This window comes from Teleopsis dalmanni, chromosome X (assembly GCF_002237135.1).
Source record: "Teleopsis dalmanni isolate 2A chromosome X, ASM223713v2, whole genome shotgun sequence".
NCBI lineage: Eukaryota > Metazoa > Arthropoda > Insecta > Diptera > Diopsidae > Teleopsis > Teleopsis dalmanni.
Genome location: NC_051848.1, coordinates 29,604,464 through 29,892,821, shown reverse-complemented (window position 1 = coordinate 29,892,821; position 288,358 = coordinate 29,604,464). Strand labels below are relative to the sequence as shown.

The 288,358-nt window shown below is 28.6% G+C and overlaps 12 protein-coding genes and 1 long non-coding RNA gene across 21 annotated transcripts in view; 7 read left to right on the top strand and 6 right to left on the bottom strand.

Annotated features, from left to right (window-relative positions):
* The window catches only part of LOC119689968 (vascular endothelial growth factor receptor kdr-like), a gene marked incomplete at its 5' end in the record, with an annotated part of 14,663 nt that extends 11,454 nt beyond the window's left edge, over positions 1 to 3,209 (top strand). For 2 of the 3 annotated variants that reach the window (XM_038104930.1, XM_038104929.1), the window contains 3 exon segments: positions 94 to 689; positions 2,154 to 2,304; positions 2,412 to 3,208. In XM_038104930.1, the coding sequence (XP_037960858.1) occupies positions 94 to 689; positions 2,154 to 2,304; positions 2,412 to 2,908 (1,244 nt within the window). 3 annotated transcript variants of the gene reach the window in all.
* Positions 3,210 to 10,019: 6,810 nt separating this feature from the next.
* On the bottom strand, positions 10,020 to 11,141 carry LOC119689070 (vesicle transport through interaction with t-SNAREs homolog 1A). Of its 2 annotated transcripts, none has more exons than XM_038103814.1 (2): positions 10,942 to 11,141; positions 10,020 to 10,878 (listed from the first exon to the last, which is right to left on the bottom strand). In XM_038103814.1, exons 1-2 carry the CDS (start codon positions 11,030 to 11,032, stop codon positions 10,286 to 10,288), a joined length of 684 nt encoding a protein of 227 aa, XP_037959742.1. In that variant the 5' UTR covers positions 11,033 to 11,141; the 3' UTR covers positions 10,020 to 10,285. The 2 variants fall into 2 exon arrangements, with proteins under 2 accessions (XP_037959742.1, XP_037959743.1); XM_038103815.1 differs by having other exon boundaries at positions 10,020 to 10,875.
* A 1,040-nt stretch (positions 11,142 to 12,181) lies between these two features.
* LOC119690223 lies at positions 12,182 to 14,744 on the top strand. 3 transcript variants are annotated; one of them, XR_005253575.1, is made up of 6 exons: positions 12,182 to 12,503; positions 12,581 to 12,905; positions 12,961 to 13,268; positions 13,379 to 13,490; positions 13,779 to 14,033; positions 14,096 to 14,744. It is a non-coding gene; the product is annotated as an uncharacterized LOC119690223 (long non-coding RNA). The 3 variants fall into 3 exon arrangements; XR_005253574.1 differs by having other exon boundaries at positions 12,182 to 12,515; XR_005253573.1 differs by having other exon boundaries at positions 12,182 to 12,519.
* A 2,119-nt stretch (positions 14,745 to 16,863) lies between these two features.
* LOC119689633 lies at positions 16,864 to 17,903 on the top strand. Its single transcript, XM_038104503.1, has 3 exons — positions 16,864 to 17,168; positions 17,227 to 17,411; positions 17,467 to 17,903. The coding sequence occupies exons 1-2, from the start codon at positions 16,929 to 16,931 to the stop codon at positions 17,314 to 17,316; spliced, it is 330 nt and encodes a 109-aa protein (XP_037960431.1). The 5' UTR covers positions 16,864 to 16,928; the 3' UTR covers positions 17,317 to 17,411; positions 17,467 to 17,903.
* A 1,739-nt stretch (positions 17,904 to 19,642) lies between these two features.
* On the top strand, positions 19,643 to 20,797 carry LOC119661967 (60S ribosomal protein L34). Its single transcript, XM_038071493.1, has 3 exons — positions 19,643 to 19,703; positions 19,944 to 20,013; positions 20,257 to 20,797. Exons 2-3 carry the CDS (start codon positions 19,949 to 19,951, stop codon positions 20,645 to 20,647), a joined length of 456 nt encoding a protein of 151 aa, XP_037927421.1. The 5' UTR covers positions 19,643 to 19,703; positions 19,944 to 19,948; the 3' UTR covers positions 20,648 to 20,797.
* A 6,930-nt stretch (positions 20,798 to 27,727) lies between these two features.
* Positions 27,728 to 34,194, bottom strand: LOC119689709 (probable cytochrome P450 4ac1). Its single transcript, XM_038104598.1, has 8 exons — positions 33,728 to 34,194; positions 33,462 to 33,665; positions 33,302 to 33,383; positions 30,312 to 30,412; positions 29,958 to 30,234; positions 29,290 to 29,507; positions 28,472 to 28,783; positions 27,728 to 28,408 (listed from the first exon to the last, which is right to left on the bottom strand). Exons 1-8 carry the CDS (start codon positions 33,924 to 33,926, stop codon positions 28,251 to 28,253), a joined length of 1,551 nt encoding a protein of 516 aa, XP_037960526.1. The 5' UTR covers positions 33,927 to 34,194; the 3' UTR covers positions 27,728 to 28,250.
* A 23,599-nt stretch (positions 34,195 to 57,793) lies between these two features.
* On the top strand, positions 57,794 to 58,549 carry LOC119689889. The gene is made up of 2 exons (XM_038104816.1): positions 57,794 to 58,397; positions 58,457 to 58,549. Exon 1 carries the CDS (start codon positions 57,886 to 57,888, stop codon positions 58,240 to 58,242), a length of 357 nt encoding a protein of 118 aa, XP_037960744.1. The 5' UTR covers positions 57,794 to 57,885; the 3' UTR covers positions 58,243 to 58,397; positions 58,457 to 58,549.
* Positions 58,550 to 87,097: 28,548 nt separating this feature from the next.
* On the top strand, positions 87,098 to 87,663 carry LOC119662789 (E3 ubiquitin-protein ligase NRDP1-like). The gene has a single exon (XM_038072544.1). The coding sequence runs from the start codon at positions 87,270 to 87,272 to the stop codon at positions 87,612 to 87,614; it is 345 nt and encodes a 114-aa protein (XP_037928472.1). The 5' UTR covers positions 87,098 to 87,269; the 3' UTR covers positions 87,615 to 87,663.
* An 83,753-nt stretch (positions 87,664 to 171,416) lies between these two features.
* On the top strand, positions 171,417 to 257,560 carry LOC119687510 (bone morphogenetic protein receptor type-1B). 2 transcript variants are annotated; one of them, XM_038101844.1, is made up of 3 exons: positions 171,417 to 171,488; positions 255,799 to 255,986; positions 256,070 to 257,560. In XM_038101844.1, the coding sequence occupies exons 1-3, from the start codon at positions 171,461 to 171,463 to the stop codon at positions 257,369 to 257,371; spliced, it is 1,518 nt and encodes a 505-aa protein (XP_037957772.1). In that variant the 5' UTR covers positions 171,417 to 171,460; the 3' UTR covers positions 257,372 to 257,560. The 2 variants fall into 2 exon arrangements, with proteins under 2 accessions (XP_037957772.1, XP_037957771.1); XM_038101843.1 differs by lacking the exon at positions 171,417 to 171,488 and adding an exon at positions 195,966 to 198,777.
* Positions 257,561 to 261,329: 3,769 nt separating this feature from the next.
* On the bottom strand, positions 261,330 to 262,125 carry LOC119661832 (proteasome subunit beta type-1-like). Of its 2 annotated transcripts, XM_038071334.1 has the most exons (3): positions 262,070 to 262,125; positions 261,605 to 262,003; positions 261,472 to 261,545 (listed from the first exon to the last, which is right to left on the bottom strand). In XM_038071334.1, the coding sequence occupies exons 1-3, from the start codon at positions 262,102 to 262,104 to the stop codon at positions 261,515 to 261,517; spliced, it is 465 nt and encodes a 154-aa protein (XP_037927262.1). In that variant the 5' UTR covers positions 262,105 to 262,125; the 3' UTR covers positions 261,472 to 261,514. The 2 variants fall into 2 exon arrangements, with proteins under 2 accessions (XP_037927261.1, XP_037927262.1); XM_038071333.1 differs by having other exon boundaries at positions 261,330 to 262,003.
* Positions 262,126 to 263,515: 1,390 nt separating this feature from the next.
* On the bottom strand, positions 263,516 to 269,609 carry LOC119662077 (troponin C). Its single transcript, XM_038071620.1, has 3 exons — positions 269,353 to 269,609; positions 263,657 to 264,074; positions 263,516 to 263,589 (listed from the first exon to the last, which is right to left on the bottom strand). The coding sequence occupies exons 1-3, from the start codon at positions 269,353 to 269,355 to the stop codon at positions 263,561 to 263,563; spliced, it is 450 nt and encodes a 149-aa protein (XP_037927548.1). The 5' UTR covers positions 269,356 to 269,609; the 3' UTR covers positions 263,516 to 263,560.
* A 6,841-nt stretch (positions 269,610 to 276,450) lies between these two features.
* On the bottom strand, positions 276,451 to 276,829 carry LOC119688283 (polyprenol reductase-like; the record flags this gene model as incomplete). Its single annotated transcript, XM_038102962.1, has 2 exons — positions 276,451 to 276,573; positions 276,632 to 276,829. Coding segments are annotated over 2 exons (291 nt in total), but the record flags the coding sequence as incomplete, so codon positions are not given.
* Positions 276,830 to 279,996: 3,167 nt separating this feature from the next.
* Positions 279,997 to 287,259, bottom strand: LOC119662468 (TBC1 domain family member 19). Of its 2 annotated transcripts, none has more exons than XM_038072091.1 (11): positions 287,062 to 287,259; positions 286,919 to 286,983; positions 286,559 to 286,739; positions 285,313 to 285,415; positions 284,671 to 284,731; positions 284,416 to 284,604; positions 284,082 to 284,349; positions 283,820 to 283,929; positions 282,276 to 282,367; positions 281,331 to 281,412; positions 279,997 to 280,416 (listed from the first exon to the last, which is right to left on the bottom strand). In XM_038072091.1, the coding sequence occupies exons 2-11, from the start codon at positions 286,943 to 286,945 to the stop codon at positions 280,240 to 280,242; spliced, it is 1,290 nt and encodes a 429-aa protein (XP_037928019.1). In that variant the 5' UTR covers positions 286,946 to 286,983; positions 287,062 to 287,259; the 3' UTR covers positions 279,997 to 280,239. The 2 variants fall into 2 exon arrangements, with proteins under 2 accessions (XP_037928019.1, XP_037928020.1); XM_038072092.1 differs by having other exon boundaries at positions 285,319 to 285,415.
* Between the last annotated feature and the right edge of the window lie 1,099 nt (positions 287,260 to 288,358).

Below are 288,358 nucleotides of genomic sequence, written 5' to 3'. Positions count from 1 at the left end.
TATTTAATTTTTTTAACATAACCTAATTTTATACACTCGTGTATATATATTTACAATAACTAACATTTCTAACATTTTCTTATCCTAACACAGATGATGAAAATGTATTATCAAATAATTCTGTTCAACCTGGTTGGCGTTCGAATTATAAACCCGATTCAACGGAATCTATGACATTCACAACATCTGATTTATGTTCATGGGCTTTCCAGATCGCACGAGGTATGGATTACTTGTGCTCGAAAAAAGTTCTACATGGAGATTTGGCTGCACGAAATATACTACTCAGTGACGATAATGTCGTTAAGATTTGCGATTTTGGTTTAGCTCGTTCAATGTATAGAAATGATAATTATAAAAAACAGGGCGAGGCACCATTACCATTAAAATGGCTGGCACTTGAGTCACTTACTGATCACATTTTTAATAAATATACAGATGTTTGGTCATATGGTATCGTGTTGTGGGAATTATTTTCATTGGCAAAGGTTCCATATCCTGGTATGCATCCAAATCAATCGTTATATGTAAAGCTAAGAGATGGGTATCGTATGGAAAAGCCACCATTTGCAAATGATGCGATTTATGAAATTATGCTTGAGTGCTGGAGCACAAATCCGGAATCGCGACCACTATTTAATGTACTAGAAAAACGTTTCGGACGTATGCTTGGTGATGAAGTGACAAATGTAAGTCAAAATAATATTATTATTTTAATTATATTTTTAGATAATTTAATAATTATAATAATATTTTATAAATCTTTGTTTACATAAGTCAATGATATATGCTACTTAAATATTAATTTGATTTGACGTATTTTTAGAATTTTGTTTTATTATTATTATGATACTTTAATTGCCTGTTATTGCATATATATTATGTATATAGAATCCCTTTAACAACTATGACCTTTGTTATGTATATCACCATGTTTCCACTGTCTCATTTAGACAGTTTTACTTCATTAAAGCCACTAATGAGGATAATTTACCACGCAATAAGCTTATTATAAATACATCAACTGATTAAAGGCGAAAAATGTCGAATGTAACCCTTAAACATAATATTTCCATAAGGCAATTTACCAGAACTGGTAACATCTGTTATATGTTTATTCTGTGAAATGTAACCAGACAAGCAATTTCACTTGCATAAATTAGCTTATACCAATGGAAATGACCAAATCCTAATTTCATTAACATAAATAGTTTTAGTTTCAGTGGAAACATGATATAAGACTCAGAATTAAGGACATGTAATGATTGCTGTGAAGTGACTGTAATTGCATATGACACATTTTAACATCAGTCGTCTTTAGTAACGTTGCCAGAATAGTGGCAAGGGATTTAATATACTAGGAAATATTTTTTGTCAGTTTTTTCGTAATCAACAAAATTAAAAATAAGCTTTAGCTGCCGTTTAAGTTATACACACATAACAAAAAGATGATCTATACTCTTACCTTCTTCTCCCAACTACTAAACGTCTTCAACAAGGGTTATACATCTGGCACCCATGATAAACTACACGTATAACATGTTTCCGCTATAATCATAACAGAATGGTCTGATCAGTAAATATTCTATGTTCTATGTTTTAATAACAGATTATTCTAGTTTATTTATTGGTATTTATTAAAATTGCTATTATACAAAAAGTTTAATACTTACAAACAGATATATCGGTCGAATAGACTAACCATGGAATGACTAATATTGTATACATAGGGCCATCTACTCTGTCACTATCCAGTATTTGCAAGAAAAAAAACTAACTGTGCGGTAGTTTTTTTCCTTCGATATTCTCAATGCAAGCGTTAAAGATATTAGCCACTTTATAAACCCAATATGTTGTGTCCCGATCCAGAATGAACTCATTATTTAAAGGTTTTTGCTGTATAGTAATGGGTGAACTTTGAACTGCTTTATCAACTCTGTTTTACTTAGGTTGGGTTCCTAATGGTATTTACCAAATATGATTGGGTTAGAATAACCTGGTATGCAGCAACATTACATAGTTCGGTAGCACATGATTTGTAAGGAAATAATTTGTATTATCCAGTATATTAATGTATTTATATTTATATACACTCATTGCACATTTTAAAATACTTTACACAATATCTACTACTGTTCTTTACTACTGTTTAGCATTACGTTGATCTCAATGAGGAATACTTACGTTTTAATACAGAATATATGAAACGTAATCCAACAGACTACTTGGCTCTTATGGGCTCTCCCGACGAGATGGCACCACCGCCACCAAGATATGTTAATGGACATATATTACCTGAAATACGTAAGTAATTAACTAACAAATGCAATTTGAACACATTTTCTCATAGTTGCACTATATTAACTACATCTCTCTTTTCTAACTGCTCACTCGCTAACTCACGCATTTAGGTATTGACTCATCTGATGATTATTTACAAATGAGCACCAATTCCGGCACAGCCATCTTCTCACCAACACGTCCGAAAGATTATGAAAATAGTGGCAATGAAAATGATCCAAATAATACGATATCAACTACTTCTTTCACATTCCCAGATGCAGCAGTACAACAGCATTCTCCAACATTAGCCAATAATATGGATAATCCAATTAATAAGAATCGCAAGAAAGAAGGTGTTACACCAGAAGAAATACCTATGCTACAAAACGCAAATCATAACTCAGATGGCGAACATAGTCCAGAACAATTACGTAAATTTTCAAATGTACCCACACCATCGCCCCGACATAACATCGTCGAGACACAATTAAATGGTGATGATAATTACGTAAATGTTAAATCACCAAAAGCAGCATTATATAATAATGGAGCGCGAACGCCAGATGCTTTCTCAAACCCAAGCTATCAGGTACTGAAGACTGGCAACGATGGCAACAAGAAGTAGATTTGTAAATAAGAAATTGGGTGGGACTTTAAATTAAACAAAACGGGGAAATTTTAGTAGTATCACTTGAGATAGTTTTATGTATGAGGTTAGTTTAAGACTTAGTTTATGAAAATTGGCCAATCTCGGAAATGTATATAACAAATACAAATATCTAAGTTGTAAAAGTGTCTATATTAAATTATCATATATGTGTTTTAATCTAAGCAAAGCATTACTTTAGTTAAAAGTCGTAGATTATCAAAACTTCTGTTATATTTACTTTTAAATAGACTTATAATCATTTAAATAGCTATAGATATTATAATGCTAGTATATTTATGAAGAATCATTATTTTTTCAAATTATTATTTTATTTTATTTATCGTTTTATTTTCTTAGAACATTTTTTTCGGAGCTAAAACTACTCTTAAATTAAATTAAATATATAGTTTAATTTAACGTAAATTAATTTAGATAATTATACTATGTATGTGTTTTTATTATTATTTTTTTGAGATGTAACTATTGAATCTACGAGTTTATTTTAAAAGTCATTCTTTCTTTGCACTCCTGTTTTAAGTGTATTCGTATTTGATCTCTATATTTATATTATTTTTAAAATCTTAACAGTTTAGCATTATACTAAACAGCTTCTATTGTTTTGACAATTACTGTAGAGTCAATAATGAGAATAGAGTCAAAAATGAGAAGATATAACACATTAACAATTATTATTATTATTGTTAGGGGATGTGTCACTGCGACCGTCGGGTCTATTGTGCCCCTTCTGGGCTTAGAGTAGCTCATTAAGCCCTATTGTGACACATTAACAATAGTAATAATATAGTTCTCCATAGTAATGATAACTACAACACGCCATCATTATGTATTTAAGTGGCCTCGACTTGACTAAGACGAATCGCTATGAGACGTTATCTCCACTGGTCCGAGATATAAGAACATACTCTTTCAAATTTAATTTTTTTTCTTTGTAACTAAGGCCACGGTTGAAATAGTCAAGTTTACGCATACCAAGTAAATTAAATCTTCTAGACCTTACTTACTCTATACTATATACCTTCTGCTCAAAAAGTATCCGGACTTTGTTGTTTGTTAGCTACTCCTTAAGTAATAGACCTTTTTCAAAAATGTGAGACTACCTCAAGTGCATTTACCGATTTTTACTATGGAAAATTCTTGTTGTACGCGATTTTTTGACCAAACACGGCACCACTGTCATCGCTCAGGCACCATATTCGCCATATCTGGATCCGTGCGACTTTTTCCTGTTCCCGAAACTCAAATTGCCCTTTCGTGGTAATCGTTTTGAGTCGATTGAATCGGTACAAAAGAATTCGTTGAAGGAACTAAAAGCCAAACCTTCACTGGCCTAAGGAACGTGTATGGAAGATTGGGTTAAGCATTGGCATATGTGTATCGCTTCAGAAGAAGCATATTTTAAAGGAGATAAAATAAATTTGGAATAAATTTTAAATTTGTGTTTTATATACAAAATCCGAGTACTTTTTGAGCAGAAGGTACATCTAATTTATTTATTCTCTTTATCATTTCTATTTTCTCCGTAGTTTATATTTCTTACTACCATTTTTATTAACACTCTATCACTCAGTAACACTCTAAAACTGTGGTCTAAGTAATATTTTACTTGCCATCTTTCCTGACTGCACCCATGAACATTGGAAAATTTTTTTTTTGTTTTTCTTTGCTTTTTACCGTTGCACTTACCGTTTTTTAACCGATACCGAATATTTACACTTTCAAAAATCTATATATCTATATCCATAGCCAAAAATACAGATTATTGTGAGTAATTAATATAATTAACTTATATCTCCTGACCCCTTCCTGTGGGAACATACTCTTATTCAAATTTATTTTGTTCACTAACTTTCGTTGATGTGATTTTCCCTACTTATTAATAATTATATTCATAATAATCTATAATTATATCAATATTAATATTATTAATAATATTAGTTTATTTATCCATATACCTTCTTTATACAGGAATCGAAAACAGAATGACTTTTTAAGTGTTCTATATATAATCATTTTTCTTTTGAAATAAGAACAAGAATACGTTTATATATAACACGTTTATATGTAAAATAATTTGTGTATTTTAACGGTTCGTTTTCAATAGTTTTACTTATGTTAATAAGTATTTTAATTGACCTGAAAGTCTCTATAAAACATTAATATAAAATATATTAATATTAATTTTTTTTAGAATCTTATAAAGAAAATAAAATATTATATTTTAATAAACTTTATTTAGGTGTAATATTTTAATATATGTAAACCTAAAAAATTTAAATTTAATTAGCCAATTGAACTAAGCTTAAACTATAAATTAAATTCAAAATTATACTTAATTGTAATCGTATTGGATCGTTGATAGAATTATACTGTAATTTATTTTTATATAAATATTTATATGTTCTTAATAGCCATAGATCCACTTTAAATATAGGAATAATGCATTAAATATATCGTTAGTCAAAAAGTAAAGGATTATTTATATAATAGAAATCAAAAACCATATAATACAAAAGTATAACTATTGTCTTTATACGCAATATTGGTATTATACTTATAGGACATAAGAAGTTATTGATATGGATCATATATTTTTTCATTACTTTATCACTATCATTTTTCTCTTGGGGTAAATTCTTGTTATAATATACTTCCTTAATACTTTAATGATGCCGTCGTTTCATTATAAAAAAAAATATGTTTTATTACAAATTATTTATTATTAATTTTTAAAAATGTATTCGTATTATTTGTGTTAATAATTTATATATATTTTTATATATAAATATTTTTATATATAAATATTCTTATATGTAAATATTTTTATATATAAATATTTTTATATATAAATATTTTTATATATAAATATTTTTATACCTTCTGATCAAAAAAGAACGAGAGAACGAAATTTTTTTAACTTTTTATATAGACGCCAAACAAAAACTAATCGTACGATATGCGTTAAACTTTGACAGAATGTGTATAATAGTGTTGCCAGCGTGAAAATAAAAAAATTATACCGATTGGATAAGCGCGGGAATTCAAAAATTAAAAATTAAATTTATTTTTTGATCACAAGGTATATAAATATTTTTATATTTAATTTGGATAAAATCTATCCAAAGTAATTGCTCCTATGTATAAGTTCTATATGGATCCAAACATAACTGACCCGAGAAAAAAGTCAATAACCATAACTATTACAATTAAGTGAATGAAGCAACCTCATCTTAAGTGATTAATTTTAACGTAAATTTAATGTATTTCTATTTATAAATTATAAAAAAAAACTTAATTCATTCATTAAGTGCCACGTTAGCTTTAAAGCATTGCATTTTAAAACTTTTTTAATAACAGTAATATATAAGTATTTTCAAAATATATTTAAAAATATGTATTTAGTTATAAACATATAATGGAACAAATCTGCGAAATACATGCTTTAAGTTATGTTTTTATACTCATATAGGATTCATTCCTTTTATAAATTCATCAATATAATAAATTAATTCCTATATATTATATACATATAATATTTATGCAATATATGTCTATGTATATGTATGTTATAAAATACTTAAAACTCAAAGAGTTCAATGAAATTATACAAAAAACAAAAAACAAAAAAAAAAAAAACAAATCCATTATACTATCAAATGCGCCTTTTTTAATTCATAACTCAGCTTCCGTTGTTATACATAAACGTTCATAATTAAATATAATTATAATATGATTATAATATATATGTTGTATATAAAAATATATATAATATCAATAAAAATTGTATTATATTTTTAAATGTTTTTATTCGTAATTATTTAATAATAATTTTATGTATTAAACAATAAATTGTAAAAAAAAAATATATATTATTTGCTTTATCTTCAATATTAAGAACTTTTTTCGTATGTTTGTCATAGGTATTATCTCAAATCGTACCTAATTCGTTATAGTCTTGATTGACAAATTGAAGACTATTTATATGTTCTGTCGGATTACCTTATAACAGAGTTATCGAATTCAGCAAAACGCTTCATTATATACTATATACACAGAAAAAATTCGACCTATGGAGAATTCGAGTTAAAGAATTTTTTTGTAATTGTATGTAATTTGCTCCCTAAACCTTGTTGCACTCTATTTAGTTCGAGTTATGGAAAATGTGAGTAATAGAAGTTCAAGTTATGGAAGTTTGACTGTATTTTTTATCCGGTTATAGATCACTTTCTGTTAAAATTAAAATTCAATCTTTGTGTAATATTTTTAAATATAAAGGAGTTACTTAATCATCACATAAGTCCATTATATGAATTATAAGTCCATTACGAAAGTATTCACATATATATAGGGTTCTCTGTAGTCACCAATTGTCATTTATATATATATATATATATAAGCTTTATTTATACCGGTTTATACTGGCATTATTTTACACAAATTTATTCATAAGTTGTGTTTTACACCCACTATTCATAAGTACTTATTACTACATACATTATCAAAAAGCAAAGTAATATGCAGGTTCCGTTAAAAGACAGTCTCTTCATTCTATAGATACCTTGAAAATATTCAAAACTTTCAATAAAATAAAAAGCCACATCACAAACTATAATGGAATGGAATATTGCGATATCCGCCATTGAGATCATTATTTTCACTGTGATGAAAACAAAATTTCCCTTTAATTTTTTTAATGTATATTTTATTTATTTTAAAATAAAAGGACTTATTAGAAAATAAATAAAATATACAATAAAATTATAAAAAATTTAATTTTATAATGATATATATTATAATCGCCGAGTTTTTAAGTTTAATTTACGAAAAGTTCTTAAGCTTGCAGTTCGGCCTGGTATCATCGGAGACGGAGCCAATTTATTTTCATAATCATAGAACTTTCCACTTAGCCCATAACGGTAAGATTTTGGTATACTAAAAATTAAAATGAACACTAATACATAAAGTTAAAATAAAAATTCAAAATTCTGATATTTACGCATCTTCCTTCATTTTCTTATCAACTGTATAAAGGCGTATTCTTACAAAATCCTTTGGTCTCTCCTCCAGAAACTGTTCCCAACTCTTAAGTAAGTATGGATTATCCTCTAATGATAGAGACTTATCATATAATGGATTTTCAAAATTATAGACCGGTAAAACCCTAAAGCCAACTTGCTCCACACATAGTGAGGACTGTTTTCTTAGTGGCTCCATACTTTTTAACATTTTCTCTTTAAGTTTCATTTCCGCGACATTATCTGGTTGGTACTCATTTCGATCAATTTTTTGCACATTATCAACGTTATGGCCACAATGCATTTCGACAAGCCAAGCAGCGAGTGTTCAAAAGAAAATTATCACAAACTTGAATTTGAGAACTTGAACAAAAATAGAGACTATAAAGGACCGTTCCGAGTAAGAACATAAAATTTGGTTATAATTATTTGAATAATTATAAAAAAATATAAATATGTTTATTTAACATTATAATCTTTGTTTAAATTTCAATGAAAACAACTTCAATGAAAATTCGAAAATAAATATTATAAGAATGTTTTAAATTTGGATAGAGTTTTATAAAGCACATCTAACATATTTCAATTTATTTGGTTTAAACTACTTTTTACAATCAGTATGAGTTCCTTATACTAAAACTGACTTTCTAGTTCTTAGACATTTCACTAGTACCTTCAGAGCTGTAATATATTGTTTAGCATTTACACTCATCTAACACATTGCCTCAAGTAATTTGTTTTTAGTCATGATTTTAATACAGATCTATTGATAAGATAAGGATAGACCTCTATGTAATATTATAGTTGTCACAGAAATAAATGAGCGGTATTGCATTGCCTACCGAACCTACCTGACGTTGTTGCTATTGTAACCCGCAGTGAACTGTAAGTGTAATCCTATTTGAGAATGTTGAACGGCACTTGATGATAAAAAGTCTTACACTTACACATCGTCGAAGCTATCACATAGTGTCAGAAGTGGGGCACAATAAATAGAATAATAGGCAGCATTTAGCATATCAACGCTTCAAACTAATACAAGAACTACTTAATATTGTAATCTGGAGGCGTCTTAAAGTTTGACAAATATTAGTTTCTTCAAAAATATTTTCCTATAGCCCACATGGGTTCTTAAGCCTTCGTTTTAGTATTAAAGATTTGAACTAATATAAATATTTAAAAACTAATTTAATTAAAATATATTCTATACCTGCTGAGTATGAAAAAATTAATACATCAAATATATAAATTATTGATCAGGAAATATATATATATATGTATAATTCCTAAGTATATTTATAAATATATAATAATTTATATACGTTTAGATATAGCCATCATTATAGGATGTGTAAATGTGTTTTTTTAATATAACAATGCAGCTTTATATGTTTGTGTTGAATCTCATATGGCTTTACATTAAAAGATAAATTTTTCAAAATAATTTTGCTAACAGACTTGATAATTTAATATATATTTATATTTATATCCTTATAGTTTTTAATCTGATATAGATATATATTTTAACATTCATCATATATGTTATATGTATTTATGTATATGCATATATATGTATATATACATTATATAAATATTTTTATATATATAATATGTATACATATATATGTATTATATGCTTATAAATATTTTTTACATATATTATATGTATATTCTATATTTATATTACAAATATTTTTTATATATATTGTATGTATACACATATGTATGTTAAACATTTATAGTATTAATAAACATAATATATTATATGTATGTATATATGTTGCATAATATTTATGTATGTTATATAACATTTATATATATTATACAATATTTATATAATATTTATATACAATGTATATAAATTTGCATTTTTTTAAAACGTTTGCTTATTTATATTTAAAATAGCTTGACGTGTCCTAAATGCGTATGCCAGCCAATATTTTTCTAAGCATTAGTTATTATACAATTACAACAATTAGCATAAAAATTTAATTAAATAGTTTACATAACTACAATATAGACAATAATTAATTAGAATATCTTAAGTCCTTTGATTTCAATTATTTATAAATATCATATAAAACACTAATATAATAAAAACAACATTCTTTAGTTCTTTAGTAATTTTTGTAACGCGATATTGCAATTTTGGTTTGGAATGAATATTAAAACTTATAAATAAAAAAAAACAGCATTACAGATTACAAATATAATATAAAATAAAATAATTTAACTAAATAACAATTATAAAGTCGAGGCAGACAGATAACAGCGAACTTTACATTAATAACAATAATAAAGATTATAAAATAAAAATGCATTAAGATTCTGTTGAGCTTGGTGCGAATGTGAGATATAAACTTAAAACCACTGCTGCAACGAAAAATACTCCTACACAATAAAGCACCGCTTTTTCACGCAAAGCACGCACCATCATATAGTTAAGTGTACGTGATGCACGTCCCAAGTCAGCATTTGTTTCACGCACTCTGGATCTTGCACTATTTATTGTCTCACGCTGATGATGTAGGTCGTTTAGTACTTGTGTACCTAATTGTTCCGTTTCTAATGCAATACGATAACCTTCTGTTAGACGATTACCAGTACGTTCCAAACGTTCAGAGTTATCTAATAAGCGTTGTCGCTGATCAATTGCTATCGGTACATCATCGTAGTAGTCAGCATCACTAGCTGCACCCAAATCTACGACTGTATTTGCTGCACGCTTATCTTTTGCATTACGATAATCATTTTGCAGTCTTTTTAGTTCGGCTTGTGCGCAATTTAGTTTACTTGTGAAACTGGGTCGTTGCGCACTGCTAAGATCACTTATTTCTAATTCCATCTGCTCTAATAACTCCTGTGCTTCTGAGAGTTCGGTTTCAATTTTTACACATAGCTCCCGACGATCTGCTAATTTTTTTTTAAATCAATAATTTATTTATTCTAACAAAATGATAAAAATAAGCAACATACGTCCACTCTGCAAATTCAGTCTACCGACATTTCCAGTTATCTCCGCAATTAAGCTAGCATATTGCTGCTCATATTGTGTTAATAAAGACATATTTTAGTATTAAAATAAACTAGTATTAATTTTATTTTATTAAAATACTACACGAATACAACAAAACTGCAAAGTTCGTCTTAAGACGCTTCTATATTAAAAACACTTGTCAATAAAAAATTCTAACAGCTGACATAAATGTTTGACAGTAGTTAAGTGAAGTAAGATGTTTATTGTGAATTGTTAAAGATAACTGATAAAGAAGAAGGTATTAGTTCTCTATTCACAATTCATTCACACAACACATCTAGTTGTAATTTTGCTCTTTCAGTTTGTTTTGCTAAACATCTGTTAAGTCGGAAAATCTTAATTTTTATTATTTTTACCGTTAAGGTCATTAATTAAAATATAGAATATAGCTGAAATATATTGTGGTGTTTTGCATTAGTAAATGAGAATTATTCAAAATTCCACCAAACAATTGCACTATTTGATTTAGAGATTAAAATTCCAAGATTTTCCAAAAATTTAATATGCAAAAATATAAAAAAATGCTCCCGAAACAGAGTAAATAAATATCTTAACTTATATATAAAAAATTTATTAAGGTAAGTAAATATTTTTCGCATGTTTCGATATAAGTGGATTCCATTTAAATTTCGAAGAAAATGCAATCAGCACGCTGAAAATTCCGAAAACTAGGTTTAACACCCATTAAAACGAAACTAATATAAAAATATAGTAGTGCGTTTTTTTTTAATGATTTATATTTATTTATATAAAATGTATGTTAACTAACACCATACTAATAATATATTGTAGTGAAAACATTTACCATGTTAAAAACTCACCACAACTATAAAGTTTAATAATGAACTCTGTTATACTCTGTTACAAATACCTCTGATTTGTTGACTGTTGTATTCTGTTGTAATGTTATAATATTTTTATAAATTAACTATAAAATTTTACGAAATGGGTCAATGTTGCACGATATTTTTTTTGAAAAATATATATATTAGCGTATCTAGGTATTTAAGTTATAAAATATGACTAGAACTTGATCGTTGATATATATATTCATACACTATATAATAATTAAAATTTTTGTTTTCATAACATATATTCGCGCACGTTTGCAACCCTGATAATACTATTTTAAGTTTTGAATAACGGCGCGAACGATTCTTTTTTTTTTTTTTTGTGTGATAAGTTAAGATTTGTGTTTCTTTGCTTTGTATTTAATTGGATTTATTTAAATAAAATATGTTTTTAAATACAATAACTTATTCTCCTATTACATCAAATATATTTTCGATAATGAATTTTGAAGAATCTAAGGAGAACATACAGCCTTTAGCCTCAGGACGAAACGCCAGTTTGTTGCAAGCATCGTTGCGCTCAGAGGTAGAAGAATTGTTCACACAACGCCGTTAGATGGAGCACAACATACATAGTTATAAAGGTGATGATCCACTTGAGGCATGACACACATATATAAGTTGAATTGAGCAATATTTTCCGTTCGATGGTAAAAAATCAAGTTCGTTAGTATTACACTATTAATTTTAAAAGAAAAAGTAGCTAATGTTTAATTTATGCCTTTAGATTTGCGGCCATAAAAATTCTATTGAAACTTACCAACAGCTTTTTAATGGTGAATACACCAAAAGTTGATGAAATATTTAAACAATGCGTTGCTTGTAGAGTCCAACCTCTAGATGAGTTGCAAGAAGCACAGCCACATTTCGGTTTCTCTGTGGCGCAAAGATATATTTATGGTGAAGATAAATGAGCTAAAAACATTGTCAATCGACAGCTTGAGGAATGCCGTTTGGCACTGATTTCGCTACCTGGATATAGTCCTAAAGCGACAGTTGGAAGTATAAGAACAGGTGCTTCAGGTAATAACTATGTACCTGGTACCATTCAAGTAAGTTACTATATAAAAAGTTAATTACATTATTCTATATTATAACATATATTAGACTGATTCTTCTTTGGTGGTAAAACGTTCTAATACCCCCGTAAAAGTTTTTAATGACGGAAATTAACAGTGTGACAGAACGCCATCGCATCTCAGGAAAGTATCAAAAATAAAGCACACGACAAAAAGAAGCGTGGCAAATTATATACCAAAATTCATTAACCTGCCTTTAATATACATAAAGATCAGCTGATGGAAATGGTTTGTGTGGATCCGAATGTCAATCCATTTAATGTAGAATTACTAAACGCTTTTCTAAATCATATTGATTTTATAACTTTTTTAAAAAACTTGCGAACTTGTAAAATGGTATGTTGCATAAAACCAAATTCAACGATCATTTTCAAATCTCAAAACTATATATAAAAAAGACAACTAATGATTATGTTATTCACTATCAAGACTTTTTATTTTTATAGTGGTATTGACACTAAAACTGGTAAATATATGCTTAAACAGAAACGACCACCAAACTACTGGGAGTATTATATTTGCTTAGAGCTACAAAGTCGCATTACATCAGAAAATATGGTAAGAAATATATTTAATTATTTCCAAAAATTGATTCTTTTTAATAGAAAAAAAAATTAGTTGTATAATAATCAGTTGAGATCTTGACTGAGTTGATCACATAGAGCATTATTTCCAAGTATTCTTGGAAAGAGATGAGACAAATACTGAAAATAAATTAAATCTTTTTGAATAAATCAAAAACTCTCATTACGTTTTGGTCACACTTAATATATTATAGTACATAACGTGTAATTTAATTATACAATTTAATTTTAATATTTTTTTTACATAATTTTTTTCTTTTAGTTATGCACTTAACATGAAGATTGATTTTTCTCTAATCTCAATAACTCACGTCTATAAGTATCCAAATTTTCGGACTATGGTTCACTGATAAATCTTTGCAACAAAGTTAAAAAGGCGACTGTGAAAAATGTGGACGAATACGTAGTGATGTACCTGATATACCTGAAAATTATAATTTTTGGAAATTATGGATCACCTACACGCTAATATCATCCACGCAGATATTAAACCTGATAATGTACTGTTAATGAATAAGTAAGCATTACTTTCTTATGTTTTAAATATTTTTTTAATTTTTATATTGTTTTTAAAAAAAGGTTGACATATCCAGTGAAGCAATGTTGCTTGCAACTGATCGACTTTGGTATTTCGATCGATTCTCTGAGCAAAGGTTCAGTTATGTGCACAATAATAATGGATTCAATTGTGTGGAAATGCGTGATAAACGTCCATGGACATATCAATTGGATTTGTATGGCTTAACAGGAGTGGTACATGTATTGCTCTTTGGTAAATATATGGAAATAAAAAATCGTTCCGATGTTATTTGGATGCATAAAACGCATTAGCCGCATTATTTTAATAGAATTTTATGGGAAATTATCTTCAGGGAATTGCTGGACGTGCGCGATTACAACGCAATGTCATTTTCAAAATGTGTCTGATATTTTGATAGAACTTCTTCCAAATCGAAATTTTTACCATCGGACGAAAAGTATTGCTCAATCCAACTTATTATGTGTGCCATGCCTCAAGTGGATCATCTCCTTTATAATTATGTATGTTGTGCTTCATCTAACGGTGTTGTGTGAACAATTCTTTTATGTCTGAGCGCAACGATGCTTGCAACAAACTGGCGTTTCGTCCTGAGGCTAAAGGCTGTATGTTCTCCTTAGATTCTTCAAAATTCATTACCGAAAATATATTTGTTGTAATAGGAGAAAAGGATATTGTATTTAATTTGTTTTATTTAATTGAATCTAAATAAATACAAAGAAAAGGAACACAAATCTTCACTTATCGCTCAAAAATAATACATTCGCGCCGTTATTCAAAAGTTAAAATGGCATTTTTAGGTTGCAAACGTGCGGGAATATATGTTATGAAAGCACAAATTTTAATTATTATTATATATATTTGTATGGGCCTATTTACTCTATCATGAACATGAACTTAAAAATCGGTTACCGATAGATGAGAGAGGGAAGAAAGTGTGATGTGAGTTCATGAATTTCACGCAATGAAATTTGCTGCGTTTCTTCGGCTTGACCCGCATACATATGCAATGTTATGTTTATGTTTACCTTTTTATGCTGAATACTCTCAATTTCTGTGCTCTGCACTACTATACACAAGCATTTTATACGTTTACATAAAACAAAAATTTCACGTTCACGAGATTTCATGGTAGTGTAACTGAACTGACAGTTCATGTTGTCGTCAAGTTCATCTTACGTTCATGATAGTGTAAATAGGCCCTATGAATATTTATTTCAACGATTAAGTTCTACTCATATTTTATAATTTAAATACCAAGATATTCTAATATATATATATTTTTCAAAAAACAATTTCTATATCGTTTACATTGTTATCTCCAATGTATAATGTAAACGGTTTAGATTAAAAATGTAGATTAACTCAATCTCGTTCTCTTAATCTCACAATGTAGACATAGTATTATAATTTAATCATTATTTTGATTATCGGATTGTATTGTATGCAGTTGGATTGTAATTTTAAATGGATTTAATAATGAAGTGATTTGTAGGATCTTAATTATAATCAAAATTATTATTACCTGTGTTGTGTAAACAGGTAAAATTCGATATTCATTAAAAACTTTGTTTTTATTTAATCTTGTTTTTGTATCGCATTTAGGTTTATGTAAATTAAAAAGCTGAACTTTGCAATTTGTGTTCATATCGTTTTATGAAGAATTTCTTTTATGTGTGAGATTTACTCACAATTAAAAACTTAATTTCTTTTTAATTTTATGGAATTCAAGTTTCTACCATATTTTATTATCGAATATTTAATGATATTGTTATTTTTAGTCAACGTCTGCTAAATGACCAAAATCAAGATTACTAATGTCACGTGACTCAAAAAATTGGTTATATTAAAATATATTTCAATTAATTCAACGCATGAAATACAAGCAAATTGTTGTTGAAATTAAAGATATTAAGATATTTACAATATTTAGCAATTAATATTTTAAGAAATTATTTAAAATTTTTATGTTGGCTACCACTGAACGCACTTTTATTTACATTTCATTATTTAAAATCTTCATTTATTGGTTAAGTGCATACATAGCAATATAATAATGAAGATGGAGCTAGGCAATACTCTAGATATTTTTAAAATTAAATATTGCATCTATTTTTTTATCCATAAATGGAAATATCAACAAAAAATCAAAAGGTATTTAATTAATGTGTACTCTCATCTCGTTGAATTTTGTTGGAATGGGAAGTTTATGTAAGCACTATTTATACTTTAATACCCATTATGAAAATAATAATATTTATAACAGCGACCCACTGCAGTAGTGGGTTATATTATTTTTGAAAAAGATTATATTAAAAAAAAAAATTTTAATTTATTTGTTTTTTTTTGCCTAGATTTAGGTCATTTCTTATATTTTATATTGCATTCAATAATAAAAAAAAATTTTAAATAAAAACATTTGTTTTATTTGTTCAAAGATTTGTTTTATTTAAAATCAAACAAATAAAAATATACAAACCACAATTTTTGAATTATTTTTTCACCTCATTTTAGCCTCGGTTTGTATGTGCATCCCTGGCGTCTATATATTAATTTATTGTATTCGTTGCTATATATGTAAGTACTTCTAAATCTTTGAATTTTAAACTTTTATCATTGCTTATATATCGTGCCTCGTACTAGTTCTCCATCGGCTTTTATGGATTTCATAAAATACTGTTCAATGATCATATCACTTTAAAAAAAAATCGCTCTTTAAATTATTAATAAATCATAAAATCATTTTAGTAAGCATAGAAATTTAAAAAAAATTTACATCACAAATAAAAATTTTTAGAATAACATTATTTTTTGAAATTCTTTAGGTCAGTTACAAATTCAGTCGTAAATTATTCAAGGCATTATTATAAAAAAATGGCTCGAGTTTTTATACAAATCCTATCCCTAATATCCACAATCACAATATTTTCATTATGGGTGTATATTAGAAGTCCTAAATATATAAAACATACTCTAGAGCAAATTTTTATAAATAATGACTACAGGAGATTGATCTTTGATGTGCATACACACCTAATACTTGCTGGCTTACTACTACTGTTTTCAATATGCAATGCAATTATTGTAATTATTTATGATATTGTCTGTCGCGAGGTGAGTAAAATAAATAATAATTAAAGAAATAATATATTAACATGATTTGTTTGTTTAGGAAGAGGAAGACGAGTCCGAAGATGAAGATGATCCAGATGAAATTGAGCTCCCGAAAATTTTGCGTTTTCCGGATCACAACTTGAATTAAGGGCTAGAGACAGAACACTTAATACTTGCTGGCTTACCACAGCTGTTTGCAATATGCAATGCAATTATTTTATTATATATGATGTCTGTTCCGAAGTAAGTAAAATAAATTATATTTAAAGAAATAATATTTTAATATATGTTTTATTAGCAAAAACAAGGATTAAAGGTTAATTAAGGGCAATAAGCAAAATCATCAAAGAAGCTCTTGCAGTTGAAGTCAGCGGTTACATCGTATGCACATTATTAGCAAAAATCAGCACCTACATCAACTACTTAATTCAAGAATTCTAATTAAAACTAGAAGTAAAAACAAACTTTGATCTATGTTGTTATAACGTAGAGATGAACGGACGAAAAGTTGAAACTAGGATGTTGTGAATAAGAATACGACTGAAGCAAAATTAATAAGTGGTGTACAATAGTTGACGTATATTTTTGGGCTACATTTCCATTTCTTTCCATATAGAACACATACACTATAGCAGTATTAGAACCTATTTTGCTTTTATGTAAAAGCAAAATACATAGAACATATGCATCGAAATTCATCGACGTTTCACAATAAATATATTTTTAATCAACCAATTCATTGTTTTTTTTTTTTTTGTTTTAAGAAGTAACGTGAAAAATTTTAAAATAAAATTTATAAAATCTTCTAAGATATTAATACATTAACAAATAAATGCAACATTAGCCAACAGAGTTTATCCCGATTATGCCTTTTTCAGTATTCCTCTTATCTATAGTCTTTCACACGATCATCGATGACTCAGGTTTAAATAACTTATGACATTATAATGTGAATAACGTGTTAAAGACTAAACAACCGAATTTGAAAGTAGCAGTTAATACTATTTCCTAATAACTTGCTGTACCAGTGGATATACTTTATAAACAAAGGACTGCTAATTTCCCTATATAAGGGCCATGTTATACAGACGGTAATATGAGAAATAGTCGCAGCTATTTTACAGTATTTGTTTATTGTTATACATTATTTTAGGACGGACAGACCTATATGTATATTTATCTTAAAGAAATTGATGTTTAATAATGTGATAATTTATTAATTATTTATAAACTATGAGTTGTTTTTATATAATTTGCAATATATGTACAAGCCAATGTGTGTGTAAATAAATTGAGGACACTATTTGCTATTATATTTTCATTTTGAGTGAAATTCGAACATATTTGGTATAAATTGGTCTAATAAAAATAATAATCACTTTCGGACTTAAGTATAATTATAAACCATCCAACCAACTAAACAGACAAAATTTAATATTTTTAAACGAAATATGTATTATAATATATTTTAGTATACTATATAATTTCCTATTATACATTCGACATCTGAATTTTATACAATTCAAGCAAAGAATTTTCAAAAATTTTAGTTGATTATTTGGATATTTGGATGGTAATACGTGATTATACTTACGTGATTATAGTAAATAGCTTGTTACACTAGACTATAGTAAAAAATTCATAATTATTTAGTAGAATCATACTTATGATATTTTATATTTATAATTTTATAAATCAGTTTATTATGATTGAGTTGCTATAGGGTGTGCTAATATGCTAAATAGTTAAGTTATAGGTGTCAATTTAGCTATTATCGGCTTTAATTCATATAATATTGAGAATGATTTTAAAAGTTTAAATGATTCAAGCGTTTTTTATGTTATATAAAGGCATTTAAACTATATGGCTATTTAGTAATATATTTCAATATTTTAGCACGGTTTCAGCATGCTAAATGTATGTAGTGAAAAGGCTTATAGTACAGTCACACCGTCTCATTTAGGCGGTTTTGCTCATTATAGCCACTAATGTTTTGGTGTTCTTTGGTTGTGCCTAAATTTAAGAGGAAATGTAAAAAATATTTATAAATGATTTAATCAATTGATAATTGTATATTAATTACATATTTAATTTTTTTTTGTGTGATATGTTGTTAAGTGAAGTTTATAAAAGTTTATGAAAATTTTATTAGCTGCATAAATGAGCGAATTATAAAGTCAACATTTATTCATTAACATAAATAAGCAAGTGCTTAAATGAGACAGTGTGTATGTGCTATTATTACAAAAAGAATTAGTACTCATTTTTATAAATGTATGATATTTTGGTGTATGTTATTAATTAGTAAATAAATAAATACATAAATGCAATTAATTGATTTGTACATAATATTAATAGTCTATATTAATATTTTTCAATACAATAAATAAATTCATTAAAATTTGTACTTTATTAGCCGCTGTTAATGACTTTTAAGAATTGACAGCTGACTTTTTGACGTTTCACATAGGCGCAACTGACTTAACTACGTTCGCTACATCAAATGCGGCTTCCTTTCCTATTTACTTCTTGAAGGTGTGTGTATGTCAAAATTTTTGATAATCGTAAAAAATCTAAAAACATCCAAATAATAACGTAATTAGAAGAAAATTTTGTGTGGAAAATCTGTTTGATATTAAATATATATTATAAAACCGTTGAACTAATTGCAATTTTATTTTTCTTTCATACCTTTTTTTTGGCTGGAAAACTACAACTTGCGAAAAATTTGTGAACTTGGCTGATTTGTTTGAAATTGTGAAAAACTAAAAACAGACAAAATGGTGCAACGTTTAACTTTAAGAAGACGTCTGTCCTACAACACAAAATCAAATCGCAGACGTGTGTAAGTTAAATAATTTAATTAAGTGCACAGAAATAGTAAAAATAAATAAAATTGCATTGTTACTGGTTACTGTTGTTGTGGAGCAACTTTTGTTATGTTTGTTGTTGTTCGCGCAGTTCTAAAGCGGCTATAGTTGCTAGTGTTCTAAAATGATTGTCAATGCATTTTATATTTTATTATTTTTGTTAAGTTATGTGGCCGTTTCAAAAATAAATATTAATGCATATTTTTAAATATTTGCAGTGTACGCACACCCGGCGGTCGTTTGGTCTATCAATATGTGAAGAAAAACAAGACCGTACCAAAGTGTGGCCAATGTAAGGAGAAGTTGAAGGGCATCAGACCAACACGTCCATGCGAACGTTCTCGCCTGTCCAAGCGTCAAAAGACTGTCGCTAGAACTTATGGTGGTGTCTTGTGTCACGGTTGCCTCAGAGAACGTATCGTTCGTGCCTTCCTGATCGAAGAACAAAAGATCGTCAAAGCATTGAAGAGTCAACGTGAACCAGTTAAGGCCGTTAAAGTTGTTGAGAAGAAGGTGACCAAGCCAACAAAGACTGCAGCTGGCAAACAAACTGGCAAAGCAGCTGCAAAGAAACCTGCCGCAAAAACAACTGGCAAAGCCAAAAAATAAAATTCAAACTCTAAATTCACGCTTTAATTTAAAATATTGAACGAATATCGTCGAGTTTGTTTTGTATGCACAGTGTGCATATTTTTGTATTGTAAACAATTGGCAACAAAAACAAAAACGTTCATAAATAATAATTAAAAATAAAATTAAAATAAGTGTTTTTTCATACCTGAAAAGTTTTGCTCTTTTTCAATTTTGTGCAAATTTGTGAACAAACAAAACAAACGTGGTGCGAGTAGCGGCAGCGGCGGTGCACGTGGTGCTCTTGACGGCTGGTGCATTTGCGTGTGGCTGTGTGTGCTTGTGAAGAAAAACGCTAAATGGAAACATTAGAGAATTTGTGAATTTATAATTGTACTGAAAATTGGTTTGAGTGGTAGCGGTCCTAAGGGACCGGAGGAACAAAATGTTTGACAACACCACAATTAAAGTGTCCATTAAATGGTTTCCATTTACCACCTGTTGTCACGTTGTGCAAAGCATACCTCGTCAAAAAGAATATAGTATTTTTATGATTCATGCTGTGCTGCAATCACTCTCCAAAGTGTTTTATTGGATGAAAACTTCTAGCTAGAAAAAGTATTTCGTGGATCAAAATACAGATTGCAAATCCCAAATAATTTTTACAATATCGAAAACATGAATTTCACCTGAAATGGTGTCCAATCAATAGTTGAAGGATATTAGTTAAATTTCCAGTATAAATGCAGACTATTCTTCATACAGAAAAAAAATTTAATTATTATTAAATATTAGGCTATGAATGGACCCCGACCTACAAAAATATATATACAAAAGTCAACTCGAATTATTGATAAACGTTAGACGCCAATGGTGCTAGGTAAAAAACGATTATATTATGATATATGACAGTTTTAGATATATACAATAAAATATACAAAAATCTGAATATATAATATCATACAGATATAATATGATATATGACATAATATGATATATTATACTATTATGTTATCTAGATAGCAGCTGGCTATCTGTTTCAGGGTATTGATAACTTTTCAGTTAGAGATGTTACAAACCCATTGTGAATGCAATTAGAGCCATCTTTCTGCTAAGGATTGGTACCACATTAATTTAAATATATTTTCAATCATTTAAAAATAGATATCACTATAATGCCGGATGTTCTAGCGAACTTCAACTATATCAAAAGAGTTCTTCTACAATCTCGAGTATATATTATGTTACAATTTATGATTTTAGTATATTCTATTATATATGTATATTAATTAATATATAGTATATACACTTATAATAATTTTAAAACAAAAAGTGTTAATTAATTGGTTTCTATATTATAATATTGTACGTTCGATTCATTTTAGTTATATCAATTTCCTAGTTCCCCTACTAGTCGGGTCAAGTTCATAAGTCCAGTTCGCTAGAATTTGAGTGACACTTTGAACGTAGCTCGTTTTATGTAGCGTATTTGAAATAACTTTACAATAATCTTCCTGCCTCCTCCAACGACGTCTCGGAGAATATTTTAATAAATTTTTCAAAATGCTAACGCTGACGTTAGCTTTTGATGTTTTGATGCATGAATCTTTCATGACGATGATATGTTTAGATGGATTAACTGCACATCTAGTAAAATAGTGGATAATATCTCATTGCTAAATTGAAGCTCGAATAGAGTTTCAGATAATACAGTGAATCTCCCAAGATTTTAGCCTCCATCGTGTGCTGCGTTGGCTTAGTCGAAATCTAACGAGTTGTTTGTATAAATAGTAATCTTGTTATATACATAAAGAAGGGTCTATCTTCTACTTAGTTCTAGAAATCACATCATTCAACATTACTATATACTATATATATATACATTTTTTAAGTTTGTTCGTTGTTTGAATGTATATATGGAAATTATTTGAACTTATATTTGGTAGTTATATACAGATATATTGTTTAATATATTTATTGGATTCATATTATTCATACTATAGTGTACACAAAGTGAATATGTATATCAGTGGCGTCGCTAGGCGTCAGCGATGTCCGCCGACGGCCTCGCGCCCACAGGGGCCTCGCAAAAAGTTACCGACTGTGGATTCTAAGCACTTAATAAATATTTTGAACAATTTGGTTTGATAATGGCATTAACCATATTCGAAGTATTCCCGAATGTTTTTATAGTAACCAGATTCATGTTCACAGTTCCAGTCAGTATAGCTTCGACGGAAAGAAGCTTCTCAAAGTTAAAATTGATTAAGACGTACTAGAAAAGTATTATGATCCAAGAGAGACTATCTCCATTGGAAATTCTATGAAGCAAAAATAGCAGCTGGCGCAAATTATGATATAATTTAAAAAAAAATTGAGTGAAGCTCAAAGTAGGAAAATTCATTTATTTTAATTTGTGTTTATTTTAATTTGATTAACAATAAAACTGGGTTATAAAGGGGGCCTCGCAATTCTGATGTCGCCGTCGTGCAGAGTTGGTCTAGCTCCGCCACTGATGTATATTTACATCAACTATGTGTTTCTGATCTTCTCCCTAAGGTGAAATACGATTATATCTTAAAAGAATAATTGCGCAGATGACTTAGATCGGGTCTCCACTTATTCTTTTTACACCTAATATTAGCTTCATAATATATGATGGGGAAAGGCGGTGTTATGTATTAAAACTAGGTGAAGTATCGAGCGCAAGGGGTGCCTGAGCAGCATATTTTTTTACTGACTTTACCGAAACCCACGCATTATAGAAATTACAATATAATTAAAATATATTATATTTAAATAATAATATAATTAAACTATAATGTATTTAAATAATAATATAATTAAATTATAAAACAAATGAGACTTAATGCTCCACTTAGTGGAAAAAGAATATATCATGTTTAATGTTTTAATGACTAAAAATGTTTTAATGATACTTTTGTTATTTTAACGGGCTTATTAATATAATTTAGGGGTACTGTACCCTAAGGATGAGTATAGAATATGGTAGAAATGTCGGTTAAAATAAAAAATATTTTTAATAAAAATATAAATTTTTATTTTTATAAAAAATATATATAAATTTTTTTAATATATATTCAACTATTGAACAATATATTTAATATATTGAATTCTCAAAAAATAAAAGTATCGTTAAATTGTAATATATATAAATTATAATCATATATTACAATTATATCATATTAAAAAGTAATATATTGTCTATTTTGAAAATACTTTTTAAATATATATTAACAGAGAAACTGACTAAAATAAAAATAGAAGCTTGCTGGAAGATCTAATTTGTTTTAGGTACTATTTGTCGTTCCTCTGCAAGTATACCCGAGGTGGATTAGTCTCCCTCACTGCATCAACGTCGTATTATAGTCTATATGGTACATATAATGTATATATACTTTGATGATAAATTTAATTAAGCTTTTAATTAGAGTCTCCTGCAAATTCTCTTTCTGAACTGCTTTGTAATATATCTTATAAGCTTCAGGCGTATCAGTTTATTATCTTTTCGTTTACTTTTTCATTATTCTTCGTTAGTATTATTAATATTTAAAATATAAATAGAAAAACAAAACTTACTATATAATATATACATACTGATCCTTTTTAAATTATAACTATTAAAACCAGTAAAAGTAATTCAGGTGATATGAAATCAAGCATACTTTTTATTTATTATCTATCATATTATTTTATATTATATTGTATATTACATATATATGAATTTTAGGTATTGCATATATACAATATTATATATATACATTATTATATTAATAATATAACTGCTAAGGGTAACTTGGAAGACCCCTTGCTGAGATGCCACAATGGATCTTATAACTTGTAGTGTACTATTGTCCTTTTTTATTGTAATAATTATGTAAGAGAGCAGTAGATTTCTGCTACTTTTTCAGCATGTTAAGAGGAATAACACCTTTTGTGAACTATAACTTAACATAATAACTATAAAACAATAAATTAAATTAAATAAATAAATAAGCAAATGAATATTAATAATAATAATAATTAATAATATATCACTACTTATCAAGAAAGGAAATAAATAATAAAAATACTGTACTTGAACAATCTAACGGGTTTATAACAGAATGCTTGTACGTATAGGGATCTTTAATTTCCGGTGCTATTGGGTGCCATTCAATATCTCCTTAAAGGGACTTCACAAGCAGGTCCCAGCGGGTTACAACAACAATAACAATAATAATGAATCGAAAATAATTTATTAAAAATAAAATTATAAAAATTTTATAATTTAAAATAAATCTTATTAATAAAAAATCATACTTTTGGGCATTATTTCTTTGATGTCTAAAATGAGCAGGACAACCATCAAAATAAATAGATCATCCATTCGTTTAAGTTATGGTCTATACATATAATTTTAGCTATTACTTAATAATGGTTTTTATTGTTAAATAATTGTAATAACATACACTTCCATGTAAAATGAATCTGCCTAAAAAAAATGTGACAAAAACTAATTAACTTTTTAATTTAAATCTTGAATTGAATTTTGATAACTTTTGGTGATTTTTTATTCGAATGACAAAGGGGAATACCCAACAATAAAAGGATAAGTTAAAGCATTAAGAAGTCTTTCAGTATTCTTGTAAGCAAATAAACATTGCTTAGTCTGTTGAAATGATAAACAATAATCTAGTCAAGGCGCAGAGAGTGGAGCTATGAAGAAACCTCTCAGCAAATAGAGAATGAAAGTGCTCAGGTGCACTGACTCAACTAGCCTCAACATAATAATTAAAAGTGATTTTTAGTTAAATAATATTAAGTCATATATAAACCAAAATATTAAGTCAGTATTTAGCTAATTTATTGTCAATATTTTTTAAACAATAATCAATCAAATATTCCAATTGGAATACTTGTATAATTCTATTTGGAATATTTACATAATTCTAGTTGGAATACATATATAAACCTAAATACTAAGTCAGTATTTTGATAATTTATTGTCAATATTTTTTTAAAAATAGTTAATTAAATACTCCAATTGGAATATTTACATAATTCTAGTTGGAATACATGTGTCTGAATAGCAGCTTCATTTAATTTCAATTACTGTGCCTTTTCCAATGTTTGGCTTTTGACTTCATTGAAATTGTAAACAAAATTTTTAATTGATCAACATTTTTAACGAGTAAAACAGCAACTTTTATTATTGAATATTGAATTTCTGTCATTACTAAGGAAGAATCAATTTTTTTTTCGCTGCTGTATGATTTGCTCTGGCGTAGAACAACTCAAAATATAAACAAACAGAAAAATGTGTTGACAAGAAATTTCGTCAGAAAACGAAAGAGTAACTAGCAATTGTGGAAGCCATTCCACGCCATTTAGTTGCGTATTTTTATTGCTATGCATTTTCAAGATTTGTAGAATTTTAAAAGCTTAGCATAAGCAATGCCTGGCGCCAAACAGTTTTCTTAATTATTTTCCTTTTATTTTCCATTTCTGACACTTGCTTTCCACAACTTGTTTTCTGTTGTTTCAACTGGCTTTCAACCGCGATTACACCGACAGCAGCAGTTTCAATTAAAAATGGCTGAAATGTTGTTGTTTTGTGTTCGCGTACGATTTTGTTTTTCAAAAATTTTGACAATATTCATAATATTTTTGCATTTCAAACATGGTAAGTTGTCAAATAAGTGAATAAACAAAAATGTGTGAAAAAAATTTCCCATTTGAAATTTATCAATAATTCTATGAAAAATCTACTAATGAAACTTTGCGTGGCTTCTCTTTGCGCTTACAGCATGTTCACTTGTGCGTGTGTGTTGTCAGTGCTTTAAAATGCTTTGTTTTGTTGTTGTGTTCTGTGTTAAACCAAATATGTTTTGTTTTTATGTTTGTTTTTTTTTTGCTCTTGTTATTATCGCTAACCATTTGGTAATATGTCAAATTTAACAGTGCCAGATAACTATCTCTCTCTTACTAATGCAATAAAATATGGTTTTTGATTTTAAAAATAAAATAATCATATTTCCAAAACCTAAAATAAATATTTTTCTGTTATTAATTACATTTACTTTCAATGCAAATTTAGAAATAAATTTATATTTATATCTTAAGTGTAATTTATGAAAATAATATATTTGACTGATTGCAATCAACAAATATCGTTGTTAAAAATATATACTTGTAAATAAACATTTTCAAAATGCAGTTTGCTAACTGATAACAGAGGGCACTGTAATATATTTTTTAAATGTATTGCAATTATTTCTATAAGTTTGAAATACAAAATTTTTTTAATTATTTGTGGTATATAGAACTGTATATATATAAAAAAACAATAACTTTGCAACAGAAATGCATTATAATTTTAAATATATTTATAACATATCCATTTTAGTTTTTTTTTTTTGTCAAAAATTATACTTGTTGCTTTCAGAATCTTTGATTTCTTAGTGCTTGTCAGTCGACAATGAGTGGCGCTGCGAACTAAAATTTGAAATTTATTTTGGTTATTTTATTTTTAATTGTTTTTTATATAATAACTTTTTTTATAATATGTGATAAAATGGTAATGGTTCCTTCCCAATTGTCTCTCGGCAAAATCGTAGAATGAAATTGCCCAGTAAGAAAAGATGGAAAAAAACCAATTTGAAGTGTATTCTTTAATAATAATAATAAATTAAAAAATTGATAAATGTTATTGTTCGTACTTAGTTTACAAAAAAAAAAAATAAGGGAAATTCCCAATATGCGCACTTTAATGAAACACATTCAAAAATGCAAGTTCAAATGTGTGAAACTAGATCTGAATATAAGTTCAAAATTGATAATGATACGTCAAATAACATTGAAGATGACGGTCCCATTCCCACATCTAATGTGTCTCATTCTGAAGTTAATATCTTAATAAATTAGTACAAAAAGAATGACTCGTTTTTCTTCTAACGATAATTTTGTAAACAATTTGATTAAACCTAAAAAAGAAACAAACATTTTTAAATATTTCATACAATAATCTTTAATAAGAATTGATTTAAACTATAAAATAAAGTTTTTATATAGATATATAGATATATAAAGTTTTTATATATATATTTTGTTGTGCTATGGTCCACAGAACAAGAAATGCATAAGATAGAATGAAATTGAACATTGCACCGTAAAGCCACTACATAATCCTAATATTTAGGCGTCAATTAATTATTGATAATCCGTTTAGTTTCTATACTTATAATAAGTCATAATAAGGGAGTTCCAATATAGTGTATAGTGTAGTGATAAGTATTGATCTTTGTGGTATGCCATCTGTTATCAATTATTGCTTAGGACTATCTTCGGTGTCATATCTTCGTACACTTTATTAAAAGGAACTTTTATGAAGGTATTTCGTGTCCGTTTTTCCTAAAATAATGCGTTTCGCACACCCAACGTCACCAGTGAACAATACATTTAAAATCTTAAAAACTCGTCAATATTATATAACAATTATTTTAATATATATATATATACTTAGATATACAAAAGTAAATTTTATTGCATTAAGTTCTTTTCAAATATAAGTATAAATCAATAAAGTCAACCTTATAAAGTTATTATCTATTTCATTCATCGTTTCTGATCCTTAAATGATTTATCTTCTTGTCAGTTTTATGTGAACGTGTTGTTTTGTGCGCAAAATGATACCATTTTCGAATATAATATCTTCCAATCGTGTTACTGGTAAAAACCGATATTTTTTTATCAATGATACTAGAAGAACTTTAATCTCCAGTATCGCAAATTTTTGACCTAAAAGTATTTAAAAAGATTCAAGGATCTGAAGAATTAGAAATTTTTTGTAAATATATTTACCAATACAATTTCTTGGTCCCGCACTGAAAGGTACAAAAGCAAATGGATGTCTATTTGTTGTATTTTCTGGTAAAAATCTTTCCGGTCTGAATTCAGTTGGATTATCAAAATGTTTTGGATCACGCATGATATCAAATAGGTGCACATTAATTTGTGAACCCGGAGAGAAGATAAGATCATTTATAACAGTTTCCTTCTCACACTCACGTGCTATAAATGGCACAGATGGATAAAGACGTAGGCTTTCTTTTATTACACATTCTAGATATTCCAGTTTATTGAAGTCGAATACTGTAAGATTTTCTATATCACCTATAAGAAAAATAAAAAATATATTATAAAGAATTATATGGCAAGCACATATTCTATAGTATAGAATTTTAATATGAATCCATTTCTTTTTTAAATTATTTTTTTTTGTTTTTTAATATTTTATTTTTATATTTATATTTATTATATTTATATTAAATATTTTCTTTAATTTCTTTATGTTATTTTTTTTTTAATTTTTTGTTATTTTTTTATGTTTTGTTGGATTTTTTCAAATATTTTTGTTTTAAAAATTTTGTTTTTATTTTTTTAATGTTTTTTTTTATTTTTTTTATGTATTTTTTTTTTTTTATATATATATAATCTATTTTTTATACATTTTTTTATATTTCTTTTTTATATATTTTTTTATTTTTTTATAATTTTTTTTATATATTTTTTTTTTTTAAATATGTTTTTATATTTTTTTATGCTTTTTTATTTTTTTTTATATTATTTATATTTTTTTATATTTGTTTTTATACATATGTAGTGTTAAAGTTACTTACCTAAATGCTCGATTTCCTTGAAACATTTATCTTGTATATCGGGTCTTAGAGCCATATTGAATATGGTAAAAATTAAACAAGTTGAAGTGGTATCGTAACCTTCAAACATAAAAGTATTTACTTCGTCACAAATGCCTTGATGATCAATTTGACCCTGTGCTTCGGCTGCCAGAAGCGTATCCAACATAGCATATCGTTTCTTCTTCCCATAAACATCACTTCAAATTATGTGGAACAGAACATGAAATATATAATATTGTATATAATAATATATACAATTATTATATATATAATAATATATACAATTAGTATATATATAAAAATATATACAATTATTATATATATAATAATATATACAATATCTGACTCAGAAAGTAGCTAGACTAATTATAAAAAAACAATATTCTCTTTTTGTAAAAATATGTTGTATCCATCCAAATAGGCGGGCTTTACAATGACACAATGGTTTTAATTCTTCTCCAAAAGTTTCAGTATTTGCTTATAAACTGATTCTATGGCTGGGTACTGGATGATGTGATATATAAATATTTATATATAATATATATTCGTATATATGGATATATATTTATGGGTAGGTATTAGCGATTATGTATTGATTTACATATCTAGTTTTTATTGAAGTTATTTTCAGTTACTTTAATATTTACCTGAACTCATCTTGTTGTATTATTCCTTTTTCTATTTCAGCCTGTTTAAGACTGTGATACTCTTCGCGTTTTTTTTGAATAATTTTACTGGAAAAATCGTGTGCAATTTTCAGATATTTGCTTTGATTTTTGTAATCTCCAAAAAGATAGAAAATAATGTTATAATACATTAAGGGATTACAAAGTCTATGTACAAGTATTAGCTCTACTGCATGTATGCTTTGACGATATTCTTTACTGCCAGGTACATTGTCTAATTTAACACCCAGTGCAGTTTCTAAAAGTAAAATATATTATTACGGATATAATTTAAAACAATTTATTCTATGCAAAAATTTATATTTGAATACTCACCACAGACATTATTTAGTGTGAATTGTGGTATTACGTCTTCCAGAGCCATGGTCTTATCAACGTAATCGCCAAATATTGTCAAAAGCTTTACACTTTCCTCTCTGTAATAAATTTTATTTATTTTAATAAAATTATTCTATGTATTTGATATATTTTATGAATATTTTAATTGATTTATGTAAATCTAAATAATGTACATGGGATCAATTATGATATACAATTTATGAAAGCAATCCATTTTCAGTTTTGGAGGTAATGACAATCTGTAGATTTTCCATATTATTTCGTATCCGCATTATTTGAAATTTTTACATTGTAAAAATATGGAAAACTTGATTCTCACAACAAAAGAAACAATTAATCAAACTAATATATAAAAAAATAGAGGGTTTTATTTTTCTAATAGGACTGAATACATTCTCTCATATATTACTTTTTGTATTCAAAAAGTAATATATTAACATCTTTCTAATAAAAGATTTTACTTTCCATGAAGATTTCTTTTTTCTTATGATATTTTTCTGATCTTATAATAAATATAATATATAGGGTTGTTTGAAAAACAATTTCGTTTGTTTTGAGTTAAATGTTGTTCATAATCTAGTCCCACACCTTTTTTATCTACCTATCGCTTAATATGTCAAACTATATTACGATTATGTGGCTTAAGTCCGAGTTGGCTGTAAAAAAGAAACACAATTAAAATTAAGTTAATTAAATTATTTTTCGAAGAAGCCAATAAATATTACTTATTTTCTAATAAATTGACATTCTAGTTAGTACCTACGGCAGTCATTGTGTTGTTACCTTGTAATATTCCAGATGGGTCTCTCCAATTTTGAGTTCACACTTTTTAAAGAATAATTTATCAGTGGTTACGTTTTGCAATTTCTATTAAAAATTCAGTCGCCCTAAACGAGTTTTCCTGTCATTCGTTATATATCTAAAACATGTCTGAAAATTGCTTTCTATAATCTATATGCCATTGCTATTTCTTAAGCAATCTCTCTAATGATAATTGTTTTATATATAACGGACAGCACAATCAATTAAAATTTTCCGCTTTTATATCATTGATGAACGTGTTAGTATTCTCAAACCTCGCGTCATCGTTAATTTCTTCTCGATCTTTCGACATTTAATCATAAAAATAATTAGAAAAATCATTTTTGTTCCTCTCACTCATTAGCTGGTCATACACACACTAAGCATTGAAGCATTGAACGCCTTTGAAGAATAACAAATGATATTGTAAAAAATAGTTGAAACCGGTTATATTATGTATTAGATACTCTCCGACGATTTTTTAAAACTTATTATAATAACATCCATCTAAGCCCAGACCCAAAGGGTTAATTCCATAAAAAGAAGTAGAGTGGTGATAAATAGCATGATCTTGATGAAGAATTTACAATAGTAATGTTCTGTCCTGTTGAAACTATATATCTTCTGTATTCATATCTTCAATTTCATGTAAAAAAAAAAATTGGTAATTATATACTTGTAGCGAAGAGACTTGTAGCGATGTGTATAATTATTTTTATCAAAATTTTGTGCTTATTACATTTCCAGATCAAATACCACACTGTATATACCATTGTCATTTTCTAAAAGGGTGGCACACCATACATTGATTCCTTGTGGTTGGAATAGTTTTCCGATAAAAAGATCATTGTGTAGACATTCATTACCCCAGATACGATAATTTTGTTTGATCCACTAAGTGAAAAGTAAACCTGAGTCTCATGACATAAAAATTCGAGCGTATATTCTATGCATCACATGATCTATATTTCAAGATGGAAAATTTTGAATTGAGTATATGATGACAGCTCCAATTACTCTTGCAGCGTTGCTAAATCAGGATTACGAAATGGAAAACCGTATCTATTCTATTAGGTATTAAAAATTAGTTTACCTTAAATTTGTTTCGGAAATATTTATTTGGTGCTATAGAACAGGGTTGTCTAAAGTACGGCCCGTTGGCCACATGCGGCCTGTGTCTAATCTACTAAAATTATTCAAATTTTTTTTTGGTGCACTGGTGAAATCACATTATTTTATTTCTATGGTGAACCAAATAAATGTATTTAAATTGATAAATTAATAAAACTGAATTTAACATTATAACCGTATTTTTTTTTTGTCGAAAACAACTCTGAATGTAACATATGTATTTGTTTCTGCGGCCCTTCAATCTGTATAGTGATTTGTATTAGCCCGCGATTGCAGCCCTGCTATTGAAGATCCACGGAAATCGAGAACATAGCATGTGCATCGTCATAGCTGTTGTAGGGTCGCATTTAAACTTAGAAAATCACCAAATAGTGTAACATCGTTAAAGAGAATCTTTAATTCATTGTATTCTCTTGTCATTCTCTCAACTAAAAAAATAGTCCTTCAACATTACTCAAATCGTTTTTTATCCATTGTTTTGCAAGTACCAAAAGTAGCATCACCCAAGCAGCTGTTAGTCCATAACATATCTGCGATTTTTTTTAGGTTGTCTCGATAAATATTTGATCATAATTTATATACACTTAATAATTGTGAAAAAATGTATTTAATGATATATTTAAAAAAAAGGGAGCAGCTTTTAAAGTACAGATAAAGAAATGAATTTTTTTGTTGCAAGCGTCGAAGAGATAAGAGCTTAATTTATAAGAGATTATAAGTTTTATAAGTAATTTATTTCACTCAAAATACATTTTTTATTTTTCAATTAAATTTTTTTATATATAATTTTTTTAAATAGAATTTTATTTTATATATAATTTTTTTATATATAATTTATTTTTATATATAATTTTTTTTTATATAAAATCACAAGTCATTAAAAAATTTAGCAGGCTACAAAACAAAAAGCGGACTTCAGATTATATTGTTGAGATTTTTGTTTGTTAACCTGCCTTATCAGTTTAAGTTCAGCTTCAAATTTTGGTTTAATATATAATCTAGTTTAAATGTGTTTCAAACTTAATATTACTTACTTGAAAACTTCTAGAAAAGTTTGTAGAATTGTGAAATGAAAAGCTGGTGTTAGTGTCTTACGTCTGAAGTGCCATTTACGATCTATAAAAGAAATCTTTATCATACTTTATCTGAAAATTACATAAAATCGATGGAATTGAAGAAGCTATATCAACAGACCTGTACTTGTCAAAAGACCTTCACCTAGAAATGGCTCTATCAATTTATAAATAACACTTTTCCTTATCAGATTTTGGCTTTGAAGAACTTCTTCCGCATCTTCGGCATTTATTACATTATAGACCGCCGCATTCATAAAATGCAGCATATAACTTTTGCCACCCGACATTTTGTTATTTGTACGTATAAATTGAAATATGGTTTCTACAAATTACATATAGTGTTATATGTAATTATCAAAATTATAATAAATCAACTGTTCAAACCTGGAGTCATGTCTAGCACATCGAAGTTATTACCAAATATTGTTTTGCCGGGTATCGTCATTATTTTGCTCGAGAGTTCGGCGCCATCGACGGTTTTTACTCGCTTACAAAGCGAAAGTAAATAATAAGTTTTATTTAAGTGTTTTATTAAAAGTATAATTAATAAAATTAAAACAAAATAAATTAAAAAGAACCACATTTCTTCCAATGAGCTTTGTTTGTTTTTAATTTTAAAATTTTAATTATATTCTCATTTAAAACACTTTATGCACTCGATTTTTGCTGCTCTATCTCTGTTAGTCGGAGCTTCCCTAAACTGCACAACTGTTTTGTTTGCCTTACTAAGTATAATTACTAATTATTCACAATTTTCATATCTTTCATATTTGAATTACATTTAAGCGATAAGTCATACTAAAGCGGCACAATAAAATTCTGCAGAATAATTCAACATTGAAATGAGTGATTAGAACCTTATAGTCAGTACGTATCGGTCGTGATAAGCGTTCTACGTTAAGCCACTGAACCGAAACATTGCTATACTTCGGAAAAATATATGTGTACGTTTGTGTCTGTATAAGCCAGTATGGAATTATACGAAAATATATGTTAATATTATTATAATTAAAAATAATTGTTGAAAAAATTTGTTTATTTACTATTCGAAACCTTATGCAATATCAATTATTGACAATGAAATATAAGATTTTTATAGTCAGCTATGCACGACCTTTACACCTGTTACACATCATCAGAGATTGTTTGTAAAAGAAATATATATTGATCGTAACCATAACAGGTAGAGATCTAAGCTTGTAAGGGTTCGCAAGTCTGAATTTAAAGATTAGGATGATGATATTAAGGTAAATGTATCAGGACGTAAGATTATATTTGGACATTTTATTATTATTATAACCGAAAACGTAAAGCAAGTCTGGATCCAAAGACTACAATGGTAACACTGTGGTTGACATACTAGGACCTTAGATTGTGTATGCATATTTTATTATTACTGTCTTCAAAAAAATGAGGGTTCGCAAGTATGGATCCAAAGATTTAAATGGTAACACTAGGGTAGGTGTACTACGTCCTAGGATTATGTTTAAACATTTTATTATTATTATGGTCAAATAGTAAGGGTTTACAAATCTGGTATACTTATAAATCTATACTTTAGAATAATAACTTTTTGTTATGTGTAGAGGGCCGTTCATTTCAAGAAACCATGGTAAAAGTCAAATATTGAAAGCAATGTTCGTAAATGTCTGAAGAAAAAGTTAATAGATAGGCAATTGACGTAATGTTAGACAAGTATCGGCGTTACTTGTCCTGATCTGTGTCAAAAATCTGATAAAATTGCAGAGCAACTGGGTTATCATTCTCCAATGAATTAGGGTAAAGCAAACGCGTCAATCTGAATAAGATTGTCTGTTTAATCAAATGAGCCATTAATTCGTTATAAGGGGTCGACAGAAATTTTGACAGCTATGCATTCGTAATCGCTTAAAGCTATGCCAAAATTCTTTCAAGAATGTTATACAACTGTGCTCTAATTTCCCAATAAATTAGAGCAAGCCTACTATGCTACTCTGAGCGGGATATAAAGGAATGGGATATGCTATCAAATGGTTAACTGTTTCATCAAATAAGTCTTTATTAGTTAATTGACATTAATCGATTGAATCTGAAGTATGTTGTACTTTAGCGAGTAGGCCAACTTAAAAATGACTGCGTAAACTGTAAAAGCCAAAAACTGCTTAAAAGATGCATCAACCCATCTCAAACAGACTTTAGGCGCGATTTCTAATTTTTCGATCATGCCTATTTAACAATGTATTTTAGTAAAGACAATTATTATGAATAACCTTTTCCTTAACTATCAATGTGAAACTTGCATATATCTATTTTGGTTACATGCAGTTTTTGTTAGTTTACCTCTTTAAATCTCAACATCTTGAGAAGTGAACTGTATCGATTTATAGTGGTGTGAAAGAAGTTATAGTAACTTACTCTACTGTAATGTTTTGTCAAATGGGCTTCAACGTAAATTCGAAATTTTGTCCGTTTGGTATATAATAATAGTATAGCACGTAAATATAATAATTATTTAAACAAATAAGTATGTCAACTAAACGTAGTAGAAATAACCTGAATAGAAACTTAATGCTTTTGTAAAGAGTATTAATTGAATTATAATATAAAAATAACACGTAATTTAGAAAATTTATTATTAATATTATTGGTAATTACACTACTATTCGCCAGCTAGAAATTGCACAAAGTCAGGCTCTGAAAAGACTTTTCAAAGTACCATGGTACATTAGGACGAATGACATCCTCAGGGACTTCAAGATTGATCCCATCAAAAAATACATAAAGGATAGAGCCCTGAAAATATTTGCGAAAACTGACAGACTTACCAACGCCGCGTTAACAAATCTCAGAATGGTTACAGACTCCTCGGAGAGGTATGCAGATCTGAGGTCAATTATTGCTTAGTCTGATGAAGTGATAAACAATAATTCAGAAAATGCTTAAAGAGGGGGTTTGAAACTACCTCGAGTTAAGAAAGAGTCAAAGTGCTCAAGTGCACTAGCTCAAAAAAAAGCTTCAACATAATAATTATTATAAATGTTATTAGTAATATTATTACAAATATTATTAATAACATTATTACAAATATTATTAGTAATATTACTATATTATGATTAAGTAAATATTTACTTTAGGATCGAATGATTAATAGTCCCGGAACATATATTTCAATGCAGTGTAGATTAATAAGGTTTCTTATCAGTTAGATTAATCAATCACTTTTACATAATTTGCAGTAATTCTTACTATTTTATAGTAATAGTAGTTTATAGTGTAAAGTTTCTAAGACCTTATCTTATAAGGTATTCGAAAGATATCGTATAAAGTTTCTAAGACCTTATCTTATAGGGTATTCGAAAAATATAGTTAATACCCGAAAGTAATAAAAGGGAAAAAAATAGCAATAATAATATTAATAGTTCTAAAGGTGAAAATGATAGCTTTTTAGAACGAGGAAAGAACTTGTTGATAACTGGCTTAATATAGTAGCTAAAAATTGTTACAATTCTAAATTTTGTTTTGTGTATAATATTCAAGATATTTATTTTAAATATGTAATAAAATTAGGATATAATTTTTTGGGTCAAAATAAGAAATATGAAGGAATTGTTCTATTTTAAAATAAAACTTAGCACAAAACATTTATAAATATGAACTACTATTATTTGTATTTAAATTGCTATAGGAGGCAGTAATAAACGCCGTACAAAGTGATCTTTTATATTATATAAAAAGTTATATTAAAAAAACTGATACATTTGTATTCTGTTTCAAATTGTAGCTTATATATCAATAAATTGGTTTTTATTTATTTAAAGTGCAGTTAACAATCAGTAATTTGCTATATTGCAACACAATTAATGTTAATGTACTGCGGTCGCAACGTAAAATTTTTCTTCAAGTAAATATCATATATTCATATCATATATATATAGAAATGGATGTTTTAAAGAACTTAACGCCATAGAGGTGTCAAAGAAGAAAGAATATAGAGAACATTTTCACAGAGAAAGTGTTTAGACACTTCAACGCTCATTTCTCAGAAGCAGTAAATAATTGTTTCTAAAAGTTCAATCCTTTTTGGAAGATGCCTACAATGCGCTGTTAGAAACCTGATGAACATTTTTTCATCCTCTTTGCTCAAAGTAAGTAGTCTATTAGAGAATGTTTTAGATGTGTTAATGAATCTCATAGTTTGTCTTTGGTTTTTGGAGTTGTATGATTGTATTTATTGAATTGAGATTCTTTCTAATATCTTCTACATATATGAAATGGAAAGTTGTACTCACAATGACAAATAAAAGTATTTTTTTTACAAGCTGTTGCTTGTGTTATATGTCTTAAATGTAAATAATAACAAAAAACGAATGAATTTCGAATGAATGAATGTTTGCGTTTAAAAGTAAGTGTTATCAAATCTGTATAAAGGCTGGAGTTTGCATAAGCAGCTGTTACTTGTGTTATATGTATTAAAATGTGAATAAGAATCAAAAGCCGAATACATTTCGAATGAGCGAATCTTTACGTATAAAATCAAGTGTTGGCAAATTTGTATCTATTGCTTGTGTTATATGTATTAAAATGTAAATAGTAACCCAGTTAGAAAACTGGTCTTCGAAGACATTGTCTTTGAAACGGTCTTTGATAATCCGTCTGCATGTTTAAGCAAATGTTGGTATGCCTTTATTATTATCAGTGCTAATTTTGAGTGAAATGAATAAGCATTTTGTGAGGTAAATTTTTCTATTCCAATTTATTTTTATACATAAATTTATAATTACTTGAAAATAAGGTATAAAATATGTATGTATATAAAATAAACAACAAAAAATAATTACATACAAATTTCTTTCTAGTTATTTAAAAAGGAAAAAATTAACACTTTATAGAGTACAAAACATTAAAAGAAATTTTCAGACAATACTCCCTTCAAGAAATGAATGGAAAATGAAACATTTCGAAACAATCTACGATATCTCAATATATACAGATGGCTCGAAAATAAATTGTGGGGAGCAGGAGCAGGGATCTTCGTACCATCTGAAAACATAAATAATTCTATTAGGCTACCTAATATTGCCATTTTCATTGACAGCCAAGCAGTAATCAAAGCCTTTGAATTTTTCATAACAAAATCAAAAATAGTAAAGGAATGTAGATAAACAATCGACGAGCTAAATCGGTTGGCTGATATCATCCTCATCTGGGTTCCTGGATATTGGAACATCGAAGGGAACGACAGTCTAAGCTGACAGTCTAGCGCGCTTAGGTGCTTCGCTGGATGTGTCAATGAGGCTACCGGTTTATATTACCCTAGAGACCATTAAGAATAGTATCTTCCTCTACTTTCTACAACCTGTCAATAAAAAATGCAAAGCACTTTAGTCATTTGCAACTTCCAGGTTAACATCGCCCACCTATAATGAAAATAGATGCTTGGAACTCATCAAAAAATACCACGTGAACACTGCAAGGCTTATTGCAATTCTTTTTGGTCATTGTTGTAAAGGAATCCACGCAGAGAAACTGCGCATTTTCCATAATCCTCACTCCAAAAGTTGTGGAAACCCACAGAAAAAAGAAACTATAATACATTTTATCTGTGAATGCTTTGCTTAGCTTGTAGAAGATATATGTTCTTAGGAAGACACTTTTTTGATAATTTCTCAAACTATTAATCGGTTAAAATGAAAGATCTATTAAATTATCTAAATTCGGCGGAATGGATTTAGTCTCTACTCTTCTATACTAGAGTTATTGCGAGGAAGGTGGCAAAACGGCGAAAAATCGCTAATTGAGGTGCATGGAAGTTATCTAATGGCCTGGCACTGCAAACCAACCAGAGCATAAAAATGGAGAAACAAAAAGAAAATGTTTAAACAAATTGAATGAGTAGCTACGCTAAGAGCGCACAAATTTCAATTGAATGCGTCCGCTATACAAAACATGGATGCATCTAGTCTTCGAGACATGTACGCAAAATGTCTTTGAAGACATTTGGCTAATTAGTTCGAAAATTTCTTTGAAGACCATCATACATTTGATTGCAAACAGTCTTTCAGACATGCACACAAAATGTTTTTGAAGATATTTGGCTAATTTGTTCGAAAATTGTTTCGAAAACCGTCATACATTTGGATACAGTCTTCGAGACATGTACGCAAAATGTCTTTGAAGACATTTGGCTAAATTGCTCGAAAATTTCTTTGAAGACCATCATACATTTGAATGCAAACAGTCTTTCAGACATGCACGCAAAATGTCTTTGAAGATATTTGGCTAAATTGTTCGAAAATTTCTTCGAAAATTTCTTCGAAAACCGTCATACATTTGGATGCAAACAGTCTTCGAGACATGTACGCAAAATGTCTTTGAAGACATTTGGCTAAATTGTTCGAAAATTTCTTCGAAAACTGTCAAACATTTGAATACAAACATTTTTCGAGACATGTACGCAAAATGTCTTTGAAGATATTTGGCTAATTTGTTCGAAAATTTCTTCGAAAACCGTCATACATTTCGATCAATCGGTCTTCAGGCATGTATCCATATCATCAAGACGTCTTCGATGACGAATCGATCCGTTTCCTACTGGCAACCAAAAATTTCGAATGAGAGTAAGTTTGTGTATAAAATTAGGTGTCAGCAAATATGTATAAAAGCTGGAGTGAATGGAATGAATTTAAGTTCTCTGATCTGCAGAGTCAATTTTAATATGAAAATAATGTTAAGATGCATATTGAATTATCTTACTCATTTTGACATATTGCGTAGTTTCTTGCGTATTTTGCACGGCACGTTGTGCGATAATTCTAATATTATGCAAAGAAATTAATATTAGCTATGTCGTGGACATTGACTGATGGTAGAACATAGATTGGAAAAAAAAAATTATAAGAACTTGTCTTTTAATCAATAATTCATTTAAAAGATTTTTTAACGTTCTCTTATAAATATTTCAACATCTTTGTCATTCTCATGCTGGACATGATTAATTTTATCATTGTTTGACGTCTGCACATCTATGGGAAAATTGTTTGTTACTTTGTAAATCATTTCACATGACACAAGTACCTTCCCGTCGTCCTGCACAGATGTGTATGTTGCGTATGATGCGCATGATGCGTAGTCCAGTTTAATACTTGGCCATGGCCACTTGTAAGCTTGAGTTGGAGTGTACTACACTGTAAAAATAACAATACAACAAGAACTACAAAAAAGACAAGAACAACAAATGACGCAGAGCAGTAGCAGAGTTTATCGTTTTCTCATGTTTATTACATAAATAATTGTTGTTGTTCTTTTCTTTTTCTTTTTCTTTTTCCTTTTCTTTTTAATGTTGTTTATTTTAGTAATAATTGTTTCTGTTTTTGCTTGCTATAAACTTTTTGCTATTTACTATTTGTTGTTATTATTAGTAAATGATCCATAAAAATGTCATCGATCTTGCCAATCGTCATCGATAATTGCAGTAATCGCAATAGCATTTTTACAAATATTGCCGCGCATAGCAAAACAACAACAATAGCTCAGCTCAATGTCGTTTGATGCAATCCAATGTATTTGTGGCAGTGTCTTTTAAGGAGTTAAACTATTCAACTGCATTTTCCAATCATTCGTGGATAATTGCCCATCCACATCCATGGGTTTGCATTTGAGAGCAATGCCGGTTTGTCATTCTCTGGAATTCCAACTCCATAGAAGCGCAAAAACATATTAGCAAAAATACTTATGCGTATTTGTTTTTCATAAATTTTTATTTTTGTTGTTTTGCCTTAAAAAGGAGAAATTATTTCTACCAATTTTGGTTAGTAAATGTACGGCTTTTCCTTAAACTAAATTAATAGGAATGATAAATACATTACGCATTAAATACTAAAAAAGAAATCGAACAATTTTCACAGACATTTAAAATGGAAAAGTAAATTACCAAATGAGGTGGTAGAAGATTAATTGATTGCTGACACTCCTGTTCTCAACAGAGATAACCATTTTAAGAACAGTTTTATAAGGAATTCCATGTCATCTTTTCCTTTTGGATATGAACCAAAATAATAATCTTCACAAGAATAAAAAATGGATAAAATATGAATAAAACGAGAGTAAACGTAGAAAAAATTCTATGTCATCTTTTCCTTTTGGATATGAACCAAAATAGTAATCTTCACAAGAATAAAACATAGATAAAATATGAATAAAACAAGGGTAAACGTAGAAAAAATTCTGTAATCTTTTCCTTTTGGATATGAACCAAAATAATAATCTTCACAAGAATAAAACATGGACAAAATATGAATAAAACGAGAGTAAACGTAGAAAAAATTTGAATAAAACGTAAAAAAACCAAGATAAAACGAAGGTGAAACGTAAATAAACCGTAGATAAATCGTGGATAAAACTTGGATAAAATATATATAAAACATGGATAAAAGAGAATGAAACAGTGGTAAAACGTGGATAAAACGTCGACAAAACGAGAATAAACAGTGGACAAAACGTAGATAAAATGCAAATAAAAAGTGTATAAAACGAGGATAAACCGTTTATAAAACGAAGATAAAACGTGGATAAGATAAAACATGGAACTTATTCGTTCTTTTCTTGAATTCCCGCGCTTATGCAATGGGTTAATATTTCTAACGCAGATAGTGATCCCACACTCATCGAACGCATCATAACTGGTGATGAGACATGGGTCTATGAATTTGACATGCCCACCAAACAACAATCGACCGAATGGTGCTTCGAAGGTGAGCCGAAACCGAAAAGAGAAAAGTCGGCCCAAAATCGGTTATGCTGACAGTTTTCTTCGATATTCGTGGTGTGGTGCACTATGAATTCCTTCCGGACGGTCAAATGGTCAAACGGTCAATAAGGAGTATTATTTGGTCGTTATGCGGCGTTTGCGTAAGGCCATTCGCAAAAAGAGGCCAGATTTATGAAAGGAAAACTTATGGGTTTTACATCACGATAACGCACCGGTTCACACAGCGTTGGTTGTGTCGCAGTTTTTGGCGAAAAACTCGACCAACATCATCAACCAAGCACCGTACTCTCCAGATATGGCCCTGTGTAACTTTTTGCTCTTCCCCCGACTGAAATTGCCATTGTGAGGAACGCGTTTTGAGATCATAGAGGCCATTAAAGAGAATTCGCTGCGTGAACTAAAGACCATACCTTCGGCGGTATTAAATTTTGCGTGTTTTTTTAACTTCTCGTTCTTTTTTGATCAAATGGTATGTTGAATATAGTGACGTGGTTAAGAAATAAAACGTTTATCTTATCTTATGAAAAATAAGGAAATATTGCTAATATAGCAAGTTGTGGTGTCCTTTAATACATAATATTTATTTATTGTTGTCGATTATTTTGAGATTTTTGTCTAACTTATTAATTATTCAATTATAAACTCTTCAATGTATGTTTTTGTTTCTTATGTGACACTATAGTTCAGTGTAATTTTGGTCATCATGATAGCAGTTTACGATATAAATCGTTCAGAACAATAATATTAATGTAGCTAAAAAGACTTTTATATTAGAGCTAACATACACTGTATTATATTCTGTGTCATATCTTATGATCAGCATGTAGTCTGAGATTTAACGGGCTAAAACTGGTCTCCGATATGAATCCACGGAATACATTTATACATTTACAGATTAATTATTATTCCATAATGGCTTTTTAATAACCCACAATTTTTTTTAAATAATTTAAATTAAATGAAAACTCCTCCTGAAGTACATTTTTGATTATGAAACTGTTTATGATCATGACATCGTATAGATTATTTTAGGTTATGTGCATAGAAGGTGTAGAGATTCTATACAAATGACATTAAGTTATTCAAAAAACTTTATTTAGGCTTAAAAATTTTTGTAGTGGAAAGAAATGTGGATCACATATAATATATGGTATGTCTAACAATAAGTCCGATTAAAGCGAAAAAATTCACGTTTATTTAGTTAATCTTAAATTTATTATGAATATTATAAATCTATAATATTAGATTTATTATAACTACGAATAATGGTTATCAAATATTTCATATGAATCTAATAAGTATATCACGATTTAGCAGAATTTGTAAATATTATTGCATTGGTTATCAAAAAGCGATTAGCTTGAAATATTCTAAAAATATTATTGGATAGACAACAGACTCAGGTTTTAGTCTGAGCAGTTGATTTTTTGAGTGACTATTGATAGTAAAAATTTTTAAAAAATTTTCTTAATTCCTTAAAGCTTGGAATTTGAAAAAAAACTTTTCTTCAAATGTGAACTGTTTCTATATTTCTATCTTATTTACTGAAATAGATTTTCTAACTAATATTTTCCACGTTGATAGCTTTAAACTGGTATGAGTATCGATGAAGGCATTTGTGTGGAACTTATAGTGATTTTTCTTAATGTACAATGAAGCATTTAAAACAATAATAGAATCACTGAGTTTAGCAGTAAATGAAGCAAAACAAAAACAAAAATATAAAAAACTAGAATAAATTTACTTGATAATTACATTTTCCAGTGAAAATTCATCGAACCATCCTAACTAAACTCATGCCAATTTGCCTCATGTCATACCCAACCAATTCCATTCTCATTCAACAAAATTTCAAGCACTTGAATGCCACTTACTTCACAATAAGGCTTCATGTGTTAATATTTTTACGAGGGTAGGGTATAAAAATTTCAAATTCGTTCAAGAAAAATATCGTGTAATGAAAAAATATTTACTTTGTGGAAATATATGAAATTAATTTTAAAAGAGAAAAAACATTATCTAAGTGAAGTATAATTAGTGCACTACATAATTTCCGATAATAGATTGGTGGCACATTTTAATCTGACCAAATATGACCTAATAAAATACATTGAATGAGAACCTGGCTTATTATTTCAACTTTTAATCGAAATACAATATAGCCCTTTTTAATATGCAAGAATCTGTACCTTTCTTATACAATAATTAGCCAATCAAAGTAGACATTTGTTTTCCAAACTATTTCTTGATTCGAACTAAATTTTTGGGAACAAATAGTAAACGCAGATCTAAAATGATTTATTTTGCTAAATAAATAAAGCACATTCTATTTCATTTGGTAATTGTTATCAATCATTGCAGATATGGTTTTATATAGTGAAGTATATATAGTGAAGTCGAAACTATTATATTCGTATTATTAGAAATTCTTCTGATGAAGGCAAAAGCGAATTTGTCGAAATACGTACGTTGGAAAAATGATATCATAAAAAATTTCCATAATTATAGAAATAAAGTATACTTCATTATGTAAAGGGCAATAGGAGAACGCTGGGCCACACACATCGATAGTGATTCCTCAAAAGTTTCGGGAGCTTAGTTGGGTAGTTCTTGTGCATCAAGCTTTTAGTCGAGATCTGACACCAAGTGACTACGATTTGTTCCTGCGCATGGCGAGCAATTTTTCTGGTGAAAAATTCGCTTCAAGACAGGCTTGCGAACATCGTCTATCAATCTATCAATAGGGACAAGAATTTCTATGAGAGAGACATAATTAAATTACCTTCAAAATGACAAAAAGCTTTCGAACAAAACAGAGCATAGTTAAACTAAATCGGATCATTCTAATTTCATGCGAAACTATTGGATTTATTTTAACTAAACCTATTATTTAAATTAATACCTAATATGTCGTAATATTTATGTCTGATTATTGGTTTTGTTTTAGTTTTAATATAAAAATTACTTCGTGTTTACTTCGTGATACATGAAATAACAAGTTCGAGCGTTTATATGTTTGAACAGATATAGGTATTTGTCTCATTGATGGCAACTTTTTAGAATTTATTTTTTTTTAACAGACGCAAATTACATGTCTTTTTTTGGTAGAAACCATCTATACAAAAGAATAAGAGAGCGAGAGAGAGAGAGCATATGTAGTAAAGATTTTTTATTTTGTGAGTCCTAGGGTAACATTACAGACCGCACTACGTGACGTTCTACACACATATTCTCTATATTTTCCGATCAAAAAATACATAAAGGAGAGAGCTCTAAAATTATTTCCGAAAACTGACAGGCTTACCAACACTGCGTTATCGAATCTCAGACTGGTTACAGGCTCCTCGGGGAAGTATCTAGATCTGAGGTCAATTATTGCTTAGTCTGATTAAATGATAAACAATAATGCAGTCAAGGCGTAGAGAGGAGTTAGGAAGAAACCTCGCAGTTAATAGAGAGTAAAACTTTTCTTCTGAATTTAAATAAAATTTTTTAGAATGCTACCCTCGTAATTATGCATCCGTGCACATATAGAATCTGATCTGCAGTATGACTATTTAGTAATATTATGCGTTTTCATTGCAACAGTTGGTGCTGTTGGAGCTGTTGTTGCCTTTGTATTGTGAGTACATCGAATATCTTCATTAAAATGCAAAACACGTTAGCGGCGGTTGTTTTCAGAATAACTAATTGAATCAACGCGCTTCATGGCCTTAAAGAAAGTCAACATTTTCCTGTTTTTGTTATTGTTTTCATATTACAGTTGTTCACGGATTGTTTTTCTTGTAAATCTTGAACGAGCACCAATTGGAGCTCTGTACTGTACTCGTACAGTTGGTGTACTGTAACAAAACTCCATGACATTCAGCTATTTTTTTGCCAGCACTTAGCCTGAGATTATTTACTTTTAATACATTTTGTAGTGTTATTTTGTATAAATTTGCAGTTGGTTTCCGATGTAAACATTGCGACTTGACCACTTGCAGATATGCCACAAACACTGGTTGTCAGTAGAATTGTTTTCATACTAACAAATTCATTTTCTGATTGATTTAGAGTTCACGGGTCAAGACTGAAAGAACAGTAACTTAATACAGCAGAATAGAAGAGCAATTTAGTTTATATTAGAATCAAATATTGACACTAGTCTTTAGTTAACAAAAGTAATTTGTATTTATAAAGATTGTTTTTGTTTGAGATATTATTTTGCAAATAATATGATGTCATAATGAAATGGCTGTAATGGTTAAAGAAATTTCTTTACTGTTAGCTTGAATTCTCCTTACTAATGTAGAATCGAAACAGTTTAGTTGTACGCTTATTTCTTCTAAAATGTCAAGCAGTCAAGAACTATGCTATATATAATCTAAATACCAACGTTTATCAGATACATTTTTATTATTTACCATAACATTTTAAATGTGTGACATAATAAACACTACTATTTGCCAGCTAGAAATTGCACAAAGCCAGGCTCTAAGAAGATTTTTCAAGGCATAATGATGCATTTAAACGAATGACATATTCAGGGACCTCAAGATTGATCCGATCAAAAAATACATAAAGGGTAGAGCCCTGAAATTATTTCCGAAGATTGCGTTATCGAAACTTAGAATGGTTGCAGGCTCCTCGGGGAAGTATATAGATCTAAGGTCAATTATTGCTTAGTCTGATGAAGTGATAAACAATAATTCAGTCATGGCGAAGAGGGGGGTTATGAAGAAACCTTACAGTTAATAGAGAGTAAAAATGCTCAAGTGCACTGACTTAACTAGCCTCAATATAATAATAATAAATATAATAATATTAATATACAAAGTTAAACTAAATAAAAAAGTAGTTTGAGATGAGTGTATAATTATATCAACCAATTGTTAATTTTAAAATTGAAGACGTGATACGATCAATTCCATGCACTACAGAATTAAGCAAACTAGATATGTATAAAATTTGAATTCTTACCAACACTTTAAAGATATTAGAAATAAAAAAATTTCAGTATGGTCATTACTGATATATTCAATTAATCTTGCATTAATGATGCATTAATGATGTAATGAAAATGTAGACAATAAAAGTATCTGAAAATAAATTTAGACAGCATCCGGTTAAGAATATGTTTGTACCTATTTTGGCTAAACAATCAATCTTTACATTACGCTCGCTTTATTCTTAATGTTTTGATATCCACCTCAATAAAATCAAAGTTCTCAAGTTTAGTAAAACATTTATATTATTATTGACTGCATGTATGGGTCATGTCATCAGATTTTTGTAAATATATTGACATGGATTAACATGCACAGAAACAAATGTGCTATTAGAACGCCTTACGCTAATGCAAATACGAAATAGATTTCTGGAAATGTATATCCTTACGGAAGAGACTCTGTAAAACTCTGTAAAGTGAGTGCCATACTACTTTTTATCGACGCAACAGTGCTGAGAGACTTACTCTAAACCCAGAAGTGGACACAAGAGACCCAACGATCGCAGTGCCATATCCCACAGTACCATAATAATAATATTAGCATGGGTTTATTTTTCTACAAAAACATTTCCCCACATATATTTCGATGGCATAAATTTCTGCCTAAAAAATTGTTTAGTGGACATCAATTTAAACTGTTTTTTTTTTAGTTTTGTTTTGCCGATTCCTGTACTACCGGTTTATCAATTTTAACCCATCTATCTATCCGTTCTGAAAATTTGATTTAAAAACAAAACAATGTATTTTTCTCACTTAATGGTCGTTACCGATAAACTGAAAGTTTTTAAAGAAAACTGGTTTTGAGGAGAAGGTATCATCACTCTAAAAAATGGGTTATGTATGAGTTTTATAAAAAAGTTTATATGTTTCGTTATATATCCGCTTTTGATGAACGAAGTTTTTTCTCAATTAGATAAAATAAGATAGATTATATAATCGGTGTAGAGTTCTTAAAACTTTTTTTATGATGTCAGTTTGGACAGGTTGTAATTGTGCCTGTCAGATTAACGCAAAAAGAAAAAACAATGTAGTTTGGTATCTTACAATTTTTGACCACTATGCTAGTGATGCATAAGCAACTAAAGACTTTACTACCAACATAGAAATTCCATAAGTTATTCTGGAACTTAGACTTCTATGTTTAATCAAACACGGTTTTAAATTATATTAAACATCACACCTTAAAAATATGAAGTGTGGTGCTATTTAAAACATAACATATAAAATTAATGCTTTTTCCTCTAATGAATGACAATAATTAAGTTTAGGTAGGATTATTGAACAGCTATTTTTTTAATGACACTTTTTTTATTAGAAGGTTTATTGGTACATTTGCTTATTGGAAGGTTTATTGCATGAGTTTTGAAATGGTCTGTTTATGTCAGTCTACTAATATATGAAATCAACTTTAATTGGGTGAACAAAAACCATTTTTTTTTGTATATATGTTAATCCGCTTACTAATGGTAGGGTTCGAAATGGTTTGATATAGAAAAGCAATTGATCCACATGGTTTTGAATGTAAAAAAGCGCCTAGAGTGTTCAACTCGTGAAGAACTACGTTTGTTATTAAAGTTTATAGAAGGGGAACGATAGCAATTCTTTGCGAGCTCATCTTTTTGGCTCAAATAGACCTTGATGTGACTCGAAACGTAACTAAACCTAATTAAATCATAGCAAAAAGTGCAATGAGATCAAAGATTTTTGAAAATATTTTCACTTTTATAACTTTTCAGTAATATATATTATCTAATCGAATTTATTGGAGATATACACTTGAAAATATATGTAAATTAAAAATAACTCCTCATCTTAGATATCTTGTTTTGTAGCTTAGCCATTTCTCACGTAACAAATCTTAAGGTTCGAATTCATCCTCAGGACGCATTTAATAAACATTTCAAAAGTGTTTGGTGCTGCGGATATCGCTACTGTCTGTCTGAACATATGTATTAACTGCCGGCCTACACATTCAATAACAATGTAATTTCAATTATTTTTTCTTTTTTTTCACATTTTTTTTGATTTTTTTTTGTGTATTTTCGGCTGCATTTTGGCGACACAAGTAACAAATTGAATTCTTTGGTTTGTGGCTGTTCGGTTCGAGAATTTTTTCCGCCGTCGTGTTCGGTTGAGCATTTTTAATTAAAATTTTGTTGAGATTGTCAAGAATAAAGAATGAACGCTGAAGGAATTTCTATTATTTTTGTATGGTTCCATTCGTTTCTTATTGAAAAGGAATTTATACGTTTTTGGTTTTTGCGGTGTAATTTAAAGGAATTGAGGAAGCGAAAAAGGTGCAGAAGCCTTGACGCAACGTTGACATTCTTGGTACTTTGTCACATAAGTAGTGTTGCTGCCTGGTGCTTGTTAAACTTCAAGTGTAAAGGTTTCCAGATAATGTCTACAGAGACTAATAAAATCCATATAAGAAAAAATGAAAATAATAAATTCTTGAAAAATTTTCCACTCATCACATACATTGTGACCGAAAAGTTTCCGGAAAATTTTAAATAAAACGCAAAATTCTTAATCTTCATCAATATTTATTTTATCTCCTTCAAAATATGCTCCATTAGAAGCGATACACAAATGCCAACGTTTCTTCCAATCATCAAAACATTTTTTATAGGCGCTTTCCGGTATGGCTTTGAGTTCCCTCTGCGAATTCTGTTTTACGTCTTCTATGGATTCAAAACGCGTTCCTCTGAGTGGTAATTTGAGGTTGGGAAACAGGAAAAAGTCACACGGTGCAAGATCAGGTGAATACGGTGGCTGTTCGATGGTATTTATTGAATGTTTGGCCTTAAAATCGTTGATAATGTTGAACAAATTGAGGTGAATCGGAACAAGCCGGGCGTTGACACGTCGCATACACAAATTGTCCACCAAAATCAAACGAGCCATCTCACGACCGATGCCTAGCTCTCGTGCTATCTCTCTAACACTCACATGAGGATTTTTGAACACGATTTCCTTTGCCTTTTCAATGTTTTCGTCGGTGGTAGAGGTCGAAGGTCGTCCAGAACGCGGCATGTCTTCGACGGTCGTACGACAGTCCTGAAAGGCTTTGTACCACTCATAAACTTGAGTTTTCGATAAAACTGATTCCCCATAAGCCTTTTGTAGCATTCGCAACGATTCTGCACACGAAATTTCGTTCGAAAAACAAAATTTGATGCAAACTCTTTGTTCAATATTTTTTTCCATTGTTTTTTTCGCAACGCACTACTGAGGTGAACTGGTTTCAACAGCTGCCGTAAACGAACTGTCTGACAGATCGCGCTCATTTTTGGCATAGTAATTAAGGACAGTGCTGCCAAACTACATAAACTTAAAATATCGAAAAATATACAGCGCGCGAATTTTAAATGAGAATTTCCGAAAGCTTTTCGGTCACAATGTATGGTGAACGAGTAAGAAAATGGAAAAATGATGATGTTATGCTGTTCTCTTAGGTGAGGTATAAAGACGATTTAATCAATCTTAATCATCCTGGATTATGTGAGTGGGTAATGATGGTATTGTAGCATAAAACTCGTAACTCTTAAATCGTGCGCTCTATAGTTTTTGAAAGAGTGATCGATAGGGACTTAGAAAGCTTCATGTAGGTATGTCATCACTTTGCCTACTAAATTATGTTATTATTCAGTCCTCAAAACTGTCTCAAGGCTTTTCTTTGATTTGGTTTTATAGTCGAATGGTTTTTGCATCTATCAGATGTTTCATTTTAGTCTAGCGATAAGCGTTAGGTATTTGCTGAGGCTATCAAATCCATAGAATATATTTTGACGATAAAATTTAAAGCTTATAACTTATATACTATCATTTTTATCAGACATTGTAATTCAATGTTTAGTGTTATTTTATATCAAAATCCCTAAATACACTAAAGTTTTGTCATCCATAGTAAGTGTAGATTGTGCTAAAACTTTAAGTTGGGGACTTGAAAATTGGTTTTTTTGCTGAAATAAGTTTCTGAAACTAAAAAAAGTATCTAATTTATGAAATACTTTTATTTCAAAAGTATATTTTAAAGGTCTATAGCATTTACATAAGATAATTTTAGTAGGATTAAAATGTTATTATTCTTAGTCGTATGTGAGATGTATAGGTTTATCATTGTTATAATTTCTTGCATTAAATCTTACAGTAGCTTAAATATTTCCCAAATTTTTTTGGGTTTTGAATTTTTGAGAGTATTCGTCTTATATTGTGTTATAATGAGTTAATAACACGAAAAGATCTACTGATTCGGATTGTAAAAGTAAAAGATAATGTGTACTTTTGTTGAAAAAAAAGTGTGTGTTTTTTATTAGAGTTATTGGACTTGTACTGTATTATAGATTTAACGACTTGGAGGTATCTATGAAAGCGTCTTTTGATTATCTTTGTAAAACTAAAAGATAATGTATACTTTTGTTGAAACTGCTTGTTGCTGGTTGACGTTGAAACCTGGGATATCTCTTTGTCTCTCTCCTTATTACAATCGGAAAAAACTATTTGATTTATTTTTATTATATTATGAGTTGTTATAGACTTAAAAATCAGAAATAAAAAAAAAACTGTTTCTTAATGACTAAGACTGTATTATATGTATTGGGTTCTTTTTTTTCATAGTATACTAAATATTGGCGATTGATAAAAACAATTTTTATTTAAGTATTATGATGATGATGATCAAAGGTATTATGATATCTTTATAAGTATATTCTTTGTTGTGCAGAGTGAGTGTGAAACAAAAATTTGATATCTCTATATTTCTTTTATTATGTTGACATTTATTCCATTTTCGTTTCCCGTCCTGTTTTGCAAAATATCTTTGCTTTAAACTAAAATTAAATATTTTATATTCAGACAAAAAAAAAAAGGAGAATTAAATAAATCCACTTAAAGCGTCAAAAGTCTGCATAAATCTGTCAAATTTTATTATGAATTATACATATATATATATATATATATATATAAATGTGATAATATACATATATAATGTATTATCCATTATATCTTTATTTCATATTTCTTTTGATTAATGATGGACTTACTGCAAGTACTTGAGCAACAGGCGAGCATTAATTTGTATTAAATTTGCCTCAAACAATGAATTATTTTTTATTCTCATAAAAGTTTATTCGCTAATTTTTCTTTATTTTTTAAAAATTATTTCCTATAATATCTTTACTTATATATTTTGCATATATCTGATGTATTTTAACATAAAAAGCCTGCCAGGCTTTTGGATTTAACTAAGGACGCAACATAACAAAATTTGCGAAATCATATTATTGCATGGTGTATGCTTACTTTAAACTGTTGCTACACTTTGCACTGGAAGTTTTAGTTCGTTATTAATTATAACATAACCAAATAAATATATATATTGTTAAGTCTCTGTACATTAGTTTAACAAATTTAAGATCTTAGATATTTTCTCTCTTATTGTTAACTCTTATTGTTAATGGAATGTATATAAGGTTGCCGGGAAATATTCAAAATATATAATATTATAATTAATAATTTATTTAGATAATCATTAAAATTATATATAAAAATGAGGCTAACATATAAAAACATATAAAAACAATTATGGTATGAATATAAAATATGTAGTTAAAATATACCCACATCTTTTTTAAAAAACCTCGGAATGTTATTAATTTTTAGCAAAAATCGAAAAGGCTAACTGTTGCGCTAAACGAGGACTACACCATCAATTAATATGATTAATATAATATATATATATAATATATATATATTTAATATATATATATATAATATATATATATTTAATATATATATATACGGACCTATTCTGTACACTTGACAGATTTGTCAAATTCTTTAATAAAATATTTGATTTTTATAAAGCAGAAAACTTTTTGGTATTCTGGACACATCTTGACAAATTTCAAAGCTCAAATACCTAGTGCTTCTCACTACACTATGGTGTAAAGTGTTTTGTATAGAAAACTGTTCGTAATTGTTCGTAACTGTTCGTAAAAAATGCTTGTAAAGAGCACATATTTTAAGTTGCCAAAAGCATTTTTCATGCATTCAAACAACAATAAAAAATATGCTTGTAAAGAGCGTATATTTTAGGTAAGAATATTTGTCATGCATGCAAAAAATAAAAAATGCTTAAAAAGAGCATATTTTTATAGTTGTCAACAGCATTTACAGTATTGACAATTAACAAGGAAAAGAGCTTTTTATTTATGTCACAGAATACCAAAACCTTTACAGCAGTCAATTTTGACAAGTGTCAATGTTTGACAAGTTTATAAAGTGTACAGAATAGGTCCGATAATATATGTATAATATATAATATATATTAATATAATACTAATATGACCAGTAACATTCTGTATTGTATTGAAGACATATGTGAGGGAAGAACTCAGGTAACTGGAAAGGTCACTCCATGACTTATATCTCCAAAAACGCAAGACTGAGTAGTAGCATATTAATCTCTCTGGATCAAACTCATTGTCCCATATTATATATAGAACAAAGTAAATTCATCCAACATGATCTTACTTACTAACTTATATGGCCATAACAACCTATCACCGGATTTTGGCCTAACGCAGCATATCTCTCAAGGCACCTTTGCTGCGTGCACGCCTAGACTCGTACATCAAGTCAGGTTAGTGTTCTCTTAACTTGTTTACTCCACTGAAAACACGGTCTACCTCGGCCTTCTTCCTCCAACTACAACTTCAAATATATTTTTCGCTGGAGCATATTAATCCATTCACCAAAGTGCTCACGTTTATTAAAAACAAAAGTATCGATTATTATTAGTTTATTAGTATTATTAGTGTTGACCAATAGTATTTTCCATCTACTAATAATGATATGGTTTCTTATTTCGATATTGAAATTTAGATAATCTTTGGATATTAAACAAAGATATTATTCTATTTTCTTTTTTTTTCAACCTTAAATATTAATAGTTTTATAACATACAATAACATATAATATATAATATAATGACCTACTGCTCTTAAACTCGGGTTAAATCTTATAATTTTATATATATAATATTGTGATTTAACTATTTTCACATTTCTTATCTATTCAAATTTATTTTTCAAGTAAAAAATTAACCGACTAACTGAGATATAAAAAGCTTTTTTTAGGTGTTCCAAAATATATAGTAGATAGATAGTTAAAGTATGAGGAGGATGTAGGATCAGCTTTAATTAACTTAAAAGTTACTTGTAAAAGTTAGAAAAAACGTTAATTGGACGGACGTGTCAAAAAACACAGCTGCTGAAATGGTGAAAACTTACATGTAACTTTAGATAGTCCCAAGAAATAATAGTTGAACGATATAGATTGTTAATTGTTGAAAATCGAAATGCATAAGTATCATCTTGCGAACAACAATACAGCAGTTCAACTACTTTTCTATTATAACTTTGTGATTAGGAGAGTAAATCGTGGTTATTTTAGATCTACACTGACTCTGCGCTTCAAATCTGACAGAGTACAAGTTTAGCCCTTGGTTCTTGTGGACGTATTAAATAATTTACGAATAATTAAATACAAAAAATATTTCCAAGACCACTGATGATGACAATACTCTAAACAGCTGTATTGTCAGCTAAAAAATTCAATAAATTGAAATAATAAAATTTTTTGTTGTTGTAGTTCACTATTGTTCAAAAACTTTCTAAGTTGTTTTCAAAATGTGCGTGTATCTTAAAAAAGCATTTAGACTCTATTGAGAATATTTATTTTATTAAATGAAAATAATAAGTGTACCAACAAGTATAGATATGTTGGGACATCTTATCCTCTCACGTAAATAATTAGTTAAAATATCTAGTTTTTTTTTTGTTGTTACTTTGACTATTTATATTTTAAATCTATAAACAACGAGTAGCTTGTGTTTGATCAATAATATTAATACATAAATAAGCAACTTTCAAATCAAATTACTGTACATTCTAATTCGATTGCATATCAACGACATTTCGCTGACATTTCACCGTTTTTGTCGCCTTGATTATTTATACGAGGTTATGATGTTAACAGTTTCTGTGTTTACATGTTGCAGCAACCTCAGCTTGTGACATGTTACCTTAGTTTTTATTTTCTCAGTGATTGTGGACAATTTTAGATCGTGTTGTATATCGCTGTTCTTATTGTACCATAGCGCTTTGAAAAAGTTCCGTAAACCTTGTTCTGAAAACTTTGGAATACCATATTTCGACGTTGATTTGGCTAGCGCTCCTCAATAGTTCAGCGCTGAAATTTGATTGTATAGCAGAATCTTGTTTTGCATAGATAGTGTGAATTTCCGATCAATCAGTCGTTTTCGCAAATTCATATTTAGCTCAGCTCGTTTCTTTTTTATGTATTCCTTCCATGGAAGTTTTGCGTCTAGTGCTACATCAAGATATTTTGCACTATTGGCATATGGTATCAGAGTAGCTTGGATCGAAATAGGAAAGTATTGTATATTTTTATTTGAATTATCAAAATGTACAAATTTTAGCAGGATTCAGTTTGATACGCCATCTTTTTGTCTAATTGCCTAACGAACTAGTAATTTGGCTATTGATTCTTCAGTATCTAATGAATTTTTTGTTTTGCTTATAGAAAATTTCATTAAATTATATTCTAAATAATGATCCATTTACAATGTTGAATCTATAATAAGTAGTTTTATGTATTTTTTATTTTTCTATTTTTTTAGCAATTAGTTTAAGTATCTAAAGCATTTTTTTCCATATATATTTTTGCTTCTCTTATAGAAAATTTCATTAAATTATATTCCAAATAGTGGTCCATTTACAATGTTGCATCCATAATAAGCAGTTTTATCTATTTCTTATGCTATATTTTATTATATACATTTAATGGACTCTTTTTGTTTATAACTCTTGAGTGCGTTGTGAAATTGAAATGCTAACATCTCTCATTATAATAAATCGCTATAGCGCTCAAGTTAGTCTATATATTACACCAATTTTTTTATCGTTTGGTTGTAGCGATATGTGTGCATTGATGTGTATTTTTTTACTACAGAAGTACGAGACTTAAGTATTGTGCCACAAATCAGTAATAACAGCCTCATCATCATGTTTTTTGCATGGGTCGTCTTTTTAAGTTCTTCGGGCTTTTTTCTCTCTTACATTACGCGGTGCATTCTCGAGCGGATGTTCTTCAACGCTTTAATTTGAGTTTCTTCCTTGCAACTTAATATTATTTTAAAGACATTTTTACACCTTGTGATAGCTGCTGTGTATGCTGATAACCGCAGGGTTCTCATTTCAGTGCAACAAAGGAAAATGTAATTATCAAGTGTGTTGCCACAAATGAAATATTAACGTTAATTATTGAAAAAGCAGAAATAAAAAAGCGTACCAGTAATAATAAAAAATTATATATTAGATATTATTTTAAGCGTTCGTAGCTCCCGTGGTTCTCATATAATTTTATCATCTTTTACTGTCTTTCGTGTTCTAGTTTGAACGGGATATGGTTATGCGTAATACAGTATGTAAATACCTTGAGCCTATGCCATATCAAGACCATGATGCGTGATATATTATCACATCCTTCTCGAGGTGAACCTGTTTTTCATGTTGGCTATCATGTCGGCATAACAGAACATCATGGATCTAGAGAGGAAAACTCGATAAAACCCGTAATCTCCGGTGTTATTCGACCCGTGCCGATGAGATGAATAGCACTACGTCAGTGTGTTTTTAAACGGAGACCTCCGGATAACTGGCGCCCTCCGGTTGTAATTTAGCCTTATCCGGGTATTGCGGATCTCTGCCCGGATGGACCCTCCCTTCTCCGCAACTCGTGGGTTTAAATATGAATGAACCAATAACTAATAAAAATAAAAATTCTATAGCGGAGAGCTCGGCTAAACAGAGCTCAAAATCTTCGGACACTAAGTGTCCAAACAAGGTACCTACCGCGACTTCCAGTGGTAATAAAAAGGTGCCTCCAAATCATAAACAAAATGTATCGACGCGCTCCGGACCACTAATTCGGTCAGGCCCTCCTGGGAGGAGGAGTTACAAGGAACGCCGAGCGGCGACTAGACTGCTCGAAAGATACGGCAATATTTCGGTTACATCCGAATCTATGAAGGCCAGGATTGCCTGGGCTAAGCAGGTCCTCGATACCTCGAAGGACAAGCAGGAACCTGCTACGAAGCGACAGCGCTCATTAGATGAGTCAGCTTCAAAACCTGATGCCAAAAAGGCAAAATTTCGTGGCAACGCCACAAATGCAAAATCCTTTAGCGACATGCTGAAGGGTTCTTTAATAATGGGAGTCATTGATGAAAATGACCCGGATGGCACAATTACACCTGCTAAGTGGGACTTAATTGAGCTCAAGCTCCTTGACATTTATGTCGATCTCCTGAAGGACTTTCCTGGAGACGGTCCCACTTGTCGCGATAGTGGATGGCATCAGGGCCATGTGAAACTTATCGCCTGCGCAGATCAGCGTTCTGTTGATCTTTTTCGCAAAGCCATTTCCAGAATTGGTGAGGCATGGCCAGGCGCCAAACTTAAGGTTGTTACTAAGGAGCAAATCCCTAGTCGACCAAGAGCGCGTTCCTGGATACCAGCCCATCAGTCCGATCCTCAGCGGATTCTGGAACTTATTCGGCTAGGAAACCGGCAGTTAAACACATCAACGTGGAAGATTACCAAGCTGGAGGAAGTCAAAGGTAAATATAGGTCGGTCAGTTTTGTGATTGACAAAGCATCCTTGGCCACTTTGGCGAAATCAAACGGTGTTATTAACTACGGTTTCTCAGCCATCACAATGAGGGTATATAAAAAGGACGAGGAGCAATCCTTACCTAACGACACAGGTCCAGCAGCACCGCAAGGCACTGTTGATACCATAATGGAAGCGGGTGATATTGAAACTGCTACCGCAAACTCAGTGGGCCCAGTAGAAATACTGCCTACCACTTCTGATTCAATAAATATGGACGTGACTATGTCCTCTCCAGCTCCTTCAATTACATCTGAAGAGAGTATTGGTACGCGCTATCTTTTTGACGAAGAAGAACTTTTGAACTCTGAAAATGAATCTGAAGAAGATAGCGCGCTTGACGTTACAGTGGTGGACACTACCACATCCAAAACAAATCATGATGCGGGTACTACAAATTAACCTGCACCACTGCAAGGCTGCGTCCGCCAGCTTGTTGCAATGCCTCAGCAACAACGAGGCTGATATGGTCCTGGTGCAAGAGCCATGGGTTTTCAAGGATCTTGTCTGCGGACTCAGGACTAAAAACTTTGACTTAATGTATGCGGTAAACAAGGGTAAGCCTAGATCTTGCATATTAATAAATAAAATATATAACGCTCTCATGCTTTCGCAGTATAGTGACAAAGACCTAACCGCAGTAAGTATTGAGGGACCTTGGGGCCAGATATGGGCGGTATCTGCATATATGGCTCATGATCACGAAGAGTTACCATCAAGTAGCCTAAAACAGCTGACAATTGACGCTAGGAGACTTGGTGCAGATATCATTTTGGGTTGCGACGCAAATGCGCACCATGAAATATGGGGCAGCTCAAACACGAATGAACGTGGTGAGTTACTTTTCGATTTTATTTTTAGTAATAATCTTTTTATATGTAATGACGGTAATAGGCCGACTTTTGTTACCAAAAACAGGCAGGAGGTTTTAGACATTACCGTGACTACTGCCAAAATTCATGGGTCTATAAGAAAATGGAAAGTGTCCACTAGACACTCTTTTTCAGACCATATGATTTTAGAATTTTCTATAAACTTAAAGAAATCAAGTACCCCCAGTTTAGAAACTTTCAGAAATGTCAGGAATACAAACTGGACAAAGTACAAATCATCTATAAATGAGCTGTTGACAAACTCTACTCTTTATCCGCCAGAGAATATAAATGATCTGGACGAGCAGGTAGGAGATCTTACCTCAATACTTAATGAAGCTTTTAACCTTGCCTGTCCTTCAACTCGACCTAGTAGGAAGAGTAACCCACCCTGGTGGAATAGAAACTTAGGTCAATTGAGGAAAGAATGCAGGAGACTTTTTAATAGGGCAAAGCTAAATAGAAATGAGAGTGACTGGTCTGAATACAAGATCTCTCTGCAGAATTATAAGAAAGAACTACGTAAGTCTAAGAGGACTAGTTGGCAATCATATTGTCAAGAGATTAGTAGGGACTCTGAAACCTCTAGACTACGCAAAATCCTATCTAAAAATCCATCTGTCCCTGAGTTGCTAAGAAAACCGGATGGGACTTGGTCAAATAACAGTAGGGAGTCACTAGATTTATTACTAGATACCCACTTTCCTGGATCCTTTGCTTCGACGGAATCCTCAGAATATTTAAACTACGCACCGGTAAACTCTATCAAGTTAAACCTACAAACTCTAAAATGGGCCATTTTTAGCTTTAAGCCATATAAATCACCAGGACCGGATGGTATTCATCCTATTGAGCTGCAAAACTCTTGGGATCAAATACAAAACTGGCTTCTGGCCATTTTTAAATATTGTCTCATTTTTAATTATGTTCCAACTCAATGGAGAAAGGTTAGAGTTGTTTTTATTCCTAAGGCGGGTAAAACCTCTCATAGTAACCCTAATGAACTCCGTCCAATTAGTCTTTCATCTTTCATGCTGAAAGCTTTAGAAAGAATTATAGACTTTGAAATAAGGCGCGTTATAGATCCCAATCTTTGGTCACCGTCACAACACGCCTACACTAAGGGTAAATCCACAGAGACAGCACTCCATGCCCTCACCTGTACTATTGAAAAAACTCTTAAAGTAAAAGAATTTTGTATAGTGGCTTTCGTAGATATTGAAGGAGCTTTTAACAATATTCTTCCCAATGCAATAGCTAACGCACTCTCGCGTCTGGGTGTTGAGGATGCGCTCATCAGCTTTATCGGTCAGCTACTAACTGGCAGAATTATTGAAGCACAAATGGGTGTATCAGCAACACACAGACGGGTAAATAGAGGTACCCCCCAAGGGGGCGTACTCTCTCCTCTCCTCTGGAATATAGCGGTGAATGAACTGTTACAAAAACTGGGGAGAGCGGGATGCGGGACAGTTGCATATGCGGATGACATTGCACTAACAGTTACTGGAAAATATGCTACTAGTTTAAGGGATATTTTGCAGTATGGCCTGAATATTCTTAACAATTGGACACTGACATGTGGTCTCGGGGTTAACCCCAGAAAAACAGAAATCGTAGTATTTACCAGAAAACATAGGGTTCCAAATCTTTCTCCACTCTATATTAAAGGTTCTGCGATACAATATATTGAGAAAGCAAAATTTTTAGGCATTGTTTTCGATAGGAAACTGAGCTGGAAAGGAAATGTTTTGGAGCGGGCTAGGAAAGCAAACATTGCTTTGCTCCTTTGTCAAAAAGCTATTGGTAAAAGGTGGGGTTTGCAACCACGTATCGCTCAATGGCTATACACTGCTGTCATTAGACCAATACTTCTGTATGGCATTGCCATATGGTGGACAGCTCTTGATAAATCTTCGTACTGTACGGTACTGAACAGGGTTCAGCGCAGGGCTGAACTCTGTATAAGTGGTGCTCTGTGTACAACACCATCTATAGCACTAGATCTAATGCTCCATTTAATGCCACTTGACATCATCAGTAAGCAGTTGGCAGCATCATCTGCCCTAAGACTTAAGGCTACTTCACAATGGAAGGCTAGTGACTATGGGCACGGCTCGATTCTAAATATTTTCAGTCCTACTCCAAATAACATTGACTACACCTCTCCGATTCTCGACTTTGATAGAAAATTTATTGTTAGATTCCCATCCAGGGAAGCTTGGTTGTCAGGAGGTCCCTCCCTGGGTGAGGGTCTGCAAATTTTTACTGATGGTTCAAAGACTGGGAGCGGCGTAGGCAGTGGAGTTTTCTCAGAGGGGCTGAATATATCCTCCTGCTATAGGCTTCCGGATCACTGTAGTGTTTTTCAGGCAGAAGTAATTGCCATTAAGGAAGCTTTAGCTTGTCTAGAAGTAGGTAATATACTTGAAAGGAATATATATATACTATCGGATAGTCAAGCTGCTTTAAAGTCCTTGAGTTCTGTCCAATTCACATCTAGGACGGTCCTTGACTGCTACACATCTCTAAATGAGATGTCGACGCAGTTCAATATTTCTCTAATCTGGGTTCCCGGTCATAGGGATATTTACGGCAATTGTAAAGCAGACGAGCTAGCCAGACGTGGTGCTTCAGGGAACCACTCGGAACACCTAAACAATCTGGGCATATCGTTGACTTCATGCAAATTGATTTTGAGTTCTTCCTGTGCCGAACTTTTAAATAAAAGATGGGAAGACTCTGCGATATGCAGGCATCTGTATGCAATGTGGCCACAGACCAACAATAGAAAATCGAAATCTCTTTTAGAGTTATCCCGTAGAGATATCAGTCTTGTAGTGGGTTTACTAACAGGTCATTGTATTCTAGGTAATCATGCTAGGAGACTGAATCTACCGTTCAACCATTTTTGCCGCAGTTGTGGTGAGGATGACGAAAGTGCCTCTCACCTGCTTTCTTCGTGTCCGGCACATGCACGGCGTCGCCTTAAATTTTTGGGGGCTTTCTTTTTTGAGGATCTTGACGAACTTCGAGAACTCCCTCTATGTAGCATTGTAAACTTTGTTAAAGGTTCTGGATGGTTTTAGCCCGTGGGTTCTAAATAATACGGTATCACAATGGGCCTATGGGCCTAAGTGGATCCCCCTGGGATCGCCGGTTTAACCTAACCTACTGTCTTTCATCGCAGTTAATTGTTCGCTATGGGGTTAATTTTAACTATTCTTCGGCTACGAGTGTACACACGCTTCAACTAACTTCAACTAACTTCTTTTAGTTTTGTATTTGAGGTGTTAGATTTTATAAAAAGCTACTTTAAATAATCTTAGTATGTCTTTAAAAACTTACATATAATTTTTATTTTATATAGATAATTATATTGGTTGTTTAGGCCTAGTAACGACCATTAAATATAATTTTGTAAAAAATGTTTTTAATTTCAATGTTTTTTCTGTGTTCAATATTTTTTATTCTTTATGTTTTTTTATATTATTAAGGTCGAAAAATTGTCTTAATATGAAACTGCATTTTCGATTTCCAACTTTTCATACATTATTCGAGTGTTTAAGGTTTTACCTCAAGAATAATGCATTTGGTGTGGATGACTTTTTTACATAGACTAGTCATTTCAAATAATAAATGAATTGCACTATCTAAAAGGTCATGCTATAGTTTCATTTTTAGAGATATCAGAATCATCGTACCGGCAATAAGTCACAATATCTGAGAGGTCACGTTACAGTTCCATTTCTAAAGATAATAGAGTCAACGTAACAGCGATAAATTATATGATCTTAGAAGCCATGCTACTGTTTGACTTTTAGAGACAATAGAATCATTGTGCAGACATATTTGATATGCCTTAAAACATGTTATTGACTATTATATCTTTTATCTTTTCAATTGGTTAATATACACATGTCTAATAAGGTTGCAGTATATTATTATAATTTATAATTCCTTAGATATTTTTTCTATATATTCTTTAAAAGTTAACATTATACAAAAAGACATATAAATCGTAAAGGTTTAAGAAAAATTTTAGGTGACATTTCATGGGGGTTGTGCAATAGTTAATTTTTAAAAATGTTTCTAAAAACAATACAACTGTAAAATTGTAGATTTTCAAGTAAAATCTAATTAATAATCTAAGTCGAAAATGAAAAATACAAATATTTTTTGAAATATTATTTTGAAATATTTTTTCGATTAATTATTTTTATTTAAAGTTGTTTTAAAAAAATTACATCCTACAAATGTCGACTTGCAAGTAAAATTTAATAATAAATCCAAAGCATAAATAAAAAATTAATTAGATTATTGTTAATCACTTCATCAGACTAAGCAATAATTGACCTCAGATCTGCATACCTCGCCGAGGAGCCTATAACCATTCTGAGATTTGACAACGCAGTGTTGGTAAGTCTGTCAGTTTTCGGAAATAATTTCAGGGCTCTGTCCTTTATGTATTTTTTGATGGGATCAATCTTGATGTCTCTGAGGATATTATTTGTCCTAATGCACCATGGAACTTTGAAAAGTCTTCTCAGAGCCTGGCTTTGTGCAATTTCTAGCTGGTGAATAGTAGAGTTGGAAGCTTTGCTAAACGCTACACAACCATATAAAGTGACGGACCAAAATTTTTTTTTTTGTCATAATAAAATTTCTACTAAATCGGGGATGACGAAGTTAGTTTTTGTTAAAATCTATCCCGTTTATTAAAAAAGACGCATATAATAGTTAGCTAAAACAACTAAACGTCTTAAAGCTGTTAAAATAAACTGTTTTAAAGAAAGTATATGTTTTTTTACTTAAACTTTTTTGTTTTTTAGTAGACACTACATATATAGCTCAGTAAATATTGTAATTATGCTCTATATCCATTCATACAATGTTTTCGTAACCAATAATTCATTTTGCCGCAATTTGCCGCATAATTCGGAAAGGCCTTATATATATTGAACAGATCTTGTATACATATTTATAACGTCACATGTATTGTATAGTTTCTTTTGTTTAGTTATGAATTGCAATCTAAGATTTATTTAAATTTAACAATATTGAATATATGGTATTTGACATCATTTTGAGTACTTTTCTTAATTAAATTGAAATCTACCTGACTGTCCATCCCAAAAGTACAATATTGATACTTCCTAATACAGATCTGAGTAATGTTTTGTATCTATATAATATATTTTAAAACTATATATTTATTTATTCAAAATAAAATAATAAATATGAAATTATCTTATAATTATTTTTTTTTCTTTTTTAGGTAAGCGTATTATATTTTAAGGAACTAATTATATTATATGATATTATATTCATGACCAATAATGGGATCTAAACAAATGGCAATGAAAGGTTTGTGTTTTTGGTAATAAAAGCTTTTAATTGGTTTTTAAATTACTTTTATGAAGCAATAATAAAACCACATCAAATATAATAGTTCTTGGATAACTGAAGGTAAGCTCCTTATATCCATTTATATACATAAAAAGAGTAAATCGATGTCTCAAAGCAAGGAAGTCTCCGATAATTAATCCAAAAATATTGATATTGAATGAAATACGCATTAAAATTAATAAAAAAATGTGTTAAGAAAATGCATAACCATGCTTTTTTTTGCAAAAATCTATGCATTTTTAGCATTTATATACCATACATACAATACAAAATATTATTAAGTGTCTTTTAACATTATTATCATTTGCAATTACAGTTACTGTCTCTTTTTAGTTTTTTAGATCATAAGCTTTCTTGCTATTCTATCAAGTTCGGGTTGTCGAGTTAGTTCGGGTTATTCAGTCTTTTTTAAAGTAATAATTTTGACATTTTAAAACATTTGTAGAGATCCAAATTAGTGATAATTTTTAATTGTTAGATCTAGATAACCTGATCTATGGTGATACCTTTTAACGGGTTATTAAACTTATAAGAGTATGAGATCTTGTATTATTTTCTATCGCAGGCTGGACAAAGATTAGTCGCAGGCTGCATGGGGCGCGTGGGCTTTGCTTTGAAAAGCCCTATTTCAAGCAGTAATTTTAATTTTGGGTTGTATTCGAGTATTCGTAGTTGGTGTGAGCATTTTTTTTTGTTTAGGTTTCTTATCGATATAAGTATGGAATCAACGAGCTGTTGAAAAATAATGAACAACTTATTTTATTTATGATTTTATTTTTGGATAATTGTTTAATTATTTATACCTTTAGTTTGAGCAATCGTTCAATTTCTGTCTTTAGTCTGCTTGCTAGTGTTGAGAAAAGTTTAGATTAAACATAGGAAAATGATACCTCTCTAATTTTTAAATATTCTCTTGTTTTCTTGACAATAGATACTATAAGTATAATACACCACAATTAAGGTAAGTACTTTTATCTCTAGTTAAGTTGCATTAAGTTATGTATAACAAATGTTATATTATATATTTTATATTATATTACATATTTTATATAATATTATATACTTTATTTACCAATTTATATATATTAACTGCCTTTTATAGAATATTATTTTAAAATTGATATTACTTATATTTAAGTGATTCGTATTTTCATAATACAACAACAAGCAATTTCCTGTACAAGGCGTAACCTTTGTACGAATTTGTATTATAATCAAATTTTTATTTAAAAAAAATTTTCTACTCATAAATTTATTTTGTTCAGTGATCTTTTAAAAAAATACTTCAGAATGATCGCACAAGTAAAATTCATATTCGCATTATTTTACACGGTAAAGCGTTCCCTACGTAATAGATCTGCGGTAATTGCCTTTCATAGAATAATAAATATCGCAAATTGTATAAAATGTTAAAGTGCCAATAGCAAATTTGCTATTATATGCAATTATGGTAGAAAATTATACTATACAATAAAAATATACAATACATGGGGTGCTTATCTTCAATGCAGAAAAGAGTTTATATTATTACTTATAAACGCAAAGGCAACAGCTGTTCATAAGTAAAATCTTTACCAATATCACTATAGTTTGATATAAATTAAGCTTTGGTATATCTTTTGTTATATAAAAATTAACTAAAGTATTCACGATTTTATAATCCTTCTGTTCTGGGTTGGTTACTGGAGATTAGTCAAATCGGAGATAGAGTACTGTAGCGATTAATTTATGAAAAGTTTTTGAGGTTGCTCATTATTTACTCATAGTACGTTTCCACTGGCTTCATTAGGCCAGTTAACTTACTTGAGATTCAAGTGATTAAAGCATTCTCAAGTAGGCAAACTGATTTCAATGAAGTCAGTGGAAACATACTCTTAGACTTGGATTGCAAAATATCTTCTCAAATGAATAGTTGATTTCCGCTACTTCTGATTTATAAACCCTTCCCATAAAGTACTATTTAGAGTGTTTAAAAAATATGAACATCCAAGATAAAAAGTGATGTGTCAAAAAATAAATAACAATTAATTTGAAAAGGTTTTCTTTCTACTGAAAAAGAGTACTATCGACAGTAGTATTTTTTAAAAAATTTTAATAAAATGTTTAATATAAATTCGCTATATACAGTACAAAACTTGTAGTCTAGTTTTTTTATCTGATATGGAAGATTCTTTTGTTTTGATAAGTTTGAAAGAATATTTTCTTTAGTTATTCAAATAAATTTGAAGAAAAAAAATGTCTACAATATCAAGTTTTCTAGAGACTCTACATAAAGAATGATTCAATGGTGACTTACTAAGTTTCGTTCAAGTTACTTCGCGCTAAGTATGGATTAAAATACTCCGACTTGGTAAGTTTTTGATGCGGTATCCACTAGTGGAACATACAGTAGCGGATGTCCGCATTATCGGTGGAACGTTCAAGTGACAAACGATATGAAGGCAAGCCAATGATCGGACAGTCCCGACGAGTCTAGTGAATGTGACCAAGAAGAACTCATATCTGTAATGACAAACTAAGTAAGTAAGTTTCATTATTGGGGTCTGAACACATTTTATTGACTTCCTGGCTACACGATGTAGATTAGCCAGGACGACGAAATGATATAAAAACTTCAGATATGCTGAAAATAGAGATATGTAAAGTTCATGATCTTGTGTTGAATTTAATCCTTCTGATAAAAGTGCGTGGGTTTTCTGATGTTATACGAGTAAAAATCTAAAGTGAACACTTTCCTAACATTTTTCCAAAGTGTTTTTATTTAAAGAATTTGTCAGAAAGATCAGTGCTGCATTTAAACCGAAAACGTACACATATAATCATATCTTAATTGTACTGACAAGTCAACATAATCCATAGTAGTTTCTCTGCCGATTTATAAGTGAAGATGAAATACCCATTTACTACAATGAAAGACTAGTAGAAACAGCGGATTTCCAAAGTATTATGAAGACAATTCCATCAACGGGAAAATGTGATATCTTCCGTTTCCTGGACTGCATCTCACACTTTTATGATTATATACCTTGATAAAAAGCAAAACAAACTTTAAAATCACTTTTAAACTATTTATATGGAGAATTTTAACTAAAAGACTGCATTTCCAAAAGAAATAAATTTTATTTTATCAAGCCAGTGACTCATCTGTCATCAATTGTACCAGTAAAATTCATGAAATTAATTTCAGACATAATCTCTGACACATAAATATTTTAAGACCCTCAAAGAAGGTATAGTATAATAATTTTAGAACGTTTATTTAATTATAATCTGTAGAACTGTGTGAATGTAAGGTCCTATAGTCGTAAACGACTTTTGGCATATGGGTAGGTTATGTGATATAACCTAGTTGCAAGAAGTGAATAGCAATTTCATTGTGAGGTGCTTAACGTACGTCACTTAAAAAAATAAAAAAAAAATAAATGCTAAACAATTAAATGATTCACCACTCAGCTATTATAATGCTCGGTGCACACTAGCGGCAACTCTTGAGATATCGGTACCCTACCACGGTTGTTTGATATATTAGATCATGTTAACCGGTGGTACCACAGCGTGCACTTGCACACATTTTTCCCCATTCAAATGGTAGAGTAGCTGTAACATACATTAGATTATATTGAACACTGGACATTAATCAGCGGCGACGCTGAAGCAGCATAATGACGGCACTGAGCGGATTTTTGCCGCTAGTGTACACTCAGCTAGACCCCGTACAGCTTCCAATATGAAATATGTAATCTGGGACACCAATTTTAGTGTTTTATATTATTTGATTTATCATTATTAAATTTGTTCAATAAGTTTAAGCAAATGTTTAGTAGATAATTTGGAAAATTAAATATAGCAGTTGAAAAAATAAAAAAAAAATTTATTTTGAGTTGAGATAATTGTCTAAAATGCTTTAATCAAAACCGATCTTGTGCAAAATAAAGTTCACAAAATCGAACTTAAATTCATATAAATAATATTTGACTTTATATCATGAAAGCTATTAGACTACTATTAGGTCGCATTAAAAGTATCTATCAGTGCTAAGTGCAATAAATAACTAAAGAAAGAAATGAGTCTGGGACCTCCCATGTAGTACGCGGTTTGAGACGATTTACATTTACAAACTATAGATTTCTGTATACCTTACGCAAGCGTTAAAGCTCCAACTGTGCAATTTACTGATTGGCCAATCAAATTGACATGCAATTGCTATGCAAATAATGAACACCTTGCGTCCGTTCGCAGCTACCAGCCAAACCTGTACAAGTTCGATCCGTCTGTCTGTTGGCCGGTTCAGCTGTTTACGCCTATTCGAGAATACACAACTTAGCAAGACATTAAAAATCTATCAATTAAGTTTTAATAACCGTGCAATTAGTAGTTCATTTCTGAATGTAGACATTAATTCTAAAGCTGCGTTTTCCTATAAATATATTACAAACTCGATTAACATTGATATGACATATCCAGCACCGGGTTGGCGGGCAACGCATGTAACGCATGCACCGCAATGTTGCATATCTTTTGTGTCATACAAATACAACACAAAATTGACGGATTGACTGATTGACTGATTGGAAGTTTGAATGAGCGAATGAGCGAATGAGCGAATGAGCATTCCTTAACAAGATCGTAGCGCAATGGAACACGTTGTTTTCTTAGCCGAGATAGCGCATGAATTCGCTACAGTTTATCAATTAAATGTAATGAGACACGCAAATTATTGTCATTACAAGAAATTTGATTATTTGCAACAAGTTGCTAATGAAATTATAACATTTATTGCGTGCAACATTGCGCTACTTAAGAGGCCACTCTAATGCGCGAGACCAGACCAGACCAGGCAAGACTTTGAGTACTTTATCTGTGGCTGTGGATCAAATCAGTTTGGAGTTACCTCTCGAGTTGCATGCGAGCACATTTTTACCAGAACTCTGTGATTTAGTGTTAATAATATTGAAAGGTGCTATATTAGCTGTTAACATGCAATTCCTTCGCGATGTCAAAATACAATTAGCCTACAAAAGAGCAAATACATTTTTGTCCTGCAGCACAGACGAATTAATTCCAATGTTATTTTTATATATATTGTATGCATGGAAGCGATCCAGTTATTCACTATTGAAAATATCAATTATTTACAGTATATGAAATTAAATAATTGCAATAATAATTTATTGCTTCAGTTATGATATCATTTAAAGACATTAAAGTAAATATATTAGACTTTGTGTGTCTCTGACTTTGGTTTTGTACTTATAGAAAGCATTCTCTTTTCTTGTAAAAACGTTTGCTTTCTACCATAGATAAACCTAGACCGCTAGGAATTAACCTCTTGCTCACATTCTTTTCCCCTAATTACTGGAATGAAGTTTCCATATTACTGTGAAAATCTTCTTTATTTATTCTTAAGAAGTGGATTTGGTGGTTCAAGTCTGAAGTTTCCCTTGTAAAAACGATTTGATGTGCTATTTGTGCATTATAAACATCATTCTTAAAATCTTTCATTAAATCTATACTCAAAGCAGACGATATTGCTGAATAAGAAGCGAAGTGTCCTTTCTTCAAGAACCGCTATACACGCATTTCAGGAGATACTACTGGATAGATCGAACCTAGCTCCATATCGTCCTATGATCCAAAGCCCTGTAAAGATACTTATTAATCTAGATATCTCTGATTTACTTCTGTAGATCAATTATGAGGTTTTACATTGTCAAAGATACTACTTTCATATGTTTATTTTTAGCTCTTTCTGGTAAAGAATTACTGAATCTGATAAAATACAAGTTCAATGAAATTAATTTCAAAGATAAATTATTAGAAACTAATTTATACAGTCAGTTTCAGATCTGATGAGACTAGTCTCGGAAAAAAAAATACAAAGAGCTTATTGTTCTGATATTTTGTTTTTTTTTATAGTAAACGTTCAACGCATTTTTCAAAAAATTGTTTTTATTAATCGCTCAGTATTACCTTTAGTATGTCGGCTGCAGCAGAAACGGCTATATTAGAGAAAATGGTATATAGTCTATATAAATGATACATCTTTTGTTAAAGAATCCATATACAATGCCGACTTTTTGACAATTATTTTGTGATTAATGTTTCTCGTAATATATAAAATAATTACTTGGTTAATTACTAATAAATTACTCAATATTTTGCTGGAACTTGTCAAAATTCGTCTCATAATCATAATAGTCTCAGTTCATCCTTTAACTTTCTGGAACGAATTCATTATAAACAAATCCCTTTGAATCAAATAAAATCTGCAACATTGTGAGTGCTAGGGTTTGATTAACGTCTGCAAGATCCTCCCAATATTATGGAATCAGTTAAATCAATATACGTTTCTCCACTATTCTTACTCAATTTTAAACAGAATTTAATGTGTTTTAAGTGTTTTTTCCGACCGACGTATTTAAAAGGTCATTACTTGTACTGTTAAGTTATTGGAAAGTGTTAAGCGAAATCATTCAAAATCATTTTAAGAAGAAGACGACAGTAAGAAAATAAAGTGTACACTATTTACCTACCATCAGGCACATGTAGATGTCGCTGCGCTAAGTACTTTTATAAAACTAGTTTCATCGATTCTGTGTTTAAATCACTTTTTCAAATTTGTATTAAACGTTATTCTATTTATGGATCCTTGGAAACATATTAAATACATGTGTTACATCAATTATATGTGCCATATGCCGTATGTAGCTCTTCTAATGAACTCGATCGATCAACAACTTTTCTATGCCGTTCTACGTCTCCGCCAGTTGTTGTTCGTAATTAGTCTGAAACATTACCGGAAAGTCAATCTCATCACTTTTAATTTTATGCATAATTTTTCGCACCTGTGAAATGCGCCTATTGCACGGTTGCCCGTTGATGATGAAGTTGTTTCTGTTGCTGCTGTTATTGCTGTTATTGCTGCTGGTGTTTTGTTGCGTTGCTTAAGCAAATTTACAAATTGTTATTTATGTAGAAGCGTATTTCCATATGTACGTTTGAAGTTATAAAAATACAAAAAAAAAAAAATAAAATGAAATTGGAAAAAAACTGAAATTCCTCGAAAAATGATTAAATAAAAATTACACAGCTTCATTTGGTGGCTGGGATTAATGAATCGGAGGTATTAACATGTTTCCAAGCGTTAAGATGCCAAGATAGTGACGCGGTTCCATGCTGCTATTTAAGTTGGTGTCGGTCTACTCTAGGTTTTTTGTATGGCAAATATTAAAAAACTTAGCTAAATATTAGTCAAGATTTATTGTCATAATAAAGACTAATTTGACCAACATTTTTATGCTTAACTAGTGATGCTAGGAATTATTTTTGCGCCAGATTAGGCTGTTTACTATCACTACCTGCACGGCACTGTTTATTATTCTTATTACAAAATAAAAAAATTTTATTTATTATAACTATTGTGTTATAAAAAAATAACATAATTACGTTACTGTAATATTGTTATTGTGATGAATAAATGTTCATTTGATTGCCCTGGGAGTTCATCTTGATCGGCGTCTCACCTGGAAACACCATATATTTACGAAACGCAAGCAACTGGGTCTGCCAATGTATTCCATGTACTCGTTTCTTTGCCAAAATTCAAAGCTATCACTGAACAATATGGGCTTACGGTGTATTGGTGATCTGGGGACCAGCTGCTAAATCTACTATAGCGATATTACAAAGATTTGAATTAAAAATACATCGTTTACGTGCTGCTGCTCCATGGTATATCCCGAATAGTGCTTTACAGCGTGAACTCCACGTCCCGTTAGTGTTTGAAACCATACAAACAGTCAGCAAAAACTACTGAATGAGGCCATCAAATCACTCAAACTTACTAGCACACCAGCTGTTATCAGATATCAACCATTCACGTCAACTAAGAAGATTTTTTACTTCAAATAGAACCCAAAATACGTGAACCGTTATCGTAAACTCATTGATATTAAACATTTATAGCCAACGATTTATTTTGACTATGTTCTTTTTGGAAAGATAACGATATTTCCTTACCGATATTTGATATTGGTAGCACCGATGTAGCTTTTGTATATCCCTTTTAAGAAAGTTTATTCCATTATTTATTGTTTATTAACTTATAAAACTTACGTACTCGACAACCATTTTTTAATACTATAATCGTATAGTAAGTACATTTCACAGAAAATTTTTTATAACATGCTCTTGCGCCTTCTTCGACCTAAACTTCTCTTACGATAAGAAAATATTGTATTGAAGATACGATAGAAACTATTTAACATATAATATCATTGACTGATATAGCAGATAATGCAAATTAATGCTAACAATGCGGAGTATTATTAAAAAGTAATGAGAATTTGAATCGAGTCGAGTAATTTTTTGTATATTAGGTTTACTGTCGGTGATGTGGCCAAGGACGGCTCATGTCTGTGATGGCCAACTAAGTAAGTAAGTAAGTCGGTGATGTTTACTATGTCAAAATCACTAGTTTATGAATAAAACAAATGCTTTGAAAAAGGTCCAAAAAAAATTACAGGCAACGTATGGCCTCATCAAGAATGAAGACATAGATAAATTAAAAAGCTTGTTCTTGCGAAAGGAAGACTTACCATTGGGAATAAGAATATTATATGTGGCATGCCGAATAATTTTTATGACTGTTTTGTATATAAACCGAATGCCGTCTAAAATAGTTGCGAAAATTTGTTATTTATCCAACAATTCATAACGAGATATACCATAACGAGATATATATATTATTATATATATATAATAAAATAATCACATTATTCTCCAGAACAAGGATATTTTCAGAACTTAGAAAGACATTTGAATCGCAACGTTTTCAAAAAATACATAAAATCGTAACACGATCTTGAGTTCAAGGTCTTAAGAAAAAGTTTTGAATATGTTTTAAAAGTGTATAATCCAAAAACTGTAGTGTTGCATGTCCTAATAACAATGTTAGGACGAACTCCTTTAGAATGTGAGATGGAATGAATTTTTAAGATGAAATTAATTCTTTTTGAAAATTATATTTACTTGTCTTGATCATATCCTGTATTTGATGTTATCTTGTTAACGCTAAATCCAAAATATTATCAATGCATACATTATATATACTCATACTCATAATATTATAAAAAATTATTTGAAAAAGAAAGCCGAATAATATAAGATTTTTTTATAATAAAATAAATTAAATTTGATATTCTTTGAAAATCTCTACAAAGGCTAAGCGGCTTTAAGTCGGAAATCCTATTAAATATGCGAAAAGTTTACGCTATAAATTCATTACCTTCAGCTGGCATATAATAACTTATATACTTAAGTAAATTGCTTATAGTTTTTGATATTAATACATTAAAGTATTACATGTTGAATGAAAAATTCAGTTGCGGTCAGCATCAAACCACAATCAGCAATTTTTCCCCGACTTAAGTGTAGGTACGTTTGAAACGTATTCACGCCTCATTAAAATTATTAACTAAGTTGGTCAGTTTAAAAATGAATTTTAAATTGCCAATTCAAGATAATACGTATTTATTGAACCAATTTAAATTAAATCCGTATATGCATTTACATATCTTCTTATTAAACACTGTGTGAAGAAAAGACCACATCGCGATGTATCGGCTACTCGTAGGCAATAAAAGTCATGTGAAAGGAAATGTCGCTTCACTTGAATTTATTCAATAAAAACTGTAATAAAATTCAGTTTTTATAACTATAATCGGCTTGAAAAAAGCCAAATTTAAATAAAACTGAAATTATTATTTTTATTCCTATATCATTTATATACAAAATAATTCCCTCGCAGTCATAAATGTCTGCAAATGATGAGGGTGTCAATATAAAATGACGAAAGCAATTTTAATATTATATTTTTTTTTGCGTATATACTAATGAATAATTATGTATTATTATATATATATATATAAAAATATACAAATAAAAGATGTAGTAAAAAATCCATTTTTGTATGAAATTGAAAGCTTATATAACACAGTAAGAATGATCCGATTTAGCTCAACAATGGACCGTTTTGTTTGATAACTTGTTGCTATTTTAAAGGTAATTTCATTATGCCTCTCTCATAGAAGTCCCCGTCCTTATTGACAAAAAATTGAGACTTCCATTTTCACAAGCGAATATTTTCATCGTTCGCCATGAACAGGAACAGTTGGTAATCATCTGATGATATGTCTGAACTATTAGGTGGTTACATAAGAACTTTTCAACCAAGCTCCCAGAGCTTTTGGCGAGCACACATCATTATCGATGTGTGTGGCTTGACGTAGTTCTGATAGAACACAATTCCTCTCCTATTGCTTCCTTTAGACGGTCCAACTGTTCAGACAGACAGTACACTCCAGATAAATTCATAACACTCTAAATATTTTACCAGAATAACAAGATTTGACAGTTAAAGTGTGATTTAATTCGACATATGTGTTAATGAAAATATAAATGCCTACTAATACAGCTACAAAAATGTTAGATTACTCTAAAATCGTTCGATGAAGCAACCAAGTTTGACAGATCACGAGTAAATCTACATTGAATATCGATTTATTAATCGAAAACGCAATGAGATTAACCAATCAAAAATGACAATTGTACTAAAAGTAGATATCGGGTGAAAAACTTACCCTAGATCTGCCAAGTAAACGCGACATATGATACTCTTCATAGAACTGTTTTCAAAATAAAATTTTAAATGCACATTCCTTACGAGCAAATTATAAACTAAGCTCATACGTACAATTTTTGGTAGTAAGATTTGGTGTGGTCTAAATATAAATTATGCTTCTTCGTGCTTAAACGTAATATAGAAGATATGATATTCGTGAAATTCAAAAAAAGTGGAGCAATGTAGTCCGGCCTTAAAACATTTTTTGTACTGCAACAATAAATAAAGAGACCTAAACATTTTTGGGTTTATTAAATAGTACCTAATTACCGAAATGGTTGCGAACTTTTACCGCAATATCCTTCACATAATCCATAGTTATGCCGGTCAATGACATAGAATTTGTCTTAAAATTTAATGAGATTTTAGTGTAATTCAATGCCTGTGGTGCTTCTATAAGTTATTGTTTTAATCAGACACTTTGAACGACAAAAAACAATCTAAGCAGTAGATTTAAAAGTTTAAAGGGCTCCGTAAAAGGCAAAAACTATATTGCCTCGAAGAAAATCGCATAATAACAAGAATTCTATATGACATTTATGGATAAATTAAAGGTCTTTAATATCAAAAAACTTTACCACTTGGTAAAGAAAAAAGTTTTTTTGTACCAAGGCAATGTACTGCCCCACATTGAGATAGTCGCTATGACTAAATTTGATAGTTGCAGTTTCAAAAAAAAGTCGTTTTCTTTTGGGCGTCTTTGGGGACATCTTTGACTTTGCCGCCTTACTGCATTACAAATATATTGACTAAACGCATAAACTCTTTTTAAACTCTTTTTTAACAAGTACTTGTGAACAAAACTAAAAATAAATTCGTATAATTAAATAATACACATATAGATAATTATGAATAAAATGTTACTTGCTTCTTGTGTGAGCAAAAATTCATAAATTGTGTATATAAAATGTATATATAATTACAAATTTTTATGTCCTATATAATAAATTTCATTTCAAAAGAGAAAGACTCAATTGAAGTTCAAGACTATAACCCTTCGCTGGCAAATTGTTTCCCCTATGTTTAGAGAAAAAGTCTTACTATACAATGAAGTCTTTAATCCAATTTGGATGTATGGCTTATAGCTATATGGCAATGGCTGTCGCAATCAGTCGATATCCGTCGAAATCCTATAAAGAACTCAAGCTAAGATTTTAAGAATGACAAATCAGAAATGAAAACATATATTTTGATGTGAAAGAGTCGAGTTCGAAAGAATAAAATATAAATATGTTTCAAAACACCAAAACCATGTAAATCCGCTAGCTAGACCTCTTGCTCATTTGATAAATTCCCCTGGACTGAAACGGAATTATAGACCTGTCATCCCGATTCAATAAGAACATATTTAGTAGTTCATATAAAAAGTTCATATAAAACATATAAAGGTAGTTCGTTATTAAAATACTATTTTATGTCAATATTTAACTTTATTTTAATTATTGTACTTTTTTTTCCATTAGAAACTCAAATACTTAACTAACCACAAAAATTTTATGTTTAAAAAAAAACACAAAATTCAAATGCAAACAATAAATAATAGTCGAGCAATGTTAACCTAACCACACAATAATCAAAGGAAGTACCGACAAACCTCTTCAAGCCCATATTTTACCTTTTGAATGAAAGAACAAAAGTGCTCAAAATACTTGGATAGCCGCAGCATCGGCCACAAATCAAGTTGCAATCATGCAACAGAAACGAAGGCGCACTAATTGAGTGCGACATCATAACAACAAAATAATAATATAAAAAAATTATTTAATGTATAAAATAAAATAAAAGAATAATAAGAAAAAAATAAAAAATATAATAAAAATAAAATAAAATATGCCAAATAACGAGATTTACTTTGGCTTTGCTGGAGCTTTACTGCACTTCACAGAAAGATACTGGAAAATCTCTAATGAAAGTTTTTGAGATAAAATCCATAATTTGATACGGACGTCATATAAAAATTAAAGTTGATTGATGAAATTTGTGACTGTAAGGCTTATTATAATTTTAGTTGAGAAATTATGTTAAAAGTTTGAGAAAACATTTTTTCAGGGAACGATAATATGCCGACTATATCTAAATCTTAACCGATGAACCTCAATATTGATAAATGGACTTGCTTGCATTAGATATAATATAATCAGCATTTTATTAAAAGTGCATGTGACATCAGTAGGCAATTGTGTTTTTTATAAAAAAAATAAATATATATTTACAAAATCTTAAATATGTTAGAACTTCATAACATGCATAATATAGGCTGGTCCTAATTTTAAACGCAGCGATAACTTTGACTGAGTATTAGTAGGTGATTGATGTACTCTTTATCTACTTACTGTGAATTCGCTTGATATTTTGCTGTGACTTAACATTTTTGGTAATATCTCTTTAAGAACATAAGTCGAACGATATAGATTTTGATATATGTAGACTGTATATAAGGAACGCAAATACGTACGAAATAAAAATAAATATGTAGGGTCTTATGTACTGTCCCTTTTGGCTTGACTGATTCCATTGGATGGGACAGTTGTGGGAGGTTTAAAGACGATAATCAAGTAACGTCACAGAAGACTAATCGCAATTAACAAAACATCAAGAAAGTGATATAAAGTAACTGACATAAAAAATAGTTCAACTTTTTTCCATTTTAACACCGATGATTTGGGCAAACGGAAGGTCTGTGCGTGCTATAAAATAATACATAATATAATAATATTATAATTTAAGTAATTATAATAAGGGACTTTAATGTCACATTGTTGTAATTTCGTTCATGATTGTATATATGATTATATATATATATATATATGATTATATATTGTATATATGATTGCAATATATATCAAGTATAACAATAATATCAACTGCAACACCAAAACTTATAATACTCTATATTATAATAAGCGAGTTTCCTATAACAGTACTAATCTTTTTTTATTTATTAGTTTCTAATTACATTGCGGTTTTAGCTTTACTGTAATCACTTTAAACGTTTCTTCTAATTACTGGATTCCTTTGAGGAAATTATCGACGATTTGCCGGTACATAACTGACTATAGCTTAATCATAGCTGGAACGATGCTCATTTTAAAAGTATGAGGGCTTCAGATTTTTTGACATAAATACGATCCTTTGTCAAACCCACAAAAAAAGTTCGTGGTGACAAATTATATGATATTGATAGCCGATCAAACTTAACAAATCGTGTAACTGAATGAGTGCAGCAAAGTACATATCTTTCACAGCCATATATCCAATATCACAGCAAAAAAAAAGTGTAAGTCATTTTAAACTATGAAATTAAGGATTTGTGACATACCTTTATAACAGTTATAGAGCACTGTTACTGTTGATTTTTGTTTCGTCTGCCCCGAATAACATTTTGCAGAATCTCCTGTTAGCGTATACTGTAAAAATAGATCAGGTTAGGGATAGAGATGAATGCAGAGTCTTTTATTATTAATTTCTTCGATAACACTATCGAATATGAAATGTTCGCGAAGTTATGGACCGATGACAAAACCATAAAGTGATCCATTCAACTCATTTGGATGGTACAACAAAGTTTCTAATAAGTTTCTCAGTCTTAATAGACCTTACCACTTATTAATTATACGTTTAATATTTGAACATATTCTTATTAACTACCAACTTTTAAAAAAAAAGATTAGATGCATAAAGTATTGAGTAAAATACCTGGTTATCTTATCTGTGATCATCAGGTAACGGATCTAAGACATTCATTTGACTTTAATTGAACCAGGTTAATAAGGTAAAATGTCATGAATCAATAATTATTATTAAATTTATTAATGGCTTTTATATGTCTAAATTTTTTATGTTATTTATGCCTAGTAGTTCATATGTACATATAAAAAAGAATTATTGAGTAAATAAGTGTAAAGCTTAACAATAATTCAGCTGTAATTGAGTAGAAATCTTTACAACGAATCTTATTATTTTCACACTTTGTGCAGTTTTATAAAATCGCAGCAATTATCGCAGTACAGTAGCGGCAAGAAGCCAACCGCAAACACTGAATACCCGCTGTGCACTTAAGCTGCATTAACTTAAGTGTGTGCCTAGCCACTCAGTGGTTCCGTTGGTTTCTTTACTAATCTTTAAGCTTTAGTATTTCAACAGTTAACACTTCAAGCTTATGGATTTACTGCTTCATTGGAAATATTTTCTTAAGTTTGGATGCTACTTTTGTTTTAATTGCAAACATTCAGCTTATTAGGATTTTATTAGAAATAAAAAGGCAACAACAAATATTTAGCTAATTTATTGAAGTTTCGCTGATCATACAACGCTATTTTGAATATTGCCAAATCTCATCATTAGTGGTTTTAGGAAATATTCGAATTTTTTCATTAATTTATAGTCTATATATAATTTATTTGGAGTGCAAGTGCCAGACTTTGTCCAATGTTTGAATATTTTGATTAATATTATTGAGCCTTTCGGAGAAAACTGTAATCTATGGTTCTTAAAGTAATAATTATTTTTGATCTGTTTAAGCAAATAATAGGTTATGCATCACTAAAGTTATTATCTATTTGCATAAAGTCTTGAGCTCTATAACCTTCAAAGCACTGATAATGCTAATAAAGAGTGTTAAGTATTATTTAAAAGGTACTTCTTATTTTCGGTTATACAGATAGAATCATATATTATTGTAAACACTTTGTACACAATAGTAACGGCACAGTTTTGAAAAGTTTCTTAAACGATTTGCCTAAGTGTTATATGACCGGTCGTAAGAGCGACCTTACGGTTTACCTTCATAAGTAACATAACTTAGAAATCTGGAAGACCATGCATAGACATTCATAGACAGTGATGAAAGTTGTTTTAATTACTTTTGTAGGATTATCAATTGGAATTTCGATTTCTATAATATATTACTTTAGTAAAGAGGTTTTTTCGAACAGTAGTGAAATACAACAACAAAAATTTATTTTTTATATTATTTTAATTAATTGAATTTTTGGCTGACCATACAGCTGTTTCGAGTATTGCCAAATACCCATCATCAGTGGTGTTGGAAATAATTCTTGTATTTAATTATTCGTAAATAATTATTTTTTGAGACTGCAAGTACCAGGAATCGAACTCGGGTCATGCCAAATGTGGATATTAATTTAGTAAACTTGGAGTACGAATGGAGGGTGGCTACCATTATTTTTGTAAAGAAATTCATACTGAGGTTCATAGCTATATATGTATATACATATTACAACCTGATTTAACAAATATATTATCATAAACAGTAAACAATTTTGATGACCTTAATTAAAATCCTAATGCAGTTGCATAATCCACAAATTGTTCTTTGGGGTGTTAGGTGCTCATTTGACCACAAAAAAGAATAGCACAAAGTACCGACTGACAGTCAATTGATCCATATTTCTTTTTTATTATTTTTTTTTTTCCTGTGACCCGTACACTACTCTCAACGCTGAAACGAAAACATTGCAAAAACATAAAGACTTGTTTTTGAGGTTTTCAGCCGAAGCCGCTGCTTCATATCATTTGGTAAGGAGTTGTAACGACCGTAGATGGGACAGACAGTTAAACGTGAACGTATGCACGGACAGACAAAGTAAATGCCGCATAAAATGTTGCACTATTTATGGCATAATTTTGTGCAGCTTGCGAGGTGCTGTAAATTTAAGCAATTGGAACAAACAACAAAGGCATCGGCAAAGGCAACGGCAACGGCAAAGCGGTAAATTAGACATGCGAAACGTACACGTATTAACAAGGAGGGTTCCTTGTTAAACGTTCTTCTTAGTGCTGGATCGTTAATTTTCTGGAAAAAGACGTTTTGCGCAAACGCTTTTACGACTTAAGTGCATTTTCTTGTGGTGGTCTTGTAAAAAATATTTTTTTCGTTTTTGAAAAATAATATAATTCTTTTCACTTCAAGTAAACCGAGCATATTTTAAGTTTGATATGTGCACGTATGTACCATTAAGGTGGATCTATTATGTATCCATAACTGCAATGTACTTAATTTGGGTACAGCATACACGTGTATTTGTCACGTTTAACTTGCATCAAGATCATTAACCATAAGTTTAAAAGTACTCATATATCCAACTTATAATTCAATTTTTTCTTCCTACTTATAAATTTAGATGTGTATTAATCAATAGTTTGTTAGTAAATTAATTATTTATAATGCTTAAAATTTGTCCGGGATTTGTAATTTAAGCACGGTACACCCATATTCCAATATTTGTGGTACTGTGAGGAGTTTTTAGTGAATATACGACTTAATTCATATGATTATCCCCATTTTATTTTGGCTATTTTCATTGTATATAGTCAAATGGTATGTGAAAAACATCCCACAGTCCAGATGTAACTCTGTAAAATTTTTTTCTTTTCTATAAATTCAAATACTTACTTCATAGAAACTATTTTTTCCTCGGAATATAATATTTTTGAGATTTAAATCATTGTCAGCATATGTAATAAGTTTAGTATAGCCTCCAATTTGTGTGAATAAAATAAATTGTCAAAAATAGATACTCATTTGAAAAAAAAAAACTAAAAGATATGTGGTATATGGTATGTTGAAACGAGGAAGGTCTTATTTTCAATTATGTATATAGTTATATAATAATAATAAAAAATCAGACTATTCTCTCTAAGTCTATTCTATTTTATTCAAAATCTGCGTTTTTCAATATCCTTACAATATCACTAGCCTATTGTAATCTTGTATAATTACGCATTTATTATTTAATCGAATGATATAGCTCATTATTTTGCCTTATCCCGACCGTTTCATCCAATTATCTCAAGCAATAAAAATTTTGTACATGTTTTTGATTTTGCTTTGCATATAGTCGTTGGACCTAGTATAAATTAATTACTATAATTTTCGATTATATTGTTTCAGCTGTAAAGTAGGTTTTAAGAGAAAATAGTTATGAATTTTAGAATTATTGGTCGTAAGTCTAAAAAATGTCTTTAAAACCATTATTCAGTCTCGTTCTTAAGCAAAGCTTATTACTGCTTATAAGTTTTTATATTCTGTTTCTCAAATAGGGAGTCAAAATACATTTTGAATGAATATATTATACCAAACGGTATGCTGTAGTATATATATTTAATTCTTTAACTCCTAGGAGGAGCATAGGGCCGCTATACATAGGAATACTGTAGTAAGTCACAGAAAATAAATAAATCGGTATATTATTGAAATAGCAGTTAAATTAGAAGGTTCAAAACATATTTGGGATGAATACAGTTTATTAAAAACTGTAGTGTATATTTAACATTTTTGAGAAATAAATAATGTATTTTTCAGACATATATTTTTATATATATTAGTTTCTTATATTAGTTGAATAATAAATATGGTTTTATTAGATTATTTTCAGTGATAGAGCACATTTTTTCTTTAATTAGGACGACAGTGACTATTTTATTTTATAGAAACTGTTATATTTAATAAAGAGGTTTCGAATTGTAGTGAATTACAACAACAGAATTTTTATTATTTTATTTCAATGATTTTTTGGCTGACCATACAGCTATTTCGAGTATTTCGAAATACCAAATCATCCTTGATCTTGGAATTATTTTTTATATATAATATTCGCAAGTAATTTTTTTAAGACTGCAAGCACCAAGGGCTTCTGAGCTTTATATTTATATGATGAGTATGAGTACAAAAAAGTTATTATGACATTAAAGGTCATAATAATAATTAAAATAACTTTGATTGAAGAAATAAAAACCAAGTTTTTGTTATAATTTTTTTGGACATCATTGTTTTGAAGAAGGACAGAACTGGATAAGGTTTATACTAAATAGCTACGTAGCTAATAGCTAATAGTTATGCTAAACTACGCAGGATAAGAAGATTTTTATAAATTTTTCACTTATTCTGTTGCTATGGATTTTATATACGTCCTTTTGTTTGAGAATAAAATTAGTAGCAATAATAATAATACTGCCCTACTTAGCACTATCTAATCTCAGAGTAATCACTAACAGCATGGGGCGGTACGCAGTTCTTAGATCAGTCATTGAATAATCACGAAGCTTATAAAGAATACACAAATTAGTCAGTGAGTTGGGTGGGAATCTGCAGAAACCCCCCAGCTATCAAAAAGTAAAAATGCCCAGATGCACTAAGTCGGAAGTGCTCAAAACATAATAATAATAAAATATGATAAGCTGAAACGTAAACAGTTCTTACATGATGATACATATATTTGTGGAATAAATGAAATATTATCTTTTGCCAATAGAGTGGCACAGGAGTTCTCCTCATATATTTGGTTCCCATACCAAAGATGTTGTTCTCGGTTCTTAATTTATTAGAACATTTTCTTTATTTCTAATATCAATTTTTAAATGAATATGTTGATTTTTGTAAAACCTTCCTATTTAATTTTATGTACTCGTAAGTCAGAACACTCAATAATCACGTTTTTACAATATACTTTTTAAATTAAGTTGACATTTTATGTGTAAAATTTTTTTGAGTCCGCTTTAGGGAGTATACGTTTATTTTTTTTCGTTAATCTTGTAAATTTAAAATTTTTTCATCTTTCTTCTTCAAACCGCAACCTTGTATCTTTACATTATTGGATTCTGATTTCATTCTCAGGCCGGATTTGCTTACATACGACCCTTTCATTTTCTTTGCTTTCCTTTTGGATTACGCTTTTTATCTTGAACGTTGGTAATAAAAACCTAATAAAATCGGTTTTTATTATTTTCATATCAATAAAATTGTGAGTTTAGTGGGTATTTAGCTGAATGTGACTTTAACTGTCTTTATTATTACGAGAACATGTAGACCATGTAAATACTTGGAAACTTATTAAAGCTCATAAATTTGAGGTTTCATTTTTATTTCTCTTGGTACAAGCAGACGTTGAACAAAGTCACTGCTGTCTTCTCACTGTTGAGGCTGAAGGGTCAGTATTGACAGCTGTGTTCGGATACGAAAATATAATATTTAAAAAAACTTTTAATTTTATTTCAAAATATTGAGAAATAATATATATTTTATAATTTAATTCAGCAAAATGATTTGAATTCGTTGTTCTTACGAAGGCAGTTAAACATAGATATGCAAATTTATTTTGTTACTTTGAATGGTCACTGTTTTTGGGGCAAACACGTACATAAAATACCATTATCCATATTGACAATTATAATAGCAAACCCTATCAGAAGTAACATATTATAATAAACCCTGAAAAGAATACCCGAAAAGCATTTTATTACTAATGAAAATTAATTAAAAATGATTACTGCACATGATATAAACATTTAGTCCAATGTCTTTATAACCCTATATAATTTCTTGGTTGTATTTAGTTTTACATATTTTGGGTCCTCTCTCTCCCTCTCTCTTTCAAGTATTTATTAGTTGTTAACAAAGTTTTTAATACAAAATTAAACGCATATTCTTCACATATCAGTATTTGATAGCATCCGTAATATTCCGTGAGAAGACTTCTTTATTTATTCACTAAAAATATATATTATGAAACTGCAGTTGATCTGTTATTATTTCTAACATTTCTTATTTCTAATTTTATCGTACTTATTTATATTATTTATATATATAATTACATATAAAAACATTTCCTTTGATACGTGAATCTACCCTATTTCTTTATAATTAAAATAACACACTGTTCACACTATCATAAAAACCTCAGCCTTTTAGTTAAACGAGAATGCGTGGAGGAGCATTATACGTGTAGCTTTTAAGGATTTTTTATAAGAGAAATACAAAAACAAAAGATTTGGAACCAGTACTGAGTGTGGCTAAAACGCCAAGCAATTACAGCATTAAAATTAAAAAAACTGCAACCGCATTTATTGGTGTTAAATGCTTTAGGCTGGCGTCGTACTGGCGACACACGTTACTTTGGCCAAGGCAAAGGTCCGCTTTGCTCGTTCCTTTCGTTCCTTAATTTAAGAATGAATAGTGTTGGCGTTCGCTTTGAAACGTAATACCCGAAAGATCGTTTTACCTCCAAAAGAAAAACCTATTTTAATTTACTGCAAGAAAAAAAAAAACGTTAAAACACTGTGACACAGTATCCGGGCAAGGACTTTCAATGCTTTATGATACTGGATACTGGTTTCAGTGTTTAAAAATTTTATCTCAACATTAAGTTTGCATTCAGTAGTGGCGACTTCTTCTTGAGTGGCGCTTAATGCAATCCATATTTGGAGTATCGTAAAGCGTGGCAAATAAATGGAGCAAAACCAAATAAATCAATAGTTCAATGCAATGTTTCCAAAACAGCGCTTACATAAGTTAGATAGCGCAATTAGCCGAACTGATACTAATAAGAAAGAATTCACACTAATATATACAGTTTAGTATAATAATTATTGAAATTTTTTGCATGTTTTGTTATTATACACATACCTACACATAGGTATATACATACATATATATATATTTGCTATATTTGCAATCTGAATATGGATAGCTTTTTAGATGTAAGATTAATCATATATTTACATACACACATATATCGATATATATACATATGTATATATAAATTTATAAAGTCTCAAAAAATTATTTATTTAAAATGACGTTTAGAAAAATGATTTGTTTTACTCCTTAAACTTTATTCTTTTGAAATTTTGAATAAAATACAACCTTGCTTATGCTTGCTTTATTTATATTATTTTACCTTCATGTCGGTTATATTGCACACGTGATAAAATTATAGCCGACCACCGTATTCGGGTTTAAATATAGCGGCCGATGATTATACGACCCGTCGCGTGACGACCACCGTGTCGACTATATTACACAAGCAATAAAATTATAGCCGATCACCATATTCGGCTACAAATATAGCAACCGATGATTATTCGACCACTCAAGTGACATCACCCGACGAAATTTTATACCAGTCAGCTGATACGAATGTAAACAATGATGTTTATTAATTTAAAAGTTGGGTCCTTGCTTTGTTCGGAAATCTGCATTAGTTTCGAACGCAGCAAATGTTAATTTTGCCCAATATACATATGTCAAGGGTGTAAAAATAACATTCATTAAATCTTACTTAATCTTGAGAATTTGCTTTTGAGTATAAAAAATGTGTCTGATTCTATAATTTGAAATTATAATATGAGTTTATAATATTAAAATTCAGAGAGTGAATTCTTGTTCCAAGTAATTACAAAAATATAAAGAAAATGTATATAGGAAATATATAGAAAATGTTAAGTACATTTTCACCGTTGGTTAAGACGGTGAAAGAAATTAGACAGGAATATTACTTATTGGCATTTTATTGAAAATTTTGCTACACAAACCACAGACCTCTTATTCCTATTATCACATGTAGTAAAAATTGCGAATCGTCAAAATGGATCTATGAATAAAAATAGACTAAAAAAAATCAATGCGTATGAAGACCGGTAACACAAGCTGATTTTTAATAGATGAAAGAAAGATTGTTTTGACTGCATATATTGCAAGTGTACTCTCAGTTAACGGGTGTAAGAAGTAAATGAAATTTCGTGTCAAGAAGGCTCACAGAATATTTGCTAGTCCGCAAAATATATGTCGCGTTAGACATACGCTATATTAACATTTACCAGTGAAGAAATAGACTTTTAATATACTATGTACTAGGAAATTAGTATATCGTTTATAAAGTTAAAATTTTCGTCGAATTCTTCAGCTTCTAAATAAAGTATGTGATAAATGTATATACTATATATAAATAATAGTATATTTCGTGGAATATGTTTACTTTCGTTTTTTAAGCGTACCTTAAAACGGTTTTTAAAATACTTTAAATTTATTTTAATACTATTAAAATATATACAGTCAAAAGAAACAAACAGAAACAAATTCATTTAAAACTAAACCAATGGGCCTATTTACACTATCATGAACGTAACATGAACATGAACTTGAAAATCGGTTAGCGATAGCACAGAAATTTAAAGTACTCCGTATTGAAAGGTAAACATAAACATAACAGTGCATATGTATGCGTGTCAAGCTAAAGAAACGCAGCAAATTTTATTGCGTGAAATTCATGAACTCAAATTACACTCTCTTCCCTCTCTCTTCTATAAGTAACCGGTTTTTAAGTTCAAGTTCATGTTCATGTTAATGATAGTGTAAATAGGCCCATAATAATAAACATAACATGGTAAATACATGACAAAACATGTTTATTGTCGTCACAGCGCATCAAGTACAAAATATTTAATGTTGGCAATGCCGACAATTTTGCGACGCTATTTTGTCGAACATAGAGCAAGACCGAGTACCGCGAATTTATAAGCGCGTGATATATTTTAAAAAACTTTGGGAAAAGTCACTGTAAATAAGCTTCTTAAATAAAAATTCAAGCATCTAACAAATATCTTCACATTTTAGTTTAGTATTTTCGGAAAAAAAATATTCCTGATCGCCTCAAGCACAAAAAATAAAAATGGGCTTAAATATTGACAATTTTTTAGAAGACCAAAGTAAAGTTGAAAGATTCGAATGTCCGGTGTGCCTTGATGGGTATGAAAACCCATCTACAATTAAAGTTTGCGGGCATACCTTCTGTAAGGCATGTATACTAGAATGGAGAGAGCGCCACAGCTCCTGTCCAATGTGTCGCTCCAGTTTTGGTTTGGGGGACTTAAAGAATTTCAGAGGGAAGCTGTACAACACTTATCTGAACTTTAAGCTAAAGTGCGACAACGAGGGTTGCATGACAATTATAACAGTGGGTGGGCGAAAGGCTCACCTTAAGCGTTGTGCTTATAAGCCCAAGCCAGAAGACTAGTTAATGGATCTTACAAGAAAATTTCATCTCTTACCGAAAAAAAACAAAATTTATTTTTAAGTCTTTAAGTCTTTATAACACAAAATTTTGAATATTATATTATAACAAAAGCATAATAGTTAAGATATACTTAACTAAGATACATTTTATAGTACATTAGTAATTTTTTCATTATATACTTTATAATAAAATGGTTTGAATTTTTGTTGGTAAATACAATTATTTTTGTAATTTATAAAATAAAAGTAATTAAACCAAGAGATATTTTAATAAATAAAGAACAAGTTAACAGAAGTAGCAAGATGTTTTTTAATATTGCTAGTTTCGTCTAAAACTGAGTATTGAGCAATAATTTGGTTTGGTTTCCTTTATCATCAAATTTTTTGGTTAGCAAGAATTTTGCGTGCATAACTTTTTCCTTCTCCAATAACTGAAAATGAAGCAGAAATTTGTTTTGTTGTAATATTCACAAACTTTTATTTAATGAAAAACTTTACCTTTAGATAAATGCAACTCGCATTTGCAATGGTTGTAACTTATAGGTATCTTATGGATCTAGAAAATGTTACCACAATTTCGCTGGGTTTTCAAAAATGTAGCATCAAATTTTTTAAACAATGAAAAGTAATTTCTGCGGTGTCTTGTCATTATATATAAATATTAGAACAGAGTCAGGCATCTTTGGTGTAAGTTGTATAAGATATGTTATTGTAGTTTGCTGATAATTCAAGGTCACGTCCTCTTCTGTTTATTTGTTGACTGTTTATTTGAAACATACACACGTCATTCAGTTGATAATAGGTGTATGCTTCAGTTTGTGGTGTAAGTTGCAGTTAGAGGCGATGATGGAGATAGCGTTTTATTTTTCGGTAACGAATAGTAACGCTTATGGCACAACAAATTAAATACTTTTGAAAAGCTGTACGTTTAGCCAAACCAATTTCTAATATATGATAACGATTCAATAGTGCTTCACTATATTCAACCGAATTTCCGGAAATATCATAGTGATTGTAGTCACATTCTTCAAACTCAACAATTCGCGAGACTATTTGTTTCCAACAACAATGGAGTGGGGTATAGATTTCACGTTTACAATAAACACACTTGCCCACAGGGTTGGGTTTGAAGGCACAACGTTTGAAATGAGATTTCAGGCCGCTAATTGTTGTGACAGTATTGCATCCCTCGTACTCGCACCTTAGCTTTAGACGTTTATATACACGTTGCATCGGTCCGGTTAGATTGACGAAATCACTAGCGTGGAATACTTTACGGCATAATGGGCAACAGTTATTTAAAGTGAACCATTCACGTACGCAAGTGCCACAGAAATAATGACCACACACTCCAATTCTGGTTGGATGGGATAACACATTAAGACAAATTGCACATACGAAATCCTCGATTTTATCATCCAAAAATAATTCAACGTTAATACCCATCTTCAAGTCATCCAAATATTTTCTTTGCAACAAATATATATAATAATTAAGATGTTTTAAATATTATTTGATGAATCTGTGCTACAACTCCGATTCATACGTTTTTTTATAATAAAAATTTTTTTTTTCAATATTTGACTTATTGAAAAAATTTACAGTCCGCCTACTTGTCCTGTCACATTTTTCTAAATAGAACAAACATTGCCAGTCTTAAGGTATCTTTGACATTCTATAGTAAACTTAATTATTTAGTTAGTTAGTGTAGACTTCAGATTATCTTAGAGACCGTTTACACTTTAGCCTATCTAAGATTATGTAAATCAGCAATTTTTGTTTCTTCATAGAGTTTAATAGAGCTATAATTTCTTGTTATTTAAAATTGAATTTCTTAATATAAATAATAAAAAAATTTGTGAAATTTCCATTAATTTTTCCATATCTGTTTGAAATTTATTCAATACAATGGGTTTTATATGAGAAGTTATAAATTCCTTAGCGCTATACACACTAGTGGCTACTTGATAATTAATTCCGATTTCTGGTGGAAAAGAGGAGGAGATGAGGTATAGTTACAGTAATATCGCAACAGCTTCTGCGACTAGTTCTGAATTAGTGAATTCACTAGTTCCCAGGTGTATAGTACTAGTCGCTACATAGTCTACTTTACGTAGGTGATTTTCACATTGAGTTGTCATTGCTGGTGTCAATTGTTCCGCAACGAAACACCTCGGAACTAATCTTTTCACTTGTTCATAAGGAGTAGAAGGGTGTTTATTGTCCCCGTATCATACACCGCAGCACTAGTCTCTTCTAATATATAGTTCATAAGGGGAGAATGGTGTAAATTGTACCCGCACTATATACCGCGGCGCTATTATTTTTACTAGTTCTTGATTTGAAAAATAATAAATAAAACATGCATTTATATATTATTATATATATATTTATTTAAATATATGTTGATTATTTTCATATTAATAAATAACTTTCTAACTGATTGTGCTGTAGTTATATCAGATCGCCTAGGGATTTAAATGATGATCTATAGATGATGTTGCAACCTTGTCTTTAATGAAAAAAAAAAAATATGTATGATTTATACGCTATTATTTTAACTGAATTTGGTACTTACATGGAGTTCGGACACATTCATTCGTATTCATCGCAGTGTGTTTTAATGACTTATGTATACCGTTCTCTTATTAATTATATGAATTCTAGATATTATTATATATTATATTACATATTTACATATTTAAAATCGATATCTGTTAACATTACTTGATCTTCTTCATATTGTTGTGTGTTTTTACATATTCGCCAAATCAACGCTCTATTGTGAAAGAGACATAATATTAAAAACAAGAGAATATAATTCGTTGCTCTCAATTTGTTCATACACAGCAAGCATAAGCAGTGGATTTTCGTTTCAACTAGTGAATCGTTGCATTACCAGGGGTCAGAATGTGCACTAGCTCCAAAATAACTATAATATGTGGTTGAATTTCTTTATTTGTCATTTGTTTTGGTTTTCTCTTGTTCAAAAATAATAGAATCCACTATTAAATTTTATACAAAAAAAGTATTGAGAAATTTATATATTCTAAGTGGCGATTTAACTCATCCCCACGGACCACTCATTACATCGGTTTGAGTAATAAGCTGTATAGATGGTTAAGTCACCCGTTTTAGTTATATCGAGCTTTCCTTTAATAGTTGTTAGTTTTTTTTTATTCATACGTAATTTTAGTATATTTCTATTTGTTATATTACATTTCACTTCACTTTAATTTATTTTTGGTGTTATGTATATGTTGCATTGTTTTAGTGATAATTAAGTTTTGTTGATGGTTGGAAGCTTGAATTTATTTTCTCCTAAGTAAGAAAAATAGGCCGTTACTGAGTTTTTGAAGCCTTGTACCATAACTATATAAATAATATTTTCTTGTATATTTGGTGTTATTATGGAAAGCTGTGTAATTTGCCCCTAATAAATTCGAATGACTTGCAAGTCATAGAAATCTAGAAATAAACTGATTCGATCTCCGAACTGGGCTTTGTACTTAGAAAACTGGTTTTGGACTTAAAAATGCAAGTAAATGCACAAAATCGGTACAACTGAATAATAGCTTTCTCCAGATGGTAACGCTAAATAACTTGGTATACAGTAAGATAAGCAACTGACATTGAAGCAAGTATTTTTATTAAAAGAAAAGAATTTGATTTTTTGTTAACAAAAGGGACTGTTTCATTGGTCCATATTCTAAGGTTTCCCTTTACAACAAATAATTTGTTTATAAAGCAATTCTAAAACTCTTATGACTTTATAATATTCAGTTATGTAGGCCACTTTCCAAATCTAAAATTGCAATAATTTAACGTTTTCACTCAAATGTTTCTCTCCCATTCGCATACTCCATTAATACGCATATGAATGGAAAAACTGGAGATATGTAACCACGGTTGCCACTTGAAAATTTTTTTCTGTACCAAAATTGGTTTAAAAAGGTACCATTTCTGTAAAAAAAGGACCAAAATTTTTCTATTGTCTTTTTATAAGAAAATACAATTTATATAAAATGTACAAAAAGTATAAAACAATACAATATCCACAATAAAGTTGGGTCGCCTAAAATGTACCATTTTTTGAACATGAGTACCAGAGTACCAAACAGAAAAAAAAGTACCAATTTTGGTACTAAAGTACCATAAGTGGCAACCGTGTATGTAACATACCATACACATTTCGCCTGCAGTTCTCTCCAAACTCCATTGGTACAGCTTGGAACTGCTAGAACTTATAAAAATCTAATCTCAGCTAAAAAGATTTCAGCCCAATAACTTAGTAGTTTTAAGTTAATTTTTTTAAGATAATTTCAAGCCAAGAGAAGCAAATAGACGAAGGGGTACGTGTACAGTGCTGGGTAATTTTCTCCCGTTGTTATGCTTTCAAATATTCATAAGTATTACTTACTGTCTTAGGATAGTACAAATAAATTAAAGACACTAAAAAATAAATAAAATGTTATGAACGAGGCTCAGAAAATAGACAATAGCATCATTTGTACAGTTCGATTCCTACACCCAATATTGATACTGCGACTGTCTTTATATTAAGACAGTTGGTGGAATTTATCAAGTTCACTTCAAGTTTATAATCACTTCTAACGTAAAAAAATGCAAAATAATTTTGTCTAATGTATACACAATAGTCGCTCATAACATCGAAAATATATAACAGTTCAAACGATCATAACGATCATTCTAACACACGTATTTCCCTAAGCAGGATAAAAGAGAGAGAGAGAGAGAGTTATATACCATATATATAGTGATATTGAAGAAGTACAATAATGTAACAACAAAACACATTATAAAACCAGCTATTTCTTTAGTGTTCAATATTTTATTTTCCAGTGGCCATTCTTAATAAAATGGTCTATACCAGATGCGATCGCGGGCTAATACAAATCACTGTACAGAGGACCACAGAAACAAATATATACGTTCATAGTTGTTTTCGACAAAAATATTAATTCGACTATAATGTTAAATTTAGTTTTATTAATTAATTAATTTAACTTCATTTATTTGATATACCATAGAAATAAAATAATGTACTTTTACCAGTATACCAAAAGAAAATTTGAGTAATTTTCGTAGATTATTAGAACTTAGACGCGGGCCGTACTTTGGACAGCAATGGTATATGGTATATCATTTTGGTTTAAATAACACCATGAAAAGTTGCTGTTCTAAATTAAGCTATCTATTATAATTATGTTATTGCTTAATTGTTCTATTTAAATTAACTTGTTTTGATTGCAAAAGAATTATAGCATTAAATGTACTTTCTAACGACTATTTAGAGACGTTTTATTTGCATTTTTTTAATATCAATGGAAAAAATATGTCTACATCCATTCATCGTTAGAAAATATATATTATTACATTTTGTCTTAAAATTGCATTTTAATATATTTTCTTTATTGCAATAATGTACTTATCCTAAATCATAAAGGATTATTTTATATTTTAAATAAATAAATTCATCCTTGCGCTATAAAGAAAAAAATCTATACCTGATCTATAGGAGATCAAAAATATTAAAAAATAATTCTTTTCAATTTTCTGTTTCACTCAAACTGCTACATATATTCTTTTTTGTATCCAACAGTAAGAAGCTTTTTAAAAATGGACTTGTTCACTACGGATTAACTTCACTATTGAAGTGGATTGAAAGTAGAGATATTAGTTTCGCATGCGTATCTAAATATTCTAGATACTTTCGTTTTATGCAAATCATTTTTTTTTTGAATTTGAGTATCTGCAGACAAAGCAGATCATTTTAGCTTGAAATTAATTTTATAAACGATTGGTTCTACGTGATTGCGTGTCGAATTGAATTCGAAGGCTTTTGTTTGGCAGCCTAAGCTGGCATAACTTTGACTGCCGGAACGACACTCAAAATAAGACCCAATCAAAATTTGGTTAAGCACGCATGAGAAACAACAAACTCAATCCATAAAGGGTTTACGAAGAGATTTATTTACAGTCCGTTCATTTATATTTGTATTTATTTTTATTTTTAAGTCCGATTTTCTTCTGTTGTGAGCTTAACGCCCATGCACAGCAAATCTTTTGATTGAATTGTGTGAGGTTAAAATTTAAATGACAAAATATATGATTCCTATAAGTAAAAATGTATTTACTTTTTGCTAGAAATCTACTATTTAAATAAATTTATTAAATTTAAATAATTAAATATATTATTATTATTATTGTTAGGGGATGTGGCACTGGGAACGTCGGGTCTATTGTGCCCCCTTCTGGGTTTAGAATAGGTCTCTAAGCCCTGTTGCGTTAATAAAAAGTAATATAGAACCTACTTTACAGAGTTTATTGCCACTTCCGTAAGAATATACATTGCCAGGAGCCTATTTCGTATGTGCATTAGCGCAGGTCATTCTAACAGCACATGTGTGACCGACTCCTCATTCTCTTCACAGAATATACAGTTTGCATCCGTATGTATGCCCAGTCTCGTAAGGTGGTATTTTAGTTTACACTGCCTTGTTAGGATTCCTGTGATGATTCTGAGTTTTTTTCTTTTGATAGGTTCATACAATCCTGTTATCTCTTATTGTTATAGGTACCAATAAGTGATTTGGATTGTGTTAATCGTGGTTTATTATCTCAGTAATCCTTTTTATTCTGGTTCTTCTTTATTTTTATGAGAGAAAGGAGCGTACTATGTATTTAATAAATGCATTGTCTTTTAGTTCAGCAAAAACTTAATACGTATCTATATTTCAAATGTTCTATGAATTTTATTGGCACTATTTTGATTTCCTTGATAGCTATTTTAAATAATATAGCTTTGTTAGAGATAAAGGACTTTAAAACTAGAATTGTTTCATAAAAACCACTACCAATTGGCATATTACATAGCGTCATGGAAAACGTACCCCAAAACAGCTGACTACACTAAAATCCGTTATCATATATAGATTTTATGTTTCTAATTGTATTGGTTTTTTTTTTCGAAGTAAACAGGACTTTAAAAATAAGTATTTGCATTTTTTTATCTATTGACAATTGTATGCATCGGAAAGGTAGTTCATTCACTGACATACTGTCAAAATTTCATTACATTTTGATCAACATAAGCGTATTTATTATATCAGTCGTTACATATAATTGTGTTATCAGTATAAAATGGAGCATACTCGAGAACGAAGATTCATTAGTTTAGTTATAAAATAATATGATATTTTAGAATTTTTAATGAAATTTTTGAATTGATAAACTGTTTCTTGTGATAATTTTTTTTTTCGTGATAGAGTCCATAACTGATATACGCGGTTTTAAAACGATTGTGGGTTATAAATAATAAGATATACGTTTCCAATCGACACCCATGTTCACTACAGGATCCATTAAATATGATTAAGATCGGTGAAAATCTTTATGAAAACTCTTAATTCTCTAAGCATTTTAAAAACTCTTACTGAACCATGGTCTGCTTTTTCTCCAATCCAGTATATTTTTTAACTGCATCTCATAGTCTCTTATGTTCTTATCTTCTTTTTTATTCGAAATATGCCTCGCAGTCGGTTTCTCTTTCTAAATTGTTCAGCTTTTGCTTCAAAAATTATTCGGAGGCGCTTTTATTTCCCATTCTCAATGGACCTCTCTACTACCGCTACTTTTATGATTTTATAAACATTGCAAAAGAATGAAATCATATATAATATTTTTTTGAGAAGTCTCATTAAATTTTCTTGAAACTCTAATTTTCACATTTATATGTGAGGAATGTGCCTTTAGTTGTGTTGTTTATCGGTAATAATCTGTATTTATTAACTTTTTCACTACGTTTTAGTATTACCTAAAAAAGGACTTTGTTTATGCTTAAAACTATATCTAGATATTTAAATTCTTGTTTTGTTTTAAGAGACAAATTTCTCATTCTAATACTGCCTACTCACAAAATTCGTTTTTTAGTTTATTTTGAGACTCATATATCATATGTCCTCCCTCTCTCTCTCTCTCTCTCTCTATCTCTCTCTCTCTCTCTATGTACTTTATAGTTCTTACAGGATTTGATAACAAAAATTTAACAATTATTAATTTATTACAAAAACTTTATTTATTCACATTTTAAATTATTGGGAGTTACTATTTTGTAATCTTGAAAAAGATTCTTATTTATTATACATATGTATGTATGTAATTTGCGCACTATTTTTCGATAAGTTCCAAATGTGTTTTACCACTAATTAAATGATGTATTTTTTATTAGTGTTATTTAGTATATTATATTTAATATACTATTATTATAATAACGTTTAGATTATATTATTTTGTCTGCTTTCTGTTTCTTGAAACAGAACTGACAAAAAAATATTGCAACCAGCCATGTGTACCGACGGACGGTTAAAGAATAAAAGGCTGCTTAGGATTGTTAAATTTCATTCCTTTTGTTCCTTGTCAATTTTTGATTAAAAGTTTTTCATAATAAAATATACATAATAATATGGCAGATAACATGCACCGTAAATAAAACTACGATTATACTAAAATACGTTTGAATACCTCAAGCAGAGGTCCATAACGATTTACTTAGATAAAACATGTGACCTGGTCTAGGTATATTAGGAATAAGAAATTTCACAAAGATCATCACTTCTCTATGATAACGGCTAAATTTTTTTAGAGTTCTAAGAAATTAAACCTACAGAATCGATTATAATGACATTCAAAACCGAGACTGTGGAAAAATAAACCGCTAAATATGAACCGATTAGAATAGTGTCGTAATTGTAGGGTGATTTTTATTAGGCTTTTGTTATGTAGAGTGTCACGGGTACGTCAAAATCAAATTTCTTGTTGCTTTCAATGCAAATTAAAAAACTGAGAGTGAGAGAAAAAAATATCGGTTAAAATTCGGTCATGAGAGCCGAGCCTATCTGTACCTCGTCACTCAGTCAAAGCGGTGTTGTATGTATGTATGTATATATTTTCTCACAACGAAAAAGTACAAAATTTATGGTAAATACAAAAATGACAAACAGATGTGACACTCTACACAATATGTATTGTCGTCATAGCCCGTAAGATCTACTTTTGATTTCCTCGTGACACTCTGTATAACATGGGCCTTAGATATAGGCTTTGTAATTGAAAACTAAATATTTAAAACATTTATAAATTCGATAAATAATTTTCTTTTTTCATGAAAACTTATTTGAAACTTTATTTTTGTTCGTCAAAATAAGGCTGTATAAGGCACTCTATGTTTATTCCAAAGGCTGAAAGGGTTGTTGACCCAAATATATCAATAGCTTTCAAACAACTCTAAATAATTATCTTCTCTTCAAATATGAAATAGCCTCATACCCTCATGATGTGACAATTCGTGAAATTTTATTTTGGATACATGCATATATAATGCATTTTATAATAGCAGATTGGATGGAAGTCTATGCAGGAAGATTTGCATAATTTTACTTAACAAAAATATGGTGTTTGTTAGCAGATTCATTTTATTTATTTATTTATTTTATTGTCATTATTTTTAAAAAACCACGTACTAAATAAAGGTTCTATATATATGTGTATTATATGTTTGTTTTAATTCAATAAATATTTTTTTATATAAATCTCCTTATTATTTAAACCACTACCTGGAAGAATTGTAATTAGGAATATCAACAACAGCGGGCGCTGGTTGTTTTAAAGGAACTTCTAACACTTAAATCATATGAATTGGAATTGAACTGGGTTGTCAGGATAGAAATTATAGAATTTCAAAATAGATTGTAAAACGTCTTATATGAATACAAAAACCCACTTACAAGATCCATAGTCAATAACGTGTCTCAGCAAACATGTCTTATATTGTCAAATAATGGGGATGGGATTTCTCATGGCTAAATTATCGTGGTGGAACTAGTGCCTACGCCCTAGGCTTCCCTTGATCTCACAGTATGTCGTATGACGATCTTGCATTATTCGTATTAGTTTTTGCACAGCATCAATGTTTTCTGGCACAAAAACGGAATAACTGATTTTGGATGACCTTCGCGAATTTCAATGAGATCAGTGAGCGAACTGCTCATCAGCGTTTCACAGCGGCAAATGATGGACATTTTACTTCATTGCCAAATGGGGAAGTAAGTAGATCGAGGAACTCTTGTCTTGATAATCCACGTCGAAAGTCGTAATAGATCATCGCACTAAAAATTTTCTCGCGTTAATTCCATTTTTTTGCGAACATTTCATTTACAAATCTTTTACATCTCTCCTTCTGTAAAACACTTTAGTGGGTGTACAGTTGGTATTACGTTTCAATGAATGAATTTATAAACGAAAATGTTCGCAACATAAAAATATATTAATTTTATTTATACACATTTTTGAAAATATTAAATTATTAATTTAATTAATATTTATTAATGTAATATTAAATTAATAATAAAATTATGTGCCATAGAAAAAATAAACATGCCTTAAAGTCTAACATAAAGTGGTGCTTGTCTGCTGACATCTGTTCGTATATGTAGATCATAGTTAAGGTAGGCAATCGATGAAATTAGGTATCCGCAGTAGAGATTTGTGTAAAAGCTATCAAAATGAGGGTGTGGAAGAAACGATTAAGCCGTTGCTATGCCACTGAATGGCTCCATCCAATTAAAGCGTTAACTTCTTGAGAGAATCGTACTTAAATCATTTATTACACCTTGTATAGAGTCAACTTAATAAGGCTATAAGGGTTTGTACTGAGCTACTAGAATATGTTGAGAAGGCAAGTTAAGTACTCCAATGGTATTGCAACGATCTCTGACCTGTCACAACGAGTCCTGGTCCCTACGCGAAACCCAATGTCTGCTCGTAGATTGATATTAATATTAGCATTTGCTATGTAATTTAACTATATTTTAACTGTAATTTATAAAATAAAATAATAATAAGAGATCGACAAAGGCTCAAAAATTTTCCAAAAAAAAAATTATAGGGTCGTAAACTTATATTTTAAAGTTATATAATAAATCGTTTCTTACACTGTTGAGGTTTCTTGGTTCAGTAATTTTTTTTTTTTATAGAATTTCTTATAGACTTTTTTCTTAGCTTTTATATGGTAGACTTGACTGGCTTATATATACGATTTTATTTTGTTTCTAGAATCAAGAAGATTTATATCATAATCGTTTCAAAATCAATGCGATGTTGGTAGGAAACAAACCATTTATATAATATAAACCAACTTGAACATTGATTACTTGCATCAGTGGTGTGAATATACTTACTTTAAAATCAATATTAATTTAATTTAACACATGAATACATATATGCAGTTTAAAATTTTCAGGATAAATATTTATACTAAAGATATATTTAATTTTATTCTTCTTCGTTTTATTTTTTTTTTCAATTATATACTATTTAACTCTATTTAATCTTATATTAGTTTTTTTTTAATTTTTTTATTTTTTTTATTCTATTTTATTTAACTATGTTCAATTTTATTCTGTTTTTTATATCTACCCTTTATTTATTCTATTATAACTCTTTGTTTAACTTTTATTATTATATTTAGTATATAATTTTCTTTATTATATTTTTTTCTATTCAAGTCTTTTCTATTGTATTTTGTTTTATTTTATTTCTTTTCTTTTTTTTTTTGTTTGTCTATTTTATTAAATTTTATTTCATATCAATAGGAGTTCAATTATAGGTAAAATTTTAAAACAATTTAATCGATTTCAATATAATCGAAAAATATATTAATTTTTAATTTAAATTAATTTTTGTCATATATTGTCATTTATTTATATATTAAATGTAAGTAAATCTATATAGATTTTTATTAATTATTTTTGGTTTGTATGATTTGTTTTTGTATATTTCCAATTGAGTTCATGTCTTAATCAAAATGTAAACATACTCGTATTTTTATAGTTTTATTAAATGCTTTCAGCATCGATAAACACTGAATAAACAAATTCAATATTATTGGGGTCTTATCGATTGTTGAGTATCTTTATTATATACAAATAAATTGAATAAAGTAAGAAATTAAAAAAAAGTGAGAAAATAAAACAAAAACTACAACATCAAAATACTTATTTCAAAATTATTAAAGTAAAAATATTGGGTATAGATATTTGAATGATAAGAATATCATTCGAGTATCATTTGTAACTAAAATTCATTAGAAATAAAACAAAATATTTATAACTTTTTATTATTTTCAAACACATAAAATTTTTTTTTTATATTTTATTAATTATTAAATTTTAAGAATTTTTCAGAAATTTTCGAATACTAAGAATTTTTAATATACAGTTATCGATAACTGTAATCTATAAGTTATCGTAAAAGTTATCGACATCCAAGCTAGTGTAGATTAGATAGATGAGAGTGTTACTATTAAAATTATACATATGTATTTCAAATATTATATATTAATTATAAATTATATATTAATATATAAAATTTAAACAAATAATTTTAAATATATTATTTAATTCAAGATTTGTAATGATCTTTTGGGTTATCCTTTAAAGATCTAATTCCAAATTTAATTAAAAAAAACACAATAATAAATCATTGAGTACATAATTAAATGTTCTGCATTAAATCATATATATTTTTAATAGTGTATTGAAATCTTTTTTTTACGGTTTTTTTTTTTTTGTTAATTATTGCATTCGTTGGTGTTTTTAGTGTGGACTAAGCATATCAAAAAGATCACAATCGCTGTCACATTTATGACGTTATCGTAAAAATTACATTGGATCGCACCTTTTTTCTCTGTTCATAATTGTCACATATTATTGTAGCAATAAATAATTTTTGAAGTAGAAAGAATGGTTCTATCAGATACATTCGTTTCTTTATTTCAAAATGCGTATTATGCTGTTATATTTGTATAGTAATTTTAACGCATAATTGAAGATAAAAAGCAGCGATTTTATGATATTTATTTTACAGTGTAAATGATATAAAATTTATTTTTCATATCTTGACATTCATCAAGCATTCGATTGCGTTTGACATGAAAGCCTTTTTTCAAAATCAAAAGAAAAAACTTCTAGTTTCATATAGCTTGGTTTTAAAATTTTATATTCAAGTTTGCAGTTTTTATGTCAAACACATTGCTGAAGAGTCTAACATATGCGATATTAGAGTAGGGTTACAGCTAGATATGGTGTTAGCTCAGATCTTATAAACAATTTATACAATAGACATATTTTCCCAGTGGAACATAGGGCCTCCACCATCCTTTTGTATAATTGGCTTCTCTTAGCTTTTCTTCAATTGTCCTCCTCCAAGCTCTAGCTGGCGCTCGAGATCGACGGCAATAGACATATCAGCAGTGGATAACATCCTAGCTAGCTGTTTATGTCTTAGAATTAAGTTTATTTTTATAATAAACATTTATGTTTAGTACCCTTTAAATTTCCGATATTGTATATTTTAGTTTTACTTTGATCTAAATCAATTTAATTTAGTGTCAAATGGACACTTAACTGTATGTTTTCCTTTATTCTACCAAAAGAGCATCACAGAAATAGATATTGGTTATAAAAATTATCGAAGCAGCAGTATTAATTATCTTGGTGTATAAATAAATTAAATAAATTTAATATCTATATAGTTTATCTGTATTAAATATGACAAAAGACTGACTTGGAAAACTTAAGTAAAAACGAAACAGTTAACATTAAAGACAAGGATAGTGTGTTACCTACTAGCCCCTAATTTGTTCTAAATGTATGGGTTAAATTTATAAGAAATAGTCAGCATATTAATAAGTTCTGCAAATTGACCACTGAAAGACAATTTCATTAATTCAACAAAATATAAATTGAAAAAGAAGGGATAGTGCACTGCGACCTAAAAGATTTATTGTGTCCACAAAATATAGATACTTAGGTACAAAATTGTATAAACATTTTATATGGCGATATTAATAAATATACATTATTATAATAACTTTCTGTATATACATTTTTCAATGAAAATTATTTTATTTAAATTTCAATTAATTTAAATCGTGACTAATTTAGTTTAGTTGTATATATATATTATGGAATTTGCTATTTAGAATAGATCAATCTAAGAAAGGTTTAATCAATTTCGGAAAGTTTTAAAAATATTAAAAATAATTTTATCAAATACAATGAAAATAAAATTTCATTTTACCTTAAGCGGAATGTGAATAAGTTTTAACTATAAAATATAAAGGTACTTTTAAACGATCAAGCGCACGTTATCAGACCAACAATTATCAGTCTATCTTTTATATATATATTGCTTTCAAGAAATAATAAAATTTTTTGGGTTATCATTTGACTTAGAAGCAAATGTCAACTTTGCTTTTACCATTCCGAAAACTTTAGTCAGAGACAAGGTTGCTATTTACTTGTCTAATATGGTTGTATTGGAGATATTGGTTAAATATTGGTTTAGGTAATATTAGATTTACGTTGTAGTCGTTATACGCTTTATATAGCATTAATGACTTTATGGGTGATATGTATGAAGTATATTATATTGTATTTATGTATATATATATTTCATTTTTTTCAACTTTTCAATGCATGTTCCTTAATGATTACTAGGTATACGTAATTTTTTCATTTTGATGTCATCATTAACAAATCATTATTTATTGCACCCAAAGATATTTTGATGCAACCGTCAATGTTACAATTTTGTTGTATATAAAATAAATTTAAAAAAAAAACTGTTGATTATTAAACTTATTTTTAAAGTACGTCTAGTTCATTCCAATGTCGAAACTAGTTTTTAATTAACAAAACATAACACTTTTCGGGTCTTTGTCAATAATCGAAAAATCGTAACAAATCAGGCAAAATTAAAATTAAAATTTGGTGGCAAACACTTTTTGTGAGCAAACTAAAAAGTAAGAAAATAAATAAAAAATAAAAACAAAAATAAAAAAAAAAAATAATAATAAAAATCAACCTTAAACTTCAGCTGTTCGTAAAGATATTTTTGTTAGGCATTCGAACTGCATATTTTATCGCTTTTTTATTTGTTCTATACATTCTTAACCCTTTTTCTTTAGATATCAAGTATTTTTTTTGTAGTGAGTTTTTATGTGAGAGACAAATGATATTAAAAAAAAGTAATAATAATAAAATTTAGTTTTTTAATTAAATGTTATGTCGGCGGTTCGATGACACAATTGCAATCGTTCCTTCGCCGTGTGCCTTTGCCTCGAACGCAGATCATTGCTGATCGTGACTCCGATAAACGTTAAGGAAACCCATTTTTATATGCGATGAGATATTTGTTGACTGACAATGAATTACAATTTTTTTTCTTACTCTACTGTACTTACCAGTTTATCTTTATCTTGCCGCTTTTTATTTAGTAATGTATCAAAATAACAATTTATTAATTTTATACTTCTTTTAATTTAATTTATATCTATACTTATGCATATATGAGGTCGCATTGTTAGAAGTTTTTTGAATGATATTAACAATTTTGTTTGTCCTGAAAATGTCTGCCATATATCTTATTTATATGATAAAAAATAGAAGCAATAAGTTATTTAATCAATTTTGTCAAAATCAATATTTATCTAAGAAAATTGTGGTAACTTACTTTAGCAAATACATCAGTTCAATTGCAACAAGATTTCGATATGAAGTTTCAAAAATTAAGAGCATTATTTGAAATTCATGTTCATATTCTAATGTATGATGTTCTAGTATAACAAACGCTAATATACTAAGTTCTCCATATGACATACATCTTTTTTTAACCCAGTTAAAGATTCTAAATAACAAACGTTTGCAAAATCAAGTATTCTTTACGAAACTGCGTTGAAATATGTAAAATGAAAGATATGGTAAATATCCTAAATTTAATTTTTACTAGGTACGTGGTTTTAACATTCCCTAGATAAAAATTTAAATAACATTACTTTTATAATTATCAAACTTACGACAGTATATAAGACTTAGAGCCTTAAAACAAGACTTAGGTCAACCACAAGATATATAAAATTAAGATTCTCTAAATAAAGATTTAAAAAAATCACGTTTATAATTATCAAGCTTATTACAGTATACAAGACCTAGAATCTTGGAACAAGGTGGATCCTGATTGAAAAGCCTACCACTAACTATGATAAGCTTACTACAGTATATAAGACTTAAAGTCTTAGAACAAGGTGGATTTTAATTGAAAAAGCTATTATGATAACACGCCAATGAAATTTATTGTCGATGAAAAAGAGATCATCATCATCGGAGCAATTTTTCAAAAAGAAAATCACCTTAACGCAATGCTTATAGAGCAATGATTAGCAATTTTTAGTATAGAAAATAATCGAAAACTATTCCAAACACAGATCTCCAAATGATGATATATTATATCATCATGACATATCATATCATTATGATATATTATATCATAATGATATATTATATCACCACTTCAAGGAAGTATATCAACGTATTGTAATAATATATTAAACTATATACCAAATATAAAATACTTGTCTATATATACCCAAATCTAAATGAATATAACTCTTCAAGTTTATAATTTTATATAGTCTTTCTGGTTAAAATTTCTAGTAAAATTTTTTAAGATTTAATTAGTTTTTGTCATTGTTTTGATCAAATTTTAAATAAAATTCATATTTTCTGCGAAATCATTTAAAATAATGTTTTATATTGTACTTGTATTTTAAAAATATTTTATAATTTTATTACTCTTACTCGTATTTATTACATTTTTGATTATATTAAAGATATAAATTCCGTGCACATAGGCTGCGCTTAATAAACTGTAAAACTTTTAATGTGAAGCAGCACTCGTATCTATGTTAGTATAAGAAAATAAAAACCAGTACCAAAGCATTTCCAAGAAACATCACAATTATTTGCTTGTGACTGACTGAGTGAGTGCCACACAAATATGTTTAGATATCGCCTACATATCCGCGTAACTTAAACGCACTCGTACTAACCAGTAGCCCTGCTCGGAAGTTATCTACCACGTAATCTGTCAAAATATTCATAATAAATCAAATGTCACGTAAACAATATTATTAAAAGTCCTCAAAGCAAATAAAATAAAAAAATAATGAAAAATAACAAAATTAACAGAAAGGAAAAGATGTGAATAAAAAAGATGTGAAGGAAAAGAAATCAAACAGAATAAAAAAAAATAAAAATAAAAAAAGAAAAATGAATTCAGAAGATTGAAGATATATGAAACTACGTTTGACTACCATCATCAGTGCTTATCTTAATAACACTAGCTACCACTATATGATACACACAACGCACTCCCCTGCACTCCATTCACAGAGTATGGCAGCCACATTGCCAAAGGCAATGGAAGCCTGGTATGGCCTTTATTGCTGTGTTCTGGTTTGATCCGGCTTGCGTACCTGTAAACTTAAGCTCTCCTTTTTATAATAAATTTAGGTAGGCAAAATCTTTGCAGTTGAAACACAGTGCAGCTTCTGAGGGTTTAAGTTTGACACACTAATTTCACATTCATAAAAAAACAATTCAAGAAGATATACTAAAAGAAACCTCAAAATATCATAAGCAAATGAAAACAACAACAACAAAAATCCCACCTTGATAACCTGTACAAATTGTCAAAATGAATATTAACAAGTAAAGATTGTCAACTTAAATTTTTGGTCTACCTTTTCGAGCGCTCTCCAGAAGACGAGCTCATACGCACGGTTTGATCGATCACCAGACTCGAACAGTTCACGAAAAAATTCAATATTTTTGTGATTTTTAATGGTGACAAATAGAAAATATAAAATTATATACATATGTAAAATTTAAAAAAAAATATCTTGTTTTTTTATTAATAGTTTATTAAAAAGCACCACCATATTATGTATGTCACATAATGTGTTGCATTATGGCAGGAAGACCTATAAAATTAAGGTGTGAGAGCTTGGAAGTGGTTTATGCGGTTTGCATATAAGATTTAGTTTACCATAATAAATATCCTTAAAAAATAATTTAATAAGAGGAAAGTTATCCACAAATTTTTGTTTGATGCTTTAGTAGTTACGGTTTTAGGTAAAAAAATTTCAAACCATCTTCTTCTTAGATTTTTATTATACTATATAGATTAGCTTTCCTTTGCGCAAAGTCAGCTATTTATAGTTAGTTTGTTATTCCTTTCGTTATTAATTTATAAATTACACACGTTATATTTAATCAACAATTAAATAAGAAATGTATGACATGGCATTAGGCGTTTATCGAAAAATAAACTGAACATGTTTTACTGGAGATTATAATATGTAACTTTATATATACAGTAGTTATAAACCATACAACAGAAAAGCACAATTAAAATTTAGATCAAGAAAAAAGCCTATTGATGATGTGTATTTGCTAATACTCTAAACATCTATATGGGCATTCAAAGTTCAATTAATTAAAAATAATAAAATTTTTAATAATACTGTGCGAAGTTACTCTATTAAATATAGTAGTTTCTCTTAAGTTAATCAATCACAGTCGTCATAACTAACATTAAAATGAAATTTAATAATTAAGAAAATGTTATAAAATATGATATATAAAAACTTTAATTAAAAAAAAAAAGAAAACCTATTGGTGACTGAGTTTTTAATAGCTATATGTTTACTGTATTAGAGGTTTATTGTGAGCAGTACCTCCAGCTCAAAAAGTACCTGGATTTTGTAAATAAAACGCACAAATTTAAATTTTATTCCAAATTTATTTTATCTCCTTCAAAATATGCTCCTTCTGAAGCGATACACATATGCCAACGCTTAACCCAATCTTCCATACATTTTTCGTAGACCCATTCAGGTATGGCTTTTAGTTCCTTCGGCGAATTCTCTTTTACCGATTCAATCGACTCAAAACGCTTACCATGAAGGTGCAATTTGAGTTTCGGGAATAGGAAAAAGTCGCACGGCGCCAGATCTGGCAAATATGGTGCCTGAGCGATGACAGTGGTGCCGTGTTTGGTCAAAAAATCGCGTGTAACAAGAATTTTTCATAGTAAAAATCGCTAAATGCACTTAAGGTAGTCTCACATTAACAGCTGCAGTAAACAAACTAATTGACATATGGCGCTCAAGTTTGTACCATATGTCAAGAAAGGCTGTACCAACATAACAAAAACACAAAATTTTTTTGAAAAAGGTCTATTACTTAAGGAGTAGTTAACAAACAACAAAATCCGGATACTTTTTGAGCAGAAGGTACACCAAAATATTTATATTCTGAAGCCATTTTTTTAGGAATAATACGCCACCCTTGCTAACAACCATTATTTACGATATACTGAGATTGATTTTTATACCCCATAAGTTACAATACGTTTCTTAACTATCTATATTTTTTTGTAAATATAGTGAAGTATATATAGTTATATATATACTGTTAATATATATTGTTTATATAAATATTCATTAATGTAAACAACACCAAAATAAATGTCATGAAAAGCGACATAGTTAAAGCGAAGTAAAAGAGACTATTTACTACTGGAGTATAAGTATAATATATATTAGTACATATTGATAAGTGTGTGATTCATTTTATAACATATATGTTACTATATGCTTTACAAAATGGATTAATAAACTTCCAATTAATGTTTCTGCATTGTACAGTGCGTTGGTAAAGTTTTTTGCTTTAGTCAATTAATTTAACATATTAAACAAACACTTTAAAATTTCATAGTCAGTTTTGTTATTTTAAATAGTATTATCAATTGTACGCCATCAGGAACATAGGATTGTTATATAGAATCTTCAACTATTTCTATCTCTAGCAATAAAACATATATCATTTAAAGATTTGCCAGTTTCATTTGTTATCGTTCTTCTAAAGCGTGTTCAAATTCGATCCGCCAAATATTATCCGGTGACGGGCAGTGGTTTAATCTTCTGGCATTTCTGTTAAAAAGTTTGTAGTTTTAATCACAGTAGGTGATTGGCCTACGACAACCACTAAAACTAGTGACAGAGGTGATGTATTTCTTTTAGGTTTTTAATTTATTTTTGCTGCCAGAGGCCTCAAAAAATATAACAGATATTCCGCTGTCTACTCCGTCGTCAGAGCCTTGTATGTGGAAGCAGGAAGCACCACAAGTAGTTAAAGTTGACGTTTGAGTTTTGAGGGGTTGCGCATCTAAACCCCATATGCTCTCCATTATTTAGTCACTGATTTTAAAAATTCTTTAGTTCAAGCAATCTTTTTAAATTATAAACAGTGTCAATCAACGATTCATCAATTTAAAACTGAAAACAAAAAAATGATGGTTTTGAGATAAACTTAAAAAAAAATTTATAGATTTAGAAGATCTACTAGTGTACTTGTTTTAAACTATAAATTTCGCATACATATTAAGCAGAATATAAATCGTATTTACAACAACAAAATTAGTGTGAAATATATGTTTCCACATTATGCTTTCTAATGTTGTGCGATTTTTAATATATCGAATTTTAATTTGCACTTTATCTATTTAAAACGATCTTTGCAGTGATCTTTCCTGAGCCTAGCAGCTAAGAGGAACTTAGGCGATACAAAATCTTTATAAATTACTTAATGCAATCCTTTTTACGAGTATTTATAAAACCGCTTTGATTTTGAAGTTTTTTCGAATCACCTTCATCATTAATACACTTCACTTGGTTTGACGTCTGTGCTATTGTTGCTGCTGTCTTCCAGCATTGAATGAATTGATACTGGCCACGATCGTATATGCACATAAATCTTCCTTTATACGTAAGTGCATAAAAGGAATACCAATCTACATAGACCGCCAAGCATTAAGCATCTTCGAAAAATGAAGAGAAACGAATGTATTAAGAATGAATTGATAGCTGCTGCATAACAAAAGGTTACTCCAACACTTCTTCAAAGGTCCTAAGGTTTCTTCAATATTTTTCGCCTTTGTTCGGATTTATTTTTAAAAATCTGTTTTTTTTTTGTTTTGTTATCATATATTATATTATTAAAGCTGTTTAAATTTTTAAATTTTTTTTTTTACAATACGAAGAATATGAAATCACTAAACAAAAAACTGGACAAAAGAGAAATACAAAACGGAAAAGAAAAGAGCAAAAATCCGAAAACCTGACCAACAGAGAAAAGGTGGAAACAATCAGCAGCCAAGCAGAAGTGTAATAATAATATATGAACCACATTATTATCAAGATTGGTTGTATATGATACGATCGATTAAAAACACCTCTTCAAAATACTTAAACAACAAAAACAAAACAAGTGCCGTATATATGGTTTCTTAAATCTAAAAAAATGTTGTTAAGCCTTTGCTGCGGTTAACTGGTTAAGCACTTAACTGATAGGCTTTATATAATTATATATTTTTATATATTTACATTTTTTAAAAAGTGTATGTGTTATAAATATATGAATAAAATATTATTTTGTGCCATTAAACATATTTACAATGTTTCCTTTTAGTTTTACAGTATCTTAAAGCTCTGATACTTCCTTTTAACTTGTTCCTTTATATGTACATCAATTGAAAGCATGTATACTATAATTTTATTAAATACAATGTCACTTCCCACCTAAACTAGATCGAATTAAGAGCTGTTCTGCTAAAGCGAGTTATCGATTATAATGTACTTAAAATATTAAATTATTTTTGGGTTTTTAAAAATAATTATTATTATTAGTTTTATAAGATTTTTATTGTCCCATATTTCGACTATAATCTATAGTCATCATCGGGGAACTATACATACCATATAAATACATTGTAATTAATATTAAGGTATACATTACATAGAAACAATAATAAATTACATTTACATTGAAACATGAAACATATATATGTATTTGGTAAATATACAATACTTTGACTATAAGAATCATAAAAATAACATATATACCATATACGAAAAATATATTTATTCTCTTCCGGATTTGTCGAAGGTGTTTTTATACACCTGGGCACAGTGTTGTATGTCACTTTTGAAATTTAGTCTGGTGTCACTTGGAGTTTGAAGGCTGTACTATAACATTTCTAAGAAAAAGCGTTTTTGTTGATTATTTTCTTGGTGTAACATCTTCATGTTATCAAGGTCTGGCTCATGTTTTGATGTAATACAGTGTGATGCTAGTGCCGTTTTTGAGTCAATATTATTTTTATATTTGACACTGTGTTTATGTCCGGGTATACGCGTCTTTAACTTGTTTTTTGTTGTACCAACATATACTTGGTTGCATATGTTGGATACATCAGCTTTACATTTAATTTGATAAATCACATTGTGTCTACCCAAAGTATCTATTTTAGATTTTGGATTTTAAAATAACTAAGAACCTGCAGTTTACTGCACTCTTGCACGGATAAAGATACTCATTGCTTTTTTCTTAGTCATATTTCAAAAACTACGACTTTCTGTATAATTTTATTTACCAACGATTATTTAAGCACTTAATTTATCAATTTATTTGCTACATTCATATCTCAAGTATATTATAAGATATAACTAAAGGAACACAAACTTCTTATGTAGTTTAGGCATTTCACACAAATATGTGAAAGCATAACTCATAAATTAACCAGTGAAATTTTTAAACTTTAAATGTCGTGAATCGGTAATTCAGCAAATTCTAATATAAACTCAACGTTTGTTCAAAGGAAACGCTTATTAGCTGCGGGTGGCATTAGGATAGTATGTTATAATCTTAAATAAGTCAATCTACAAATCAGACAGTGCCATCGCAGTTTTCGCGTACTTTTGTAATTTTACAGAGAAATAACAAATTAAAAAAGTGAATTGTACCGGTTTTGCATAGAGAATTCTACGAAATATAGTTCAAGGATAAATAGTTCATTAATTCCTGACTTATGAGTGCTGTTATGTATTAAATTGATGTCTTCGAGATTATCACAAAGCTATGTAAATGTTGATATACAACGCCCTGCATGGATACCTCATGAATTTTTGATTACTTTGTGTAGTTGTATCGTGTCTTTATATTGTGGAACTTATTTCATTTAATTAAATATATAAAATGCATTCAATTTAATAATGTTAATTTCTTTTTCTAAATACCTTGTCCGACCCGAATACTGGCTAACGTGACTGACATGTTGGCTTTTCCTACAGCAAAAAACTGTTACTGTTTTTTTTATCACACCATAGTCATATATCCTTCAATTCTGTCTTTGAGAAGCAAATAAATTGAACCCTATCTTTGATATGATATGACCGAAGTATTCCAAATTAACGTTTTACAATCTCCAATATGTCTCTCTAAGAGTAAATGTTGAGATTGTTTTTAAGTATTTGTTATATTCAGCTGAGCAGTCATATATTTTCCAATAAGGTGCAGACTTATTTTATTCCGAGATTTGATTTTTCGAATTACTTTTTTTATATATACAGTTTGTTTCGATCACCACTATGGCATAGTGAGGTTTATGATGCTTGTGGTTTTCATAAATACATAAGGTATAAATTTGAGTTCCCTTACTCATAATTTTTTCTTCTTGAAGGTTGAAACGCAAATATTTTCGCATGACTGAAATTATTGAAAACTGTTATAAATCGCATAACAGTAGACATTATCAGTAAGCGAAAAATGTGTCCGATATTGCTGAAAATTTTGAACTTATAGATGTTTAAACATGGTAATACTTCAGCTCTAGCAACGTACGGTTTCTTTACTTATGAAGTGAATAATAGTACGAAATTCTGCGTTAGATATACGTACGTCAAGTGTGTTTTTGTATTATGTTGGATAGATTTTATTTTAAATATATTTCCGGATTCCATCAAGCGAACAGTGCCGTATATAACTTACAGTTTTATATTAATTGCATTTATAGGCTTCAAAAAGTGTTATATACCATAATAAATTTTTGAGCAGAAAATTTTTACTCATATATTACATGTCTTATATATTAGTAGATGTATCTTAATATATATTCTTAATTGATATTTTATAGCTTAACTTCCTTCACATACTTGCTTGGTTTGCTGTCACAGATGTCAGTCGTCTTTGAACGCGGCTGACGGAGTGTGGCTTCCGCCAGTCCCCTGTGATCAATGGCTGCTATTGCCTGTTGGAAGTACCGATTAACTTTATATTACTAGTCAACTGGTCCTTTCATCGAATATGCGGGCGTCCTCTACCAGCGGGCACAAACTAACCACGTTTCTAGCTGAAACACTTTTTTTCATTCGCACAACATAGTCAAGCTAGCGAAGCCACAAAATTCATATGCGCTTAACTATGTCGCGGTATAGTCCGTATAGATCATTCTAAAATGAATTTTTCTCTCGAATGAGAGCAAGCCTTCTTAGCATTGTCGATATCTATTCATGGTTCTGCACCATTGTGCATTGTTTACTAAGAAACTTGTAGAGTATGATTTTTGTTCGTTAAGAGTGGAGCTTTATTTCTTTAGGTTGACGTTATTTTTGGTGTTTACGTTGACTACCACCCACAAAGTCTCTCACAACTTCGAAATTTTCATTGACTGGCATAAAAAACAATATCGTATGCGATTTGAATAACAAAGAAAACACAACGAGAAAAATTTTATTTAATTTATTAAAATACAACGCTGTTTCGAATATTGCCAAGTACTCATCAACAGTGGTCTTAGGAAATATTCGAATTTCGTAATTAGTTTATAGGCCATAATTTGTTTGAACTGCAAGTGCCAGGCTTAGGCTTGTCTTTTCTTTGCTATTCGAATCCATCCAACTTTTAAATAATTTCTTTTCGTAATAACGACGCGTCACTCTTGGCAAGAAAAAATTAACATTAATATCAAATTTATATGTTTAATATGTTATAGGTATATAAAAAGTGTTTGAAATTGTGATGGATTTTCGTTAATATCATCTATAACTAAATATATATTTATCCTTTTTGTATAATTTTCTGCTTCATCCCATTGCGTATATTTCCGTTTCATGCTCTGTGTCTTCTCTTATTTTCTTTATACTACAACTAATTCGTTATACCGAACCAGCACGTACGGAAAATATTAGAAGACATTTCTCGATTTCCTCGTTTCAATGAGAGATCATCTTAACTTGAATTTACCATTTCTAGGTAACGTAAGTTTTATGCTTTCTGTAATGGCATGAATACTCGTACGTGGAGCTTCGTAAGCATCCAAAGAAATAATACCACACCGACGACTATCTGCAACTCTTCATCGCATAAATTGGTTAGTTGGCTGCTTGGTTAACTCGTTGGCTCGTTGGTTCGTTCGTTGGCCACATGATCTTTGCCAGAAGTCAGAAGATGAAAAAAGCGAAAAATTTATATTTTCGCATTTAAGTCGTTATTTATGTATTTTATTCCGTGTTTTTTTTTGTGTCTTTTGCTTTTTATAAGGCAATTTCAGCTTTGCTACAGTTCGATATGATCACCGTTTGTAAAGATTTTTCGCTTGATTCCGCCGTTGTGGTCTGTTGTTTTGCAATTGCAGTAGTTTTGAGCCTTTTTAGGCCAGTTTTGCCTTTTTCATAGTAAACGGATTTCCAAGTTTGTTGCACATTTTATATTTATATGTATTTATAAAATATATATATTTCATACACACTTACCTACATATGTCGGTAAAGCGCATACGTACCTACGAGTACGGGTATGGATGTTCATAAGTTTATGGAGTTTGCCCTTTTCTGCTCATATTCGTTAGCAATTTTATCGCGATTTTTTGTCTTGAAATTCCCTTTTTGGGTACGGAAAACGTTTTCGCATTTCTGCCGTGTTATGCTGTGCTGTGCTGTGCTGTTCTGTTCTGTGCTCATAGTTTTGCCTTGAAGTGTGAAGTAATGATTCCTTGGCATCGATAAGCCCAACGTAAGGTGGTTGTACATATTGGAGTTTAGCTTTTGTGCACCTTTTGTTCGATTGGCTGTCAGTTAATCTGATTGTCTGCTTACGTTTTTACTACCTTTGTGAAAATAATAAGAATGAGAAAGCGATTCTATATAGAAATCTGCTAGCTTCGAATCTTAAATTGTGAATCTTTGACTTTGGCATAACTAGAAATAAAAATAGTATTAATAATTGCATGTACCTTCATACCAAAAATATCATAAACTTAACAAGATCATACAATAGTTGTGTAGGATTAATTTAATAAATTTTATAAGACATCCTAGAGCGGACAGCATTTGGCTTTAAAATGTTTTAGGCAAAAAGGTGAATGGTATGAGTATGCTCGAATCTACCTATTCTAGATATTCTTATTTGTGAAAGCTATATAGCTAAAGCTAAAGTAGTCGTATAGTGTATATGTTTCACTTCACTTAAGTTATTGTATTCATGTTAGCTCACAGGCCTTATGGGCTAATTTCGTGAAAAAAGTAGAGCCGTATAAGAAAAAAAATCGTTAATTTGTTATTTCACATTCTGATAAATGTTTTGTTTATATCACTTTTAATTAATAAATTATGTACCGTTTTATTTTCAAACAGCAACTAAAGCAACCCTGCGACTATGAGAGTTTTAGGTAAAACAAAAATTTTCATACCTTGTCTCCATGTACTATAGCTATTTAAAAGAGCTTTGTTTCCGATTTGACTCCTTTATTTAGCTAATATAGTTCGTTTATAACGACAATGAGTTTCAGCAAAACATTTATTTGCCTATATAAGGTATGTACTTAAAGAGTTTTAACTGTCGTTTCTATTAAGCACTGGATATGCTTATCTATTCTTATATATTGTAACGAATTTGCCCGTTTATAATTATTCTATTCCCGTTCGTATCTCTGGATTGTCAACAAACGCCAAAAGTAAACACGTTATTTTAATTGTTGATAACTATTTAACTTTATTTACTCTTCGGAATGTGCCAAAACAGCTCAAACTTGTTAATGCAAACTTGAACTCCAATCTACAAAACTGAATCCAACTAATTGACTAAACTACCTCAAACTCCAACAACCTAACATTAGTACTTATTATTCCTGTCAGTTTTTCAGTATTTCTAAGATTTAATATTTTTTAAACCAAATTCGTCATAATATCTTATTATCTTTATAAATCTGTTCTTGAATGATATTAGAATTAAAGTTTTTTTTTAAAACTTGTTTCTAATAAAAAATAATTATTTTGTAATATACATTCATCAGGAAAATTTTTTCATAAAATAGAAAAAACCCTTTAAAATCCCAATAGCTGTAGGCCGTGTGCGAGTTCGACTAAATTGAGGTAAAGTAGATTGAAATTTCCTGGAGTAAATTGAATTACTGCACTCACATAAATATTTATTTATTGTATTTATTTATTATTTTTGGTTAAAAGTTGTCAAATTTATTTATTAAACATCTTATAAAATTTTCACAATGGTAACACGTAAATTACCTAATTTTTATCTAATTTACCATACTCAAAATTCTAGTAAATACCAACATTCGCTGCCATACCGACATAAATTACTATTTCCACGCACATGGTCGTAGTACCAGATTATCTTGATATGATTTAGAAACTATGAAATTAGTTTAAATTATGATGTGAAAAATAAACAATATTATATTGCTGACGAGTATGAAGTATTAGAGTATTCTTTGATATTATTTATTTAATGTCCATAATTATATTGTCGTTTCCGAACAATTCTAATTATTTTGGAAGTACAGTACAAGTAGTATAATTTTATATTATTCTAGTTGTAACATAGCTTTTATTAAAAAACTTAAGTTATATTGAGTTTTTGTTAGAATATCTAATAGCAAATTGCTTCCGAAAGACTTTATCCGATCAGCCGAATAAAAAGAAAAAAATTGTGCTACATATTCGAATAATTTTGTTAGATTATACACTTAAGAAGTTTATTAGTAATTCTGTTTAGAAATGGAACATAATTTATGTCTGTTTCCATTATTGACCGTTTTTAAAGTTCTGCTGTTTCTTTTTAGCAATATTGCACTTACATGATTCTGCTAGGTTAGAATGTAAAGGCGATTCAAGTGCTCCACTTGGGTATATAGGTCCATTGTGTTACCATATAAGGAAAACTCAGAGGTTAAAAACAACCTCTGTTTGGATTGTGTTAAGCATCTAACGAAATAATTATTGTAGTCATTTTCACCACTGTATTATATGACGTCTCATAATTTTATTTAAGCATTACTTATAACCACTACCTCATGGATGCCTTTAACTAAATTTGTTTAGAATAATAGCAGTATATATATTTTTTTATATATTTAAAACCTAACTCAAAATATACCAGGTAATAATGTTATATTATTTTTAAAAATGGAAGTGTAATTGTTTTCTCAATATTTATGGTAGTAGCAGCCGATCTAGCTATCACTTTGGATACTACATCAGTACTCTAACTGAAGGGTCTTGCAAACAACTCGTCAACATGCGTCCGTTTATTTTGATACTGTTATAAACCTTCGAAAACGAAAAATATTTATTTGATAGATTTTATGTTTCAGACAAATTCTTGAAATATGTGCTCTGTTTTTAATTATTTTACTTTCAAAACCAAAAGTTTTTTAGTTTTTTTACTTTTAAGGGAAGTTTTTAAATTTAAAATATGAATTATATTAACATATATCAACATATCCATTTCCTTTGAAGTATATTATCTTTAACTGTCAATTTTAAACCGTTAAATTAGATTCATTCATTCAATATATAATAAAATTATAATAAAAACAGAGTTCCTAAAATTTAGGTCGTTAATCTGTTAGTTCGAAGAAATTTTAATTAATCTTCATTTGTGATGGTGCTACGCAGAACTGCCCTTCATCGTCTATATTCTCGCGCGAGGTGTTAAATAAAAACGCCACAAAACAATTTATTCATGTGCATTTTTCCCACTTTTTTGTCTTTTACCTCAGAAAAGGTCTCCTTCATATTACCTTATTACGCCTGGGTTGACTGCGCTGACAGTCTCTAGAGAACTGTTCGATGTACTTGATGCGTTGATCACTTTTTGCAATTTTTACCATTTTTGCTTTCAGCGCCTTCCTTAAATATTTTCTACATTCACTATTATAAACTGTGACTGGACGTTTTGCTGGCATCCATCCATGTTTGGTTGAACTGGCGGTGTAGTGTACGAGTGCACATCCGTCGTTTAAATGCTTTTTTGAATGTTTTTATTCGCTTCAAGAGCTGATTATGTTGCATCCCATTTCGAGACGCAACTCTCATTGCTGCTGCATCTTAAATTGCGTTTTACGTATAAACAGTCATCGTCATCGGTGCCTACATCTCTTGCGGTGTTGTCGTCATCCTCAATGATGTCGTCCTCTCATATACGAAATACCTTTTTATTATTGTTGTCGCCGATGCTCGTTATTTTCAATCATGAATTCGATATGGTCGTGTTGATTGGCACGCCACCTCCTTAAATGCAAACCGCTGTGGCAGCTTGGTTATATCGCAGCTATATTTTTTTACTTAGGCTTTTACCTAATATGCATGACTTTTTCTGAGACAAGTGTTACTGGCTAGAAGTTGAACCGGCACATAATACTTTAATATTAGTCATTTTAATGAGCAGTATTTTTCTCATTATTTTTATGCCAATTTAATGACAGGAACTTTTTGTTGGCTTTCGTTTTAGTACTACGAGTATTTCGACGTACGGGACCAACACAAAAATTAAAAAAAAAATAAACAGTTTCAAGTAATATTATATGTATTATTATTAGTAATAGTACTTTTACAAAACACATGCTGGAATGGAAAAAACAAATCGAATTTGTCAGATACAATTTAATATAAAGTTCCGGAAGTTCTGAGCAGTGTCATGTTCTTAAATTCATATGTATACATACCGCATCTTTTTGACACTTTTCAGGTCTTTAGTAGCGTAGATCCTTTACTGATAGAAATATGTACCATTAAAGTTTCATGACAGTTGAACTTATATAAGGTTTTAGATTTCCGACCTCATTCTATGCGGAAAAATAAAAGTAACAGATTTATTATTTAATGGTGAGAATGACAATTAATTAATTATTATACAATGCGTCTAGTCGCTACAGCCACTGATTATAGTTTGTTTTTTTTTTTGTCTTAAAATTTTATATTATATTATTAATAAATGAATGTGAATGATATGTGGTTCAACAGGACTATAGCGCAAGCTATATAATACATCCTGTTTTCGTTTTTCAAACGAAAAGTTCCACGGACGTATGATGTCACGTATTAATGAAGTAAATTGACTATTAATATCTTGCAACTTCTGATCACTGATTTTTTTTTTGAATTATGCAAAGAACTGCGTTTACATCAAACTCTCATGTCTTTGAAAGTGTATCCTCTATTATGTGCTGTCAAATCAAAGAAAATTACCTCAAAACGATACTGTAGGATAACCCGTGAAAGATAATTTAATAAGTTTCCATTTTAACATATATATGATCGCAAGGTCCAAACTATATGTTGATCGAAATTGGAACCACAAAATGAATAGCACGGTATGTGCCAAATGAGCATTAGTTTCAAAATGAGTTTGAATTGTTATCTATACAGTCACATATATTTATTCAATATATGGCTTTGCATATAAAACAAATCCCATATCTACTGCAATACTTACTAGAAATATACATGTATCCTAGACTGTTCCTGTGTAAAACGATATCTTCGAACAAATTCATTTGTCAACCACACCCCGCAACAATAATTGTGTCCAACAAAATTAAAACGTACAGTGAAACACTGCAACATGTTGTTTGACACCAAAATTGTTGTTGCTGTGATTGTTGCTCTTGCCAATTTTATTGTTTGCAATTGTTGTTGTGTCTTGCATTGCTCGCCTTGTATGTACAAATCAGATTTTGTTGGCCAAAAGTAATGCCGGACTCTTGACTGTTTTTCGTTTGTTGCTTAGTTGTTGCTACCATGTCTGCACCCAATGTTGCATGCAACATTTACGCGGTGTAAGCGTTCGTCTCAAATTTTATATTTATTTGCCAAGTTTTTGTTTTAAGCCTTTTTTGGGTTCTTTCTTATTTTGTTTTTTTTTTGTTGTCATTTCGCTTGCAACATTATGTTTTCTTGCAATTGTAATCAATTGTTGCATCTCCCCAGTGGCTTTGGGATTTGTGTCGCCAATCGTTTGTATCTATCACATTCAAGACACATGCAATGTACAAAGTAACAATAAACATGAATACCTGCGATATGCTGGACAAAGCCCATATGCATGAAAAAATAAATGAAAAAATTTATTGAATTTTTTAATATTTGGACTTTTTACGATTCCCGTGGTGGCAAACTTTTTGATTACTCTCATTGAGTAAAGTCTGTATGCTAAAAAATATATTTAAGATGAAATAAGTTATATCAATAACCAAATCAAGATAGTGATATAATCTTTATATCATATTATATATATTATATATAAGTCTTTATATCGATAGTCAGGTGTTTATAAAGCTAGTAATGGTTTGTAGCATCACATTCATAAACATATTCAAATGTTAACAAACAATTGATTTAGTAGAGGTTGAGGACTAGAGAACTCTGTGATGTTGGTTTCCGAATATAGAAACGTAAATGTTTACGAGATAGCTGACGATTCCGAAAATATAGATAAGATATGATAACTGAGATACTAGATGTGCATGCTGCATTGACATATAATATATAAACATATGTATGATAATTGGTATTGGACAGATAAAAAGTTTTAAAACAATGTAAGTCAAATCGCAACTTACCACAAATTTTTTAAATGAAAAACTGTTTTAATTTCGCACTTACTATCATTAGAACTGCAGTATAATGATTATTGCAGTAATCACATGCCCACATGATGACATAAACAACTACCTAGCGCTTTCAGATTTGCAGTTAAAGCATTTAAGTAAGTTCCAATGCTGGTTTATGGAGGTTATAACCAGACTGAAGGCTGCCATATAATTTCGAAAGTTGTAAGGAATATAGAATTTTTCAACTAACAAGAGAGATAATTAGTATGACCTTTTTTGGTCATACTCTCTCTTAGCACTTTCTTAGCAAGTAGAGAACATGTCCAAAAGGTATATACACGGCTTCAATAGGACTGCAACTTCATCAGCCAAGTTTTTAACTGTTCAGTTTCACATACCCATTCATTAAATTTTCAATTTTTTTCTTAATCATAAATACTTCCTTGAAGTTAATTTCAATTTAAATAATTAATATCAATTTGTTATCTAAGATTGCATTACTTAATATTGGTATTCTTCTTTCTCTTTTTGGCTTCATAAAACGTGAGTTAGTGCCTAAAGCAGTTTTACTCAAGAACTCGATTAAACTCTGATAATAAGTTATTATGATGATTTTATGTCATCCTGAAAGTTTTTTTTTGTGATTGGAAAAGCTACTTAGAAAGTGATGTTATGTTACATATTCTATAAAGGCAACAAATTCAAAAATATTTGTATTTATAAATATAATTCAATATTCTAGTTTTATATATTTAAATACTATTTTTAGGTACTGCGAAAGCTAGAAGTAAATTATTTTATGATTTAAGTTATAGAAATGTTTACTCTAAATATTTAAAAACTTAATGTTTTTAATATCAAACATAGTTTAAACTTAACATTATTCTGTTTTTAAATATTTTAAAAAATGTTTACATATAGCACTTTTATTATCACTTTATCTTTAGTTCTTACAATATCAATATAGATAGAACTTATAGCTATATGAGTATAGTATGTGCTTTATTTATTAATTTACTTTTCATTTTACTCTGCTGTCCTCAAGAATTGTATACAGATACTTTCAGTCAACTGATAGAATGTGGTTCATTTGTTGGTTAGTGTCATAGATATTGTATATATAGTATTCTCTCTTCAACTTTAGACGCATACGAGGATAACGAATATTAATGTATATAAAAATTTTATAACTATTATAAAATTATTAATTAATTTATAAAGAGGTTTTTTTTTGAACAGTAGTGAACTACAATAACAAAAATTCGTTTTATATTATTTTAATTAATTGAATTTTTGGCTGACCATACAGTTGTTTCGAGTATTGCCAAATACCCATCATCAGTGGTCTTGGAAGAAATTCTTGTATTTAATTATTCGTAAATAATTATTTTTGAGACTGCAAGTACCTTAATTTATACAAAACAATAAAATTTAATATAAATATATTAATTAAATAAATTATTTATATTCCATATATATAATTCTTAACTATAATTTTAAAATTTAAATTTGTTATATATTTCATGTTGCAACAATATTCAACGGATACTATATTAGGTTAGATCAATAAATATCTATAATTATATAAATTTTTAAATAATTATTTAATATCAGGATAAGATGTCTTTTAAAAACAAATAAAGTGATATCATTTATACTACGAGTATATTTAATAAAGAAAAATTAATTTATTAAAAAAATATGAAAAATATTTTCAAATATAATTTATACATTATTTGCATACATATATATATATATATATATATAACATATTTATGAAAATCTTATTTCAAAAGAATTTGGACTGTACCAGTGTGCACAAGTGCCCCACATCTGCGGCAGCTACAGCGGTCGTCCTTCCTTTGTTTGCCTGGTGTTGGCTTCATTTCCACACAGCCGCATGCGTTAAAGGTGATATTCCCTAATCAGATGTGTCAGCTCTTGTTGCTTCTGTGACTTTTTCGACGCATTCTTCTTCTGCTTTTTTAACTAAAAAATTTTTATTTCTTTAAGGCAACACATTTTTGCTTGTCGGTTGAAAATTACTTTTTAGTTTTTGCATTTATTATTTTAAAAAAATTTTTTTTTATTAGATTTTTTTTCTTACATACATTTTTTATTTTATTTCAGTTTATTTTATTTTATTATTTTTTTTTTTATTTTGTTATATTAAGATTTGCTATCATAACAATTCCTTAAATTACCGTCTTCGTTTTTGTATTTCGATTTGAGCTTGAGTTTAGAAATGTTAGCCAATTACTAAGAAACACAGAACAGCCACTGAATTTCTCTCTACATCGTCTGAATATTTGTTGTTTTTTCATCTCCATAATTAATTTGCACGTAAATAATTCGAAATTTTCAAAGTCACCATTTTAATTAGTCAATTTATTAATGCTTTACCTGTGTTGAGCCGCCAATTTTTTAGCCAACTCATTTCTTATGCCAATAAAATGACACTTAAGTGCTATTATGGCAACATGAAAAGTGTGAAATATCTTGTAACAAAAGCAAATCAAATGAAATACACATTAAAGCAATTCAGCAGCAATACGATTTAACATTTGCAACACCATCGCGGTAGCAACATTGGCTGAGATCAATAACAACAGCAGTAGCTCGAACTATACAGCTTCAACTCGAGCAACAGCTGTAATTTTAAAAGCGTCAAATCACTCACTAATGGTGTTTATGAAGCGTTTACCGCATTTACAGCCTTTTTACGCACTTACCTTACCCGGTATGCGAGTATACGAGTATTTATTGTAAATTTTTGTCACAACATTTTTGTTTTTATTAAATGTATCTAAGTTACTTAAACACCAATAGATACGCGGACAAGTATACACAGAAAATACCAACAACGACGTACCGACATGCAGATAGATAGGCATTACGATAGGCAAAGAGACAGATCTGTTAATGAGATTTGAAAAATTTTAATAGGAAATTGGCACATTTTATTGCTACATTAAAACTATCTGCGGTAAATGCAAAGTGTATTTCTTCTCAAAATGATACGTTCATATGTATTATTCGATAATATATATTTTCATTTTTTTTTCTTATAATTTTTTTTAACTCTAATATATAAGATTTAACGACTTAGTAATAATTGAAAAAAAAATCCATTAGCCCATTTACACCTATTTATTGACAGTAACGTATAGGATGAAAAAAGATACAATTCAAAGATGATATTGTATACTTTCATAAAAGATCAGTAGATTATAACAAGTGGGCGCAAATATTTTTAGTTTGGTATATCAAAATACATATATACTTTTGGCTAAGATTTAGCTTCATGCATAAAAATAATCTTCAATTTAAATGCAACCATTCTAATGCTTTAAATTTAAACCCGATATACTATTTCATAACGTCAAATTATATCTGTCAATATCGTATGCTGCTTCAAAATTTTACGATAAATTGTCCTATAAAAGAACTACACTAAATTGTAGATGTCATCTTATTGATTCCGGTTCTGAAATAAATATTTGAATATACAGTTTTTGAAACTGCCTTATAAACTACATGTGTCTTTCAGAGAGAGTATATTTAAATGTGGAAAACAGTATAGGTAACATAAGCGCAAAATCATTGCTTCGGGTTTCGAAGTAAACATTCGAATAAAGAGTTTTCAAAACTATCTGTTAAACTATCTTAAGAAAAATTATACTAAATTACAAAAAACAGTACACTTAATTGTAGACAACAAACAATTAATGTCATCTTATTGATTTAGCTTTTGAAGTAAATATTCGAATTTAAAGTTTTCGAAATTATCTGATAAACTATCTTAAAAAAAATTATACTTCATTTCAAAAAACAGTACACTTAATTGTAGACACCAAACAATTAATAACATCTTAATGATTTGGGTTTCGAAGTAAACATTCGAATAAAGAGTTTTCAAAACTATCTGTTAAACTATCTTAAGAAAAATTATACTTAATTCCAAAAAACAGTACACTTAATTGTAGACAACAAACAATTAATGTCATCTGATTGATTCGGCTTTTGAAGTAAATATTCGAATTTAAGGTGTTCGAAATTATCTGATAAACTATCTTAAAAAAAATTATACTTAATTTCAAAAAACAGTACACTTAATTGTAGACAACAAACAATTAATGTCATCTTATTGATTCGGGTCTTGAAGTAAATATTCGAATTTGAAGTTTTCGAAATTGTCTGATAAACAATCTTAAAAAAAATTATACTTAATTCCAAAAAATAGTACACTTAATTGTAGACAACAAACAATAAATGTCATCTTATTGATTCGGCTTTTGAAGTAAATATTCGAATTTAAGGTTTTTGAAATTATCTGATAAACAATCTTAAAAAAAATTACATTAAGACCGAAAAGTTTTCGGAAATTCTCATTTAAAATTCGCGCGCTGTATATTTTTCGATATTTTAAGTTTATGTAGTTTGGCAGAAATTAAGGACAATTACTATGCCAAAAATGAGCGCGATCTGTCAGACAGTTCGTTTACGGCAGCTGTTGAAACCAGTTCACCTCAGTAGTGCGTTGCGAAAAAAACAATGGAAAAAAATATTGAACAAAGAGTTTGCATCAAATTTTGTGTTTCGAACGAAATTTCGTGTGCAGAATCGTTGCGAATGCTACAAAAGGCTTATGGGGAATCAGTTTTATCGAAAACTCAAGTTTATGAGTGGTACAAAGCCTTTCAGGACGGTCGTACGACCGTCGAAGACATTTCGCAACGCACTACTGAGGTGAACTGGTTTCAACAGCTGCCGTAAACGAACTGTCTGACAGATCGCGCTCATTTTTGGCATAGTAATTAAGGACAGGGCTGCCAAACTACATAAACTTAAAATATCGAAAAATATACAGCGCGCGAATTTTAAATGAGAATTTCCGAAAACTTTTCAGTCTTAATGTATACCTAATTCCAAAAAACGGTACACTTAATTGTAGACAACAAACAATTAATGTCATCTTATTGATTCGGGTTGCGAAAGCAAATATTCGAATATAAAGTTTTTAAAATTATCTGATACGCTATAGATTTTTTAAAATTTATCTGATCAACTATATGTATTTTATAAAGAGACAACATTTGATTTTAGAGAACAGTACAACTCAGTATAAAGTTGTTGATTTAGGTTCCGAAGCAAGCAATTCAAATATATAGTTTTTAAAATTGTCTAATAAACTAACTTAAAAAAAGTTAGTTTAATTAGTTAGTTTAAAAACATTTAATTTTAGGAAACAGGTAACTAATATCGTCTGATTAATTCGGATTCTAAGGTAAGCATTCGAATATAGAGTTTTCGAAACTGTTTGATAAACTATCTTATAAATAAATTGCACTTAGTTTTAGAAAACAAAATATTAATATTAATGCCGTCTAATTGATTTAAGCTCCAAAGCAAATATACCACTTAAAATACAATAACGTTAAAGAAGTTTTTTTGAAGTTTTTTTCAACGATTTTTTCTAGACGTGTTCATAGGTGTTCGATAAGGCTTTTGAAAAGGAGTTGAGACTACAAATTATATAAATTATATAAAAGGATTTGGTGTGACATAAGTACGACATCCTCTAGTCAAGCGAAATATTTTTAAAAACCATTTTATGGATTTTCTTGTTACTTTTCAATGTAAATGAGTTAGTTCGTTTTTTGAAAAAAAAAAATACTAAAATTAAATTGGCAATCTTTTTCCGAGACTGCCTGAAAATTCAGGTGCCTTTACTTTTGATATTTATCTACTATATGTAGAGCGTAAGTTGGGCGCTACTCAATGTATCAGACTTAAATTATAAAATTATAGCACAGACATTTTTATAATGGGGACTATCGCTACATGTGACTCTACGCCTATCATAGTGCCTATTGAATTAAATTTTCAGCCTGTGAATAACTCATTAAGTCATTATATTATTTCAACTGACGTTCAGATTTGAATAAGTAAGGAATATTATTCGAATTTTTTTTATATTGGAAGTTTTTTTATTAGATAAAAATCTATGAATAATGAACGATAATAATTCGTTCACAAATCAATGATGCATTTCGCAGATTTTGGATCCTATCGGCAACTTCTCAAAATAAGAAGTTTAGCTTAAATATGAAACTGATTGTCGAAATAGACGTCCATATTTTAGGTATTTTTATATCGATCTTTAGGAAAAGTTTGAAATATAAAGTTTTGTTAAATACAAAAGTACTGTATTATTATAAATCATACCAAAATCTTTAAAAAACTAAAAAGTTTCCAAGAACTTTTTCCATATTTTTGCTTCGAATGCTCGCACGTCAATCTGCCAAACTGATTGGAGCATGTGAGTAGTTGTACATGAAAATCAAAGAAGAAAAAATAGTAATCACTGCTCCTCATTAAATAGCAAATTTGACATCTGACACGAAACAAAATACAAAGAAAAAAGTGCTCATACATAAATTACTTCTAAACAGTTTATAGTTTCCTGGTTGGCTAATATCACATGTCATATCGCATTCGCAGAGATCTAAATAATTCAATTCTGGCACGAACGACTCACAACTGGCAGCCAAGATTGGATTGAGCTCTTGAAACTGAAAGCAGCCAACGTGGCTTTGGTTGGAAGTCGTTTGGACCGCATAACACGTAAATGAACTCTGATTTCCATTTTGCCATTGCGTGGCATTTGAAACGTTTGGTCATTTATTATAATTCATTTTAGACTGATTTTTATAGTAAATTGTTTTTCTTTCTTATTTTTTAATTTTTATGGTTTACTTTTTATTTTTTATTATTATTTTTTTTTATTTTTGTTTTGATTTTAATTTTTATTTATTGATTTCTGCTTCTTCATTGTATAGGTTTTTATTTTGTTTAATTGTTTATTTGTGTAGTGAACTTTATTGTTCCAACAGGATTTTGCTTTTAGCTGATCTTACGGTTGTGGTAACCGCTGAGTACAGTTCAGCCATATCGTATCTAACTGGCTTTCATATCTGACCTAGGCGATCTCGTCTGAAACTCACTTCCCCATAAGCCAACACGGTTAGACTGCACAATGGCGAATTTTCGTTCGTGCCCAACTCAGCGGAGCGCACTGGGTAATTGTTTTAATCCAAGTTTTAATTTTATTGATTTATTTTTATCGATTTTATGACTAAAAGCTGATAAATATTTTTGCATTTTATGCAAATTTTCATCAAATTGAAAAAGCTCTTCGACTGCAATTTAGAAAGTTGGAATGGAAAATGGAAAAATATTTTGGGTATACAAAATACTAACTAAAAGGCATACAAATAAGACTTCCACATTTTCCACATTAATTTTATTGAATTTTTTTTGACCAACTTTTACATTTATTCGGAGCGCACTAGGTAGTCCACGTTTTCTACAGAAGAATGTCTTCTATATTTTTCTTTTTTTTAATTTTCCCTTAAATTTTAGCCGCCAGTAAAAGTCATAATCGCGCTTTTCAATTTTTTCCTTCTTTTTTTTTTTGTTCGCGCCACTCTGTTTATTCCCTCCATCTCAGCGGATTCACTGTTTCAGTGGTTCGTTGGCTCTGTGGTTCGTGACTTATATCACTCGGCTGCCTCTGCCTGTTAACTGCTTCAGCACCAATCTTTTACCAAGATGTGTGCCTTCTGTGATAAATAACTACAATCACGTGTTGGCGATGGCTTAAATTATGAATAAGTATAGGCTACTTGGTCCAACGTCAGTAGCTTGCTTAAGAGGATTTAGACTGAGGATTTTTTTCTCTGATTTCTGCTATTGCATTTCGCTGTGAACTGCTGAAAATATTTCAACAGTACTCCATTGGACTTAAACTAATTTTTGTTGAAATATTTTTTCCTTTGTGAATTTTTAGGTTTTGTATCAATTTTCGTTTGATTTTTATGCTTGTAATTTAAAGTGGAAAATCATGTCGACATGAGTGTTGAAATATTTGGTGTGAATTTTAAGGTGGGGAAGGTCATACGGTACAGTGTTATATGAGCTGAAAATGTACAGTAAATTAAGTTAAAACAAGAAGTAAATTAGCCTTTTTTTTAGTCGTTTGAAAGGACTGTTGAAGTTTTCTAAAAAAAGCTTTGGTGAAGATACAATAACTTTCTAAGACATGTGTTTATATAAAGTCTATTTATTACTATTTATTTTCTAAATTTTTCTATAAAATTCAAGTCATGCATATACTTATATATTTATATGTACATATATGCATATGTGTGCATACCATTAATATACACATGTATATCAGCATTTATTAACGACAGTTGATTTGTATATAGCTACCATATATACTATAGCAATATAAATTAACTGTATAATTCATATAGTTAAACAATTTTATCCATTTAGTGATATGATCAGCAAATATAATTTGTTAATATAGAAATAACAGTGTTATAACATCCTCGGGGAAACATTAGTGGCCGCGTCGCAGGTGAAGGATAGCGGATGCCTTACCAGTTTTCGGGTGGTAGGAAGGAAATAAAATACTTTCCGCAGATCAAACACAACTGGCAGCAAGTCACTGCCTAAAAAACCCCTACTCGCGAAGTGTGGGTAAAGCAGGAGTTTGCAAAAGAGTTGGTTTCGAAAGAATCGTAAATGGCCAACGGCGGCACTCAAATCCTTTCAAAAAAATTACTGTTAAAACATAACTTGTCTGTCTGGAGTCAATAGTTGGAATCAATAAGGTCCGAATGCACAATTTTACTATGGTATCTAACGCATCTCGTCCTATGACATATTAAACTATAGACCTAAAGTGCTTCTCTTCTATCAAGAAAATACAGGGAGTACAAAATAAGCTACTAAGACAAAGAATCTGTGCTCTGTGGCAGCTTAAAAACGTATATATCCACACCAATCTTGGTATTATAAAACTTACGGATATTATTACTATCAAAAATTCAATAGAAAATGAAATAATGCCAGTAACGGAATATAATCCAACAGTGCAAACATTGTTTCTTGGTCTCATGGTTTCCAGATTAAAATGAAAAGCCCTCATACAAACTTACCGTGACACAATTTTTCTAAATTTTCTTTTATCTTTTTTATTACCGTGTTTTTTTTTCTATCTGTTAATTGCATTATATAAAATTTTAAGAGTTAAATATAAATTTTGTAGTAAGAAAAATATAAAAATCTATTTTATTTTATTTTATATTTCGTGTTATTTTATTTCTTTTTTATTTTATTTTATTATTTATTTTTTTTATTTTATTAAACATTTTTTTAAAGTTTTTTCTGTACATAAATTTTTTTTATTTTTTATATAGTTTTTTATTTTATTATTTCTTTTCTGATTATATAATTTTTTTTTTTAATTTCCTTTTTTAATGTTCCTTTTTTATATAATTTTTATTTTATTTTGATTGACTCTATTGTTAGTTTTTTTTCATTTTTATGTGCATATATACGTATTATTTATTTAATATCAGATTATTTTATTTTAAATCTTTTTAAATTCATTTATTTTCGCTTTCATTAATTTCTTGAAGAAATATTTATTCTAAACTTAATTTCTTTCTGGACGATGGGGTCACTGAACATTTGATTTGCATAAATTGAACATCCGCATTACTATCACAGTTGGATATTGGCATTATTTGCTTATAACAGGATAAATTTAGGCAGAAGACTTAGCTTATTTGTTTATATTATATTTTGCCGCTTTCATAAATCAAAAAACGAGCCGAAAACAAATAAATAATAAATTGTATGAGTTCACAACAATTGCAAATAATTTCTTGGCAATAAAAAGTTGCAGATATGATAAAGCGGCAACCCATGAAGATATTTCAGCATGACGTTCGCTACAGATATATAAAAGCTACAGAGTCCTATCGAATAATAGAAATAATCATAGATTGAACTCATAACAGTGCATACAATGCATAATTGTCGATGTATTTATTTCTTTTCTCTAAACATTTTTTATAAGAATTACTATTTTATATAAAAGAATTAAGTGGACAGATAATGAAGTAGCGTGGAGTTTCTGCACAAGAAAAACAGCTGGTATTGATCAGAAGATTTGGTACTGGTTATTTGATTCACAACTCACATAAGCAGAGTTGAAATTATAATTTAAAGAAAAATTGAAACCTACATCTGGACATACAAAATTTAACAGAACCACTGCTTATTTTAGAAAACAGTTATTAATATTAAATATCAGTTAGCGAATGAACACTGACTCTGAGCTTCAAATTTGGCAGGGCACGAGTTCAACTTTTGGGACTTGCAGTCTCAAAAAATTATTTACGAATAATTAAATATAAGAAGTAATTTCAAGACCACTGATGATGGATATTTGGCAATACTCGAAATGGCTGTATAGTTAGGCAAGAACTTAATTAATTAATTAAATATAATAAAATTTTACTGTTGTAATTTAGTACTCGAAGTATCTCTCAATTGAAAAAAATAGTTTATATAAAGAATTTAGTTTCTTTCGTCAAAACGGAAGTTAAAATTCAATTTATTAAATAACTTAATATATTTTTTAATTTAATTCCAATTAATAAATATATTTTATAAACTTTCTATTTTATAAAGAAAGGTTCTCAGCTTTCTTGCCAATATTATGGGCTTTAATTTTTTTTGTGATTAATTGTTGTGTTTATCTTGAATCAAGGAAATAAACCAATTAATAAAATTAAAGGTTTAAGAGTAATTATGCAATAGACTCTATCGTATATTTACATTCACACAAAGGAATTAAAATAAAATTATGTGACATTAAAGAATTATTTTCTATGAAGAGAAAAAAGATAAATTTGTAGCTTAATATTTTAAACGTTTCGTTAATTTACTTAATACGAGTATAATATAAGAAGTTTATATAAATATTTTTTAAAAATGTTAAATTATTTAAAATTTTTTTTTTTCTTTTTCTTTTAGGTGAGTTTCAGCAAAGTCTAATTGTGCATTCCATTATAAAAAGCATCTATATTTGTGAGTGTATTCAATAATCAACAATTATAATATATAATAATTGTAAGTACATTTATAAAACCTGAAAAGTTGAGATTAATACCAATCAAGTTGTTTGACATTTTTTTAATGTTTTTAAAGGATCTTACTTTAGCTCAAATACTTTTCTAATTTAATTTTATTAGTGTCTTGTAGTGCAATTATTATTCGAATTCAAAAAAAAATGCAAGTTCTTCTGAAATTCGACTTCATATTTTTTTGGGTTTTCAAGCGTAAATGTCGAATAATAGCTCAAAGTTTAAGGCTAAGAAATGCTCGGATAGTCCTATCGATAGTTTCAGTAACTTGAAATCCAATAGGCAATAAAACTTAAAAAAGCAAAAAGAAATGAATAGAATTGGTGTATGTGGACCACCGTTTAATTGAATTCAGTTTTATTTGAAAACTAATAATCTTGATGTTCAACATCCAATTCCACTAATAATTGAAACATAATAGTCTAGAAAATTTCAGATAGCATTAATTTTATATAATATATATAATTATATATATATAATTTTATGTAATATATATTACTGATACATTACGATTCACGCCTGTAATGACCAACTAATTAAGTAAGTATGTATTGTAATATTTTTACTCTGATTATTATAGCAGTATTTAAGTCCTTAATAATGAAGAATATCAATTCCATTTCATCTTAGTACTCATTATAAAAATTATATTTCTTTTTGTTATGACTTTATTTAAGATGGAGATTATTTCTCTAAATTTTTGTAGTATTCATTTCTAGAGAACCCACTGTTTTCATAGCTTCATTATAGCTATATCAATAATATTACTTTTGTTGATTTATACATATATTGAATTATATATATACCTTAATTTTGCTTACTTAAAAAATAACTTATTATTTCAGAATAAGAAGTATTTATTACATACATTAATAGCCCCTAACCATGAGGGGAGGAAGAGGAAGCATTTATTTCCAGTTCCTACAATATCATATTAATGTTAAATAAAAAAAGAAAAGAAATTCAAAAGCATCTTACCAAGTTTTTGGTTTTTGAAGCTATCATTCTTCAAAACTAGAAACTACATTGCCAATCATACATGTACTCTTCAACGCAGACCGCTTTAGTCCTTATACCTATTTTGATGGGTCTTCTTGGTCTGATATATAAGGACCATTTTCATCCGTAATATCACAACGAGTCAACGTGCTTAAATGGACTTTGGTGTGTATCTTTTAGCTATCAATGTAAACTTTTTGAAATAGTTTTATTAATGAAATCCTTCAACTGTTGTGAATTAATAGCATTTTAAGTTTGGAGATATAAATTGATCTGGTAATGTCAACTTAAATCGTCCTTACAATACGATAAGCTAGTGTCTCTATTTTTGAGCAGAAAGAATAAAAGTTTTCAGTACGATGTTTCGTTAATTTTGATATATCAGTAGATAAAAGTAATTGTCTATATCATGTAATGCACATACAAAATACCTATCGAAAATGAGCTTACCTATTAAAATATGTATTATATATATGTAGATTCAATGCTATATTAAAAAACAAATTTTAAAAAAAATTAGTAAATAAATGTGAAATAACTGATTTGTAACCCATATGTGTTGATCTTTATTCTTATTTGAACCTGGCTAAGTTAAAAAATTGCTATATGGTATATTGCCTTCATATACAATGTATTGTTTACTGATAATGATCTGTAATCTAAAAGTAACTTATTTTTTCTGTTTTTATTGATTGTTGATCTCTACTATCTGCTATGCTATCAAATTAAGGACCAGTAATTAATTTGGTATGTACATTTTACATACATTTTAAATATTTTTAGCTGCACTACAGCATCAAAATGCTACGACACGTTTAAAGAGCTTTCAAAAATCAAAAAGTGCCGACAGCCATAATCCTTCCTTCAAGCATTAAAGGTTTTATTATATTTCAGTTTGATAAATGTACGTATTTGTAGACGCTTTGTAGATGAGGAAGAACATCCAAAGGCGTAACAAATATTCTTAATATTGTATAAAACGAAATAAGCTCAAAAGATATTTTCTGCCTAAATATGCACTCGCACGGATACTCGTAAACACAGGGACTGGGATATAAAAAAAATATGTGTATCTTATGAATGTTTGTACATTAAAAGAAAACTTCTTTGAAATTTTGTGTCCAACAATTTATAAGTTTCTTTTGAAAATGATCCGCACATGCTGAAGACACGTTCAACACTTAAATATGTCATTCTTAACACTTTTTTACTGTGGTTTTTTATATCTTTTTATTTTTTTTATAAAATTTGTTCTTTTTTTATGTACTTATTTACATTGTACAATCTTTGCGATATTGGAAAAGATACAAAGATACATTCAGTCTTGTATTGCACATTGACAACAGACCTGAATATAAGCGTACCAAGAGCACATTGAGTATGTGTGCTTCTGATATTAAGAGAAGCAATATTTTTGTGTTTGATATGAAATTATTTTGTTAAAAGATCCCTTATGATTAGACATGTCTACGTGAAAGTCAACACCTTGAAATGAATTAAAGAAGCCAAACTTCAATGTTTTCTAAAAGAAATTTCAATATTCAAGCCACGTCAATCTTAAAAGTAGGTTTCAATTTTGTCTGTTACCCTTTTTCAATATATTTATGGTACATTGTAAACACATTTATTATAACAATATTCTATTTACCTGCAATCACAAGTATTCCTTTAGATACATATATGTTAATGTAAATTATTTAATGTGATTATCAAAGACATTATCTTCATTTAAAATATTGTTGTTGTGTTAGTGCCGCGTACTCTTTTGATAATCACGATCGCAATCTAAAATCACAGATACAGATAATGTTGCCTTGGAACTTAGTCTTTGGTTGTTGGCTATTATTTGTTATTTTTGTTGTTTGTCACTATTAGGCTGTCACTTAAGTTTGCATTTGAGTGGGGACATGCCTCGTTTTTCGCTTCTTAAAGATGAAATGCTTTAAACGCTCTTGACACTTCAGATTTTCTCCCGTTTTTATTTATTTTTTAAGTATTTAATTGTCTTTGATGTTCGAATTTATTTTATTTTCTTCTACGAATCTTTCTTTTGAAATTTTTACAAATAAATTTAAACATATATATAGTACATACCATTCGGTAGACGATCACACCAAGCGTTGCCACAAGTTTATAGCCTGAATATATTGCATGTATTTAAAATGTGATTCAGTTATAATATATTCAATTATAATATATACATATACATGTGATACAACATATTTTTATTAATTACAATTATTCAAATATAATAATAATATATTTACTTTTTAGATAAAAATTAATCCAAAACTTTTTAGAAAAAACCCATTCCAATTTCCAATACTTTGCCCTTTTTTTCGACAACTTTCTGAAGTTTTCCGGTTAGATTCATCATTCCTTCTTCAAAAAATATCGAGGTTTTGTTTAAAAGATCTATATTTTTCCCAATTTTCTTGTGAGGTTACTTTTACCTCAGTAAGATTCAAAACAAATGATTATTATATGACAGCGCAATATTAAGGCCGTAAGTGAGATATTACCATTTTTACTAGTTCACCAAATGTGTGTTATCCAATTTGGTTGTAATGATTACCATTTATTCGTGTAATCGATTCCGGCTTTTTTTTTAATTTTTTTCTTTTATCATATAATCTGCAGACAGTAGGTAGTATCTCACAATCGATAACATCCTTGCAATTTCCTCTAACATATATATAGTATTACAGTTTTGTGGCTTTATCTTCTTTGATACAGTTATGATGAATTTTGTTTAAAAATAATTTCAATTTCGATCCATTTTAGCAGGAGTTTAAAGTGAAATATTCGGTTAAAATCTTTCCATTCACTTCAGAAACCACAATACATAGACATGAATATTTTAATTTTAACCTTCAAATAATTCTTAACCCCGTAGACTTGTCTTAATGGAAAGACAGATCGATAAGCAAGAGAAATATGTTTCATATCCAAATGTCCAGAACAAACAAAACATTTAATGATAGTTCATTGTAGTTGAATGAAATAGTGTCTTCATCATTGCAATACGAATACAATTTGATTACTTAGCAATAATTACAAGAATTTTAATATTTGCTGATTTATACATTTATAATTATAATTATGTACAATTTATATATATATAATTTATATATACTTATATATTTTCAAAGGGGCCCATTTTAAGTTTCATATGTAATACTCGGTACAGCGGTTTTCCAACAAACATTGTTCTATTTGTAATGTTGGACAATGATTGTGGCTCAAAAATATTAAGAAACTGCACTTATATTTATTGTGATAGAAATCATCATATTGTAGAGTAACAAACATAGTTTACTATATCTATCTAAGAATTTGCAATTATCAGATACTTTTAAGGTTACACACCACTGAGATTATCACGTTTGACAGAGAATGGATAAAACCCCAGTATATTTAAATGCTATATTAAAATCATAATGAAAGACATGTTTATTATAGTTTGTTTTTAACTTTTATAGGTACCACCCAACATTGTTAAAATTTAAGTGAATATAAAAAGCATTAAAATGCTTTATAAATCTACTATATTTAGTTTATCAAAATTATTGCATTTTATTTTTTTGTAAGAAAATTTGATTTTACTATTGCGATTTATCGCTTTCTCAGTTTTATATAAACGTATAACTAACAACTATATGTAAATAATTCATATACATTATATATAAATTGTACATATATATTTACTTACAATAAAAATCAATTTTCAACAACTCATTTTTTTCTTCATCTTTAACCAAAAATAAAGTCAAAATTTCATAATTTAGCAAACATCTTTTATAACAACTCATTATTTGTTGGGTAGACACGAAGTAGTTTTCAGTTCCATCATTAAAGAGTTCTTCAGAAACCAATCAAAGTTCTTCTTTCTGTTTTTTGTTATATTATCCTTCGGCTCTCTTCCGACCAGAGATTATGTTCTTACCTTCTGCTCAAAAAGTATTCGGATTTTGTAAATAAAACGCACAAATTTAAATTTTATTCCAAATTTATTTTATCTCCTTCAAAATATGCTCCTTCTGAAGCGATTACATATGCCAACGCTTAACCCAATCTTCCATACACTTTTCGTAGGCCCGTGCAGGTATGGCTTTTAGTTTCTTCAGCGAATTCTCTTTTACCGATTCAATCGACTCAAAACGCTTACCACGATGGGACAATTTGAGTTTCGGGAATAGGAAAAAGTCGCACGGATCCAGATCTGGCGAATATGGTGCCTGAGCGATGACAGTGGTGCCGTGTTTGGTCAAAAAATCACGTACAACAAGAATTTTCTATAGTAAAAATCGCTAAATGCACTTGAGGTAGTCTCACATTAACAGCTGCTGTAAACAAACTAATTGACAGATGGCGCTCAAATTTGTACCATATGTCAAGAAAGGGAGTAGCAATATAACAAAAAGTTTTTGAAAAAGATCTATTACTTAAGAAGTAAATAACAAATAACAAAATCCGGACACTTTTGCTTTAAATAGTTGGATCTATCGGAATTATAATCATCAATTATAATCATCTATCAGAATATAGAAGGATCTATCAATTATAAACAAATCCAATTAAATTTTATTTATTCTATCTGCTTTACTAAACAACTTCACTTTTCATAATATTCTCAATAAAACTAATGAAATTATATTTAACTGATGACGATGGTTTGAATCGTGGACTATTGAAACCCTTTAATTTAATCCAAACTCGCATATAAAATTTCTTGAATTTTAATAATAAAAATAATAAAAATTTTGATTAAATGAAAAATTTATTGTACTACAGCATTTTTTGAATTGCATTCAATTAAATTCATCAACTTCTGCCTGCAATTGCTTAAATTGCAAAATATCTTCAGTTTCAATAAAAATATCAAAGGCAAGAAAAAAGATATAAAAAATAAAATAAAAATATTGTTCATTGCCAGTTTTCAGTTAAATTAAATTTATATTTTTACTTGGTGCTCTTCAAACAATTGAGTATAAATTTTGCTGTGATAAAAGATCATTGAAACTATGAAAGGAATGAAGAATTCTCCATCAAATGATGTATGAACGCGTTATGAAGATGAATTGCTGAATTGAATGAAGTTGATTGTATGCAGGCAGACTGATGTGCTGACGGACTCACTAAGTTAGCTAGTGAGGCGGGCTGGTAGTGTGAGGAAAGAAAATAAAATAATAATATAATTTAAATAATATTATTTTACTTTTTTTGTTGTGGCAAGTTTGTTGATGTTTCGCTCCCATACTGAAATGGGTTAAATTATGTTTTTTGTTGGGCTAAATTGAATGAGATTCACAATATAATATCTTTCCTTACTCGTTTGCTTGCACTTAATTAAACTCTTATTGTAAAAATTTAAGTAGAATAACAATAATGACAGTAACCATTCGAAATTAATGATTTTATGAGTCGCTTCATGATTTTAATAAACTATGAAATTGTAACTCAACCGTGTGTTTGAGCTGCGGATAGACTTCCATTCTACATACAATACGTTAAGTATATTAAAGAATTGATTACATTTTAGATATTCCATTCTATATATTTGGTATATATAATTGTTTGATGTTTTATGTAAAGAAAATGTTATTAGAATAAACTGCTCAATTCAGTTTAAGTTATTCTATACAATACCCCTTTAGGACCATATATACCATGAAAAAATATTCCGCAATTTACAGTAGTCTAATATAAGCACTAATTTGCCCTTCAAGACACAGTGACTGTACCAACTCAGCACATCATTAAAGTTAAAAAATTAATGTCTATATAACCTTATTTTAATTTCAAATGAGAAGATAAAGGCTAATCTGTAGTAAACATTAAAACTTATAAAGAAAATCCGAATTGACATTACTTTCCCATTTAAAACCGCGATGGAGGTTAGGTAAACTAAGTAAATTAAAAAATTATTAGAAGTAGTAATAAGAAATAAGAAACAGTTTAAATTATAGAAATAGTAATTAGAAATAAAAAACTGTTTAAAAATGTTCATTTCTATGTTTTCAAAAAAACGTAAGCAAATGATGTGCATTAAATGTAATTCCATTTTTTGACGTAAAGATAAAGATTTGTACGGGCAAAATTCAAAGGATTATGTTTGTAAAAATCCATTAAACTAACAAAATTCCTAACAAATTTCAGCAAACAATTATTCTCTCTTTTAACAGAAAAGCTTTCAACAAGTAATCTGATCTGACAAACAAACTCGTTGTCAATACTAAAGGGTTATATATTTCGTAGTCGTGATTTAGCAGTAAGATATGGGTATATCAAACACAATAATCATCTGAGACATCATATGTTGAATTAAATATTTTCTTTTTCACAATATATTAACTGTTTAACGTGTTTGTGATGTGAATTTATTACCAAACTCATTCGATCAGTTCATGTTCATGCGGACAATTGTCAAACTCTCAACACTAAAATATATTGAAGAATATCCTACCTTGGAACAGATCAGTCTTGGAAACAGATGAGATTTCTAGTTACAGGTTTTGTGTGTATTTTTCAATAGGAGAATAGGAGAGATACTTGGGGACTTGGATCAATAGGAGAATACTTGGCGAGGTAATGTTATCACTGTCTGATGTGAAAATTTCTTAGTGGAAGATATCTTGGTATTCATTTATAGAACTGAGTGTTTTCTGTTCGGCTCGCGACTGTTTCTAGCACGGAAGGTCAACCATGGTTGTAGTGCTCTGCTTACTTCTATTTCTATTATATTTTCTTTAATATAAAATATCAGTAATCTTTTTCTCATCTATCCTTTGTTTTGTCATCTCTTTGAATATATCAAGTACTAGAAAAAACTTTTTTATTGTACGAAAATGCAATCAGAAGTTTAGGACTTCTGTTTTTAATTTATTATATTTTATTATATTTTTTTTTATAATTCAAATCATCAATAAATAAATAATAAAACTGTTTTTTTTTGTATATTTTTCCTTCGTTTCCGTTTTGGTTGTGTGCTTGTGTCGTTTCTGCACAGGAAATGCGCATAATTATAGAGAAATAATTTTTTTATATGGTCTGAAATGATTTATATGTGGCTGTTAATATATAATATGAAATATATGAAGTTTTCTTGGTTTGTTAAATTACACACACCCACACACAGTGACGCGTCAATCGCATCATTCCATCATTCATGAATAGCGTCATCATTTCTAACCACATCAGCCACGCAAACAGCACCTTCGGAAACATAAAAACTAAAAATAATTACTGAATCTGAACTGAAGCCACCCACATACAGTTTTCTGTAAATGCCACACTTCGATTGCCTTTTATTTATTATCTTTGAGTTGGAGTTGAAGTAACTTCATTCTGAGCATAGACAATCGGAGTTCGTATTCAATCAAATCAACGCAAATGGATTTACACTGAAAAGCATAAAATGAGTTTCGCAAATATTAACAAATCGAATAGGCCTTGACTTCTTGCTATTTGTCAAGCGAATAGACGTACCAAATTCGTCTCTACAAAATCGTATATATCATCTTCTTCTTGATATTGAATAATTTAATAAATACATTAACACAAATCAATTTTAACCATATAAGGATACAATATATACTTGGCTCATATTAATATCAATTATACTGGTAACTAGTCACTGGTATAGAAATTTATACTTCGACAATGGACACAATCAGTGCTCCACAAGATAATAAACACAATTTTTATGGATTTTTTTTTATTTTTTGATTAAAAATAATTTTTAATTAATCCTTAAAATTATTTCAAGTTTTATTTAATGCATATTACAGTTTAGAACGACTTATTTTCTGCTTTATCGACCTTTAAGTCCTGTGAGCAACTATTATTTAAAGAACACTGTACTCAACTTAAATTTAATATAGCAATCTTCTTCTTCATTCCAGTACGTTCCCAGGGGAACATTGGGCCATAACAAACTTTTTCCAGCTGTCACAATTTCTTGCCAGGATATATACCAATAGATTTATATATATATTACGATTTATATATAAATATATTATGATTTATATATATATATATATATTATAATTTATATATATATTATTTATATATATTATGTATATTGTGGGACGTTGGGACAGCGCACCGTCAACAATTGACCCCACTGAAGTGAAGGATTGACCGAAGTAGACCAGGAAATGACTTGAGTCCGTTTTTGTCCTTTGATTCTCGGATGTTGTTATTGAGTTAAAACTAGAGTGGCTTCCGTTCGCATAATTACATCCAATAGATTTACTTTAATTTGAGTATCAGAGAGAGGTAAAATAATAAGGAAGCACAACAAAAATTTATTTTTGAGGACCCTTACAACTGTTTCGTATATCGCCGATCATTTCTATACTGCCTATGTTGCCTATATTTAATGTATTTTTTAAAACAAGTCGAAAAGCAATCCTAGTACATGAATTCAATTTCAATTTGCAATTGATTTTGTTTTAAGTTTTTATTTGCTCGGTTAAAAATTTATAACAGATCTTATTTGGAGAGAAATTACTTTTTACCCTGTATTTTTTGCAAAGTCTTTCAAAAATTTTTAAAAAAATGTTTTTATCTAAAATATATTAATACTTTACAAAGCTTTATTAGCTTATTATTTTATCTTATATATTATATTATTATCTTATATTATCTCTATTATCTCTTTGATTATAATACAAACATTCTAGGTTTTTTCCACTTGTTTTATGTCTCTTCTATAGAGCAATCCGTCATGAGCACCAAAAGCGGTTTCTGTTTCGTCTATTAGTTTTTTACTCGGAAATGTCCTTTAAAAGAGTTTTTTTTTTTTATATTTACAAACTAGTAGTTATCGCTGGAGGCTAAATCTGCAGAATATCTTGAACGAGGAAAAAGCTCGATGTATGATTTATATAATTTGATCAAGGCGTTTTATAATTTGATATACTGTTTAATATGGTTATAGCTATTTTGATAGTATATGCGTTTATTTATTTATTTGTCATAATCTTCGATGAGGAACAATCGATACGAAAGCTAATACTCTTAAAAAACATGGAAGGGAAGTCAAGTCACTTATTTAAGTATTTCCTCTACCAGATGCATTTCGACAAAATAATTTTAGTATAATTTAAACATGCGAGCAGACAAGCAGACAGGCAGACAGATAAATGTGTATTTCATCGAATTAATAAAAATAATTTTGATTTCGTCATCGATATAAGCTGCAACATCGATTATGACATTTCTTGATTGTCAGTTGATGCACGTTTATTGTCGATTATAATTAAATAAAAATTTTCAATGAGAAACCAACATGGAAATCAACATTTACGGCGAACGCCGAGTGCGTCGATGTGTGGTTGTTACTCAACGACAACTTGACCACCCACTAAAATAATATTTATGTTGTTACGCATGCGTGCAACTATGAATTATGGAAAAATATTAAAAAAAAAAATTTTTTTTAAAAAAATCAATAAATAAATAAATATTAATAAATTTTCGAAATTTGAAGACGCATTGAGAACTTAAGTCATAAGTGATTTATTGACTTTATTGCTGCTGTTACCGAAGACTTATAGAGACACACAATTTGTGGATAATTATTTTTCAATATTTTTAAATTAAAATCAACATATAAACCTCATCCTGGAGTATTTCCAGAAATGGAAAATAAAAATCAAAAACTAAGGCTCTGTTTATTACGCGTAAGTGAAGACAGAACCCGTCGAGAGTGAGAGTGGGAGTGGGAGATATGGTAATAAACTGGAAGGATAGCGTTAAATATCTCGGCATCACGTTGAACAAGCGATGGCTTAAATATGTTCAACTGAAAAGCATTAGTTGTGCCAAAATTCTTCATCACCTCCAACCGCTATTCAGAAATGAAAATCTTAATGCTACGAACAGCAAGCTGATATATAACCAAATAATTCGTCCGTTACATCTATATATTTGTGTACCGTTTAGCAAAGTCTCAGCTTCGCCAGCTAGAAATTGCACAAAGCCAGGCTCTGAGAAGACTTTTCAAGGTACCACGGTACATAAGGACGAATGACATCCTCAGGGACCTCAAGATTGATCCGATCAAAAAATATATAAAGGATAGAGCCCTGAAATTATTTAAGAAAACTGACAGACTTACCAACACCGCGTTATCGAATCTCAGAATGGTTACAGGTTTTTCGGGAAGATTTGCAGATCTGAGGTCAATTATTACTTAGTCTGATGAAATAATGAACAATAATCCAATCAAGGCGTGGAGAGGGATGATGAAGAAACCTCGCAGTTAATAGAGAGTAAAAGTGCGCCAGTGCACTGACTCAACTAGCCTCAACATAATAATAAATTGCAAAAACTGTAATATTTTTAATTATTTAAAACTTCAATTACACAATTTAATCAAAATGAAGTTTTCTTGTAGCCACACTTGAAGATCCATTCTGCTGCCATTTTTCCTAAGAAGTCCAACTAGTACGTACGCCTGTTTATCAAACAAAATGTTCGAAACTTTTTTTTATAGTTTTAAGTGCTCGCGTCTGCAACTCTCCTGTTCGAGCTTCGGTAAATATTTAACTATTTTAACACTTGAATTATGAAGAATTCAACAGAAATATAATGAAGACAAACGAAATGTCAACAATTCTTATTGGGTTTTTAAAAGCGAAAAATGACACCTTCATGTGAAGACGAAGGCAAACACCACAAAAACTCTGTACGCTTCAGACACACACATCGAATGTCGAGTGTTGATGACTTTTGTAAATAAAAACCAAAACAAATGTTAAAATATTGACTAATGAAACAACTACAAATAAAATTTTAAAATTAAAAAATTAGGAAAAATTATAAAGAATTTTAAAATTACTTTACGTCTTTGAACGTGCGAACTTTTCGCTACGAAATTTTTCATTCTTCAGTTCGAAAGCAAAAAGCTTCAGAAATATGCCAAAGCAATGATGCATGATTTACGTCGATGCTCGTAGTTTGATGAAGTCGGTTTGGGTGGCATCGTGGACCACACAAAAACCAAAAATTTTATTTTTAAATATATATAATATTTCGCAAAATTTACAGCATAAATGTTGTTTTTAGTTTAGCATTAAAAAAAATCAATAACAAATCAAACGTCACTTTTCCATCAGATGAAAATTCATCGGGCGTTCGGCGTGCGAGCATACATCATACATTTCCGCTGGTACGTGCTATTGTAACCGACCGCCACAATGGGAACACACTGAGTAAATACTGAAAATATGCTCGCACATACTCGTAAATGTAATATTTACAAAAATAAATACCTTTTTATTTACTTAGTTATTTTGTTTTTTTATGAACAATTAAAATGAAGAAAATTTTTATATTATTTGTTTTTGGTGAATAACGAACCGACTAAGGTAAACATAACAACTTTTATCAACTAAGCAGGAAGGGCCAAAATGAATACCTTATCCCAATACCGAAAGAATATTAAAAGATAAATCATTAACTCATAACTGTTATATGACTATGACGGAATAAATATCAAAACTAAGTTAGGCCCATTTTTGAATACATAAAGTATGACATTCATTAATGTAACCCTCGAATATCGTAACTCCTCGGTTATTGCAACCTCTTAAATTTTCCCTGTATTACTTTTGATATTGCAACTTTGAAAATATACTCAATCATAAAATTTGCGAACACATTCTCGGTGCATAAGAGAGTTTTTTCTTAATAAAAAATGGATGAGTGGGTCAACGAGTTTTCTATGGAAATTATGTCTCTTGCAGAATTTCGATTCAGACACGGAAACTGAGTCCATGTAATTACAGTTAAAATCAAAAATGGCATAGCAATAAATGCAAGGTGTAATAACAATTTATTATCATAAAGTATAATTGCAATTATATTGTTATAAATAAAAATAAGTAATCATATTATTTTCTAATAAACTTTATGTTAATGTCTCTTTATTTGATTTAAAAATTTTAGATGCACTTAATAGATCAAACTCGATTATTGCAACAATCGAGTTGCATTAATCGAGATGATATTGTACTTAAGACTAACTCACTATTATGCACACTGTAAAATTTAATAATTTAAGTAACTTTAATTACTTTAAGTAATCAATGCTATTGACTTTAACTTAATATTTTCCAGTTCATAATTTCAAGTGTAAATTCGGATTGTGCTGGTGTTGTATTCCCATCCTCTTTATCTGATAATATTGTTTAAAGTAATAAAATAGATCAAAAAGCGAAAGTCGCAGTATATATTTTGCTTTCAGAACATATTTGAGTGATGCAAGTTCACTTCAAGATATTCATATCCTAAATCCATTTTGGGTGTCAAAATTAAAAACCGTGATAGTGTGTCTGTACATAATTTTGACTATCTCACGTATAATAATGTATGATAAGTTTTGGGTTTAGTTATCAGTATAGTGAGACTTACTATCTTTTATTTGCATTATATAGGTATATTGTTATTATTTTATATAACGTTCACTTAATTCCTGTCCAGTTTTGTATGATGTTTGTTAGTAGGTCAATTGTACATCAACGCCTGTTCCTAGTCAAACATGATATATTGAAAAAAAACTTATGATCCAAATTATAACATTAAGGTATCGATGATAACCAATATCTTCGATTTAACAGTATAAAAATGTGATTTACTTTGTTTTTTTAATTGTAAAATTAATTTTCTTTTTAAATTCTTAAATGGAATTCTTATTATCACTGCTAGTAACCAATAAATAAATGTATCTATAGCAATATATGTATCTATACAAATATGTGATGAAACTAAATTAGCTTTTGTTTTGCCAAAATGATTTATATCGATCTGTTCTGCATTCTTAAGATTCTTGTAATTTTTTATATCTTGAACAAATAAACTTTCAATAGAAAAGAATATCGTAAACTTAATGCATTTTTTGGCATCTGCACACCGCAATCTGAGGTAGCTGACCTCATTTTTACTTTCACTCGGTAGTGCCAAAAAAAATAAAATCATAATAAACAAGAAAAAAATTGCAATACTAAATGAAGCAAAACTTTCCTGATAGATACTTTGCTCATAAAAATGCTCACAACAAAATGCGCATTTAACAAAACAGAATTAAGAGCAGCGAACATATTAATTAGAAAATTAAAAGATAAATCATTACGATTTTGCAGATATAAAAAGATACATTGTGTTTAGATATACACATGTAGTTAAATACATAATCCGATTGAGATTTTTTTTTATTGCATGTATACTCGTATTTTGAAATATAAATTGAATGATGTGAATGGTTTGTGGCAATAAAGTCTATATGTATTTCAGCATTTAAAATATTCACTAATTTAATTTCTGACAACTTGTTTCGATTCAACAGATATTCCAAGTAAAGTAAAAAATTTGCAAAAAAATACTATAATAAAAACTTAAGGTCATATCTGTAGTTTTAGAGTCCAAATGAACGGAAAGAAATTTACTTATTAGAAATAATATTGAAATGTTTTAAAAAGTATATAAGAAAAAGATATTTAGTTCATATAAAACATTTATTTATTATGTTGAAGCTCTTTGAGCCAGTGCACTTGAGCAAACTCTAACTCGAGGTATTTTCAAAACCCCTCTTTACGCCTTGTTTGGATTATTGTTTATCACTTCATCAGACTAAGCAATAATTGACCTCAGATCTGCATACCTCTCCTTGTAATTGTTCTAGAAATTAATAAATTTATTACATTGTTTAATTAATACTCTCTAATCCTCTTAATGATAGTTAAGAGTATTAAGTATTAGTTAAGAGTATAAGTATTTCTGAAAAGTTCGAAATACAGTTCTCTAACACCTAATAAATTTTCTGAACGAAAATAAAAAATCTTGTACTTTAAGTACAAATAACACTTATGGGTATAAAACTGAATTATGACGAATCCTTCACTAATTGCTGAGACTATCCACCCAAAAACATTATCTTTTCTTGAAAAATCATTACATATTGTTTTCACAACAGTTCCACCATTTGTTTTAAAGACGCAGTTATTAGAGGGACGCCACCTTTTGCTATGTGCTATATAATAGAAAAGAAATAATTTATTGCTTTAATGAAGCACTATTTTTTGATAGAATGAAGTACTGCGTGAGTTCAACCATACCTTAAAAAGTGTTACAGCATTTTTGCTTTACCAATATTAACTATTTGCTGATAATTTGCTAAGCTTTAAAGCTATTATACAGATTTCAAACGCACGGGTTAAAACAGATACATTTGCTAACCTAACCATATATCAAATGAAGAACTTTTGTTTCAAACAAATCAGAAAGCTGCTCCAAACGAGCTGCTCCAAATTGTGTAGAGCATACTAACCGACGACTATTGGACGACGAATTGGAGAAGGATAATTCAAAGAGAAATAATAGAAGCGCACTACACATGGAACGATACATGCAGAGAAGCACCTAACAGAGTGCAGTTTTAGAGAAATATTGCAGCTTATGCCCCACTAGGGGAAACGGACACTAAAAAGAAGAAAGAATATACAATGATTTACTTGTAGGTTACTAGTTTATGATTTTAATGTTATTAAAGGCCAAATGAAATATCAGATCTATGATCTGTCATAGTCATGTTTTTTTTTGTTCTTATTCGACGCATTTTGTTCAATTCTACTACAAGCTACCACATTGGTTTTCATATCTTCTTTACCACATGAGCTAAAATTTCTCTAAGAAAACTATCAGGTCAATTTAACTAGTATGTGGTTAGAGCATAATTTTCTGAATATAGCAACCTTCTTAACTTTTGTAACATTTATTTGACAAGGTATAGTCTGAGCCTTTAAGATCCATTCCAATATCTCAAATACCTAGCTAATTTACGTTATAACCCAGATGCAATGATCTGTAAGGTAAGTCTATCATGCTTAGCGAAAGTAGTCTATTTGATATTGTCTTTGTCTAACCTATATTATAAAGTCAGTGCTCATAAGAGTATAATTTTTTTTACTTCTATCAGAGGTATATCCCAAGATTTACAGACTTTTCGTCAAATATTAGCTATAATGTAATTGTGTTATAAATATCTATTAAAGCTTTTATTACATCATTCATCTGAGAATGAGAAGTTCAATTGCAAATTATTTATAATTAATTTTTTTTTCAATTAATTTAGTTTATTGTCTCTTCATTTGCCATTTACTTATTTACTGGCACGTGTACATCAGTTAAAATGTATTATATTTTACGTATCGCAATTGAATTGTTTTAGCAATAATCAAAGCAAATGTTATGAACCACCTCAGCTAAGTCTACTATGAATGTAAGATACATTTGATGTACCACAAGAAGTACGGTTCATAAGAACTGTAAATTATAAACTTAGAAATCAGAAATTTTAATATGAGTTTAACCGTTTCTAGCGAAGTTTATGTTATAATATGTAATTGAAATTGAAATAATTGATGCATCGTTTCCTTCTCAACCAGAGCCAAGTATAATTTGACAAATTAGAAGTCATGGATGTATGCTCGCCGTACGCTATACTCGTATAGAACAAATCTTGCAACTGCCTACTCTTACTAAGCATATTAGATAGTTAGCGTTTTGCATATACAATTATATCTACAGATACAATACTCGTAGCACACAGCAGCGGCACATGTCTTTGCGTACAGAAATTGACTGCAATTGTAATTAGTAGTAATCGATAAAGTTTAAAAAACGCAGCGTCTTTCAATGATTGACTTCAATGAGAGCAATTAAAAAACAAACAAATATATAGAAATAAATATACGACAATGCCATTGATAAGAGTATGAGACTAGAAAAGTAAAACGTTTAAATATTGAAAAATTAAAAAAGATGCAATTTAAAACAAAATAATGCACCATAGAGAACCGATAAATACGGGTATGTATTTTGTATCTTCTGAGAGGGCAACAAATTTATTTGCTGGTTTTGTTGCAGTTTATTTTAAATTTAATGAAGGGATTTGAATTAATTTACTAAATGATATGAGTATCTTGAATGAAAAAAAAAAAACTCAACCTATAAAACATATGTGAAGGAGTAAGTATATATATATTTGTGCGAACAAAGTACAATAAAATTTAAATGAAGACTTTCAGTAGATCTGGGTATATTGACTTCATTTACTTGGCTGTTAACTCAATTGAATTATAAAAAAAATTATTTCAATTCTTGATGATATTGTGAACTACATGCGCGAAAACAATTATTTTTTTTATATTTTTTATTCCGAATTAATTATAGAATTAATTAATTTAGAAATTAATTTATCTAAAATGCAAAACCTGCGAATACTGAACAGTATATTCGAAACTAAACCTGAGAGAAGAAAAATCACTACTAACATTTATAAAAAAAGTACCAAAAATTACAGAAAGGAGAAAAAACGATCACTGAAATAAAAAGATCTGTCCATGATAATCAAGATTAAAAAAACCTTTCGTGAGTATAAAAACAGATATATTTTTCAATGCTGTAACAATATAGTATATACACTATATTATATAGTTAAAGCTGTAACAACTTTACGCTCCAAAATTTTGTTTTCATGTTCTCCAGAATTATAAACCTGTCAACTTGTTCATTAAATTTAATATCCTTAAATTTAACCAATATCCTTCATTTAAATTGCTTGTAAAGTGTAGACAGATTTATAGTAAATCACTAATAGTTTTTTATAAGTTTTTGCTGCAAAAAAACTCCGCTCACATTTAGCTATAGGTAAACAGATCGTGAGAAATAATGGAGAGTACGGGCTTTGTGAGACTATTGAAAGATATTTAAGAGTGTCACATTATAAAATTCAAAACATAAAATTATAATAATTTTATTACTAAAGTAGAGTTCAGCATTGGCTGACATTATTTGCCTTTAAGCAGGACGTAACTGAGAAGCATAAGGAGATAAATCTCTCTCCTGACAGTGCAATATACATATAATATACCATCAGAACACTACCAAAAAATCCATTTTTTAATAATATAATGTACAGGGAAATTGGACTAAAAAACACTTAAAAAAGTATTTTATATTATAATCTACCCTTGGTTGGTAATGAAGTGATAATAAGCTATTTTAAAAACTAATTTTGACATAAACCATTATGGAAGAAGATTATTTTGGGAAAACAGTCTTCAATCGTTTTTCGTCACTGGACAAGAGTTTAAGTTTAATCTCCACCTAGAAAGGAAATTAAATCTCCCTTTTAATCATACTTATCGCAGTTATGGGGAAGACGATGAGAGTGTCTCTTATCTTCGTCAAAGGTTCTAGGTGGTATTAAAGCATGAATTTTCCTCTATAAACGGTAACACAATGGGCCAATGGGCCTAAGTGAATCCCCTAGGGATCGCAGTATTTAACACTGTTTTATTTTTCTTGCAATTGTCTTTTAAATTTTTTGCTTTTAACGATTGTGTTTTATATTTATTCATATATTGCATTTTTTAATGAACATAAAAAAGGAACTATAATTTCCTTAATAAATAATTAACGTAATAATCCTTAATAATTAATTAATTAATTAGTAATTAAAAATAATAACTTCCTAACAATTACTAAACTGTCAGTCATCTTCATAAATTTTATTAAAAGCATTAACTTTTTAAAATATTTAAATTTACTCATTAATACTTGCAACAATTATAAACAATAAACAAACTCCTTTGTCATCTGATTAGAATTTTCCATTTTCATTCAAAAATCAAGCACAATAGACCAATTTTCAGAAGATCAGTTTCAGAAAGATGTGCTTATTTTTGCGAATTTTGTTTTAGCTTGGCATGTTAATTTTTAAGCGACAAGCGTTTTGTTGAAGAATTCATGTCAAAAGAATATACCTATAATCTAACGTCTTTCTAATATTTTCTTCTCGGAAATAGAATCAGGTTACTCTCAGTTTTTATGCTGTTACTGACTTTTTGAATCTTAGCTATGACCAGCAAATCACTGTTAATATTTTATTGTATTAAGTTATATTTATTTTATAAAATGAATTTGAAATATTTTGTTTAGTGTCACCCATCTGGCATAATGTCATCCGTACTTCTCACATCCTTATAATACGTCACTGTGTTCGATTATATACTGTATCAATTCCTTTGAAAAGTATCTGAAAAACTCGAATCTTCAATTTCAAGCACGAAAATTCACTAAACAATTTAAAAAAAAAATAATTCAATCAAAAATAGAATTTGTATGGTTAGATGAGAGAAGAACAAATGAGTTCCCCAATTAAAATGTTGAAAGATGGCATCTAAAATAATCTATATATTTATATTATAGAAATTTGATTTATAATTTATGTCTGTAATCAGGCATTCCCGTTACCGATTTATTTTTGTAATTTTTTTCTACTTATTTTTGGTGTTTGCAGCACGTGAACTCACAAGTGATGGGTTAAGACATAAAAAATCAAAATTAGGAAAAAATTACAAACAAAAAAATGAAAATTAAAGTAAAAAATAAAAGCAACAAAAATGATCTGTAATGCATGAATATCTCCAACCGCGTCAGTTCTGTTTTCTATACATCACGATCTGTTGTTGCTTATGTTGATGATGTTGCTGCCAGTGCTGCTATTGCTGCTATTACTGCCACTGCTGGTATTGTTATTATTGCCGTTGGTGTTGCTGATGCTGATGCTGGTGTTGGTGTTGGTGTTGGTACTACTAATGAGCGATCTTGCATGTGTTTTTTGATTGTGTATAGATATTATAGCTTGTGATTAGATCATTTTTCAGTTTGTCGATCGTTTGTCAGTGGCGTAAATGAACTTAAATAATAAATTTGAAAAAAACAGACAGCAAATCTGAATGCATTCATCATACGCGCGTGATCATTTATCTTCTGCTATTTCGCCTGCAAATGTTTTCTGATGATGCTGGCTGATCTGATGCGATGTGATGTGATTTGATTTGATGTGATGTAGCTTCAAATTTAACTTTGGTAGATGAAGTAGGTAGTTTTTACTCTATTCTTCTTAGATGCTTAGGTATTAGTGAAGTTGATTGTTTATTATATACACTAGGCGGAATCAATGAAACTCTATACATATATTAGATCTTATTATTTTTTTGTTTTTTTTTTTGTGTATTGATCATTTGTCTTTCGCACTACTTTTGGCAGTTTCTCGGCTTGTGCCCGAATATAAATATAAGCATTAATTACGTTCCCGCAATCAGTTAACCAGAACCACCTTCGAAAATAGTTACCTAATAACAGACACTTAAGCCTGCTTCCATTAACAACGTTTTTCATTTAATTAAATCTCCATCTTCCATCTTCATTGCTTATAGGTCGTTAGTACCGATTTTAGTTTTTTAATTGATTTTCGTTACGTTTCAACTGTCGCAAATCAGTATCTTAGTTAAACGTTTATCTGAAGCGACTCGTTTATTGTTTGGCGTACGTGCTGTGGAGGTGGTGTTTTCAAGCAAAATAGGTAGGTTAGGTTCAGATGTTTGTCGGGCCGGATACTGCTGTATTGAGTGTCGTAACAAATTAATTAGCAACGTTAACTGCAATTCGCTTCACTTCATTTGTTGTGCTAATTTATGTTTGATTAGCTGCTCTTGCGATTTGCAGTCTGTATTGTTTTTTGTTTAAATAGTTTTTGGTTTCTTTTTTTTTTTTTAAATTTAATTATACAAGTTAAAGAGCTTGACTGATTCTTCACATATTGCATTTACGATGAAACTTTACGATTAAGTTTAGTTTTAATAGCTTTATTTTAAATAACTTTTTAAATTGGAATTTTCAAAAGCTGTTTCATTAACATTTCATACAAATCTGGAAGACTACTCTCAAAAAAAAGTTAAAAGATGTGTGTTATACTCATATTTTTCTTGCCCCAACAATTTTTAACAAATTTCTTGAAACAATTTTATATAAACATCGGGAAAAACGGTCTTAAGTATTTTCAACCAACTATTTTTTCTGATGTTTATAAAAACAGTCTTCAGTATTTCTGCCCAAACCTATCGAAGTTAGGAATTCAATCCAACTCCGATTGCAGATATTGCAGAGAAGAGAGAAAAACTGCATATCATATGCTTGGAGAGTGCACGGCACTGATACACAAGCGAAAGAAACAGCTATGAGAATATTTAATGGATCATAAGGATTTAAGACTAGGAAAGATAAAGTCTATACTGTCTTTCATTAAAGAAATCGGACTTCGAGAAACACTCTTATCCGACTAAGGTGCACAATAGATCTTTTAGGTCGCAGTGCATTATCTCTTCTTTTCAATAATAATTTCCGCGGAAGCCCTTTATATGACCAGAATGGTATTGAAACGATTTCCTTCCATTTTTCACTGTGAACAATTCCTTTTGAATCAGATGAGCTAACAGCATTCTAACGAGCGTGATTTTCTCTTCCTATGTTGACTTTCATGCCAGATTGTGACATTTTGTTTTTGATACCTTTTCGAAGCACCAAAGTTCATGAAGGTTTTTTTGTGCATTCGTCGAAGTATTTAAGATGAATCGCACACAGATCTTCAATCTAGCCAATACTTTAATCAAAATTTAAAAAGTCTCTATATTCTCGCAGACGACAATGCGGTTGTTTTGGATAAATTTTTTGATTTTGTTAATAATTAGTTGAATTGAAAGTGATTTTTAATGGCGACGGTGTTTAATCATCTTCAAAGCGTTTACAACCATTCATACCTAAACCAGTGGAATTCCTGTGTGTAAACCACGCACTTGATACAATACACATTATATTTTTTTTGCTGATTTAAGATAGATTTCAATATTCGTTCTTTAAAATAACACGCCAAATCACTCAAAGATAGATCAGCAAGTAGATAACGTATAAACCATTGAACTGCCATTATTTATCCATAGATGTCACTTTACTAAAATGAGCAAATAGTATGTTATTTAAAAATATTAGCAAAGAAGGATGTAATTTTTTTAAATAAGGATTTAAAGGACTTAAACACTGTAGAGCCCAAACAGGTATGCAAGAAGATTCATTGATTCTGAACACATCAAAGTTGATGCTATCTATGGCCTAAGCAGAAACGACATTAAAATCTACACTGAAGTTCTTACAGGACACTGTAGACTTAATTACCACATGACGATTATAGGTTCAGTAGAGAGTGATTCCTGTCGACTCTGTCATGAGTAGAAGGAAACATCAGAACACATCCTATGCTACTACCTTGGAAGCGGGATTTTAGTCCCGAATCAAATAGGTAAAATTAAGCACACAACAATTACGAGATTTAAAAATAGTCTTGAATTGTTTTAGTTGGGCCTTTAGGCGCACAATAGATCTCTTAGGTCGGGGTGCATTCATAGTCTATTATTTAATAATATTAATAATTTGAAAAAATTGAAAAACCCTCTTCTCACAAAAAAAAGGCATGGTTAACCCAAGTCACTTTGCTAACAATTGTTTTGTTAATAAATGAATATAACTAATTTTTCTAAAAGGTTACTGTCTTTATAATTTTTCCTTTTAAAAGCAGCAATTAGTATATTATAATTTAACAGTCATTATTCTCATATTTTGAATATCTTTAAATTCTAATCAAGTTCGGATGAAAAGGCACGAACTCGTGCATATGCAAACGAAATTTCTAATACATTTTTATGTATTCAAATCCCGTTTGCTTTTATTTTCTCAATAACTTGTAATTTGCTGTTATGCAGAAGTACTTCTAACAAGTACTGGGCAGCTCACATTGCGGATTCCTATTAAATAATTAATTACTGCACACTAATAAACACTAAACCTTCTAAAAATTAACAATAATAAAATAAACAAGTGAAATCCTAACAATTGGTTATGAAAAACTGCACGTGCTCCAATTTTGAGGAGTTCAGGCTGGAGTAGTCGATTTTTTGCAATAGTTTTTGCATATGAAATAGTGATTTCACTTCGATTTAGCAACTTGCAACACTAAAGACAATGCAACCTTGCAAATACGATTATACGCCTTTTGTACTTAAGCAGTAAATCAACGTACTTATCTAGCAATCAGTAGCAATTTCTACTTAAAATGCGTATGCAGTTCATATTCATTTGGTTAGGGTCCGAAGAGCAGTCAGAACCCTAACGAGTGTATTAGGAAGGTGGCTTACTGATAGTGAAGGTCGTTTCCTCTGTTTCTCTACGATTCTATTGAATAATTATTAAAGTTTTTCCGAAGTTATATGTGAAATCACCAAAAGTGTTGTTGAAGAATTTTGACTAGAAGTTTCAATAATGCTTAGATACATATTAAAAAAATGGAATATGTAAGTATGTTTTTTTTTTGTGTCATATATCTTAGGTTCTAAAATTTTACCCCTTAAAGCTTAGCAACTGTCAGTCCAAATGAAACAGAATTTTGTGAAGTAAAATAAGTGTGATAATCAAGAAAAAGGACCAAATCGAAATGGGATATATGTAATACAACATAAAGTACTAATTTCTGTTTTCTAACAAATTTCACATTTTTAATTTGTGAAAGCTTTTGTTGAGTTAAATCATAGTAACATTAAAATGATTGTTGTTATTAAAGTAACAGTCCTAAAATAAAAAGAATATCGAGATTAGAATAGGTTTGGAGCCTTTTGTAATACCTATTGGGTAACGAGTTTGACTAAACCTCCACATTCACCGTCATTTATGCTAAATTCTGCCAATTCTTCAAAGTAAGAAATTCTCATGAAGTGATATATCTTTATTTGGAGAAAGTCGATAGAGGCTCAACAACTTTTCTTGTACGAGTATGACAGTTTCTGTAAATACTTTTACTGAAAGTTTTCAAACATCAAACATGTCCGCTTAAAAATCAGCTGGTTTCAATAAAAAGCATAAAGAAAGTCAGTTGTTCTAAATTTAATCAATTCTTAGAAATACAAATCTTTTAAAGAGTGAAAAATATTTGTTTAGTGAAAATCGGTAGTGGCTTAGAAACTTTTCTATATAACAACTTCTGTTGATGCTTGTACTACTAGTTCCCACTTTAGTACCCTGTGTACCTGTCAGGAATTGAATTAATAGATGTAAGCAGAATAATACTACTTTTTGTTCAAATCTAAATATTATCTATGGTTTTTCAGCATATTATTGGTAGGAGGTATCTTGTTATGTTGCAAATTTATGTTAACAGTTAATCATTCTCTGCCTTTTCAATTGGTGTATACATGAATTTGTATATATATGAATATATCTAATTAAATATGGCGATATTAAAATAAAGACATTTTTTTGTTTTTCGAAATAGTGGTTTCATTATTGGGCGACCCAATAATTTAACGTTCAAATACATTTTCAGTTAGATCCATAATTAGTGAACGTTACTGCCGCTGATCTTATCTTCTAAATAATCAGTGTTTTAATGATAGCCAGGGTATTTACGATATCGCTATATAACATTGTATATAACATAGTTGCTGTTCAAATTAGCTTTAAATGTACTGCAATAGTTAGGTAATCTGGAGCGAATTCAATTTTAGTTTCTATTATTTAATAAATAAATTTAATTCGATGCTGTTTAATAGTGGAGAGTCTAGAGTGTTATATTTATTGTTTGAAATTCTGTTTGAAGTGATGTAGTCAATATTTGTCGATATATTAGTCAGATCATGCATACTTGCTGAATAACCCTGATATGTTGAGGTTTAACTTTTACTGAGTTAAGTCTGAAAAGACAAGGTGTCCAACTAGTAACAAAAATTAATTAAAAATTGTTTGAGTAATTTCAATAGTCACAATTAGTAGATAAGTAGTCGATAAAATATTAAAAACTCTATTTCAGTTTTGATTAGATTAATATGAACATCTACGAAACTTTGGACAACTGGTAAATACAAAGACTAACTGCTTGTATTTTAATGCAGATCGTGGTAACTGACACTCATAGTAGACTATGTTAGTTAGTCATAAAAATCTTTAATAAGTGGAACTTGTTCAAATGATAATTCTTTTAAATTATTATGTTCTTGAAAAATATCACAACCTTACGAATAAGCACTATAGTCAATCAGATTTCGTTCATCCACTACTAAAAATCATATTTCGGGTTCCACAAAAAAGTTTGAACTTCATGAACAGACCCAGACATTCGTGTTCTAAAAGAATAATACTCCATGAACGGACACTATAGTTCTTAGTTCAACCAATATCAAAAATTATGTCTGTAAGAACTTTTCTCTCTAATTTTTTTTCTTACATTGCAATATTATCTTATCTCAAAGTTACAAATACACGTAATATGTATTGCACTTAATTAGAATTATGTATTAGTTTTTTCGTGTGATCCATAATTAATAGAGTGCTAAGAGTTCTCTGACGCAAGTAGTCTTTGTCAGTACTCTGTGATGTTTTTTAAAACAACTTGTTTTCAGTGTTCTAAGGCAAGGTAATTCAAAGCATGATTTTAATCTATCACAACTACACAAATTTTCTTTTGGTGTCCTGGTAAAACCACAATATTTTATTTTTATGGTTTACTTAATAAATGCATTTAATTGATAAATTAATAAAATTGATTTTTACATTATAACCGTATTTTTATTTTGGTATTTGTTTCTGCGGCCCTTCAATCTGTGCAGTGATTTGTGTATTCGCTCGCGATCGCATCTAGTCTGGACAGCCCTGTTCTAAAATATTCTTTAACGAAAATCTTTTTTTTTTTTAAGATTGCCTGTACTTTAAGTTGTTATCTAACAAAACTAAAAAACAAGTTAATTTCAGAAGTGTAAGTGCTCGAAGATACTTTTTATTAAAAATCGGATTTAACCGGAAATAACTCACGACTATCACGACAAAAATAGGTTCTGGGTAGTACCGGGTTAATGTACAATTATCAGTGTATTAAGGAAATATTTTTTTTACCTCTGGTACTCGACACTAAAATTGTGTTCTTATGCAAGACTCTTAGTGTTTTATGAGAGAACCCGAAGTTGAGTGTGTAAGTAGAAAATTTACAGGTCTCTAAAGTACTTTCAATTCATGCTCCGATAAAGTGATCTTCATTAAAACCCTTTTTTATTGTATCGTAGCACGTAGCAGTGATACTTCACTAATTTTTATTCATAATTTTATGCACTTCTTGTAGTTTTTGATCGTACCAGCCTTAATTTTTTGGTGTGAAAATTTGTATGTGTCCAACCTTTTTATCGCTCGAGTTTTATGTAATAAATTAAATATTCCGTACACACTACTATATGACATTATTTTTATAAACAATTCTTAGTATTTCTTAGAATTCCATAAAAGCAATAACAATAAAGAAACTATATTTTATAGATGTAGTATAGGTAATATGCTCGTATAATATTCTTTTCTATACAAATGTGTGTTTATGTTTATCAATACTTTTAGATTTTTAAAAATTGTACGTACAATATGTTTCTTTTTAATAAATGTCAATCTGTTAAATTTACTTTTAGTTAATTATTAATAAATCAATTTTAGCAATATATTTAGCGTATTGTTTGTTTACTTGTTATTAAATTTTGTTAAAAAAATTAAACGGAAACTCAATGTCACGTTATACATTATTTTTATCACTAACGTTATTTTTACTTAATTACTGTAAGTATCTTATCGATTATTTTGCAATTTCTTGGAACTGAACCTCTGACAAAAATAAGTATAAACATAAAATAAAAATTAATAAAAGCAAATTCAATTTGTTTATTTAAAATTTTACTTTATACTCCAGCCATCTGATATCGAATACAGCACTTCAAATTGAAAGGCAATTAAGTTTGCAGTTAATGACCTAGCCCGCTTTGGTCTTAGTCCAAAAGATTAGTTCTGTTTACTAGTTTAATTGTAGACAATTTATAGTAGTTGGTTTCAGGCAATCAACAAATTTAGATCATCTTAATTGAGGTATTAAAGTCAGAACTTCAAACTACTTTGAAGTATTGTATACATAAAAAGTGTAAACAACAAAACTTGAACCTATTAAAATTAGTATCTTAGCACAAGTAGAACTTGTTAAAATAACAGACGAGTGATTCGTGTTAAAACACACTTTATATATGTAAGATGGTCGAAAGCACATTAGCCTAACAACTTAACATTATGTTATGACTATTGTAAATATTAGACATTCATTTAGGTAAGATTAGTGCATATGACAATCGCCTTAAATTACTTAGTAACCTATTTACTATTTCACCTATTTTTAAAATCATTCATTGAGACAAAGTTCAATAAGTAAACTTTATTAGATGGCTTGACTATATAGTATATAAGAGCGGCATAGTGATTATACAGAGGTTTTTTCGAATAGTAGTGAACTACAACAACAAAAATTTTATTTTTTTATATTATTTAATAAATTGAATTTTTGGCTGACCATACCCATCATCAGTGGTCTTGGAAATAATTCTTGTATTTAATTATTCGTAAATAATTATTTTTGAGACTGCAAGTACCAGGAATCACACTCGGGTCCTGATAAATATGAAGCTCAGAATCAGCGCACCTTAACCAACTGAAGTCAAGAAAAATATATCTTCTACTGAATACGTGTTTATTATTAAAGCTTCAAGAAAATACTGGACGCGTTGCATTTAGTCTTTTGACTTGGGTTCGTATTAAACACTACTCTGTTATTACTTTTACCAGTAAAGCTTCAAAGATTTTGATTCTGAAAAAACACAAAGAATATACATAGTTGTTCCCTCATCTTCGAGGCATAATCTGTATTTCGAATTAGCAGATAATTAAAGTTTATATAAATGATATTTTAGGTCAAAATAACCCGTAATGAAACCCGGTAGAAAACTTAGATTACCTTATGGTTTAATCAGTGGTGCACTTCTAATACATCTTCTAGTATATCTTCTAGTACACTAGACGTGAAAGATTCTATTTCTTCTTGATTATTTGTTTTATACTGACCCAGTTTATTCCATAAAAGAGTTGAGGGTCTGTAAAAGCAATTTTTTAAGGTAGTTCTTGCTAGCTCATAAGGTAGTTCATTTCCGAAAACCTTGTGACCCGGAACCCAATAAAGACTTACCTTATTCTATGTTACAAGTACCTGTAGGAGCTCATTATAATTGAGGACCTGTTTCGACTTCAATGTCCAAAAAGTCAGAGCTTTAAGAGAAGCCTAACTGTAAGAGTAAATAACAATTCTCGGCCGAGTGGAAGATACTCGACCCATCATATAAAGTCATATCAAATAGCAGTTATCAATTTTGAAACCAATGTGTTTAATCATATTTTGTCTTTACTAAAAAATGACTAAGGTACAAGTGACTACAAACTACATTATATTACATACTATAGTACATTACAAACTATTTTAGAAACACAACTTTCATACTTCAACTAACTATTAGTACTGTTTGCATCTGTTACATATTATATTTGACAGATAAAATTGTGTGTGGTCCATAATTTTTGTTGGTTGTCATTCTTCATCAGTTTTCCTACTTTTCACAACGACAATTTATAAATGAACCGAACGAACACAACTTCATGTCGACTTAGTTATGTTGCTGTTCCACAGACATGAATGTCAACAATGTTATCTGTCTAAATTATGCACTTCCAAAAGTGGACAACAATTTTTAATAAAATTTAATTTGCAACTAAAAAAAATACCGTTTTCAAGAAAAATTATTAGCGAATTAATGCCTCATTAATTTTCATATAAAGACGTAAAAGAAACTAAACGACTTTTCGAAACAAGTTGTACTTATGAGATACTCGTATGGTCGATCTACAGAGGCGTCTGGATTGCACTAATCCCACTGCACATGGACTGCACACCGCTGATAAATAAATTTATCATTTATATAAATTTTAATGGAATTTTAATTGAAACTATAATTATATATTACATTGGTAAGTATCATATCATGACTTGTTCAAGGCAATTTGTTTTCAACACTATAATATGTGCAGATAACATATTTAATAATAAGAAAAAATTTTGAGTATTTATTAAGAGGCGCAATTTACAAATTCTTTAGTTCAAGAAATTTTATTTCCTCCTAAACAATGTATACACACATATATATATGTATATATAGGTAACCATAAAACGAATAGTAACTATCCGCACTTCTTTTAGAAATCTTCTCAAATTTAAGAAGTCCATTAAGTCTGAATCCATTAATACTAAAAGTAAACTTCATATACTCTAGTTTTATAAGTATACCCCTTTGGAAAGGAGCGATCTTAGTATGCCGATCAAACACATACAAAATGATTTATTTAATTATTATAATTATTAAAAATGTGAGAATAGAAGGTCAGATCTGAGGTCAATTATTGCTTAATCTGATGAAGTGATAAACAATAATCCAGTTAAGGCGCAAAGAGGGGTTTTGAAGAAACCTCGCAGTTAGTAGAGATTAAAAGTGCTCAGGTGCACTGACTCAACTAGCCTCAACATAATAATAGAAGGTTAATCTTGCAAGGTTCACTTTTCTTTCTATTCTTTCTTTTCTTTTTCTTTCCCAGTAGCCGAAAAAAGCATTCATAATACCTCACGAAATTATAATGAATATAGAATATAAGTTTCTTTGTATAGATCTCGCATGATATTAAAATTATAAAAGTGACTTATTCTATTTTGATATACTAACAGGTGATTTCAAACGTAGTTCTAGAAAGACCTCTAAACTTCGCTGATGTTGGGTATTGTGCTATATTTATAAACTTCTTATAGATAGTGAAAGAACATCTCGGTTCAATTTGTTATACAATAAGCTTAAAAATATTTTTAATACAAACTACTTAATAATGTTTTACTGATAATAAAATAAATATACAATTATTTAAGCAGTGAAATTCCTTTTACTTATTTATACAATATAATAATATATAATAATATAATAATATAATAATATAACAATATAACAATATAATAACGTTTTGAACTCTTATTAGTTTATTTACCTGTAACACTTAAATAGCTTTTTGTCACATAATCTACTTCAATCAATTCCTCTTAATAAATGTATTAGTTATTTTATTAACTGCATTTTAACGTCATTTATAACGATAGTCGCAATTTTTACTTAATAAAAACTATTGTATTTAATAGAGACGTTTTTAACAGTAGTAATTTACAATAACAAAAATTTTTTATATATTAATTAATTGAATTTTTACCTGACTATACACTTTTTTGATTATTGCCAAATACTCATCATCAGTGATCTTGGCCTTTTTTTTATGTTTAATTTTATTAGTTAATAATTTTTTAAGTCTGCAAGTACCAAGGGTTGAACTCGTACCCTACCAAATTTGAAACTCAGAGTCAGTGTTTATATTTATGATTAATAAATTCACTGAATAACTAATTAAGTGATAGTTAATTTTTATAATTAATAATTATATAATTATATATTTTGTCATTATTATAATTTAATATAGAAGAAATTCCACAATTTGACTTGCATTGTGATCTGTACAATTATTTTAGTCGTCTTTATAACTTCTTGTAAATTGCTTTGACTGTTCCTAATTTCATTATATAAATTATAACGTATTTTTAATGAAGTGTACAAAGACTATAAGTACTATTCCACACTTAAAAATATTTTTACAATATTCTTAACCATTAAGAACAACGATCGTCATAAATGTCAGCCTACCTGCACTCCATCTTAGATCTCCACATATATTAAAAATGAAATACTTCCATTGCTATATGATCATAAAATCGCGTATGACAATTCGCAGTGGTGCTTTGAATGTGTCTGATGGATACCATAATTTCTTTTACTACTTTAACCTATTTTATGCCCAATAAGTGAAGAGTCGTAAAGCTGCTTAAATTATTATTTTAAAGGTTTTGGCACGTACACCATTGACACTTCTGTAAAAATTAATAACAATATTTTTAGTTAGTACTTAACATCTGCACTGGTCTTTTCGCATATGCGGACCAGCGAATGTAAATTGTTGCGTTCTTAGTTGTAGAGTTGTAGACATTAAGACATGTCGGACTTAAAGTGTCCCATCCAAAAAAAAAAAAAAAAAACAACAAATAAAAAAGACTAAAAACAGGCAAAAATATAACGAAAAGATGTTTAGTAATTTTTTAGTATTTTAGAGTTAAAAGTTGTTGCCAGTTTTTGGACAGCTAAAATATTACGTCTGTCTAATAAATAAAAATTTCACACCTGAACAACGTTTAATTATGTTTCGGTTTCAGTACCGAGAATGGCTGCAGAAGGCATTTAATTTCGTGGCTGCGTTTGTCGGTCACCTTTCCTTACAAATAACGATACACAAAGAGATGAGGTATGTATATCTCACACACAATATCTTGGCGTTTTTATCTTAGCTTGCAAACTTGACAGTTCAAACTACACTTCGAGGCTGGACATTTGGTTCTTCAAAAACTTTACTTATAAAACGAATAAGTAGTGTCATATGAAAGATCACGAAGTGAGCATGGTCTGCATATATTTTATATTTTTTATGATCGTTTTTTTTTTTTAATTTTATTTATGCGTACATAAACTTTAAATTTTTGCTCAAGCACACTCTAAGTTTCCTTGTTTGACTTCCTGGAAGACATATAAAAATGTCAGTTTATTAAATTGTGTTTTTTCGTATATTTTTTTTCTTTTTTGTTATTTTTTGAAGAATGCTAAATTCTTAATTATGCTCTGTAGACTTTATTTAGGTTAGGCTTCGCCATGCATTTGAAATTTATTCAAAAAACGTTTATTTTTAAAAATGTCTGTATAGATAAATAAATATGTATAAGCGTATACACCTATAAAGAAGCTATAATTTTCCAAAAAAAATTATGCTTAGTCGAATCAATATTTCATAATTATTTCAGTTTGAGAATAGTAAGACAATCAAATATCACATGTAAAATCCAGAATTTTATTTTATGATGAAATCACAAATTCTTTATTAGGAAGAATTTGAGAGGCTAATATATAAACGTAAAATATTTACCCATAATGAAGCTATTATAGAAAGTTATCAATATTGTGGTATATCAATGGAATATCTTAGAGAGCCTGATCATTTTAAGGTAATTTGAGATGATAAAGCACATTTAGCACATAAATGGCGAAAATTTAGCTTCAACTTGATATTGAAATGTGTTTTTGTTAAAGTACGTATGTATATGATAAAACGAGAATACTTCTATCAGCTTAATATTCTAAGATATCTGCACAGTCATCACCTTACTATATCATTTGATGAACTTTTCTTATAGTTCTAACAGAATATAGATAAGTGAACAACTCACTATTATAGTCAAATCATCAATATATGGCAATAGATAACAATGTAATTATTCAAGAAAAATGTATGAATCTTAGGAGACGCTTATGCAAACTAATTGCTAAGACTTTTCACTCTGAAACTATAAACGTTCTTAACTGAGGACAAAAATATCACACAAAATTTGATTAAGCGTGCTTAGACCACTTTTTTATTTAATCTATATTGCAGATTTCCCATTGTAAAGAAAACACCTGATCTCAACTTTTGCAAATGAAACTTCCATTCTCTGTTCAGAGGAAGATCTTTTAGTTCTTAGCCTCCATATCTATATATCAATCTTCTTGAAACCTGGCTAACTAATTCATTTTAACGTAAATTAAGCAAAAAACATTCGTATAACATTCACTCTCCCAAAAAACACACATATCCTACAATTATATTATTACAAAATAAAGTTCGTATTCTTGAATGCAATGAAGTGAAATACTAAGGCAACAAAATAATGACATTGACAACAAAGTAACGCATATTGAACTAAGAATGCAACAACTGTATGGACTAATGAATCCCAAGTCTGCACTCAGCCTCGAAAAAAAAAGTAATGCTGTACAATATTATCACCAAACCAATCTGAAAATAAACTCCTAACAGTGTTGTTATATTTCGAAGTGAGTTAAGAATTCGATAATGAAATTCAAAACAAGTAAAGGTGGGGCGTTAAATCTTTAAAAATGACAATGATTCTTTTTTTATATTTTGCCTTATTTTTATTTCTAATAGGTTTTAATAGTTTAACTACTATTCTTCCTTTGATAGACTATTCAGATCGCAAAAGTTAATCTTCATTAACTGTCAATCTGGTTTCAGTTGTTGATGTACATAGTTGTTGAAACCTATAGGGACCTGCTTGTGTTGCACCTTTTGGGTGTATCAAACGGCCACAGATCTACTCATAGACTACTCAGTTGCTGATGTTATTGTTAAAACCCATAGGGGACCTGCTTGTGTAGGCCTCTTTGGATATGGCAAACTGCACTTAGTCAGTGAAATTGACGAATGGCTCCATGACGTTAACTTGACAGTTCCTAGAATCTGGTTTTAGTTTTAGTTCAATTTGTCGCTTTTATCCCCTTTCCCCTTACCTCTATCTTACTATTAGATTATACATATGTATGTATGTTTGCATATTTTTTTATTTACATGTTCCTCTTAAGCGGAATTGATTGCCGAATATAATGAATAAAAATATCGTGTGAATGTTGATTCAAGTTATATCCTGATTAACTTTTATCTTATGTATGGACTATAAAGTAGTGTTTTAATTTAACAACTTCTTTATAGTTTATAAATTTGTAAGAAAAAATTTAATCAATTAATTATAAGTAAGAAAATTAATGTACATGTACATATGTATGTATATGCACTTTTTTATTTAATTGATTTATTTCAAATCTTTTTTTTTAATTTTGTAAACAAATTATTATAAATGTTTTACTGCCACAAACAATTACTTCAACTCCAATGATTCTTCGATTGCCGATGATTGACAATATTTGCTTACACCAACCTCTTCCAGTATACAACACAATGCTTCGCCTATATTATTGTCTCTTCGATTTTTACTTTTTTGCTTTTTTTTAATTGTTTATCTCTTGTAAAATTGCTACTGTTTGGCATAAATAATAAATAATACGCCAAACGTGTTTCTGATGAATGTTACTACCCTGCCTTCTTTTTCTTCTGACCGAGCATATTTCAATACCGCAATGCCGCATTATGAAGAACAAGAAGAAGAAGCGGAGTTTTATGGCCCCTACTCTGTTTGAGGAACTTGTATGCATCAGCAATTAATTCGTTAATTCACTCAATAATCTAACGTAACTTTAATATACTTATAAACATGTTTTATTACGATCATTGTTGTTTTTTTTTTTTTAAATTCAATTTTTTTTTGCTTTTGCTACTATTTTTCTGCTACGTTTTGTTTTTTTTTTTTTTTGTATTATTTGTTATTGTAATATTTTTTGGCGCCTTTACTCTGTAAATTATATCAGCATTTAATTATTAAAATAATTCTTAATTCACATTCAGTTGGCGCCAAGCACTTAAAGTAACAAAATGTACAATGAATAAAAAATAATGCCACAAAGAAAAATGTTAGTTAGTATGTTACTCAATGATAATAAATTGATAAATTCCAGATATGTAAATGTGTATGTTTAATATATGATATTGTACAAGGTAAATATTTATTAAACATTTTTGATATTTATCTTCCTGATACTGACTTATAATCTGATTTTTTCAATGTTCAATATCGAGATCTCTCATTTAAGCGTGTCTATATTTTTGTCCAGTGCACTCTACATCTAGGAAAAAATGTTTCCGTCTATCAGGCGGAACTCACATGCTCTGGATCACCTATTGTATTGTCAGGTGTATCAGATAAAGATTCTGATAGCGCTGAACAATCAAGGAGTTATCAAAAACATGCAAAAGACTCGCGTAGCATATTACAAGAATGTGTCAAGAGGCTTATGGAATGTGGTCATGGAAATGAGGTAACAGTCATGTGGGTTAAAGGACACATCGGTATTGAGCAAAACGAAGAGGTAGATAAACTTGCAAAGCAAGGATCAAACCATAACTTTTGCGGTCCAGAGCCCCGAATAACTTTGGGCTACAAGATGATTGCATGATTATGTCGATAAGTGAATAACTTCATTTCATCTTAACAAATGCAGAGAGAGATGAACACTTGTAGACAGACTAAACGCATGATGGCGAAACCGTTGGCCCGAGAAGCGATAAAAACGCTTAGTTATCCGCGGAGCACCTAAGGCTAGGTGACTTAATTGATTCCTGGACATAGAAACTTCATGTATTACCTTAAAAAGATAACTCGTGTTGAAAAAGACACTTGCAGACTATGCCTAGAAAAAAAGAGACAACGATACATATATTGTGTCAATGTCCAGCACTAGCAAACAGGAGGATCACTGTCACCATTTGGTTGTTGATGACTTGGCAAGCAATCTCAAGCCAAATGAGTTGCTTGCAATAACAAGAGATGTAGTTATGTGAATGGAAGCCTCTTCAGCTCTAATTCAATAACGACATCCGAGAATCGAAGGACGAAACAGAACTCAAATCGTTTCGTGGACTACTTCGGCTAATCCTTTACTTCAGTAGGGCTACTTGTTGGACGGTGAGCTGTTCCAACGTCCCACAATATATATACATATATGTATATATATATATCTTTTTGTCCAACTATGCTTTGATATATAAAAAAGAATGGATTGCAAATTAAAATATCTTCGACAGTTAACTTTATAATATACATACATATGTATGTATGCATATTAAATCTATAAAGTATCTTTTTGTCAATAATTGAATTCCTTTCGAAATAACACATCTTTGAAGAGATCAGCGCTTCTGTATTACTTGATGGTCTGATAGCTTTAAAATTTAATGACGTTAGAACAGTTAGACACATCTCTTAATTGACATTTTAATAAATTGAGTGAAGGAATCAAAATTAAAGTTTTTTGTCTGTTTTTAAAATTTTAATCCAAAACAGTGATAGGTAAGACTTTGTTTTTATTTTACTACGTCAAAGGCAAAAATGCCGTACAGACGTGTAAAAAATTAAATAAATTAAAAATACTTATATAATATTTATGAAAATACTTTTTGCTAAATTTCAAGAAGACTATTTCATATCAATTAGTTGTTTAGATGAAGTGTCTGAGCAGCGGATGTTCTTTTGCTTCTCTAAATCGGTAATATTTTTGCCTGATCGACCAGGAAATTATACTTGTTATGATGGATTTTCTTGTATTATTAGCTTACTGGAGAAACTGTTGATAAGTTCCACTTTTAACATTCTTCAGCAAAATATTAATCAGCACATCAATAAATATACATATATATTTATAGATAATATGTAAGAACTGAGACTGTGCTTAAGAATTAAATTTCGACATACATAATACTGTTTCAAACCATTCCTATAAAGCTAATTTCAAAAAAAAGCTTAATATTTCCGTATCTTATGAATTAAGTGAAAATATTTAATCAGCCAAATTTTTATATTCAGATTAATTCACTTTTGAGAAGTATTGTAAATGAATCTATTTGGATGTAGTTCTATGGAAACAATCTCGATCAAAAGAAGATAAAGGTCTTCATATGGTGGTTAACCAAATAAATATTTTGTAACCTATTTTGATTTATTTAAGAAATAATCTTCAATAAAATTAAATATTACTCGCTCAAGCTTACTTTATATAAAGGCCTGTATAGTCTTTGGATAAGCTTTGGCATTTAAAGATCAGATGTAAGAACTAAAAATTCTTTCTTTCATCAAGAATCAAAGTAACTATAAGTTAGCATCCTTTGAAATATAGATTGTAAATTGTTCGTTACAATTATATATGGTGGAGCAGAAATGTGCGTGATATTTGCTATATTATTGGTTATTATTCTACTAATTTTTCTTTTAGAGTTGATATTTAAAAACTAAATAATATATTTGTGAACTACTTTATACCACTAATACGACTGAAATCCTTCAGGATTTTATTTAACACGTTTTTGGTACTGATTACGATTGATATTACTTTTATTTTATATAAAGTTCAAATCTGTCTCATTTCTATTAAAAGCTAAGTAGTCCAGTTGATCTTCAGTTTTGCTATTACTTTGACTGGTATTAATTCTGATCTCAGAAAGTTTTATCGGATATTGTAAATCTGTGCATAATATTTCCCTAGTATAGTTCTTTATAGGAGAATTTCTACATAGGACATGATACAATGCCCATCTTGCTCGGAAGTGCATTGAGCCTATACTACCTACTCAATAGCCTGGTTAACATTCTTATTCTGTTTTTGAATAAACTAATTTTTTAAAAGTAAACTTTGGTATTAAGTTTTAGAGATAATCACAGACTTATTTTTTGTAACAAATCTATTAAAATCAAATATAACATTAAGACCTACTTAGTCGTAATTTTTACTTTCGTTTTAATATACATAATTCATACATGGTTCCACTATATACTGACATTTGTATATTCAGTAAAGTATTTATGAACTTTTTCAACACAATACTTAACTTTTGTCCTATGTTTAACCCATTTTAAATCGAAACCCTACAAAACAAAAAGTTTGACGAATATTTTACCTAAGAGTGCTCGATCGTAAGTTTGTGCATATATTATCTCTCACTCATCCATCAATCGAAAAAAATAAAGATAGTAAAAGTGACTGGTCTTATGACTCTTCAGCTGTATGCCTCGGAAAACATATTTGCAATATAAATGAGCATCTGTTCGATAATAGCTCTAATGAGATCACCAACTTGTCTGTCTTATGTCTCAGAGAATCTATTTTGTTTTGTTTTTGACAGTACAAAAAAAAAATTAACTTTAAAAAAATTTTGTTTTGATATAATTGTTTTTTAAATTGTTTATCCCTTTTTTTTTAATAACAAATTTTAGTAATTTATACAAATTATTTTTGCTTTTTCCTTTCTATATGAAAAATCACTTGAGGCATTAGATTTGTTATTTACTTGAGGTAGTGACTCTTTAGCAATCACTTGAGCGATTATATCAAATAATTCTTATGCTCTTCTGTTGGCTTCTATACGACTTTATATATGCAATAGATCAGAACACTGAGTTTCCGCTTCAACAGTGAAATTCATATGTATGTTTTTTTTTTTTTTTTTTTTCAAATTGTTTAACAATAAAAAAATAAAATAATAAAAATTAAAATAATTTTGCATTTTATTAAATTTAAAAACATACATATGTATCTGCCGTGCTTGTAGATATATATGTATGTACTTGAAACAATTGAAACTTGTTGAATTTATTAGTTTGATTACAATAGAAATTGTTGTTTTATATATAATGTGTTTGCTCATGTACAATATTTACATAGTCGTTTATAAACAATATTGATAACAATATTTTATATAAATTTTATTATTATTTCTAAGAGTTAAAATTTATAATAATAAAAGTAACTACTCACAGCAGGTAGGGCCTTCGGTTGAAGTTTATTATTTTTTTTATTAAAAAATAATTAATATATATATGAGTTTATGTATAGTTTTATCTCTTATAGGTATAAGGCTACGCTGACAGACCAAAAAAGCCACGCGTAGACCAATAAGGTCCATTGCGATACCAGATCAGAGTTGTTATTTTTTTTTTGTTTTTATAAATATGGAAATAAATATTTTTATTATATTTAATATTATTCATTTTTTGTCTGATTTTGTCAAATAATTTTGTCGTTTCAATCGACACGTTTTTTATAAACTGAAATATCATAAATATTAAAAAAAACTTATATTTCTTCAACTTTATAGGCTATATTTAATGACCAAACTTTTCATATTAAGACATAAAAAAATTATTGCTTTATTTTATGATCTTTTGACAAATATAAATTTCAGTTTTTGTTATTTAAAAAATAAATTAATGAACAGAAATAATAAGCACTTTAAATATAAAAATATGTGAACTATAGCATAAGAATAAAATATCACATATAGACAGGGTGTTTTATTTTAAGGGCCTATGACTTCGGGAAGTAATTTAATGACCTAAGAAAAAAAGCATTTAAAAGTCACTTCCACATTTTGAATATTAATCAAAATACATTATATTAATAAAAAGTTAATAAAAAAAAAAATGAAATCAAATATCATGAGAATAGTTAATTTAAATAATTTAAATCATATAAAAATATTCAGGCGTTAAATATATAGTCTAATATTTAGTCCTTTCAGGCGTTAGCTTTATATGATGCCTGATACAGTTTATTAATGTGGAGTTGTTGTGATTTAAAGTTAATTATTCTGTAAATCTCATTAATCTCGAAATTTTTCTTAACTTTGCTTGCTAGTTTTTTATTCTATTCATTCATTGAGTTTAAATAAGTCGTGCACTTATTGTAAAAACTATGAAATACGATCGTAATCGACCTTGTTATGAGAGAAAAAGAAAGTACACAACGTTCACAAGCTTTTAATTATTCTAAGCTACATTTAATTAAAAAAATAAAAAAAAAAATTAAAAAATATTGTGAAGGTCGTTCTTTAATTGTTTTAAAAGTTTAAAATACAATTTATATATAAACATATCATGAAAGTACCTTTTTTAGGTAGCTAAGTACTGACTCGCCAAAGAGAACGACACATATTTCTTATAGAATCCCTACCGATTTTAAACGAATATTATTAAACTAAAAGTTAGGGAAGTGTTCATTGGATTGAGGCACTTTTTTCTGGTACAATTCTAAAGCAGTTTTATTTCAGAATTAGTCACATCTAACAACTTTCCAAATTCTGAAATCGAAAATTCTTTGTTCTTATACTCATCAGAAATGAATTTAATGGTTCAATAATAAGCGCAGTTTAAATTAATTTACAATTTCTGTAATGAAGTCAAAGAATTTGTGTTATAACTTAGTATTTTGTAGGAAGTAAGGTTTTTAATATTGTGCACTAATAATTCTTATCTGTGACATTTGGAGAGAGAATGCCCAAAGAAACAATGCAAAAATAGCTATATTATTATTTATTTATTTAGTCAAGCAGCTATAAAACCTTTCCCATTTTGAGTTTTTAAATTTAAGTCGATCTAAAGGTCTAAGAATCTCATATCGGAACTAGTTTATACAAACAAAGTAACAATCATCTGAATAACTTCTCATAAGAAGAAATGAAAAAGCTTATAAGTGTTTTTATTTCTGTCTTTATACTGCCTAAAACTTATTTATGCTATATACTTGTATCAATACTTAAAAACACTTAATATAAGTTCTTTGCGAAGCCTACAAGCCTAAGCTAATCTAAATTGCTTATTCAGGGCACCAATAAAAATGTCAACAGCTCCCTTAATTTAAATAAATTTGAACGTATATTAATCACTCCTTTCAATTTAGTAAATCGGAATTTGTCATTATGGCCAATAATTATAATAATATCAGTTCTGAGCCTTAAACCTAAATATTTTTTAATCTCAATTATGGCTATTAAATACCATGCAACTATATCCTATAAGAAATATGTATGTAAGAAAAATGTTATATTAGTTTGCGCCTTTCTTTACTCCGTCGTTCTATTAAAACTTGCTGCATATATTTCCATTTATCGAATATGAACTCCATTGAGTTCATATCTGCTTGGGCTAAGTAGGTAATTGAGAAATAAAGCCCTCTCTCGACAAAATAAAATCACGCTCTACATGCAGAAGCTTGGACAATTTCTAACAGTGATGAGAAGGCGTTAAGGTCATTTGGGAGAAAAATTCTTCGGAATATCTATGGCCCCTTACGCATTAGCGACGAGTATCGAATTAGATGGAACGATGAACTGTACGTATGAGCTAAAAATTCAGCACCTTCGCTGGTTTGGTCATGTCGTGCGAATTGAAGAAAGTGCTTCAGTTAGAAAGGCGTTTGATTCGGTACCCACAAGTGGAAAATGCGATAAAGGACGTCCGTATCTTCGGTGATAGGAGCAGGTGATCAACGATTTGCAGGCGATCGGTACTACAAACTGGCGACAGCAAGCAACTGATTGAGCTGGCTGGCGGATGCTATTCGATGCGGCCTAGGACGACTCACGTCTGTATTGGCCAACTACTACCTGCCATAGCGATTGGCATATCGTCAAAGAAATCGCTTTATACATTATAGATGTATTATTGATTAATTTGTTTCGTCAACTAATTAACTTTATGATATATCTGTTTAAAAAATTTCATACACATATTTAACTATTAAGGAAATCAATATTATAAACAAACAATATTATATTATTATGTAATATATTACATTAATATTGTTTTTTTAATCAACTTTTCTTTAATATTTATTATTATTCTATTTTTATTACTATTTTAGGTGAACTTCGCGCGGCAAGTGAGGAAACAGATCTAAAAATTGTTAGCGAAATGATAATAACAGAAAAAATTACTGATGGTAAGTCTATGGGATGATCAAAAATTAATCTATAAACAATTATAACTCGTATATTCCATATATGTATATATGTGTATGTTCCATAATACTCTATAAGTGATTGTCTATGAAACTTCTTATCTAAGATTTGCAGGAAATGTGGATTTGTAGAATTGCTGAATTGTGAAAAATTTCGAAGGTTAATGACATTTTAGGTTCGTCGTATTGTTGCATTATTTAAGCAATTGCGTTTTCCCCTTTTTCAATACGTAGCACATATGCTGTGCCTGTTCTGCCAAAAGTCCACACATGTGCTGCAAATTCATACATGGAAGCAAATCCGAGCCCAGCCAGCGTCTAAACACAATCTGCGATTTTTCACACACGTTCGCAATATGCATGATTTCCTTTCCGAAGCATTTGTGCTTCTGGGTTGCATGCAGCACATATGCGCGTTCCGACTTTCTGCTGTTGGTTTCGTTTCGATTGTAGGATTTCCTTGTCATTAAATCATTCTCAGTATTTTTTCCAATGAATTTATATTAGCATTTTTCTGCAATTTGATATACTATTTTTTTTTCTGGTTTTATATATTTTTGTATTTCTTTTTTTTTTGTGTTTTATTTTTTTAAATTTAATTTGAATATTTCATGAAGCAGAAGTCTTCATGCATGTGCTCAATGGATTTGTTTCTACGCGAGCTCCACTAATTCAACTTAAGTAAAGCTGTCAAAATGCTAATTCATTTCTTTAATGCTTTTAGCAAAGATAGACCCTTTGAGGCATTAATACGATCTAAAAATTTTATTGGAATGATACCCATATCATGGAGTAAAACTACCAATAAAAGGATTTATGCTTAAATTTTCCTATAACACTTCTGATACCTGAAGTTCCTATAACAAAATTAATGATTTATTACCGAAATTAATTTGAATGTGAATAATCATTTACGTATTTGTGTTAGTATATTAGATAATAACATTTTATATACGTATGTTTAATAATTATATTACAAAAGGTGTTTAGGATATAAACTACATATGTTCCTAGAATTTAAGAGGATTGATAAAGTTTATTGAAAACATTAAATTAAAAATCGACAATGCTTACTGATGATAGTTATTTGGCAATACTCGAAACAACTGTATGGTCAGTCAAAAATTAATTAATTAATTAAATAATATAATTAAATTATTTAAATAATTAATGAATGAATTTTATTAAAAAAATTAATAAAAATATGACAATGGCTACTGATGATGGGTATTTGACAATACTCAAAACAGCTGTATGGTCAGCCAAAAATTAATTAATTAATTAAATAATATAATTTAACTATTTAAATTAATTTAAATTAAAATAATCAAACTAATTAAAATGATATAAAAGAATTTTTGTTTTTGTAGTTCACTACTTTTCGAAACCTCTTTGACAATGTTTTAGTTAATACAATTCTCCAATGTGATTATGAGAGGTGTTTAGAAGAAAAACTTAGTTTTATATTCAATTATTTTTATAGCACTTTTTTCCCCCTCCTTTACCCTTGTTATTTCTTTACTACTACTGCTATTGCTTTTGTTTCTATTTTAATTATTTTGGTAGTGTAATCAAGTGGGGGTATGCGCAAGTAAGAATGTAAGTAAATACAAAGTTTATCAAAAAATAAAGAATGACGCTGTTGGTACATCTATTTTTGCACTATAGATATTGGGTAAGTATAAAATACATGTAAAATTAAATAAGAAACAAAAAATAAATAAATTCAAATAAGCAATATAAATAATAATAAAAATTATAACATAACATACTCATACATGCCACTGGTGTTATTATTATTGTATTATTAGTTGTATCTTTAAAAGCATAGCATTTGAAACCATATATAAATAAACAAAATTTGAGCAAATGAGCGAAATATTTATTTACTCGATAAATAGTAAAAAATCGATTTGTTTATATTTGTCTGCCTGTCTGGATATTTATTTTAATGTAAACTACCATAGTTTTTAAGACAACCCAGTTTTTAAGACTACGATTAAAATTTTACATATAATCTAGAGCAGTTGTTTCAAACTGGTGGTCTCCGGACCACTTGTGGCTCGTGGAAATGGTTAAAAATGATCAACCCAAAAAAACTCCAAGTAATTTTATAAACTATGTTATAGTCTATATAATATACCTATGCACTTCTACAATTCATTATATGTATATTACACCAGAAATGCATAAAGCATTTCAATATATTCAAATAGTATATTATTCTTAAATTTTGTGATCCCTACTAAAATCAAAAATATCATAGTGGTCCTTGGTGACAAAAAAAAGATTGGGAACCACTATTTTAGAGTAACATTATAGAATGGCTAAAATTTGTGGATTATAAAATTGATGTTTCTGGCTGACGTACAAAAAGTGGTTAGCTGAACCGTATTAAGTGCTAAATGTGGATAATATTAAATATGTTGAATTTCATTCCGAATAGTTCAGACTTGTACATATCTGCAATATAAATTAACTGTGCGTATATAACACAATATTACATTTATAATACTTGTATTAAATTGATTTTGAACGTCGGGTTTGACAAAAGAAACTGAAATATGAATATAAACCATTGTTTTTAATAGAGAAGTATAACAAAATTTCATTATTTATAATTAATAGAATTTTTGGCTGAGGTGTTTCGAGTATTGTCAAATATACATCATCATATTTTATTTTTTGAGACTGCAAATATCAAGGGTATATCAATTTTTGCTGGTTTATTAATTTTTTCGCTTTAAGGATAAAACTCACATCTTTTATCTTACAACCACTATAAAAATCCATCCTGTCTCAATAATTTTTCACTTTTAACAGCGTTTTTTATATATGTCAATGTCAATTAATAATAAAGTTGTTAAAGCGTCTATCGGAATGCAAGAAAGAGGTTGCCTTCATGTAGGTTGCTACCAGAGAGATAATAGAAATCTAGAGACAGTTAACTAATAATGGAACATTCTAAACACAATAGAACTAAAGCCAATCTTATCATAACCCCTTATTTTTAGTTGTTTTCTACTTTCCGATCGTAGTTAACTATTTAACTATTAGATTTATATTTGCTCTCTGGTTTAAAGTAAAAATGATATATAAGATATATTTATAAGATAGATTTTATTTATATTACACTAACACGACTGTTGACAGCAGAGCATTTTTCAATGGAGTACATGTCACTTTCAACGGAAAGATATTAAATAAGAACGGAAAGATTTCAATAAGAAAGATATTAATAGATATATTTTAGATAATAACAATCATTATGGAGTTATCTAAAAAACTTACAATTAAACAACATTTATTCCTGCAATTTCAAATCAAATGACTTATCTACAAACTTGAGAAAGGATCTAACTAAGAGTACGTTCGCTCTACGTTCGGGATTATGGAAGCCTTGATTGTAGAGCAGAATGCGTGGCAGACTTGCAGGGGACTTATCAGCAAAATAATTATAAATAATTTTTTTAAGGGATAAACATAAATATCTATCTGAATAGCAAGGCACTGCACGAGAATGTGAGATTATATATACTAGTAACTAAGGGCTCTTTTAGACGCCAGGAATTATGAAGTATGATAAATTTAAGAAAGAATATTACTTTAAACTAATATCCTTACCAGTATAATACTGGGGTATAAATTTTAACTTACATTTTGTATAATTAAATATTTTGACTTTTGAATTAAACAAAATTATTAGAATTGTCAGATAACAGAATGAGTACAAAGCGGAATGATGGAGCACCACCGGTTGAGTAGTTTTTTTTTTTTTTTTTTTTTTTTTTTTTGATTTCTACATATTCTTCTACGGATGCTGGTAATACTCAGCTCGGGAATAATTTTGCTGTCACTTTATGTTTGTATTTTGAGTGGAAGATGACGGTGACTTGCACCAAAAATTTAATCTTAAAATTTGAAATTAAATGTTTGTCATGTTACTATACTTTTGAAGTCTTCATTTTATTGCAGTAATCCAAAGAAAAAATTGAATGTTAAAAGAAGTTCTAAATAACATTCACTAAAGGCAACATTCGCCCACGTTGACATGTTTTGAAAAGAGTAACAGAGTTTTTCATATAGTGAAAAACCAGGAAAAGACGAAAAACTATAAGAAATACATATTTATAAGTATTGTGTGTGCGCGAGTAAGTATGCATGTGTGTAAATGGGCTTAACAGATTTTGAATGCATTTTGGCTTATGTTGTATCATAAAATCTGAATATAAAAATAAAAAAAAAATAAAAATAAAATACAATTCGTTAACGAGAAGAATGGCTGAAAGAATTGATCTACAAAAAAGTGTAAAGAAAACAGAAAACTGGATTGTGTGTCGTGGGTATTCATACTCTTCAGTAGACTCCATGACAACCATAAATACTGTGTGCTTTTTGTTTGTGTTTCATTTAAAAAAAAAAAATTTCCAATTGTCATGACATTGATTTAAATGAAACAACACTTGAAGTGACATTTTCCCTTTTCATAAATGCCCTCACCTCTCTATCCAATACTCTAGACATACATTCACTACTGAGATTTCGTATTGTGCGCACAGCTCTCTCGCATGGTCTTACCCCTGTCTGCCCATAATTGAAACAAAGTTGAAATATTCTATAGTCTTAATAGATTTCTCAGGTTCACTTAATTTTTCTTTTTTTTCTTTTTGTCTTTCTGGTTATTCATTCCGAGTGTGTGTCTCCGTTTTGTTGAAATCAAAGACTTTCCTTATTATTCAGTTCAAGAAATTTTCAACCAGCAGCTGCGCACATCTGTTCCTCTTTCAACCGCTTAAAACTGGTGAAATTATGACCTGCAACGCAGTCGGTGTCTTTTATTCAAATTTTCTGTTTGATCTTCGAATCTACACGCTCTTCGGAGAATATAAAAAATTTGAACATTGAAAATATAACAATTTTTTCTGCTATTCGGTATTTTTTATTTGAATAAAATCGATTCGATATTGTTACTATTGTGTGATAGAAACAATACAATTCTAGAACATATAAAATATGTATAAAATTTTTGTTTAAACTTCAGTTTCTTCAAGATATTTAAAGAAGTAAAATAGTTAGCTTGAGTTTTGTCAAAGCTGCGGAAACCTCTCTAATTTGCCTTTTCTTGCGTTACAAACATCTTATCAGTTCCAATATAACCTTTATGCGATATAGTACAAAGATTATAGAGATTTATCCTCATACAACATATTTCCTTCGTTCTTAAGGTAATACAGAGTCTAAATATTGTATATTGATTGCAATGAAAACCAATTAATCTATTTTATTTTGTCTTAACGCTCTCACTAACCCCAACTTTATAAACATTGATCTGATTGTGTTGTTATATAGTGCGGGAGAGGTTCAGATTCCTATAGTATTATTATTAGTTATTGTTATTAGTTATTGTTAAAAGATGTGACACTGCGACCGCCAAGTCTATTATGCCACCTACTGGGTTTAGAGTAGGTTTCTAAGCCTTTTGCTTAAATGAAAAGTAGTATAGAACCTACTTTATAGAGTGTTTTTCCTCTTCCTCTTTTTATTGCCTCTTCTCTAAGGGTATTCATTCCCAGGAGTTTATTCCGTTTGTGCATTAGTGCAGGATATTCTAAGAGCACATGTGTGGCTGAATCCTCATTCCCTTTGCAGAGTCTAAAGTTTGCATCGGTATATATACCGTTTTGTAAGGTGGTACTTTAATTTACAGTGCCCTGTTAGGTTTGCTGTGATGATTCTAAGTTTTTCTTTAGATAAGTTTGTACAATTCTGATATCTCCCATTGTTACAAGTACTAGTAAGTGCTTTGGTTTGTTTGAATCCTGGTATATTATCCCAATGATATTACTATAGTAACATATATAAATTAATGATATTCTTACAAGTGTACTTAAAGAAATATATAATTTTTTTTTTATTAATTTAACTAAAAATTACTTTTTTATTTTAATATACATATGTATAAATAATCTAACAGTTATATATCTATAGTAGTTATTTACACTTGTTTGTTGTTGAAACCTTTCTGTTGGATAAGTTATATACTCGTATGACAGATGCAGTTCAAATTTATGGCTTATTCTATGTATTTCTATTTGTGTATAAATTTTGATATTTAATTCAATATTTATTGTATCTTTGCTCTTCCTCTTTATCTCCTGTACGAACTTCTTGTGTGAGCATTAAATACAAAATTTTATTCAAAATCTTTTCTTTATGTATCTATTTTTTGGTTTTTTTTTGTTACTTTAATTGTTTTGGTTAATTTATGAGGCACATACGTTCCCTCCATTGTCTACACAACTGCCAGCATGTCTGGCATGTTTTGTTCTAGTATTGTTGGTGGAGATACATTGTTGGAAAAACTTAAAATTTTCCTGGAAACTCAATTTTACTTTAGTTTACTTAGGAGTAGTGAAAATTTTTTTTATATTTTAAAAAAGTTGCAATTTCGAGTCACAATTAAGACTCTATCGTTTGTCATTTCGTTGCTTGATTACTTATATCATTGCCTTCATTTATATTGAGATCTTACTTAAGGTTTTTGTTAAATTTGTAGCAAAATATTTTTTAAGCTAATAAAACTGTTAACCATATTTCTTAACGACAAAAGAAAATAACTAAAAATGTGGAGTACATACAATATTTTTTATATATTTTATTCTAAGTCAACTATTACTAAATTCATCCTTTGTAGATTCTATATATTGTGTAGTTCACAGTTGTATATTTCACAACAAAAATTAATTTTTTTGTCATGAAAGCATAACAATTATTAGTATTAGTAATGATCAATTTTTCCTCATAAACGAAGAATTACTTGCCGAATTGGGAAGTCTTCATGTATTCAACAAGTAAAAAAAAGCTCTATTAAGAAGCTCAAAGCTGAAGATTGCTGAAAGATAGTTTTGTTAGAAACCAGTAAAAATACTACTTTCAAATCGCTATTGATTAGCATTTAATAATATCAGATAACTAGGTTTATATAATCACCTATTATTATGAATAATGCACCTCCTATTTCTACTTTAATGTCTGGATTCAAAACAACGATCCTTTGGCAGATATCTCCAATCTTTATCGTCACTATTGAATGCTACGTATGTTTTTTTCCATCTTCAGTTTGGTTTTATCCTAGTTTTTTTCGCGCTGCAATGGACAAAGATGTCTCTTGGTATTATTGATGAAATTACAGAGATTACATTATCTGACATTATCCAGTTGACACACACTACCGTTACTGCACTTATGAGATTGATCTGATGCCAGCAGTGCGTGTTTCTGTTAATATGGTTCTGTCCATACCGAAACAGCGCAAAGTCTGTTTAAACTAAATACTTTTATTCTGTAAGTTCCGCCTGACTAAACGGAAGTGATTATAGAAATCGCTATCATTATAGTTTAATTCCGGACTTGGATTAAGATTAGCAAATGCCAACAATATACATATTTAAAAATAAATATTTTCGTTGTAAATAATGTTTTATCAGGAATTAGAAGAAAAATATTAAGAGAGAATATAAGTATAAAACAGAAATAAGTTGAAAATAAATTTCAATGTTAAAATTCTAACTAAAGATTTTGTTTTTTTATTTTCCACTAAAGAAACTACAGTTAAAAAATAATTACTAACTTAAGTAATTTCTGAATATTTTCATAATTCCGCATAATGAAGAAAATTATTTATTGTTTCTTCTTGTGCAGTTCTATCTTTTACCAGACTCTACTTCGAGGTGCCGCAATCAATCGTAATCGTTCTTCAATGGCACTTACCATGGCCACTCTCTTTGTGATTTTGTAATTTGCCATACATATCATTTCCAATTTAAAAATTTTCTAATTTGTTGGTTGTTAGCAAAAAATAATAGTTTTCTAGATAGAAATTTTTATAGCTTCCTCATTCAAAATGTTAGGGACACGAATGCTCTGTGCTTTCGATAACTTCATGCATCAGCCCTTTTTCTTCAATTGATGAGTAAATATGCATTCATACATCACCAGAAGATATGCGTGACTTCTACAAGACGCAACGATAAAGTCTTTTTAAGGGCGGTACGAGACCATAAACTGCTAATGGCCAAATTTCGTATTCGTAAATTCACAGCTACGGATACGGTTGAGTATGGAGTATGTATCACGTAGTTTAGAGTTTGGAGTTTGAAGTTTGGAGCACAGAGAAAATCGTTAAAATGTTCGGTGCGTTTTCAAGTCTCTTGTGCTCTTGTGTCAGTGCAACGAAATGTGCCGCAAATCAAGTGTTGCAAGTGCATAATTGTGAAAAGGTATTCATCTTTTTAAAGTGTTAAGGTGTTAAATATAACTTCTTTATGGGTAATTTTTATTGTTTTTCTCCTTTTACCTATTTTTTATGGATTTTTCTTTAATTTATCATTTAGGGAGGAAATAAAATTAATGCAGTAAATATTTTACACGTAGTCTTTGCACCTAAATGCTTCAATGGTCATAAATCATCACGATTTCAACGTTAGTATTCTGTATCTCCATTTCCATTTGCAACTCCATCTTCATCTTCATGTCCATCTGTATGTGTATCTGTATCTCAATCTGTAAGTTGACTTAGTCAGAGTTTACTTAACTTCAATTTGTTGGCTGTTGGTTGCTGTTGTTTCGTGTGGTTATATTCTTTTGTGTTGGTCAGATTGTGGTATACTACGTTGTGAGTCCATTAATTAACACCTTTCGAAACAATTATTTTCGTATACAATTTTAATTGTATTTCAGTTTTTAAACAATTTCCACGCATTAATTTTAATTTGTAATTCTTTATTCTTATATATTCTATCCTCAGTTTCAGATTAGTTTCAACAATTCAATAATTAAAACATTTTTGAAATGAATCTTATTTGCGGTCAAGTAGAGTTATGCTAGTAATTAGCAAGTCTTCACAGCAAATGGATAAAAAATTATGGAGCTGATTGCCTGCTTTGAACTTATTTAATTAAAACAATATATATTGTATTGAAGTTAAAATATCTACTTTCAGATAAATTTCTAAAATGGCACACTTCAAATCACGTAAATAGAAAAACTATTCAATAAATCTAATGCCATTCTAGCCTCATGACGCTGGAGCAGTTTGAAATCCTAAAGGGTAGGGTGTTGCGCTGATAGTGGAAAGCGAACAACTTACAGGTAGAGGTATTAAAAACGAAAGGAAATACTTTGTACGACTTATGAATATAAAAACTTCGGTATCAAATAAGTATGCAATCTTATGATGCAAATCTTCATCATCATCTTCATCTTATGATGATCTTCAATGGAAATGTTTACTTTTACACAGGCAACAATTAGCTGTAACTTTCGCGAAATTAATAAGAAGCTTTTATGTAATGACTTGATTTATGATATTAAGCTGCTTTTACTCAGTAACAATGAAGTTAATACTTGATTCGGCTTAATAGGATTAGAACTTTTATAAAAATCTAGCACTGCACTTAAAACACATTATACATCATGAAGCCTTAACAGACATGAAACCTTAACATATAATATAAAGACCCGACACAAGTTATTTTATCAATTACGTTGATGACGATGGATTTTATTCTGCACCCTACAGAATAAGGCGTTAGCAATAAATACTTTTAACTAACAAATACTATCAACTATTTCCCTATTAAGAGATTATAGTAAATCATTTGGTATGAAGGTTTAATTAAACACTAAAATTAATATTTTAGATGTAATATGTATTATTATTATTATTAAAGAGTAGACGTGAAACTTGCGGCCAGAAGAGTCCTATTGTACCAGTTTCACTATTGATTAAACAAAGCCCCTTAAAGCTTTGTGAATAAAGTCTAGAACTAAATCTAGAGAAGAGTTCTTAATCTGCTCTGGTGACACAAATTCTTTATGAAACAGGTTTCTTCTGTGCGTTATTAAAGCTGGACAGTCACAAAGAATGTGCATAGTTGTTTCCTCATCTTCGAGGCATAATCTGCATTCCGAGTTAGCAGATAATTGTAGTTTATGAAGGTGATATTTCAGACCATAATGACCTGTAATGAAACCCGTTATCAAACTTAAATTACATTTTGAGAATTTAAGAATGTCTTTGTAGGAGTACGGTTTTATCAGTGCTTTGTTTTGTCAGAGTCCTGGATAGTTTACCCAGTACTCCAGCCGCATATGATTTTCCATTTCTTTGATAATCTGTTTTGTACTGGCCCAGTACAAACAGATACTCAGTACTCTGTTTATACTGTGGCCCGGAACCCAGTAAAGGCTTACCTTTTTCCGAGCTGCAAATGATTGCAGAAGCTCGTAACACTCTATGACCTGTTTTGATTTGAAAGTCCAAGCAGAAAGAGCTTTAAGAGCAGCCAGAAGTCAGAGTAAATAACAATTTTCCAGCCAGAAGATTTTTTGATTAAATTGGATCTTACGCATAAGTTGATTGCGTGGATTTCAGCTTGGAAGACACTCGGCCATGTCCCCATTGCCTCTGAAATGCTGGTGTTGGGTCCATATACACCTTCATCCATCTTTGATCCATCTGTGTACCAAACTAAACTTTTTAGGTCAACCTGTGGGCCGCCGTTTTTCCACGTTAAACGTGATGGTAGGTGTTATATGTAAATATTACCCATAGAAATATTTATGAAGGTGTATGAAAAATACACATTCTAACAAATTTAAGATATGTTATATCTACACATATATTTATTTTATGAACATATATTGACTTAAAATTGTGATAGCGGTCTCACTGCAAGTGTTTTTGATTTGCATTAAGTTACGAAATCACAAATGGCATAACCTTGTATATAGTACAAAGTATACAGAAATTAATACCGAACGGCACCCACAGCGTGGATGTTATAGTATTCGAGGACATTTTACTTTACAATACACTTTTTTATATTTTTTTCGTTTCGTAATTTTGTAAAAAGCTGAAGAAAACATATATAAATAATTCAAACTCGTATATGTGTACTTAAGAGAACTTTAACACCCACCTAACTACTGTGACAGACGACGCATCCTCCTCGTATACCCTTTAGCCCTCTTAAAATAATTTCAAGACTCCAATGTCATTGATGATATGCTGAGTACTTATAATCCAATTGAGAAGGAAGCAGTTGAAAATTCAATTAAGAATGAAAGGATGAAAAATCGTCAGAGACGATAAGAGGATACTTTTTAATGTTGAAAAGTAATAATTTACAATGCTGGAAATGTAAGTAGTTATCACTACTTATAGGGATAAACAGCTATCTTGTAAAATTAGCAGCTAAAGAGCCCGTAAGAGTTATTAGCATCTAGTAAATAAGATCGCAAGAATGACCACACAAAATAAATAAACAATAACACAGAAGTTTAGTGCAGCTAACAGTCATAGAGGCATTATCTTTCTGGAGACCATTTTTGATACCTCTAATGAATAGTTATAACATCTTGTAGCTTTTAAATTAAATTAAATTAAAAACAAGTTAAAATTCGTGAGTTACCTGTTCACACAAATATTGTTGATAAAGAACTTGTAGATGAATTAGAACTTTCTCTAAAATTAGCCATATACACTCTGAATGGCGATTGAATTACAGTCAAAAAATGTGACTTCTGATAATATCATGTACCACTGCAGCTAAAACTACTTATGTTAATGAAATTAAGATTTGATCGTTTCTATTGACATGAGGTGATTTAAGCATGTGAAATAGCTTGTTTCTTTACATTTTTGGTGATTATTCTTGCAGGAAATTTATTTTTGAGATTTGTATTAGATATTTTTCGCCTCAATTCAGTTGATTTATTTATAATGAGCTAATTTATATGTAAGCTCTTTGTATGGTTAATTATCCTCATTATCGGTCTTTATGAGCAAAACTGCTTAAATGAGACAGTGTAAATGTGCTATTAATGCGTTAAACTGCCTAAATGAGACGGTGGAAACAGGGTGAAAGTTATTTTAGACAGCAGCCAAGACAATAAAGTACGAGTACGAGGTTTGCTCGAAAAGTTTTGCGTACAGTAAAGAAATAATGTTTAAACAGTTTTTGTTTTTGTTAATTTTTCTACTTAAGATTCTCTTAACTCTACATACTTTTTATTCCAGTTTTAAACTCCTCTAAATAATACACTGTATTGGTATTGAAAAATATTGAATTGCGCCAAATGTCACGATATCACTTGATAACAATTTGTGCTGTCTGAGACAAACTTGGAAGTTAGTTTTATGTGATTAATGGATTATTTTTCTTCTGGATAGATACTAATTTCTCTACTTGTGTTATATTACATTTTTGTATATGAGAGAAGGTTCTATCATGCTGATCATATTATATTTAAGACAAATAGATATTTTGAAAAGAATTTTAATGGAATTCTTAATTAGTTTTCAGAAAATGTACTAAATGAATTATATTTTCATTATTTGAGTTATTTGGAAAAAATATGTTTTAAATTTAAATTTCAACACTATTGCATTTAAGTTAATGTACAAGATTTGTTTATATTCCAGCAACTTGAATCGAAAGTTACAAAGTGTTAAGTATGCCACAGCCGCGGTACTGGAACAAAATTATTAATGCTAATATGAAAAATGCTTAGCTGCGTGAGCGTTTAAATGCATTTTGATCCGTGCGAGTGTGAAGTTTAATAAATAAAATCCGTCAGCCTGCGGGTTAAGTAATTTTAGAGAAATACACTTGCACATAAAAATTGCATCCCGCGCGACATGGAAATGAAATTTTACAGCTCCGCGTTAATAAAAAGAATTTTAGTAAAAAAATGCCTGAAGTGCAATTGTAAAAAAGATTTCGCTTAGCTTGACTGAAAATTAGAGAATCCAATTTCAAGTTTCAAAAGCTGCATTAGCTGCTCACAGCTCCCTCAACTCTTGCAATGCAGCAAAATGCTAACAGAAACGCAGGAACAGTCTGCACGGCATGACTCCTACACTTGAACCGAAACACCAAAAAAACTGAGGAAACATCACACCTCGACTCGCGTAATGATTACCGCAAATATAAGCCCACATATGCATGCCACTTCGATTTCACGTTTGTTGGTTCTCTCTGTCTGTCTGTCCATCTATTCGTCGGCCATAAATGGCTTAAATAGTATCGTTCAATATCGGCAGCAAAATTATTTATTCTTAACTTAGGTACTTGCATGCATGTGTGCTTTTTAGTCTGTCAGTCTGTCTCTGCTTCTATATGCCTGTCTGTTGGACTGTTCTTTAATTTTTTCTTTTTCTTTGTAGGTCTCATGATCCATTTCAAAAAATATTGGTATATTTTTGTGCATCTGTAGCATTAAGTTTTAGATTTCATTTTAGACAAAACAAAAACATTAAAAGAATCAAACTCAAGCATTTTAAATATTTATATACATATATGTATATGCATAAATATATTTAAAAACATAAATATATATTTTTTTAATTTAAAGACTAAGTGAAAAATTTAAGTGAAAAGCACGAAAACGTTTTGATTTTTCTTATAAGAAAATTTCAAATTCTTCTGCACACACAACTGTGCACGTGAAAGTACTCGCATGGGGCAGAGAGTAAGTGCATCTAGTACCACCGTATATACATAATTTTCATTCCTCATTCTTCAGCGATATTAACGATTATGATGAGGAACACCATTGTTGGTACATATAAATTCAAACATGGAAGCAGTTCAGTTGCATGCTATGTTGCTGCTGGTGTGCTCATGCTGCCAGCACCCAAGACTCCGAGTATCACAGTCGTCGGTACCGTATGTGGCACTTGTATGCTTTAGTGAAAATTGCTTACAATAAACTTTTATACATAATTACATTTTAGACGTTAACGTATAGTATTGGCTCCACAAACTTAATTACTTAAAATAAGCAAAATTCTAATATAACTGCATATGTGTATGGTATATCGGTATGCTCTCCTTACACATATAATATAAAAACATGTACAAATCTACAGATCCAGTTCTATGTGTTTGAAAATATAGTACATTGTTGCAGCGAACACCCTTCAATTAATAACTAAAAGTTATAAATAATTATGTTAGGTATTTCAACTACAGTATGCATCTGAATTTAAAAGTCGTATCATTCGAAATAAACTTTATAAGATCCAAATACAAATACTGCAGTTCATAAGCTAAAAATGATGGCAAATGATAGTAAAGCTTTCTATGTTAAACTAAGTGCATATATCCCTATTACATAAACAAATAATACTCGTACCTTCTTCGACGAATTTGTGTTTTTGATAGATGAGATGCTACTTAACTAAATAGACAAGTTATATCAAATTTCTAATCTAATCTAATCTAATCTAATCTAATCTAATCTAATCTAATCTAATCTAATCTAATCTAATCTAATCTAATCTAATCTAATCTAATCTAATCTAATCTAATCTAATCTAATCTAATCTAATCTAATCTAATCTAATCTAATCTAATCTAATCTAATCTAATCTAATCTAATCTAATCTAATCTAATCTAATCTAATCTAATCTAATCTAATCTAATCTAATCTAATCTAATCTAATCTAATCTAATCTAATCTAATCTAATCTAATCTAATCTAATCTAATCTAATCTAATCTAATCTAATCTAATCTAATCTAATCTAATCTAATCTAATCTAATCTAATCTAATCTAATCTAATCTAATCTAATCTAATCTAATCTAATCTAATCTAATCTAATCTAATCTAATCTAATCTAATCTAATCTAATCTAATCTAATCTAATCTAATCTAATCTAATCTAATCTAATCTAATCTAATCTAATCTAATCTAATCTAATCTAATCAAATCTAATCTAATCTAATCTAATCTAATCTAATCTAATCTAATCTAATCTAATCTAATCTAATCTAATCTAATCTAATTAATCTAATCTAATCTAATCTAATCTAATCTAATCTAATCTAATCTAATCTAATCTAATCTAATCTAATCTAATCTAATCTAATCTAATCTAATCTAATTTAATTTAATTTAATTTAATCTAATCTAATCTAATCTAATCTAATCGATTCTAATCTAATCTAATCTAATCTATATAAACCTTGCTATAGGAAATGAACAAAAATGTGGCTTAAATGAGTGGTCACCATATCGCTCGTAATTAGTATCAGCAACAAAGATTATTTTCTCTAAACGTTATAAAGGATTATTATAGATATATGTACATAATAATAATATTTATTGACTACATATATAGAACTAGTTACAAGAGAACCAAAGGGTAGTTTAGATGCCTTTGATAACATTATATGTATTTTCTTAAAAAATTTTTAAAACCCTTTTTTAATTTAAATGACAATTTAATCGTGTGGCTTCTTCTGGTGAAATGGATGACGTAGATCTGTGTTATTCAGAAGCCTGCTAACTTCAGCATTTACAGCTTCTGGGTCCACTTGAAATTAACTTCAGATCGTCGTTTAATTTTTTCAGCAATTGTGAAAGTCTCAGTGAATATCGGCAATACGAACTTACCATGGGACTTAATTTTTTGTCCCATGTCCTATAATATTTTGGAAAAATTTAATTCGAAGTAATTGGGTAACACAGCCTTAAATTGGTGTAGCATAAGATTAATAGCTTTAGAATTTGCTCGTAAGACATGGATTTTTGAGTTTCTTCCGATTATCTATAAAGTGATTACTTATACAGTGATTACGACTCATCTAATAGACAATTCGCAAATTTCGTGTACTCAAAATATGAATAACATGTGGTGCTCTAACAAAAGATATACGAATATCATTAGAAGATGAGTTTGACCGATAATGACAATTACGGGAAAGGCAATATACCTAGAAGCAAGAAATTCTTAGAACACGTAAAGTGTGTTTGTCTGTCCTTATTGCGAATACTAAAAAAATATTATTGCACTGAAATATTACACATTTAATTGTAATAGAGTATTATAAAGAAGAATATATAACAAAATAAAAAATTAGAAGAATTATTTTTTTTTTGTAACAACTATATGTCCGCACTAATAACGGGAACAATAGACCATCTGACTGACGGACTATTCCCCACCTTATTAATAAAAACATGGACATATACCAATAGATGATCCTTTGATATATTCTACAAGATTATTAAATCCATGTCTCACTCAAATGGTAAACAGTTTTGCAGTTCCTTAACAAAACAAATTTATTCTCACTCAAATTGGGAGTACTATCACAGTCCTATAGTGAAATAAAATTATCGCCGCTCTTTTAATCATCTTTAATTAGTGTCGTTTAGAAAATTTGTGTATGGCCTCTTATTTAACATACTGAATTTTACAAACCATTTCTTATACTCATCGGCCGAGCAGTTACTGGATTCTTTTGACATATTTTTAACATGATCTTGCAATATTATATTCTCTAATCTTTTTGATCGTCTATTGCAGTTTGTGGCACAAAGCACTTACAACGCTGTTTATCAGTTCCTTCCCTAATTAATTTTTCGACAGTAACTTTAAAGAATTTACAATATCATTGCAAGTTATTTTTGGTAGCGATACTTAAGAATATCCTCTAAAATAAATCCTCCAATAAAACCCTTCAATTTTAATTTTAGAGCCACCAATGTATGACAAAATCAAATTCAGATTTCTGGACATTCTAATATTTAATAGTTCTAATTTGAGAGCGTCTATTGTAATTATTGGTAAAGTCAAGATATTGTTCAACATCGCTGAATGGTGACGGAAAAACTTAAATTGTTTTTGATTTAAGAAAAAAATATTCTGATATTCTCACCAACCCATAATCACATCAAGCAGTATATTTTTCGGTACATTTTCTTACTGAAAAATCACTATTGGATTTTTCTTACACTTAGTTTAAACGATCCTTGATCCTCATGGTCCCTACGCGCTCTTGGTATTCAAAATATTCAATATTAAATATTCAAAAAAAGAACTTCCGTTCTTTTTAACTTATTTAAAAATAAAGTAAAGAAAATTAGACCAAAAATGTCGAACACAACCCTCAAGAATAAATTTCCCACAAGGGATATTACCAAAATTTGAAATACCTTTCATATGTTTTACATGTAAAATGTAAATAAACAACAGCTGAACTGTAAACAAAAATACTGAGAAGGAGAGTATTTAATGAAATTTTTGTTTTAATTAATTGAATATGTAATAGATTTATAAAATATAAATACATAAATGATTTAATATATCAATTATATAATTAATTCTTTTTGTGATGTGCTTTTGTGTTTTCTTGAACCTTTAAATGAACTTTCTGTCACATAAAAGCTTTTTCATATGTCATAAGTAACTTATGCCAATGGAAACGACAAAATTTTAAACTTACTTAATGAAGTTACTAAGTAAGCAATTGAAACATTGTGTAAGTCTGCTATTCGTAAAGTAATTTGAAAATTTGTGTCCACAATTTGCTAAGATTTTGATCTTCAAATGCAAATACTATATTCGTATTTGTCGACGAACAAAGGTATGTACAAGTTAGTGAAAATGTGATAGTATTAGCAGAAATCTTGCTAAATTCTGACCAGTGTAGACACAGTGTTACACTGAATAAACGTGCAGATTCCAAAACTACTAAATTATTTTTCGATGAGGAAACTTCAAATTGTGTATTGATTTTGGATCACTATGCAAGTATTGCTCACGCGTAAGTCTTCAAATGATTAAATATTAAATAATATTGTATGAAATTATCAATTTTTCAATTAATTATACCATTTTTAAGTGCTACCTAGACACACAGTTAGAAGGGGGCTTAAGTGATTCAACACCTAGTTCAAATTATTAATTTTTTTAAAATAATATAATATTTTGTGTTCATTTAAGTTTTTACTTATGTTAATTTTTGATCATTTTATTTTTTACGAGTATGACAGACATTACAATTTACTAGGCATATTCTTCTCAACAAGACAAAGCCATTCAAAATGCTAAACTCTGCAATTTTGCATATATTTTTTTTCGTTTCATTTTTACCAAAATAATCAAATTTGCATTTTAATTTACTTATTTTTGCATGACAATATATAATTAACAAATTTTTTTAAAAATAATAAATATAAAAAAAGATAAAGATAAGATATTTGTCATTTAAGAAAACCATATACCAGATACCAAATAACAGATAGCAGATGCGAGTATCAGCTTTAATATCTTGATATTTAATTAGACAGATTTGTATTTGTGGAAACGTAAATATATCTATGATTATACTTACCTACCAATATACTCAGGTACATTCACACGAATTGTACGAAACGTATGTACGCATATACAGATACGTGTTGTGTATCTGTCATCTTTCGCATCCATAACCTGCGTCATAACTGGAAGTGCTACATTGTATAGTCATCCATACATACATAACTGATTCATATCTGCGTGTTTCTTTCCATTTTTGTTCATTTAAATTAATATTTTGCTACTGTTATTATTATTACAATATATCGATAGTACTGTTGTTGTTTTTGCTAGTGTTATGGATATTGTATTGATTTGTATGTGAAGTTGAAACTTTTATTGTTTTCAGTGGCATCAATATTGATCACTACTGATAATTACTTCGTTAAGAGTCGTTGTCTACGTACTTCTGCTATTGCAGAAGGTATTGCTAATATACCTAAGATCTCTCTCACCTGTTACCTGTTGAGCTGTTGTGAAAACTCGACTATGTGTGAAAACCAACAGTGCAGTTCAGCACTATTTAGAGATTCAAAAAAATTAGTTTTAAGTTTACTGAGAAGATAAGATACTTTTCGTTTTTCGTTTTTAATTTTTTTTTTTTGTTTTTTATTGAATTGGTCAGGTAGAAAATCCGATGATATATACTCACAAAGTACTGCACATTAGAGTCATGCAAAACGTAATTTGTGTCTTTGTGATTATTTTACTGCACTTTAATTGCTCTTTTGTAATTTTGCACGAATTCAATAAAGTCATAAATAAGTGTACCTGTATCTCTCTAAACCGCTGAACCGTCCACTGATGGTTGCCTGATTGCTAGTACCATGTTGCTTTACTCGCTGCCTCATACCGGTGCACATACGAATATCTTTCAATTATTTCACAGAGTATTATTTACAAAGTATCTTATTTTCTGTTTAATTGAGATTTAATTGCCACATCAAATTGTAGTTAGCAACAATTTAATTTCTTAGAAACTATTAATTTGTTTTCCATAAATTATAATTTTTAATATTGATTGGAATTTTTTAATAGTACAATATCAACAGAAGTACCACAGTGAATTCCAACAATCTCCGAACTAGCAATTCCGATTAATTAATGTTAATTAAACATAAATTTTTGCTAATACAAAATCTGTATAGAATATAAAAAATAACTTAATATATAAAATAAAAGTTTTGGAATGAGACAAGTTTTCGTTATTTCTTCAATTACCTTTGAACTTGAGTTACCATATATTACCATATATAAGGATAAGAAACACTTAGTAGAAAAATAAACTCGGCTAATTAACGTCCAATATTCAGTAAAATGCCGCCAATTCAAATGATTTGATCATGTCTCAAAACTGTCACAGCTAAAACTCTACTATATCGTCAAACACAATCTGAAACTAAGATCTGAACGAGAAGATCTGTTGGCCACCGGAAGCTAATTTTTAAGGACAATGTTTCTGAGATATCAAAAAAAAAATGGAAAAAACGATAGACGAAAGAGTAATTACGCGAAGCCATCTACGATGGAAAAAGTTTTTCATAACTCACCCCAAGTTGAGGAAGAGACTTTAATTATACAATTGCGAGTATTGCCTATACAATGTTGAGCAGTATTAAAGTGAATAAACATTTCATAAGTAACTCGCTGTTCTTCGGTGTTCAACAATCTATCTCATTAGAATTGATTACCCGAGTTTTAACTCTTTGATTTAAAAACTAATGTAAATGATGTTAGGTCTATTACACTTCACAAAATATAAATTCCTAATTTGTCAAATACGCTCTCAAATGGTATCCATTAGGTAATAGATGATCTAGAGTCTCATCAAAGGCCCAGAAAAAATATTTGACACTAAGAGTATATATATCTTCGTATCTTCTAACTCCATTTGGCATGACATCTGCATAAGGTGTAGAACGGAACACGATTTAAATGCATTCCTAATTGTTTATTGATGGAAAAAAAAATTTGATTGAAATTAATTTGTAATTAATAATTTCGTAGACCGACTTTTCGGTAACAATTTTATTGTCAATATAAGTGAATCATATACATATATCACACAGTTGTTGTCATTTTGTAGATTGAAGGTGCATACCGAGTTCTCTTTAAAAACTCGATGGCTAGGATGCTCAGGATTCATGTTAAATATACTGTTACATGTGTCAGAAATCTATTTATAGAGGTATCCAAACTCCTAACTGATCTTACCAAAATAGGGTACCATAAACATGAATAGGTTTAAATATGGCTATAAAACTTCAGTACTAATTAATTGACATCATTTCAGACGGACTTCTAAAAGAAAATTTTGGAATATATTTCTGAAATGTGTAATATGTTAAGCTATCATGTCATATGGTGAATATATAATATATTCTAATAATATACTTCTAATAATAATTAATTTATTTAACTCTTTCTATATTCATTTGTTAAAATTTTTTAACACCTAATATACAGCATTTGAAAACGATTTATAGTAGAGCGTACTACTCTTCGGTTTTAATGTTAAATTCAATTATTTATATAACTTTTTGACTTTCCATCAAATTAATTAGCAATTTAGTTAAATTACCATTTCAAATTGGTTATTGTAATTCTAATTTCAAATTCTTCAATTAGAAAACAAGTGTTTTATACGCTGGCTGACTTAATGGCGTCAAAGCTAAACCTCATAAGTAATAAATTATTCATTTCAATTATCAATATAATTATATAAATAATATATTATTAATATTGTAACATATTAGTAATTTTCTATTTTTAATAATCATAACTATAATTTAAGTTTATCTTAATAAGTTGATAATGAATTGTTTATATTTTTATAAAAATCACGTTCTTTTTAACTGGTATATAGTAAAAAAAATAATGGTCTTATATAAATTAAATGAAACTTTCAAAAAGGAAAATCATTTTCTGATGTGATGGATAATAGTTTCATTTTCCTTTACTAATCCACAGTTGCAACACTTGTCTGTGAAGGAAGCCATTTTCTGGTTCTGCGAATGGCAAACAACTACATGTATAGAAAGTAGACCAGGAGTTGTAATACTAACTATTTTCGACGGCTTGTAACACTCATCCAATATCATTTAAGATTCATGTGTGCCTTTTTCACTCAATATTTTATGGCGAGAGAACACCTATGTACCATCTCGTCGTTTATATATAACGACGTTACGTATATACCAGTAACGTCGTTTAGACACCATACTCCCCGTCATGAAAAACTACATTTTGAAACTAATCATACTTTTAATAAAGGAGGTTATGTTTTAAAAATCTATGTTTAAACTATTCGCCGGACTTATTATTAGGCTTTCATATTGTTATGTTATGTCTTGCCAAGCATGAAACTTTTTTTCTCTGTAGCTGTTGCATTTCTAGTGGAAAGAGGTACTCACCATGAGTACCCGCTGATCCGTGGCATAACAGGGTTACCACGGGGCTTGTCACTTTAATCTTGGCGTTTTCCAGTAGAGTTTTTCTTTTCTATATACTGTAGCTTGGCCATGTTAGTGTGATTTTTTTGCAATCTACACATGTCAAGCTAATACATTGGTGACCTGGAATCCAGATGAATGATATTGTGCCCCGATTACTGACTGAATAAAATTAAGTATTACATTGCTTTACTAGTTCTGATTTTGTGCACTGGCGTGAAAATGATAATTCTGTTGTTGAAAAAATTTGTGATCGACTGATTTTAAAAACTTTTTGAAATCATATGATTTAAGCTTCAAAAGACGAGTACGCAATATGAATGGATCTCCATATATTCTTTTGAACTAAAAAATTTCTTATGTTTTCTCTGTATATTATCTTTGAAACGTCTGAGAAGGTTTGATAATCTCAGTACGCTGTGTTAAAACCTTTTTTCGTTCTTATTTTTCTCTTCATTTAAATATTATATTAAATGATGTCAGGAATCCAATTTCGATGTATAGATAGGGCGTGCCTATTATCAAATTATGTGCTAGTTATTACAATTCGGTTTGGTTTTTCAGGATCAATACTCTTGCAGTCTAACAGCTGACATTGCGGCACTGTTTTTAATCTGCAGTTCTTTCGGCATTAAGTTGAGAATGACGAGAGAGGGGCAAAATGCAAAATATTGGTTGTATAACTGCAGTATACAATCACAGGATAATTTTTGAAAGAAGACCTTGATTTCATCTAATTACCATCTAATTCATCTAATTTTATAGAAGCAATAATATATGCATGCTTTTCTTACCCGCTCTTCAACGTTTGTTTTACAATTAAATCTCACATTCCAGCATGACGTCTAGATATATAGCCTGAGGGGATAGCTTTAGATGTTGACCATCTAATTTTAGTAACTCGAAGGATGATACACTAGTTTTAGTAGTGAATACCAATAGCACTTGCGATTTATATTAAGTGCTGTTTTAGTTGATCTTCCTTTCCTTTATGCTGAACCTCAAATATATTTTATACCTCTAGTAAATCCCGAAAATGCACTTTCAAACAGTCTCTCAAAAGTTTAAAGGATATTTTCGTAAATACCGTTGAGAATGAATGGTACCCCAACCCGTTCTAGGGGCTCGAAATTTATAACTATACAAAAACTTGAAATAAAAATCTTTAGAATTCTAGGTTCTTAAGATAATTTCGCTTTTTGTGACCATCTACGAAAGTTCCTACGAAAGTTATTATCAAAAAGTTTGTATAGAAAACAGTAATGATGAAAATATAAATGATCGTTGTAATAAAAAAATCTTTATAAAAAATTGAACACAACTACTAATATTAGTTCGATGTTGTGAAAGACTTTATTTATTTGAATTGCAATATAAACAGCAAATACATCAACATAGAAATTCTACGAAGAGTCACTCTTGTTAACAGTTGTTCCTTCAGGCTAAGGGAAATAAATCCTTCTCTCGACAAATAAAAATCGCGCACACAAGTCTGGTATCATGCCTGTCCACCTGTATGGCGCAGAAGCTTACACAATTACGAACAGTGATGAGAAGACGTTAGGAGCATTCAAGCGAAATATTATTTAGATTGGAAGATCTATTGTTCCTTATGCGTTAGCAACGCGTATCAAATTAGATGAAACGATGAATTTTATAGTATAAGCTAAACTGTGATATTGGTATAGTAGCAGCTTCGTTGGCTTGATAATGTTGAGCGAATCGAACAAGCCTGCCTCGGTATGAAAGGTGAGTGACTGGTGAAAAAAATGGTAAAAGACAGTTGCATTTTCGGTGGAAGAACCGAGTGATCAATGGTATAAGGGTACTCGGTACTTCCAACTGGAAGCAGTAAGCAAGTGATGAAGCTGGCTGGAGGAGACTACTGGATGCGAACAAGGACAACTCGTGTCTGTAAAGGCTAACTAATGTGATGTAACTTAACGACACTCACGCCTTGAGTGTATTTTTGGACATCGGCTTTAGGAACTCTAATCTAGTAAAACTACGAATCTGTGGGATCTATCTGTGGCTTTGACTAATCAATGTTACTTACTCGCTTATCTAAGTATGTGGTTTTTAAACTTCTAAGTTTCGTCTACGGTAACACAATGGGCCAATAGATGGTTCCATAAGTGATTTCTTAAGATCGCTGGTTTAATGTAATTAATCTACCAAGGTATATGCATAAGCCCGTGTGTAAAATTTAAAACTACAGCAATTAATATTAATTTAATTATTATTAATTAATTGAATTAATGATTGAATTCTTTATTAATATCTTAAGATGTTGTATTTGTACACCTTGCTATATTAATTAATAATTATAAAATATTTATTATACTTTTTTATGCTTCTTTAAGTTTATTGAAGTGTCATTAGGCATTGTGCTAAATGGGTACAAGCAAATTTAGCTTAAAAGTCTTGAGGTGCTAAAAAATATTTGTTCCACACACTTCAACTGCCGAACATTGGTTTTGTTTTTTGTTTTGCTGCTCCACCGTTTGGTATGGTAAGCATAAGAACTCGTTCTTAATATCAAACTCAATTCCAATGAAATTGGTTTGATATAACAAAGAAAAACAAAACAAGCAACCAGAAAATGAAAGAGGAAAAACAAAATCAGTAACAACAAACATTTTCCCCTCGTAATTTAATGGACGGCGGATGGCAATCTATAACAGTTCGTGTTGCTGCAGCACTGTATGAAGCAACCAGCCGACAAGCAAGGAGAGAAAACAAAATATATATGTATATTTTTGTTGTTTGTGTACGCCAGTATTACTTATTTTTATTTACACATTGGTTTGCACTACATAAGCAACAACATAGCACAAGTTTGAATCGAACCAACTTGTGTATTCGCTATGCTGCATGTTATGTTGTTACAGAGGAGCTTGTTGCGAGCAATAACAATTTGTGGTATATGAAGAGAAAATTTAGAAACATTACTCAGTTTGTTTTCATTTTGCTTAGTCGTTGGACGTGTTGCGGAATTTTCGTTGCTTATTGCCTTTAGTACCTGGTTTCGCGTACGCAATCGTTGACGACTTGTGTTCATGTTGTTACAGTAATTCACAATTTACAATTATTAAATAAATATTGTAATATTTTTAAATGAAAATTAAAAGAATATTGAATTGAAATATATGTGTATAAACACAAAAGCTACAGAAAAATACATTTTCAAGTGCGCCTTAGTGTCTTCTTTTTTTGTGTACAAATAAATTGATTAAAACACAACAAAAATTTTATTTAAGCAAACAGAAATCCACAAACAAAATCCAACTCGAACAATTTTTTGTTATATTTTGTGTTTTTTTTTTATTTTGCTTTCCTTCTGAAGCATTATTTTTGTTTGCTTTCTATTGTACGTGTTGTGTATATATTGACGTCTAATAACTGAAAAAAAAAACAAAAACGAAAATATACTAAAATCAAATAATATAAAATATTACGTTAAATTGTGTTTTATATTGTGTAAAACAAAAACAAAAAAAGAGATGCAATTAATAATTTTTACTTATTTTAATATAAAACAACAACAGAAAAAACAGCAGTTGACGGTGAATGCTGTATTGCGTACTGCCTGCACTTGACAAATCAAAGGAAAACCTTAATTGAAATGCTTTGATATAGAGAATAAAAATATCTTCAATAAATAAAGAAGCATATTTTATGAATGAGTCAAATAATTTGGTGAATATATATTTTTAAAACGAATAAATTTTAAATCAAAAATTGTGTATGCTAAAAATAAAATACATTTATAAAAACATACAGTATAAAAATATACATACATAAGTAATGTATAAGTATTTTAAATATACAAATGAAAAAATAAATTCTATGCAAAAAAAAACATTAAATTAACAAATCTAAAAAAAATTGACAAAATTTTCAAACAACAAAAATAAAAACAATTCATAAGCGAAAGCAGAGTGCATCATATCTAAAAGAAAAACAAAAGCATCAAATTATGCTTTTATTGGTTGGATTTGCTCCCCCATGGATTAAATTTCACCTGATTTGTATCGCCACCTTTCGCCTGTAATTATACTCGACGTGATCACGCGCTCACACCACATGACACCGCATAGCAAGATCAAAACACAGCATAGCAAAGCTGCGCAAACTTCTGCAAAAACACTGTAACCACCAGACAGGCTCCCAAGTTAGCGCGCTTAGAAGAACTAATAATCAACCATACTGCTGCATACAAATTACCAAAGTTAAAACAACACAAACAACAAAAACAAAAATAAAAAAATACCCAAAAGCATAGTAAAAATTTTGCCAGGAAATAAATGAGATGAGAAGTAATAAGAACTGCGAAAGAGGAAAGAAGAGCATATAACAAATAACAAAACTAAAACTGAAACAGGCAACAGGATTAAAATTTATCACTCTGTTAAAACAGTGCTGCAACAACAAAAATACTACAACAACAGCAACAACAACAATTGTTAGTGTCGCCAGCTTGACCGAAGCCTTATACAACATTTACATCGTCTGCTCCATTGGCGTCAACGTTACCTCGTTTCTACTCTACTGACGACGACGGACGACGACACGTTTTCAGGCTCCCGCATATATCGCGCATAACCAACCATTCAGCAAATACACAAACGATCATAAACGATTGAGTTGCGATTAATAGCTTTTGGCTTTTTAATTTTGTATTGCCTTTGCTGCCTTGCGTCCAGCCACTGCATCATCATCATCATCATTATTAACATCATCACGGGCAAGCGTTGCATGTTTGAGAGTTTGTGTTTGTTATGCAGTTGTATGTTGCACTCTATTGTTGTAACGAATAAGAAGTAAAAATTATAAGTAGTAGTAGAAGCGGAAGAAGAAGAAGAAGAGAAGCAGCAACAGCCTTAGAGGAAGCAAACCTTATTTTTCCTTTACTCTTTTTTTTTTGTTTGATATTTTGTTTGTTGCTATAAAAGATTTTCACAATATATCTACTAACGTAGCGCATTCAACACTAAACATAATCAACCAACAAATAACATCATTATTATTATCAAAATCATAATCAACGTATTGTTATTGTTATATCCTTCCAATTATTTTGTGTGTTAAAATCACTGCAACAATTTATACAGTTGCGCTGATTTGAGTTGAGTTATTGAAGATATGTTTGTTGTGTTATTGAATACTGAGTCTTTGCAATAAGCCACCAAATATCTACAACCAACTAAATCAACTAAAGGTTCAACACCAAAAACAGTAAAAACAGTAAAAAGGAAATATAAAAGTAAAGGAGAAAAATTCTAAAAACAAAATAAAAATAATAATATTACAGAAAGAGAAAAAATAAATACAGAAAACATTTATTATACAACCTGCAAATCTACTACCAACTAATATATTGTCGGTAACAAAGTTTAAAGCGCGTCACAAGCAACAGCAACAACAGACAACAACAACTAAATACCAGCCACAACACATCAACCAACAACAACACCAACAACAGTTTTAAGGTTATATGTTTTAAGATTCTCTCCTTTGCATCACAAGTGTTTTGTGTGCTACGATTTTTGTTTGCCGCTCTTGATTGTGTTTTCCTGAAAAGCAAAAGCGCAAGGTAAAAACAAAAACAACACCGAGTTTGCAGACATGGCGCCGAAATCCAGAAAGAAGAAGGCTCATGGTAAATAATAATAATAATAAATTTCTGTATTGCTTTTTTATATGCATTTTATGATTTCGTGTTTTTTTTGTTGTTTTTTTTTTTTCTTAAATTTATTTTGAATTCTTATAAATCAGAAATATATATATTTTTTTCTATATTTTTTTATATTAAATTCTTATATAAAAATTTTAAAATTTTAAAATTTTTGAACATTTCTTAATGTATGCCAAGTTATAATTTTATTCTCGAGACGTTTATTATTTTTCCTTTTTTTAATGATTAAGATTGGAATGAAGTTTCCCAACATATTGCTATGATCCAAAATTTCTGACTGCCAAGAGATTATTTGCAATAAATAAAATGTATTTCCTCTTTGGAATGGAAAATATAAATTAATTTAATCTTTTTGAAATTCAATACATAAACATGTTTTTTCTATACACATATTTTCTTCAAAAACACTACAAGATGTAATTCTTTGGTCTAACAAACCAAAAAAAAAATATCAGATGTGATGGTAACCATTTTCACTATAACATTAAGATACTCGTACAATGGTCAAAAAAAAAATTTTACAAATTTTCAGTTCAAAAAGAAAATATCTTAAAAATGGTTCATTCATATAACTCAAGTCATATAACAGTTATAAGTTCATATTATATTTGAATATGATGCTGTCCTCCAAGTTGGAGCGTCAAGTCTCTGTTAGCAATTTAAATCGATCAATGTCCTTTCATAAATAATTTGCATGCTTTAATTCACGTTCCACTGTTCTCCTCTAAGTTCGGTGACCGGTCGTCTAGAATCGTGTGATTTCAATTCAGTGTCTATTGAACAATGTTATTCTTTAGCATTCTTAGAATACGACTTAATTGAACCCATTTACGTTTCTGAATTTCTTCGGTTACTATAGTTTGTCCTGTCCGAACACACAATTCGATATTAGATATTTTCTAGGTCAATCACATTTAAATCGTATGATATATGTTTCACTGTTCTATTCTAAATTATGGTACTGTAATTAAATAATGGCTCGATTATTATTTGTAAAAACTTTGTTTCTTTTTTTAAAAATTGGTTTTTGTGCAAAATTATCCTATATCTCCATGATGTTTAAAGGATTAGATTTACGTATGAGCACCCACCGATTAGGACCTTAAATGTTCAAATTTTTCTCCGATCAATACATTCATTTTTGCTCTGATTTTTTGAGTGTTTTGTTGGTTCTGATTTTTAAATGTCAATATTCGTTTTCCGATAATTATAAAGTATATAGATTTCTCAAAAATTTATAGTATTTATTTAAATAACAGCGCACAAAAACTTATTGATTGTTAATTATTTCAATTTATAAATATGATAAATATATTTATTTCCTACATAGCTATTTAGATTTAGCGAATATGTACTAAATATTTATTTTAAAAATATCTAAAATCACAAGTCGAAGTCTATAAATTTCTTTTTAAACTTCAAGTTACAGAAACGATATTGTAATATGGTAGCTGTAAAATGCATGAATGTTTTCTTTATTTCCTTTATATATATTTAGTGAAAGATATTATTATTTAGTCAATTCTTAGAAGTTCCCTTTAATATTTTATCATGATTGAATTTTCTAGAGATAGAGGATACTATTGTAGTCTGCTCGCTTTTTTTTTAATTCTAAAAATGGATAGTAACTATCTTTCTTATCAATTTATATTGTACATCCTTATGGTCTGAAAACCTCTTAATAATAAATGCACAGATTAAAAATAGTAATTGTTCCTTGTATCTATATCATTCTATAATTGAAATTGGTCATCCAACCATTGCTGACATTAACAGTAATGTGGTTCCGTGCGAATAGTAATGATTCCATGCGATAGGAACGTTGCGCTGTTGCTGTTTCCAAAACCATTCGTATAAAGCTCTCTTCATTTTTGGGTAATCAATGTTTTTAACGTATTCTTGAAGTAAACGTTGTTTTTTTTTTAATTCTGCGTATTATCGATTTATTGACGTCGTATTCTTGACAAACCTTAAGCAAAAACATAGAAATATTTCTATGTTTTTGCCTTAAGTGCCTTAACCGACACTTCGCATTTTATTTTATCTTAAATGCTGACATTTTGCGTTATTGTCGCGTAAATATTTTAATTAAAGGTGTCACTAATAAAAACGTTACTTACACACCCCAAAAAAAACTATCGAATGATAATTTGCGGAAATAGGTTCCAAGAAGGATAGATAGCAAAAATATATATAGAATTTTCCATTACCAAGCAAAGAAGTTGCAATTATTAAAATCAAGAGTTTAAATCAAGAGTTACATTAAGTTTCCTAAATAGATTCTAGTAATTCTAGTAATACCACAAAAAATAATTTCTGGCGTTTATAAAATGCCAATCGCTGAACTATGTTTTAGCTTTCCAACGTCTAATAATTTTATTTTTTAAATTGTAATTATTATATCAAGCATAATGTTGTAAGATCGAACATATGAAAAATGTGAATGGGAGCATCATAACGTAGTGTATTAGGTAATTAGCATCCGATGATAGATAATTGTATCTTTAGCCTACTGACTCAAATGTCCAGTCGTAAGATTATAGCCCATATCCAATGTATTACACGATTTATATATCAGACATACCAATAGCATCCTGGTATAGTGAATATCAGTATGAAAGAAAAATTACACAGAAAGAAAATAGTTTATAAAACCAGCTTCAACTATATTTTTAGTATGTAATTTGTTGCTATTCAGAAAAGAAGAAAATATATTGAATTTATTTTTTTCATGTGTTGTGTGAAATCTGGAGTCTTCTCTTATCTAAGGCCTGTGTTATGTTGAGTGTTATGGGCACGTCAAAATTGGCTTTTTCAGACTATGAAGAAAATCTATGTAATGCAGAGTGTCACATCATCAATTTTTACTATTACTTTCGTACTTTTTGGTTGTGTTTAAATTTTAAAGGAATAGAGAGTAAAAGTGCTCAAGTGCACTGACTCAACTAGCCTCAACATAATAATAATATATATACATATATACAACACGGTTTAGACTGAGTGACGAGGCACAGATAGCCTTAGCCATTCATGACCGAATTTTAATCTACATTTGTTTTTATCTCTCACTCTCAAGTTTTGAATTTGCATTGAAAGCAACAACAATTTTGATTTTGACTTGCCCATAATACTCTACATAACAAGGGCCTAGAGATTATAAATATTTTAACTAATGTTTGCACAGTTAGATAGATATAAGACTGACTTAGAGAAATCATAATGAAATGAAAAGAAAACGCCCGGATCTTCTACTGTTACGAGAACTATAATAATTTTCTAGCGATGTCTTCAGATTTCTTCAGTTCCTCTGAATTCTGAGAACTAATTACGATTTAATATTTTGAATTTTTTTTACCATATTCTTTATCTCCGTAATTAATAAAGTAAAAACATATTAAATTTAATTAAAATAAGAGAAAACTAATTTCAAAATTAAATTAGTTTTTTAAATATTGAAAAATTCTTTTTATTTTTTAAACTATTTTTATGTGTAGTAAATATATATTTATTGGCATTTATATAATTCTTTACGTTACTGGTGTTCCAGCCACGCCACTTTCTATATTAACCATGCCGAATGTTCGTTAATTTGTTTTCCATTATTACCAGAACTCTAATGATATACTTTGCCATGCCCTGACAGAGACTCTATCTACTAATATTTGTGTTATATATATATATATATATATATATATATATATATATAAATATTTTAAATAAATTAAAAATGAAAAATGAAAAAATGTAGAAAATAACCGTAAAAGCTGAAATAGTTTAAAGCCCACGGGAAAAAGTTACGTAAAAACCCAAACGTATCTTGTTGAAAATATCAACGGAACGATATTAGAATTTTAAAGAAATGCAAAAACAATAAATGAATTTTAAATGAAAATAAATAAGAGCTAAAAAAATAAGTGAAATGTTAGACAAGTTAGCATACGGCCTGGACGGACAGACAATGGTTAGCATATTCACAAAAACAACACAGCAAATGTGCGCTATGTCCAACCGCCAACCGCAATGTATCTGCCGCAGCAAGAAGTATCTACGAGTATCTGTAACCAAAAAATCAAATCGAAGATTTTAAATTCTAAACTGACCGTCGCATTTAATTTGATTTAATTTTTTTGAATTTTTTTCTGGTTTTAAATTTTGGTAATTAGCTGTATCAGTATTGGCGGCTCCCTTGGCTTGAACTTGTAAGAATTGTTATTGTTGTTCACCATGAAAATTTGGTACTTCTTACACATGTGTGGACATGAGATTCACATATATGTACTTAAATATGTCTTACGTTAGATATTTTATACATTTTTTGTTTTTTTTTTTTATTTATACGAAACTGGAATTTGTAAAAAGTTTTCTACGTTTTTGGATTTGTAAATTTTGCTATTTAAATGTTTTTGTTAGAAGTTTTGTAAAGAAGAACATAAAGTCCAAATTTAGTATGTTTTTATGAGTATGTAATATTTTTGTATAGTGCACGAAAAAAGTATCTACGTTTCTTGCATGATAAGCTTTATTTATTTTATAAATAGTTAAAATGTTTAGTTTATTTTTTTTTTTTATAAATACTTCCATATGTTTATTTTACTTTAAAATTTGAATAGTCCAGACACTTCATATCTTATATCGTAATTGTTTATAATCAAATATTTATCTTGAAGACAAATAAATATATAATTTGAATTTTTTCGAAACCGTGTGAATTAAACAAAAATATTTCTGCAATTTTAGAAGTTTAGTCTAGTTTTTGTTTATTATTTTATTTTAATCGTTTTCATTTTTTCACACTACTTAATACATTTTAATACTTCAATTAAAATTACTGATATAATCATGTATATTTTACCACCATATAGAAATAAACAAACAATGTCTGTATGATATAAAATGCAATATCAATTGTTGTTGCCAACATATAGATTGGCTTTACTAAATAATACTTTCTCATCAACACACTGCGACCTATCGTACTATTTCTAATTCCAATCTCATTCGGTTCAATGCAAGCTATTTATAGTACTAAAATCCTTTTTTAGCAATTGCATGACACCAAGGGTAAGATTGATAAATGTTTCACTCTGCTGTTTACAAAATCTACCGGTGTGAACCTGTAGATTGACACCGGAACATAAATCCTTAACAATATAACTATATCCGGCAAAGAACTCACTAAGCTTGGGTTTATTTGAACTGGTATTGTAATAGATTCAACCATTACAAAAAGAGTGTGATCGATTTCGGAATTTTATTTCGAATGAATCAAATGTTTGGATATGCTCTCACTTCTAGAAGATAATAGGTGTAGTCGAACGTGTAATCTGCTTAATGTTTCATTTTATTTTTGTTTTGTTATATGTAAATGTATATAAATGTAATAACAATATTTATACCATACATGGGATGTTCACCATCTACGTGCTTTAAATTGGCAAAGTTGTTCCCTGGTCTAAGAAACAAAAAAAATCGTATCTTACTTTAAATATTTACCATGATAAGGGATATCAAGGGAAACTCCATCAAAAAAAAAAACTATACCAAAACTTCTTAACGTCTTGAAAACAGTATATTCAAATTTCTTTTTTCATTTACTGATTTACTGTAATATAAGGTACCTTTATTCGTAAACCAATTTTGCTCCAAATATTTTTTAATTCGATATCCAGTTCTTATTTGCACTTTTGCCAAGCTTGAATTTAGCACTCCTACGTCCAATGCATAAATCGGTTATTACATGATTGGTTCAAAATACTTTTAGGTGATTTCAATCAATAAGAAGCTAGTTTAAAAATAGATAACACTGCTTTCCAATATTATTAGTATATTGGACGATTTGTACGACGATATCGAGACCTAAATTTCCAAGTCCAACTTTCTCCGTTTCTCTACTTCCTCTAATTTGTAGTATTGGCTCTACATTATTAAGTTTTATTTCTTCAACCGATATGATATACGCATTTATCTAGTTACTTATTTCATGTATGCATCAGTGCCGGACAAACTCACATCACGTTCTTTGAACTCCCAAATCTCAATCTCTTCCCTACAAACCCTACAAGTTGAAAGTAAGTTTCCAATTTTGTAAGGTGAACTGTCCTTACAAAATTGTTTTTGATCAAACGGATTGCAACGTGCAATTCAACCGGAAATCGGTACTAGCGACCAAATATTGTATACAATGTGTGTAGGATGTTTAGTCTACAGTATAAATAGGTAAATAGGTATTTTTTGCATAGGTATTTTGAACCGAGTCCCTTAATACATGCACATATATTTTCTCAAATAATTACTTGCAATATTTATAATTTTTATGTCTATTTATTTAATTTACAAATATTTATTAAATCACAAATATACATCAATTCAGGCATATATATATATATATATATATATTTATATATATGTGTGTATGTAATTCCTGACAATTTCTTGACAAATTTAATTTGTAATTTTTTTTTAAATATGTTATTTTACAAATAAAAGTATATAAATAAATTTGTATAATTTTTTTTTTATTAATAAAATGTGCATATTATGCGTATCTTAAACACGCAATAAAAGTATCTTAACGTACATTGTATTTGTGCGCTTATTTGTATGCTGATCATGTTACAAAGATTGTTTTGTAAGATCATAAAGTACATATCCTGTTCAACAATTGGAATTTGTAATTTCTTAGTACTTTTGTTGTCGGTGTCGTTGTTGTTGTATGGTTTTTGTTATTCCATATTATCTTTTATTTTATTGATGGTGCTGACTCTGACTGAGTGCTATTTTATATTTATATACAGTCGTATGTAGTATCCTTTTATATTTCATGTATATAAATTACTATGAACCTTAGTTTTTCACATGCTTTTAAGTGTTTTCAGTTTTCTGGTATTATTGTTTTTTTTTTTTTTGTGCCTTATGTTTTGGTTGTTGCTGTTGTTGTAGTCTTTCGGTTTTTGTGCCTTTTTCCTTATACACGCAATGCATAAATTTAAATTGATCTCATCTCAGATTTTCTTTTACTGGAATTTCACAAATACTGCCTGTTTCGGTATCTTTACTGTATCTTGTGTTGTGTTCACCCTAAACAGGTACCCATTAAATTGTGTGGCTACATGGCAGTATCTGAAGGATGTTTTTTGTTATATTGTGTGTTGTTGTTGTTATTACCGATATTTTTGTTTTTTTTCTTCCGAATTTGTTAAATTTTGTAAAAGATCAGCTGTCAATTTTAATTTTATTTTCATGTAGTCTCTCTTTCATTCTGAAGATATTTTGTCTTTAAGTTGATTTGTATCTGAAGAATTTATTTATTTAAAAAATTAAGCAACATACTTACATGACACATTGAAATTTTTTTATATTTATTTGTTTTATACTTACTTATATATGGCTTTATGTTTCTTTTATAAATTTTCTATTTTTGTTTATTTTTTTAAAGATATTTCTACATTAACCCAATTCCTTGAAAACGATTTTACTTTTGTAGCTTATTTTTTTGTTGACTGTTTTATTTTTATTTTTAATTTCATTTATAACAAGTAAATTTTTTTATAATCCTTAGAGCTTAATCTTACTGAACACAATATAAAAAAAATTTATAATTAAACATCATAATTCTTTAAAAAAAGTTTACTTCTTTCGAGTAAATGTGAAGTTAAACTTTTTCTTCTATACGGTTGTATCTATTTAATTTCATGCTTAATTTTTGGGATACATATGATTTGTATATTTATAAAAAAATCAAAAAAAAAAGATATTTTTTGAAAAGACTACAAATGAGTAGAGAATTAAAGAATTTATGTGGAAATTTTTAAATACAATAAATGAAGAAAAAAGATTTGAGGTGTGTGCGTTAATAATAAATTCGCTACGGGCGGCCTGAACTTAACTCACAAAGGTGGCAACTTAACAAAAGGCAAAGACTTACCCACAAACAGTCGAGTCACATTAGGATCAGTCAATATAAAAGATTAAACCAGCATTTTTTCGGACAGGACGTACGTACGTATTCAGCTAAAAACGAGATGAAAAAATCAAATAAATGCAAGCCACAAATGCGCAATGTCACAAATGTCTATAAAATTCTAAAAAAAAAAAATAATATAAAAAGAAAAATTAAGATTATAAATCAAAAATGGGACATAACAATTAATTTTAATATCTTCATTTTTTAATTTATTATTTTGCAAATTGAAGACATTTTTAATAATCCAAAATTCTTTTCAAATATGTGAGATAATTTGGTTGCCTTATATTTAATGTGCCTTCTATTTAATGTTCCAATTCAATACAATTCATGAGTTAGGATGGTTTACTTTTCTTCACTAAGTTGTTTTAATTTTATTGACATTTGCTTTTAATACAGAGTAATTAAGAATTATTATTTAGTTGACCCCAACTACCTACTTCGTGGTTTCGGTCTAATGCAGCACGGCTCCCTCTCCAGAAAGAGCACGGCATTGTTAACACTGGTATTTGATAAGTTAAATTTTATAAAACCCCCTCTTGAACTGAGATCTGTTGCTTATCAATTGTTGGCAACTTAACATGCATCAGTTCTTTGTTTTCCAACTGTGTGGTTTAACTATAATCACAAAACTTCATAAGGTAACATTAATTTAATAAAGGTGAAAGTCTTCAGTTTACTATTTAATACTCCTCAATTGGTAATAGTTCTTAATAAGTTATTGCGGGATTATTGACCGATCACTGTAGATTGAATTATCACCTATCGGAGTTAGGAATTTAATCCAACTCAGACTGCAAATACTGAACCTGCATACCATGTGCTTGGGGAGTGCCCGGCACTGATGCACAAGCGGAAGAACACCTAAGAGGGTATTTCATGGATCATAAGGATCCAAGACTAGGAAAGATAGGCTCTGTACTGTCTTTCATTAAAGAAATCAGACTTGAAGAAACACTTTAATCCGACTAAGGGGCACAATAGATCTTTTAGGTCACAGTGCACGATCCCTATTTTCAATAATAATAATACATTGATATTTCTTAACAATTATTTAATTAAATATTGGAGAGGTCGTTTGATTTTAAAATGATAAAAAGTTATATCAGGTTTCTGTTTCTATTAAATTCTTTTTATCTTATTTTTAATTAGTATTTTATATAATAACAAAAGTCCGTACATCAACAAGTTGTTAATATTTAAAAATAGATTTCAGTACGTCGAAATATATGACGTATAAACTAAATGTAAATAATCAGATAAATTAGAAATATAAATTAAAATTATGTATTGAATGGTTTTGTAAAATGTCTGATTAATTAATCGCATTGATTTAAGTAATTGTATTCATTTTGTGCAGCGTTATATTATAGATAATTTTTGATATTTTATTTATAATGAAGTATATTTTTTGTTCTTGTCGGTGTACTTTCTCTTTTCAATATATGTTTTTTTTACATTTTTCTTAATGCACTGTCAAAAATATTTTTTAAAATTATTTAATTTCTTAGTGTGTAGATACTAATATTAATTAAGCTCACATAAGATTCTCTCCTTTGTTGTTAAATAGATATTACTTAATGCTGTTTTTGATAAAACAATTAGCTCATTTTTTTATTTCTGATATTCAAAAATTAATTTTTTTCCCTATATTCATCATATTATTATTATCAGTAAGACAATAGATAATTCATCATATGACAAAATATGTATAAATGAAAATGTCGTTGTATAATTAATTTTTTTGTAAATAATTATGCTTTTGTAAAGTAAATAAATACTATTAATGAGACATATATAACCGCTTTCTCTTCCTTTAATCAGATATTTTTTATAATAGTTGTGTATAAATAATTAATGCAAAATGTAAGACCATCAATTCCAGTGATCCTCTACCGCAAGATTTTTCTAGTTAAAATACATATTGTATAAATTTTTGTGAGAAAATGTCTTTGTAGAAAAATGAAAGAAACCACGTACTATCAAAAATTCAACCGTCCGATTAGTCAGTAACAAACACCTTGAAAATAGTAAATAATAGCCTTAATCTTTTTAACATGTTAACTAACTCAAATGCTGTATCCGCAGAATTATAAAGTATCTTAGGAGGTAAATATACTATTATTGGTCTACAGTCTTTCTACTCAAATGAAGATATCAGGAAATAAAAGGAGAAGTTTACCAACCGCTGGCCTAATAGTGTGGGACAACGTCAAGCAAAGCAATGAATTATCCTATCAAATATATCTTTACCTATTCTAGCTAAGCAGAATGGACTTACTGATATTATTTCGTTACTTTATAGATCACTACATCCTATAGATTTTGTTATATGAACACTAAAAGCTCAGAGCTGGAGGTCTCTTTGAAGTCAAAAACTTTAGTTGGGTTTGTTATATCGTAATACAAATTCTAAAACAACAAACCATAGACTAATAAAATTTATAAGAATCTTACATATATAAGGTTAAAACACAGGTATTTACACGTATTGATCGCTATGCATCTACCTTTGCCCCTAACTAGTTCAATCATTCTAAATAGAAATGTTCTAAATTTTTTCTAGCATAAAATATTTTGTTGTTTTTTTTTGATTCATTTTGTTGATGTAATAGAATAAAATTATTTATAAAAATTATTTAAAGCTGTTAGTTGTAAAAAGTTTTCTTCATACTTGTCTTACGTAGGTTTTTTAAATTCTTTTCTAAGCTTACATTTAATGTGTCAAAAATTTTAATCTGTTTGACTTTTTTATCAAAAAGTTTTTTTTTGTTTTTTTTTTTTTTAGAAATTTTAATAACAATTTCGTTTTTGTTTTTATTGTTTTTTTTTAAACGTTTCAGAAATTAAAAAGTTAAAAATAAATTGTTTGCACATAATTTTTTTTTCAAGTATATAAATACTTTTATATATATAAAGAATTATATATATATATACGTATATAATATAAATATTTATTTACTTAGCACAGCATATGTTTGTTTAGATACAAAGTTTTAGAACACATTTTCTAAAAAGGTGCACTGTGTATACGAAATGCGCGTACTCGCTCTTATATAAATACTCGCTATTTATATATTTAAATTTTTTTTTTTACTATTTCTATTATTTTGTTATTATTTTTTGTATTTCTTATCAAAATAATTGTCACCTTAATATTGTATTTAAAATACTATTTAAAAATATGTGTAAAAATATATATGCGCGTATATGTATGTACTCGTTAAAATTACTGTGTCCATAATATTTGGTGGTGCTGTTGTGTTTATAGTTTTAATCATACTTATGTCCCTTTCAATTTATTTTATCAAAAAAAAAAAATTTCTTGGTAAAATAATTTTTATATTGACATGTTTTGATAAGAGCACTTGATGTGCACAATGTGTATGAGTTCATTAAAAAGTATCTATGTCAATATAATAGAGTTGCGCATATGTCTCTCTCTCTGTAAACACTATTTCCCTATCTCTATATAAATATATAGTTTGTGCTCTCCAGCCTTCACTCTCTACATACATATGGGTATACTCTGTTGTTATTTATGTTTTTTAGATTCAAACTATAAAAGAACCAATTTCATTTGTGTAATTTAATTTTATATTAATAATGTTTTTTTCATTACCATTTAAAGGTTTTAGTTGTATGTACTCATTCACTCATATATAAATTTGTATTTCTTATTTTTTGTAACTTTTAGTTTGTTATGCTAAATTATCTTATCAATTGGTAAACAAACAGTACAATAAAAGTATGCTGATATACTTTTAAAAATATACGTATCGCACCATATGAGTATATTGTTGTGTTGTACTCTCATATGGTGATGGCATATAGAGCCATGTGCAATCTACGTACTTTCAAAATATGAATTTTGAATATCACCAAAAAGAAAAAAAATTATAAGATTATTATTGATTGTAATCAGTAATTTAATACCCAGTTTTATTTTTTGTTTAAGTGGATTTTCCTAACATCTGTAAGACTGATATGAGTGGAAGATAATTTGTTTATATGGTTTTTTGTATTAAGTGCTGTTCATATATTAATATTTCTCAGATATACTATCTGTTAAGATGTCAACATTAATTGGCCCAGTTTCCGTTAAGAATTTTTGTTTCTCACTGTATCATATGTATTCTGTTGACTGAGAATCCATATATACCTTTTTTTTATCGTCAAATTTGATAACTGCTTAGAGGTATACATATCTGTACACAAAAGTGAATATCAATAATCCCTGCATATTATTTTTCTAGCCTATTTTAACATGTTATATGTGATAATCTGTTATAACACACATTATGTTAAGTCTAGTACTAACACCCATTTCGCAGAAGAAATTTATATAAAAGTTCGTATTAATATTTTTCTACAAAATGTCAAAATTTTGTAGAATTTTTTTTTATATGAGCCTATGTTAGTACTAAGCTTATTATATCAAAGTTTCCACTGTTTTTTTGTAAGTTACTTAAGCAAAACTTTAAGATTTTGTTGTTTCCATTGACATAAGTAACTTATTGCATGTGAAAGATACCCAGTTTTATGTCTCTGAAAGTTCTAAGAAAGCTTCTGTTTGTTTAAATAAATTTGACCTAATAAAATATCACACAAATTGGTGCATTAAATCATTTATCTATATATATATATGTATATATATATCCGTTACAAATCAATTAATAAAATAAAGATTTTATTAAATACCTACTTTTCAGTAAGTGTGTTTACAGCTCAACTTTGTTTACATTTTACAAGTATAACATATAAAAAATATTTCAAATTTCGGCAGTATCCCTTGTGGGATATTGTGGAAAGTTTGGGTTATGTTTTTGAAAGAAAAATAATTACTTGATCAATAATTGAACCATTTAATTTAATTCATATCATGAGTTACAACATAAGATGTCAGAAAATAAAAAAAAAATATTTTACTAAGAATATCTATAAAAAATACCTCTGCAAGCACTTTCTATTTTTCATATTTATATTAGAAATAATATTATTTAATTTTCATCATTTAAGTTGTGTTACAAATATGAAAATAATAGAAAATATAGTAAAACATTAAAAATAATAATAATGTAAACTGTGTGTTATATTGTATTCTATTATTTATATATTGATTTATTTATTTGTGAATTAACATTAAAATTAATTTTAAAGTTAACTAAGAATAAGGAATTATAATACTAGGTACTTTGCGCTTTGCAATATAAGCAGTTAAGAATTATATCTAAAATTTATTTAATATGTCTTAGGATAGGTGTAGCTTTATTATATTGCAGTCGCTATACTTGATAGCGTTGATTGGGTTGTTGTAGGATGGTTAGAATATATTCACATTTGTGACATATTGTTTGTACATCCCTTTAGATTCTATTATTATTTTTTATGTTTTATTGTGTTCTATTATTTCTTAAATACAATATACAGTTTATATATTAAAATTATATGATTAAAGATAAAATAATATATTTTAATCATTTATACCACATATGAAAAAACTAAAAGAGCATTATGAAAGAATAAAATTTACTGTCAATTAGTGTTCAATAAAACAGTTTCACTTAAATTAGTTGCAAGTTGTAAAAGGAAATCATTTGGATCACTTCTCAAGATCATTTTTTTATTTTACAAAAATTAACGTTATTTTTCTAGTGATCAGTTGAGTAGTGCAATATAGTCATGCACTATAACAGTGTGTAGTACATTATATATACAAATTTTAATTGGTTTCCAATCATTGAACTCTACTTACTATTAAAAACGTTAAGTATCTTTAACTGCAAATACTGCACTACATCCACTTACTCGTAACTTAATAAAAAAAAATTGATTATTGTGGTTCGCTTGAGTTTTTATATTGCCGCATGACTGAATATAATCGCTTATTTTCATATTTTAACATGATTTGCTTACATATTAATTCTTGTCATTATTAATTCTTAATTAATACAAATAATAATAAATAAAGAAAAAAATTGATTATAAAAAATTATTGCCAGCCATGCATGATTAATGATTACATTTAATTAATTGTCTTGTATTTTGCTATTCCATTAAAACTGCAAAAAAAAAAATTTATGTGTTTGTGAGAAAATATAAAATATAATTCAACTCATATAATGATCTTACAAACTCTAGTATATATATATATGCATATATATTTTTAATTCCAAACAGTTTTTGCTATTTAAGCAGTAAAATTCTTTTCTTTTTTTTTATTAAAAGAGGAGGTCATTGTTTGGAATAAATAAATTTTTGCAACTTTTGTGAAAAACATTTTTTATTTAAAGTCTTTTTTTTATTCATATAAATATGTTATACAATAAAAAAAAATTAAAACTTTTGTATTTTATTTAAATTTAAAAAATTTTTTTTTTGTTACAAAATAACCATTACTAACATTAAATAATTTTATAAATATTATTAATTTATTGTTTTAATGACCAAAAAATTTTTAATAATAATTTTTTGTTTCTTTACGGGCTTTTATTTTAACCGATATTTCTACTATAATCTATACCCTTATGATGACTATAGATTATAGTCGAAATATCGGTTAAAATAAAATGTTATAAAAACAAATAAACATTTTTTTAAAAAGTTTATTATTTAACTATTGAGACTAATTAGCCCGTAAAAAAAGTTATAATTATTAAAATTCTCTTCAAGGTGCTTTAAAATTTTCTTAAGAAAATAAATCATAAATTATTGTAAATAAATTAAAAATTACTGGCTAGCATTTTTAATTAATTATTATTATTGTCATTTATGAAAGTTTGATTCCTATATTTATAGTTTTTATTTATTAATATTTTAATCCAACTGGCTTCTGGCTTCTAATAGTTTTTTTGTCCGTTCTAACTACTTTCAAAACTTTTTATTCGTAATCGTTTCTGACAAGTTCCACTAATGATCTTTTCATAAACCAATGATATTATTATTTTGCGTTTTTGACCTTTCTAATTTCAATTCAATTGTAGAAATAAATGATGATCTTACACAACAATATATATGTATATTTTATTTTTGTAAAAAAGCATTTAACTGTGTCAATAATCAACAGCAGCACATTTATTCCATTACTTTCAACTGACTTTCCTTTGGTTTCTGGGGGTATTCATTATTTTGTGGAATTATTTATTATTTTCGCTCGTGCAGATCAATTGACAATTAAAGGCAAAGGCTTTCACAATGCTTTGATACTTAACCTATCAATTTGTGGTTTCGTTGTTATTGTATTTATTATGATTTTCTTGAGCATTCTAGCACCACTCACCGATCAATGTTGCTGCTTATATCCATTTACCACTTTTCTATATTTATTATAATTAAGTTTTTTATATTTATTACTTAGAATTTCAAGTGCACAACCGCAAGCAAATTTTAATTGAGTTGTTTTGCCTTTTGAAGTTATTTTCAAAAGGTTCGGTTTATGTTCGATTTTAAGCGTTATTAAGTATTTATGCTTTATTAATTTATAATTTCTCTTAATTTCTCTCCAGCATTAAAAAAGTTATCGCAAATCAGTATAAGAAATTTTTAGTTAGTATTAATATAATATATCTCCATCTTAGCGGAGGAGGCTTTTATGAGTTAAATAAGATTGATTTAATTATGTTGAAAAAGAGAACTTCTTTTCAGTTCTTTTTTTAATGATACAAAATATGTGTACTTTTAAGTATATATGTTAGGTTAGGACAGTGATCTCGAGAAGTAAAGATGCAACTATACCGGAACGTATAATGTATATGAATTATATATACAAAATATCCGATATTATCAAATAAAATACTTAAATACATCTTTTGTCGATAGGCCCAGAACCATTCTGTGGTCTAGACGAAAGAACTCTATCCATTCTTATGAACAGCGCAGAGGAAAAAGAAAAAGAACTCTGAAAAAGCTACCAAGACTATCACAATCTAAAATGATTTTAGGGACTTACAACTTAAAACGCTTCAAGGATAGCATAGAACAATTAAATAATAACTTAAGAATGATTATAGGATTACTAACCGGTCACTGTAGATTGAATAATCACCTAACAAAATTAGGAATTTAATCCAATTCAAACTGCAGACACTGTAAGAAAAAGTCGTTATGATATTAAAAAAATAAAGTACGCCGATTTGATCACCCTGTATTTTACAAATTAAATCTTTTTTATGTATAATACGTCAAATAATTGTCTGAATATAACTTGTAATCTTTTACTTTGTGTGATTTTTTTAACTGCAATTATATTATATATGCGCATATACATATGTATATATATTAAAAATTTCCAAGAATAATTTTATTAATATTATTTTTTTTAATATTATTTTTTTTAATATTATTTTTTTTAATATTATTTTTTTTAATATTATTTTTTTTAATATTATTTTTTTTAATATTAATTTCTATTAATAGTATTTCTGTAACTTAAGGCTTTTTAAATGTATATACATATATATGTAAGCGTACTTAATTATCATATATTTGCAATGATATATATATACCATATCTTAAATTCCACTTGAACACATAACTAATGGATTTAAATGCTCTTTACTCGTAACTACATATTTATTGTTATTATTCTAGTCCTTGCAGCCCTTCACTCATATTTCATGACTAAGTAGTTTAATAAGTATTTAATGAATTCTTATTGTAATCGCCTTCGGAATGTGTATATGTTTACATTATTTTTTCAATATACAAAGTAGAACTGAAGTGACTAGTACGAGTATCTGAGTTTATGAATACTATATGTATATATGTTATAATAAGCAAATATGAAATTTAAAATGTGGTACACATAATTGACTAGTAAGAACAGCTGCAACTTGCATTTTATGCTGTTTTTTCAGTTTTATAGCGACAGGAGAGTGGTGGTACACTGAAAAAGATCAAAGAGAACTTATAGGAGGAAGTATGGAGATTTTTGCTTCTCGACAACGTTTTTGTTAATGTGCCATTTATCAAAAACTTTTTATTATGTAAATACAACAAAAAAAAAGAAAAGGACAATGCTTATATAATTGTTGTTATTTTGTTTTACTGATTCTCTTAGTGAAATTAACGATAATTACGAATAATTAAATAATATTTAAGAAAATATGAATATACCGAAATATTTTAGAATTTTGTTTTAATATATTGCACTTATATAAAAGTGTAAATTATATCTCTTATAGAGATATTAAGTTTAAAAAATATTTATGACGTCGTGAAGAAGTTGTTAAAGACTACATCAACTCTATACTTTATAGAGTAAATGGCTTTGTATATTCTTGAGAAAATAAATCGATTAATCGACGACCATCTGCGTCTTTCTCTTTTTGTTATACATGTGAATTGCTTTTCGATCTCAAATTTGAAAAAAACTTATATATTATTTATTTAAAAACTTATTATTATTATCAAATTATATATTATTTAGGATATACAGTACATGTATTTCAAATGATATTTGAAAAAATAAATAAAAAAAAACAATTTTAATAATAAAATAATAGTTAAAATTTTTTTTTTTATGAATTAACGAATATTTGCTTTATTAGAATCGCCTATCTATCAAATTTTATTTAAAATTTAATAAGTTGATATTATAAGATAACTTATGAATATTGTATATCATGAATCAAGGAATAGTTGGTTTAATTTGAACTAGTAAACACGCGCTACTAACCAAATTTTATTTAAAATTCAATTAGTTGTTAATACGAGTATAAGATAACTTATGAATATTGTAGATCATGAATCAACGAGTAGTAGCTATGATTTCAACTAGAAAACACGCGCTACTAACTAATTAGTTGTTAATATAAAAAAACTGATGGATATTGTAGGCAGGGTGTGTGTGGTGGTAGTAAGAAGTTAAAAATTAATGAATAGCAAATGCAAAGCAAAGAGTGGGCGATAAATTTATTTATTTTTATTAAAATGAAAATAAAAAATCATTAATTTTTTTCATACAGCAAGCAAGGCAGGAAAGAAACATTAAAAATGCTAATAAAAATGTGATGTGCAATAAATACTAAACCACACAAAGCACACACACAAGCACAAACACAGCTAAATATATGCATAACGTTGATTCTTTTATGAAAAAAAAAACCAACAAATTCAGATACCACCTCTCATAGAACCAAGCGTTACTCATACTAACAACCACAAACAAACATATATATCTACATTTATTTCATTTGTTCAGCCATTAAAAGGCAAAACCAACGCCAAGCTGTCTGTCATTTTATTGCAAAACAGCAACAACAATAAACAGTACACAAAAATACAAAAACAATAGTGCGAAAAAAGTTTTTTTTTCTTTTTTGTTTGTTAAAACAAAACAACTAAACAAAGTAGTAAGAAAAGAAATGTTCAGTTCAGTTCAAATTGCACATGCTTTAGAATAGGTGGCAACATCAAATGTCTAAACAAATAAAACTTTAAAATAAGTAGGCTGACAGAGAAAGACAGAGAATAGTGACTGTTAGGTCAGGCGCGGGGAAAGCATTTGCTAGCGTGTAGTTATAGATGAAAGCTTACGACGAGATCATTAAACAAGAAGTAATGTTCGAAAAAGTTGTTATTATTATGGAATTAAAGCAAAAAAAATGAATATTAAAAAGACTCGCTACTAAAAGGAAATGAATATTGCCATTAATGAGTACGACAGCCAACAACTACAACAACACAACAGTCATGCTTATATTGTAATATGCAAATCTTTAAGAAGTAAAGTGGTTCGGTTACGTGTCAGTTAAAAAAAAAATAATGAAAAGAAAAATATTTATAACTTATTAGCTTGTTTTACCAGCAAAATGTTAAAGCATTTATAGAAGAAAAAAAAACAAAATATTTAAAAATTGCTTATGAATATTAGATTCTAGATAGACTCTATGCTCAAATTAAGCAGGAAATAGAATTTTGAAAAAATTGATGCTTTTAATAAAGAGTAGCGCTCTTCGTATCTAAGCCTGGAATTTTTCATTATTTCAAAGCAAAAAAGTTGCAATTATTAAGGCTTTTTTTTTGTGCCTTATAACTGCCTTTGCAGTTATAAAGGTTACGGCGAAGTTTTTTTATAATGTTGCAATTATTGAGAAGTTGCTTAAATCGGAAGTTGCCATAACGTACTGTATATATATTTTTTAAATTTTTGTTTTTTTTTTTTAAATATTTTTTATATGTATATATTTTTATATGTATATATTTTATTATTGTATATATTTTTTTATATGTATATATTTTTTTATTGTAATTTTTTTATATGTATATATTTTTATATGTATATATTTTTTATTGTATATTTTTATATGTATCTATTTTTATTATATATTCTTAAGGAGTTTTTTCGAACATAGAATTACACAACAAAAAATTCATTTTTATATTTTTTTAATTATTGAATTTTGGCTACCATACGCTGTTTGGAGTTTGCATACAAATATATATTTTATATTTATTTTTTTATATTATTTATTTCTTTTTATGTTATTTATGATATTTATATATATATTTTTTATTATATCTTATTTATTTATTATTTATATATTTTTTGTATAAAATTTTTTTTTTATATATTGCTATATATTTTTTTAATAATTTTTTTTTTTGTTAATTTTTTTTTTATTTTTTATTAATTTTTTTTTATTTTTTGTAAATTTTTTTTATGTTTTTGTCAATTACTTTTTATTTTTTGTTGATTTTTTATTTTTGTTGTTATTTTATCTTCAGTTTTTATTTATTTATTTATGTTTTTTTTTGTTGTTAATATTTTTATTTAATATGACCGTTTTTTATTTTTTTTGTTTCGTTTCTTCGTTTGATGTAATGACAATTTCTATAAATTTATTTGACAAATGGTATTATGAAAAATATTTCGTGCCCACCCACATATGATTGTTGATTCCTTTTATAAATAATGACATGCATGCATACCAACGTGATTATGAATGCACATGCCTGAATGAGATGTCATATACCACCACATCTACTGACTTCTGTCGCATTTAGCATGGTATATGAGGAACCATCACACGTTCCTCTTAACACATAAATTTTATAATTTTTAATTTAAATTTCGTATTCATGTTGGCATCAGTTAAAATTAAAAAACAAAACATGAAATACATATATAAGCAATTCTTTAAGAAGACAAATGTGAACATGTCTATAATAAATATGTTTGGACATCTAAAGAACGATATAAAATTTTATTCTAATAGTTGTATTAAAATAAAGTCTAAATTAATTAATTTTTTCATATTTTTTATAATTCATATTAATTATTTTTATAATTGAAAGCTAATATGTAGTAGTACGGAATTTTTAATGACTTAGCGATTGATTTTATCTTAAGTATACATTGTAATGATGGGTTATAAAAGCAGAAATAACTACAAAAATTAGTATCAGTCATATTTGGTGCAATCAAGAAACTGATTTTCGAACTCGAAATCGAAAGAATCTTCACAGAAAGAACTTTAAACTAAGTCAAAATATGTTATATATTAAATTTTTTGAAAATATCATACATTAAATAAGTTACATCAGGAAACTTGTCTACAGTGTTTATATAGTTTTCATTGACCGAAATGAAGTGTGGACCAACATATATGGTAAGATGCTAAAGACTATTGCACAAGTAACCATTACAGGGATTAAAACCGTTTTAGAAATCTTGTGATGCTCAATTAAATTTTATTTTAAAAAGAAACTATATTCGTTTGTACGATTTTTATTCGATTCGTCTCCTTTCAGCAACTACTTCTTTTTTTCATGTATGTAGTAGCTATAAAATTGCTTGTCTCTCACTCAGTTCAATAATAAAAAATATTGTCACATCTGTAGGTGGCTTTGTAATGTTGCTGTTAAATTTATTTTTTTTTTGTCATTTTATTTTTCATTTTTGAGTGTCGTTTCTTTAATTTGGAATTCTTTTATAAACAAAATCTTAAATATTTTCTATTATATATGCAAAATACTCAAATACTCATGGTTGCTGACTTTGTTGGTTTCTGCTGACTCTGCTACCACCAACATCTATAGAGTTATACGAGTATGTAAAATGGAATAAATAAGCAAAGAATTTATATTTATTTTTTTCTTCGTTATTTGCTTATTTTAATTGTTTTTTATTTTATTTTTTTTTTTTATTATTATTCTCTTTTCATTTCAATGTAAATAAATGTTTTTCTTCAGTTTGAGTAGGTGTTTTGCGGTTTTAAAACGGAAGATTAACAACATTTGACATGTTTGCATAATTTATGAGAAACGACAGGTGATAGAAAATCTATAAATTATTTTAATATTCTATATAATATATTTTTTCAAATTAAAATTTGTTTTTCGTAAAATAGTTTTCAGGTTGATCACATTAAAAAATTAAAAAAAATGGGAAAATAAATTATTTATTTGCTCTTTAAAAAATGTTTTCTGTAAGTATTTTTATTTCTAACAAGAGTTTTGTGTCTCAAAAACAGTTAACAAAAGCCTCAAGTTACTAAGATGACTCGAAAAGTTGTATACTTCATGGTAAAAATAACCTAAATTTTATAGTCACAACTTTTCAAATAGTCACAAATTTTTTCAATGACCGAATATATTACAACAATTGAATTGTTGTTTATAAAAAAATCCAACGGCGTTCTATATTTAATATCAATAATAAAAAATTTACTGCTCTGAAAGCCTAATCTTATGAAGACCAAAGTTAGACATTCACGGAGAAAATGTTTAATAGTTTCTTTTTCCTGTAATATGCGAAATTTCACTGTGTATGTTCCTCTACAGCAGTAACCAGAAAGAATTGCAGTAAGCCTTGTTATATTCACGTGGTTTCGTTTAATGAGTTCGTGAGATCTAGTCTTGTTATAAGAAGACCATGTCATACGTCACCTAAGTGTTTATTATACCCTGGAGCCCAAAGAACAATGAAGCCAACAGATTTGAAAAAGATAAGTTACTGATTAACTATCTCAAAATAAATAGAGATTGTACAATTACTGCAGCAAATTATGCAATATTAGTAACTAAACGTTACAATATGTTACATCAGTAGTCGTTATTGCTCTTATTCATAAATAATATTTCAACTTCATTAAGCATTAAGCTTATTTCTAAGATTTGGGTTACTATATAGACCGTTTATGGTTGCTGAAGTTGAAAATTTGACTTAAATGGAAAAATTTTTATTGCTGGATGAGATTATATTATTCGCCACAAATAAATATTTTTAATGCATAGTTTAATAGTCTTAAATTATTTAAAATTGGATAAAGTAAATAGAGTTGCGAAAAATTTTTAAAAAAATATAACATTATTGTTTCTGATAATTTTTTGTTTCAGTGAAAAAATTTAATATAATAAAACGGGCTAATATGTTATAGAGTAATATGTTATAGAACGGGCTAATTGGTCAGGATACCCTAAAGATGACTATAGTCAAAATATCGGTGTAAATAAATATATGTTTTAAAACAAACTTAAAAAGTTGTGAATTATCAATTAGCCAACATTAATCAATTAACCAATTTAAAAATATATCAGAATTGCTTCTTGCTTTGTTAGTCACAAAACTATTTCTAGTTCTATCCTAAACCGTATTTTGTTTTGTTTGAAAAGTACATTTTAATTAAGAACTTTTTCAATTTCTATATGTTGGCTGTAGCTGGCATTTTATATAGACAGTACAGTGAATAAATACCATCTCATCCTTTTGATGCATCCATCTTTTTTGATTTTATTTTTGTTTTTACTCTTAAGCCAGTCGACAAATACTAGAGTTTAAATGAAAAAAAAATGAAATCATTACTAATTAAAATAAATATTATGCATTCAAAAAAATACGCAATAAAAATATTTATTCATCTCATTCGAATTCAGATTTCTGATTTGTATTCGCCATCACTCAAAATCAATTTCCTTTTCAAAGGCAAAATATCTGCTTTTTCGCGCATAATTATTGAGATTTCATTCAGCACAAATGCATTTTACATTAACAATTGCCAAAATGATTAAGGCACTGAAAAATATATTGCAAGTGTGTCGTCGTTTGCAGACACAATTAATTTTCCTTCAAAGCTTTCTTTTATAAATTTAAACTTTTTTACATAAAGTACAGAATTCTTTTCTTTTCTTTTCTTTTTTTTTCTTTTTTTTTACAACTTTAAAAAGAACGTTTTTTCCTTAATTTAAAAATGACTTTTACAATTCTTTATTTTTAAATTGCATTTTTGTGAAAGACATATGTGCACTGCATCGCATCGCATCGCATCGCTGTCTGATAGATGCTACTATAAATGTACTGACGCGCTATTCAACGCATTCAGTAGTGCAATTCTCTCTTAGTCCAAAAATACATTTTCTGGCAAGTTGATCTAAAGAATTTTTGCATATATGCAGACAATCTTGGTATGTCAATGCACTCGAAATCTTTAGCACAAACGCTGCATAGGAACGCTGAACTAATAAGGATAAGTAGAAACCACCAATGGTCCACATTTTTATAAACTGCATGACGAGTCAGTCATTACTAGAGTGGTGGGTGTCGTCTACATATTCTGCTTTCAACAAAAAAATAATATATATTTAGTTATGTTGTTTTATAATTAAATTTTATATATAAATTAATTTTAATAGATTCATTTAAAAACTTTCGCTGTTGAGAAAAAATTTTATAAAAGAAATTTTTACAAACCAGACATAATGACTTGTTGCCCGAATTAATTTAAAAATTTTCGACTGTATATAAGTTAAATTTAAATATTTTAAATGTTGAAGTATTTATGTATATACATACCATATATAATATAATTCAATTATTATCATACAATACTGTAAACTTTTTATTTAATATTAAGAATATTTAAGAAAGTTGAATTTCTAAAAAAAACTAACCGATTTTAAAACTGTAAAATAACTCTAATAGAACTTACATGTTTTGTAATGGAGAGAATAAGATCTCAAACCGCGCGCTGACACTTTCATTACAATTATACTCTAACGAAAGAAATCTCCTAGGTGGGCATCATATTATTATATTATTATTATTTGCATACTCCATTAGGAGCTTAAGAAGTCTACAAAAGTTTTCAACTGATTTCTATTTTGTGCTATTGCTCTCAACTCGTTAAACGATTTGCACATCTCCTGCTGAACTGAACTGTCCTTCTCTAGGTTATTGTTTGTCTGCCTCTGTATCACATACTTAAAATTGTCAAGAAAGTTAATTCAATATTATAGTTTATTAAAGAAGTCTGGTTTTTGTTGTACTACTTTTAATCTATGAAAAAAGCACAAGAGATCTTTTAGGTAACAGTACAAAATTCTTCAACTGAATAATAAACTATATGCTTCTATATCAACTAAACAATAGCACAAGCTGGTAATAAATAATACTAAATTATATTCATACATATATTATATATTTGTAATATATATATATATATATATATATATATATATAATTGTAAAAATTAAATAAAGTTCACAGAAAGAATTTAACACTAGACTACCAATGAATGTGTTAAAGATTGTATTAAACATAGTAGTTTGTCAGCATAGTGGTATTACCATATATTCCATGGGACCAACTTTAAATACTCCAAAATAAATTTTTATTGATTAAACATTTGCTTGTGTTTTATATAATAATCACTTTAATCACTTCTATAACATCAAAAGTGTAAATTAATAAATATTACACAAAATGAAGTCGATAAATAAAACTAATTAACTACTTTCCGATCCATTTCCTACTTAGGTAACTTAAAGAGAGAGAGAACATGAGGTGACATTATATAATTTAAATTTTTGCAGTATAAGGTCTATTTGATGTATATTATTATTATTTTTTTGTTTATGTTGTAAATATTATTATTTTATTTATCAATATATACAATAAAATGCGTGTAGGATTTTTCTCATCAGTTTTTGTTTGTTTTCTCATATATGTCTAATACATAATTTTATTATTACCAAATAGAAAAGCAACAACATTGAATAGCCAATTAGTGCTTTTTATTATTTAATAATACATTGTCAACTGATATTATTGCCTAAAACAAAATGGCTACTGTAATTTTTTTTTATTATTAATAAATTCAATTTTTTTTGTTTGTTTAAATCTTGGTTATTGTTTTTTATTTACAAAAAAAAAATTTTTTTTTTATTTATCATTGTCTGATATTATTTTAAACATTTGCTAGCTTTAATTTAGTCATTTGTCTATAAAAGGTGGTTATTAATAAATTATGAATTTTTGCCAATAATTTGACGGTAACAGCAACAGCAACAGCAACAGCACCAATAACAACAACTGAATGCAATATAGTCGCTACTTTATTGATATGTTGCCAACAAGCAAATTAAAATTTTTTTTGACAGACATGAAAATCATAAAAAATTTCAAAATAACAAGAAAACGAAAAATTTATGAAAGACTTACATTACATAGTAAAATAATCAAAAAAAAAACATTGTATTTTATATTTACATATTAAAAAATATCTATGAAAATAATTTAATTGCTTTTAATTGTGAGAAATTTAATTGTGAGAGAATTAATAAAACAGCATTTAATAAATTGGATATTTGCTTCAGGCTGGCTTGGCAGACAGCGATTATGAGTATTTCATAAAAAAAAATATTAAAAAAAAATTTATAAAAGATATAAAAAAAAAGAAAATTAAAATAAAACCTTACAATTTGCAATATTTATTCTCGAACTGATTTACATGGCACTATTAAAAGTAATAAAGCAAAAACGTAACTTGTCCAAATTAAGAAATGTTAATAGACCATTTCCGACATGAAGTGAAACTTCATACAAATTACTCATACGCCGTGTTATCCATAAAATGTGTTATGTGCACGGTGCACTAATGGTGCGGATCGATTGCTGAATGAACTATGAGTTTTTTTTTTATAAAAAAAATGTGTCAATTTCCTTATTAACTGCAATACAATTAAATTAACTTATACACATATATACATTTAGTTAATATCAATTTTTTGTATTTACAATATATATACATTTTATAATAATTTTTTTATTTATCTTCTTTTTTAGGTAAGTTTCACAACACTTCTGAAATCGTTGCATTTTGGCTTATCTCCTATAGAGCAAGTAGAAGAAAAATGCTTTTCTGAATATTTTGTGAGTACAGAAAAACTTCTAAGTAAATTGAATTGAATTGTCGTCATTACACAAATGATGAGTCAATATACAAAAATAATTATAAAAAATTGTTTAATTATTTTTCATAAAATCACGGATTAGTAAGCTATCAAACACTGATTAAAAACGTTTTCAATTTGGAAAATTTTTGACTTCATGTAATTAAGTTAATTGTTCTGCTATTGTTCACTTCAAATTCAATTGCAGTGTTGGGGTCATTATGATTCATTACGCTCATATCTGTTTTTAGAATTCTATTAATTAAAGGGAATTACTAATTACGAAGCAATTTTCTATGCATATTTGTTTGTCTATAAATGCATAAAAATCTATTTGTTAGTTTATTGATTGGATTTACCAAAAAATAGAATGACATTCATTTCTTTCTACATAACTTGTAAGAGTTATTAAACATACAAAAAGACCCCGCTTAACGCGTAGGATACGTTCCATCAAAATAGAGCGGAATGTGAAACAGCGCTAAACTAGACTATCTTAACATGTAAATAATGTGATTGGGGGAAGATTGATAGAAAATTGTTTAGGTATTAAATTTAATAATTATGTTTTTTTTTAATAATAATAAAACCAAATATTTATTTCTTACAAAAACAAAAACAATGTAAACGAATATGTATAAAAACAAATAAAATTCTAAGTCAGTCAGATCATTCAGTCTATTCTGTGTGTCCAAGAAGGCATCTAATGTAGTTTGTGTTTTCCTTTTGGATTCTGTTAGAAATTGTTGATGAGTGAATAAAGCATCTATAACACCCCGTCTTGATTTTGAACTCTTGTCAAAATTTGAATCATTTTCAACAAATTGGTCCATAATTTCAATTGTAGTAGTCAAACTCCTTTTTACAAACGCCATCGATTGGTCTTTTTGCTCTTCTTTGAAATCACTATTATCAATATTTTTATTTTCTTCTTGCTCAGTTAATTCCTTAAGCTCATCATTAGAAAGACTAGTTGCTGTTTCTTGAACTATATCTTTGACGTCTTTCTTAACAATTTTATGTATGTGATGCAGAGGCAGACAAACAATGACCTAGAGAAGGACAGTTCAGCAGAAAATGGGCAAATCGTTTAACGAGTTGAGAGCAATACCACAATGTCTTCGCTCTTATTAAATCTGGCTAAATGTTCTTCCATAGTTCTTTAAGAGATCTTTCTGTTATCTCATACCAAGAAAGGTTTAAGTTTTCTACAGCATTATGTTAATGATATTGTAGTTTTTCCAAAATTCTTTTATTGATTGCTTCTCTTCTCCGTCCGTTTTTTTACATATCTTCTTAAATGTTTGGGTTGAAATAAAGGAGCGCTAAACCGAAACAGCGTTAAGCGGGGTCTTACTGTATTTGGAGTACATCACTTGGGAATCTTGCATTTCAACCCACTAAATCTTGCTTAAAAAGAGCTGACCGTCCAGTCATTAATTAAAATTCAATAGATTCAAATTAATATCCCTCTCTTATTTTTAGTAATCTCATCAAGTTTTTGATTTCTTAATAATCCACCTCACAGTCATTCCAATGAAATTCAACCCACCAATCTTGAGGTCCGTGATATAAGCTTTCGTTATTTTATTTTGTGTTATGCAATGTGTAGTTAAAATAAAAAATGTAATATTATGTAATTAGTGATTAGATTTTACAATTATTTATTGTTAGTCTCATTACAAGAGAAGATGCAATAAATAAATGTTAAAAAAAAAAAATAGTTCTAATAATTTTTATATACAATCATTTGAGGTTTGATTTAAGAAAGATAGATTTAATATGTGTGTGTTATCAGTTTAACCTTCCGATTTCTTAACCATTTTCTAATAAATTAACTACGACTTGATTTGGATGGTTTGGATGGTCTAGTTTATCTGCAACTAAGCTTAGTTATTTTATTTTTAATAGGCTATTTAAATGCTTACTGTTTGGTCATTATAGCGGTTAATAATTTTACCCTTTGTAGTATTTAAATCTAAATATATTTGAGTTAATAATTTCTGCAGTTTTTCTGTTGTATTCTATTACTTATATACTTTAATAACAAATATATACTTTTTTTAATAAATATTTAAAAAAAATGTTTATGATATTTTTTACTAATGGTGTTTCTGAATTGACAGTCTAAATTTCTAAATGATATGAAAATAATATCTTTTAAATCCATTGCTGTGAACTACTCACAAAAGTAATTAGAATAAATTAATTAATATACTATATAAAGTTTTAGGTTAAAAAAGCTATTGGCTAAAAAAATTTAGTTTTTAATTGAAAATCATATCTGAATTTTTTTGAGATATGTTGACCATTTCTCTGACCCAAGATATCATTCTTGCATTCTTCAAATATCAATACTTATTTACAAATAACCCTTGATTAAACAAAAAAAGTTATATTAATAATGTCTAGACTGTTAACAAAATAATTTTTAAAATAAATAAATATATACAATACTGAAAACCATAATTTTTTCTTCTTTGACTGTATTGTATATAAAGGTTTATTTATTTATATTTCATGTCTACAATATTTTTTAAACTCACTTGTCTTTTGTCACGTTTTTGTCATTAAATAATTGCAAATGAAAGAATATTGCAATTTTAAATATGTACATTTTTAACATTTATTATATACTTTAATAGTATAATAAAGTTAAAAATATTTACCATTTCAATTGAGCAAATAATTAAAGTCATGGAATTGATTTTTGAAAATATTAATTAAAATTTTTGTATAATTTTCTACACTATAATGTTTTGTATTTGTTTGCATAATACTGAGGGAGATATTAAATAGTTATTTTTTATGGAACGTACTTCTTTTTTAAATTTTAAACCATTAAATATAAATATTTAAAATTCTTCTAAAAAAACAGTCATTTTTAAAGCAATTGATGAGGTTAGAAGTAGGTTATTTGTACCACAGAAATTTAACTTTATTGTCCATTGGATACACAAAATAGCCTTAAAAACGAGAAAAAATATTTTGCTGGTTTTTTTGGAATATAAAAAGTTTATATATATTTTAATGTTATATATAGTATTAACTCAGTACTAAATTTTTTTGTACGGAAAAGTTTCAAGTCATCCTTAGCTAGTAATATGCAGTATAATGGTATTTATCGGTCTTAATGACACTGTCATTTAGTGGCATCTGTGCTGGTATATATCAAATACAGCAGATATTTTAATATATTTTTTAGTATAAAAGTTAAGAGATTGTCCCTTTGTTGACACAGTTTATAACCTTTATACTACTTTTTTTTAAAATAAGTTTCTAAGTTTTCTGTAACTCAAGTTTTGTACCCCGCTTAAGTGAAGGTTAGCTTCCTCGATTACTCCTTCCAAGTTATTTCAGCAGTAAGCCCTAACTTACCAATATTATTACCAATATTATGAGGATATATAATATGATTATATATAATATGATTATATATAATATGATTATATATAATATGATTGTATATAATATGATTATATATAATATGATTATATATAATATGATTATATATATTATAATAATGATTATATATAATATATACCATATAATATATTATATATTAATAACTTTTATAGATTACTCCTATTTAGGAAGCTTAAAATTATAACATATATATGTTTTTATAATTTAATATTGTTTACCCACTTCGAAATCATTAACTTATACTTTAAATCGCGACTTCAATAATTGTTTATTAAGCGACTTGAAAAAAAAATTTTTTTAATTATATGTACTAAACATTTTAGCACCTCAAATTAATAATTCTTAAACATATAATTTTTTTTTATTTAATTAAATATTATATCGTATTTTATCTACACTTCTCTGTGCTAAAAATGCATTTCACAGTTTACTCATGTGCATCTGTGAGTTACTAATAGTAAAAATCAACAGAAATTTTATTACTCATAGCTATAAAATAGATTTTGCTTCAAGTTAAGCAAAAAATCATACAGTCACGCAATATTTTTTTTTATCGTTTTTTATTTTAATCATTTTATAATCATTTAAATTTTTATACAATTTAATAAAAAAAATATTTTATATTAAAATTTATACACCAAAACTTTTTTACATCGTATTTTTCAACATAAAATTCAATTAATTAAAATTAATAAATTTTAAAAATTATATACATAAAAGTAATTAAAATTATTTAAATATTTGTGATATATGCAATAAAACAAAATTTTAAATATTTAATATGCTGTAAGATTTATTTAATAATATTTTAAATATTACCGCAAATAACTTTAATAAATTTAATAAATTAAAAAAAAAATATTCCTAAGAAAATTATGAAATTTAAATTAAATTATAAAAATTCAAAATTAAATTTTCTTAAATTTTGTAATTATACACGTACATATTTCACATATAGCTAAGCTATAATTTCTTTAAAATAACTATGGCTCTTTAAGTTAGATTTGTATATATAAGGGGTCGAATCTGAGCATTACCTCCTTATAGCTTTCATATTGTCCGTGGACTTATGTGCAGTGGGGGACGTAAGCATATAATTTAATTGAGAATAAAAGATATAAATTAGGAGTTTAAAGTAGATTACTTATACAAGAAAAACTAAAAACCTTTTTTTGATATGAAGTGCAGAGCTTAAATATAGCCTAAAAGAAGTAGAACCTAAAAAACTGAATTGTTTTTTTTTTTTTTTGAAAGCTTTCTCGAAAAAATTTCTAAAGTATATTATACAACTTGTTGAAATTGCAAATAAATCAATTAATATATTAAATCAAGTAATATTAATGAACTTTATCAACTTAATAATGACTATACTCGATATTATAGATTCACATATATGTTGGGTTTGCATAATGAAAGCTAGAATATAATCCCAATGAATTAATAATAACAAGGTGAAAAAATTATGACTAAAGAAAATCTTTATTTAATGATCATTAACAAACATGTGAACTGGGTGTGAACGCATAGTTAGAACTTGTCCTGAAATACTTCTTTATATTATAATTAACTTTTATTGTATTAACCACATTCACATACGTAATATATATATATATGTATATATTAATATACAAAATATGTGAATATTATATACATAATAAATAATAAAATAATGTTTAAAATAAAACATTTAAACTAAAAAAAAAAAAATTTTAATGTTTAAAATTAGAATAAAAATTGTCTTAATTGAAAAATAATGAAGTTCTTTGGTCGGTCGGTCAAAATAGTTCGCATTTGGCATCAGGTTTCATTCACAAATTTACTTCAACATTTTTTCATTTTATTTTTATATATTTTTTTAGCATATAATTTTTTTTCAATTCTTGTTAAATGGGAAATCAACAACAAAAGTTAACTTGTTTACCTTGTTAACACGTACACAACAAGCATGAATACACATTCGCGGATACAAGATACATTTTTAGTTTTACTTTTCAACGTTTATTGTAAAGTTAAAAGCACACAACGAACTTCAAAGAAAATTTATAATATATATATATATATATATATTTTTTTTTTGTAATTTTCATTTGTGCTATTTTAATTTAGTTTAATAATTATTGTTGTTCTCGTTGTTAAAGAGTAATTGTCACTACAAACCAAGCAGCATGTGCCAATTTAATTAAAAATCTCTTAAAAGCAATCAGCAATCTTAAGATTTGCTGGCTGCTGTGCTGTGCTGTGCTCAGCGTAGTGTTAAGATACAACAATGTATCTTATTACTTTAACGTCGAAGTCAAGGTAATTTATTGCTATAGAATTTTTTGTTTTCTGTTCTTTTTTTTATTGTTTATTATATCTTACAATTTAATTATTATAATTTTTATGGAACACAAAAATAATATATATACTTGTAAAAGTATATACGTAAATAAACCAAAAAATAATTAATACAACATTTAATTGAGCACCAATTTAATTTAAATTTATATTAAAAAAATTTGTTAATTAAATAAAATGTTAATTTGTTACAAACAATATAAGACAGTATAAACATATATCTGTATATCTAAATTACTTTTATTTAATGACGACATTAATATTCAAAAAAAAAAATTTAATATAAATTTAATGCAAAAAATTTATTTTGATTTATATTATAAATCATTATTATATTATTTATTTTTTTTTTTTTTGTAGATACAAAAATTGTAATTCTGCTCTATGCACTACTCTTAAAGTCCGCCTACCTTTACAAACGTTCGTTCGTATTTTATAAGAGAATAATAGATACTTTCGGAAAATAAAAAATCCAAAAAATACATTCAAAATTTGTTTTGTCTGTTATTGCCATTATTTTGATGTTTTTATCCCATTTCGTGGTTTAATTAAAAAATTTATTATCAAGCGAATGAGTGCATGAACGCTTGACTGAATCACTAAGCCGCTAAAATTTAATGATTTTTCTTCTGTTTTAGTCATTAAAAGATTTTAAGAAAATAAATTTTAAATCACATTTCTTAAATTTTGTAAAAGTTTTGCTTTGTTTTTCTAAGATTCCTAAATATGGTTGAAAATATCAAGTGCAAGTTCCGATATAGATCGATACTCTTCTATATAATATATAGTAAGACTATGAAATTTTTCCGTGTTTACAGTTAACATTTCACTTCAAAACAATGATGGGGAGACAGAGAGAAAAAGGGATAGATAGAGAACAAAGCGTGGAAGGGAAAGAAAGAGCATGGAAGAAGTAGAGATAGAGAAAGAGGTATAGATAGAGATATTATAATACTCGGTGTTCACAGTTAGTAATAGACTTTATTAGTAGTGTGAGAAAGAGAGGAAGAAAGAGATAGAGAGAAAGAGAGAACAAAGAAGAGAGAGAAAGTGAGAACGAGGAAGAGAAAGAAAGCAAGAACGAGGAAGAGAGAGATAACGACAACGAAAAAGAGAGAAAGAAGTAGAAATAGCGAGCGGAGTTGAGACAGAGATATTAAATTTCTTGGTGTTCACTGTTAATATTAGAAAAAGAGACGAAGCAAGAAAGCGGGAAAAGTGTGAGGAAAGAAATAGAGAAAAAGCAAGAAAGATACAGTGAGAAAAAGAAGTAAAGAGAGAGGGGAAGGAATATAAAAATTCTAAGAGAGAAAGGAATATTGAGAAAGTGAAAAAAAAAGTAAGATAGAGCAGGAAATAGATAGAAAGGTAAAGAAAAAGAGGAGGCGAGAATGAGAAAGATAGGTGGTGAGAATAAAAAAGGGGGAGTGACGAGAAGGAGATATAGAGGAAATGGGAAAGAGAAATAGGAAAACCGAAAAAGAAAGAAAGTGAGAAAATAGTGAAAGCGAAAGAGAGATAGTGAGTAAAAAATAAGCGGGAGTGAGAAAAAGAGATAGCGAAAAAGTAAGATAAAGAGAGTGAAAAAAGGCAACAAAAAGAAGGCGAGAAACAGGCAAAAAATGAAACAAAAATAAGAAAAGAAAGAAAGAAATAGCGAGAGAGAGAGAGAAATAGGTGAAAATAGGTAAAGAAATATTTATAAGATATATTCATAATATAAGAAACGCCATTTCCCAAAACTTTTTCGAATACTCTGCATACTATACAATAGCCCTGCTCTAACTTATTTCTTATTCCTATTAATATGTTTAGCTCTTTAAGAAACATAAACTTTCGGTAACATATCTGAAATGGTAATATTTTAAATCACGTGCTGTACATATTTTATTCTAATTTGATTATAAAAAGTTTATTAAGTGATAGCTTTAATTATTTATAAATATTTTCATTTAAAATATATAAATATTTACGCGTAATTGTAATTTATAAGTGGGCGTCAAGAGTTTATTTTTTTATTGATGTTCTTTTTTTATCAGTGCTATTTTGGATTTATTTGGCTTATTGTACTGGAAATAAATTGCACTCATAATTTATTATTATTGCTGAAACGGATGCCAATAAATTAACATAATGTGCATATAAATATATAAAACTACATAAATAATTTAATAAATTATTTTAAATAATTTGTACTTCAATCTGAAAATGAATATTGACAGCATTGAATGATTGTAGTTTGAATTGATATACTATATGTAGGTAATTTTAAAAAAATATTTGTACAGAAGTACAATACATTAAATTTCAAATTATTAAAAAATAGAAAATTAAATTTTAATTTTTACAGTAGAAGAAAACACTTTTTTGAAAAAATTGAAAAAAGCTTATTAAATTTTAAATGAATATTAATATAATTATTTCATATAATTAAAATTTAATATCATTGAATTACGTATAAGCAATTATTAACAATTGTGATATATATTGCATATAGAAGTACTCTATATATAAAATATATAATATCTTACGAGTCAGTGGTGTTAATACCGCCGTACACTAGTAATGGTCTTCTATTTCTATTTAATAATTTTACAATTTAATTATGCAAATATTGGCTCATATGTAAGGCCCATTTTTTGACAAGGTATCTTAGTTAGCAATGCCTTGACCGAAGCTCAGTGACAATTTTGGTAGCCACTCTGCTTTGTACAAGGAGTCTATTTGTGACTGCTTCGGATGGGTCAATAAATTCTCTATGCTATCTTTAACCTTTAGAATTCATACAGTGGTTTAAAATTAAGATTCCTCGCACTATGTAAGTTTTTTCACTATGTGCTTTATTGCAAGAGTATAGGATAGTTCACATTGAATTATAATTTTGAAATATGTAAATTTACAATAAGTAAAATTCAAATTTCAGATAAAATTGCGATTTTATTGAAAATTTTAACAAAAAGAAATGTTTATTACTTTTTCTGGGACACAGCTAGGCACAACGCATACCATTCCTTCCCTTAAATTTTGTTTCAAAATAAAAAGAGAAAAACTTACGTTGTTTATACCCATAAACAATAATGGCTCGTTTTCTTTTTAGTTTTTGTTTATTTTTAATTTACAGCCAGTGAACTTTACATATACAAAAATAAAAATTGCTCTAAATAATTTCGTAAAAAAATATATATTTTTTTTCTACATCAATAGACATAGTTTTTTATAGTTTATGCCCACACTGCATATGCATTAAACGCTGTTTTCGTTATGCATTTAATAACTTAAAAAAATATGTTTAGAAAATTTATAACAAACCAACTCGAGCAACACAACCGCTAAGCAACGCAGCATGTTGTCCTTAATAGGCAACATGTTGCCAAATCTGCAGACACTCGCGCAAGCCTACAATATTCAGCGTCAATGATGCCTGCCTACAACATGCGCCGCAGTTCTGCCATAAAATGCTTGAATGGCAGATGTCCTGCTGAGCGCTTCATGATGTGTATTTGAGTTTAAAAAAATTTTAGTTTATACTAAACTGCATTGTGGTAAATAGATTATATGGATTATATACAAAAAGATTTTCTTCATGTGTACATAAGAATTTTCTAATGCAATTTAAAGTTTGAAATCATACAATAAGAAACTGATAACTATGCAGCAGTGTAGATATGTTCTATTTCTATAGATTAATTATCTATATAAGCAACATATATAGATATATGTATGTATAACTAAAATATGTTTCAAAACAAAAAGTTTTGCAATTATTAATTAATATATTTTTATTTTTATTTACATCTTGGCTGGGCTTGGCTCTCTTATGTTGTACCGCATAACTACATTCCTTGGAGTTTATATAAGTAATAGTTTCGTTAAGTCAAGTATGTGTATATAATTATATATACGAGTAAAATATATACTTTATATTTTGTAAAAGTTAAGCTTTTTATTTAGGCTTTTGTTTTTTTCATATTAATAATTTGTCAATTTATCAGACGACACGAGCGCATAAAATTATTATTATTTTTCTAACCCATTTTTATTTTGTATGTAAACTATTTATTTTATAATGTCGCGCTACACCATGAAACGATAGTATTAAGATTTATGTTAATTTTCGTATTATTCTTATTATTGTATATAAAGCATCATTATATCATTAATAATAATAATCCATATGGTATGTGAAATAATTTATAGTAATTAAAATAATACGATTGAGCTTTTAGATTTCTATATACTCTTACACTTTAAACTATCACATGGGTTTAAGACAATTTTTATACACTTGTATATTACTATATTACTTGAGTTTTTAATATATTCTTCTTTTATAGCTTTAACACCCTTAGTGTGTGATAGTTTACTTTTTAGTTTCTCTCCATATCGACTATCTGAACATCGAGCGTGTTGCCTACATAGTTAATCAATTCGTTAGTACTTTCTTCATTATTACATATACACAACTATTATTATTATTAAAGGAAGGGATTGTGTGCTGCGATCTACTAGATCTATTGTGCCTCTTAGTCGGATTAGATTTCTTTAATGAAAGACAGTATAGAGCCTATCTTTCCTAGTCTTGAATCTTTATGATCCATGAAATACCCGCCTATGTGTTTCTTCCGCTTGTGCATCAGTGCTGCGTACGCCACAAGCACATCGTATGCAGTTTCTTTCTCTTTTCTACAGTATCTACAGCCTGAGTTGGATTGAATTCCTGACTTCGATAGGTGATTATTCATTCTACAGTGACCGGTCAATAATCCCGTTATAATTCTTAGGTTATACACAATTGACTTATGTTAAATTAAAAAACAGTATTGAATGATTGTCAATATTAACATTTAATTTGTTCTAAAATTTGCTTAAATCTGTTGACATTATTCTTACTTTTAACGTGTTCAAGCTAGCTGAAGCACTGTGATTTCCCAAAATTAAATATGTAACGATTGACCCACTCTAATAATCTTAAGTTGTACTTTTTATGTATAAGTCTTCGTTAACGTTAAATTTAAATTATTTTTCTTTGGATCCAACTGTCAAAGGTTACTAAATATTTAAGAGTTCTCGTGATTTACCGATTTATCATAAAAGGTCACCCATGAAAAGGTCTTTATGAAATAGACACTGTCCGTACGCTGATTACTACGATTGTCTATTTATGTTGCTGATTCTGCAACTCCGGAGTATGTATAACGTTTATCTACAGTATCACAATATGCCTTTAATGAGGCCTCATATATGATCTCAAATGGGGTTGGATGCACAAGACCTTCCTACAAAAAATTTCTCTTTATAATTTCCAAATATTTGTTTAAGTGATTTGGTACTTATATCTTCCCATATTTAAACAGGTTGGATTCCCGTTTACAATCTATGAGTATGTAATATAGATTTCGAGTATTAACTTAAAATTTCTAAAAGATTTGACTAAGTACAAAGCCTATCAACCAACCAATCATTGCGATTAGACCTTATGTATTTTATGTTGTAGGGTGTCTTTTGATGACATTTGCCTAAGCTTTATACTATCTTGAGTACGATCAAATCTTAAAACGTTGACAAAAAATTTGATTGAAAACATTTAATAAAATCTGAAGTGGGTGTTTATTGTTTAGATTTTTTCGTAATTTTTTTTTTCTGTTTTCGTGTTTCTTAATAATACAAAATTATAAAATTTGTCTTTTCTTATTAAATAAATTTGCATTTTAAATTAGTTATTTTAGTTTTTAATAAATACACAAATGTTAGCTACAGACTTTGTTATAGTCAATAGCTTGTTTTTAATTTTTTTCAAATTATTTTCATAGACTTTTTTTGCTGGTTAAAGTCATTAATATTTTGATTAACTTTAAAAAGGGTTTAAGCGGATTTCCCAAGTGTAAAAAATTGATATTCCGAGCTTAAATACTGACAGAAAGTTTTCTCTTTAATTGCTGATAATAGCAACAAAGTTGCTTGTCTTGTCGTGTTGCTGCGTTGCTGCACTCTACATCCGGTTTACTTCGTACTTTGAACTGTGTTAATTAACGTTGATATTTTTTATCGACAATATTTTTTTTTTTTGTTGGAAAAAAAATTTGTTTCTTCATATGTAATTGTTATTGTATTTTATTGTTTATAAATATATTAAAGATTAAATACATTTTATTTAAAAATTAATTTTTACTATTTTAATTCAGCTATTGCTTTTTTTGGAATTTCCTTATTTGTTCAAATCTAATAATTATAAATTGTTTTTAAAATATATTTAACTATTTTAATATTTATTACTAATGTATTTCTGTTTTGTATATCTGACAACGTTCCGCCCATTTCTTGATTTTTTTCTTTTTTTTTTGTTTTTTTTTTGCATATTTGTTTTCTTGACTTTTTGTTATGCAAATTAAAAATGTAAATTTAAATTTTAACAAAACGTTTTTATGATTTTTTAAACAAAATTTTGTTTTGTATTAATAATTTTTTCTTTAATTATATTTTTTTTTTAAATTAATAATATTGTAAGAAAAATCGTAGCAATTTGTTATGCATTAATATTATGTATTAATATTTTGTTTTTATTTTAAATTAGTTAACTTACTGCAGATAATATAAAGATTATTAGATTTTTGTCGATTGTATAAGTTGTTATTTGTTTAAAATATTGTTAAAGGATAAACAAAAAGGGAATCGCATTATCCTCATTTCGAACACAACTTTCATTTTATCAAATAGTCGTATTGCTTTCAGATATTTTTAAAGTGTTAACTTTAACTTTGACTTTCTACTTAGAGTCAATCAAAATCATTTTGTTATTATTATTTTTTTATTGATCTCCATATTTAGTCCTCCACAGTGTTTAATATTATCGTTGTCTCTATACCCACGTTTAGACTCGACAAATAAACTCCATTGATTTCGGTGGAGTATTGTTTCCATAATACTTCTCAAGTGATTTCTCGATTGGAGTTTCTGTTCACTGTTTAATTAACACAGAAAAAGATTTTCTGGTATTGTTTTGCTAACACCAAAAGTAGAGTCAGCCATATAGTTCTAACTCAATGTAAAATTGGTGGTATGTCATGAAATTATAATACATAATATAATAAATAATATAATAAATAATATAATACATAATATATAATATAATATATAATATAATATATAATATAATACATATATTGTGATTATTGCCACTACTTAAAAATAATATGTATTTTCTAGAAGTAGCGTTATCTGATGATAAGATTTATTAAGTAATGTAATGCGATAGTTATTTCCTGAATTTTTGTTAGAACAGAAAAAATTCGTTTTTTACAAAATTTATGTGTGAATACTAAATTTTTTATTCTAAAATTAATAATTTTAAAACGTTATGATGAAAAACGTTCTAACACTAAATTGTTTTGTTGATTTTTTTTAACTATAAACAGGAATTAGTAATCAAATCAATTTTTAACTTCAGAGATATTCCATGTATATTTCTAATTAAATAATTAAGTTCTTTAAGTTTTAAGGGGCAGAAGTATGTGCGTCAATGGGGATGTGATGCGAAAACATAGTTAAGCCTCCTCAACAGGCAACCTCACCTACACGTGGTGCATCCTGTTCTCGCATACGAGACTCTGGCGACCGAGCATAAGCGGTATAACCTGAAAACACCTAGCAGAGGGAAAAGTCACTAGCTACCAAACACCAATTTTATCCCCAGATTAGCAGGGATCTGGTCCTCCAGGTTGGGAGTTGATCGCAAGGTCAGCAGCCTCGCTTCGGAAAAAAACACCCGCTACGCAACCTTCTTTAAAAAAGGAGGCCAATGTTCATACTGGACTGTAGTGCCAAATAAGAAAAAAAAATTTTAACATTTTAAACATATAAAACTAATAGTACGTTTTCACTGGCTGCGTTGGATCAGTTTACCTACTTGGGATTCAAGTAATTCAAGCAAGCTCAGGTAAGTTAACTAGTCTAACGAAGCCAGGGGAAACATACTATAAATGAACATTGTGTTTGTTATATTAAACTGTGATAATTCTTAAAATAGTAAAATTAAATTTTACCTAATAATACTTAGTATCTATTTTTCTATAAAATGTTTTTCTCATTTTTTCTACTTAGTGTTCGTCATATTACAATTTTTACCTGTAGTCGATTATGTACTGTTTCATCTGTACTCGTTCCCATCAAACTGGCTAAGTAGTTCATCTACTTAATTGCTGTCGTTGCTTGATATTCAATATCATCTCAGCTCAGCTCAGCTCAACTCAACTCAACTCACACTGCACTGATACAAGAAACTTAATAAAAATCTACTGTGACAATGAAAACCACAAGCTTAACAAGTTAATTTTTTATTTGATATAATAATGTAAAAATATAAGTATGAATTTTTTACACATAATCTTATTGTCATTATTTTTATGTAACATGCGACATCACTCCTTATTAACAGCCCATAACATCACAGCTTTAAATGGCGCTGCTGTAGCTGTTGGCACAACAAATTCGTAAAGAAATCGTAAAAATGCTTAACTACAGACAGCATCGCAATATTTTTGCCCAATAAAAGCTTTTAATTTTAGGCTAAAGATTCACTGTCTGTCAGTTCAATAGTTTAATAGGTCCACCGACATTTTTATTATAGTGCGAGCCATTCGTAGTAGCCAAAATGTTGTAATGGCATTTTAAAAGCGATCGACATCAGAGTGTCATATGTTTTAATATTTTATTTACTTTATCCATAAGTTTCTGGTTGCAAGTGTACAGCGTGGGAATTTCAAATGAATTTATAAAAATTATTTGTGTGACACTCAAATATCTTGAATTCTACGAGCATTTACTGTGCAGTAGTCACAGTAGTTACAGTAGTCTTTGAATTTGACTTTTACATATATAACTTTTTTACATAAATCTCAGGGAACAAACTCTTAAACTCTCAATATAGTCGTATGTATATTTAGAAACTTATTCATGTATAAAGTTTATGGTTATAAAGACCATCACTTTAATATATAGTGAAGAAGTAGCACTTTTAACTTACTTTTTTATATCAAATACTAATTCAACAAATATTTGCATCTGAAACTACAAGTTAACCCAACTGCTCGGTTAATATAGAGTTATTGTTCTTCACCATATATACAGTCAGATTTCAACTAAGCACATACATAAAACAACTACAATAAATCTAATTACGATCCACATTGCTTAAGAGTGTACAGGCTTGCAAACACTTAATTGTTGTCTGACCATCATCATACTTGGCGTGACAGTTCATGTCGGACCAAGAACTGTCTTACAACAACTTTTCATAGATAATCTTCTCTGTTCCGTGTTTTCTCTTTCTACTTCTTTAGATTCATTTCCTCTAGAGCATTCTGGACACTGTCTGGACTTTCCTGCCTTGTCTGACTATCTCATCTAATTTTAACTACAATGATTTACCTTTATTTTAAGTTCTCTAGTTATCTGGGTGTACTTAAATTATATACCGGGTTTAAGGAATACCATAAACTATCTTAAACCAACTATAGGCTGTTATAGTGATTTTGGTGAACCTAAAATAAATACCGAGTTTTAAGAATACCTTAAACTATCTTAAGCCAAATGTAGGGCTGTTAAATTGAATAGAGTAGCACACGACATCCAATAATATTAATGTCTGTAAATACAAACATGTCTTTACCCTAAGTTAAACTGGCGATATCAATAAAATACTTAAATAGAGTGAACGAAAGGTTGCACATAAATCAAACTTTACCACTATAGGTTAGTTAGTGATAGGATTGAGTTAGCTTATAATCTTACATTATATATGATTTAGTTAGCTTATAATCAGAAAAGAAAGGTCCACTTTATATTTCATTTTCCAGATTAGCAATCATGCCAATCGGAAAAGGAGTCCTCTGAGCGACCAGTTTTGTACTGGCGGGTAAGGCAAAGTAAACTAAAATTATATCAACTGAATACAAGCTCATTTCAACGACTTGTTGAAGTTGCGGGTTTGAGAAGGTATTGAAAAATGTTTTTCATCTATTATGTCACTGTCTGACCATCATTATTCTATATGTAGCATAGAATGTGTGCATGAATTTCCATTTTATGAATACACTGACTTCTCGATCTACAATAGAAGTATAATGGGTTCAAAATTGTAAGTTACTTAATGTACTGTAGTGGTATCATTTTGGATGTGATTGATTAATTGGTTGCAGTGGCAAATATCCTTTTAGTTTCCATTATTAACGATTATTCGTAGAATTAAGGTACTTTTAACAGATCTTTCGTTGTTAACAATAAACAGTAAAACATACTGTTTAAGAAATACTATCCAAAAACCTTATTCTTCTGGAAGCCAAAGCTTAGGAATCATAGAGAAATGTGTTGTTATTACATCTTATCTAGTTCCTCTACAACATTGATTAGCGAAGACAGCAGTAAGCGCGTTAGAGTCTTCACGTTCTCTCTGTTAATAACTAACCATTATCTTGTCTCATATGAAGACGAGATCGATGTTGACTAAGAAGTTACACATAGGGTCTACTTCAAAATATATCACAATAAATGGACACTTATCCACTATATGATTCTATTTACTATATAAAAATAGTACATTTGATACATACGTAGAACCAGTAGTTAGTGAAGTGGGTGTTTCATGTTAAGGTGGATGACGTCGTTTTTTTTTTGTGCATTAGGCTTACAAATTTCTCTTGCAGTTACTAACAGCATTTTTTTTTTATTTTTAACATTGACAAAAAAAATAATTTCTTTATAAAAGTAAGTTAGACTATAATAGTTTGTTTTCAATAATGACCGTGTATATTTATCACAAAAGAAAAATATCATGAAATGTGTAAATATAAATATATTATCTATAACGATATTCAGAAATGCCTGCTCTACTTTACATTTTTAACTTCCAATAATAAAAAAAATTTGTGTTTAATTATCAAATAAATTTAAGCAAATTTATGCTATTTTCAGTCACGAAAAGACGATTTCAGATCAACATAAAAAAAAGAAAGAAAAAGAAAATTCAACAAATAAAACTTCAAGACTTTTACGTTCCACCTACAAAATCATTAAAAACAGTTCATTTCATTTTACGCTATTAAAATTTTTTTATGATAATATATATATATTTTTTTTTCTTTTTTAAAAATAAAAAGATAATTAAATGAAAATATATATATGTTATATCTTAACAAAATTGTATCAGTAAGTTTCTATTTTTATAGTTCAATTTTTGGTTTACTGATTCTCTGTGATATATTATTTATTATTGTAACTTTTACAGACTTCACTCTCACATATAACGTGAAATATAATATATAAATAGAGAAGATAGTAGTGAGAATGCTCTAAATTAAGTAAGTCTGGTTTTGATCATCTCGACGTGGAGAACCATTTAACTATATCCGTTTATCTCTAAATCTTTTTGTATATTTCAACGCAAACTAGTCTGAATTTTTGAGTTGGACTAATCAAGTTATTATTATGAAAAAGAAATAATACACTGGGACCTGAAAGTCCTAAGTATAGGTCCTATCTTTTCTAGTCTTGAATCCGTATGTTGCATGAAATACCTTCCTTGGTGTTTCTTCCCCTTGTGCATTAGCCTCGAACACTATCCTAAGCAATGGTATGCAATTCCTTTCTCTTCTCTACAGAATTTGTAATCTAAGTTAGATTTGGATTCTTACTTAATTTGTTAGGTGATTAATCAATCTACAGTGACCGGTTAGTAATCTCGTAACAATTCTTAGGTTATTCTTTGTTTGTTCTTTGCAATCCTTGAAACGTTTTAGGCTGTAAATCCCTAAATGTATTTTAGATTGTGATAGTCTTGGTTGCGTTTCCCAATTGAATTATCTTTCTTTTTCCTTTGCGCCGTTCATAAGAATGGATAGAGTCATTATTCATTATTTTATCATCATCTATCATTATTATTATTTTATGGTATATAGTTACAAACTGAAATTTTTTTTAAATTTTTATTTTTAATTATTTTATTTTCAAATTTTTTCAAAAATTTTTATTATTTTTTCAAAATTTTTTTTTTTATATATATATTTTTAATTTTTATTTTATTTTTTTTATATTTTTATTTCAATTTCTTTATATTTTTATTTTAATATTTTTATTTTAGTTTTTTTATATTTTTATTTTAATTTTTATATATTTTTATTATAATTTTTTTTTAATTTTTTATGTATATTTTATATACATAAAAATTTTTTTTATTTTATTTTTTTTTTATATATTTTTTTAAATTTTTTTTTAAATTTTTTAAAATTTTTTTTTTTTATTTTTTTAAATTTTTTTTTTTTATTTTTTTATATATATCTTTTTGTTTCAACTTAATTTATATTTTTTCAAATTTTTATAGTAATACTTTTTAATTTTTTTTTTAATATTTCTTAATTAATATTTTTTCGATTTTTAATTAATATTTTTTCAATTTTTTTTGATATTTTTTTTTTTTGAATTTCAATTTTTAATTGCAAATTTTATTATATTTTTTTTTGTATTTTATAATTTTTCCCCTAAATATAACCATAACTGAACAAGCTTTCTGCAATCAACATAAATTGTCTTTTAATTAATTTTCTTGCTTATTTATTGTGTCTGCCAACATCTATGCTTGGCAACATGTTGCTGTTGAACTATTTTTATGTTTCTGCTGCCGCGCGACTCCTTTTTGAATGTTTAGTGTAATTAATTCAAAATGCATTTCAGAGGAGAAAAAAAAATTTGCATAAAACACCTGCAAATTTCTGAAATTTTTTTTTTTTTCCAACTAATATTTTGTTTTATCATTTTTAATTATTGTACATATTTCTTGTTGTATTCTGTTGTTATATATTATTTAATTTTTTCTCTAAGCGAAAATTTAAAAAATAAAAATAGGTGTAACCATTGCCAATTAATGTTTGTTTTAGATTTTTGTGGTCTTAATATTGCACGTAATTTGGGCGCGCAGTAATTTGTTTGATGTTGTTGTTGCTATGGTTGTTGCGGTAAATGCTGTTGCCTGCCTGCCTATGTGGCTAAAGTTGTTGATGTTATGGTTGTGTTGCCAGTAAATGACATATATTGCTAATATATACGATTTGTAGCTGAAGCACATGCAAGCCACATTTTAACCATCCGCCTTTGCCATTTTTGCTCTGAATATGTGATTTTTATAATTTTTGGCTTGCAAATTTTCTGTACTAAAAAACAACACACTTAGAAAAAATGGTTGTTTAGGTTAATGCTTATGTATAAAAAAAAATATATTTTGTTTAAAAATATGTTTTTATTATCATCAGTTTGTTTTAATGAAATTATAATTTTGTTAAATTTTTTTTTATTTTTTTTTTTTGTTATTTATAATCATTGAAATGTTTGCTGTATAAATAAATTTCAAGTCAATAGAAATCAACTTCGTTTAAAGGAACGCCCACTTTTGGCATAAATTAAAAATCAATTTGTATATATACATATATTCAATATTTTAACTTTATTATTGAAATTCATATATTTTGTGTCACATTTGTTGGTTTTTTTATATGATTGTTTATACTTACTTAAGCAAACACTGTTTCATAACAAAATCGTGCTGAAACCCACTTTTGTTGTATGCTCGCTTAATTGCAGCGAAGAGAGAGTTAAGGTTCGGTACCAACTGATTGCCCGATCGCCTAGCTGTATCTTTATTGGACCACCAAAAAAAATTTACATTTACAAGTAATTAAAATGCAGACCCCAGGATATGAGTGTTATGTTGCTATTTTATGCTAAATTGAAGTAAGATATTTTTTATAGTGTAGTCTACAAATTTTTTTAACGTTTTTAGTAGCAATTTCTTATAACCGCCCAAATCTTTTTTCTTAAATTATGCTACAAAAATAACTTTCAATAAAAAAAATAATAATAATTGTAAAAAAAAAACAAATTTATGTTCAATTAAATCTATATAATCGATATAAATTAAAAATTTCGTTATTTCGTTACATCGGTTGCAAACCATGTAGTTGTTCCATTATTTAATATCCGTTTTTTAATATTACAGCCCATAATGGACCAATATCTGCTTGACAATGCGTTTCATTTATCCCGTTCAGATATGACGGGTCTTTTTTTTTTTTGTACACACATTTTAATAAGGTCGCTTTTCATAGCATCTTTATTTTTTTTTTTTCAAGTCAGCATTTAATTTTTTCTTTCCAAAACTACATTTATTCGCTTGGATTGAATACACCTTTAGACTTAACCAAACCCCGCAGTCAAAAATATTACTAATCAGATTTCAATATAAAATTTATATAAAGTTAGCGTTCTGCACTGGAATGAAATTCGAAGATGAGATTATGGTTTCGATTTAAATCTAAATCTTTAAATCCTAAAATCTTATTTAAATTTTATTTTATTTCCTGAAATTTATGTTTATTTCAATATTCAAAGTTCTTATCATTTCCTGTTTATCACTATAAATAGTACTTATTTTAAAGATATCTTCTGTAAATTAATTTAGTGTATTTTTTCAAAAATTTTTTCCATTATTGCAAATTTTTTTTACATATCCATCGTCATTTGGTGGCTTTAAGTACAACTATTAAATTTTTATGACTTCCGTCGCTTATTCAAATGTTTTAATATTTTTGCTATGCTAAATTCAATAAACAAAAAAGTGCCTAAAATGCATTTCTCGAGATATAAAATCTCAACGACTAAGAAGTTTTAAATGTCCTCACAAAAAAAAAAGCAATATTGAGTTGCTGAGGTACTCGTTATCAATTGCTGAATATTTCAATTAAATGTTCCCATGCAAGGCAATTTAATTCATAAAATCAAATAGCAACGTAAACGTTTTGTACCAATGACGCCCACAATTTTTTTATATCTTCCAATTTTGTTCCTTTATTTTTTTTTTTTTTTTTTCAATTTCAATTGTTAAAAATATTTTCCTTTATTTGTTTGTTTTTTTTTTTGTGCCGTTCAATAGCCATTGAAACACCCACACAATACGCAGCAGCCAGCCATCAATATTCAGACTTACAAACGTACATTTTTATTGAAATGTATCTCAAGCCCCGAGTATCTGCTAATACGTCACTTTCTCCAGCCACTCGCTATAACCACTACTAACGATAGATATCGATACAAATTCGTTAATATGTAATTTTGTATCTGCACTGCGTGCTTTGCTGGTATTTCATTGATGATCTGTGCTTTGTTGGCTGTTGGCTGTTGGCTGACTGTGTTGGTCGATCGTTATAATGAAGTCATCAATAAAAAAACATTGTTCAACATTTTTTGCTGTTGTCGCAAATATTTCGCAAATCTCTATTCAAATAAATTTGCTTCATTTTCTTTAGATAATTGTTTTCTTTATGTATCTGAAATGGAATGTTGGGTGTAATGGCATTAATCAATTTTTTTTTATTAATATTTAATGAATTTGAATTTATATTGAAAATCTTATTTTATTGCACATTGAAAAAATAGATACAAAATGTCATTAAAATATTTTAAAAGTTTTGCATTTTCTTTTTATAAAGAATATATATTTGTTATCTACAAGTTTTTAATGAATATTGTTTCATTAGTACAATTTAGAAAAAGTTTCTTTCAATTTATTGTGAGTATATATCAGTAAACAGGGACCGTAACAGTTATCATAAAAAAAATAAAAATCATCTTATAACTGTTATCATATGCATTTTAAAATAAAACTCAAAAAATAATAATTATTATATGCCTTTTATTTTTTTCGCGCAGTAATAACTCTTAAAATTTGCTTCTTATTTTAAAACGCACAAATAACTGGTATACTTGCGTTATATAATATAAAAAGCAAGAGTATCGCGCAAATTCTGCGCGATATTTTTAAAATGAAAATATAAAATGCAATTTTCATACAAGGTAGTTGTTTTTGCAATTCCATAGAAAATGTTTTAAAAGGTTGGTGCAGGTAAAGATTTAGTTCAGTTTTTTGTTTTTGTATTTTGCATTTATATTTTGTATTTACATTCGTATTTTGTAGGAGAACAAATTTGTATGTAAAATACAAAAACAAAAAACTGAACTAAATCTTTACCTACACCAACCTTTTCAAACATTTTCTATGGAATTGCAAAAACAACTACCTTGTATGAAAATTGCATTTTATATTTTCATTTTAAAAATAACTCTTGCTTTTTATATTATATAACGCAAGTATACCAGTTATTTGTGCGTTTTAAAATAAGAAGCAAATTTTAAGAGTTATTGCTGCGCGAAAAAAATAAAAGGCATATAATAATTATTATTTTTTGAGTTTTATTTTAAAAAGCACAAATATAAAAAGCATGCATAATATTAAGGATAAAAGTTGTTAGAATGATAACTATTTACTTAAATAAGAGTTTAGACAACTTTTTGTTGCTGCTTTTTTTCATAAAAAATTTTAAAATAACTGTTATTTTCGGTCCCTGTCAGTAAATATACGAGAACACAAGATTTCTCTCTCCAACTCTTACAAAAAGGATGTCGTCCAGATCGTAATACTATTTATACATTTGTTTTTGTAATCTCCTTTCTGTGACATATATCTTCACATAATTACCTATTATAATGTAATTCAGAGATACATTTCAGTATGAAAATTTTATTAACAAAAACAAACGAAGCTATCATGTGCTATATGCGAAGCAATGTCCACCCATAATTAATTACAAAATAACACAAACAACTTTTCTTCAAATTCATATCCCAGCAAACAATTTTTATGCATTGAACAGTTAAGTAGAAATACTATTTTTAATATTATTAATTACTTCTATATTATATTATATTATAATTATATATTATATTATTATTATACTGGCGAGTCACTGTCGGTTAGGAAACAATGGTGGCATGATTTTCTATAATTTTTCCCAAAATTGTAAAAAAGCCTATAAAAGTGCTTTATGTGAATTGATTATGTTAGTAATTTACTGTCAAGAATTTCTTGGTTAGCTACAAAAACCTTTTTGTAAAGAGTATCCTTATGGTTAGATTTTTTCTTTAAGCTTTATTTCAATCTATAGCATAATAGTCAACAAAAAATATATCCATAGAGTGGGTCTTAGACTTTATTTAAATCCGGTTAGTTGTGAAGCGTCACTTGAGGTCCTATGCTCCAATGGAAGAAACAAAAATTGATGTTGATAAAGTTGTACTTCATGTGAATTAAACATGATAGTGACTTATTGATTCTAGAAAATCTTAGTCAGCTACAAAAAATCTTTTTGTACAGAGTACCTTTATGGTAAGATAGTATCTTAAATTTTTTTTTCAATTCTTCAAGCTGTGTAAAGCTACATAATTGGTCAATAGCCGTAAATGGTTCCTTTGAAACACCGTAAAAACCTAACTTTTTCATATATTATCTAGTCAATAATTGTCATCCAAGTTTTATACTTATGTTAAGCGTCTTTTAAGCGTACAATATTAAGTAATGGTGATCGTAAACTATCTATCAGCAATTATAACTATATTCGGTTTATATTTGAAACAAGTAATATCAAATTTATGGACTTCGAAGCTTCATAGACTGGTTATTTATTTTAAGTCGAGAATCGTTCTATCCTTTTATGAATTTTATATAAAATAACAGAATTTAAACCTACATTTTTTTTCAAGTTTTGCTGTCTCATACACCAGCATTTCATAATTAAAACGTTTTCCTATGAATTATTATTACATTATAATTACTTTTATATATTTTCGTTGATTTCTTATGTGGTTGTTGCTGTTGGTGCATTATTGCTGCCAATGTTGGTGCAGTTCAGTTGTATTTGTTGGCCTACAACGTTTTCAAAGCGGAAGTCTTCATTTGCAAATTTACTAAGTAGACTCGCGCGTATATCACGCGTCATAATATAGCCTCATCGCTCATCGAAATGCGCGAATGCATCTCCACATCATCGGCAGTAACAACAACAACAACAACAACAACAACAACCAATTTCATTATCATCACCACCATCATAATAATCATTATAGTCATTATTACCGTCAACAACAGCATAGTTCGCATTATCATTATCATTGCATCTGCGAGTAAATCCATGAAATCTATTGCGCTCCATACGTTTTTTAGATGTCTTGGGTGCAGCAGTTTTTCACTGCTGCCTGCGTTTATAAATTTTTTTCCAACGTTTCGTCTGTTGCGATAAGCGCTTTTCCTGTAAATTTTATAAAATTTTGCAATTTTATTTATAATATTTATTTATTTATTTTTTTTTTTTTTTTGCTACCTCTTCACTTGCCAAGTTGAATGATTGAACAAGAAATGAAGAAATGTGTAGGTTTTTGGAGTAAAGAAAAAACAAATTGAAGATATTTTTACACCGTTACAACAAAAATAATGAAGAAAATAGATCCACAACAACATAATCGTTTGTCATCTTCATTTCGAACAGCGGAAATTGCAGATTTCTCTATTTAGCATCTGAGAAAATTTAAGAGTGAAAAAGTAAAATTCCATAGATGTGGTGCTTGCTTGTTGCTACTTGCTTAGAATCCATCCATACATGAGTGTCTACAACTTAATATTGCCTTTAATCCAATTCAATCCAATCTAAAAATGTTGGGTGTCACATTAAAATAACAACAACAACAACGATGAGTACGAGTTTTGTAGAATTAAACAATAAAGTCATTGGCAGGAATTATATATGGCAACTGAGTGACTAAAGAAAAAAAAAACTACACAAGTAAATGAAGAAGCAGATGAAGAACGGCACTATTAAAAAAAAAACTACTTTGACATGCTTGGAATATATTAAATCGTTCCGAAGCTGACACTTCCGCTTGGGTGGAGTTAAAAATTTTTCAAATAATTCTTAAGTGATTTTATTTAAATTATCAAAGCACATTTATACGGGCACATATTTAATAAATATATACATATATATATATATTATAATATAATATAATAATTATGAGTACGTGTAGTTAAATTATTATAATAATAACTCAGATCAAAATGGATCTTCAGTAAATTTGGAGTCAACATTTTTTTCTTACTTTTTTTATTTTATATGTATAAAAGTTTCTCGAATGCTAAGTTCCAGAGTTTGGTCTAAAAATTCATATTTTTGCTGATTGTTGCCACTTATCGGAGTGAAAGTTCATGCAAACAATTTTATTCAGTTCAGTTTAGTTTTAATTAAATATTTTCACAATATTAACTTATAGTTCTATTATAGGTTTCACTTTTCTAGTTAATGTGTACAATGTACATATTATATATAGTTTCAAAGTATCAATAAAACTATATTTTATAAAATAATATAATATAATATTGTACTTGTGTACTGCTATCCTCTCCTAAGTGGAGCACAGCGCCTCATAATATAATATTTATCATGTATATTATATACATCCTGTATATTGTATATGTTACATCTTGTATATTGTATACATCTTGTATATTGTATACATCCTGTATATTGAATACATCCTGTATACATCTTGTATATTATATACATTCCGTATATTATATACATCTTGTAGAAAAATATCTATATTTTATACAATAAATACTATATATTGTATTATATGACATCTAATGTTTTAAAATTATATGCTACTTTTAAATTCCATTAAAACATGGTTTTTATAAACTATTTTACAAATGCTACACAATTTCACGCATTTAGTATCTTCATTACGTCTCTAGAATTGTGAAGTAGATACCAGTCTCTCATATATCTTATACTTCTTCAAATAGGTACAAATCATTTTTTGCACACAAAATGCATCATATCAACCTACACTTATCGATTATAAATAGAGCATAATGTCGGTGCTTGAATTTGTTCTGAAAATAGTCTCCAGGCTAATACTTTATAATTAATAAATAATTTACTATATTATATACCTTATTATATCCTATATTATATCTGAAGCAAGTAATTACTTAACAAATTGTGTATTTTGTCAATTTGTAGATAATAACTGAAAATTTAGTTATCACATTTTTATATATCTATCTATTCGTATATGTAGACTTCATAAATTTAAATAAATAAATGCAACTTTTCCCTGCAATTCCCTCAATTAAGAGGGGTTTAAATGAGGAAGGGCACTTCTGTTACCCTTTCTCGACCGCTACGGTACTGACTTGTTCGATAATCACGTGCGTTGAGCTTAGTGTTGCTTTCTCTGTGAAACGCGTTACATTTGTGTTAATCTGCCCACTCAAAAAAATAAATTTTAAAGTGCTCAACAAATAAGAGATAAATACTTGCAAATAGTAAATATTTGCAAATTTATTCATAACTGCAATGAACGTTTGCAGTAACGATTATCGTTACTGTAACTTTGACAATTTTGCCTTTCCATTGCAATGCAATTGAGTTACTTTTAATATAAACCAAAAATTTAATAAAAAATTAAATAATTTTTTTTATAAAATTTTATAAATTTACAAAATAACTTTTGTAATTCAGGGTCCACCTCACCTAACCTCATCTCATTCACTTACTCAATGCTATACTGCCTTCAATTAGTACTATCGAACTATCCGTACTATCTGTGGTGATTCTAAAAATTTGATTTTCTAAGTCTTCAGATATATAAAATCAGAAAATAACTTTCGTAATCAGATATATAAAATCACAAAATAACTTTCATAATTCAGAGTCCACCTCACATAACCTCACCTCATCCTTATCTCACTTACTCATTGCTATACTGCCTTCAATTAGTACTATCGAACTATCCGTACTATCTCCGGTGATTCTAAGAATTTCATTTTCTAAGTCTACAGATATATAAAATCACAAAATAACTTTCACAATTCAGGGTCCACCTCACCTGATCTCACCTCACCTTATCTCATTCACTTACTCATTGCTATACTGCCTTCAATTAGTACTATCGAACTATCCGTACTATCTGCGGTGATTCTAAGAATTTCATTTTCTAAGTCTACAGATATATAAAATCACAAAATAACTTTCATAATTCAGCGTCTGCGGGGGGAATGTTGCATTTCTGCAGATTTCATCAAAGCGAATATTTCGCCAATTACCAATTGCAATCTGTAATTCACCGAAACCCCGTTTGATTCCGTTTTTCTTCTGATTTCATTTCAAATTACAAGGCGTGTTTCTCTAAAATGATTTCATTTCATTTTGAATTTCACTATTTTCGCTATTATTATTTGCAATTTTGTGTTGTTCATTTTATTGTATTTTAATTTTTTTTTATCTTTAATTAAATGCTTGATTGCAGATAAAAAAATTATTTGTATGGAAAAGTACTAAATTACTTTTGATATTGATGAGCTGACAATGTTTTTCTTTTTAAAGGCTATTCACTTACAATTGTTTCATATCGCATTTATAAAAATTTTATTTATACAAATTAAAAAAAAAATTAATCAAATTTCTAACTACAACAAGAAATATTCGATGAAAACTGCCAGTCCAATCCATATGATCGTATTAATCAAAAAATTAAATTATTTAAAATATCAACGACAAATATACCTTATTATAATATATATTGTGATATACACACAATATATGGCTTCAACAAATAATTTCTAGTTCGTTCAGCTTGGTACACTAGTGCTACTAGTTCTAGAACACTAGTTCTGATTTACCAATCCACATATTCTTATTATTAAGTTTTGGGATTTTGCATTTGAACTTATAGACTTATAAGTATTTGGCATCTTAAAAGGTTCAAAATATTTCACTGAGCTTAATTTCTTTGATAAATTATAGTATCAAACCTTTACGACGCCTGATTTCTCCATCCGAAAAAGTACCTATCTAGGCTTTACTTTTCTTTTATGTATCAGGGTTCAAAAAACTTCTTACCACAAATTTTGAGTTTTCATTCTTTTCTCTACAAAACTTATAAGTTCCATTAGACAAAAATTTCCAATTTTGTAAGGGAAAACAGTGAGTGCCCTTTCAAAGTTCTCATAATGTTGCTTTAGTTACTTTTATTTATAGTTGATAATGTTTGAGTTTACTAGCTCATACAGCAAGTATACGCTATACCGCAAAATTGACATAGTGAAATACATAAAAAGTCAGTGGATTGACCGTTTTGTAAAAACTGATCATACTCGGACTATAAAGATGTTTGAGTCGGTATTCGCTGATGAGAAATGTTTTAGATGGCGTCTGCATCTTTAGCAAATAATATGGAGGCACTCAGTACTACCAACTGAAGACAGCAATCCACTGATTGGACTGTCCGGACAACTCACACATGTAATGCAAACTGACAACAACAACAGTTGCATACAATCGTTTAATTTAATCGTTTAATTTAAACGCTTTAATTTAAATGCTATAAGAAAAGTTGATTGTGATATATAACTTTTATATATATAACTTTTATATATATAACTTTTTTTTGTTTCTCCTCTTTCTGAACAAATGATTTCGGATTAAAATCCCAAATTGAACGATACGGATTTCTTTAAAAAGTTTATCTGTTACTTCGTTGCCGAAATTCCAACGTGATACAGAACCTATCTACCTATAAATATTCAGCTTATCACGACACTCGTATTACCAATATTGATGTCATCTGTTGAGAATTAAGTGATTTGATTACTACTTAACTTTCAGTTAAAATAAATAATCAATGATTCTGATATCATTATGATTATAATAATAACGTTCAAGATTCAAATGAATACATCTCCCTCTCTCTCTCTCTCTATCTCTCTCTCTTTCTCTCTCTCTCTCTCTCTTTCTCTCTCTCTCTCTCTTTCTCTCTCTCTCTCTCTCTCTCTCTCTCTCTCTCTCTCTCTCTCTCTCTCTCTCTCTCTCTCTCTCTCTCTCTCTCTCTATCTTTCTCTCTCTCTCTCTTTATTTATAAGTACCTGTTTTGACTCTTTTTTCAGTTAAAGTACCGTCTACACAGCATGATGACATGTTCTGGTTTATTTTGCACGTATCAGATATGCTACTTCAATACTTTTCAATAATATGTCTACTTTTGAATAGTTGAGAAAATTAGTAAATATATTATTTTCCATTTAATTTTAGAATAAATGGAAAATATTTAGAAAATATTTAGAATTTAGAATAAAAATAAAATAAAAAATAAAAAAATTTCGCTCAACCAATTTCATTATCTAATTTAATCAGTTTAGTAAATGAAGCTATAGATTGTTACTTCGTAATTGATTTATTATATTTCACATTTCTTACTAATTTTAATTGTTAATAACATATTTTTTACTTTAATATATTTTTTTATTGAGTTCAATATCGTTTTTACTTCGACTTTGTTTTCCTGCTCTTTATACCCGTTATCATTACTATATAATCACTCATAACAATTTCATGTAAGAATATTATAGACATATTATGAACTCTAGTTTTACTTTGTATCCAATATATGTTTCTGAGGTATTTCAAATTTGTGCTTCTCATAATTTTTCTATTCATAATTTATTCTTTTTTTTTTTGTAATAATTTATCAGCTTGTATTTTTTTAGTACATCATATACACAATTATTGTATTTATGGGTATAGTTAGCTTAAATACTTTACAGTGCACCGACCATAAAATTCATTGCATTACATTGCAACAAACTCACAAGGCCATAATTTGCCATAATTTCTGCAGTCATTTTCTATCTATTAACCACCGCTATTTTTATCAGTAAAACACTTACTTGGTCGCTCGATTTCATTTATATTTCACTTTACATAATTTTCACTTCATTGTTGCTGCTATTGTTGTTGTTGTTAGAAAATTATGAAAATTCTTTCTTACAATACAACTGAAATGTAAACACAATGCATATATCTATAAATGTTAATGTACATTTACTTTTATGTTCCCACATATTTTGAGTTCATTAGACTTTGCATAAATTTTCTCCAACTGAAAATATTTTCTATGTCTACACAAATTTTACTTATGATTTTGTTTACAAACATTTTAATGTGTTTACAACTTTTACATAAACTTATTGTAACCTCATTATTCCAACAATCTAATATAATATAATTATATAGCAACATTTGATTATTAAATACTTCTATATACATATTATATTAGCAGAATGTTGCAGCAACACTGCTCTCTCTCTATCTTTCTCCTTCTCTCTTTCTCCCTCTCTCTATTTCTTTTTGCCTCCCTTTCTTTCTCCCTCTATTTCTCTTTACCTCTCTTTCTCTCTCTATTTCTCTTTCTTTCTCTCCCATTCTTTCTTTCTCTTTCTCTCCCATTCTTTCTTTCTCTTTCTCTCTCTCTGAATGAAAGAGATTCTACGTCTGATCTTCTCGCATACATCGTTGTTTTTGTTGATGGCTATGGTGACACAAGTGACACATTTCACTCAAAAGCACGTAATTTTTTGCTATTTTGCAATGTCCGTAGTAGTTTCTATCAGTTATTTGTTATTTTGTCAAGTAATGTACTAACTATCGAAAATCGATAGTTATCGATATTCGAAAATACCATAAACTTTATTTACACCGACACATTTAACTAGTTTAGGCACATTAAACTAGTTAGCTTAGACACATTAAACTAGTTAGTTTAGAGGCATTAAACTAACTAGCTTAATACGTTCAAACAAGAAAACTAGTTTCGAAACATGTTCAATAGAAAATTGTTTTAATTAAATTGATTTATCTTTTAAATAAGGTAAATTTATTTATTAATACGTTTAGTTAGTGTGAACATTACCCTTTTTTATATTGTGTATATTTAAGCGTTACCTAAAATTATTCTTACATGGTCAGTCTCTATCATCAATCAAACAGTGTATGTTTCCCTATATATGAGATCAATGCTAGAATTTTTATTTATAATTTAAACGTACCTACCTAATACTCTGCCAATTCACTGTTATCACTATTTACTATCACTATCACTACTAATAAACAGTTTTTTATGACAAACACTTACAAATTAATTTTTCCTTCAGATTGACCTTATAATAGGTCCTTAAGACTTGGTTTACTAACAGATATATTTAGATCCACAAAATAATTGATTTGTTAAGATAGCATATGCCATGATTAAATTAATCAACTATAGTTCAATATAAAATAAATCAATGAATTCAAATTGCTAAACAAATTTTTTTCTATTTTCAGCTCGCACATTGAGTTGCTATTGTGAAGGTAGTTGTCCCGATAATGCAATGAATGGCACATGTGAAACACGTCCCGGCGGTTCTTGCTTCAGCACAGTCGAAGGTTATTACGATGAACTAACAGGCACATATGAAGTTGACAGAACATATGGCTGTATGCCACCGGAAGACAATGGTGGATTATTAATGGTGTGTAATTTAATTTTATAATAAAAAGCGAATCAATTTTTCAACTTTGTTCCTATCTCTTTCTTTCATATACCACGCTACAGTGCAAAGTTGCAGTCGTACCACATTTACATGGCAAAAATATAGCTTGCTGTGATAGTGGCGATTATTGTAATCGTGACTTACATCCTGTCTATACACCAAAGCTCACCACAGCCGCACCCGATTTACCAGTTAGTACACAATCAGTACATCATTTTTTAATATTAACCGCAATGGTGCTCGCAACAGTTTTGGGATTTGTGCTTCTTATAATAATACTAGTAAAATGTATACTAAGCGAAAAATTACGCAAACAACCACGTCTAATTAATTCAATGTGCAACAGTCAATTATCACCATTGTCACAATTGGTAGGTCAAAGTTCGAATTCCGGTTCAGGTTTACCCTTGCTTGTACAGCGTACTATTGCCAAACAAATACAAATGGTGCGTTTAGTTGGCAAGGGTCGTTATGGTGAAGTTTGGTTGGCAAAATGGCGTGATGATGAAGTAGCGGTCAAGACATTTTTAACCACTGAGGAAGCATCCTGGTTCCGTGAAACTGAAATCTATCAGACCGTACTGATGCGTCACGAGAATATTTTGGGCTTTATTGCGGCAGATATTAAGGGTAATACCTGCCGGACACATATGGTGCTTATAACTGATTATCATGAAATTGGTAGTCTCTACGATTATCTATCCACCTCTGTTATCAATCCGCAGAAATTACAATTATTGGCTTATTCACTGGCAGCTGGTGTGGCACATTTGCATGATGAAATTTTCGGTTCGCCAGGCAAACCGGCCATAGCACATCGCGATATAAAGAGCAAGAATGTTTTAGTGAAACGTAATGGACAATGCGCTATAGCCGATTTTGGGTTGGCTGTTAAATACAATTCCAAATTAGATGTCTTACATATTGCACAGAATACTAGAGTGGGTACACGTCGTTACATGGCACCCGAAGTACTGAATCAATCGCTTAATCCACAACAATTTGAAGAATTTAAACGTGCCGACATGTATTCTGTTGGTTTGGTGTTATGGGAAATGGCTAGACGTTGTTATACACAAGTACCAGGCCACAAAACAACAACTTGTGAAGATTATGCTCTACCATACCATGATGTTGTGCCATCCGATCCAACGTTCGATGATATGCATGCTGTAGTATGCGTAAAAGGTTTCCGTCCACCAATACCACAACGTTGGCAAGAAGATGATGTACTGGCGACCGTAGCAAAAATCATGCAAGAATGTTGGCATCATAATCCGACTGTGCGTCTAACAGCCTTGCGTGTCAAAAAAACTTTGGGACGTTTGGAAGTTGATCAAGATTGTAATATTAGAATTGTTTAGAAACGTTTGATTTGTCAAATTTTTTTAAACCTGTGAAAGTACGGGTTCAGGGCACCCAAGCGCTGCTTTGCAGCCATTAACAATGTCAGCAATGACTGACGAGTCATACTACATACTCGGGCAGAAATACATTTAAATTAACTTATATATTATATATATACGTAACTAAATCAAACTGCTGAAGATATTGTAAAAAAAAATTTCAAAGTTTCTCAAATCCGAGTATTTAATTTTTCTTATAATTTTTATTAAATTTATATATAAATATATATATTTTGTTCTGTTTTTAGTTTTTTATGTATTTGTTGATGTCTTTAAAAATTTTTTGTTTATGAATAATAAATAGATCTATTATAAGAATAAAATTATTTGATACAAATTAATTTCTTCTTATTTGAAAGCATTTATTTATTTTATTTTTTAATGTGACAAATATGTAAAAAAACTATAGTAAACAAAAAATAATTGTAATATAAATTTAATAAGGCTTATATATATATATATAGAACACACATAAAACTAAGAACTTTTTAAAAAAAGAAAAACAAAAATTAAGCAAATTATTTCACATAAGAGGTGTAGTAAATAGTTTATTATTTTTTCTTTATGTGTATTAAAATCAATTAACTCATATTAAATAAACAAAAACATTAAAATCTGTATGTTAGTTAATAACAATTATAATAAAAATTAAATTCTTAATTATTGTTGTATAATAAATATTTTAACAATTTTGGCAGCCAATTTAATAGTAAGTTTTATATTTAATTATTATAGTGGTATGCTATCAACTTTATTTAAAAGTTACTAAAACTATTATGTATACATCAATGATAAATATATATATTTATATAATGAGCTTATTAACACGTATTCGTAATAGAAATATATATAATTTCTAACTGCAAATTTTTATTAATTATCATAAAATTATGTATATTTTATTCTTATTCAAATAGTCGGCCAACAAAATATTCGTTCTTATAATAAAAAAAAAATTCTATATCAGTAATATAGGGGTTTTTTTTACTATAAAAACTAAATTTTTAATTGACACTTGTATATATTTAACCGACTTTAAGCCTGAAAAGTTACATATAATTTTTATCTTGCATTAAGAAAATTAAATACATATAATTTGAATTTATTTTAATTATTTAATTTAGTTTAATCATTATTAAATTTAATAAATTAGAATGCCTATGCCATCCATTTTAACTATTTGGCAAATAAAAAAATTATCTTTAACATTGCACTTCAATGTTATTTTTCGCCTTTAAGAATATCTAATGTGATTTCTATTATAAAACTAAATCGATTGTAACTCGAAACAAAATTTTAAAAATATTTTGTTAAAATAAAAAGTATATTTTTTTAATGGATTAAATAAAACAAAAAACAAAACGCATTAAAACCGAATATGGCATAATTAACTACTTATACAAAATTAAAAATATGATAATAATGTTTAAATTATAAGTTTATCTTTAATTTTAAAAATGATATGGACTAAGCAATTTATAATTTACAATACAAATAAAATTATATATTTAAATAAATGTAAACATATATATCTTGTACATAGAAATGTGTATATATAAAAATATACTGACAATATATGTAATAGTATTTACAAAAAAATATATATACATATAAATATATGTTAAAAGACAGATAATTACATGTATGACGATATATTTAAAAAAATATGTTTAAAATATATATACATATATATTCACAATAAATACTTTATTTAAAAATATATTTCTGTATTTAAAAATATATTTATATATTTAAAAATATATTTATATATTCAAAAATATATTTATATATTTAAAAATATAGTTATATATTTAAAAATATATTTATATATTTAAAAATATGTTTATATATTTAAAAATATATTTCTTTATTTAAAAATATATTTATATATTTAAGAATATATTTATATATTTAAGAATGCATTTATATATTTAAATATATATTTATATATTTAAAAATATATATATATATATATATATTAATGAATACATATTTATATATTTGTGAGTAAATGTTTTTATATATGTGCATATATACATAAGTTTAAGTAAATATATATGTACACATGTGCATTTCATATATGAGATAATATATTAAAAAAATATGTAAATTGCAAATATGTGCCAGAATTAAAGTGAATCGAAAATAATTTATAAATATATTGGAACGCGATATATCTTTATACATTACATAGCATATACATATACGAGTATTTAATACAAATGTTAAATAATGTATTTTAATAAAATATCGTTTATATTTCTTATAACAATTTCGTCAATTAAATTTTATAATAAAAATATTTGGATATATTTTAAACAGCAAACAAAATTGAATCTTAAAACAAAATTAATTTCAAAACATTCGTTAAAAACTGCCATATATATTGATATAAAATAAATATGTATATGTATTTGTATGTATATTGAAAACTTAAAATTTAATAAAAAATTAAAATTAAAGAATGGTTTTTAAAAGTATGAATAAAATTTGACAATTTTAAATTTATTAAAATTATAAGTATAATTAATTTGATATGTATATTTATGAATGATGTAAATATATCTGCGAAAATTTGCTATAAGTTATAAATAATAATATCTTATCATTAATAACAAATCACAGCCCATACGTTTTGTAAATATTTCAGAATTGTGTTTTAAAATTTAATTTAAATAAATTTAATGGATATATATGTTTATTAAAATGTATGCAAAGAAATTCTAATATGTATACATATATATATTATACGTTAAATAAAACATTTATTTACCATTAGTAAAAAAAACAATAATTATAAGAATAATAATCATTTATTTTGATTAATGATTATAAAACTGAATAATTTTTATATAAATATAATTTTTAATTTATATATAATTTAGTGTATAAGTTTTTTTCTTTTTTATTTCTTACAGAACTATTTATATTAAAAACAATATTCATTTTATTATTATTAATGTTATTTATGTAAAATTTTGCATTAGCAATTAATACAAGAATAAAGTAACCAAACAAAAAAATTAAATTCAATATAATAAATTGTTTTATTTATTTTATTATTAGGAAAATTGTAGTTAATTGGTGTTTCGATCTATATTTTTTTCATATGGAAACTATAATCGTATGTAAAACTTCAATCTTCAATTGGCGTTAAAACTACAGCATTAATTACTTTAAAAAAATATAAATTTCTTAAATTCAAGATAGTATATATAAATCCACGTTTATATTCGAGCTCATTGATGTTACCTCTATGCGATAGGTATGGATATATACGTATTGATGATATGAAGAAAGTTATCGGCGAATGCATTTTAAAGAGATGGCTTTACTAAACATGATGCCACTGAGATGTCCATCTGTGTGGCACGCAAGTAGATATTGCTTGGAAAGAAGTTGTTTATGCGCTTTTACAATAAGCATTTTAAATTCTATATTAAGTTGGTCGACATGTGAACGTATTTGAACCCTAGTTATGTATAAAATCTCGATATGAACAGTTGATATTTAAGAAGTACTTTAGACCCTATTTAACGTTTAAAAACGTTAGTATAAAAGGATTGAGTAAGAAAAACTATACTTTTTAAACATATAAAATGAAAATAATGAGATGTTGAAAATAATAATTAATATACATATACATATGCAGAGACGGTTTTAGGTTGATAGCGATAAGTTTTTATTTGTACTCGTACATACGTATATGGTATGTATCTAAGGTCTCCAATTTGATTTCATAAAGAATTATATTTTTAATATTTTAGCATAAATAAATTTTTTACAAAGTTAAAAATTTCAATTATTTCTTTTGTTGTTAATGAATATTTTGCATTGAATTTTTATATAAAATATTAAACTAAAACATACATTCTAATCAAATTACAGTAATCAGTCATTATTAAGACTTCACTCATTTAAAAGTATTTAAAAAAAAAAATTGAAGAGAATTGTTTAAAGTGGGTTATTCTTTTCTAGTCCTCGCGCAATTCAGCTCCAAATTGCTCTATACCATCTTTTGTAATTATGTAACCAAATACACCATCACCAGTCTCTGTAGAACGTTCAGTAGAACAAACGAAACCCTCAAGAATCAATTTCTTAGCAAAATCTTTGGTAAGCGAGGCAGGGTCTTTAAGAATATTAATCTTAGCATTGGTTAATTGTGAATCAATCAACGACTCAACATACTTATAACTAGCACCACGGGCACTATAAGGCATGCAATGATAAAGCCCAGGAGAATCACTCACATATAATACACTCTTTCCTTGCTCATCAAAACCTCCAATTAGCGTTGATATATTTAAAGGGAATAAACGGTACTTATATTGCGATACGAAAGAATAAGACGCGGCGGATTTTGGTATCAAGGGTTGGTCGTATAGCACCTGCATTGATATCCCGAAACTTCGTATATCGCTGATCCAAGCATTTGCGTCGGCCTCACAACCATTCGCGGCAACAAGTAAATTGGGAGGAACAGTATGAACCCTTATATAAGCACGTGCGACAATAGAATAATCTGAACAAATTCTGGTATCAGCTGCTAGTATCACAAAATCATCACCCGCAATGCCAACAATAGTTCTATGATAAACAAATGAAAGAAGTGAATTTTAATATTGTAAGTACAATTTAAAAATATATTATTACCCTTTATTATTTTCATAGAGATCAGGATCCTCCATTTTTTCTCATAAGTTTTCTTTTTTATATTTAAAATTATAAATCTTGTTCAAACTTTGTTTTGTTTATTTTTAAATGCAATTTCTCTCAATGCCTACTTTTTTATAGATTTTGTTTTCCGAAAATTATAGAACAGCATAACAGTATCTATCCGAAGTAGAGTCAGAATGTATTACTTATTTATTTCAAATATTTATATAACTTTAAAGGTGCAGCGGCATATACACCAGCATCACCGATGGAACTAATTTTATCAGCAGCGACATCTATGCGTGAATAATGATACACACTTAACTTACTATCAGTTTTCATACGTCTGCCAAGAAACAATTCTGTTTAATATATGCCTCATTCACAAAATTATCCATTAGTTTGACCAATTCCATGATGGTAGTTAGTACCTAGAAATCCATAACTGAGTGCATCTAGAAAGTTGTAAAATTATTTTCTTTAAACCGAGATTTAAACTGAAGCGAGAAAACTGAGCTATTTGATATTGAAAGCACAGCCTATTGAATTTTGACTGAAATGTTTGAAGGACTACCAATGAGACTGAAATATTAAACATTACAGAGACATGTAATGTTTATTCCGAAGAATTCTAGTTACAGTCAAGTTTGAAAACCATTCCAACTGACGATGAAATGTGATGTTTCCAATATGAGTCAAAGCAAAACATCAGAGTACGGCATGAAAGCCATCAAGAAACACAAAAGAGAGAAAGTTATGCTTTCAATAGAGTCAATTAAGACAATGCTGACTTTTTTCTTCATAGTGGCGAACTGTAGAAGTTTTTTAAATTTCTCTATAAACATATTTCATATATAGAGCAATGAGAGTGCGAAGCTTCTTAAGAAGTTTGTAAGGCTAAAAGTAATATAGAAGTCACTATATGGTTTATTATTGATCGTTTTATAAGATATATATATTGATAAAATTCTATACCAGCTGTAAGTCGTCTTCATTAAATTAATGGCACTTGAAAAGAAGATCTTCAATGAATGGATTTTCAGATTTGAGTGAGGAATGCATACTTTCGAATAAAAATTTTTGATATTAAGCTTTTTTTTAAAAAATAAGTCACCAATTTTTTCAATGAACACAAGGGTCTTATTTTAATTACTGTCTTTGTTTGATATTCAGTTTTTTTCAAGAAACTCCCCTCCTTGTTTTTATAGTTTTTGATGGTTTTTTATAAATTCAAATTTTTCAAGTTAAATATAATTCTGTTGGACTCAAAATTTAAAGAAAAATGTATAGCCTATGATTTTGCGAATTTACAATATAACTAATAATATAAAAACTATATAACAATATTATTTGCAGTTTTAGCAAAAAAGAGTCTTTTTATTAATTTTCAAAACACCAACAACTTTAGAAAATATAAATTAATGTTAATATAATTTTTTTTTCTACTACAACTGCAACATTTTTCGATATTAGAACATCAGAACAGCTCTAATCACCAGTCATCATTTCCATGAATTCTAACACAAAAACAAATTTTTAATAAGTTTATTATGGTTTAAAAAATATTTAAAAACAATTGCATACCATCAAAATCAACGGTACCAGATCCATCGGTATCGATTTCTGCAATGATGCCATCCAAATCGCTCGAAGATAACTTATCATCTAAGGCAGCAAGAATTTCCTTTAAAGTTGATGTCGTGATATAACCATTGCCTTCACGATCATATAAACGGAAAGCTTCCTTCAATTCTTTTTGTATAGCCTCAGCATCTTCTTCCTCCAGAAAATGCGCCGCGATATTACAAAAACCATCAAAATTTACTTTGCCAGTATTTTCTGGATCATTTTCATCAATAAGTTCTTGTAACTCGCTCTCCTCAAACATTTGACCCATACTATTCAATATGGTCTTCAACCGCAATGTTTCAATGAAGCCAGATTTTTGTGTGTCGAACATTTGAAAAGCGCGACGCATAATGTCCATTTTCTCGTCATCCTCCTAAAATTATAAAATATTGACATAATGATTATTCAAATATGTACATGGCTATAACACAGTGACGACGCGTGCCCTATCTGGAAGGGTGTGCGGCCCCTTCCAGATAATGCGGCAAATGCGGCAAACTTCAGCCGCTCATGCAACCGCTTTGGCAAATCATCATGTTGGATTCGTATGCATACAGTTGATATTCGAATAGAACAGAAAATTACTCTCATACAATTCCCACTATATAAATCTCTATTTCTGATATTACGAACGGGAGCACACGCACATTATTTTGTTCATATGCAACGTATGAATGTGTGGCCAACTTCTTTGCACACAAAGGGGAGAGACGAAATATAATAGAAATGTTCTGTGATTTGAGCTGCAAATATATGAGCACAACTAACAAGTATAGCGGCTAACAGAAGCAAATTAATTGAGTTTTCATAGACAATTATATTTAATTGTTTTTGCTAAAACTTTAAAAATATATATTTATATGGAAATGTAATAAATAATAATAATTGTTGATGTAAAGATACTTAATAAATTTATATACCTATGTTATTTAACATTTTGCAAATTATATTAGGGTGTTCACCGCACACCTCCGCACCTTAGAGCAGTCGTCACTGCTATAACAAAATAAGTTTATTTAAGAATAAAAAATGTATCATTCTTTAGCTGTCTTAGCATCCATTTGCAGAATATTAAATTTAATTATATATAAACTAAATTAGTAATTTAAAGTGCATATTTTCATAAAGGGTTGTTCATATTGGGATTCCTTTCATCAATAAAGTCATGACATTTTGCAATATAGATCGTTTAACAACAGCTGAACATGTTATAATTGTGAAAATTATATAGAATATTTTGCATCAAAATTACTTTAATTATGAAGCTGAATTTTAACTAAGTTGGTGTATAAGAAAATAGGTTGGTGTATAAGAAAATAAAATTCCCGCTGATTCTATGATAATCCAATAGTAACGTATGTTGAATTGGAGGTGTGATAGCACCATCATTTGAAAATAACAAAGATGTGGTTTGAGATGAAAATATGGATGAAGGGAACTGTGGTTTCAACAAGACGATGCCATCTATACAATACGTTCTGTTTTATCTTTGTTGTGCAGGAAATTTTCCGGGAATGTGATTTTACGTATCAGATTATATATATGTATGCAATACTAAGAATACATATATAATATATATAACATATATATAGTAGTAGATATTTTTTTGGTCTTTTAAAAAAGTATTTAAGTAAAGATAAAAACGTTTAAAATATTTAAATATTGCACACAGCTCCTTAGATTTTATTTTGTAGGGTAGTACTGCTATTTAATATTTCTTGAAACTAAGTTCGAAGAGTTACGTACTTAGTTAGAAATACTTCAAAATTTTATCTTTGGATTGGTACCTAACCGAACATGCAAAAATACAGTATAGGAAATATGTCTAAGTAAGGTATAAGATATAGCAATTTTTATATATTTCTTTCAAGTCACATTTAACACTACACACACAAATATATATATATATATATATATAATTTCTTATAGAGTAATACTCATATTTTAAAATAACATAAAAGTGAATCTTCTTCTTCAAATTTTTATCTATATCTTTCTATATTTATCTTTTTCTAACTTTTTCATATTTAAAATCTATCCAATTCATCTCATTTGTTAACTTCTAAATTTTTGGACCGTTACTGGATTAAAACATTGCTCATTGAGCAGAACAAGTGGTAATTCAATGGACTAGACTAGACAGACTAGACTTCACTGTTAGTCTTACAAATAATTAGTAATAGGTAGAACTGTAAGCACTCAGGTATTTTAATGTTGAAGATATACACTCCATTTTAAGACATATTTCCATTAAAGCGTACTTGAAACATAGTGGTTGCAATAGGTTATTTCGCAAATGATAATGTCATAATGAAACTGATTGATCAGTCAAACGGAATTAATGCCTTTTAGTATAAACATACTCCTCATAAATGTGCATTACTACACGTCAACATCACGCTGTCGATAAATCTTTAAAAGGAGACATATTGGTCTTAATAGGTAGAGTGGCTTCTCTGAGAGTTCAATTAGTATCTTATTATATTAAAAAAGGTTTAATACTCGTAAGTAATACTATAAATATGAGTAGACAACATTCTTATTTTATTATATTGTACTATATTCTGAAGGGAATGCAATAAGTTTATTTTACTATATAATATTTTTCATGTACTAAGTTTTTAAATAAAATTTAATGATTCTGCAGCACTCTAAGAAATAAAAGTTTGAGGTGTGAAAAAACAACAATTTTCAATGATTAGGTAAATGTATATAGCTGTGGTTTATATGTTATTTTGAATTAAGGGCACAGCAAACGCAATGGTTGCTTATAAAAATATAACAAAAATAGCAAATCTTGAAATTTTAAAAAGACAAATTAAGTGTCCGTTGACTTCGTCTGTTAACATGCAAGTCTACCGTTCAAATTTGACACGGTTTTATTTGTCATACTAGCGGTCCAAAAATTATATATGAAGAATTAAACTAACACCTAGTTCGAAAGACCACTGTTGATGGACACAGCTGTATGATCAAGGCGAAAATTGTTTTGATTAAAATTATTTTTAATTAATATTTACTTGATATATTGAACTGGCTAGCATAGACTATTGAGTCCATAGCTATTACTTCCCTTATAACAGTTTTACAACAAATCATATAGAAGATGATGTTTATATATTTTTTTTTTTGATATTTATTTTAAAGTCATATATCTTATTTTGAGGTAAGTCTGTCCACAGAAAAAGAGAGAACGAAATAAAGAGCAATATAGAGAAAAACAAAAAATGTCTATCACTTTTATTGCCCTGTTTTTCTCAGTGCATTTCCCGAATAATTTTTCTCGAATAACTTAAGGAGATAAATGTGGAAAAGACTAAATATACCATAATAAGTTTTATTGGAGACGCTGTACCATTATATTTTCCAATAATATTAGGTAGTGCGAAAGAGGTAGATATTTTAAACAAAGTAGTATTACCATCAAAATTTCGATAATCTTTTTTGTAAAATCAATTGTTGTTGTTGTTATTATTTGAGTTAGTGCTATTGCGCACTTTTACTCTTTTGTGGCTGGGGGGCTTATCCCTGCCCCACACAAATCTTTAACTATACTAGAATCATAATCATTTATATATCTTCTAACTGATGACGAACCGTAGATCAGCATATCTTCCTGTGCGTTTTGAGGTGAACTTAAGGTTTGTTAGGGCGGGGTTGAGCAACGTATCTACTTTAGTGAATAATTTTAGAGCTCTGTTCTTGATATATTTTTTCACTGAGTCAATTGTTTGTTTTTTGTTTTTTGTTTGTCAATTGTTTTTAAAGTAAAACTAACAAATAATAAATATTTATAAAATTTACTGTCAGTACTGATTTTTAATAAATTTATTTTATTTTAGTAAAAAACTTAGAAGTAATTAAAAAAAAAAAACAAAATAAAAAATATAACTAACGATTGCTAAATAGGTTTGTTTAAGTTGTACCAACAATCCTAAAGGGTCCTTAGTGGACCAGTTGGCCCATTGTGCTACCGTATAAAAGAAAAACTTGGATGTTTGAAACCATCTTAAACATTTAGCAAATGCTATTAAATCGAAGGTCTTGATTTCTAATAGTACCCAAATATAAAATACAAACAGGTTGTTTGGTTTTAAAGGAGAATAGCTGCGAAAGAAGGTTCAAGAAATATCAATTTACCAAGGCCTATGTTATGCATACGGTATTATTGAATAGATAGCTAAATTTAGATTCCATTTGCAGGAAAATGACAACTTTCAGAAAGAAAATTGTTTAACGAACAATGTTCACAAGATAATAAGTCATTATTGTAAATAAGTAGCACTAAAGATCAATTATGTTCGCAGTTGTCCGCTCTGTTGAGAGGTGGTACTCCGTTTATTCCTATTCCTATTGTAAATAATTCTAAGATTAAAATAGGATTTCAAAAATTTAAAAATAAATGTGGTTTTCTAAAAAAATGTTTAAAGTTATTAATTTTGAACAATAAGTACTTCCAGACATATTTCAATACCAAAACATATTGATTTTAAATATTAAATTAAAGGATCATCTTAATGGCCTATGAATTAGTGTGTGACCGAAGATAGCTCGCTCATTGAACTTCAGAAGATTTTAAACCGCATAAAGTGGATCTAACAATGCTACCTTAAATAACAACCAAATAATCAGTTGGTAACAAAGATGTGACAACAATAGACTGTGGAAGCACTAATTGTAATCATGGAGAGTCATCACTTTAACCAACAACCTAAGATAGTTGGATGAACCAATTGAAATGAGATATTGATATTTTTGAACTGAATAGACTTTTTTTGGCAACTTGCATTACGACAAATATTAAAAATGAGTATACGAAATTAATGTACTGTGAAAAAAACACTCTGTATAAGATCTCAATGAAATAAATGAATTTACACTATATTTTATTAGACCTTTTTTTAATTAATGTACTGTGAAAAAAACCACTCTGTATATGATCTCAAGGAAATAAGTGAATTCACACTATATTTCATTTTATTAAGGGAAATCATAAAGTGGACACTTGGTAATTCAGATGGGATCGCGATAAAAAAGACATGCATTAACTTAATCCATAATAATAGCTCTGAGTAATAGTTCAGATATAAAAGTATTTTTACCACTGTTAGAGAAATGATTTGTTTTTTTTTTTTTTTTTTTTTTGTAAAATATTCAAATATCACATAATTATTGCGACCACTTTCTTGATGTTAAGTTAAAAATTGATTTACAAAAATATTCTTCAAGTCCTGTTGTTCTCTTTTGTACTCTTCATGAGTTACATATGAGTATATATCTTATCACTTATAACATTTATGATGGATATATTTCGATTTGTACGCTTTATCCTCGTATGAAAATGTGTTTAAAGTGTTCATATATATAAATTATTCCAATAAATTTTGTTTCGCTGATCTGAGTCATTCTGAGTTTATGTAATAATTATAGAGAAGATATATAGATTTTAACATTTTTATTAAATATTTTCAAATGCTATATATTTCTCTGTTTAATATAATAATATATTTTTTTAGAGTCACTTTAAACCAATAATTTCAAAAACTTCATATTTTTATATAGTAATTGATCAATGGTTAGTTTTATTACAAAATATTCAATTAAACTATTTTAGAGCCATTTATAATTCTAATCATTCTGGAGTTATTTACCATTTTGCTGTTTTATGTATTAATAGACTCCTAGTAAAACTTTTTTTTTTGTATTTTATTTAAATATTTGCAATACTTTATTAGTAATTGCAAATTAACGTAATCCAATAATCAAGAAAGCCGAGACTCGAATCGCACAACTGTTCCCACTATTTTTATTCCACAGTTTCGCACTTCCACGATCGTTGAATTCCGTTAATAAACTAAACCATTAAGTCCACTAAAATTCAATATTTATAATGGATACTTGAATATGAACTCATTGCAATGCCATGCTGTGTACACCGTGCCAGTCAGTCGTGTTTCTTTCTTCGATTTTTCTTTATCTTATATCGTAGATCATTCATACTTAATACCACCCGCTCAACGGCCTGGTATTTTTTCACATAAGCAGCAGATTTTATTTTTTTTTTTTTTCACAACTTATTTAATTTTTTTTTTCACTTTTTTCCTAATATTTTCACTATATTCTGTGTATTCGATTTTGGTTTATTATCGCATTCAATTCATTATGAACGAAATAATTATGATGAATACATTGGAATTTTTTCAGCTACTGTTCTTCATCATTGCGTTTGATCATTAAAGATCAAAAAAACCCCAAAAACATGTACATGTTTCTTTGGTATTCCGTGTGCGTACGTATACTCATCCGTAGGTGAAGGCATACTCATATAATTGGAATCGTACATACCTTATAGCTTTAATATTTTTCTCAATTTTATTTCATATTTCAGTTTATTTCATATATTTTGATTTTATAGACAATGACAATGGTATAATGATACTTTAATGAGTAGTTTAATAGCACATATTCCGTGAAGACATCTGTTAAGACGAGCACGTCTACAGATTCAATATTAATGAGCTACAGAAAACAGTTAACATACATTTTCAGTGTAAAGATTTTTATCAGAATTCTGTCTATATGTTGTTTTATAGTTTACTTCTAGAAAATAGTAACTTCAAATATACAGTACAGGACTAACAAGATAGGACCAGTAATTCTCTTAATAGACAGTATTTTGCACTTAAAATAAAAATTGGGGACTAACAGTATTGCACGGTGAAGAAATGTATCTATTAAAAGAGATGTCCATTTAATAGAGTTATCACTGTAGTAAAAAAAGTTGCCAAAGAGTTTAATACAATTAAAAGTACTATTTTGCTTATTATTCAATTCATTATTTTCAACTCGTAAGTTAACTATGAATTTTAAATGATAGATTTAAAAATTTTATTCATTTCGTCTGGAATTCAGAATATTTTTGAGCTGGAGACTTTAACAATTCCTTTATTTCGATTTCCCCCTAATTACTTCCATTTATCATACGACATTAAGCAATACATATGACATTGATAAATTAACCAGCGCATTATTTTTTGGTCAATTTAATTTTAATGACTTAAAATTATTTTAAAACTATTAATTTATTAAGTACTTTCAATCGAAACGAACTCCTTCCATATTGCAGCAATTTAATTGTAAGAGATTCCAGACTGGTATTGCAAATAGAATAGTATGATATGTTAAATCTTCGAAATTTTTCTCCTACCACTTCTTCGATGATAATGTTAAGGGCACGGTAAAAGCTTTAGACTGGAAATGTTGAATGACTACAATGTCAGATTTAGCGGCTGGACTCAATAGTTGAATACCATAACGTCATATGAATTTGAGAAGTTGAGAAAAAAATCACCTTTACTCTGTGCTAAACAGTACAGCAAAGACTACAGTGTCATTTCTTCGAGGGTGTCACTCTGTGCTTTTCCAGATTGATCTTCCGTACCAATTTTCTAGACTGAATTTCCAGACTGATTTTTCAAACTAATTTCCAGACATCGGAATTAAGGAAACATAATATATTATATATATTTATATGTTTTGAATATAATAAAAAAGTTTATAATAGTATTTAGTTTTATATACTTTTATAACAGAAAGTTTTTAGAAAAATCAAATTTAAATGTAACAATGTTTTAGGCTATTAGAACGCCTAACCGCCCTTCTCATAAGTGCATCAATTGGTATCCAAACTGGGTTTATTTCATCGTAATATATGTTTTTCGAGGCAAGGAAAATGGTTTACCAGCAATCACAATTAATAATATGCTCCAATAAACCTGGATTAGTTTAGGGCATTTATAACTTGTCATTGAAGTGCTGAATTCTCCAGTCTCTTTAGTTCTCCAACAGAGTATATGGCACAAAAACCACACTAATATTTTATTCATCCAAATTTTCAATAAAATTAAATAATCGCCTTTGTTTTGCAATCAACATACGCAAAATGGTAATTCATGAAATATTAAATAGTCAGGTAGCTTAAGTCGAAAAACGATCAAATCTTCTTTAATTAGCTAAGAATGCTGTTTTGATTACAGTTTTTTGTAATTGTGGATAGAAATTTGGGTAAATTAAAACTAGTTGAACGCATTGATAAATGAAAGTATCTGTCCTATACCAATATTGAAAACATCACCGAGTATATTATAGAATTGGGCGCTCTGAAACTTAAGAGTCTGATACTAAACAAGCCTGGACATACACACAACAGAAATTCCAATATCACCGCTTAGAGCGGCGGCAAACATTTACTAGAGGAGTTTTATAGGCCAAACTTAGCTTCATGTAGTCCTATAGTCCAATGTTCGAGACGTCTTCTAATTGAACGCTAGTAAACCTGTACTTAGGTTCCATTAACAGCCAAAAAAATCAGTTCAAGACCACTATCTCAAAAACACGAGCATTCATAGAAATCTTCGAATTAACACAGTCATAGATGTAATTGTCAGCAACACATAAAAGTAGTCAAACTCAGGAATCACCAAAACCCACTTGCAAGCAATCTCACTCAAAGCAATGGAATCCAGCGATTCAAAAAGAACTATATAAACCCGGCTACTAAAGAATAACGCCCGATATGACAACGAAATTGGACGAAATTTTGGTTAAGGATAATTAATAATCTATTTTCTTTTTCTTTTCTAAAACTGCAATTAGCAGCGATTATTTATTCTTCGTTCTAAGTTGATTTTCTAGAAGATTAAAAAAAAAGCAAAATAAATTTAAAAAATACTGTCTTATAGTTCAGTGTCTCGTTAACTTAAATACTTGTAATTTACTTCTATATTCCAAGTCAGAGGTTATATATACGCAAGTAGATTCTGCGAAGAGAATGAAAAGTCAGTTACACATGTGATGTTAGAATGCCCTGCGGTATTGCGCAAACGGAATAGACTACTTTTTTATCGAAGCAACAGGGCTTAGAGACTTACTCTAAACCCAGAAATCGGCACAATAGACCCTACGCACAGTGTGCCAAAACAAAAATTATCCGATCAAAATTTGATATTTTCTGAACCCGTAGAGTTAGAGATATTGAAATTTTGAACATGTACCATTTTTGGACCTAAATTTGGACCAACTTAAAGTCGGTTTTGTTTTTCAGGATTTTAGTTTTGATTTCGTACGTTGTAACATATTTCGTATATACCTATACGTATTTTGTCAAATTCGCTTGAGAATTAGGAATTCTCCTGATGAAGGCAAAAGCGAATTTGCCGAAATACCAATAGAGATATATGAAATACAACGTACAAAATAATAGTTAAATTTCTATAAAACAAAACCGATTTTAAAATATTTTCGACGTAAGCACTCATAAAATTTAAAACAAATTATAATATTAATTATATTTGTCGAAAGTGGCGCGTCTTATGACGAAAAGAAACTATTTAAAAGTTAGTAGGGTTTGAATAGAAATGAAAAGACAACAACAACATTTTATTTTATAATTTATTGAACTTTAGCTGACCATACAATGCTATTTCTAGTATTGCCAAGTAAACATCATCACTTTTAAATTTCTTTCCATGGAAAGAAGGATCTATGGAGGATGGATCTTCCATACTAAGGAAAATGTGCATTCATCTAATAGGTTGCTTATAATCTAATTATCTATTTTAATATTTATATAAAATTTGAATAAACTATTTTATACGTATAGTTTACGACACAACAATTTTTTCTTATCATTAACGTTTTAATGTTCTGATTTAATATCGGCAAGTGTACACAGAAGAGCAATAAAAATATATGGGAAAAATAAAAATATCATTTGAGTACATCGAAAGCACATTCTTTTTGTTAGTTCTTAACAAGATCATAAAATCTGAAAAAAAATAGAAATAAATAGAAAATTGTATAATAAAAACTAAAAAGATCGTTTATAGACAGGCACATCAACGCTATTTCTTGCTTAAACGTTTCTAATGTTAGAATGGAAATGGAAATTTTCGTTGCTGATTGGAACTCAAAAAAACAAAAAAAAAAATGGGAAATTGGAAGTGGAAGAGGGCGAGGGCGAGGGTATGTACTGCAAACTGAAAATATGACGAGTACTTTTTTCTTGCCATGAGCTGCAAATGCGCAATCCTCCTCCTCCAACGGCAATGATATTAACAGCAATTATAACAAAAACAAAAACAATCGCACCAGCAAGAATATATAAAGAATTTCTCTAGATCTTATAGAGATTATAATTATGTTAATAATTGCGTACTTTCTGATGATAATGATGATCATAGTTTGCTTATATTTTTGTCTCCGCCTGCCTGCATTCGAAATATTTTTCAGCCACAATTTTAATGCCCATTACGTCGAGTTTCGCTTATTTTCCGCGTTAATTATGCGAAATCGTTGAGAGCGGGCACAGCATGGTATTCATTATTTTTCCAATAGATTATTTGTTAAATCGACTATATTTATTTGAACAATAAACGCAAATTTACGATATTTTTAGTTCATTATAGTAATTTAGAAAAACAACAAACAACCGTCAAAACCAAGAACAAAACATTTTCAGATATTCAACCAAAAAATCAAAAAAAAAAAAAATCTTTCTGTTATTTAACAAACGCCGGAACAATCGCAAATACCACAGTTCCTCATCCATATTTACTGAATACCCGCACTACTCCCGCACCACCCCCGCCGCCGTACATAAGCAATCCAAGAGTAAAATTCAAAGTGTTTTGTGGTTGAATGAATGCTTCTTCAGAACAATTTGTGAGCAAAAACAAAAATGAAATTTTATTTTATCCATGAATGCGAATTGTTTAAATTCTAAATTGTTTAATTTATAGAAAAATTAATTAAAAAATTTTAATTAATATATTAAATGAATTACTTAAAATTGTTCAATGTTCTAGAAAATATTTTTTAATTATTTTCTGCATAAACAATTCGCTATTGCAGTAGATTTTTATGACTACGAGTTGAAAATTGGAATAGATGGATTTCTATGAACAAAGTAATGCATTTGTTCTATTAGAAAATCTATGGCCAAAAATAACAGGAAGGAAAATAATTCAGATAGATGACAATTTATAAAAAGTTATGTCCAAAACACATAACTTCATTGGTGCCATCAGAAATTTATTAGAATTTCCAATGGGGTGTTAAATGGCAGGTACCCATGGTAAACATCAATGTTAAGTTAGGATATGTCGGATATGCGATATCAAAAATAAAAGCAACGCTTTAAAATAATTTCTATAGATTTTTTTCCGGATCCGGAATAAGTATTTACAGATTTATTAAAAATATATTAATAAATGATCATATCAGATCAGAATATTAATTTAATAAATATTTCGTCATAGCTTATAAGTTTTTTCATTTAATTATATAGTAAATATAATATATACTAAAAAAATTTTAAGTTACTTACAATTTCTCGTGCTGAAAGCATAGTATAGCTGATAAGATACCCAACAGTATAGCGAATATCATCCCGGGTATTGCGAATTCAAAAGCAAACTCATCAATTTAATTACGTACTGATACATCTTCACGGGCAAGACCATACCAACGATCGTAACGTTTAAAATTATCCAACTCAGAGGAGCCATGATAGCCCTTACTGTCATGATTATGGAATAAAATTTCTGGTGCTATATCTGCACCGACCATTTTGAATGCACACCAATCCAATTTAAAGCCAGCACTTTCAAATATCTTCTGAACGGATGTACGCTTATAGGTGCATGAAGGTAGCTTATATAATGGTCGTACCTCTTCCTGCAACTCTTTCTGACGCTTAGAGAATTGTGCGAAACTGTCCTAATGAACGATGACACTGTGAAGTCAATTTTATTTTAAATTTAAATTTATATGATATATATGCTTATGTAGATATGAAAACAAAAAAATTCGCCTTAGCATTGTTTGAAAACTTAAGGCCCTACACACAACTATATTTTAAGTTACGTTAAATTTCATTTATATTATTGCAATTTATTTGAAGGCTATATAATATAAACAATCAAATTCATGGACTTCTCGACTTGATCAACCCGGATTTATAAAAGACGTTCTAGAAATTTTCTTTTGATTAAATCAAAAATTATAGTCAATTAATTTCATCTATTTATATTTCATCTATTTATTTATGGATTTATTAGAGAAGTTTCGAAAAGTATTGAATTACATGAAGTTTTTATGGATTTATAAAAACTCTCTTCTGCAGTTTTATATGATTAGCCAAAAAATAAAAAAGTCAATCAACTTCATCTATTTTATCGGGTTGGGCTTCGTGAATTTATAAAAATTCTCTTTACAAAGCTTTATTTATTAATTCAAACCATTTGTCACCGTGATTATAATGGATTTATAAAAAATTTCTTCAAAAATGATAGACTCCATCCATTCAAAGGGGACTTACAAAACCTACCATTCGTGTCAAAACTGAATATTCTGTGTCTTAAATTTCATTTTTCATTGATAGAATTTTCTTCGAATGTCTTTATATCGATTAATACTGAAGATACACCAGCACTTTCTCTTAATTGTAAAATGTCTCTGTTTCAAAATGATGAAATAGCATGTTCTATATTATACGTTGACTATGCTATATCCATATAATAGAATCAAAATATCAAATATCAAATTAATTTAAAGAGACTATCAAACAATATGTCAGACTTATGTATAGTTTAAAATAGAGTTTAGCCATTTGCTAATGGCTGACTATTAGTCAGCACTTAATTATTAAAAAAAAAGAGTCTGTATTAAAATTAGACAAGAGTAAGCGATAAGACTATTATTAACAGATTTGATATGATCTACAGGACGAGTGGGAAAAGTGCACGACGATTTTTAGGATAATCTTTAAAATTATCCTTGTACCATTTATGCGTAAGTAGCGCATTCATAGTCTGAAATAAAGAAAAATTAATTATTATAATATATATAAATTTAATGTACTACAAATACCTGATTGCTGAGTACCCAAAATACTATAAAATACCATGAAGTGCATCTGGGCAATAGACTCAATAAAACCGCATACATAACAATTTCGAAAAACATATGCGGTGATGAGATCAAATTAAAGAAACCGCCTCTTGGTAACAAATGCTTCTCAGTAGATACTTCACCTGTCTGTGGATTTTTACGCAGATTGACAAGTATACAAGTAACACAAATTGCAATACAAAATCAGGTGCCTCAGCACGCAATATTAATACCTTAAGTACTAGAAATAATGCCAGCACTGACCAAGTGAAAGCGAACACGTAGAAATGCTTGAACCAACTTTTCGGTACCAATGGATCGCGACTTCTCACATGGCAATGATTGTCATAGCGAAAGGATTGACGTATACATAATGGCAAATATTACAATAATATTAAGGCAGCCAAATATTATAAGTATTATGATAAGAATAAATATTACATGTATTTTATACATGCCACGTTATAAATTATTGTATATAATTATACACAACAAATATGTATAAAATGTAGAAATGAAAAAGAATTAAGAGAAAATGAAATGCTACAAATAATCCAAATTTTATATATTAACCTCACAAACACTTTGTATAAATATCTTACTGCTCTTATATACTAATTTTATTGTAACATTTTTGAGCGGTGCAATAAACCTCCAATGTGCTATATGAAAGCAGCACTAATTTTTTTTGATAATTTATTTATTTCTAATGGATATTGTTTCAATTTTTTTATAACTTTAAAACGAAATCTTCGAATTATCATAGTTTTGTATTAATAATGTCAAAAAAAATTAATATACACTATAATGTATTTAAGGATTTAACCGTTTGCAGAGATATATATCTTTGATTAATCTTGAGTATGGTTACATTCGTAGATAATTCTTGTTTTACCTATATTAATCATAATGCCCATCTAAGAATCCTTTAATAAGTAGGTCGTTATGCGGAAGGGGTAAGTGCACTAAATCATCTATGTAGCACTGCTCTACCACTTTTTTCTTAATTTTGTATTAAATTCTAGATGCATATTATTTCCTGTGATATTTATGATATCGAGAAATCTCAATACTGATAAAGTACAAATAAAGTGTTGGGTTTTTTCGCATCAAGACTTAGCGATTCCCCAGATGGCTAAATCCTAATGCAGATGAAAGATGTGACACTAACAACAACTGAAATAATAAGTTATTTTACTTACTACCAAATGAATATTTACCACACATTCATATTTATATATAAACGGATCCGTACATTCCAATAGCAAACAATTATTCAATTATGCTATACATGTAAAAAACCTTTTGGCATATAAATGTAGAAAAATTGGTACTCAACGCCTGATAACGTTCTGATCTAAGATCATGTTACTACCATTTTAAAGCATACTTTATCCAAATCACAAATTTAAATCTCAGCAAAAATTTCGAATGGCATATACACATCCGTATTTCAGTTACAGTAAATCTACATTATTGGTAAAACTTCCTTCACGATCCAAATAAAAATAATAAAATATAGGATAGAGCTATTTGATTTTGAAGAACATTAGAAAACTTATACAACTATTCTTTGCAATCAAACATTGAAGAGAACGAGAAAGCTGACAGTTTAGCGCGCCTTGGTGCTTTCCTGAATGCTTTCCCCTAGAGTTACCGGATTATGTTACGCTGGAGACCGTTCGAAATAATACTTACTTCTACTCTCTTCAGCTTGCCAATAACAAATGAAAGACATTTAAGTTATGTGTAACTTCCCACATAACATGGCCCGCCTACATTAAACTAAATCTGGGGTACCTATCGAAAGAAATCGTGTGAATACTGTAAAGGTTACTGCAGTTCTTTTGAGTGACTGATGTATGTACAATCCATGCAACGAAACTGTGCATTCCGTAAAACTCTCACTGCAGAAATTGAGGAAGCCTATAAGAAAAATAAACCACTAAACACTTTTTCTGTAAATACCTTGCATTGGCATCCAGATAAGATAAGTTTTAAGGAAAGTATTTCTTTGACAACTGTTCATCGGTAAAGATAAAGGATCTAATAAATTATCTGAATTCGTCACGATAGATTTAGTCTCCATTTCTTTATATTAGAATGAAATGATGAAAAATCACTAATACATGGAAAATTTTCTGATAGCCTGCCGTTGCAACAAACCAACCAACCATAGTGAAATCGACCAAATCTATATCAAATACAATTCAAAAGTAGTATACATATATTATCTATAACCGAGATGTAAGTAAATTTTGAAAATCAAATATGTTCAATTTTCAGTAAAATTTTATTATAGTAAACAGATATATTACATCTGATGAACTATCAATATTAAATACAATCAGACATCAAAGGCATTTTCTGTGTCATTAAAAGAGCAAATAGGTAATACATTAATCTAAAAAGAGTTAACCAAAAATGGAAAAGATGTGTGCTCATATGTACCAGTGAAGTATGTACCAATCAACTTGGAAGGAAGAAATCAGCTTTCTATCTCTAGCAAGTATCAATAAAGTTTATCAACTTTTATCAACATTTCAATCGACAAGTTGCTAAGACTTTTCATAGGAGAATGGTTTTTAGAACGGTCTCAATGGATTCAGTAATGACGTAAATGTGTAGATATCGATCAACAAATTTATGATTTGTCTACTTAAGATCAAAACTTTACATCATTGTATGTGTCTTAAATAAGATTGAGACTTGCCTGTCCTGTCTTTCAGCTATGTAGTGATATATCTTAATTATAGTGCTTGGCATATAATCCTAAAGCTATAGTATTATTATTTGAAGTACTTCATATAGGGTCATTTCAAATTTTAGTTATTACTTTAGTGTTGCTCATCACTATAGATCCAGGAGTCATTCGTATGATAATAGGAATAGTTTTCGTATATCTTAAATTACTATTGTAAAATATTTGTTAACATTATTAAATATAATTAATTATTTAACTGACTATTGGTTTTTTTTTTATTAATAATAAATTAATTTTTTTTTTTAAAGTACATAAATGTATTTTATTTGCTTTAAGATCATTACCAGCCAATATGTATGGACAACTTCTCAAAAATGTCACTACTAACCATCTAAACCACTATTGAATACAGTACATATCAATTAAAAGAAATATCTCTCATACTATAGTAATTACTTAAAAAAATTTTAAACATGCGTTCTTTAAAGAAAAAACTTAATAAAAATAAATGCATTTTCTATATTATTTTATTCTCAACATATAAAGTATTATAGTAAAATTCATATCGTTGTGTGTTTACAAAAAATAAAAATATATTGTTTAAATATATTTTAACAATATTTATACACCATAATTTGTATAAAAAAATATTTATTGGTATTGACTGGCTTTTTGTTTCTTCAAATTTACATAAATTTTGTTAAGACAATATATTTTTACTATCTAATTGACTAATAAATTTGAACATTTCCTTAATCGAATTGAGATTATTTCAATCAGATCTTCGATCCTTTGGAATAAATTAAATTTTAGCATAAATCGTAAACCATCATTTCCGCAGATTTTTTAAAATTTTTCGAGATCATTGGTTCCTAGTTTAGTATTAAGAATCGCGATTTAGTGTTAACTGTATTAGCGGTATAACCTGGATCGACGATAGATCGGCTAACACATTTTCGATTTGTTCCCAAGAGTTCACTTGTAGGAGGCATTCTTTACGGAAGCTCAAGATAATAGTGCAAAATAATGGTAAGATTTCTAAAGAATCATATGCTAAAATCTATAAATATAAATATTAATATTAATTAATTTTTTCTTTATTATATTTTAACAACTATAAGTTAATACAGAAATGAAAATAATATAAAATTTATTTATATATGATCATATACTACATATAAATATATTATTTAATAATAATATAATTATTTACAACTAATAGATATAATATATTATGTTATATAATATAATATATAATATAACTAATATTTATTTTAATTTAGTTAGTGAATTATTTTACATATTAAGTAAAATTACTTAACACAGATAAGTGCTGTACTTTTTCTCTACTTTGTCGCCGACATTTCAACATATTAGCGAATTGGATATAGAGGACTAATTGAAGAGTAAATTGGAATAGCATATAACAAAAAGTGAACTTTTTCGATTTTAGATTGCAAATTTGAACAAATGTATGGTCTGTGACGGACTAGAGAGTTCAGTATTGTAAAGACATATACAAAATACCACAAAGGAATTCGGCTGCAGACAAGCATGTTAGCCATAGTCTATGCGGACGAATTGGCGGTAGCGGTGGTCGCTAAGACCATTGCGGAAATAACAGACGGATGCTCTGGATCAGTAGCCAGAGTTGCTAGTTGACTCAATGTGAACGGTTTCGAGATTTTCACCTATTCAAAAAAAAAAAATGTTAGCCGAGGTAACTAGTAGTGTGTTCAATATGAACTAAAATAAAAAATCAGAAAGTAACATTCTGAAGTACAAAATAAAGGCAATGTATTTTTTTTTATTCAAAGGGAATGGTTAACAGAGAATTCGATTCAGAAGCTCAGACGGTTGACATGAAATTTTACCTGGTAGTTATAAAATGACTAAATATTCTTTAATAAGTTAGTACATAAGTTAGCATATAAAGATAAATATATTTTTTAGTTGTAATATTATGGAACTTGCCAAATCCCAAAGTATAAGCAATTGATCAGGATGCAAATGTCCGCTAAATGCACGCATCAGCCACTTAAAGACCAATTTAATGCTATAAAAAAATAAAAATAGATATATAATGAAAATTATAAAAATAATTTATATTATTTGTATAGTATGGTATATATATTATATAACAGTTCTGTCCGAAGCGCTGCAAACGATATTTTTCTAATCTACCACAATTACGGACATTTGTCCGGTGTGTTTTAATACAATCACATTATTTTATTTATCTTTTTAGTTTCTTGATGAGCGTTTTCCGAATCTACCTAATCTTGATTTAAAAATGAGTCCTCTCTTTAATAGTATATTATCACCTATGAATTATATAAAATCATATTTTTATATTTGTATTTTAATTTTTTTCTGAAAAAATGATGAACCTATGTATTTGTTTCTGTGGCCCTCAAATCTTTATCGTGATTAGTATTGGACCGCTATTGTACATGGTCTGGACAGCGCTGATATGCAATATATCTATATAATGCTTTAATAATTTTGATTATTCTTATAAGAAATATAAAACAGATATTATTAAATCATTCCAGATGATGATAGAAACATTGAACTATTTGTATTGCTTTGATTAATTTGATGTCAAAAATACACAAAAATATATTAAAGTTATGAACCTTTTACTGTTATTATCTATTGTCTAGGTTACTTCTAACTAGATAAATACATGGACAACATAATGTGACCACAGTACTTCTTTATTCAATTGTGCTATATTGGAATGAGTTTTTAAAAATGTTAATTAATGTTGAGTACGTAATAAGTTTAAAGATAAACTTGATTCAGTTTTAACATTTAGTATATAGTCTAGTAGTTTTTTTGTTTTTGTTTATACATAAGATATCTTATAATTATATTTCGAAATGAATGTGAAAAATCAAGTTTTGCATAACTTACGGATGTATTTCAAGTTGGCGTAGATGTGACCACAGTTCCGGCTCATGTGTCTGTAGAAGTCTTTCATATAATAGACATAAACTCACGATACCCTGAAAAATTTAATATCATTATCAAAATTCGTATGTATTTTTGATTATAATAGTATAATATATATATATGCATGTATATATAATACACATACATTGAAATCATCAAACTTTTATATATATGTATGTATACACACACACACTTATATATATTATATATTCTACAGAATAATAAACACATTTTTTGCCGATTTTATCTTAAATCCTAAATTTTTGATATTGTTGTTTATTAAATTTACAAATAAATTGCTAATATTTAAAATATGCAAAATACTCAAGAAAATAATTAAATAAATAAGAATTCCAAAATTATTTTTAAATTCAGAGTTAAAAGTTGGGTTGAATAAAATAAATCAAAATTAGGATAGGATACAATAAATTATAATGCTATACTTGCCTATTAAAAGGAATTTTTGTCGTACTATTCGAACTACTATAGCTTTAGGCCCATGCGTGAAAGGATTTTATATTAAATTCTACCGAGCCACATCCAATTGTCAAAACAAAAAACTAATTAGTTTTAATTTCTTATAAATAAAGGCTAGACAGTGATTAATAAATGTCTTGCAGATTCCTTATCACATTTATCTTGATTCCATAAAAATTTCTGCGAACAATATACATACATATATTATATTTTACATGGACCTACGATAACAAATGTAAGCCTTTTCATTCCAGAGTGTTTAATGTGCTTAAATATATGATTGAAATGCTCTGGTGGATTATTACTGGTTCAATATGTCTAATATATAACCCCCATGCTATGTAATACGGTAACTCTTATACTTAATGTTATACTTAATACTTCAACCACATAATGCTGTTTGAGTATTAAATAACAAGGGATATATATATAAAATTGCAATAGGTTTTAGCTTGATCTTATCTATTAAAAACTAGATTATGAATCTGGCTTTTAATTTTGGAGTTAAGGTAATATTTCTTATGCTTGGTTATATATAGTTAGTTAAGTGTGTTCAACGTCATCTTGCATAAGGCACTACTTATCAAATAGATATTGTATAGCCCTACCGGGAACTGGAAATTTAATATTTTATTAAACATTGTCTATTGGAATGTTTTCTAAATTATTTTACAGTTTTTTTGATTTCTTAAGTATTTTGGATGTATATATAATTTCTGTAGACCCTTTACTCTTTAAACTTCAAGTTTGAGTTGCGTTTCGAAAAGGATTATATATCCACAGAATTTATATTATTTTAGTTGAAATACTTTTAATATATTAAAAGGTTAGATTCAACTACGTTTACAATACAAGACTTAAAAAGTTTTCTCTTAAAAATATTGGAAATAAATAATACTCGTAAACAAATTATTTTTATTTAATATCTAACTACTTAATAGATGAAATACTTATATAATAGATCTAAGTAGTTAATAACATTCATTTGTACAAAATTATTACATCTTTCTACAATCATACATACATACCTGTGGATGAGTCTGAATTGTGATCAATGGATGAAAGAAACGTATATAAAACGCCCGGAATGTAAAATACATCTGAATTGGATCTTTATAGAGATAACAAAATGGTGCAGCTAGAAAAAAAATATATATTAATATATTATATTTGATACGTTTTTAAATAAAGCTGTTGCAATAAGCACAGTAAGTAAATATCATCTAAATTAATAGAAGTAATTAATGTTTATATATATATATAGGTATAATATTCAAATAACCAACTTACCAAACATACAAATACCATGGAATGGCACAACTCCGGATGGTGGCGCATCATAGTATTTACCTCGAGATACATAGTTTTCAGCAACAATTTGTTCATCGACATACTCATCACGCGAAAAACACAATAAAATCTGATAGAGTATATCTTCAAAAACAAAATACTGATCATCATTAGATGCGGTGAGTTGTATGTCCTTGAAAACTAATTTATCGGCAATGTGATCTATTGTTATAACTGAATTTTTGAGTTTGTTCCAGTAATTAACCTCCTTTAAAGCCAATTATTATATAAAAAAAATTAGTTCTAGTCTCACGTAAGCAAATATTATAAGTACCGTGTCTGTTACTTGACTTCCTAGCACATACGTCCACAACTGTCCACGGAATGGTGCGGGAGTCATTCCTTTTTTGAGTAACTGCTGAGCAAGAGTCGCGTGCTTAGAGCGTAAAATGCGTTTGCACTTATGAACCATTTCATGGGTAGATGTTTGATCTTTAGTTGTTAGTTCGACATAAATGGCTCGCTAGAAACAAGTGAATAATCAATTAAATAAATTCATTAAAATAAGTCTTCAGTAAATTGTACCAACCAATTCAAAGAGATTTTTTACAGGTAAATTTATATGAGAGAATTCCCATTTAGGTAATTGCCTGTATGAAAACAAATATAATTTAATAAAACTTTTAATCTATGTGTCATTAGGGGATGTACAATAATTAGTTATTTATATATTATTAATCTATTTTTGTTTATATATGCATATAAATAAATTTTTAAATACACAAAAATGTACATTCATTCAAATATATGTATAATTTACATATTCATCTAATATATAACAAATATATGCATTTAAATATATAATACATATATTTATTCAAATATACATATAATAAAAAACTGTGCATTAAGAAGAAACATCATTATATGTTATAAGACGTTCCTTCATGACATGTGAATGGAATATTTGGTTAATCACTTCTAAAATCTTTTAATGAATAAAAGAATTTCACTGAAGATATTTAAACGTTTGGAAATATTCTCTTCCCAACTCTTTTATGTATCCTAAGTTTGAAACAACATAATCAAATATAATTCAATTGATTAATTATAACTAATCTCTTATAATTAATTATTATTAATTGTTTATATTAGTTATAACTCTTATAACTTAATATTGCTGTTGTTTCAAGCTTATTTACATAATGAATTAACTATATAACTAATATACACAAACTCCTTTTTAGTTTCACTTTGTCTTGCTGGACCCTTTAAAGACAACAGTACATCCAATAAATCCTTTGGTGCATAAACTGGACGAAAATTCGACAACTCTGTTGAAAAAAGAAGAAAATTTATATGTAACGCTTATACGTAATGTAAACATAAAAATATTATAATTAATTATCATTAAAATAATTTTAATATTTTAAGAATAGTACCGCCAAGTCCAATTTCAGAAATTCTTCACCGTTTAGAGGCTAAAGCAATGCTAGTATTGAAAATGTCAAAAACATTTATTTCATACGAGTGGCTAATATTAAAATAAACCAATTTTAATTTGCAACAAAAAAATAGATTTCTAATATTCCTCTCCTAAACACCTATACTCCATTAGAAGTTCTATTACTAATAACTAATAATCGCAAAATGCAACAGTAAATTCTTTTTTTGTTTTGCAGATTTCTTGTCAATTATAGAGGCACTTCTTCAATTAATAGAAAATCTCTTGATTTCATACAGTCTCTGATGAAAATCTATATTCCATATTTTATAAATCAAACACAAATCAACTTTTTTGCTAGCAGGTATATAATGCAACTTCCAAAGAAATTGATTAGAGGAATATATAACCGCTCGATGTTAACACTACCAATAAATTAGAATAAAAAAATGACCTTATGATTCTTATGTTGGGATGTTTATTCAATGAATGACACATTATGAGTTCTTTTCATTTATAATATAATTTATAATATGAATAAATTTATAATATTTTGATATGCAAAATTAAAAAATTTTTGAAAGATAGAAATTTAGTTTAGAAACATTGCAATAGATCTTACACGTACCGATTAACTATGCACAAATATAATTTGCAAATATTTTGAATATTCGATTTTTGCTTCAATATATTAAATTGGAATCAATAGTGAGTTTTCCAGAGATATATTAATTTAAAGTCCCGCGAAATTTTTAAGTTTTTTAAAAAAAAATAATGATTTATATTTAATATTTCATATCAAAATATAAGTCATTTATATTAACATCACTAATAAAAAATATGAGCCATCAAGAAAAATAAAATCAATTTTAGTAACTGTACAAATGAAGTTATTTATCAAATTTTAAGTCCCTTATAGTCTTAATCATCCCTGTATCTTAATTTTTATTATATTTTTTTTTTTCATATCTAATATATTATATACATGTATATTATATACATAGACTTGTAAATTATTATAAATTTGACTTACCGATGGTATAATTGCTTAGTTCATCCCATTTCGTTAGCACTTCTTCACGATCCTGTAAAGTTCTTTGTTGTCCCAGCACGGGTACACTGAGATCATTACACATCGCATTCAAGCTTTTACGAACACGTCTATTCCATTGTACACCTGCTCTTCTTAAGTATGACAAAGGATCATGAGAACACTGAAAATAGATTAAAATAGTAATATTTTAGAATTTAAAAGACGATTTGGTTCCCATTTCTATATTTCCAATGATATTGTGAGATATTAGATATGGTATATAAAGGTGTATATAATAGACATTTTAATCACTTGGTTGATTTAGAATATGATTGATTATATGTCAAACGCTCTACTTACTGATTGATAGCACAAATAGTGAAACATTACGTCTTTTTGTGAGAGATATCGAAATAGCGAATTTTCTGTAATTAAGCCAAATCGATAATATAGGTAATCAAATATATGTAGTGTTTAACCTTTGAAAAATCTATTGAACTTACCATGGAATTATGAAGTATATACGAAAGAGAATATTCTTAAATAAACTTGGTGGGTACTAACATTCATGAAGTCGAAATAATCAATGATCGAAAATATGTTGGAAAATTTTATGAAGAAGCTCTGAATATCTTAAAAATTTAAAAACAATGAGGCCAAAATACCATTTTTGATTAGAAAAAGATTTAAGTAATTTTTTTAATTTATTTTGATTTTACAAAAAAGTAATAAAAAAATAAATTTTTGATTGAAAAATTTCAAGGCAACTATTTAAAAAATTTACTAAGTTTTATTTAATTTTTAATATCAAGTTTATATATTACCATATATAAAAATATATAATCTAGCTTCTACTTTGCCGAAATTCAAAACATTTCACACAAATAGTTCTGTGAAATACATTATTGACATTATTTCAAAAATAATTTAAAATGTTATTAAATATATAAATATGAAAAATTCAATATATATACAATATTACTATGTATTCAAAAACTTTTTTTTGACATAAAATCCAAGCTATTTTCATATCTATTATAATTGTCAGGACCTAATGTGCTATTTACTCATATAATAACATATATAACTCTAACATTTACAATAAAGAACTCAGTGATACGATTAACCTAGTCACAATGCATTTTACTGAAGGTTCACAATAACCGTTATATCTTTATATATTAAAATAGGTGTACTTATATAAGTTAGTTAGTTGTGGTGGAGGGAGGACGAATCCTCCTCAAATAGCTAAGGATGAAAGCCGTTTTGAGTCCACAAAAACCTCGTAAAAGTGGGTAGTAGATAGAGGGTCAAACTAGAACCAACCAGAGGCATTAACAAAGGCAAGAATCTGGCTTAGGTAAAGTCTGTAACATATAAAAGAGTGGAAAACATTACAAACTAGAAGAGAGTCAAGCAACTTCACTGCAGATATAATAAAATAAAAAACAAAATATATGGGGTAGTGGCTTACAGTGGAATATAGTACTGTTATCATGGCAGTTCTTTTGTGCTTCTAATTGAACTGAACTGAATAAAAGACCTTCCGCATTTCGAATCGAAACTAAAATGTCAGCTGAAGCGCACATTCTAAAATCAGATAAGGCTTAACTTCGTAATGGAGCCCTAATGTAAACATTTTGGTTTCAATTGCAAATATTAAATTTGATAAAAGATAACAGTTCTACATATATTTCATGAATTTTAAACCAACGTTTGACAAGAGATAATGAAATGTCCTTATGTGATAATTTTACAATAAAGAGCTGTCGTGATAATTGATGGAATTCTTGGAACCAA

Excerpts from the sequence above, each read along its gene's own strand:
- LOC119689070 (XM_038103814.1), bottom strand. The coding sequence starts at position 11,032 with ATGTCTTTATTAACACAATATGAGCAGCAATATGCTAGCTTAATTGCG. Across the intron at positions 10,879-10,941 it reads ACTGAATTTGCAGAGTGGAC|CAGATCGTCGGGAGCTATGT; the intron begins GTATGTTGCTTA and ends AAAAAAAATTAG.
- LOC119689633 (XM_038104503.1), top strand. The coding sequence starts at position 16,929 with ATGGCTCGAGTTTTTATACAAATCCTATCCCTAATATCCACAATCACA. Across the intron at positions 17,169-17,226 it reads ATGATATTGTCTGTCGCGAG|GAAGAGGAAGACGAGTCCGA; the intron begins GTGAGTAAAATA and ends TTGTTTGTTTAG.
- LOC119661967 (XM_038071493.1), top strand. The coding sequence starts at position 19,949 with ATGGTGCAACGTTTAACTTTAAGAAGACGTCTGTCCTACAACACAAAA. Across the intron at positions 20,014-20,256 it reads AAATCAAATCGCAGACGTGT|TGTACGCACACCCGGCGGTC; the intron begins GTAAGTTAAATA and ends AAATATTTGCAG.
- LOC119689709 (XM_038104598.1), bottom strand. The coding sequence starts at position 33,926 with ATGTGGTTCTTTTTAATTTATTTTGTTTTAATTTTATTAATTATACTT. Across the intron at positions 33,666-33,727 it reads TGTGCTAGACATGACTCCAG|AAACCATATTTCAATTTATA; the intron begins GTTTGAACAGTT and ends TGTAATTTGTAG. Across the intron at positions 30,413-33,301 it reads ACTTTTCTAGAAGTTTTCAA|AGAGGAAAGTGTAAAGCTTT; the intron begins GTAAGTAATATT and ends AATTTATTACAG.
- LOC119689889 (XM_038104816.1), top strand. The coding sequence starts at position 57,886 with ATGAGGGTATATAAAAAGGACGAGGAGCAATCCTTACCTAACGACACA.
- LOC119662789 (XM_038072544.1), top strand. The coding sequence starts at position 87,270 with ATGGGCTTAAATATTGACAATTTTTTAGAAGACCAAAGTAAAGTTGAA.
- LOC119687510 (XM_038101843.1), top strand. The coding sequence starts at position 198,744 with ATGGCGCCGAAATCCAGAAAGAAGAAGGCTCATG. Across the intron at positions 198,778-255,798 it reads CAGAAAGAAGAAGGCTCATG|CTCGCACATTGAGTTGCTAT; the intron begins GTAAATAATAAT and ends TTCTATTTTCAG. Across the intron at positions 255,987-256,069 it reads ACAATGGTGGATTATTAATG|TGCAAAGTTGCAGTCGTACC; the intron begins GTGTGTAATTTA and ends ACCACGCTACAG.
- LOC119661832 (XM_038071333.1), bottom strand. The coding sequence starts at position 262,104 with ATGGAGGATCCTGATCTCTATGAAAATAATAAAGG. Across the intron at positions 262,004-262,069 it reads CTCTATGAAAATAATAAAGG|AACTATTGTTGGCATTGCGG; the intron begins GTAATAATATAT and ends TGTTTATCATAG.
- LOC119662077 (XM_038071620.1), bottom strand. Across the intron at positions 263,590-263,656 it reads TGGTACCGTTGATTTTGATG|AATTCATGGAAATGATGACT; the intron begins GTATGCAATTGT and ends TTTTTGTGTTAG.
- LOC119662468 (XM_038072091.1), bottom strand. The coding sequence starts at position 286,945 with ATGTTTCACTATTTGTGCTATCAATCA. Across the intron at positions 284,605-284,670 it reads TAAAAAATCTCTTTGAATTG|CGAGCCATTTATGTCGAACT; the intron begins GTTGGTACAATT and ends ACTTGTTTCTAG. Across the intron at positions 281,413-282,275 it reads CGCCAACTTGAAATACATCC|CATTAAATTGGTCTTTAAGT; the intron begins GTAAGTTATGCA and ends ATTTTTTTATAG.